Below are 288,358 nucleotides of genomic sequence, written 5' to 3'. Positions count from 1 at the left end.
AGCTAAAAGTAAGAAAAAGACTCATGCTGGGAGAATTTTGGAGTCTTGAATGGCTAGGATCCAGTTTGTGTTTTAGATATGCCCCCACCCACCCACCCCTGGCTGCCCCAGGGGAACAGGCTGGTGGGAGGGAACAGGAGGCCTGCGTTGGCACACTGACATTCTGGTGCTGCTGAGCTGCACAGCCACAAGCTCGGTGGCCGGAAACAGTGCACATGTCCTCCCTGCCGGCCCTGGAGGCCGCACATCTAGAATGCGTCAGCAGGGCCGGCTCCTTCTGGAGGCTCTAGGAGAGAATCCATTTCTTGGCCTTTCCCGGCTTCTAGAAGCATCCCACATTCCTTGGTTCATGACCTCACGTCACTCCTGTCTCCCTCTTCCTAAGACCGGTGGTTACATGGGGCCTGCCTGGCTGCTCCAGCATGATCTGTCTATCTCAAGATCCTAAACATAAGCCTATCTGCAAAGTCCTTTCTGCCATGTAAGGCAGCACAGTTGGTAGGCTCTCGGAATCCAATGAGGGCATCTCTGTGGGTGGGCATGATTCAGTCTCCCACAGGTGTGTAAGATATCCAGCCAAAAGAGCCTTGGGAGAGGTAGGTGGGTTTGAGATATTCGAGGGGTGGGAGTAGGGTTTGGCGATAGGCTGGGCATGGCTGTGGGATAATGGGGAAGGAAGTCGGACCAAGGGCCCTGCTCTTTGCCCTGAAGGATCGAAAGGTGGGCCATCTTCTGAGATGGGAGGTGCAGGGATGTGGGCTCAGGGAGGTAAGGAGAAAAATGAGATCAATTTTCGACATGCTAATTTCGAGAAGACTATGAGAAATCCAAGAGGGGCTGTCAGCTGTCAGGTGAATATACAGGTTTACAAGGAATTGTAAACTGAAAGGTATATATCTGTAAATCATGAGGGGAAAAAACAAGATAATTGAAGCAATGGAAATAGATTGTATCTGTCAAGAAGGGCACATAAAATGAGAGGCGATAAGGCCTAGGGACAAAGGGAGACCATTATTTAAATTCTAGCAAAGCTTTGAAGATTCCAGAGAGAAAGAGAAAGTGGGGCGAGCCTCTCTCCTTCTCCCACCTGTTCTGTCTCTGTTTCCTTCCTTCATCCCTGCCACACAGTCTGGGTTCAGTGACTACTCAGACCTTCTCTGATCTTTAAGGAAGTTCTGATCCTCTATTAGCCCCAGTAAACACTGCCCACACCCCTGTTGAGAGAGCACCTGGCATCTCCAAGGAGAGAAATGAGAAGAAAGCACATGTCCAGGAGAATCAGACAAGACTTCCGCATGCCAAGGTAGAAGTCATTAGCCTCTCTGCTGGGTTTCTGAGAGTTTAGTCAGGTTGGCTAGAGTATGTGGGGGCTCCAGAGGTGCCAGGAATAGGAGGGGCTGCCTGTGGGGCCTCCCTGAGGTGACAGGTCTGAGACACGACAGCTCCCATTGCCTCTGCAAGTCTCGGGGAGAACAGCACCAGTTCGGGCCATGGCTTAGTCTCCCACCTGGTGTGCTGCTCTGCCCTCTTGATTATTTGCCTGGCTATATATCACATTTTCATCAAGAGCACACCCCCAAATGCATTATCATGTGAAAGGGAGAAGCAGACCTGGGCTCGTACTCCACAGATGGGCTCTCCAGACCAGGACAGGCGGATTGCGGGGGGCTGAGTGGGAAAGCATGCCCAGCAGAGGCTCTACTGAGTCAGAGAAGTCAGGGGCTGCGGGAAGGGTTTCTTTCATCAGCGCTAAATTCTCTTCGTTCACTGTGACGTCTCCAGTGTGGTCTGTCGGGGCCCTCAGCCTGCATTCATACAAGCAGCAGCCAGGGGGCTTCCCAAGAAACAGAACAAATGCAGACGCCTGCGTCCCACTGTAGACAATCGAATCAGCATCCCTGAGATTCAGGTCCAGACACTGCTGTCACTCTGAATTTTAGAATGACATTTAACACGTATCCACAAATCTTTGTGGTTGTTCCCGAATGACGTGTCAGAAACCTTGTGGTGCAAGGGCTCTTGAGTGAGGTTCAGCTCAGGCGCCGAATGCTCTGTTTTGACAGCAACTAGTAATACCACTGCCACATCCCACATGGGATAGTGAACCCCGTACAGCGGGCAGGGCCAGATAGGGTGCAGCTGCTTCCTCCGCCCCCTCCCCTGGAGGAAGCACAGACGGGGCTTCTGCAGCACAGGGATGCTGAAGAAACTCTTTCACTCTGAAACAAAAGAATGAATTCACTCTAAATTTTTCATGGTTAAATCAGAAGTCAGTTACTCAGTCCCTATCTGCCACGTCAATCACCTGAAGATGGGCTTTGCCATCAGTCAGGATTCAGATCTTGGTTCCACAACTTGCCCTGTCTGTGGACTTGACTGGCCTCTGTCCACAGGCATATCCAGTGAGGTAGGCCAGGCACGAAGCTGCGCCCTTCCACCACTCGAGCAAGGAAAGGAAGGGTAAATAATACTTGCCTCCAGAAGCCTCTAATTTAAATAGAAAATGAGGCCAACAATTTGTAAAATATTCATGTCCACTAAGATCCACTGGCTGTCAACTCATGGCAGCACAAGAACATGGCCAGTGGCTAAGACGGCTGCAAAAGACACTCGGTGAGCGAGCTCAGAGGGCTAGGGCCGCCGCCTGCTGCTCTCTGGATAAGGAGGCTATGGAGCATTTACGGGAAAGGATGGATTTGCTCTGAGTTTCAAAGAATGGACACAATTTGCACCTAATGGTAAAGGAATACTGGAAATGAATGACAAGGTCTGTCACTGAGTAAAAGGTCTGTTTTTTCATTTAGTCATGTCCTGATACATAACCCGGGAACAGCCTCCCAGGAGCCACCCCTCTCTCTCTTCAGTGAAATCAGATGCGTTTGCCATATCCCTTTCACATCCTTGTTTTCCACATGGCCTAGCAGGGCCCACCTGAGAGAAGCAGGCTGGCCCCAGGATGTGGCAGCGGTGCGAGGGGGCCAACAGGCTGTGCCATCCCTAAGCGCTGCTCAGGGCCCCTCCTGCTGAAGAAGGTGCTGTTGCTGTGCCTGTGGCTCTTCAGGCAGAAGCCTCGCACGGGACTTCTGCCCTGTGCCATTCCCCTTGAGGCCTCAGCCGTGGCAGCTCGCTGCTTCACAAAACGCCAGAGTGACCCTCTTGCTGAGTGTGCAGCCCCTCTGCCACTGTTGGTGAAGAGCGTTGTGATTCAGAATGCACAGCATGAAACAGCTCTGGGCAGCCTCTGCCTCCGTGCACACCGGAGGGCTCCTTTCCTAGCTCTTTCTCCTTCCACATTTCATGTAGAGGAGACCTGGAAACCTGAGCAAGATCTCCTCTTTTCTGCACCCTGTCCCGTGTGAACCCAGCAAAGCCAACGAAACCCACCCTTAGGCCAAATGGAGAAACCCGCCTCCCCAGGCGTAGGGGATGAAGCCCAGGCGTGCTCTGCCGTGCCAAGCACTTTTCTATCGAGCATCACTGTGCACAGCTAGGGAATCTTAGCCCATTATGTTTCTGATTCATTTGCACTTAACTCATCAAGATATTGTTTTGTATGAGCTGTTTGATGTCCGAAGCACCTTATGAGCCTTTTTACGACCCTTTTATCTGAGAAGCAGGGAATTATGCCTAGCCAAGAATAAACAGAACTCAAAGATTTGAGCTCAGTTCAAAACATGGAACCCCTATTTAGGCAAAGGCTTGTCTGTCTTTTCTGAGTTCTGCTGTGTTTCATCAGAAAGAAATGCAGAGGAATATGAGACGAGGGGAAAAGAGGCTGACTCAGAAATGCTTCACTTCAGTCCTGGGTACGGTTGGCATTAATTAGCAAGGAAAAATGTACCATCTTTTGTGTCCAGCTTGTTTTTGAGGTGAGGTATGGTAATAAACAGACTATGTTTTTTGTTTCCTGAGCAGCAGTTCTTAATCAGATGAATGAACTTGTCTGTACTAGTTAACTTTGCTGGAGTTTAGGAGTTGTATTTAAAACAGATTTTATCCTACAGTGATATTAATTTGATAGGATCCATGATCTGTAAACCATTGGTTCTCTTGGTCTCTCCTGATAAGGAGAGAAAGTGCAGAGGATTTCCAGCCGGTGAGCACACTTGGGTAGAATCTTTCACACGTCACAAATTGCAGATGGGAGGCAGTGATCTCGAACATGGAGCCACGTTGCGTGACCATCTGACACCTTCCATTTAGAAAAATAATACTTTCCTCCCAGCATACGCTCTCTGCTGCAGCCAGCACCAAAAATTATGGCTGGGAGAGCCGCTCCTCCTAGACCAGGGTCTTAAATATGTCTTCGGCGGCTTTTAAAAGATTCATATCACCAGAGCACCTAGCTCATACCCCAGCCACCCCTGGAAAAGCCCCGGCCAGGCGACTCCTCAAAGATGCAGCTGATAACAAAACGCCCACAAAGAACAACAGGGGTGGGGGTGGGTGCAACTGGAAGGAGACAGAAAATTACAGCCGATACATTTGTAAGGTGATTTATTCTTGTCTTCTGTGTGATTCAAGCATATTCACGTTAAAGTCAATGGACTTCTTTGTCAGCTCGTTTCTAAGCCGCTTCACAGTGGCATGGAATTCCGCAGCCCCAGGAGGACGCTGGCATCTCCGGGATTGTATGGAGCTTGCTCGTCCGCCAGTGTTCTGCACTCGGCCCTGCTCATTTAAGACAGGGAGAAGCATCTCTGCCTGGTCCTACACACACACATTTAATGACCTCCCTGCCAACAACAACAGCAGGGGGTTCCAAAAGACATGTTCAGGCAGAGAGAGTCTTTACCAGAAATTCTGAATTTCCAAATGGGCTCAGCTTATTTGCTGATAAACAAAGGCCCTGGCCAAGTTTGTATCCATCAGTGCTTGCACACAGACACACACGCACACACAGCATGTATGACTGCCCCCATTCTCCCCAGAATGAAAGCCAACACACTCCTACAGCCTGCACCATCACTAATATCCATCTTGTAAGAATGGAAAGGGCCCGAGGAGCTGCTGCCCCATGAGAACTGACCCAAAACTGTGCCCTTAGAATCCTCTGGGGAGCAGGGCTGGGGGAAGGGGCATTCTGTCCAGCCTCACAGAACAAAGGTGGCCAAAACAACCACCTGCTTTAAGAAAATACCACCTTCTTCCCATTTTCACACTGCCCTGGGTTTCGGGGGATTTCCCAGCAGCATGGGTGGTTTTAAAGTTGTGCATATCAGCATCTTAACCAAAATGCTTAAAAAGAAAGAAGCTCTTCTCTTTAGTAAAACCAAAATGGTACTTGCAAGACAATAACCACTGTCCCTTACTATAGAAAAAGGGAGCAGAGAGCCTGATAATCACATGTAAAGATAGCAGCATCTTCACTTTATAACAAAGGAAAGTGCTTGAAAAGTTGCTCCATCAGAGAGGTAGACAAGCAGAAGCTCCAGTGTCAACCAGCAGAGACCTTGACTTACTTTCTGGGCTTTTAAGGAACATAGAAATAATACTCATTTCGTCAACCATCCCCACTCCTGCTCCCGAAGGACAATAGCCAGCGCAGGCCTGTAGCAAGAGCACAGATAAGCAAGACAGCTGCTCTGGCTGGGCCGCCTCTGGAGCCCTTCACCCCACAGTGGGTGCCAGGCACCAGGCCTCCGGCCCCTCAGCTGATAAAGTCATGGGAACAGCACCCTGTGTCTCGCCAGCTACCATTTTGTCTCTCCTTGTTGCTACATGCATACTGTGTGCAGGAAGGACACTCAGCCATGTACTCTGTTAAATACCAAACAATGTAACACTTCTCCTGGGACCACCTACCCTAGAATACATTCACCTCTTTGCCTGGTAGTGGGCTTGGACCATGTTCAGCCTCCAGCCTAATGACTTCATTAGGCATCACTTATCAGTTTAACCCCGCCCATTTGGTTACCAGACACCTATTAATCTTTACATCATAACTTTATCCCCATCCCTAACTCAAAGACAAGGTACATTGGATTGCCTAGGTAAATTAAATAAGTGAAATGTCCAATTCCTAAAAGCTCCAGGTAATTGAAGAAAGAATGTTTGGGGCCTAAACTCTTGTCTGCATTGTCCAGATAACAGCCAGTTGTTGATTTGATATTGAACGTGGGAGAGCTATTGTAACTAGGAGATAATAATGAGATCTCACATTTATTAAGCACTTATCATATGCCAGGCATAGTTTTAGACATGTTAAATGTATTTAAGAAAGGTACTCTTCTCTTCTTTACACATAGGGAATCTGAGACAAAGAAGTTAATCCCTCAGGATAACATGGCTAAGCAGTGGGTCCAGCATCAGAACGCTGGCAGACAAAATGCACCACATGTGCTTCCCACGCCCACATAAGCTGCCTCGTCCCGAGTTCTGCTCTCAGGCTGCTCACCTATTAGTACCTAGAAGGGCTGCCTCTCCAGATGCAACTAATCAAAAAAAAAAACTACATGGGACAAAAGAAACTTTTTATGCTGTTTGAAGGGAGGTGGTAATATACTCTGTCTAGGTTTGAGTTTGTTTTCTCAATGAAAGAGCATTTTATACTGAGAATTGTGGGGCACAAAGAGGAAGGAACCTAGGTTCCAATCTTTGGGCTCCAAGTCTAACATAGTAACTGCTCTTATTAGCTCTGTAACTTTTTGTTGCTGTTGTGTTCTGTGATTAAAACTATTAAATTTGAACTACTAGAAAAGCCATTATTAACATCATCAATGTATTATTTGTTAATTCCTGGTAAAAGCTGTCACTGTTTTTGTCTAATATTGATTAAACCATCATATGTTGAGTAGTAAAAGAAGCTATATACTAGAGGTTTGAACCATAACAAGAAAAATTTGAACATTAAATGAATGTTAATGGAGACATTTTAATTAGAAAGCTATCATTAGATTCAGTATTTTGTATGTATTCTAAACTATAAAAATTGGATTAAGCAAATCAGAATGCAACAAAAATTTCCAACAATAGAAAAGAGTAACATTTGTGTAAAGATTAATGTTAGATGCATTTGCCAAATCTAAACTGAAGTGTCTTAACCTGTTGGATGTCTTTCTCAAAACTGAACAAAACCATTGATGCTGATTAAAAAGCAATGTAGACTAATCATTTGACAATTTTACTTTTGATTGAAGCCATTTTGTGATAGTTTGTATAAGGACAGATTCATGCAACATTCCAGACCTTTCCCTTCGGTTTCCTCAGACAGTCCAGCACAAATCTCTCGACATGAGATTTGGAGAGGTGCCAGACAGAAGCTTTGGGTACATGCTTGCTGCCTCTTCTTCAATAAGAAAAGGGGAAATTCACCATCATTTATTCAGCAAACATTTATGGGGTGCCTATTGACAGGCACTGTTCTTGGGACATTAACACTTAATGGAACGGACAAAAGTGCCTGTCCTCACAGAGCACACATTCCGGTTGAAGGAGGCAAATAATTAACAAACTGGAATGAGGACGGTGGGTGCTGGTAGTAAGTGGTGCAAACAGAATACAACAGGAAGGGAGCGTGGGGATGCCTCTGAGAAGGGGGCCTGCAATTTCAAAAAGCAGGGTCACTAGAAATGGTACTTAACATCCTGAAGGAGGTGAGGGGCCACCCTGTGGTTACCCGAGGTAAGAGTGTTCCGGGAGAGGCCCCTGGAGCAGGGCAGGCCAGAGCAAGGACTGCACCCAGCGTGAAGGCTGCGAGGGGTCAGGGACAGCCTTGGGGGGGACGCCCCTGAGATAAGCATGGCTCAGAATGCCTCCCTAGAGCCAGAGCTTCAAAACCCATTTCATCGCAGCCATCTTTCATCACAGACTTTTTGTTTTCTGTCTCTTATGTGGCCAGAGTCCGTTAAGTACAGCCGGGATAATAAGACTATTACCATGCATCAAGTTAAAAGGACATAGTAAGCTGGAAACAAAATTGGTCTAATCTGTTATATTTTTCTTTACCATAATTCTATATAGCTTTGCAAATTACATGTTTCTTCATGACCTTTAGACTTTCTTCTATGAGCTTTTACTTTTGCATTGCCCCAAAAATTGTTAAAAATTTCCCTTTTTTTTCCCATTTACTTCTTGGTTCTGCCAAAGTATATCCCCCAGTAGTTTGCTTAAACTAATTAAGTCATTAATTTCTAAGTAAGATACATAGAAAGTGCACCAGAAATGGTTTTATTTCATGGTCAAGCTCTTGACTGACAGTTTGACTGGGTAGAGAATTCGGGATTGAAAATTAGGTCTGTGCAGAGAGTCTGAAGTCTCTTTGCATTGCCGGGCTCTGCTGTCACCAGGCGCTTGCCCAGCACCACCATTCAGTCTCACCCGCTGGGCCGAATGCCTGAGAAAGTGCTTCTCATTGATCAGGCACTTTGCTTTTCACGCTGTCTTTCTCTAGAAGTCCTATCAATCAGATGTTAGACCTTTTGGATGGATCCTTTTTATACTTTTTTTCTTATTTTCCCATTGTTGATCCTTTTATGCTATTTTTGAAGATACCTTCATAATTTTATTTGGGGATACTTGTTTTATAGATACTGCATTATTTTCCTTTGTATATCTGAGGATCATCACTGGATAGCTCTGATTTTTTTTTTTGTTATTTTTCAGTGGTAATGGTGGTGGTGGTTGGCTGGTTTTTAAAATTTTCTTCTGTTACTAGCATCATCTCTGTTTCTCTCAAGTTTATTTTTTGTTTCATTTAAAAAATTTCTTTATCTTTTAGACTTTCATACAAAGTGGAGTTGCACTGATCTCAGATTCTGTTTATACTTAAGATTCCTGTGGTAAAGTTTGTTTGAACACTTTCTCTGTCATCAGACAAGAGTGTTGAAAGACAGTGTTCTTGAGTCCTAAAACCCCTCCCCACTTGCAGTTTGTCCAGTGACTAGCTCACCGTCCTCACCTGGTCAGGGGAAGGGGAAGGGGGAGGGGAAGGAGGCTATCTCCACTGCGTAAGGGGCCACCTGGGATGTGACACTGGTAGTGTATTTCTAACCACCCCTGGTTTTCTGTGCTGTTTGCACCATGCCCTGCACTAGACTGAGAACTAAGCCCCAAGTTCCTCCGAGGTTCTGAGATGCAAATCAGCTTTTGTTGCTGTTCGCTGCTGCAAGACCTTCAGGCTTTAACTTTCTCCATGCTCATGACCCCAGCAAATACCGTTTTCCAAAATATATTAAAATCCTTCATTAGCTGCTAGCTTCTCTCCTTTTATCTTTTTTCTTATGAATCTATTTTACATCTTTAATGTCCTTTCAGAAGTGAGCTAGAGGAAACAGTATGGTCACACAACTTACTCTGATTTATACCTGTAATTTTGATTTTAAATATTTTTAATTTTTTTCTAAGACCTCTTTACTGACAAATAACAAATCTGAGGATATGTTGCTTTGACTTGGTTTCAAATTAAATAATGCCTAAGGGAAGCAGTTACTTATAACATTTATTTGCAGGTAGTGACTATAATGAAAGTATCCTGTAATTTAATGATTACAGTGTAAGCTATTGATTGGGTAGCTGCTAAATTAGAGTAAATGCATAGCATCAGGGAAATATTTGGGCTTGTCTATATGAAGAAGTCTTCTCTTAATTCTGTATGATAATAGGGGCCTTTTTTTCTTATGGGGAGTGCTTTTAGTTAATTGTTTAGCATCATAAATATCATTCTCCTTATTTCTAAAAAAACATGTTAAGATAATTTAAATAAGCATTCCAAAATGAAATTGCTTTAAGTTTCCTGGCTGCACAGCCCCGAGTGGACCTGAGACTGGTCACCCCAGATCCTGCAGTCTGTATATCAGCCCCACAGAACCACATGCCTCTGGGCTCAGCCTTGCCTATGTTCTCCAAGGTTCAGGGCGTGGGAGGACATCAAATGAAAGATCTCTTTCTGGGTTATTTTTTCTCTGACTGACCACAGATTGTTTACAATCAAAAACAAAAACACTAATAGGGCAAATCTCAGCATGCCCTCAGATCTGTGATAAAGCAGGATAAGCAATAACATTGACAAGTTGCCTTGATAAATTTCAGAAACCAAATGAAACTGTTGGCTCTTGGGAACAAATTCACTGGAGAATGTTATGCTGCTCTTAAGGAGCAGTCACTGGAGATTTCCCCAGGACTCCACAGACTGAACAAAAACTCCTGGAAAAAATAAAATAGAAGGGCAAAGGCAAAACTAAGGGAAAACTTAAAACAAGTGCTTTTTAAAAATATAATAACTTTATTTAGATACAATTCACATAAAATAAAATTGTCCCTATTAAAGTCTACAGCTCAAGGGGTTTTAGTATATTCAGAGTGGTGTGGCCATGATCACCCACTTTTAAGACATTATTATCATCTCAAAAAGAAACTCCACACCCCTCACCAGTGACCCTCCTTTCTCCCTCCCTCCCCATCCCCCCACCCCTCCCACCACCACTAACATCCACTAATCTGCTTTCTGACTCAATGGATTTACCCATTCTGGACATTTCACATAAATGGCATCACACAATGTTTGGTCTTGTCTGACTTCTTTCACTGAGCATAAGTCTTCTAGGTCCGTCCATGTCATAGTGAGGGTCAGTATTTGAGGCCCGTTCACGTCACAGTGTGTTAGAATTTCATTCCTTTCTGTTGCAGGTAATGTCCTGCTGTACGGCTATGCCACATACTTGGGTCTATCTGCTCATCAGCCGGAGGGCATTGGGGTCGCTTCAGCATGTCAGCCGCCACTATGTTTCCATGAGCATCATGCACAGGACATAAGTTGTCACTACTCTGGGGTACATTCTGAGCGGTGAGATGGCAATTCATATGGTTTAAACAATTGAGAAAATGCCAAGCTGTTTTCCAAAATGATTACTATTTTACAATATGGTGTCTGAGGGCTCAATTTCCCCACATCCTCACCAACAATCTTAATGAATGTGAAGTGGCATTTTCTTATCTTTTCATTTGCATTTCCTAGTGAATAATGAAGCTGAACATCTCTTCATGTGCCTATTGGCCATTGCTGCATCTTCTTTGAAGAGATGTCTACATAAATCTTTTGATAAACAGGGATTATTTCTGAGCTTTCAGTTCTCTTCCATGGACCTGTTTCTCCTGATGCCAATACCACACTGTCTTGGTGACTGTAGCTTTGCAGGAAGTTTTGAAATTAGCAAGTGTGAATTCTCCAACTTTGTTATTCATTTTCAAGACTGTTTTGGGTCCTTTTTGTTCTGTATCAATCCTAAAATCCACTTGTCAAAGTCTGCAAAAGAGGCTACTGGGGTTTTGATAAGGATCATGTAGAATCTGTAGATTATGTCGGGGGGCATATTGTCATCTTAAAAATATTAAGCCTTCCAACCCAACCCATGTACATGAGATGTCATTTCATTTATTCAAAGTGTGCTTTTATATCTTTCAGCAATATTTTTCAATTTTCAAGGTAAAAGTTTTACATTCCTTTTGTTGTTATCCCTAAGTATTTTATTGTTTATTATACTATTGTAATTGGAACTTTTTCCTTAGTTTATTTTCAAATTGTTCACTTCTAATATGTAGAAATACAGTTGATTTTTGTATAGTGATCTTTTTTCCTGTAACCTTGCTGAACTTGTTTATTAATTCTGATATTTTTGGTGTGAATTCCTCAGGATTTTCTCTACAAGATCATGTCATCAATGAACAGAGATAGTTTTACTTCTTCCTTTAAAATCTGTGAACTTTAAAATTTTTGTTCTTGCTTTATTGCCCTGTCTAGGATCTCCAGTATAGTGTTGAACTGAAGTGGTAAGAGCAGACATCCTTGACTTGTTCTTGATTTTAGGGGAAAACATACTATCATCCACCAAAAGGATATTAGCTGTGGGTCTTTCCAGATGCCTTTTATCACATTGAGGGAGTTCTTTTCTATTTCTAGTTGGTTGAGTATTTTTAGTCATAAAAGAGTACTGGATTTTGTCAAATGTTTTTCCTTCACCTTTTGAAATAGTCATGTAATTATTGTTCTCAATTTTACCAATATGGTGTATTACACTGATTGATTTTCGGATACTAAGCCAACCTTACATCCTGGGATAAATCCCATTTGGCCACAGCATACAATCCTCTTTATATGTTGCTGAATGCCACTTTGATTTTAGTTGTGATCAAATACTCTGCACAGTATGTGGAATGTGGTGACAATGTGCAGCACCAAGTATAGCAACAATAACAACAGGTCTTCTTGGCTCTGTGCTGGACATTTTTACATCCATTGGCTCATTCGGTTCTCACATCTGCCCAGTGAATTAGATCCTAATATTATCCTAATCTTACAGGTTATAAACCTGATTCTCAGACAAGTCACATAACTCGCCCAAAGCCATAGAACCAGGTGGTAAAGATGCTGCCATTCTTGACCAGGCAGCCTAACTCTGTAGCTGAGCTCTTCACCTCCACCTTCCAGGAATATATTTTGAGGTTTAGTTATTCTTGCCTAAGTAAGAATATCTTACCTTTATATTTTTGCTTCCATCTGTCAGGGTTCAGGGTTCAGGGTTCAGACAACTAAAGATGAATAAACAATGTTGATTGACAGAGTTGTTTTTTGGATGGAGGTATGGATTCACTCAATTCTGATTTTGTTTGACACTCACATGCCATAATCTACAGAGATGACAGTTTATGGGATGTCTGAAAACAGATCACAAATACACACTGGATTTAAGTGGAAAATGTACAATTTCTTTCACTAAGATGCAGAATTATGATATCTAACTTGCTTTATTTAATATTCATGTGACCCTTTGTCCCAGAGGCTTAGACAGACTTCTCTGATTGTCTTTGCAGATAAGTTTGGGTCCCTCAGGTAATGGGTATCTTAAGGATAAGCAGTTTGCAGAGAACTTAGGTCGTAAAGAGAGTATCCAAAATGCATATAGTCATCAAGAGAAACAGAACTAACATGTGGGGTTGGAGCACTGGATCAGAACGGTGGTGGCGCATTGTTTTCTTTTCTCAAAATACTCTTCAATATGATCACATTGTCTTACAATTCAAAGTGGAAGGAATAGTAAGTGAATAAATAAGCCTATTTTTAAGGAAAAAAGGGACTGAGATTATAACTTTATGTTCTAATACCATTTTGATTTTTTCTATTTTATTCAACTTTCTGACTTACATTTCCAAGACCCTTTAAACTTCCTGTATTTAATAATCTCCTGGGATTTCTTCAGAAAGTATTCCGAAATCTCAGCTGCCAAAATCAACAGAGCTTTGAGAAAATCAACACCAAAAAATAATGTTCTACAGAAAATTATCAAATTAAATCTGAACTAAAATGAACTAAATTTCCTATTTTCTTCCTGTGAACATCTCAGTTCTTGCCAGCAGCTAAGAGAGCACCTCTCGGAGTGTGTAGGCATTCAGAATCTGCAGCCCCCACCAGTCCCTCAGACTCCAAACCTGAAATTCAGGGGACCAGCGTTTAAGTAGCAGGGCATCCCTTCTCCGCACAGAAACCCAACTTGGGAGAGGCCCTAGGGTGGGGGCAGGGAGCCCAGCTCTACCACGCCCGCCCTAAACCCTTGGGAATCCCGCTCGGCACTCCCAGCCAGCAGCTCTGGGTGCAGTGGCAGCTCTGCGCCCGCCCCGCTGCCCATCTGCGGCGCCGGGGCCGCGCTTGAGGTAAAGGCTGGAGGTGCAGGTGGCCGACGTTTTGCTGGCGCAGGTTCCGGCCGAGACTGTCGAGCATCCGCAGGCCTCACGTGGCCTCAGGAGCGGCACAGGGGCGACGGAGCAGCTGCGCAGCACCCACATCCCACTCTGCCCCGGAAGTCGGGGTGATGAAACACAACCCAGGGCAGAGGGCCGGGGGCAGAAACCCCCGGCTGCACGCGAGGTCGCAGTGTTTACCTGTGTCACGTGAGGCAATAAAACCAAAGGAGAAAAGTAATAAAAAAAAAAACAGGAATAAAAACTTATATTTACATAATTTCTTTACCCCCAGGATTCCGAAGCATTGAAAGAAAACTCATAGAAACCCGTCCTGGGGCACGTGACTGTGACTGGCCGAAACGCCCACCAGCAGGTGGGGGTGCCAAAGGCCTGCAGGCAGAGCGCGGCTCCCTGCAGGCTCATCCGCCACCGCCAGGCCTGTGAGTTATGCCCTTTCAGGCGTAGTCCTGCCAGGAGCTTGGAGGTCATGAGGGTCACTGAAGGGCACGCTTTGCCCAGGGACACCAGCCTGGAAGTGAGGTCCATGCTCCCGTGGGGCCACCAAGGGCACCTCGTTTCCTGGATTCCCCCGCCGCCTGGGGGTCCCAGTCCACAGTTAAAGCACAAGGCCCCTGACTTCTCCAACCACAGTCAGGATCCCAGGCACCTTCTGAGGACGGGCTGAATTTCATACCGTGGTTATGAAACCAGGCCGGTTTTGTTACGGCTCTGACAGATCTGGAAGGCACAGATGTTAGCTCCAGCTGTTTGCTCTGTGATCTGCAGGCTAAGGTGGTCCTTCATAATGCCGTTTGAGTGTGTTCTAACAGCCACATATTGAGAGTCTCCACATATAGATTTTAGAGACAAATAGTGCTTGAAGCCAAAAGGATTTTTCAAAGATTAGATAGCAATAAAATGCCCACCTCCACAGAACAGAGGCTTCTGTGTCAAATCTATTGCCTTTCAAGTCAATAATCTCCTGTATGTGTCAGGCAATGCCAGTTACTTCTTATACTGCTGCTCAGAATGCTAGACAGTTTCATAGTGGAACAGCAAACGCACGCTCTGTATGTATTTTGTAATGGCTTTAAACACATACCTCTTTTAAACCTCAACAACGCGACTAGGTTGTACTACTCTTATTCCATGTCAAGACAGCAGAACCAGTTCAGAGCAGTCAGATTATCTGTTTGTGTCGCACAACCATTTACAAAGTGCCCTTCGTTCTAAAATGGAGTCACCATGAAATTTTCTTCAGTCTTACTTCCTCTTAGCTCCTTATCTCTAGATAAGCCCAAGAAACAAGAGAAAGTAAATGCTCCACTATTGGGTGAAGTGAAAAAGTAATGGATAGAGTCACATCAAGTCAAAGATGAGACAAATATAAAATGAGCCACATCCCCTAGGTACTGATAGCGCATCATTATTTTTATCAGTCTGCTTCTCAAAGATGGTCTGTTTTTCATGGTTATAGTAGAAATCACAACCAAACTGTAATAACGTTAATTCCATTAGATAAAGAGAGCATGGCGCTATCTCCTGCAAAGTGTTTTTAGGCTTTTCTTGATAGGACCTCATGAGACAGGATATAAGAAATGCTATTATCTATGCGTGAACTTCTACAGTCTACTTGTTCATTCTATATGCTCTGAGCCTGCCTCAGTTTCCCCTCAACATCCTTCCAGCTCTAAAACCCAATGATTCTGTAGTTCTAAGTCACAGCAGTTCTTTTCAAAGTGTGCTTTCTTTTATATTCATCATGCTCTTGCATCTTTCAGAATGTAGGACAGTTGATGTCAACCAGGTATTCTCTGGTCTCACATACATCGGATGTTCATATGGCAATCTTGGGTCCCACAAACCCCAAACAAATCAACCTGTTGTGAAGTGGAACATTCTAGCCCCACTTCTGTTTATTCCATAAATGCTGTTGTTTGCCATAGCTTCCCAGAACATTCTTCATAAACAGTATTCTGTGCTACATGATTAGAGAGCATGGCCTTCTCCCTTAAGGTTAAACCTGTAATAATTAGGTAGATGGGGGAAAAAAATCCCTCTGTATAGAATTATATTCATGTCATTATGGACAGATGTAGAGAATCACAGGGAAAGAAATATTTACATGGCAGCAAAGAATCAAGCCTATTATTTCTTGAGTATTTGCTCTGTCCAACACTTGATAGGCATTACCTTATTTAAATTAAATATATTCATAATAACCAGCAATCCTGGCTGAGATTTATTGATTATTCCCTCATTTAATACTCACAATAACCCTACGAAGTATAAGGTAGATAATTAATATTCCACTCAACATATTGTTATTTAGAATATCCACATTTTATTTGACTTGTGAGTCTCAAGCTTTCCCCATGAACAGCAGGCACTGACATGTGGTCCCCTTCGTCCTTTTACTAAAAGCCTGGGGTCGAGGCCACCAATGTGACAGTCTCTGCACCTGCATTCCCTGCCTCCCATCTGGGAAGTGCTCCTGAACCCACCCCGGCCAATGCCTGAACAGGAGCCCAGATGGGGACTCTGAGAAACCTTTTAAGTGGGACAGTCTTGGCTGACCTGCTCCCTTTGCTGTTTGGCTCTCGATCCTTCCCTTTGTCCTGTCTCAAGGGCTGGAGCACCAGCTGACAGTTTCCAAGGGTTAAAATGAGGCTCCCATCGGGAGGGCAGAGCAGCAGTTTAGAAGTCTTGGTCCCTGATGACACATAGAGGCCCCTCACCAGCACTGGACTTCCACCTCTGGACTTCTCATTATATGAGGGAAAATAAACCCTATAACTTGACTAAGCCACTATTTATTGTAATTTTTTCCTGTTATGTGTAGCAAAATTCAATCTCTAACTAAAGCATGATATCAAACTTTAAACATTCTTACAGAAATGAGGAAAGGGGATATTGTACATATAAAAGTCAGAAATGACACATTGGAACAATCTCTCTCCAGCTTTCTAAAAGTAAGCCAGACGAGGGACCCCCTCACATGCTGCTAGTCACATGTCCCAGATCCCCCAAGACCCCAAAGGCCCCATCTTCCCAAGGACATTCCCCCAGACTACAGCCAACATTGATTTCACTCTCACCCAATGGTCTAGAACCTTTAATGTCAGCGTAGCTGCACCTTTTGGTGCTTGCTTATGTTTTACTTACTACATTACTGATTTTCCTGTATTGTTCACCGGTTTGGTTTTTTTCCTTTTTTTTAACTAAAGAATAACTGAAGCCCTGAGCAAGTAGAAAGTGTGTGTGTGTGTGTGTGTATTTTATATGCTTTCCACAAATAGATTTTAAATTCCTATCTGCACTTTCTTGTTGATTATTAGAACAAACATTTGTCCTACCTTATTTTTATAAATCAATTTTTTTAAAGAATAGGTATTCCAATAAATAAATGAGCAAAGAACATGAACAGAAACCACACACAGCTAAAGATAGACCAAGAAAAAGGTTTTCAGTTCAATTTTTTCAGCTGGTCAAAAAATACTGATTAAATCAAGAGTTTTTATCTGAAAAGTTTACTTTAAAATAGATACACTTGGGGATGATAGAGAAATAGTAATGCAGGACCCAGCATCACAGTTAGTGAGTATAAACTGGGACAGCTATGCTGGATGAAATTTTGGAAAAATATATCTGTTTTTGTAATTATAAATTTGTGGATAAACAATGACCTTCTTTCCTCTAAGAATTCACTCTAAGAAAATGATTCTAGATGTGCCAAATATGTATTTACCAAGGTTGTTTATCAAAGACTTGTTTAAAATAGCCAAAAACATGGAAATAACCTCAAGCCCAACATAGGGAATTGGTTGACTAAACTGTGTATATCCATATAATGGGAAATTATAAACCCATTACAGATGAGATTGAAAAATAATATCTAGGAAGATAGAAATATATTCATGTTATATTGTGGGAAAAGGTTACAAGACAGTCTGTACCGCATTATTCATTATTGCAATATTTGTAAACAGAATATCCACAGAAATAAAGGAAAACTACACACCACGACAGTGGCTGTTTCTGGACAATGGTACCCAGTACTGCTTATTCCCTCTTTTCCGCATGTCAAACTGTATAAATAAATCTTCTGCACTGAGCATCAGTTGTTGTCAGAAAAGGTTATTACTTTAAAATATTAATGTTAATGGCAAATAGGTAATCAAGTAGTCAAGTAATGAATTTTGATGCAATATGAGAAAGTTGACTTGAAATATGAAAGGGGTGGGTACCAGAGCATTTAAATCCCAGGGCGGAATGAGGAAAGCAGTTGCGTAATGGCAGGAATGAAATCAAATAGAACGAGTGTGCAGAGAAGGACAAGCTGAGATTGGACCTGATAAAGATGGGGAAAGACAGGGTCTGGCCATCAGACCAGGTGAGAAGACAAGGAGCCAGCTTCTAGTGGATTCGAGCATCACAAACGAACTTCCTGTCATACAAAATACCGTGTTTTTATTTGGTACAAACGTGATAATGGCCAAATTACTTACTCGAAAATTCAAACATCTTAAAGGGGAGCTAGGAGAGCACTAGAAACAGTTAATTGATCTCCAGCATGACTGGGACTTTCAGGCTGGTGTTAAGTTTAACAATCTTGAAAGGTGTTTTGGAGTTCAAATGCAAAGTAAGTTCCTCCCTTGGAGGGATTTCTGTGAATTAGCTGGAAACACAGGCATTTACAGCTCACAGGTTTCCTCATTTCCTGGAAGGTATCGTTATCTTTACAGTTCTATGTATAAAATAGTCAGTGGCCTAGGTCATGCCTCTTCCCATGAAAAATGGATCATGTACTGGGGGGTCAAGGGGAGCCCAGAAAAGTCTGCCAGTGGACACACAGACATAAGTGAGCACGAAAGCACAGCAGTCAGGGGAACTGATGCCTGTGCCCAGCTATAAATGACATGTCCTCTTAGGGAGAAAGTGTTGTTTCTGAGGACAACTAGGGAACACCCCTGGAATTTCCCTATGCCCACGAAAACCACTACATAGAAACTTCTACCACACTAGTACTCAATTTGCTAGTGCATAGACAGATAGACTGCTACAGCAATTGGTCACAGACTGGACAGAAGGTGTTTGTGGTTAATGAATGAAACAACTTGCCTTGAGAAGCAGGTATGCCTGGATTTACTTCTGAGCTCGTTTTCATTATGTGCAAAATTGAGATAACAATACTTCAGCTGCAAGTTTGTTTAGAAGATAAAGGTACATAATACACACAAAGGCCTGGTCCATAATGAACAGTCACCATCAAGACATGAATTTAGGGCAAAGTTGGGTGGGGCTTGTTGTATATGTATAGGACCAGAAAAATATTTAACTTGAGTTGAAATACATCATTACAATAGCAATGTGATATCATGACATCTTATGAAATTCCACAAAAAATAAAAAGCAAAATTCAAACATTTATATTTATAATGAAGCTTGAAACTCATCTCAAATTCATACTGTCATCATTTTAATGACTATTCTTATTTTTTAGCTCCACTCCTATTCTCCATAGCAAGTACACTTGTACCATTTTTAGACAATTCTATAAGTTTAACACAGTGTATGTGAGCAAATATGCCTATGTTAGTGTCAAAAGACTGATGAGATTGTTTTCCAGCTCATAATAAGTAAAACATTTCTGTAGATCTGGTTCCTGAATCAGTACAGTAAGAAAAATATTAAGACGTTAAGCTAATCTCAGTTTGAGTATCTTTCCTTTGTTTTCTTTTTCTTTTCTTATCTCCACTGAGTAGGCTAGGTCGTTCCTTTTTCATGTAAAGTATTTGAGAGAAAAAAACTTACAAGATACAATAATTTTCAAAGGAAATATCTTAGGCAAGCTTATTTTAGATGGTCCCTATGGAAGCAGACTCCGAGCCACCGATGGCATCCCATGGCCATTGCAATATGGTGACATAAATGGTAATAATATTGTCAATTAATCAGCAATATGTTAATTTCAGTCCAGTGAAACTTGAATCAAGTGCTTTAGGTCTAGAATAAGGCTTCAGCACCCTCCTCTCAGGGAGGGCAAACTGCTTGGCTAAGGATTCAAAGCCAGGTGACAACGAAACCAGGTCTATAGCTCAAGCATTCAGCTCCAAGGCAGACAGGAAATAAGCACTGGCACTCCAGGAAAGACTCAAGAATAGACTTTGATAATTAACTTTAACAAAACGTAATTGCTTACGAGGGTCAGATATTTTGCTTTTTTTTTATGGAAGTAGAGCTGATATATGATATCAGCTTTTAAACACTATTGCAAAGCACATCACATACATGATGCTTCTTAACTAATGGATATTTTTGTAATTTCCAAGGATGTGAAGAGAGTGGAGTTCTACAATAGACTGGTAAGAGTTTGAATCTCTGCTCTACCCCTTAACATGACCATAACTCTTCAGCATGCACTTCTCCACTGACCGAAAGGCAATAAGTAAAGCCTGCTTCACAGGTGTTAAGGGAAAACAAGAGAGATTGTGGAAGTAAAATCAACTTGTAACTATTTTAAAAATGTAAATAAAAATACAAGGGAGTGGTATTATCATTATTAATCAGCTTGCAAAAATCCTGGGTCCGTTGGTGTGAATGAACTTGATTCCAAGTCTCTCATGGTTTTTTCAGCTGCATAGCTCTTAGATTTAAGAAATTGAGATGTTTTACCAGAGGGATTTTTGCTATGCAATAAGAAAATATAAGTAATTATCTAAAATAAGGACATCTAATTATATTAGGGGGTTCTGATAACAGCATAAACCATGAAAGTGGAACCTAGTGCTTTATTATCAGAATCATAAAACAGAAATATACAGTTACTGCATTATTGCAAATTCCTTCTTTTTATAATACAGATTTGAGAGTGCTTCCCAAATTGTCATTTTTATACTCAATATGTTCCTGCTAATTTTTCATTTTGATATCAGTATTATTTCATAATATCATGCCATTTTACTAATGGATTTTTTTTTGTTTGTTAAACTGTGGTTTAAACATAAAAAGCATGATGGAGCTGAGGTCTCTGCTACAGTCATTAATTCTCCCACGTTCTACACCACTTAGGCCCGTATCAGTCTGCAGAAATGTGCAGAGGCCATCTGCACGTAATTCACGCTCCTACCTTTGGAAACCTCACAAGCTGCGTTGCCGCTGCTGCAGCACACGTATGTCTGACTTGGAAATGTGCCGCCGGGAGAAGGCCTCTGAAGAAACGCCTGCAGAGGAAGTTTATCAGGCTGCCCCTTTCCTACTGTATACTTTACGAATTGCCTCATCATAATTAACTCCAGCCACTGGAATTAATTGCTCCAAATGATGTGGAAATTGGTCTTCTGGATTCCTCCACATTCGCTGAGATCATCCCACAAAGCGATGGAAGGGGTTTGAAAGACATGAATACTGTCTTTGGAGCTTGCTTTTATTTGTTGGGACGTCATGCAGAGGGTGGCTTAGGCACGTTTTCTTCTGCTTTAATTGGGTAAAGTTACAGACATTAGGGGCTGGAGATGATCCTAGTTGCTTGTTCCGCGCTGTGGACTGGAAAGTAAACGCCTGGGCCATGTGGCCGAGGCCGCATGTGGAGCTGCAGCTGAGCCGGGCGGGAGAGCAGGCCTCGGGGGAGGGCCACCCGCGCTCAGCTGGCCGCACTGGCCGCGGGACTGAGACCCGGAGCCGTAGGGGAGGCGGGGAGGCCAGGGCCCGGAGCCTTTGGGGAGGCGGAGCCATCATGGACCTGGAGCCCTCGTGGACCCGGAGCCAGAGGGGAGGACAGCCCGAGCCCCCAAACCCCACGTGCCCTGGGGGCCAGCGGGACGCCTGCTCTTCTCCGGGGTGTCGATTCTCCAGTCTCCGCCTCCCCTCCCTGAGGGTCACAGGTAGAGGCTCAGTGGCACACTTGAGAGGGACCAAGGTTGTGCCCCAGAACTGCACGGAAGATGGGGAAATGGTAGCAGTTCACAGTTTCATTGTCATGGGAAATTTTATATTTTAAATGATATGCATTTTTATGTCAATTTTTCTGAAACTGTGTTCTTTCGAAGAATCTCAGTTCTCTCCGGGAAGAGGCGATGTGGCCTGGCCAGGGCTGAAACCTGCCTGTCTGGGCCACCGGCAAGAAACGTCCCGGAGCCCGAGGAGCAAATATCTGTGCCGATGCGGGGGTACCCGCGGGAACCCGTGAAGCAGGGGGAGCAGTCCACCTACCGCCCTCCGGTCGCCTGAGAGCTTCAGGGGTCGGGGGTGAGGGTCCAGCTGGACATTAGCCAGGCCTCCCTGTGCAGCTGCCCGAGCAGGGGCTGTGGGGGGCATGCCTGGGGTGGAGGAGGGGGAGCGCCTGGGGTGGGGGGGCAGACAGACAGAGCGCGGTGCCCCCATACCTGACGTGCCTGGCATAGAGAAGCTGGGGAGAGAGCACAACGGGGGTGCCCCAGCCAGGGCCGCAGCTCAAGGACCTGGGGGCAGCCATCTGCCCCTGGGTCACTGGGCCTCCCTCCAAGGCGAAGGGTCTGCTTCGACCCCCAGGCTGCCAGCTACACGTCTCCTGGTAGCAGGTTCCCTGGGGTGGGAGCCGTGCTCCCCCAGGGCTGCACTAGGGCTCTGGTCCCCTCCAGAGAATGGATGGCAGGTCACAACACACAGCATGGGGCTGGCTGTGTGGCTGGGACGCACACTCTTCCCGAATGACATACCAGTTACTTTCATAAACAAACTCCCTTGTGAAAAACTTCCACATCCTATCAAGTCAAAAATGCATAATGAACACTTCTGGAACCTCTTAGGTGAGGGACTGTTTCTCCTTAGATGGGCCCCATACCTCCAATCCCAGTTAAAGCCCTGAATGCCAGGACCTTTGTGTTTTAGAAAAGCATTCTGAATTTCTTACTCTAGAAAACATATTCTCTCCCATGAGTATCCATAGGACATTTACTCGGCCTTGATTCTTCTCACTGATTTTGTCTCCCAACAAAAAAGCAACTTCATTTTTTGTCCTGCTGATTTGTTTTAATCAAATTGTTCAGTGATATAAAACAAAATACAGGAGGATCGTTTGGCTTGTTTACCCTGGATTCCGCTTCCCTCAGCCCAGGCCGGGTCCCTGACTGCGGTGTTCACTGTGGCTGAACCCTGGTGCCTTCACTATGTGACCCCGCACAGGCCATCCTGTGCTGGCCACCTAGGCAGGGGCAGTGAGGGTGTTTGAAGCGAAGTGACTCAGAACAAACCTTTCTCCTCTTGGTCAAAATTAAAGTCCATGTTATTTCCACAGTTAAAGTATAAGTGCAATGTTTTCACCTCACAGTGGGGGTGAATGAATTTCCAAATTTAATCTTGAGCCCTAACCTCTTCCCTGAATTCTGAAATCCTATATTCAACTATTTGCCTAACATTTCCATTTGATGGGTGTTTAACAGGGAAAGACATGCCAGACTTAACATGTCCAAAGCAGAATCCAGGTTTCCTGCCCCAAATGTGCTCCCGCCTCAGTCTTTCCTGGGTGGTAAGTGGTGACTCTGCACCCCAGTTACTGCAGCCAAGAGTGCCGGGCTTGGCCCTGATGCCTTTCTTTCTCGCCTTTGTGCAGATCCATCAGGAATCACTCAGCTCTCCCCAGAGCATCTCTCTGCACCCCACCACTGCACCCTGGCCCAGGCCACCGGCTGCTCTCACCTGGGTGGTCCAAAGAGCCTTCTATGTGGCCCCTGCTTCCTCTGCTGCCTCAGCCTCTTTCCCTTTTTATTGCCAGCCTGGTCCTTCTCAAGCATGAGATACACCATCTCACTCCTTTGGCCAGAACTCCAACTTGTCTCCTCCTTCCAGGTGAAATCTGATGTCTATGGGGCTTCACATGACCGTCCGCTGACTGCTGCCCTTTCCCCACTGCGGCCCTAGGCTCCTTGCTCTCCAGTGAGCACAGCACCTCTTCCTCAGGATTTGGGCATTTCCTATTCCTTCTGCCTGGGACAGCCTTCACTCAGCTGTTCTGAGACAGACAGGGCAGCTCTGGAGAACAAACTGGAGCACAGGGAGGCTTGGGGGTGGCTCAGAGCCAGCAGGGACCTAGGGATGTGCAGATGCCACGGAAAGGGCACTGGGGGCTTGAGGCAACTGTCACTGCACACCGGCCTCAAAGCACAGACGCACTCCAGCCAGCAGCTGGGCCATACTAAGCCCTGGGAAACAGACCTCCCCCTCTCTGCCCCCCGAAGGGAGCATGTGCCAGTGGCTCCCATAAACCAGTGCTTTACATGCCTCGTTCCTGTGAATGCCCATGATACCACGGGTGCACACTGCCTGGCTCCATCACTGCTGTTCACCTCATCACATACGTGCGGTTTCACACCACATGGCCAGGGAACAAAGGACCAGCCAAGATCCAGTCACAAGGACTTGGCTTTGTGTCACACAGGCCCCTGAGGATGCAAGCCAGATGCTAAACGTGCCTCAGACCATCCACTACAGTCCCAGGGCTTCCACTCCTGAGTCTGCTGTCCCACCAGAATACCCTCTCACAGTCCCAGTCCCCTTTCAGATTCTAGTTCACACTTCAGGACGAGCTGGGATGATCCCCTGGCTTTCCGTCAGCACCCCTCCACCCCAGGTGGGCACAAGGGTCCCTCTCCCTCCCACCCTCCTAGTTCCCGCCTCTGCCGTGGCATTTCTGTAGCCTCATTGCCATTAGGTGGAGACGTGCCTAACTCCATCCCACCAGGTCTAAGCAACCCGAGGTCAGGGCCATACTTTCATCATAGTTCTTTCTGCTCAACGCAAGGGACAGTGCCTTGCACATTGGATGCTCATGATTACTGTTACTGTTGAAGAGTTAAATAGAAATAATGCCACAGTCTTAGTTTGTAGTCGTTGGTAATAATGCTTCTCATTGATTACTTGCTGGAAGGCAGGTGCTTGCTAACCCTGTTCATGACCTGCATCAGTTTACCCCTCACAGTCACCCTAGGACATGGGTAACATCATTCAGACTTAACACGCAACAAGACATTAGCCAACCTTGTGGGGGCCTCAGAGCCCAGACATGGCAGGACCTGGCCCCAGGCCATCTGCATCGAGATACCCCATGACTGTGTGCAACATGGCCCCAACTTGGGTTTGAGTTTGTGCCTTCAGCAATGACTGCCCGGCTGCCTCTTTCATTCCCGCCCCGCCTGCAGCTACACCACTCAGGCTATATTGTCTGTGGACTTGCTGGTTTTAAGCTGATTCGCAAGGAACAGGAAATTTCACCTTGTCACCCAGCAGATGTCATGTCTGGCCAGAGTGGCTGAGAGTGCAGCACCTGAGCAAGGCCCAGAACTGGGGAGCCCCACACAGGGCCTCTACTGCATCTTAATAACACCACGTCAGCTAGGAATTGGTCTAAGCAGGTTTCCTCATTCTAAAATCAGGAGCCCCATCCTTTTCCTAAATGCTGAAGATGTGTGGGGATTCAGGAGACCGTTCACATCATGTAGTGCTCATGGTTTGGCTGCAGTGACTGTCAGGCCTGACAAACAGGATAGACACAGCTATTAAAGCAGACATAGGACCAACACCAGGATGCATACTGGCTGCCTAGCCTTCAAATCGCCAGCCAGACAATAGGCTTCACTGTGGCTGGGGCCGTCGGGACTCTGAACCCCACTTGCAGAGGATATTAAAGCCAACGATCTTCCAAGTTAATTGTTCAGAATTTGACTAAAATTTGAGACCTCTCTGAATATTTAGAATGAATTTTTCCCACTTGGATGTCTATTTTCCCCATGTCTTAAAAAAGAACAATGCCTTTCCTCCTAGTGATAGTAAATAATCAAATTTTTGAAACTGTGTAAGATAGGTAAATGCTTTTGCAAGTGAAAATTAATTTATTAATCTCAGAGGCAACTGGGTGGATCTCGGTGGAAGAGCTGCGGCCTCAGCTCCAGCTCTTCCTGAGTGTCTGCCGTTGACGGAGGGAACTGAGTAGGTTCCGTCTACTAAAAAGGGTGGGATTTACAAATAGTGACACACACATGCACACACCTACTGGGGGAAATGCGGGCAAATTCGAATGTTTGCCATTTGAGGTGGAGTGAGTGAAGGGTTGATGTTGCTTAATTTGAGTCAAGTAGCAGAAAGTCTGCATGTAAACGCAGCCCATCCGACTTTACCACCAGCATACTTGGGAATGAGTGGAGCTCTCTCGTTGCCCATGCCTGCTGCCCTGTTTCTGGTCATTAGATTATTTGATATAGATAACAAAAACGTTATTCCTTCTGCTCAGTCAAGGTTGATGTGAGAAACAGGGAGGAAGAAACATCGCACAGCTGGTCTTATGGTGAACCCAAAACCACCTAGAAACACACCAGAGGGAGCAGCCATCAGCACAAAGGGAGCGAGCACCCGGCCACTGAGTGCGGGCTGCTCAAGGGGCACCGGCGCGTCTGCCGCACACTGAGCAGCAGACAGCGTGCTGGGCCCGTGGCCCCCGGATTTGCGAACAATGCCTGGGAGGCACTGGGCCAGTGTCTGGGAGAGCTCAGTGGCCAGACATGTGGACCTCTGACAGTGTGGACACTGGGTCTCTGACAGGCACAGACAGAAGTGCCAGGCGAGCACTCAGAGCAGGCAAGGCCACGGCAAGTTTCCAGCGGTTTACGGCATCTGGGAAGATGAACGGGGTCGCTTTGTCGCAGGCGAGAGCGAGGGGACTCTGTTTGACAGCATTTGTCACCACCTGGGAGGTTGGCTGGGGGGTGTTCACCTGAGGCTCATGGGAAATCTCACACAAACACACACAAAGGAAGGGCTTTTGAGGGGAAACCATCTTAAAGGGCTCACAGCCACATGGCTGCAAATGGGCATCGTGACAAACAGATGGGGTGAGTTCACTCCACCACGGAGTTCAGAGGGTGGTTACGGCAGGTCTGTATGTTGCCTAAGCGGAAGGCACCCCCAGCCCACCTGGCACCCCGTGCACTGCACGCTGGAGGCATCTCAGAGGGAGTGCTGCACAGATCATGTTTTAATTCCACCATTACAGGTAAATGTTCAAAGGGATCAATTAGACACAAGGTTTCCTCCATTCGGTGACTGTAGACCTACCCCACGTTGTTTTATGAGTGAAACCTGGAGTCAGAGCACAATTGTCTTTGCTCTATTTAATTCTTCATCTAGACAACAGATTTTTCTGACCCCAAATTCGACAATGGTCTCCAGCTCCATCCTCACTGGCAGCACCTTTGCACCTCCCCGCCTCAGCCCAGCCCCGGCCCTAGCCCGTCACTGTCTGTCCTGCAGGCTCACACCTTCCACAGTGTCTCTCCATCCCACACTGTTGCGTCACACAGTGAGAACTGGCAGATTTGCTCTCCTGGCTGGGAGGATTCAGACATCCAACCTTCAAGTAGGCGATTTAAGTTACAAATACTGCAAAGCTCAAGCTACTTTGAAACTGTCTCATTGTGGGAAAGGGGAAGCTTGATATATGATTGCCCAATGTGGAGGTTGCCCTCTTTCACACACTTTAACCCTCTGCACCAGATTCCATCATTTGGACCAATAACCAGAGGGAACCCTGGGTCACCACAGCCTGGAATGTATAGACAGAAAACACACGAGCCTCGGGCAGCTTCAGAAAGACCCTATCAAAGGGTCACTGCAGGATAACAGGCAAAGTAAGATATGTCAAAGTGGTCATTTGAAAGCTCCCAACAGCCCATGACCTCTGATGTGAGCAACTTTGTATAAGCATATAATAGTCTAGAATCTACAAGCATTCCCTTATGAAATAGCATTTCGTAGTAGATTTCTCTCAACAGGGCAAGAAGCTGCCGCCATGGAAAGCCCACCGTCACCTCCCCAGTGCTCAGAGTTGAGGTGGGCTCATCTTTCCTGGTTTGCTTTGGGGGTGGAGTTGGAGATTTTACTTGTTATTATCAAAATTCAAACACAGAAGAGTAGAAAGAATAGTATACTGAACATTTGTATAACCTTGACTAAATTGTGAAAAAAACTAATTTGGGCATATTTGCTTCATCTTGAGGGGCAGTGATTAAAATTGTAAAATAGTAAATTCAGCTGTAATATATTTTATCTGAAAAGCTTTAATAAGAACCTCTTTAAAAGAAGACATTTTATTTCATGGGCTAATATTGTCACACTCAGCAGAATGTGTAACTTATTAATATCATCTGATATCCAATCCATACTCAAATTTCCTATGGTCATACTCAAAACATCTTTTTCGCCTAGTTAACTCAAACGTGAACGCACTGTATTTTCTTTCCCCTGCACTATTTAAAATGGTATTATTTCTCTCTGTCTCTCATATTAACTGCATTTAAGTACACTTAAGTTAAAATATGTAATTTGATATTTGTTTTAATGAGAATTTAAAAGAACATGATATATGTCTTAATGAAACAATATAAAAAACTTCATGGGACAATTATGACAATAAATATACTTAAGTGGTTTAAGAAATAAGTACACAAATTCTTTGATCCACCTCCTTTCCAGTTGTTAAGGTTAATTTCCCTTTGAAGTGGGGCTGGACTGAGTGACACATTTCTACTGAATAGGATACAGCACGTGGGATGGGATGAGCTTTGGACGGACTGCAGCTTCCACCTTGAATGCAATCTCATTCTCTCTCTCTCTCTCTCTCTCTCTCTCTCTCTCTCTCTCTCAGAAACCATACCTCCTGGGCACCCATGGAAACTGTATTATCTATGCCTCAGCTGTGGATTTACACCCACCTGAAGCCTAAAAACCATTCTGGCCGATAGACACAAAACCCTTGGTTTCATGATTTCCCAGCTGGCTCCTGTCACCACCTTGCTGCCGTGTCACCGTATCATGGTTCTTACTAGTTGAGAAACCAAAACAGACTGGCATCTGGGAGCTGCTCTGACCCTGCAGCCAGAATGCACTCTTTCAGGGTGGTCTGGTGCTCACAGAGAGGACATGTACTTCTTCCATTGAACATAAATAATCTCACAAGCACCATCATCCCACAGGTCACTTAGATGGAAACAAGGCCACTTCATAGTTTCATCTAAACACAGACAAAAGCAGGTCATTGGGCTGCCCACAAATCTAAGCATCCCCTATAGGCTAATATGCATGGGTGCTGCTGCTTAAACACCATGGCTGTGCCCTGAAACGGCCCTTTCCAGAGAGATTAACTGAGATGCTCATTACAGAATTACTGTTTTCTATCCAATTCAGAATGAACTCCCACTTCTTTAGAGCCTCCTCAAATCACCCAGCCAAAGCCCAAATCTGATTGGAAGCTTTCTAACACCACTTTACTGAGCACCCCCTTCCCGAAATTCAGTTACAGGTGTTCCAGCTGGTCAGGGCTGGTAAACCTCGGCATATAGACCATTTTTCCTTCCCCAGTGGAGGCAGAAACCTGTGTTATAATTCTGGCTGTGTAGCATACTAGTTGTATGACTTTGGCTAAGTAACAACTATTCATTGCCTCAATTTCCTCATCTGTAAAATAGGACAATATTATAACTAATCAGGCAGTTCTAAGAATTAAATGAGATAACATATATTAATCACTGATCAAAATGCCTGGCACATAGAAGATGCTCAATATATGGCTTTCCTTCTTATTTCAGTAAGGATACAAAAATTATTTCAACAAAAACTAGGAAATCATTTCAAGTTTTGCTGAAATTTAAAGTATCTGTGGGTGTCTTACATTTGATGCTAAATAAATGAAACTAATTTTGTAAACAAACAAACACCTTCCAGGATGAGAAATTATTTCTACTTGGTGAACTCTGATGTAATCTTTTAAAGCTGGACCTCTACAAGGGGTGGTATATTGGTTAAAATTATTTTAGGCTCAAAAGATTCTGGGGGTTGTTTGCAAGGCTGACCTATGACAACAGATTCATTAAATGAACCTAATTTTACCAGAGCTGGCAGGTCAGGTCCATGTTTTCTCTCTGTGGACAATGTATCCCCTGTGAGGGCCCAAATGAGAGCAGCCCTGAGCTGGGCAGCCACTCCCACGAAGCGCATCCCTCTTTCTGATGGCAGCTGACCTGCAGCGCGTCCTGCTGGCCGCCAGGCACAACGTGGTGGCATGGCAGTTAACTGCACTAGAAACCCTCACCCTGCTGGGCACAGCTACTGTCTGTCAGCACAGAAAAACATTACAGAAATATTGGCTATATTCTCCATGCTGCGCTTCCATCTCCATGACCAATTTATATTCTGATTGAGATTTTTGTGCCCTTTTATCCCCCTCCCCCATGGTGACCACCAGTCACTCTCAGTGCCTATGTGTCTGTTGCTACTTTGTTCATTTTGTTCTGTTTTGTTTTTAGATTCCACATATAAGTTAAATAATATGATATTTGTCTTTCTCCACCTGGCTTATTTCATTTAGCATAATACCCTCTAGGTCTGTCATGTTGTTGCACACAGCAGGATTTCTTTCTTTTTTATGGATGAATAATATTCCACAGTGTATATGTACCACTTCTTCTTTATCCATTCCTCTATTGATGGACACTTCAGTTGCTTCCATATCTTGGCTATTGTAAATAATGCAGCAATAAACATAGGGGTGCATGTGTCTCTTCAAATAAGGGATTTTATTTTCTTTGGGCAAAGTCCTAGAAATGGAATTACTGGATTATTAAGTATATCAATTTTTAGGTCTTTGAGGAAATTCCACACCGCTTTCCACAGTGGCTGCACCAACTGACATTCCCAACAGTATAGGAGGCTCCTTTTCTCTACACCCTTATCAGCACTTGTTATTTCTAGTCTTTTGGTTAGTGGCCATTCTGACTGGTGTGAGGTGATATCTCACTGTGTTTTTGATTTGCATTTCCCTGATAATTAATCATATGGAGCATCTCTTCATGTGCCTGTTGGCCATCTGTACGTCTCCTTTGAAAAATGTCTGTTTGGGTCCTCAGGAAAGTGTGTGTTGCCTCCAGGACTGACCCCCTTTGGGTGCATTTATTTAATGTATTGTCCACATCCAGAGGCTTCCATTAGCTTTACATAGTCCAAAATTCTACCTCACCTTTGTTCTGGGGACTACCGAATTTAGGGGTGCTGAGCCATGCTATCAAAAGTTATAACTGATTCACTTATAAAATCAGAACTTTTATTTTTATTTTATAAGGAAGTTAACTACCAAGGAAAACTTTAATTTCAACAGACTAGATGAGTATATATTTTCCCTAAGACAAACTTCAAAGAAAATCGAATTGTGAAAGGTTTGGAGCAGAATCAGAATAAAGGGATTATATAACCCAATATTCAACAGCATCACTTCTGCCACGGGCTCATAGCCAGTTGCTTGACGGAGAGGCAAAGAGCTGCTTAACTGAAAAGCACAACTTGTGTGGACAGGGCCGGAGGGCCCTATGAAAGTCACCGTTCTAGCTCTCCTTTCTCTGTCTTTTCATTGCTGGAAAGGCATGCCTTCTATTTGCCACACTTCTTCCTTATGTAACAAGGAAATGTAGAAACAAATGAATAACCAGGGAATTTGGAAATGCATCAACATTATACTATTTTATGTTTGCTTTGTTAGACTGTCAGGCTAAACCACAGACATGTATGTCTAAACAAGGCTGCTATCTGAAAGAAATGGATGGCTCTCTTGTTATTCATTTTAAGAGGATTTCAATATGCTGCTAGAGAAGTGAGTGCTTGGGGAGAGTTCTTAAGCAGAGGCTGGAGAGTTAAGTCCATGAAGCAGATGCTTGGCCCAGACTCAGAGACCCAGAGAGGTTTGGAGCAATTCTTAGGGGTTTGGAGGGGACGGAGTGGCCCTTTTCTGTGGGTGTCTGTGAGTTAATGGGAAACATGTATGTTGGTCTCCGCCTCCAGATGGAGGTCTCTGCACAGGGCTCCTGATTACCCTTGTAGTTTCCTAGGTGATAAGAGCACTAGGAACATCTTTTGTTCCAACAAGGCAACTCTGAGTGGCTCCTGGATGGGGCTGGTCATCAGGAAGACCAACCAGATTAGAAGCTTGGGATTTTCATCCCAACCCCACCATCCTCCAGAGAGTGGGAAGGTGCTGGACTTGGAGTTAATTATTGGTCATACCTACATAAGGAAGTCTCCTTAAAATCCCAATAGTAGGGAATTTGGAGAACTCCCAGATGGGTGAACACACCCCCGTGCCAGGAGGCTGATGCACGCACCCCAATTGCAGAGGCTCCTGTACTCAGGACCCTCCCAGGTCTCACTTAAGTGTCTCTCCATCTGGCTGTTCATCTGTATCCTTCACCGTGTCCTCTAATGAACCAGCAAATGCACGTTAAGTGTTTCCCTGAGTTCTATGAGCCACTCTAGCAAATTGCTCGAACCTGAGGGAACCTGAGGGAACCTCCGGCTGTGGCTAAGCTGTGTGTGTCACGGGGACCTATGACTTGGATTGGCACCTGAGTGGGGGAGGATAGGTCTTGCAGAACTGAGCCCTTAGCCCGTGGGATGTGATGCTATCCCCGGGCAGAGAGTGTTAGAACCGAGTTAAACTATGGGCCAGCTGGTGCTGCGGAGAATGGCTGGTGTGGGAGAAGCCCACGCATGGGGACCAGAGGGAAGTGTTCTGTGTGAGTAAAGGAGACACACAGGGAAGCAACACACAGTAGAGAAGAACTGGGTTTTCCCCGCACAGGAGAAAGACTCCTAGGATGGAAAGGTTTTCAGGATCACAGGCATATGCTATCAGGAAGAGGAGAAGGCGGCCTGGGGCGGCCACAAGACACCAGGGCTGGTCCAGGCTTAGGAGATACAGCCGCTTCTCCACGGTGGTCTCCCAGTTGATTTTTCTCTAAAACAGCAATGAAGCCTCATTAAAGAAAGTAGCGTCTGGGGATGTGGGAAAAGATGCCAGAGTGAGGGCTCTACCAGAACCACCAAACAATGCAAGGGAGAAATTAATATTTGCCGAGACAAAGAAACGGTCAGAGCACCACAGCCCCGAGTGTGTGACTTCTCCGGCAAACACTATGCCATTTCGTTAAGTGATTAAGTAATTAAGAACGATGATGTCCTCAGTAGAGAGATGTGACCTAGGAGAAGCAGGACCCCCCCATAGGTGGGCCACTGAACAATAGCAAGACCAGACCAGGGAGTCTGTCCCGCCCATCATCTTTGTCACCTGCCACCTGGACACCTGCCCACGGGAGAACGTAAGGGGGACACCACGGGCGCTGCAGGCCAGAGGGAGACACGCCACCAGGAAAAGGCTCTGTCCGGTGCGGTTAATACTTATTTGTACAGGAAAATCCAGACAGAAGTAGGGACTTGTCCACCTCGTGCTCTCCGCTGCCTCACCTTCATCCCACCCCCAATCTCTATCTCTTTTGAGTATTTTAAAGCAAATAAGCTCCTTTCAAATATAAACTGAGCAGACAGGAGACAGTGTAGAACACTGGCACGAAGCTGCCTAAAAGAAGGGACAGAATAACCACAAACGGCCCATCAGTCAAGGAAACGGGGAGCTGAATTTCCCCAATCTAAACAAAATTAGAGAGAACATTATGTCCCTTGAAATAAAAGAGTCAGAGAAAAGCTACTCTGTTCAAGTAAAAGGTTATAAGCTATGAGAAAGAGATCAAGTAAGAGAGCTGACAGAGAAATAAGAACGAGATAGAAGAGAAAATTAAAAATATCACTGCGATCAAAGGCCGTTACAAGCAGCGAACATAAGGATGCACGGCCAGAAACGGCCTGGAGCTGGGTGGGCGTGTGCGGAACCCAACACCGGGATGAGCCCAAAAAGCCTGTTCCAATCCTCCAGGGAGGGTCCAGGAAAGAGGTGTGGCGGGTGATTGTTCTTAAGTCCAGGCTTTCAAACCCTGAGTTTCTGGAAATACAGAAAAAGGATGCAGCGCAAACGAAAGTGCTAACGTCAGAGTGCCGGCCAGTGGATGGGCTGGAGTCTGCCTGGCCAGCCCCTGGGCCAGCCAGTGGGGCGGCTCTCCGCCCACGTGGGGACCGCGAGGCTCCAGGTGGAGAGGCTGCCCTCCAGGAAACCAGCTGTCACACCGAGCTCTGGCCAGCATTGGAACAGAGAACCAGGTAACAGAGAACCTTAGACACCAGGGATTTGTCATTTGCATTCTCAGCACTAAAATCCTTTTGTTATAATCACAAATGTTTGAGGCCCTTAAGAAACACTTTACCAATTTCAAAATGAGATGGACATCCAAGAAAATTTTTTCCCCATAATTGGACCTTGACGCTAAATAAAAATTTTGTATGCCCGCATGCATGAGCATATCAAATTGCATTTATTTTCTGAAACATCATGGATAAAATTTTATATTTTCCATTTAAATTACACCCTCTGGAGACTCCCATTTAGCTATATTAAGCATTTTATAGCCCTCCTTTCACTGTTACTTTTTCACACTAAGCTCTTGATGTAAGCAAGGTTGTTACCTGCTATACAGATAGGCTTTGTTTGAGGCATCTTGAAGTTGCCTTTGGAGAAAAGAATTTCTGGAAACTTGAGACTCTGGAAGCCAGATGAATTAACTTTTAACAGCACAACAGGAGAAATGGTATCAAGCCAAGTACTAAATCCCAGGGCCTGAAAGGAAAGATGGTTGGAAGAGGGGTCGTCTTTAGAAGGGGCAGCCAGTGCCATGCCACAGGGGATGTCGCAGCTGCCATTTCTGGGACCACCTTCTGGGTACCTTAAATTAGTCTGAGCCAGCAAGAGGGAGCAGGAGGCCCAGCTCTGGTCAGCCAGTGGAAGGGCTCCAGAGCATCTGGGATCACAGAGAGCAGAACTCCAGATGATCAGAAAACATAGCAGGTGACACCAAGGAGGAGCCCTGGGTGCTGGTAGAGAAAGGGGATTGAAAAGGCAATTTACCCACTGAAATAATACAGATGATGTGCATGTACGTGAACTAAGTATCATGCATATCTATGCACTCACACACACACACAGCTGTTACCAATGGTTCACATAAGAACAAGGATTCTTGCCAAGAAGAAAGTCCATCCATACGTGCCCAGGGGTGGACCAGGAATTCAAACTGGTCCATCCTGAAGATACAATCTCTATGCTGTTTCATGGGGCTTAGGGTGGCAATCCTAATAAAATGAACACTGGGCTCAGGGTCTGGGAAGAGGTTTAGGAGTAGTCTTAATTTTAAAGTCATTCTACAAGCAAAAGTTGAGCCATCTTCTTAATAAGATTTGAATGGACAGCAATTGTATTGTTTGGGTCCAAGGACTCACATTTATCTTGGAAAAAAGATTTTAAAGCTGCAATTTTCTAAAAGGCTGGAAAGGTTGGAGAGGAGGCGGCTGTAATAGCAGTTACCTGGTGCCTGTGAGGCTGGGCATGGAGTGGCTGGGCTGATAGCAGTTAACTCCAGTGTCTTGAGAGTGCCAGGGCTGCAGACAATCTGCAGATATTCTTCATGTCCATGTCTGCGTGTGGAAGTTTGCAGAAGATAGAGGCAGGCGAGAAGTAAGTGTTTCCCTGAGTCCTACCCTGGTCTCTTCATTCAGACCCAGGGAATTGTGGTGTCTGAATGAACGGAGGAGGAAAACCCAAAGTGCCAGACTTCTTCCTCAGGGGAGGCAGCTGCACGCAGTGCAGACACCCTAACTAGAGGCCCACCTGGGGATCCCAAACTTTAATATGCACGCACATCTCCTGCAGAACTGACTCAGAAGATTCTGACTCAGAAGTTTGAGGCAGGGCCTAGGATCCTACATTTCTGGATCTCCCCAGTGCTCCGTGGGCTCTTCTCGAGCCGCTACCCTCCAGTAAGGCTTTTGAAATCCAGCCGCACATCCTGCTCTGTCTGAGATGAACAGTTTGCAAAACCATCTTAAAAACCAGTACACCAAGCCTTATGATCAAAATTTGCTTAACTCCTTGCTAAAAAGACAGGGATTTCAAGGCTGAATTTGAAGAACATGTGTTATCAAATTCCTAATGCAAAGGAGGACAGCGAAATGCTTGCTGTCATCTGACCTATAAATTACATAAGTTAGAAAGTACATCCCTAATGAATGGCAGGGGCCCTGCTAACTCTCAGTAGGTTATCTGGAAATGCTAGCCAATTTGGATGATACAACCATACTTGTAAGTCTCCAGAGGAGAATAAACAATGGCTAAATGACCGTTCTTTTTTCCTTTTTAGTCACACAATATTTATTGAAAACCCATTATGTCTTAGGCTGTTTGCTAGGTGCTAAAGATGCAACTGGGACCAAGACAGATACATTATTTTATGTAGAGATCCTTGGATGGGATGGGAGAATGCAACGATTTCTCTCTGGGGCCAAGGACAGTTCTGGGGGAGCCAGGTGCATGGAGAGGTCTGGAAGGAAAGGTGAGTGGGCAGCCCCAGCAGCCCGGCAGTGGCCTGGGAGAGAGAGGGGGGCCCCAGGCCTCAACTCACCTGGGAGTGAGCCTGGGCTTAGAAGCAGGCTATGAACTCTTCCCCATATTTTACTCCAGGTAAAACTGCATTAAGCTGACACATGATATTTGTAAAAGCTATACTGTGGGAAGGTGGGGAAGGGCCCATGTAAATATGGTACAGAAAACAGAATGGTCTTCCTCTGAGGAAGGCACAGGATGGCAGGTGTGGTCACCAGGATGGTCAGCGGTGGGCAGTGGTTCCCCGCCCACCAGGGGCCAAGGGAGAGGTCACTGCATGGCAGTGAAGGAGGGGGCTGGGTTGAAGGATCTGGAATACACACTCGGAGACCATGTAAAGCTGCATTGGATGTGGGAACCCGTCTCTTTCATGTGACTGCATGTGCTTTACCCCACATGCTCTGATTTTATAGCTGGACTCTCAGAGTGTGATCTGATTTCCCTTATTTCCAGGTATTCAGAGTATTAACCCCATACAATTAACTAATAGCTCTGTGCAATCCTTCTGAAATTAAAGTAGTCATCAAGAAGTATAGAATTGATGAGGAGGCTGTGTTTTCCTATCTCTGTGTTCCTCTGCCCCTTCTTCTCTGTCCCCAGGGCATAGGATGTGAGCACTGTTCCATCCTAGGGGATGGACGGCCTTCCTCGCCACAGCAGCAGTGATTCCCCAGGACTTGCTAAAGCAACAGGAGGTCATGGCGAGAGGAGTTTCTCAAAAGGCCCTCTCAGGTGCAAAAGCTCCTCCCATGACCTCCTCTCCTTTATTCTTTCTAGAATCACTGTGTCAATGCACTTTAGTCTTCCAAAAAGGTCCCCACTTATTCTGAAAGTAGAATTTTTAAATTTGCACAATAGTTCTGAAAACTATTGAATTAGAAAGTTTTGAAAACTTTCGAATTCAAGTCTCTGGGTAACTGAAACAGACCTTATTGGCTCTAAATTTTGCAGTCCAGCAGTTTAGGAAAAATGCATAGAATTGCAGTATATTAGGATATTAGTTGGTAGCTTTGTTAATTTCAGAATATTACATTCCCTTAAATAATGAACTTCCTTAGTGAAGTCGAAACATGTTGGGCCTATCTTGGAAGTAATATATTTTCTTTAAATAATAGTGCATAAAGGAAGGAAACCAAATACAATCACATTTCTTAGTAAATTAAGCAGGTGACAGATTTAACAGCAAATTTACTTTCTGGAGGTCACAGACACAGATGCACACTGATGAAAATTTATTAACACAGCTGGTCAGCAAAAGAAGCATGTGTTGGAAGCCATCCATTGTTAGGACTGAAATAGCTGACAGATGCCACGTGACACTCCTGGGGAACGGAGGTGAGACTTCCCTCGCCCCTCGGACGCGGTCCCAGCAGGAGTGTCCCTGTGCTGCCAGCCCTCTTAGCAGGAGGATATCTGAGAGCCCCCAACAGGGGCCCTCAGGGCTGGGGCTCAGCAGCTCTGACGCAGCCCCGGGCACAGGGCGGAGAGGAAGGAGAAAGGCCTTCTGTTTCAGTCCTAGATAATACTGAAGACACACAACCCAAATGGAAACACAATCAGGGAAACCTACTAAGAAAGGAACTCTAGCAGTTTGTGTCAATTTATTGAGAAAACTTGCTATTATTCTCAAGCATTTTATACAGGAAACTTAGGATCAGAAATCCTTATTTTGAAAGCTCATACACTTTTTTTTAAAGTGTATTTTGTTTTTTTCTGTATCAACTTCCCTACCCACTTCCTGTAAATAAATGATTTTTGTCAAATATTTGTCAAATTGTTAAACATTTCATCAATACACATGTAAGAAAGTGCACAGATTGTAAGTGTACAGCTCAATGAAATTTCACGCCATGAACACATCGACACAACCCCCACCCAGAGGGGGAAATGCATCTCACCAGCACCCCAGACCACCCAGAGAGGGAAATGCATCTCACCAGCACCCCAGACCACCCAGAGAGGGAAATGCATCTCACCAGCACCCCAGACCACCCAGAGGGGGAAATGCATCTAACCAGCATCCCAGAGGCCCTCCGTGGACCCTCCCTCAGTCCCTATCTCTCTACCTTCCCTCCAAAGGTAACACGCTCTGACCTGGAACACCCTACATTCTTTTCACCTGATTTCAACTCTGTATAAATTAAGTAATACAGTACATACGCTTTGTGTCTGACATCTCTCATTTAACATTATCTGTGAGATTTATTTATGCTACTGCATATAGCAGTGGTTTGTTTATTTTCACTGCTGTAATTCCACTGTGGGAATGTACTAGAATTTATTTATCCATTCTATTGTTGACAGACGATTGGGTTGTTACCAGTTTTGAACTGTTAGGACTTGCCTATTATGAATAATGCTGCTAGAAACATTCATGCACATACATACACGCATATGTTTATATATGCAGGTGTGTGACTGTATTGCAAACCTCTTGGTGGAGATATGTACCCACTTCTGTTGGAGTGGAAGTGCTAAATCACCAGGGTATGTGTACATTCAGTAGTAGGTACAGTGGTTGTCCAAGCAGTCACCACATGGCTAATCCCATCAGTAGTGTATGACAGTAGGGGCTGCCCCACAGCTTAATCAACACTGGGTTTCTCAGTCTAAATTTTAGGCTCTCTGATGGCTGTGTGGTGTCATCTCAAAGCAGTTTTAATGTTAATTTCCTTAATGACTACTGATGTTGGGTGTTTTCTCATAGTCAAAATGGGATTTCTCTTTTAGGAAGTACTTGTTTAATTCTTTTGCCTATTTTTCTACTGGGTTTATTAATTTTAAGACATTATTTATATATTCTGGATACAAATACTTTGCTGGTTATATATATTTGAACATTTTGTCCTGTATGGCTTACATTTTATTATGCTGATGACATGTTTTGATAAATTGTCATGTCATTTGTTGATATTTTCCTTTATGTTTACTGCTTTTGTGAGTCATGTTTAAGAAATCTTTAGCAACCCCAAAGTCAGGAATATATCCTTTCTGGTTACCGCCCAGGAAGTCTAATATTCTCTTCCAAATTTAAGCTGACTCTCCTCCTCAGATGGATTTCTGCTGATGGCAGGGTTTCTCAGGGTTGGCACTATTGACATTTTGGAGCAGATAATCCTTCATATGGGGGACTTTCCCCTGCACTGCTGAAGACTCAGCACTGTCCCCAACTTGTACCCACTATGTGCTGGTAGTGTCCCACCTCAGCGTGACAGTGTCTTCAGACACTCCTGGATGTCCCTAAGGAAGGGGAGCCCAAATCGCTCCCCCCTCTGACAGCCACTGACTCACACAGTAATGAGGGTCGAGAGGAGAGGATGCCCTGTCGCCAGCACTAGTACAGGGAAGGCATTCTCTCTCCACAGAGAAACACGCGCAGTGTTCTCGGCATCCCGAATCAAGAGATGGCGTGATATCAAGAGAACGTGGAATTGTCTCTGGACCCTTAGTTCTGTTCCACTGGCTGAAGAGGTGGTGGCTCTGTCAGCCCCACACTCTCATAGAAACAGTGGAAACAAGGTCTTGGTTTCTAGCAAGAAACTTACTCCACTTGTGCCCCTTACTGATGAAGCCATCTCGTCCTGGCACTTCTTCATGAAAAGATATTTTTTTGGTAGATTCAATGGCTTTAATAGATATAGGACTGGTTAGCCTTTCTATTTCTACTTACATCAGGTTTATTAAGTCGTATTTCTCAAAGTATTTGTGCCTTTTATCTGAATCTTCAAATTCATTGATTTAAATTGTTTTAAGCATATTTTTATTATCTTGTTAACAGCTGAAGGATCTGGAGTGATATTCACATTGTCATTTTGATAGTTTGTGTTTATTCTCCCTTTTTTCCTTCTGACCAGTCTTGCTAGGGTTTTATCAGTTTATTAGTCTTTCAAAAGCCTGTTTTGCTTCTTTGATTTTCTCTATTGATGCATTTGTTTTCTGCTTGTCACCTTTAACTTCCCTTTGCTCAGATCATTGATTTGTAACCTTTCTTCTTTTCTATAACATGCATTTAAGATTAAAGTTTCCTTCTCCTCACAGTTTAGCTACAACCCACAAGTTTTAATATATCTTATTTTTATTATTATTAAGTTAAAGATATTTTCTAATTTTTATATTAAACATTTCCTTGGATTATAAAAGGGAATTTATGAATTTCTATACAATTGGAGATTTTCCTTTTTTTCAAACAACTTTATTAAGGCACATTTGATACTAAAAAGCAGGCATGTTCAGTGTAAACAACTTAGTGAGAGTAGATGTATACACACACACACAAAACCATCACCACATCAAGGTCATAAGCATATCATGTGTCCAGAAGCATCCCTGCCCTGAGTTTTTCATTTTGTGGTAAGAACACTTAACATGAGATCTACTCCTAAGAAATATTTAAGGTCACAATACTGACATGTTGACTATAAAATGTATTCTGTATGTTTTCAAACCTTTCAATTTAATTGAGGTTTTTTTATGGCCCAATATATGTTTAATGCTGGTCACCATTCTCCATGTACTTAAACAAATGTATATTCTTCAGTTGCTCTGAGGAGGGTTCTGTAAGTCACTGTTTACGAGTGTGGTTATTATTCATACTTTCTGTGTCTTCCATAACTTTTCTCCATGCGTGCTCCCTTGGTTATTAAAGAAAATGCATTTGAATCTAACATTATAGTTGTGTCCATATCTCCTTTTAATTCTGTCAAATTGCCCTTACAAAGTTTGAGGCTCTGATGCCTCATGAATAAAAATTTGGACCTCATTTCAGTTGGTGAATTGATGCTCCCTAGTACTTACATCTGAAGGTTCACTTGGTCTGATTTTAGCATAGCCACTCCAGCTATTTTTTTCTTTTTGGCTCACATTGAAATAGTACTGTAATCATAGTTATTTTAAAATCCGTATTCATGCTATCTGACTCACCTGTCAGCCTCTTTCCATCTTGTCCATTGTTTTCTGCCCCATGGTGCTTTCTCCCAGCATTTTCCTTCCCGGTGACCTGTTGCTGATGTCATTTGATGCCAGACTTCGTGTGCTGGTCTGAAACTGCGTGCCATCATCCTCCTGGAGAGATCATTTACTTTTGCTTCTGGCGAGCAGTACCAGCAGGGTGTTCACCCTAAGCCAGTCTGGATGGAGTTGAACTGAAGCTCAGTAGCCAATTTTGGGGGTGCTCATTTCTCCCCACTTCTGCTGGCTATGTGCAGACATCAGGGTCTCAGCTGAAACCTGGGCGGGCCCTGGTCCTGCTGCCTGGGAGGTCCCTGAATTTCAGTTTTGCTTCTCCAGAACCATGAGGAGGCTGAAGTTCCTGGCTTCCCATCCTCTAACTGAAGTTCCTTCTTGGCTTTTCAACCTCTTAGTTGATGCTCATAAGTCAGCAAACATTGTGTCTCTTAAGGAGTTTGGCTCCTGAAGTCCTGGCTGCCCTCATGGCACTGAGCCCCTGTTTTCATCTCCCCAGAATTGTAAAACTGCCAAAACTGCTCAGTTTCTCATCTCTCAAGCCGACCCCACTAATGAGTCCACATATGTGTTGAGGGGAAATGTGGCACAAAATACCTGGATAACCTCGATGCGCTGCCTTCCCCCTGAATTCACAGTCCCTCGAGCGTTGACAGCCTCAGTGGTCAACCCTAAGCTGACCCTACCCTGACTCCAGGCCCCCAATCAGAGGGCCAGTGCCACCAAGCAGAGATTTTTTAAGCTTCTTCATCTTTTCCACTTCTCGGCAGGAGGGCTCTTTCCATTGCATAGAATAGAATAAGCAGAGGTAGACACACCACCCACCCACTTCAGAAATAACACCCCTTTAGGGAATTCTAGTGTCCTTTAGCTATGCTAAGGGGAATAGAAAATATGAGAAGAGGTGTTTTCAGTTAGTATTACAGAAAACTCCCAAGTCTGGTTAAGGTGATGACAAACTCGGTACAGGTGAGGAAACCCTGAAAGGACATTCTCCCAGAAACAAGTATCAGCGTGACGGCCACCTCTTTCTGCCTGGGGCTACTCCTTCTGGAGCATCGTGACTCTTAGAAAGCATATAACTGGCGCACACGCCTCCAGTTCTACAGGTATCATTGCTGAGGACCAAATTCTGGGACACGGTGGCAACGCACTGCAGGCAGACCTCATCTGTTAGCCAGGAGTGATGGGAGGTGGGCAGACATGACACTGTGATGGTGGCACACAGAGCCAGGCGGTGCCTGGGAGGCATGTGACAGTGGCATGCAGGATGCTTTTGCTCCAAACTGAATATCCGGTGACCGCAGAGATGGTTCTGTGACTTAACCCCATCCACACCTCTGCCTGGGGCAGCGTGACGGGAGGCCTCTCTGCCTTATTGCGAAGTGCAGCTCAAACGTAAATGCAAGAGCTTCTTAGCTCCTTTGAACCCCTAACTCACATTCCCAGCAGTGCTCTTAGGGAACTGACGTCTGTCCTACTAACACTGTGTTTGTGAGTGGATGTTTTCTCCCACTCAGAATTAAATCTCATTCATGGCAGAAACTGAATGTTTTCATCTTTGTTTCCCTGGAAGTATGTTGTATTTTTAAATAGTTGTTGGGAAAATAATTATGTTGAAAAGCCTAACTATAATGAAGGGCTACACAGCATTCAGTGTAAGTCAAAGTACAAGAATAATTCTCTCCACTTAGACATGTGGATTGTTCAATATACCAAAATGTAAAAGATGCATAATAAAAACAAAGGTAAGGCATGATAACACTACAGTGGGGTGTGTGTGCACATTGGGGGAAATCATCCTTTCCAGCTAACAACGCACAGCCAATTGTTGATCATTAATCCTGACAAATTAATGCTTCATTTATAATTAGCTCTGTTTACTTGCATAAAAACAAGTAAAATCAGCAAACACATTGTTTGAGGTCCTACAGTGCATGACACTGTGGTGTATTCTAACAGAGAACCATACCATATATATTAATCCTGCCCTCAGGAGGGAATATTCTGAGGAGTTAGGACAGCAACATATTAAAAATATAAATACTGGTTGAGGATTTTAAAAACCATACTTAAAGAGTTGGTGCCAATCAGTACAGGATTAACCACCTAAAGGATTGTAAGGCAAAAGGTGCCTTGGCGGTCGGGCGCTGGCTGAGTGCCCCTCTGGGAGGCACGGACTGAGCTGCCATTTGCAGAAGAATGTTTTTGTTCTGTACAAAAAGCCCCAGTGGTACAGGATGGGGCGGCTGAAATCCAACTCCAGCCACACTCAATGCACCCTCTGCCCAGATGCAGCCAGACACAGGCCACAGGAGAAGCCCTTGTAAACTCACAGAGAGGCACCAGGGGCAGGGTCTTAGGGACTGTGCCAGGCTTGAGTGAGGTCGTGAAGAACTAGGTTAATTTGCTGTGATTCCAGTAGATGAAAAGTCCTAGAATGTTTGGGGGCCACTAGTGTGGGACAGCAAAGTGTTTCAAGGGGAGTATTTGGAGAAGACACCCAGGGGAAGGCATTGTATGGATGTGTGTACACACGAATAACCCTGTAGTCCAGCTAAGGAGTTCTAGTTTATAGGTATTTAGAGCTGCCAGTGTATGTTTCTGGACAGATGACAAGTGGTCATAGTGATGGTTGTCTGATGCAGTGTATTAAATGAGCAGGAGAAGTGGGAGACAGGAGTCAGGGCATCTCGTGGGGGGACCTGGTCTGCAGCACTGCACTGTAATAGGAAGGAAACTGTAAGCGACATACCTGAAAAACATGCAAGGCAATTGGAAGACTAAGAAACTCAGGAAATTCTGGAGGAGAGAGTTTTATTTTATAATAAAGATAGTTTAGTTATTAAAAGCACTATTGCTGCTTTCAAGAAGTTTAACATTCCTTCTCCAATCTTGAATTAATGTATTCAGCGGTGTTTCTTCATGGAATTTCACCAGTCCTCAAAAAATTCTTCAAAAAATAGTATTTAAGATTTCATTTAGACTTTGCACAGTGTTGTGAGAGGACTAAAGACGAGGCCTTGCAACCAGACTTCCCGAGTTAGTGTCCCAGCTCAGACCTCGCCAGCGCCGGACCAGTCACACGGCCTCTCAACCTCGCCACCTCCCGGGGGGGTGGAAAGCACCTCCTCGTGGCACTACCTCCAGGGCGAAGCGGCCTGGCACATTGCCAGGACTGAGGTCTCTCTCATAGTTTCCTGTTTCTTGTTCCATTTCAGCCTAGGGCTGAGAAAATGCTCATAAAAGCTACAAAGCAGTAATTTCTCTGCCTCCGTCACCACCTGCTGTGCAGGAACACCGGGGCCCCGTCCTCAAGGCCCCAAACAGTGCCGCCCCCACGGCCCAGCCGCAGCAGGGGCCCAGGATGCCATCCTCTCCAGGCCCCGAGGCGTAGGGCAGCCCTGGCAGCAGGCTCCACCCTGCCGAGCCCCGGAGTGTCTCCACAGGAGCCCACATACACGCGAGGCTCCAGACGTCCAGCTCTGAGGTCCCCAAAGGGTGCCCAGGGAGCCCCCGGGTCCCCCGCAGCCGCTCCAGCACCTCGAGGACACCATGTGCTCGCACCCGGCGTCTCACTGCCTCTCCGAGGTGATGAATTGCTCACTTCTTTCTTGCCCAGGTCCCGCGCCCTAAGGACCCAGCTGTGTGTCCTGGTGACCAGCCTGTCGGACCCTCACGAGACAAGCACCGGGCCTCCCCTGGAGTCCCCCCTCTGGCCTGAAACTCACTGCTGGCCCTCGAGCCTCCATAGGAGGAGGGCTCTCCCGAGAGGACGCTTCACCCTGGAGGACAACAGCCTGACTTCTGGCAGTGCTGCCTCCAGAGGAAGTCGAAATCTTGGTACATGCAACATGGGCTCACGCTGGGGTTCCTTGTCTGCTTGGTTTTGAAAAAAAGAAAAGGCCAAACCACATAGAAAGACCACCTTGCTAAAAAGAATCAAATTCACCAAAACCAATAATGTAAGGAGATATGCTTTCCTGTAACAAAATGTATGTAATGAGCAGCAGAAATATGTGGGGGCTTTAGAGAAATAAAAGCAGTCTGTGGGAGGCAATTTCAGCCCCCTGACAAGGATGGATAGGTCACAGGCACGGGGTCAGACTGGTGCGTGTCTCCACGTGCGTGGCTCAGGGTCCGTCGCACAACCTGTGAAGCCGTTAGCAGGAGCAGGGGCTATTCTGGGCTTAGTCCAAGGAAATGAGAGTGGGTGAAATGAATACTGTGTCACTGAAGATAATAAACCTCTAGGGGAAAGTTATAGCATCACCAGATTGGAACACACTTGTGAGAATATTTGTGAATAATAATGGAAGTATAAAAACATTGGAAATGTGGAATGAGTTTGAAAAAAGTTGATTGGAATCAAGTGTTGTGCACTATAATGGCAAGGTATACAGTGCTAAGAAGGAATGTAGGGCATCTGCTATCTTGAAATTCAATTCTAATAAGAAGCCAGTGTAGTCTCATAAAAATGTGCTAATGGAAATCAGAAACAATTTCCTTACTTAAAAATACTATCAGCTTTGATGTGGGATTAGATTCTGGAGATTAGAAAGAATGAGGGAAATTATAAGAAGCTTCAAAAATGTATTTAAAATGTAGTTTCAGAGAGCTTCCTGAAATTTCAGGAAGCAGGGATCCTGGAGTTTGGCCTGAATTCACGATGCTCAGCAAGTCACACTTTCCCCTCCATACAAAGGGCAGCGGACATGCCTTGCAGGGGAGCCACCGTTCACCGGGAGGAGCTCTGTCACATGGCAACACTGCCTGGTGCATGACCCCGGGTAGCTGCCCAGTAGATGTTCATCCACTCACTGTATGTCCACAGCCGGCAGTCAAACAGACACTAGCTGTCCTTCCTCTCACTGAGGTGGCCGTGTCTCTTTGCCAGGTTGACCTGCCAGTCTTACAGGCCCGTGGGAGGGTAGCCGGAGAGAACGAGATGTAGCAGTGATCTTCCACCAGCTGGCATGCAGTGGCCCACTTAGGGTACCTCTAAAATATGTAGCATGGTAGATCGGCAGAAGATGGATGCTATTTTCTTCACTGTGTAAGGGAGACAAGCAGACAGCAGGTGGGGGAGGCCGGTTGATTTTTTTTTTTTGAATTTATACATTTTTTATTGAGGTATAGTTGATAAACCATTTTATATTAGTTTCAAGTATACAATGCAGTGGTTCAACCGTTACCCACATTATTAAATCCTCACCCTCACTAGTGCAGTTACTCTCTGTCAACATAGAAAAATGTTACAAAGTAATTGGCTATATTCTCCATGCTGTACTACCATCTGCATGATCAACCTATAGTATAACTGAGAATTTTTTTACTGCATCTTTTTTTTTTTCGTTTGATTTTTTTTTTTTTGAGAGGGCATCTCTCATATTTATTGATCAAATGGTTGTTAACAACAATAAAATTCTGTATAGGGGGGTCAATGCTCAATGCACAGTCATTAATCCATCTCAAGCCTAGTTCTCTTCAGTCTCCAATCTTCTGAAGCATAACGAACAAGTTCTTACATGGTGAACGAATTCTTACATAGTGAGTAAGTTCTTACATGGTGAACAGTACAAGGGCATTCATCACAGAAACTTTCGGTTTTGATCACGCATTATAAACTATAAACAATCAGGTCAAATATGAGTATTCGTTTGATTTTTATACTTGATTTATATGTGGATCCCACATTTCTCCCTTTATTATTATTATTATTTTTATTTTTAATAAAATGCTGAAGTGGTAGGTAGATGCAAGATAAAGGTAGAAAACATAGTTTAGTGTTGTAAGAGAGCAATTGTAGATGATCAGGTGTGTGCCTGTAGACTATGTGCTAATCCGAGCTAGACAAGGGCAATAAAACATCCATGGATGCAGAAGTTTCTCTCAACACAGGGGGGGTGAGGTTCTAAGCTTCACCACTGTTGTTCTCCAATTTCTCACCTGATGGCCCCCCTGTGACTGTGCCTGTCTTAGGTTGGTCCTCCCTTGAGGAATCTTACCCGTCTCTGGCTAACCAGTCATCTTACGGGGCCATACAGGGAAATGCAAAGTTGGTAAGTGAGAGAGAAGCCATATTGTTTGAAAAGGTTAGCTTTTTACTTCTTTGCAGATTTATGCGCTGTGGCTTCTATGCCCAGCACTTGTCTCAAGGTATCTTTACCACCTGGAGGAATTATGATACTTGGTAAATTCGATATGAGGCATGAATTCTATTCAAGGGTTGTAATTAGGAAGGAAGAAGAAAAGCTACAGAGGTAGCATATGGAAGAAAATATGGGAGGATTGATTATTTCTTTGACATATCTTTTTGTAGAGTACCTTAAGTATGTATAGGTTTTAAACTACTAACTAACTTGCGCACACATATTAACATAATAGGAATACGGTGACATAAACAAAGCAAATCTATAATTACCAACCATCTCCAGTGAAGCCAAGAAACCCATTTATGCACCCCAGGCATTTGTGAAAATTAGTCTATGATATGATGGATATTGTCCAACTGTACTTGAACAGTCTGAGAGAAGTCAGACAAATTAAAGCAACCCATTTCTGTGATCTGTTCACATCCCATATGTTCTTTTAACCATAGATAGTCTATAGTCGTAAGATTTTGGAGTGCTACAACTTACACCCCTCCCAGCTCGTGATTGAGTTCCAACAGTACAGATCCGGTCAAATTCGTTGTCTCACTGTATGCACATGCCATCCTAGACTCTCCCTCCTCATTCCAATGGCAAGTTCAGGAAATGGTGGGGTGGACGCAGCCACGACCACAGCATCGCCCAGATCCCTGTGGAGGCTTTTTGATGATCATCCCCCGGCATGAGTCCTCCAGAGAGTGCTGATGCTGGAAGCTCCTCCTCATATCATATCTTAGTTCATTTTTTGGGTAGACAAGCTAGGAGGCCGGTTGATTTTAAGTCTCTCTTAAGCCCTTTCTTCTGGTTGTAGCCAGACTGACATATTCTTACTAACCTGACTGGCAGGAAGCAGAGTTGGGGAACCATGGCCGCCTCCTCGGATCTGCAACCCAGGAAGGAGGCAGAGCACCCACAGAGGTGGTACACAGAGGTGGTTCCCAAAAATGACCAAAACCATATGTTTTTTAATATGAGAGCTCTGTCCAGGCTGACAAAAGCATGCACCCAATGAAATAAAGAGAAATCTATCTGCTATGCTGACCAGCTCTGCTAATGAGGTATAATTAAAGCGTAACTTTGTTTTGGTCTCTCCTTGTCCTTTAGAAAGTGCTCCGTGGGGGATGCCTCGCCCCTGTTATCAACACCCCTTCAACAGATTCCTTCACTTACATGTTTACTATTAGTAATAGGTGGGTCCAGATTCACTCAAGGCTCAAAACAATCTCATATCACTAGTCAGATGCCCATTGCTGGTAATTATGGGAAGTCGGAATTGGATTTAGAGCTAAATCCTCTCCCGTCCACCAGCAGGACCAGCTGCAACAAACTGCCCGGCCCTGGAGGGCAGAACACTCGTTCACTCTGTCCGGCTCTTCTGCTCTTTCTACCCACTCACTAGCTAGCTTTCCAACCCCCACTGGCTCACAATGCAGGGAGCTAGCAGCAGAAAGGCAGGCAGGGAGGTTTCTTACGTGAACTGGTGTTGCTCTAGGCTGACTTGATGCTGTCTGGGTCTAGAAGGTCATTTAAGCGTTTTCACTCACAGAGGTTTTTGCAGCTAAGTCTGGCAAGTCCCCTGCCTGTCCCCTCTAACTACCTCTCCGTTCATGCTTCTCCCGGCACTGCCTTGCCCCCTGCCTTGGCCCCTGGGTCTCAGTCCACCCGATGAAGAGTTTTCTCTGCCAGAGTCCCATTGCCTCTTCTAGGCTGGCTGCTTTGCCAGGACGTAAAACGGCTTCAGGCCGTTCATACATCAGATTCCCTCTGGTCCCTGGGGTTTTGCATCTCAGAACTTCCAGCAAGACTGAAGTTTCTGGACGCAGCAGTGATGCGCCTTCACTCAGCTCTCTGGGCACCTCATCCACTCTTCTGTCTCCTAGGCTGCAGTCAGACTCAGGGCACTCTGGGCTCAGACAGAGGAGGGCTGACCAGCTCTCCAGGCTGTGTTGGAGGTTCTCCTTGCTGAGCGAGGTCAGGTTCGCCTCCAGCCCTCCTCCCAGGGCACCGAGGAGGCTCTCGGCACTGCTTCCCCTGAGCAATGGCCCTCAGCATGTTCTCCCCTTTCTTCTCTCTGAACAGTTTACAGCCTCAACTGGGTCAGTGTTCCCCTAGCGTCAAGCTGTGAAACCAGCTCTGGATCTCCTGCTTTAAACACGCACACTTTGATCCAGCACCTAACTGTGGGGTACAACATCTATAAAATCATGAATTTTGCTTAGAAATTTAAGTTTCAACATCCTATTACATATACACATAACAAATTTAAAAAGCATTGGGTAGAGGAAAATATCCACCATTTTAGTATTAGGGGGACATTGCACCAAAGTGCGGGACCTATTCAACTATACCTGAAATGTTGAGGCCTCTGTATATTCATTGATTCATTTATTCAGTATTAAGTAAATAAGCCTGACTTGCAGGCTCTGATGTCTCAGAGGTTAAAGGAAAGTGCCACGTCCCTGTAATGGACTGAACAGTCTGTAAGAAAGGCATCTGCCCCATTTCTGTTTGTCTTTTTAATTTTTCAAATAGAGACTTTATTTAAGCTCTTGTACGTACGGTTCCATATTCAAAATGCACCACTTTCTTCAGTGTTGGCCTGTGTGATGCAATTAAGTCAACATATACATGAGACAGCCAGTAGTTGCCAAAAAGTAGCTGAAGTATATAATACGAGACTGTCCCCCAAAGCCCTTGCCGACATGCTGTATTACTGAAACCTGAAAATCACTTGATCAGAAGCACTTCTTGATAGAGCACCATGGGTCAGTAGGTGAAGCAATGGCATGGAAAGGACTCTGGGAACATGAATTTTAATTTGGTTCTGCCACTGCCTGCGACCTTGATCACATCCCGTGCTGGTATCTCAGTTTCCCTGCTGCAAAGGCCCCAGGGGGCTTGTGATCAGATTCACGGCAGTTGCTGTGCTCTGTTCTCCTTACATCTAGAGAAGCCAGGTTGGCACTATAATATGTGATTGGATATTGAAACTGAGCTACAAAAAATTCAGAAGATGTTTCTGTATTCACTTAGTAAATGCAAGGCACTCTGAAAGGTAGATGGGGTCCTCTTATCTGGTAATATTCTCGGCAATGTTAAATGTACGTTCAGGTTTGAGGGTTCAGTTTCCATATCCTTTCCACCATCTTTCACAGACAGGCTCCCTCTTAACTCCTTCCCATCCTGCAAAGAAAGAAATGGACAAGCTGCCACTTGAAGCCATATTTTTTACCATGTGGTTTAAGGATGTTATGAGCCAAGTGAACAAAGCACATGCCAAGGTCTTGCTGTGAATCAGCCACCGCTAGGCACTCAGCCTGAAGGGACACCATCAGCCAGAGCTCATAGCTGCTGAGGGCTTACCGTGTGCCACATGCCTAATGGGGATGTTTCTTGTAGCTCTCAAAGAAACCTCTATGTGGTAACAAAAAGCCATTTTACAACTGGTAAAACTTAGGCTCAGAGTGATTACATGTGTCAAAGAGATCCAGCTTGTACCTGGAGGAATCGGAAGTTAGATCCAACTTCTCACTCCAGAGTCCATATTCTTAACCCATAACTTACTCTGCCTCCCAAAGATTAATAAGATTAGGGAGAACCTCTTGTGAAGAGGTTCATGGATGAATGGGGAAGAAGGATTTATAAATAACTGCTGTGGAAGTACAGAGAAAAGTGCAATTAAATTTCTTCAGGGCTGGAGCAAATGGGTGTGTTGGAAAGTGCTGCCAGGAGCCCACAGGTGAACCTGAAGGGAGCAGATGAGGGGTTGGAGGAGGGCGTCCCAGCGGCGAGAGCAGGGGAGAGGGGCCCGCCCCCCCACGGGCACCCCCACCCCCCCACCCCATGTCTGCAGGCGTGCTGGAAGGAGCGCTGCGGCCTGGGGCACGGCACTGCGCCGGCGGGGCCCTCCCCGCAGGCAGCTCTCTGCTCGTGCACCTTTAATGGACACACAGAACCCGAGTGCAGACATGGGACTTCTCGCTCCTCGGGCCTCCTGCCCAGAGCCCGCAGGTAATGAGAATCTTCCCTGCAAAGGCATTGCCAGCTCCACGCGAAGCACCGAGAAAACGCCCATGTGACCAGTCACAGCAGCTCCACTTTCCCCAAGAAAAAGCGAAATTCCAGATAATCTGTAGACGAGTGAATTTTGTCTGCTGTAGTGCCAGCCACGCCGATGTAACTTCCGGGCGATGGGCTCCTTGACCGCAGCCGCCAGGATGATCCCACGCTCCGTGTGACACCGCCGTACAGGCGGCACAAACGAGCCCGCGCTTAGAAACAGGCGCGCACAGCCGGGGTGGGGACGCGGGCAGACGCGGTGGGAAAGAGGGATCCCGTTCACCACGTGCCCGGAGAGCCAGGAAACCCAGGCTCGGAGCCCGGCTAGAGAGCAGGAGTCGTGTTCTTTATTCGATTCTATCTAAAAATGTTAAATCGAGTGCTGTCTATGGAAGTTCAAGGTGGAGACAGAAGAAGACTTACTTTTTTCTTTCTAAGGCTGTCCGTCAGTTTCAGCCTGCAGAGTCTTCACGTACGGCTTTTTATGTTCCATACCGACCACTGAGGAGTAGCTAGAAGAGAACGTCGAGGCACCCTCTCCACCATCCCACGGTCAGGTGTGCATCCGGCCTACGTCCTGACCACACACCCAAGGGGCCCTTAGGGACTCCGTGTCCGCGCAGGAGACACAGGGGACCGCATTGGAGTCCGTTTCCGTGCGGTTTCGGGGTAGCGACTGTGCGCGATGTCTGCGCCTGGAGCTCAAGGGAGAGCAGGGCTCGGCGTCACCATCCCAGGACCCCGGCCCCCCACCTGGCATCCGGCCCACGCCGCCGGGTGGGTGCCCCCGGCGGGAGCTTGGAAACGGTTTCCACAGGGCTGGTAAATGTGTTCCGCATAAGCTTCTGTCATTGCTGCTGGTCAGGACTGACTTAGAAAAAATAGCAAAGACTCTTTGAAGGAAGATTGAGTCACTGGCATAAGAGAAGAGGATCAAGGAGGCCAGCCAGGCTGTTGACTTCACAGGGGGCGACACTCGCCATCTGAAAGGGAAAGGGATAAAATTCCAAAAAAGTCCAGGTTGTAGTAAGGAGGATCATGATACAATGCTTCTATATTTATAACGAATGATTTTCTGTTATCTTTAAATGCTGAGTATCTTGCACTCTGGGATCGGTGTCATTCCTACTTTACTCTTGAAGCACCTGTGTCTCAGAGCGATTCCTTCCACAAGTACCAGTTCAGATTCAAATCTACAGATGCTAAGGACTGAACTTCAGTGCTGTTTTCACTGCCTCAAAATTAAATGGCAAGTTGAATCCCTCAGGAACATCTAAACATAGAAACCCAGATTCACAGACAGCTTCCAGATACTGTTGTTTAATGCTCTCACGGAATACCTAACTATCCACCTTTCATTTAATCTCAAAACTGCTTGTGGGCACACCTGTGCCTGTAACCAGTTCTGGCCTGAGAGCAGAGCAGTGTCAGAGGACTGAGGGCCACAGGGCCATTCAGCATCCAGCCGGTGCTTCTGTTTACATCCTATCCCTCTTATCCAGACCTTTTGAATGGTTCCTAATCTCTTGCTGTACGGGTTTGACCCAGACTCACGACCCCATGTTGCCCAGAACTTCGTTCTCACCCCCTGACCTTGTGCGTTCCAGAGTCCTGACCTCAGTATGGGATCCCTGACACCAGTCACCACAGGTTCTGGCCCTCTTCCTCACTAACCTCTCCCTCAGCTGACCTCTCTGGAATTAATCAGGGACCCACCTGCCAGTACCTTCTGTGCCTAACCAAACCCCCAGTCCGGGCCCCTCTGGCTTTCTCTCTGGTCCATGGTCTCCCAAACCCTCTTGTTATAATAAGCTTTGAAGGAATATCTGAAGGAGCAAAATCAGCTTGAAGCTTTACAAAACATGAGCTTTTAAAAAAGCCTATCTATAAAACCCCAAAACTGAAGATACTGACAGGCTGGTTACAAATCAACAGCCTGTGAGTCAAAAGATGAAAGTGGGCAGGAGGGAATATAGAAATTAAGGAGCCACCTAAATGGTATTTTCAAATGCATGATTGTCTACATCTAGCTTCTCTCTCCTGATTACAATTTCTTGGAAAGCAAAGACCTGAACTTCATTCCATTTTAGATGTCATGCAATGTCCAGTGTAATGAGGGTTGGCAGTAGTCAGCCTCATAAATATATACTGAATTAATTAAATGATTGGCTAATGCTTAATGAATTGACGGCAAATAGCCCTCTGATCTCTTGGTCCACTAAGACTATCTTTAGTACCTTAATAAACAAATAATGCGTATCTGGAACTGCTTTTATCAGTTTACTTTCCTTATGCTGTGAGGATTTTAGGAGCCAAGAAAGGCTGAAATTGTCTTGTGGTCTGGCACTTCTGGAAAAGAAAGAAAAATCAAATGCTGACCTAAAGCCAGGCACAGAGAATGATGTTGTTCAGGCTGTGTTGTTCAGTCTGTGTTGTTCAGGCCTACATGCAACAGAAACGTCTTTCAAGCTATATCCCTACAGGGACGGGTAGAGGTGAGCTACAACTCAGGGCAAAATTGCAAGGGGACAAAACATCTAGTACTAGCATCCATTTGGGAACAAGTGCAAAATAACACTGAAATTTTGAAAATGGGGGTGGCCTAAGCACTTCAAAATGGCCTGTCTTCCCTTCTGCCTGAACAAGGGCACTGTGCACCCAGACAAAGAGCTTGGAGGGGGAGGGGCTCATTCTACCCGGAGAGCACCCCACGTGTTTGCATTAGGTACGCAACTGAGAGGAGGGGACTTCAAAGGAGACGGTATTGTTCAGGGAGCCTATCGAGCGTGGCAAGGGTGGAATTCCATCTGTTCAGCTCGGTTCGGTTCAGTGAGTCGGTTCACTTTTAATGGTTCACTGAGTTGTGACACCTAGTAGAAATTACAACCAATGTTTTAAAAAACCCTTACATGATCATTTATAAAACTGTGTGGCATTTATGAAAGTTTTCTTTAAAGTTTTCAGCTCCTTGTGTTTCTGACCTGTTTCCAGGGCACCTCTCTACTGGTGGGGAGAAAAAAAACAACAGTAAGAAGTGGCACTGCAAAAGAGGAATATGTTTGTTGAAATCTGTTTTGCACACTGGCTTAATTTGGTGCTGATTTCAGACAAACACAGGAAGTTGCAAAGCTTTCACTCAGGCTTGCATTTACCTAAGCATGAGCTCTTTGCATGTGGAAGGAACTGTGGATACCTAACAGTCTATGCAGCAGTTAGCAGATACTCTGCCTTAAGGAACAGGTAGAATTCCACTGTCCCTGCTTGAATGACTCGACAATGCCAGGTTACTAAGTTTTCAGTAGTGAGAAGGTGATGGGGGAGGGTGCTGATATCTGATATCTGCTCAGCAGCATCTTACAGAATGTAGGTGTGCCTGCATGGACTTTTGCAGGAGGCCAGTGCTTATCAGCAATGCTTGTGATCTTGTCAGATCATCTTCACTTACCTAGAGGAGAAGAAATAGGGTGGTGCCATACTACAGAGATGCAAAGCGATGGATGGTTATTTGCACTGTATTTCCCTGGATGGTTATTTGCACTGTATTTCCCAGACAGCACATGGGGCATGATGAGGGGAACCTGGGAGAAAGCTCAACACATAACAGAAGACAGCCCCACTACACTGAGAAGCCTGCCTTGAAGCTGCCAGGCCTATTTCTCAGAGGGTGAAGGAAGCATGCAACCTCTTGGGAGGGAAAAAAAATAGGGAGAAGAATGCTTAAGGAGGGTTTCCCTTGCATGTACTAGAGATCTGAAGGGAGCAGAGAATCCGGACTTTTGTCCCATAATGCACCAAACACTTCAGTCCTCTCTGCAGGCAGCTCCAGCATTTCACTACCACTGTTCGGTGAAGGACGGGGCGAAAGGCCAAATCTCCCAGCTACCTAGGGGTCTCAACAATAAAGCACTTCCTGTTGGAAATACCACTGCATCCAGTGAAGGATGTTGACATTTTGACCAACAAGGAAAGAATGTAATTCAAATAGAGGGCGTGCTTAGGTGGCTCTCTTGCCATTTCCTTCCCCATATCACTGGGGTCACTGCATTTGCGCTGTCACTCAAGGTACCGCATCACCCATGCCCATTGTCCCTTCGCCGTCACTCCACGGATCCTCCTCACCGCATCAAAGGCAGAGAAATGTTCGCTGCAAAGCGACCGTCTGAAGAGAGCCCCGAAGCTCTGAGGCCGACTCGCAGTTTGATGGTTTCCTGACTCCAGGTTTTGGCTGGGGGCTGTTCTTGTTTGTCGTTTTGCATCTCTCTCAGGTGCCAACTCTCTGAATTGTCATCACCGTCCACCAGAGTGAGTGGCTGGCTAATTTCCAGCAGGGAATAAGACAGGTGCACACCATGGCCTCTGCTAGCATTTGCAGCACTTACTACTCCTGGTCCTAACTCCTCTTGGGCCTGTTTTCTCTTTACTGATCTTCCTTTTCAAAGCCTCTCATTTAGAACAGTTAACTCTGTTGGTGAAATTAGCTTTCATCAGGTGAGAAACTAGGTGACCAGGGAAGCAGCTAATAGACGAACTCTGTCCACTTTATAGAGCCAGTTGTCTTCTTTTGAAAGAAAAAAAAATGTTATAAAATGCTTTGCATGTTAATCACCCCAACAAGAAGCTCACACACACACACACACACACAAAATCTGTAACTGAACCTGAGTTTCTATTAAAATCTATAATGAAATGAAAGGAAATGCTTCTCTCTAGAGTTGAATATAAAAATAAAAAGAGAAAAATGACAAATATACTTTAAAAAAGATTCTTGTGAAGACTCTGGAAAGTACAAACCAGCTACTTGTGTGTCTCAGGTTAAATATTTGTTTGGAACTATTTCAGGAGCTAACCTGGGTGGCATTTAGATAATCACAGCATGATTAAAGACTGCCGGTGTGTTTTACAGAAAAAAAAGGAGAGAAAGAGGAAGGTCAGGCCTCACTAACTTCTTGGAATTTCTGGAAGACACAACTGACGTGCAGAGGGAGGATAGAATGAACACTCCATTCTTTGCAATTTTTAAGAAAGCTTTTGATGCATAGTGTCTGTGTTAGATATATGAAGAGCTTTAAAACAAGCCAACCCATTAGGGCTAGGGAAAAGAAGTTGGGACACGTCCAGCTGCTCCCTGAAAAATGGGTCCATTTGCCCACTCGAGAGGTCACAAATGCCTACGTGTATGTGAAAACTTCTAAAACAGAAAAAGAAAAGAGACATTTATTAGACACCTTCTGTGCCCAGGCCTGCTCTTGCTGACTCTCCGCTCAGCCCTACAGGATACCTAGGATCATCCTTATTTACTAGTTCAGGAGGCTGATGCACCTCAAGATGGAGTAGGCGGCCTTGAGCCACCAGCTGGTATGTGAACAGGACAGCGAGGCCTCACCCTCATGGCCAGCCGGCACTGACCTGCAAGGCCTTGCCACCGCACCACAGGGACCCCCAGGGCACCTAATGTTGGTATCCCTGGCCGCCGCCCCCTTCACCTCTCCTTGCCAAGGGAGGGGCCTCTGCCAGCCTCTCCTTGCAGGTCCCTACTGCACAGGTCCTGGGCTACTCATTCACAGTAAGGTACAAATGCTGTAGTACCACGTGGGAAGTATTTGGTTTTCCCTTATATTTTTGGCCTTAACCTGAAGGGATTTTGTTCTAAAAGGAAATTCTTGGCTCTGCAGGAATGACAGGAGGGGAGGCTCTCTGACTCTTTGTGCCCTGCTCCTGGCTCTGCACAAGACATCCCCGGCTCATGTGCCCCTTTAAATATGAGTGTGTGCAGTGCACCGTGCAGAGTTCAGCAACATCTTCTGGCTAACTAACTGACATTTTGGTGCTTAATAAAAATGGACAGAGCCTGGGGGAGTCAATTACAATAAGGGTACTGAGCTAGAACCTCGCTGGGAAAGAAGAGGAAAAACAGAAGAATAAAGTAGCTACAGAGTTGAAGGAAAAGTGTAGCAGGTGAGCTTCAGTAGTGGTGTACCAGCTCATCTCATAAGCATTGTCCCTACAGCTACGGTTGCCTTTCAATGTTTCGATGTCTGTACCCTGCAGCAAGTAGATTCTAGACACCGTATTTAGTGCATACACATACACATACACATATACAGCTCTAAAAAAGCAAACGTAAGTTCAATACTTTTAAAACTTTTAAAAATCAAAGCAAATTAAGATTATTTGACAAAGAAGTTTTTCCATAATCATCTCTTGAGACCATTTTTCACGTCCTGAGGTGTCACAAAATCAGAGTACCTTATGCTCCAGTGCTAGAAGAATTTTGGCTTTCAGAGAATAAATGCCCTGAGAAGTTTACCAGAGGGACTTGCTTGTAGGGGAGAGTCACTGCCTGTGGATCTTCAGGAGTCCACGTACAGTCCCCAACTCCCCCACAGGATTCCTGTGATATTCAACACAGCAATTTTAACCTCATCCTTTCATGCTCAAGTGCAACATTTGGCCAAGATTGTTGAGATCTGTCCACAAGAGTGTGTGAGGAAATCAAAATGTTACCAAGAGTTATTTTCTTATAGTCTACAGCAGAAGTTCTCACACTTTTGCTCCAGGAAACTTTCATACTCTTAAAAAATATTGAGTACTCTAAAAGATTTTAGTTACATGGATTATACCTACTGATAGTTACCTTACTAGAAATGAAAAGACAGCATTCAAAACAATACTTTTTCATTTATTTAAAAATGACAAGCCTGGTTAAAATAACTCACAATTTATGAAAAGTAACTCTATTATCCAAAATAAACAAAAATTAGTGATAATTGTGGCATTTAAAAATGTATTTGCAAATCATTTTAATATCTGGCTTAATAGATGACAGCTGGATTCCTGTATCTGCTTCTTCATTCAATGTGTTACAATATAGTTGCTCTGGTGGAAGCATATGAAGAAAATTCAGACTCATACAGACATATAGGCAGAAAAATAAGGGCATTTTTGTAGCCATTTTAGATAATTTCTTTTTTGATATTACATCAAAGCTTGACAAGTTGCAGTTTCCTTTGGATCAGTTGCACAATGGAATATGACATTATATTAATTGACTTTCTGTACTCTGTTGCATTAAAATCTACTGGTCTACCATGAGTCCTTTACCCATGCTTGATTTTGCATCATTAAACATTGATATCTGGAAAATACTGAATTATGCAAATCTTCTAAATGTTGACACATATCATTACACAATATTTTTAAAAATCATATGTAAATAGTACCACCAATCTCATTAGATAAGTGTTTAAGTCAACATCATGCTGGTGAACGCAGAATTTCCAGAACTCTATTTCTCATTTGAAAGCTCAAATTTTATCCTTGGCAATAAACATAATCATTTGTTTTCCTTGAAGTGACAGGTTTGTTTTGTTTATTGTCAAGAAAATTTCTGCCCTATAATTAACCCTGAAAAGTTCTCTCAGTCATTTTTTCAGCTTAAATCATGTTCCATGAAAAAAAAAAAAGTGGCTAGTTTGGCTTGTAACTCAAACAGTTGCACAAGAACTTTTCCTAGAGGCAATCATTCCACTGTGGTAGGAGAACTTCCCATTTTGTCACACAGAATATTAAAAATATATGTATCCAAGGTTAAGATGTAACAAAATTAATATTCGTACCACTTCATCAAAGACATTCTTAAGTGAAACTGGCAATTTTTTAAAACTGGGCATACATAGCATTTAAGAATATAACTGCTAGTTCAGCTTGGTGCTGCTCTGATTCTTATTAAGGCACCAGAAGTTTCACCCACTATTTTTTCACTATTTTGACCAACAGTTTCCCACCATCAGTAACAAATATCAGCATAGTAAAAAGAAAGAAAGAAAAAGAAAAAAGAGGCATCTTTGTTTATTATAAAAATAGTTTTGACGTCATAGACCCTGTAAAGGATTTCAGATGCCCAAAGGGGTCAATGTACCACACTTTAAGAACTATTGCTCTATATAAATAATTCTTGCACTTATAACTGTAAAAGCTTGAAGACCTTAGAGCTATTAGAAACTTGCATGCTGTCCTTCACACCTTCTCTGACTGGTTTATCTGTGGTATCATTAATAAGTTGTGCAAAACTGTGTAATTGTTCTCCTGGAAGCTCCTCAGGTGAGTGTGTTTTAGTTACTACTCTGTCTGCTGGCTGTTTTCACTTGCCTGATTTTAGTCTGGTACTCAACAATTCCTCAGCTTCTTAGAGATACCTATCCTCTTATGTCCTGCTCAGTTGGGTCGTTGAACTGTCCCAGAGAAGATATTGTCTGATTCATCTTTAGTTTTCTAGCACATGACCCTTTGTAAGTGCTCAGGAAAGGTTAGGGTTCAGTGAGTTAAAGGATGATGGGGTAACTGTCTTCCCATGTGATATTGGTTCTTCCTTACTTTATTACTGTTTTTTTAAGATAAGTAGTAGATTGTGATGTGGAAATTATCCAAGAATGTAGGTAAGATCATTTTTGGACACTGTCACTCTCTTTCTCTGTCATCTTCATTGTTCTCTTTAAAAACTCAGTGCCACATTCATGTTACTGAAAGACATGCAGGCTATGTGAATGTGCCTGTCTAGTTCCTTGTCTTTTAGCATGACAGAATTCAAGAGCAGCTTTCTTTTGAATTACTAGGGAATTGTGTATGCATTTCTATAGACAAATTAATAAAGACCTCAATATTTTCTCAGATTTTGTGAGTCTTTAGTGCACTAACTGAAGAAAGTCATGTAATTAAATGGGTTTGAATTTTCCAAGCATGTTCTTAGAAAGAGTAATCCCCCAAGTGTAATCGTTTCACTTTATTTCTGGCAAAAAAAAACCCTAATATATCAATAACATTTATTCATCCTTTTATATTTTATGTATTATTTCATGTGTATTCACATTTTCTTTCACAATAACAAGAGCTATTGTATACTGAGGACTTCCTAGTTGCTCATCTCTAGGCTAAAAAATCAACAAATACAGTTCTGTGTGATGTTAACAAGAATTCTCTGACATAGGTATTATCACTCCCAACTTACAGATGAGGAAACTGAGGCTCAGAGGGATAAATAACCTGGCCTAACAGCTAATAAATTCCACAAGTGGAACTTAAGCCCAGATTTTTAACTTCAAAGCTTGAATCTTTTCCACTAACGCTCACTCCTGGAAATTTAATTTTAAGTTATTCTTATTGAAAATACTCCAAATTCTTTATCAGAAGTTTGCTTCAGAACACTGTGGTTTGGGATTTGCTGTTTTTGGAAAGCTTTAGAAAAGATTAAGAGTCTTAGAGCTAAGAGAGAATATTATCAAACCCTGAAATATTTGGTTAGGTTGACAATCCTGGAATATTAGTAAAAGGACTTGGTTAATTCCTTTAATAAACTTAGCACTTAGCTAGGTGCTAGGGTTTTTGGTTTTTTTTTAGATATTCTTTGCTTTATTTTCCCCCCATTTTCTAAGATGATTCTTCATTTTTATTTTTAATATAATTTTTAATAAACTATTTAAGCATATCTAGTGAACTAATGGAGCATAATATCCTAATTTATTATTATAGGTGTAATGAAAATGAATTTAAGAATCATTTAAGTCAATTCCTAAATATTATATTTATGTTCTTGAAAAATGATATTCTAATAGTGCTAATAATAACACAGAAAGAACATTGGCCTCATGAATGTGACCCAATAGCTATCCTGGGTTCAAATGAAGGCCATTTGTCAATCTCTATAGTGCATCTGTAAGTCAGTGAGTATTAAACTTTGTCAAATGTCTTAGTGTCAAATACTAGCTAGAAAATTGCAACATTTTTATAAAGTTCTCTCTCCATCCAAATCAGTTTGGCCCAAAACTCAATAGATTTTCCCTCTAAGTCATTACAAATTGCACTTGAGTATTATTCATTTAGGTGTTCATACATTAAATAAGGTTTATTTTACTGAGTATCATTTCTCATGCCAGAGAACCAGAGATATAGAGACAAAGAAAAAGAATAAAACATGGTCCTGCAACAGTTTGTGTTTATTATTTTTTCCTGCAATTAAATTACATTGACTAAGATGGTATATTTGAATCCATTGTACAATCAAATGAACTTTTTAACATGTCATCACTTTGAGGACTGAAGAAGCAGTATACAATGTTAGCTGTTATTATTATTAGTGCTATTTTAGCACAAATTGGGTCATCTTACTACCTGGCCCAGTTATCTGTAGACTGAGATAGATGAGGTAAAAGTAATACATAATTCAATTTTCAGTAACCAACATGTAGGAGTCTCTCTAAGATTTCACTTGTGTGGGAACACTAAGGAACATACCTTTAAACATCACTGGTGGGTTTAAAGGGAACACTGGTTCTCGAATTTGAACAGGTGTCAGGATCACCCAGAAGGCTTTTAAGAGTAAATTGCTGGGTCCCACCTCCAGTTTCTGATTAGTAGATCTGGAGTGGGGTCCAAGAATTTTCATTTCTAACATGTTCCCTGAGGAGCTGACACCCTGCTGGTCCGGGGACCATACTTTTAGATCCCCTATTCTAACATAACCAAGGTCACACTAGGTGTTGGAACATGAAATTTAGTAACTAATCATTTGTGCAAATTCATGCATTACCATCCCACTAATCAATGTATCAATAGAGGTAAGCACATTAGAGGTCGTAGCTGCATGTTGAACAGAATGAGGGAGAAAAGACAAAAGGGGAAAAACCTGTAATAAATGACTTCAATGACTTTGCCACCATCAGGAAGGAAGCAGACTCTCGCTTGCTGTATTTGCACATTATCTTAAGGATCATGATGGTAAGGAATGAAGTGCAGTCCCTACAAATATAATGACTGCATAGCATCAGATCTGGGAACATAAAAAAATAGAATTATTGATGGAAGAAAAGAGTATAATCTTTTCTTCCTCAATATAAAAGGAATACTTTAAGTAAGCCTCTGGCTTTAAGGCACCACACTGCATCCCTATGGATCAGCCTTACCAGGGCTAACCTCACAGAGTGTGGGGGTGTCACTAAGCGATCAATGGCCTTAGCAGGCAGTCTAGCCTCTGGAATGCATGCATGTCCTGGGGCTGCCACCCTCCCAAGAGCCCCTCTGGCCAACTGCAAACCCGTCCCTGTTCTGTGGACCACGGCCAGGAGCACACACACCTTCCTGAGATCAGAGCAAGCCCTGGAGTGCCCTGACTCCTGGGCCCGTGGCCAGGCCACTGCTGATATTCAGACCCGACCCTCACCCTCAGTCAGTAATAATGCTTGGGAAAAGTTGGGGTCATCAGAAGTGGGAGGATGTTGCCTGATGTGACCCCATGACCCTCAGTGGGGTCAGTACCAGTCAGTAATCTTATTCCATTATGAATCAACAGCGACTTCCCTCCCCCAGTGAGGGATTAAATGCCTAGGTTTTATTTTCTCATGTGGAACAGAGCCCGTCACAGGCAGCCCAGGACCATGCGGTGGTTTCGTGGAATCGGGAGGGCCCCAGGCCCCTCAGTCTCTCCGGCCCGCCTACCCCCGGGATCAGCCCTGTTCTCGTGGTCCCCGATGTGCTGCCGAGGCGCCAGCTGATATGGGCCCATTCCCGGCAGCAGAGCGGAGGGAAGGGGCAGCCGTTCCCACCCTTTAAGGGAGACCTAAATCACATGGAAAGCCCCTCCTGGGTCCCGCTATCAGGAATGCAGGGAAATGATAACTGAGCAGCAAAGGGCTTGGATGAAAATTTACAGTTTCATTACTGAAAAGAAAGAGAAATATGGATTTTGGGTTAGCTAATCGTAATTTCTGCCATCAGGTTCAAGTAAGAATTCTTAGTTCCCAGCATAGTCGGTGGTAAAGGGGAAAACACACCAACATTATGGCTGCAGGGCTCAGGCTATGGGGCCACCTTACCCCTCGGGGGACCTGTGGCTCGGAGCAGGACACCAACAGAACCTGGACCTGTGGCTCGGAGCAGGGCGCTGACAGAACCTAAGCGCTGGCTCTCGGTTGCTTCTGTGACCTGGGGGCACCAAGGACAGCACTTTGAGAAACGGCCTCATGACCATGTGTCAGCTATCTGTCTGAGAGATGAAATAAATGTCTGGCCTGGAATGCTCATTGATTATCCCTTGATAACAAATTCTGTTCTGTTCCTTGCTAACCTTATTAGATCCTGCAAATGGGCTGGACATAACTCCCCAGAATGTTAGTTCCATCGGTACAGCAAGTTTGGAGCGACCATGAAAATGGGTGTTCGCAGTGTGGAAGCCCCTCCTTGGAGGCAGGTGGCAAGGTCTTCCCCAGGGGCTCACCTCGGCTCCACAGCAGAGGGGCAGCGCCCGGCCTTTCAGTGACTCTAATGGCTAGGAACAGCCGGACTGGGACCGGACCGGCAGTCAATCTAACTGTGAGTGATTGATAACCAAGCAGAATCTCTGGAGCTTTATTCCCCAGTCTCTGCTCTGCTTCCTCTTTAACACTCAGGTAAATGTCAAAAATGGACCCAGGGCTTAGAGCTGACAAGGGGTAATGCCTGTGTGTTGTCCTCCAAAGGTTAAGGTTTCCGAGGCTCAGTTGGAAGCCCAGATCTCCAATAACCATTAATCCACTCCACACTGGTAGGAGTGAGCATATTTATGGCTGCAGTCACTAAAGGGTGAAATAAAGATTAGTTTTTAGTTAGGAACGCAAAGCTTTTGAGATCAATACAAACTCACTGCTGAAATCAATCTAAAGTTTGAAATTTTTAAGTAAAGATTTACTGGGCTTCCTTGTAGAGTTAGTTCTCCAAAGGGAAAATAAGCTCAGAAATGTAACATAATAATCAAACTGAATAAACACTAGTCATTTGGGACACTGACACTGGTTATGTGCATATCAAATAAGTGTGTAAAGCAATAAAAATGCCCATAATGTAGACTGTAAATTGGCCAATAAACAGGTAAAACCAAAATAAACATATAGATTTACATGCTAAAAATATTAGCAGCTACACTTGCCTATTTGAAAGCATAAATAATCAATAGACATTAATAATGAAGTTATTCATGCATTTCTTTATTACTGTGCATATTAAGTGTTTCAATTATTTCTACTTAGTTTGATAGATAAATGAGTGGCCATATTTTATGAAAGCCTTCAAAAGGATATAGAACTGCTCTTGAGAACAGAAGCTACTGTTTGGATGCAGGAGAAGCAGACTGGGAATAGGAGCTTGTTATGGTCCTCTGGTGTTCATGTGTGATGCATGTATACAATTTACTGTGCAATTTCTTGAGATTTGACAAAGTAATTGTCTGGTAAACCACAGAGTTAATGAATTTTTCTGTTTCATAATAAAAAACTGTAGGTATTTTAGGAAAATGACTTCATAGGTCAGTGTCTGTAAGTATTCTTTTGCTTGTTATGTATCTGTTGGTTTTGGAGACCCAGGGACATTTTAGGAGGAGTGTGATTCCACATACTAAATTCATTTTCTTCAGCAGGGTAAGTGCATGAGAGCTTACAGTAGGCTCTAACTCCAGGAATTATTTCAGCCACCCTTGGGCCCTCTTAGTGGAACTGTGCATCTTCTCAGTAGGGTATGCAGGGGAGCAAACAGGACAGTCCCCTATGCACAGGGCATCCTGGAAGACAGGCACAGGCTCCTGCTAATTTCTGACCAGGCTATTGTTACAACAGGCTAGTGTTTTCTGCAGCTGGGAGAGGATGGATTGATCAGGCACACTCTGACTGGTCTGCAGCTCAGACCCATTGGCCACCATTTGCAGCTCAGATGCCAGAGACGGGCGCCGAAAGCCCAAGCATATTCCTTCCACGCCCTTCAGTCTGAGAGGCAGAACCGCACAAGAATCTGGATTCTGGAAACTGATGGTGTACTCTGAAATATGTAGAGGGTAGAGTGAGATTTTATAGTTGCTAAATGTAGGAATCTGCCACCTGGTGTCCCACTCTTGGGAAATACACAAAGCCACTGCGCAAACTGGTGTACATTCTTAGTAGAATCCACATAGGTCATAAGAGACATATATACTTCTTACTTCCCTAAAGCTACTACATTGGTCCTAAAATAATATTTTAATAGATCATACCCTCCAAAGTTTGGTAAAGTAATTCTTAAGTTTTACAAAGTGTGCATATACAGTAATTAGATGTGCTATATATGTATATCTATGTATGTAGCTGTATATTATGTAAATGTATGATTTGCATGTGTACATACATGTGAGCACACTGATGTATAAATGCATACATGCATACATACATACAAAATCACCATGTCTACCCTGGAATAGAGAACTTAACTACCTAAATTGTCTTTCAGATGTTCTGATCAACAGTACATTGTTTTCCAAATTGGTTTGGCAGTTTTTAAATCACCTTCATAAATTGAATTTTTATTAGGAGATTCATTTAGCATAAGTACATCCTGAGACTCTGACATGTGGTCAACTGGAATAAAGTGATTTGGGGTGAAAGTTGCTGAATTGCTATCATGAATCTGAATGATTTCCAGAAAAGCCAAGTTAGGAATTATGACACCAGAAGTGTGTCTAGGTCTCTGCAGATTTCAAAACCATACCTGTAAGTGGCAGAGCTAAGATGATCAGACTTCCACACAGTGCCAGTTCTTCATGACACAGACCTCAAAGTGCTTGTTCTAAGAAACAACATATAAACGTAGGAGTCATTGTACACTTAGCACTAAGTATTTTGTTGAATGAATGAATGACTAATGCCTAATGGAACCCATCTATGTACCAGCACAACTGGAACAAACAGGTTCAAGTTTCCTGTCCCAGTGGTGAGAAGTTAATTGCCTACATGGCTCCAAGTAGTGCGTTGCCCATCCTTGGGGCCCACAGGATTCCTCCAGGCCAGCAGGAAAGGGGGTCGTGCAGACAGGCTCAAGGAGACCCCTGTATTCGTCCCGCAGGTTCCTGAAACACAAAGGGTCCAACAGGAAATCTATATTCAGTCCTGAATCTTTATGCCTCAAAGAAATCCATCTCTTCCACGGCTACTTGTTACAGACTTGGCAGGATTCTCAAAGAAGCAAATGTGGAGTAATACAGGGGTGCAAATGCATTCTCTGGTGCCTAAAATTACAAATTTTTAAAAACCAGCAGTACCACATAGACTGCAGAATCCACAAAGATAACATTTTAACTAATGAACTGCCTGACACACACCTCTCTAATACTCACTTTCTTGGAATGTTGGCTTTATAGTCTTGAATTGCACAATGACGAAGGTTTTGTAATATCATTTTCTAGAGAAAAAAAAAGATCAGTTAGCCTTTTTAGTCTTTCTTCTGACATGATTGACAAAAATTTGATTTTTTATTATTGATAGCCCAGACAATTTCTTTCAGCTTCCCAACTTGTATGTATCAGTAGTATGACATGTTTGGGGAAATTCTGTAAGTTTCTTTCATATATGAGCTGTAAGACTTCAAGTTTCCTTGTGCAGGGAACCATCTTAAATACCCCAAAGCTTTCTTAACTGCCCCCAAATACTTGTCAAGGGCTGTTGCAGAAGTACACATTCATATCACAGTGCGACTCCCTACACTTCTTGCCTTGCTGCTGTCAGAGGCAGCACAGCGGGAAGCCAGGGTGTCCCAGCTGGTCATTCCTTCATGGGGCAGCTGGCAACGACTCAACTCCACGTGGAAATAATCATGAATGCATAAATATGTCCTCCTACACACAAAGCCTCAATCCACACTATGCATTCACTTCATTTCTACCATGCCTCAAAAATGTTCATAACCCCTTCAACACCATCTGACATAAGAATAACTCAAAGTAGAAAAAGAGCGATTTTGATTGAATACAATGAAAATGTCATATTTTTTAATTTTTGCACATTGCTAGGGCCCCTCTGACAGCCTTGCAAGGGGCCCGTGCAAGTGAGGGACCTTCCCAGGACAGTGCCTCGCCTGACCACTGAATTGGCATGTATTTATCTGAGGCCCCTCCGCGCTCACTTGGGAGACCCAGTGCCTCGCCTCCCTTGAAGGTAACTTACCCAGGCTCTGCCTCATGAACCAGGCGCCTATATCCCATGTCTCAGCAGACATTTCAAGGAAATAGAGTTCAGAATTTTAGATTTAGAGCTTAAAGAACATTAGCAACCCCAAAATCCCCCTCCCAAATCCATAGATGATTAAACTGAAATCCAAGTAAAGTTAATATCGGGATAGATTTATTTCTCAGTTCTCTTGTGAATCAGTTACTTAGGGTTTGCCAAATCAATATTGAATGATTTCATGTACAAGGCCTATACCCCCTAAACTCTCACAATAATCTTATGGGTTATATGAATCCCATTTAACCTATGATAAAATTGATTCTCAGAGAAATTAAGATTCTTGCCTAATGTTACATCATTAGTAAATTGTGTGGTTGTGATATTAACCCAAGCAATTCCTCTCCAGAGCCTACATTCTCAACCACCATGTTATATTACTGCCAGCTACCTGTGTGAGTGTGATCTCCTTCCACTTAAAACAATATAAAGATCGATACTTTCTGCATTATTGCCTTACCAGTTCACAAGTTACTTCACATGTTAGTTTTCCTGATTGTTACATTGCCCTTAAAAAATAAATGTCATAGCATTTAATGCTATCCCATTTTATTAATAAGAAAACTAAGGTTTAGAGGCACTGGACTATTTATGTTATCAATAAATGATGGAAGTGATCCTCAAATCTATTTTTTTCTATTCCAAATCCTACCCTTTTTTCTCCTGTTCCCACTGGGCATGGAACTATTAGATCAACTGTAGCTATGATCATCCTGCTCTAGAAATTTCCAGTGTTAATCAATGTTTATAGCAGTACAACCAGGCAAGGCCGAGATGCTCTTTCTTATAGCCTCCTATCAATAGGAGTGCTCCTTCTAAAGTGACAGAATCCTGGCATGTCTCTTGTTGAAAAGATACTGGACTTCAACTGCAAAGTATGCATTTTCCATCTGCTACACTAAAAGCACTTGAAGTCTCACCCTATTAAATAGTCAGTCTGAAAACTGGTGCTACAGGATGCAGTTTGATCCCCCATAAGAGCACTTGTTTACATGCTGTGAGAGCTCAGGGAGTCTATCATCTCATCAGTCCCAAAGTAGGGACAATGCCGGCTGTCCCTCCTTCTCCTCACAGTCTTCCCATATAAGTTATTTAAGTTAAAGTTTGCTGGTAATGGATTACAGGTGGAGATGTGGGCATGAGCTCAGAGTTAGCTTAATACAGATGTAGATGGCTACCTACAGAAACATGTGCAGATATGTGCACACACAGAGTTAGTATACACGCAGTCATTTCCACACTCTGCCCACTGAGATGGTCCAAAGGAAGCTCTCGAGGAGCGACTGGCACACCTCCTGCCCAGAGCTTCATCTCCAGAACCATCTGCATACAGAGAAGTGAGTCCCTGAAGAGGGTTGGTTCTAAGACTGAGTGTGAAACACAGAAGGTGAACATTCAGTGCCTTTCCACACCTGGAAGAAGAAAGGAGGGAAGGAAGGAATGAACAAACGAACAAATGAATGAACGAACCAGGGGGTGCGGGTACTGGAGCCTCCTGAAAGCCCCCCCTTCGGCCAAGGCTGAAACAGCTCCAGCACCCAAATGAAGAAGTATTGGATTATAACCCAAGTACAAAATAAATATCCAAGGGTCGCTACTGATATAAATGATTAAATACATAAATAGGGTGAGTGGGTATAGACAAATTTCCTATGCAGACAAGTTCCAAATACTTCATAAAGGTGCTGCACCCTAAGGACCTGGATCCTTACTCCTCACTTCCTAAGTGTGGGTGATAAATATTGATTTCTATCCAAGAAATTTGGGAAGAAAAGAAAAACAATACCTTTACTGTCCTGAAACCTGGCAAATACTACCTCAGCGAGATGACCAAATTTAAGATCAGTGGTCATAGGTCCTGTTGATCACACGAGCCCTTGGTATCATGTGATTAAAGTGGGATTTTACCTCCATCAGAAACGGGTAACCCCATTTAAATATGAGAAAAACGCCAGACAACTCCCAATGGAGAGGCATTCTGATGCCTCTGGTAATATAATCAGTACTTCTAAAAACTGAAAGTCATCAAAAACAAGGAAAGTGTGAGAAACTGAACAACAAGGGAACCTAAACAAATAGGACAACCAAGCATAATGTGGGATCCTAGACGGGATCCTGGAACAGAAAAGTTAGGTAACAGATGTTAGGTAAAAACTAAGGACATTTGAATGAACTCTGGACCTTAATTAATAATAATAATGCACTGATGCTGTTCATTAATTACAATCAATGAAAACACTGAGTAAGATATTACAATAGGGGACAGTGAGTGCTAGGTATACGGCACCCTGTGCTATCTTCTCAAATTTCCTGTGGATCTAAATCTGTTCTAAAATACAAAGTTTATTTTAAAAGCACTTTGTATCTTAGAAAAAAGGCTAAATAAAATGTTGGCAACGACATTAATTAATAATTAATTAATAATAGTTTAGAAAAAATAAACTTGGCAAATACTGGTGGTCACACATGCTGAGGAATACTAGCGTTGGAGAACACACACACAAATAAACTCTAACCTTCACAATTAAATACTGTACATATTATTTAATTGATTACAAAATCATACTTGAATTTTTCTCCAAACATCCACAGCACATGTTCCTTAAATAGGCAAATAAACATTTACATATCATATTGAACTGACAGAATTTTGCCTACTTCAGAGATGCTGTCGAATTTTGTGTCAATGGAATACACATTTTCAGGTTGACAAAAGCCTTCCCAATGGAAAGCTTTTCTTAAAGATGAGAACGCCAATGAGCTCCACCTTGCACAAGAGTGATCTTGACATTTTCTCTTAAAGCATTGGGGCTCTTTTGACTACTGTTAGAAAGCCAGGGACATTAATGCACATAAAACATGATAAAACTGGATGAAATATTCTTGCAGATGGGATTTAAGGCCCCATAGAGAGCTTAAATCCGTTCTTATCTTGACCCTTGCTTTAACTCTGTTGTTGAGCTCAATAAGGTGTAAAGACAAAATGAAGAGGTCAGGTCAGATTGATTAGGTTGTATTAGCAGTGGCTGCGTGTTACAGCTGGGTTTTGAGAAAACATATCCTTTAGTTAGTCACTTGTCTTTTAAAAAGCAAAATGAAATATCTAACAGAATTCTTTGTCACCTCAAACAATTCCCCAAGTTTATCCAAACTCTCAGACAGTATTTCAATGATATAACAATATTAACTCATAAAATTTGAACAGTTTGAAGAACTTTACTGAAATATTATAAAATACTGTATTATAAAGAAGCATAAGACAAGAAGAAATAGGTTTGGGTGTATGAGGGTGGGATGGAGGTGTTGAGGTCATGGTGAAAGGGATGAGACAGAGCAGCAGAGAATTATTCTGAAAATGGAAAATTGAAGAAATTTGCACCAATATCAAAGAAGCTAAGAGCAGAAATTGATATTTCAAGGTATAAACAGGGCATTTGTAAGGGAAATGGGACCTCCGTCAAGATGTGATATCCTTGTAATGATATAAAAATATTTAATGATTAAGCATATAGGTATTTGACTAGGAAACTTAGATCATTCCTATTAACTATAAAAAGTTCGGTGGGCTATTGAGTACTCCAACACAATGACATGCATCTTCACTTTTAAGAATTAGTGAGAAAGAAAAAATATATTGCCACAAATGAAAGAACTTTCAGGGTTGAGAAGATGATTAGAATAATTCACGAATTTGAATGGCAACTCTTCATGGTAAGCATGTACTGTGTTGCTTGTAAGGAAAGACTTCCAGACCTTTCTTTAATGAACACTTGGAATATAGATCTCTATGGTAAAACAAATATCCATGAACTACAAGTCCTTCAAAAAATTTGGTGAATAAAAAATAATTTGCGAATGTACATAATTTCTATCAATGCACTCAAAATGCTTTGTTTTTTATTTGTTTGTATCTACTTGCACAAAGATAACCAGCTGAATACCTCTGACCTCTGGCCTCAAGCCTCCCGGCAGTTTTCAGAGGGAGAGGCCTTTTTCTCTTCTATTATCTAAACCTTCATCTTATTACATAAGTCACTAGGAAAGTTCCCAATTGATCTTTGGAGACCATTCACTCTAGTCAACTTCTCCTCAATGCAACCCTGTACAGTAGTTAAATGAAAGAAGTGCTCTCTCTCTACAAATATGGGAAAACTGAGATCTACAGTGGAAAAGTGATTTGTGCAGTCACAGGTAAAGTCAAAGACAGAAGTTGAAGCCCAATGACACCCTCTCAGCTGAGTCCCTGGCACTGATGGCCCAGAACCAGAAGCAACTTTTCAGAGTCAGGTATATATTCTGTAACCTATCATTAAACTATCATGAATTGTAAATATCCTTTCTTTTTTAGAAATTCAATTACCCAAGACATATGGATGAAACACCAAATACTTCCAAAGATAAAAGAACAATGTTTATTTTTTTTTTTTGAAGCAGACTAGAAGTTTTATTTAAAGTACTTAGAAAGAACTGCAGGTGATCGCAGAGAGAGAGGAGTGCCCTGAGAGGTTGGAGAGACAGAGTTTAAGAATAAAAGGTTACACACTTAGAAAGTGTGGGTGACCCCAGAGAGAGGAGCACTCTGAAAGGTTGGAAAAAGTTAAAGTTATGCACTTAGAAAGTGTGGGCTACCTCAAAGGGAGGAGCGCCAGAACGATGGTTTTTAAAACTCTAGGTAAACAAACTGAAACATAGAATGCCTTGCTCTTCTGCTAAAGTTACCCATTGTCTTTTGCATATCATCATGATTCACTGCAAACCTGACAAAAGCAGATCGCTTTATTCTTTCCTCCATCCCATATTTGTTTTTAGCACTAGACCAGGGTTCTGGGTTTTATGTATTTGTTTATCAAACATTTACATGGCCCTCACTATGTGTCTGGAACTATTCTACGCACTTTTACAAATTGTTGCAAAAATGTAAGCATCATATAACCCTAGGAGGTAGGAGCTATAATTTTATCCCCATTCTCAGATGGGGAAACTGGGCTCTATAAAGAGGTTATTTACTCAAGGTCACACAAAAGGATAGTGGCAGAGCTAAGACTCAACTGTAAGTGATCTGCCTCCAGAATCCAAGCTTAGAATCATGGCTCTGTGCTACATTTGTTTAGTAGTTTAATATTTCCGTAAAAATTGCTGTCCTCAAATTTTTAGAGCACTTTCCTGAGTTATGGTTACCATAGGAGAGGATCTGAGAGAAGGACTGACTAGGGCCTCAACCAAACTCACCGATGTGTTGTAAATAATAAATTGTTTATTTCCCAGTATTATAAAGATTATTAAATCAGTAGAGGTTGCGTTAACATCACTTTAGTCAAATGTCCAACACAGTTTCTGATTACGAAATAACCCCTTGCAGTTTCTTCTATTACCCTAAAATTTTGAAAATTCATCCTCACAGTCCATCAGTACATTCCTTGAATTGATCTTTGGGGACCTTTGAATAGCTACTACAGGCAAAATGCAGACTATGCACCATGAGAGATTTTACCAAACACAAGGCTTTTCTCTCCTAGAAGCTTATAATCTAGTTGAGATCATATAATATATTTCCCTAAGTGAGCAGCTAACAATACAAAGCAGTAAATAATAAATGTCAAAAAACTATTAGAAATAATAAGGAAGTTAGGGACCTGTTTCTTTCTGCTCCACTAGTTCATTATACAGACCCTTATTAGAGCAATTATCTCACTGTAATTATTCACATGGTGTGCCTAATTTACCTGCCTGTCTCCAATAGAATGTTAGCCCCTTGAGGGCAAGGATACAGTTTTATTCATCATTGTGTCTTCAGTGTTTAACACATTGTCTGCAGTATAATAGATACTCAGCATATGCTTGATGAGTGAATGAATGAGGTCTACAGCAGGCAGGCATTTGCTCTGTGGCTGGTGTGCAAGGGGAACATTTAATCTCTGCAGCAAGTTGTATTGGCTTGGATCTCAGCTCTGCCTTTGAAAAGCTGTATGACCCTGAAAAATGTACTTGATTTCTCTGCACTTCATTTTGCTCACTGGTAATATTAGAATAATAGTACTATTCGGTATCGGCTAATTTTACCATGGAACAAATCACCCCCCACCTAATGACTTGTAATAGTGGCAGTTCATTCCACGCAAGAGTTCTGTGGCTCAGTAACTTAGCTATGTCGGCTCTCCTGGTGCCGCTGGGCTAATTCACACATCGAGTTCAAGCGTCAGGACAGCCAGGGACCGTGCGGTAGCTCCCCTGCCACTGGCTATCCTGGGCTTTCCCCATTGTCCCTGGCGGGGTTCAAAGAGGGAGAATTGAAGCTCACAAGGCCTCCTGAGGCTCAGATTTGGGACTGGCCCGGAATTACTTCTGGCACATTCTCCTGGCCAAAACAAGCCACATTCAGGGGGTGGGGAGACAGACTCTGCTCTTGACTGGAAGAACAGTCGAGCCTCATTACTATGGAGTGTTTATACCAGGAAGAAGGCAGCACTGAGCTGTTCGGCAGTCCACTGTCCTCCCCATGGGGCTGGCAAGAGGATTAATAAGACATGCAAAGGACTTAGACTAGCGTCCACCACACACATCATAAGCACACTGAAAATTAGCTATGGTTATTCTGCACAAGCAGCCAGGAAAGGTTTCAAAGCAGAAAGGAATCTGAGTCTGATCTTGAGAAGTGGGTGTGATTTCTCTACATAGACAAACAAGGCCTCTCATAAAGACACAACTTAAGCATCAGGCACTAGGTGTGAAACGGGATGTGTTCAGAAAACAGTAACGGCAGACTTCCCTGAAGAGCTAGAATGGGACCCAGGGACTCGGGAACGCTTGGCCAAGACATCAGGCTCGACCCTGGGGCGATGACAAACCACTGGCTTTTGACTAAATGTTAGCCAATAGCACTATTTCTTAGCTTTTATTATTTTATATTTTTTTGTCCTTCAATAAGCTCTTTGATGGTGATGGCTTTGCAGTATTTCTCCATGTCTACCCAAGATTAAAAATGAAGCGCTGGAAATCCACAGGTTTTCTCCGGGTTTTACCACTTCCAGGTTTTGGGGGAACTATGAGTTCCTTCTTCACTCGATTTTAGTGTAAAACAAAATGAATTCTCCCTCCATCCGCCCATGTTACCACAGCAGCAATCTTAAAGGTGACACTACAGGAAGGAGGTCTTGACTAATCATAAAACGCCTAGGGAGGCCAGGCTCTGACGTTTATACAACGCAGCGATGACTCGTAAATCTCAAGCACTGAAGTCAAGAATGAGGAAAATAAAGTTTCAGTATGGCTATGCCTTCATGTTAGGCATCAAAACCCTTGCAGAACTTCTCCGAAGATCATCCCGAGTCTGTCCAGTCCCATGAGATGGACCTGAGCTCCGGAGCCCGGGGCCGCCGTGGGCCGCGCCACCCTGAGGCCGCCCAGCCTGCGGGAAGGCAGCATCTTCAGCAGCTTCCCACTGTACATAGTTTAAATGCAGACTCACTGATGACTAATTTTGATAATGTCGTCGAAGTATGAAGACTGCTTGAATTAAATGACTACATGGTCATATTTAACTTTTTTTATTATAAGACAATTCTGGCTTCTCTTATGCCATGTGAAATCCATCCTGCTGAACGCTCCCGACTATAGTCACGTCCTTCCTGCCATTTTAAAAACAATAATGGCAGACATGTGAGCTGCTGATAGTGCTCAGCAGGACAGATCAAACACACAGATGCAATTTCTGTATGTTGAACAGTGAAGTAGGGTAAAATTCAAATACTTAGAATCACTTAGTAGCTAGCATCTGATTGGTGCAAATTGAACCTTTCATAACGGGTTTTATTGTAAATAGTGTCATACCATTTGGGAGTTCTGCAATAATTTCAATTAAAGCCAATGCAAGTTGGGGGTATGAGATTTACATGATAGATATGTTAGTTTGTGCACAGATTATAAAGGGATTTTTTATTATCAATATTCTTTTTTTAATTGTTCAAAAAAAGCTGTAATTGTATTTTTTTCCTGAAATTTTTAACATTCTCAAATAGCGTAACTGAAAAACCCAGAAGGAAACAAACAGCCTGGCCACTTCATTCCAATGCCTTTCAGAACTACAGGCCCCAAGTCTCCCTCTTTCCTTTCCACCCTAGTTGTTAAATAAACACTAAAAGGTAGTTAAAATTTTTGGAATGTGACTTTCACATTGTTTGGAAGCAACAAAGATCCTAGTAATCATAATTAGTGATCAGTATATCCTCTCAGTTAAAAATTAAAATCAAAGTATTTAGAGGTCTACAAAATACATTTTAATTCCTTTACGATGAAATGGAAAGATGGCAATAATTTTAGTGATCAATACTCTTATTCACCTTTGGCTTTAGTTCCAAATACTTCATTGGAAGCTTATAAAAGATCAGTATCAAAAGCATACTATACAAATAGTACTTTGCATGTATGAGATTTTGGTGACCCACCACATACTTGACAGCTTAATTGCTAATGAAACAGAATCCAAAAAAGACTTTATTATAGAATCACACAATCTTCCTAAATATAGGAAATTCAAAAAAGAAAAAAATCAAAACTTACAGCAGAGCCAGAAGATTTGGATAATCTGTTCTCTTTCTTTCTCCTGCTCTAAAAAAAACCCTTTTCTGTCGTTTTGCCATGTATTTGGGCTTTTTATTATAAATATGAATATGAGAAAACAGCCTCTCAGTGAGGTCTGAATAAAGGTGGTCTCACTCTCAGAGAACCTAGGACCTTGGCAGAGGAGGCCTTTGTGAGGGAAAATGCTTCAATCTGATCCTCCTTCACTTATCTAAGAGCAAAGGTCCCAGATGCATGTTAACATTTATTATTCTAGATGGGGAATTCCCTATTGCTGAACTAAAGAATTTTCAGTTTTACCCCTCCCTTATGCAGGTGTCTATCTCTCACAAATCACAGAGGAAGGTGCCCTGATGTGTATTTCAATAGGTTTACTAATCAGAACACATCAAATTACCATGAATCATATTCATATATTTAATAGCAAACAAAACTCAATTTAACTCAAATCCAGCTTTCTTTCACGTTCATTTTATTCAAGGGCAAGCCTTTGTTTTTCTGCTTTTTTTCCTCCCTTTCTTTCTTGGACATCTCAACCCCCATTGACAACCAAAACAGATATAAATGTAAGGGGCTAATCCATCACGGGGTGAACCTGGAGAACATGCCCTCTGCCAAAATGCATGTGAATCTCTGGTACAGCTAAAATTCCAGAATCAAGCTGGTTCATTTTGCATGCTAAGCAGGGTCAAAAATGTGAGCTCTATGTGGCCATCCTTATATATCATATGAGCTCCAACATACAAAGGTTACCTATGTGAGATTGCAGCTGGGTTTCCTAGCACTTGATCCTAGCTCCTCCAAATCAGAGACTCCTCACTGAAAGACAAATCTGGTGATGTGATGATCTTCCCATAAAAAAAAATGCAACTTCTGAACCCTTATCCGTTGAAGAGTTGACAGAGAAGTTCAGAGATCATTGTTTAACCAGACAAAATGATGGAGAAAATATGTTTTCCAACAAGATCATAAAGCTTGAATAATGCAAGGAGACAAATGTACAGTGAAGGGCTGGCCTCTTTTCTACCAGCTCTAAATCTCCCTCCCCTGGTTTGTACACTGGGCCACTCACCACTTAGGTAAGGGCTAGTGTCTTCCAAGCCAGACCCAAGCCCCCAGATACCAAGGTGCCAGAAAGTGGCATCTTGGCATAGTTGGAGATCAGACAATTTCTGCATTTCATGGGGGGGGGGGGGCAGGGGGCAGGGGCAGGAAAAACGGCATCCCAATGTAGTGAAATCTGCAAACAACAGCACATATATACACACAAAAAAAAGTTTGCATACTGCACAGAGCGCTTGAAGATCATAAATCTATGCATGAGGAAGATGTAGTGGAAATTTTGGGGAGGATTAGAGTTTATTTTTGTCATCTCTGTGAGACAGCTACTCATTCATCCAGATCACAGCTAAGAAAAAAGCTGGTCACAGAAATTAGCAGTTTCAGCTCAGCGGCGCAGTCGCCAGCCTGTGAAGGCAGAGAGAAATTGACTAATTAGCAATGCGCACTAAAACTTGACGGTTCTTTATAGAGAGAGGAGAGAGGAGAGGGACGGAGGGGGGCTCACTTTCCCCTCTTTCTTCCAAAGATGTTTGAAATCGCAGTCATTTACGCTCGACAATTTTTACAATAGCCTTGAGCCATAATTTTGCGAGTCTCTCCAGCATCCATCCCCCTGTACGGTCGCTCTCTGCTGGCCAAGCACGACCGTTTCTCTCCCCAACCGTGGATTTCCTATTACTCTCGTCACGACTCACTGCGCCCCGGGCCCAGGGATAATGATGTGTTGTTTCTTGGTAGCATAATTTGTCACACGCACATTTTTTCTTCTTCTTCTCTTGCAGAAAGCTCTGCCCCTCTCCCTCTCTCCCTCTCTCCCTCTTTCTCCCTCTCCTGCATTCTCTTGCTGTTGCTAATTCATGGGGATCAAATGATGGACGACAAAATAAATCGTGCAGAGTGACCGCCTGGAGTCGGGACCAGAAGGTGCCCCCCAAGGAGAAGGCGCCCACCACCACCACCCCAAGGAGACCGCAAACCTCCGGAAAGGAAGGACAATCGGTTTTGGGAGAAGCGTTAAGTGAGGCTTGACTTTGCAGCCGGTTGAAAGCAGGTAAGTTTCTGGCCTTGTGTGTATTAGGCTGTGTCTTTGGGTTGCTGGCGGGGGAGGAGGGAGAGCCTTATCCGAGGGGTGGGGGCAGTTGGCGGGGAATCGCTCCGAAGCAATACAACTCCTATTGCAAGAAATAAGCAGGGGAAATAATGAGGGGGAGAGAAGAGAGGAGCAGAGGAAAGGGGCCAGGAAAAGATGGGGGCACCCCGGCGCGCGGAGCGCGTGGGAGGTCCGGCCCGGTCCGGTTCCGAGACTCTGGAGATTGTTCGGGAAAGCCGGGCTTTGGGGGCGGGGGCGCCGTGCGGGCGGGCGCTGGAGGGCGCGGGGGCGCCCGGAAGGCTGGTAAGTGAGCGCTCCGGAGCCCAGCGGTGCGGACGCGAGCCGCGGTCCCGGTGAGCCGCCGGTTAGCGGCGCGGCGGGACCCCCGCAGCCGGACGGCGGCTCGGCGGGCTCAGGCGGCCGGCGGGCGGCGGGGCCTGGAAGGCGCAGCCCAGGGTGGGACCCGGCGCGCCGCCTTGCCGCCGCGGCCGCCCAAAGAAGTAGTTCCATGGCTGGGGAGGCCGCGGGCCCGGGCCCGGGCGGGGGTCCCCGGCCGCCAGCCCAACCCCGCCCTCGCCGGCGCCGCCCGCGCTGCCAACTTCTCGGCGCTCGGGGCGCGCAGCGCACCCCGGCCCCGGCCCGCCCGGCCCCGCGTCCTCGGAGGGCGGCGCCCTGCCCAACTTCGGCGCCCGGAGATGCGGGCGGGCCCGGGGCGCCAGGGGACGGCGAGCGATCGGGAGGCCGGCCGGGCGCGGGGCGGGGAGCAGGCTGCCGGGAACCCCGCCCGGACCCTCGCGGGGGCGCCGGGCACCGGGAGCACTGGCCTCGCCCGCCCTCGCCACTGCCGGGCGCCCCCGGCCCCCAAACGGGGACGCGGTGGGGAGCGCAGGGGGCGCAAGGCGGGGGGGCCCTCGGCCGACGGTGCCCGGCCCGGCGCCCCGCCTCTGCCCGCAGCCGCGCAGGGACGCCGGCCAGCCGCGGGGCCTCGGCCGCCGGAGCCGGGGCGGGGCTGGGAAAGTGCGGGGCCAAGTGCGGCGGCGGCCCGGGCCGCGGGGAGCGGGCGGCAGCGCACGGGGCAGGCCCCTGGGTGGCGCTCCGGGACCCGGGCGGACCTGGATGGGCTCCCACGCCGGGGTCCGAGGCGCGCGACTGCGGCTCTCCGCCCTCCCGCCCCCGGCCACACCCCACCCCTCACCTCCTTCTCCTCCCTCCCTCCGCCCTGTCTGCCAGGTTGGAGGCGGGCTTAAAGCCAGGTGCGCCCAGCCAGCTCGCCATGTCCAGATCCGGGGACAGGACCTCCACCTTCGACCCCAGCCACAGCGACAACCTGCTGCACGGCCTCAACCTGCTGTGGAGGAAGCAGCTGTTCTGCGACGTGACCCTGACGGCCCAGGGCCAGCAGTTTCACTGCCACAAGGCCGTGCTGGCCTCCTGCTCGCAGTACTTCCGATCGCTCTTCTCCAGTCACCCGCCCCTCGGGGGAGGCGTCGGCGGCCAGGACGGCCTGGGGGTCCCCAAGGACCAGCAGCAACCGCAGCAGCAGCAGCCGCCGCAGGAGGAACCCGGGACACCTTCCTCCTCCCCCGACGACAAGCTGCTGACCAGCCCCCGAGCCATCAACAACCTGGTGCTGCAGGGTTGCTCGGCCATCGGGCTGCGCCTGGTGCTCGAGTACCTCTACACGGCCAACGTGACCCTGTCCCTGGACACGGCGGAGGAGGTGCTGTCCGTCAGCAAGATCTTGCACATCCCGCAGGTCACCAAGCTCTGCGTGCAGTTCCTCAACGACCAGATCTCGGTGCAGAACTACAAGCAGGTGTGCAAGATCGCCGCGCTGCACGGCCTGGAGGAGACCAAGAAGCTGGCCAACAAGTACCTGGTGGAGGACGTGCTTCTGCTCAACTTCGAGGAGATGCGCGCCCTGCTGGACTCGCTGCCGCCCCCCGTGGAGTCGGAGCTGGCCCTCTTCCAGATGTCCGTGCTGTGGCTGGAGCACGACCGCGACGCCCGCATGCAACATGCGCCCGACCTCATGAAGCGCCTCCGCTTCGCGCTCATCCCGGCCCCCGAGCTGGTGGAGCGCGTCCAGTCCGTGGATTTCATGCGCACCGACCCAGTGTGCCAGAAGCTGCTGCTGGACGCCATGAACTACCACCTGATGCCCTTCCGGCAGCACTGCCGGCAGAGCCTGTCCAGCAGGTAGGAGACACCCCCAGGGGCCGGGGTGGGGGAGGGGTTCCGGGCGTGCGGCCCCACCGCGGGAAACCCGCGCAGACACCCGCCACTGTGCCGGCAAAGTCGGCTTCAGGGCCCTGAAAGGTCGAGGGGAACTGGCCTAACAGCGCCTGAGCGCGAGAAAGCCCGGGTTCCCTGCTCCCTGGGGCGAGGAGCGTGGCCCCTCTGGACCGAACTTGGCAGGCAGGCGGGGCAAAGGCCGGGCGGCCACCAGTGCAGGTTGGAGCCCCCTCTGCGCAGTCCTCCCTCCAAACCCCGATGAGCTTGCTGGAGGAAAGGGATTCTGAGAGGACAGTCCCCACCCCACTCCACCTTTCTCTTGCCTCGGGCGAGCAGAGGTACCCCGCGAGGCCTCGAGAGGAGAGCTTTCATTCTTTTTTATCAGACACTCAGGTTGGGTTTTCTTGTTTGTTTGTTAGGGAGGGTCCAGTTCTCCTTGGAGGTTAGTGCTCCAAAGGCTTTGGCTGCTAGGGTCGCCCTTGGAAATTCCTCCTCACCTACCCAAACTTCTCTATCTTGCGGAAAGACTTTCCTTTTCACTTTGAAGTGGAGCAAGGCAAAAGGTTTCAGGTTGTCAGAGGGAGTCATGCCTAGTGCTCCCATCTCAAAGGGGAGCACAGCCCACCATTGGGAGGAGGGCGGTCGTCAGCTCGTTAGGTCTCTGTGCCTGCTTGCAAATCACAAAGAAGTTGAGGAGTCGCAGTTGCTCTTGTTGTTTGGAAATGTTTCTCAGTGTTGCAAATAAGATTTCATGTCAAAGGGGAGAGAGAAATGATGCCTTTCAAAATGCCAAGGAAACCTTGGGAATTGACAATCGTGTTTCACTGGCTCCAATTTTAAAAACCCTTTTGAATGAGCCCTAGCAGGGGGCTTCTTTCTCTTTTTAGAAAAGAGAAGCAGTATCTTCTCAGGGTTCTCGTGATAAAATATCATGATCCCAGATGCCAGGCTACCCAGCACAATCCACCAGAGCATTCTACTAGAAAATCCATGGTTCGTGACCCTGCACGGCATTTTCCCATTCAGGAAGATGTCCGAAGGATGAAGTCCACTTTGTGCAACCTTATGGAATTAAGTATTTACTGTTTCATCATGACATTTCTCCTGGACTCACATAACTAAAGTTTTCAGAAATGGAAGATATTTTGTACAGATGTTTAGGCAGCTCTGGTGTTCAGGTGAGGCTCACAAGAAGCACGGGAAATCCTGACCTCAGGAATCTCTTAAGTTGGTTTTCTGTCTGTGAGAGACGATGTATTGAATTCTGTCAAAAGATGACAGTAGGACAATAACACGAGCAAGAATCCAAACCCTCATGGGGTTGAATGGTGAGCACTGGAGTCCAAGTGAGCATGAGAATTTGGAATATTTATATTTTGTAAGAGCTTTGGATTTGTCTAAAGATCAAAAGCTTAGTGACAGGCAAAAGGGGGGTGAATGGTTATAGTCCTGAACATACATCTGTTCATAGTTTTTAAAATATATACAATCTAGTATAAATTCAGAAAGCAAGAGGGATAATAAAATTAAGATTTTACTTGTTCTAAGAGTAATTTTGGAATATGAGATACTATACATTTGGTCCAATAAATAATTTCTGAACCCAGATGTACTTTACCTAAGTATGTCCTAGGGCTCAATGTTAGAAGAGTTGACTTTCAAAATGCAAAATCCATTTCCCACCTCGTCTGGATTCAGCACACCAGCTGGGGCCTGCTGGCTCTGTCCTGGTGGATGACTGAGATACCAGGCTGCCTGGCTCCGTGGCGACACCTTCCAGCTCCACTGGGCCATGTCATTTGAAGGATATGTAGTGGTGTCTAACCAATGAATGCTTACAAGTGTCAGGATGCTGCAAGAATCTGATACTTCTGCGGTAGGAAGAAAACTATTTTCTTTTAAAAGCGGAAGATAGAGAAAAGAAAACAGCTCATGTGAATCTATTTTATCTCAAAGTAATATAATTTAGACTTTGTTCCATTATTGATAACTGTAGCATTTTAGTTTTTAGGGACTAATTACTTTATTATAATTTTCATTCACAGAAAGAATGCAGAATAACCATCAAGATCTTAACTTTAATGCAGACAAAAATACTGTAACCAATAGTATTATATCTTCCCATTTATAACAGCATCAGCATAATATAAAAATGTCCTCATGCAGTTTAACACAGGAATGTGTTGTTTTTGCTACTGCATCATTTTTACTTAAGACCCTTGAGAAAGGCATTGTATTCATTACATTTTATCCACCTGTAGTTTTTAAAGTCTAAATATGAAGAGTTCCTCAAATTCAAAAAAGGAATTGGAAAATTGAGATTGACAGATCTGTTGGAATAAGTACAAACCATAAGGAAATAGGATAACTTCAAAAATAATTTACCTGTCTGAGAATATATATTATCTATAGAAAGTAGGGTTATTAATATAATAATAATATTTTTTAAATGTTTAAAAAAATTACAAAGTAATTTTGAATTGCTTAAGTCTAGGAATAAAGCAACCCAAGAGTGAAGACTTTGTAAGTGCCCAAATTAATTTTCAACTTTCACTCTAGTCACTTAGATTTTCTGAATATGACATTTATACCCAGATTCATATTTTAATTTAGCAAACTAAGTACTAAGGATGATACATAAAAAATAAGATACTTATTATTTTATATTTAAATATTTACATAACTAATTTAAGACAACAGGACTTGAGTAGACAAAAATTAAAATATTTTGAACTCATATCTTTGTTATTTTTGTTTTATTGCAAGAAACAGGAATCTTAAGAAATAAGTTCTTTAAGAAGTTTCTGAAAAAGTCATTATTAGAGGCTTCTAAAGCATGACAATTTAATTTAATGCAGTGGCATGATATACAATGTTTAGTACTTTGAAAGTAAGTGTCAAAAGACACGTAGTCTGTTTAGCATAAGTAACTCAAAAAGCTTCTTTTTTATTTATATTTAAAAATTTTTGTGACATAGTAATTGTCCCAAGCTAATCAAATTGGACTGGGTTAATTAACTTTCATTTTACATTTTCATTGCACCTCACAATATAACAGCTAAATCAATACTTACTGACAGTCAGATGAACTAAGGTTATAAAATAAGAGCACCTCAGGATTTCCCTTCACCAATGTGTTCCCTCAGTGCATGCTACTATTGCACATAACAAAAGTCTTATTGAACCTTCTACAAGAAAACACCTGTAAGGGAAAAGCACTCATGAAAATAAGTATATTTTTTTAAACGTTTAACCACCAACCACATACAACCTGTACTGAAGTGTAATTTTGAAGAGATTGCATTTTATAGAAGAGAGATATCTACCTTATAAAGACTTCACTTTCTATGAAACAGTCTATTTAAACATTTCACATAAATTAATTAAAAATCTATTTAAACATCAAGAGTACGATTATCTATTTGCTAAAATGACTTGCAATAATTTTAAAAACCATTAGATTTCCTAACATAGTTTTGATTCCTGGCTTTGGTGCTTAGAAAGTATTTCTTTAAATGTAGGACAATATTTTTTCTATTGGTTCTTTCCCTAAGACCTGAATAACAGCCTTAACAAAGCAAACTAATCTTGCATCCATGCATTCTCTAAATTGTTACTTTCCTTCATATCAATTTGATACCCTCAGATTAGAAGTTGTTAGGTACTAAGATTTTGTATCAAATTACTCAACCATTCAGAATACAATTTGTTTATTATCTGAAACAGGACCATTGATTACAAAATCATATCTCAGGTGTGGGAGCCAAACAGTTATATCCTACAATCAAAAGGCAATTAGAGTAGGTATTAATGCATTGTACTAGTTTAGAAGACTACTGATGGAAGTGGACACATTCAAATTTTAATTCATTCTTGTATTTTCCCTCCATAATTATGAACATTTTAAGGTTCTCTCATTACCTTAGCTAATTTCTAAGTACCTCAATTTTCTTAAAAATACAGTCAAAAATATATTCTTTATTTACAGCACCTGCTTCATTACCAGGTGATAGTCTAGGCATTTTACAAATGCTAAAGTACTGAATGCTTTCAAGAGCCCTTAGGGATGGGACCATCATTAGTCTTGTTTTATACTTAGGGAAACTGATAACACAGAGGAGTTCAGCATTTTGCTCATGTTTGCACAGCTGAGAAGTGGCGGAGGAAGTCTAAGCCCAGGCAGTATGGCTCTGGAGTCAGTGTTCTCCTCCACAGTGTTTTGCTTCTTGCTCGGAGCCTCTCTGTTAGGATATAATCTGCAGATTACCCTAGGAATTATGTATATGTAGACTTAAGACTTTCCTTTTGGAAAGAATCTTGTGAGGATTAAATATTAATGGATCTGACTTCAAAAGAAGTTAAGGAGAGGTATTGTTCTAGGCCTGGGGTCAACATTTTTTTTTCTGTAAAAGACTAAATAGTAATTATTTTTTACTTTGAGCGTCACACAATCGCTGTTGAAACTACCCCACTCTTCCCTTGTGGTACAAAACCAGCCATAGACAATACATAAATGAATGGATGTGGCTGCATTACAATAAGATGTCATTTGTGGGCACTGAAATTTCATATGATTTTCTTATGTTGTGAAATGTTATTCTTCTTTTAATTTTTCAACCATTTAAAAACATAAAAACCATTGTGTGTGTTTTTATAGATTCTATTATGGGCTGGATCTGTTGTGTGAGTCCTAGTTTGCTCAGCCCTCTTGCAGGCATGCAGAATACATCAATGAACAAAATGGATGTGATATTTTGCCCTTATTCTAGTGGAAATAATCCCATTGGTCTTTCCACTTCCACTTGGAAAAAATTCACATCTATGTAATTCTACCATGTCAATTTCTACTCCAACTTTCCATAAGAATTGAAGTATTTCCATTAAGAATTTAAATAGCAATCTCAGGAAGCTACGTAGTGATTAAAACAGTGAATGAGTTGCTCATTTTTTCAAGCATACTGGATGTAGAACCCACTAATATAGATTGGTCATTATTCAGAAGATGTTTAAATATAATTTATAAGGTATTTTACTGATTTCCAGTAGGAAATTAGTCAGGCACATTCAACGCACTGCTTTCTGAAATTGGCATATATTCAGCAAAACTATCAAGGCACAGAAACGAACATGTGAACAACTGTTTTTCTAAATGCAACCCTTTGTCTCCAGCTGCCTTATCAAAGGGCATGTATTGTTAGGACTCCTGACTTCTGGGTGAATCAGCAGGGTTGAGACTGCCTATCACACAGCCTGCCTTCTCCAGGTGAGTAGCCTCCTAGCTGAGGTGTCTGTCTCCCCCACTAGATCACGTGCCTGACCTTTATCTTAAGGGGTGAGTTCAGTATGAATTGGTATTGGTCATAAGAAGAATTGAGGTGGGAAATTAGGATGTGGTTTAGTTTAGTGTGAATTGCCAAAGTCAATGTGAAATAAAAGTGGAGGTTACTTTAAGGATAATTATACCCACACATGGCTGATGTTTACCAATAATAATAGTTGCTCTCACTGAGTTCCTACAATGAGCTTCACTCAGATTCTTTCTAGTCCTTATAACGTCCTTCAATCTCCTTAAAGATTAGAAAATTGAGGCTAGGAGAAGATAAAAATTTGTCCAGTGATCTGAATAGTGTTGAGTTTGGAGCTGGTGGTTCTCACCGGAAGACCACTCTCTTTTTATGAGTGTGTATTATAGATATGGCTTCTACAAAATAGTCTAATCAATACCTTCCATATCTTTGTTTTATTATATGCAGAAGTGATTATAAGTTCCAACTTTAAATGTTTCACTTCCCCACACCACCCAACCAATGAAGAAGAGTGAGGTGAATACATTAGAAAGCCAAATTCTATCCTACTGGTCTCTCATACTTAATTATTAGTTAAGAGATTAAGGGGCTAAAGAATGAGGTTGTTGAGATTTGTCACTATGATATTGACTTACTGAAAATAGGAAAAAACAATTTATTTTAAGTAAATCAATAAAATTAAGAACTTTTAGTTTAACTATAAAAAATAATTGTGAAGATAAATCAAACCTAAAGAAAGCCTTGGAGCTTGAATTTGAACCAATAGTTTTTTTCCTCTCTAGATTTTTGTGCATGGGAGTACTAGACCAGTATCAGCTTTGTTTCTGTGAGGGCAGTAGGAAGCTATTCACACTGATTGCACTTACAGGTGATAAATACAATAGGTGGAAGCCGGAATTATAAAAATGCCTGTACGTTTTAATAACATAAAATAAGATTATTCTAATTGGAAATTTATTCTGTTTATATTTTGTGTCAAGAAAATCATTCTAACAATTGTTATGCCATAAATGTTTATGTCTTCTGTCATTCATTTAGATTTTCAGAAAATATATTCATTGTTATGTCCTTCCCGTTAACTTCCAAGATAACTCATGATGCATGAATTACTAATGATGATTTCTTTAAAAAACAAAACAAAACGCTGTTATGATATGTGAAAGAGTGACTTTGCCAAGGGAGGAACTCTCAGTTGTAATATAGATGATACAGTGAATATGTCTATTTTTCTGCAAATATCAAAAGAGCTTCTTTATTCACAAATAATATTAACAAAAACAGGGTTAGAACCATTTGCAACATTAGAGTAAAGCAGAAATATACTAGAGAAAGCCAACAATAGTGAGGGAATGAAAATGGCAAATATTTTTGGTGGAGAGAGGGAAAACAAATTATAAAGAAGTGGCAAAAAGAAAAAGAAGCAGTAAGGAAAATGCAAGGAAATGTGGGCAAAGGAATTATTGAGCGATAACCCATCTGAAAAAGAAAGAAAAAGTTGATAGCTTTTGGGAAGGATGGACAAGGAAATTCTAGAGCTTGAAGAGTAGGTGTTCAATATTTGTTTTGGACAAATACATACAAATTTAGAAGGATTTAAGTCATTATATACCCATCTTACATAATTTAAAAGTTATAAACAAAGTTCCACTAAAAGGGGAAAGTCAATCCCCCAAAGAAAGAAATGTTTCCCCAAGAAAAAAAAGGTCAGTATTGGTACCTTTGTTCCTGTAATTCAGTTCAGCTCAGTAATTAAGTATTTGTAATCTGAGTTACTCAAGATGTTTCTATAAAATCTCTTTGTTCTTATGGAACGTAATTCAGTAGTCTTAGAAGTGTCAGAGTTCAAAGGGGACAGCCTGTTATGCCAACAGTAGGAGATGAAAATATAACTCCATTCTTTGTAAAATTATCTGAATTCTCTATAACTGGAGCTGGAGGCAGATCTGCGCAGCGAGGGGTGGTCACGATGTTGGGCAGCTTTTCTAAGCCCATGCCCATGACTCCTCCATGCCACAGTGGAACTGGGGTGGTATTCACTCTTTACCACTAAAAGTTCTGTTATGGAATATCCCCCACATTTTTGTACAAATAATTCAAAGTGTATTGAAGTTATATAATGCACCAAGCCCCTACTAGGTTTTGAGGTACAGAGTTGAACAAGATAGAGACTTTGTTGGCTTCATGTAGTTTCCAATGTACAGGAAAAAAGTAAATAATTACACAGATTCATCAGACTGCTAATATATGCAGAGCCAGGGCCTGGCATGCCATATGACAGGGCAGTGTGACCTTGAAGGGTAGCCAAAGAAGACTTTCTCTACAAAGAAACTAAGGTGAGCGGGTCCACAGTGCTAGGTCTGGGAGAAGGCAGGTGTGCACTGGGGTTGGAACGTGAGCTGAGAGAAGCGTGCACGGATGAGCACCAGGTGGGGATGAATCTGGTGGCCCTCAAGGGACTGAAAGGTGTGTGTGGCCAGGGGTGATGCAGAGAAGGTTGTCCAAATCACAGAGGAGGTTGTAGGCCCTGCCAGGGATCACCCATTGCAGAGATGAATTCCATCATGGAAAAACGCAGCATGCTCTCTGTACTTGAACTGAAAGAATAGGCAATGGAACAGTTTGAAACCATAAACCTGGGTGTGTGTGCATGCTGGCTCCACTTTAGCTGAGTCCCACATCAGCAAAATGGGTTAATAAGTACAGTTCCACTTGGCTGGGGTTTTAAATGATCAGCTGAGACAATGAAAACAACCATTATCAACATAAAACATGCCATTTAAAATTAACGTATTATTACTTTCAAAAGATGCATGAAGGAGAATTTACCTGAATATACATTTCTGCCCATCAAGAAAACTCTCAACCTTATCTGTGATTCACTGATCACACAGAATTAGAGATGCTGAAGGCCAGAAGATGAGTTGAAGGCACCCTGAGGTGAACACAGGGTATCAGAAGAAATAGAGAAATTGGAATTTCTGATTGCTTCTCAGCCATTTATATTTAATTCTTCAAAGGGAAAACGATGGCCTTTTTAGGTATAAAGGTCTTTCTTTTCTTTCTTTCACAGAGGACAGTCTCTTTTCTTTCTAGTCTCATAAACTCGAGTTTAGTGGCTGCACACCCACGTCTGGCTCTCCGCTCCCCCAGCGCTGCAAGTGGGTTGGTGACTTGCACCTGTGCAGGGCTTTGAGCTTCCTCCCAGCTCAGCGGGGCCACTGCATGGAGACGGGCTCACTGGGGGCTGCAGAGAAGTGAACTGAAGAATGACGGTCGGTTTCACTTCCCTGCCTCGTGCAGCTTCAGGTGCCTCTGAAGGCAGGCGAGGCCAGGGAAACGCAGAGGAGGAGGAAGAGAGAGAAAGGCCCAGGATCATAGAAGGAGTCCTTGAAAATACAGAGGTGTGGCTGGAAAATGTAGAGGGATGTGTGGCCGTGTGTCGCAGACACAGTACATGCTGTTGGGGGCCAGCTTTAAAATTTCTCTACAGTGACTTCCGATGTTTGTTTGGATTGCCAAAGGTCTATATTGTATGTTGGAGTGTGGACGGACAGCCTGGCACTAAGGGATTTACTGGGTTTGGAGGGTCAACTTTTCATCAAACAAAAAATAGTCTTATTTGTAAATCCTGCTTAGAAGAAAGCAGCTGACCACTGTCTGGCCCTGATTTCTAGTGCCCCTCAAAGACTAACCACACCAGAACATCCTGGGCGAATGGAAAGGGGGAATGCCAGATCTGTGAGTAAGGCAGGGAAGCTCTGAAGGAAAACTTTAATACTTTAAGATGCACACTGGGACCTCAGCACTGCCGACATCAGGGGCATGAGCAGGCAGTCACTGACGCTGTGAGGAATCCCAGCCAGTATCGGTGTATCCTAGACGCAGAAGTGTGTGCCTGTAGCCCAGACCATGTTGGTGGCTTGGTTACTATAACGACTGTACCACTACTGTCAGTGGTAATTCCTGTGATCTCCCTGTCTTATGCTTTTAACAAACCTTCCCTCAATAGGACATCTGTAGGCAGGGCCTGCAAAGCTATATGGATGAGTGAGATAGAGAGAATATGGCATAATAGGAGATACAAATGAAAAGGTTATGTTATGGTGCAAACACTTTAAACAGTCCTATTGTATAGAGATCAAAACTTAAAAGACAAATGTGGGTCAAATGCCACCTGGACCACTTTAAACTGGCTCTTTATGATAATTTACTTAAGCTGTGTTCAGGTTAACCTATGGAATATACCTAAGAACACCCATCTCATTAGGGTAATACTGAATGATGCACTAACTTCTATACAACACTTAACATGGTGCCTGGCTGTGAATACTTACAAATTTATAGTTTTCACTTTTATAGGAATAGTTCTACTTATGTCTAGTTTGCCTTTTTGCTCGCTCATTAGGACCCCATCCCATATAATCTGTTCACTCCATGGCTGGATTCTCACAGCCTGAGTCCAGGGCCCCTGTTCTAGTGGCAATGTTTCTGCTGTCTGTTTATCCACCTTTGAGTGAACTACACAGCTTGGGCCAGCCTGGAGTCTGTCCATCCCCTTGATCTACCCATGTCACTGGTCATAAATGTTAGGAAAACCATGGTGGATTCACACTGAACAGCTTTACTGAGAGCCAATTTATACAATTCACCCGCTTAAAGTGTATAATCCAGTCGTTTTTAGTGTATTCTCAGTGTTAAGTAGCCATTGCCCCAATTAGCTTTAAAACATTTCTATCAACATCCCTAAAAAGACCCCATGCCTGTTAGCAATCAGCCCCCATTTTCCCCTGCCCTCTGCAGCTCTAGGTAACCAGTCATCTGTTTTCTATCTCCATAGAGCTATAAATTTGCTTATTATGGACATTTCATATAAATGGGATCATGCAATATATGGTCTTTTTGACTGGCTTCTTTCTTTAGCAGTGTTTCCCAAGTTCATCTATGCTGTAGGGTAACAGTACTTCATTCCTTTTCATGGCTAAATAGTATTCCACTTTATGGATATACCACCTTTTATTTGTCCATAATTGGACATTTGGGTTGTTATCTACTTTTTGCCAGTATGAACACAGCTGCTGTGAGCATCCATAGGAACTCATTGTATGGGCATACGTGTCTATCCTTCTCGGGTGTGTCCTTGGCGTAGCCGTGCTGGCTGTGTGGTTCTCAGGCAGTGGTGAACAAACACTTGACTTCTTGAAGAGCTGTCAGACTGTTCTCCAGGGAAGCTGCGCCATTCTGCGTCCTTCCCTCCTTCCCAGCAGTTTACAACAACTCCAGTTTTCCCACATCCTCAGCAACACTATAGTCAGTGTTTTTGGCTGTAGCCTAGTGGTCATGAAGGGCTGTGTCCTGGGGACCTGGATTTCCCCAGGGGCCCATAATGTTGAGCATCTTTTCATGTGCTACTGACCACTTGTATGTCTGATTTTTAGAAAATGTCTGTTCAAATCCTTTGGTCTCTTTTTTAGTTGGGTTAAATTGTCTTTTCAGACAGGAAGTTTGTAAGCATTTTCAGTAGGGCTTCTTACGGCTGCTAGATCACAGCTGGGCTCACCCTCTGCAGGAACTGGGTGTTGTATTTGGCAAAATGAAAAAATGGAAAGAAGATGCATGGAAATCTTCCCGTTTGGTGTGGCAAAGGCAGTATCTGTGCTTGACTTTGGTGGTGTTTGCTCATTTGGCTGATTATTTTGGCTTTGTGTTGACTTCAGCATTCTGTTTTGACTTGGCTTAGCAAATATTTTATTCAAAGAACAAATAGTCAACACTCAAGTAATTTAGTTAAATCTTCTGAAGGGCACATGATAAATTTTTATTTGAACTTTGTTTATATAAGAATCACTTCAGGGGAAATTAAGTGAAATTTTTTGACTGCCAAGGCAGTGATAATTCATAAGAAGCACCACAGAAGAAAAAGAAATATGTCAAAAGAAAAAAAATTTGAAAAACAAATGCTCTCAGTTGAAAGAGGATGCAAAAGTGTTCCTTATGGGGATCAGTAGGAAACAGCAAAGCCTAAGAATCTCAGTCACAGCTGGGATTCAGCTGAGGGCTTCACTACACATATCACCAAAGCAGTTTCTGACACGGAGAAGTTACATTCATCATGAGAATAACTTGTCCAGTTTCATCTTCCTTTGCTACAGTGTCCTTGCAGTTTTCCTCAGGGACAAAAAAAATATCTGCTGCTCTTGACAAGATGCTACTTCTGTTTCTCTTAGGAGGCTGGGTTCTGTCATGTCACCAACTGTTGCTTTGCATGTGTGGATATGGAAGAATGTTCAGCAATTCATTTCCTAAGCTTGATGTTTATGCTTCTGAATGGAACATTTCTAGTTTTGATCATGAACCTCTTTGGACAGTCAAGTGTTGGCTTTTGATTAGATTTACATTTCTATCACATAACAAGAAAGACTTTAGGTGCCTTTCAGATCGGAGTGAAAGTGGTAGGAATTGTAACATGGATTTCTTTATGTGGACAGTCAAGGGCAGAAAGTTATCAAAAATATGTGCTGGCTTTGTAGTTATGGGGATGCATTACCAACAGATCCTCAAACAGCAGGCACCTTGAAATCAGTCACTGGTCTGTGTGTTTAGAAGGCAGATATCCTCTTCCCTCGGCAGAAGCCTTGGCAGCTGAGAGAAGACACCTAATGCCAGGCAGCCACTTCAGAACCCGTAGGAGCTGAGTAAGTCCAGTGGTCACTCCGACATTCTGATATTCAAAGTTCATACAGACAAAGCAAAACAAATATTCAAGCACCACTGTCAATGCACCTCACTCAGGTGTGCGATCTCCCCAGAGTTAGGCAGCTGCAGACTGAGCCAGCAGCAATCTTCCAAGTAAAACCATTCCCGGAAGAGCCCCTCACACCTTCCCTCACCCTCATCCAACAGAGAGCCCCGCTGGCAGAGAACAGCAGCCTGTGTGACCTAGAAGGAATGATCCCCCTCAGAAAAAACTTTCTGGAGATGCTTCACTGTTTGTAATGGCAAGGGAGCTTCAGAGGCTTGGAGCATAAGAAACATTAAAAAATTTGTGAAAACATGAGAAGTCCCAGTTGTACAGCTTTATAGACACTCAGCTGAGTCTGCCATCAGGTTTTGTGGTCACTCCCGCCTTGAGCTGTGTCTGTGCTTCTCCCTCCCAGTTGTTCTTTGCCCGTTGGAACATTGCCATCCATTAACATTTACTGCATATACAGTACCAAGCACCAAACGAAGTGGTCGATAAGGAGCCCGCCCCCGCGCCCCTATTCCTAATTCTCCACACACAGTGTGGTTGCTAGGTGGCAGTACAGTACAGCTGTGGTGGGGCAGGTTAGGAGGGCCTTTCTCAGGGCAGCCACCCACGTTTGGCCACAGAAGCTCCTTCCCAGGGTCAGTTCCCAAGAGAGTGTAAACTCACTGGTCCCTTTATGCCCCAGCTCCTGGCGGCGGGACAGTCCTGCTAAGGAAGGCTGTTAGATCTGCCTCAGCACTTCTAACAGAGAGACCTCTGGGCTCTCCTCCTCTTCTTGCAACGACACCAGTCCTATCAGATTAGGGCCCCACCCTTGTGACCTCATGTGACCTAAGCTACCTCCTCAGGACCCGTCTCCAAATACAGTCCCACTGTGGGTTAGGGCTTCACTGTGTGGATCTGGGGGAGGTGCAGTTGGGGCCCTAACAAGAGCCAAGGCTGGGACATGAGGAATTAGAAAACAGGTTAGGGACTAACTGGGATGTCACTCTTGGGCCACTTCTACACAGGGGCAGTCACACAGGCGGTTGAGCAATTACCCAGGTCAGTACCTTATTAGTAGCTCTTCCTGTAACACAAAGTTAAAAGAGAAAGCAAAAGCAAAGTGCAAAGAGCTCAGGTCCTATTTCCTCAGCCCAAGAAAAGCTTGCCTAAATCAGTGGTTCTCTTAAGAACTAACTGTCAAGGTTTTTAGAAAATGTACCTTCCCCAGCTCCACCCTGGAGATTGCAAATAGATTGCTCTGGAAGGTGGGCCCAGGAAGCTGAATGTGAGTGACCCCTGGGTTCTCTTGGTCTCAGTGGTTTTGGACCACACATTGAAAATCATAAACAGATAATTGCTTCTGTTTTCCAATTTGCTGCATTATCTATAAAACATGGGAGAAAATACTGATAGTAATTTCCTGAAAGTTTGAGACAGATCAGTTGTGAAATTTAAAAAAATCTGATCAACTGACATGAGAAAAGAGGAAAATGAGTACTAGAGAAAGTTGCTGGAACCAGACCCCAGAGGACTTGTTTCCTGATGCTGGGATTTGGGTACCTCCTGCACTAGGGAATTTTTGGCACCATTCCAGACATACAGTCTAAGCCCACAGTTCAGCTTAAGAGAACGTGGTGGATTCTCCCAGAATACTTTGTTCCCGCCTGTCAATGACCTGCTGACTGGAAAAGATATTGTCATGTGTGGGCTGACTGGGGGTCCTGGAGGGTCTGTAAATACTCTTTCCAGGGGGAGACAGAGGAGAGCCCCTAGACCCCGCAAGGCCTGGAGCTGGGGTTTACTTGAGCTCTCAGCTCCTCCAGGGCCGGTGAAGCAGTGAAGAGCAGAAAGAACCGGTGCCCCAGAGGGGGCGGGAGAGGAAGGAGGCGACTAAGGGAATCCTGCCCCACCCACAGCAGCAGTGCACCCCGAGGGGGTCCCACAGCCGCATCTCGCTGTCTCCGCAGCACCCACCCTGGGCCTGCCTCAGTCCCTGGCTGCTTATCACCCCAAAATGAGGGTGACCTTCTCCATTCATCTTCACCCCAGGATGATTTCACAGAATTATTCTCCCCCTAAAAATAAATTCTCCGCCCACTTGGAAGGTATCAGCTGACGCCCCTGTTCTCGAAGATCCTGGACACCTACGTGTGGCCCCGGCTCGTCCTAGAGAAGCCGGAGGGACAGATCGGTCACTGGCTGACACCCCCTCCAAGCCCCAGCGAGGCAGCCCCTGCAGTGAGTCCCGGCCTGGAGCAGCCTGCGCGGCAGGAGGCGGGCCCAGATCCTCAGCCCAGCTTCCTAGCTTGGCCCGGGAAATCTTTCCCTGGAGTCAGAGGAACGGATGAAACCGGGCTTCCAGTCACGTGGTGGGATTGGCCACGTCCCCCAGGCATCACTCAGGGTGGCGGAACTTTCTCTGGATTGAGATTTTTGCTAAAATGTCGTATTTGCTGCTATGTCCTTAATTCTCAGAGACAAGGAATTTGAGCAGGCTTCGTTAGATCCTGAACTTGAATTTTCAGCATGATTTTGTGATCTGGCATCTTTCTGCACTTTTTCTTGGGCAGCAACGTTCGCAGTTTCATCAGGTCCGGAAGCCACTCTTAGCTCTTCAAAAAACAAGCCAGACGGGAGGCAGAGAGAGAGAGGGCAGAGGACGTCTCGGTGATGAGCCTGGCCCTCGGGAGGCCGCAAGAGCCTGGTAACTGGGCTACACTGCAGGCTCACATGCAGGCGGTTTTTGTGAGTCCACCACCGGCATACGAGCGGTGCCTTATCCCTTCTGTCACTCGGCCACACCAGCCTGAACGGCTCCTTTGTGTCACGCTGCGCAGGACACTTCTCCGAAGGGGAAGAGCTTTCTCCCACCCCGCAGACGCTGCCCCCCCCGCCCCCACCCGCCCCCACCCGCCAATCTTACCGCTGGGCGAGCACCGGCGCTAGTGAGCAGGGACACCCGGAGCCCCGCTTGCGGGCAGGAGGGCTCGTCTGAGAGGTAATACCGGCCTCGCAACTTCCACACAGGATGTGGCGAGGATTCATGAGGTGCTGTTTCTTCTGCAGTTTATGCTCTTCAGAAGAAGGCACTAAGTACGAGGTATCAGAATCACGGATTATACAGGCACTCAAGCAGAGAAGATATTCAACAGCTTCTAGCTACTAAAGAAGCTTTAATCTGGGAGGTATGGGAGGAGGGGGCCACCATCCCTCCTGAAGCAGAGGGCCAAGAGTGGAGTGAGCAGAGCTGCGTACAGCCTGAGGGTCGGCCCGCCCCGGCCCTTGAGGGACTCAGATGGGGCCCTAAGGCTTTCCTGCCCCGGGCCCCTCCAGCATCATCAGCCAACCCACAGGTCTGGTGCCCGAGGAATGGAGCTAAAACAGACTGCCCCTCGCTGGCGGGGCCACGGCTGCGTTCTGGAATTCACGCAGTCAGGGAGGGACTGAGGAAGGGGCTGGGAAGATGGCCATTCACCACTGCACTGTGCAGGGCTCTCTCAGTAAGGGTGCTGGTCTCACCGGCACAGAAGAAGTGGCAGCACGGGCTGTAGCTGGGTTTGCACAGGTCTATATCTTAAAGTCCTTGCTTCTCACATTTATTCTAGTGTGTCCTCAGCTATGGTATACCTACTGCTGGTAGGATGTGCAACAGTTTCAGATGGTGCATGAGAAACCCTTTTTAAATTTATTTAATAGTTAGGTCAGGCATTACTATATTTAACATGTGTTAGAAATAAAACCTAATTAACCCATGAAGCTCATGATTCACAAATACAAAATCGCTTAGAACAGTGATTCTCGGTACTGACCACTGGAATCACACAGCAAGTTTAAAATGGAAAAAAAAAAACAACAACACTGGTTCCCACCTGGATCATTTAATTAGAATCACTGACTGGGGCCCCATCCTAGGTATTTTATAAAAGCTTGCCCAGCTGATTCTAAAGAGCAGCTGGATTAGGGACCCTGTACTTAAGCACTTTTCTAAGTGAGCAGCTTTAAATAAGGTACTAAGTGAATAATATCATGGTATATGGATACGGCAAATACCATGAAGGTCCTGTGCGTGCTAAGAACTGAAATGTGGGTGAACTTCTTCTGTCAGCTCCCATTCTATGAGGCAACAGTGATCCTAAAACGAAGAAGAAACAGAGAAATCCAGTAAAAATGATGGGTGTGGTGGAGTGACGGCAGCAAGCCGGTATGGCAGGCAGGTCCGAGGAGCGTACAGCAGACTGGCTGGGGCCACGCGGAGGGAGGGTGGTGCGGCCAGTTAGCACTGGCGCTGGTCGGAGGGCCCATCTCTCCCCAGGATACACCCTCTGACTCTTCCATTTGTGGCTCGAAAATAGGCTTTCTTCTGCCCCTTTGCCTCCTGACACCCCCCACTCACTGACTAGGCCTTAAAACAGGTAAGTGGGAAAAAGGGTGATAAGGAATCCAAAAGAACATGGGTGGACAGTGAGATTACCCTGACTGACTCCTTTCACCCTTTTTTATTCATCATTTCTTCATTCACACAAGCGTTTATTAAACACCTATATACTAAGTCCTTTTGCTTTCAAGTGTGGAGAATTTTCCTCAGCATGTGTTGTCTTTATGATGTGATTAAACAAATCTTCAATTACTTCTCTTTTAGAAAAACTCAGGAATGTGTATGGCTGACTGTTTTCCAGCCTCCACACAGCCAGACTCATGATGGGGGGAAGGCGAGTGGCTCCATGTCAGCAGACTGGAAGCCACAGCATGTTCAGCCACCCCTGCGAATCACAGGAAAGGGGTGAGGGAGCCCGAGAGACCTTTTCTCTCTGAAATGGAGGAAAGAAAACCCATCCTGAGGTTCTGGGAAAAGGTGCCCAAGCCCTTTCCCTCTATTCTCACCTCTGTTAAATGGGGATAATGGTACCTTGTGTTTACATATCTCAGAGAGGCATTACTGGGTCTATTTAAAGGCTCTTCCCATGAAAGCCTGTGTGTAATGATCAAGAACAGCTATGATAAAGAAACCTAAATACAAAAGCAAACCAGCCAGAACAAATTCCCAAGGGAGTTGATGTCTCTGAAAAATTTCAGAAGAAGGGCAGCCTCTCACCTCGGGTACTTCTGGGTCCCAGGCTAGCCTGCAGTTGGGAGAAGTTATCTGGTTTTCAGCCTCCTCCTGGCCAATCACCCAGCTTCTGCCACTGCCTACCTGCTCCCCACAGGCTAAGCAGTTTCCATATGAGGTTCCTCTTTCAGGTTTTTCAGATCTTAACTCAGAAACTCTTTTATCACTGAAGAGAATCTCAAGCAAAACCTTTTACCTCTGAGAGAGAGAGAGAGAGAGAGTTGCAGACACAGGGTGAGACAGCAAGAAAAGAGGCTGCCATATGGGGACCATGTGCATGTTACAGAAGACAGACAATGCGGGGTTCTCTGGGGGTTTTTAAGAGGGTTGAGGATTAGCAGGATTGAGGATTAACATCAGGCTTTGCTGACATTCGTTTGACGAAGTGTGTAGGGCAGATTGAGGAAAGCAGGACACTGAAAGCAAGGTCACCTCTACTCCGTCAGCTCTGGAGGACCATCCCGGTGAGGAAGGCCCCTGGCAGGCCCACTGGAGGGGAGAGGGAGCCTGCAGAGCCGTTACATTCCCGATGTGTAGAACTTGGCAAGACATGTGAGTGTGGTGAGAAAATGGGAGCCGAGTCATGGGGACCACACTACCTGGTAACTGTGATATTGTGAGGTCCGTGGCTTCCTAACAGAGGGACATGGCAGCCGAGAGATGGCACAGGTTGAATTAATGAATGAGATGTGGATCAATACCATTGGAAGAAACCCAGTGATTTTACACTTTTGTGAAACTTGCTTATGCAGTAAATATTCTGGCTATTCATAAACAGCACAACCTATGGAATCTGGAAGGCTCCTAAGGAATAAAAGAAAATGCCCAAATCTGAACATTGATTTTCAAATGAGTAATCTGTCAAGTTAATAATTATGCATAATCATCATCATCATTGATTGATTGATTGATTACTATGGGAACTCTGTATTTTCCATATGCAACACAGAGGTCAGCAGGTGGTTTCCAAGACCTGGTAACGTACATACAAATTTCTCCAGTCCCATGGCCTGTGAAAATCCAAAGCCTGTCCACTTTTCTGTGAACCCCTGGGGGCTTGCATCTCCCCAGCCCTTCCTGCCTCCCGGGTCTGCACCTTCCATGCCCACTGTGCCAACTGGTATGGAGGTCCACTTCCTGCTTGGCAGACATACTGAGCTGCCGTAGGGTCAGTGAAGCCCATGGAAACTGCAGAGTCTTGGGAGTTCCGACTTCTTCTGATCTTGTTCAGCCTCTCCCCCTGGATGACGTTGGCAGCATCCAATTTTGTCTCCCTTGTGCAGAGACCTCACCTGTAAGGGATCGGCAGCACAAAGTGACTTTCATTTGTCCAGGGACTGGCTCTGGAAGGTGGCTCTATCTACAAGGAGGGGGCACTGATTTTCCCACTATACTAGCTGCCTGCATTTAGCCCTCACAACATCCCCCCTTTACCGTAAGGTAGCTGAGGCTCAAGGAGATGGAACTCCAGCCCCAGGGGACAAATGTATGAAGAGGCAGAAAGAAAATTTAAATCCAGGTCTGGCTGACTTTTGAATTAAAATTAACCTGGTCTTTGGAGCGTGGGATAATGATTGTCTACTCCTGTTTACTTTGCCTCTTCAAACCTTCTTAGCTTTCCCGTCAAATCTTTCTATTTCCAGAACAGGCTACATGCTCCTAAAGACCACATATGGGGAATCACAGAGGAAAAGCCCCAGTAATTTAAGAGTTAATTCAGAGAGAATAAGTTAGGATAATTCAAATACCTGAATAATGGAAATACACCTTTATTATTTTTAAGTAACAAAATTTAGATGGGGACATAGGGCCCTTGCCTTTCAAACGTGCAAGTTACACAAAGGAATAGCTAAACTGGCATTGATAGCAAGGCGGAAGATGTGAATTAGCATTGAACTAGCACCTATTTTTATACTTATTACAGATAAGGTTAAAGGTGGCAAAGAGACTAGCCCAGGTCACTCATCTCAAAAGAGCTGGACACAGGGGCCTCACCCTCGTTGTCCTTAACAAACAGGCTGTCCTGCTGCAGAATCACATTTTCAATAGCTGTCCCCACTAGGATGGAAGTAAGTGCCATGGGGAACAAGGAATTTATTCCTCTTATTCCCACCATTATCTCTAGTGCTTAGAACAGTATCTGGAAAATAGTAGGAACTCAATTAATAATTGCTAAATAATAAATGAACTGAAACAAAGTGTCTAAATCAATAGAAGATATAAAAACTTTAAAACCCAATCACGCATTGATGTTTTAACCATCATATTTAACTATAAGAAAAATAGGATGGGTATAACCTGGTTTAAAAACACTTGGTGTAGAATAGTACATATACATTTGTAGTCAGCTGGAAGCTGAGCCGGAACACAACATTAAGCTGTGCTGCTAAAAGACTATTGCCATTTGAGAACACCCTAAAAATAGGACACACCACGTCACATACCACATTTGTTATGTTGCTTACAGTTCTGATCTCCATGCTTTTAAAAGGATGATTGTCTTAGAGATGCTCAGAGGGGGTCAAGAAGATGGTAAGCGAAATGGAAACTTTCTCAGAAAGAAATGGGGATTCTCAACATGGCTAGAAAAGACATATGGCAACTATTTTCTAATATTTGAAGTGTTTCCATGACATAGATATGAGCAATTGCTCCTTTTCTCTAGGAGACTGAGGTAGATTTTTAGCTCAGCATCAGGAGAAAAATATATGTAACACAGGTCTCCAACAATCTCTACAATAGAGTAGATTTGAAAAACTAAGGCCCATTTTATTATAAATTTCCAAATTGATAAGAATAATTACTTAGGAAAAATAACATTAAAGGAATTTTTCTATTATTTAAAGAACCAGACCAAATCAGTGGCCTCAGTCTGGCTGTGTGTTAGAATCAACTGGAAGACTATGGAACACTATTAATTTTTAAGGCTTCATGCCACTGAATCATAATCTGTGGGAGCTGGGATCTGAGAATCTATATCAAGAATCTAAATTTTGTAATCCACTCAGATGATCCTGGTGACCTGCCAAGCTTGGGAATCACTGAACTAGATTACTTTAAAGTTCTCTTTTAAACTCTCTGATTTAAGGATTCTTAGAAGGTTGCAGAATATTTTCTTTAATAAATAATGGAGAATTATTTGTAATCCATAAAATGAATTTGGTCTAAGTGAACACAGGTAGCTGTAAAGGGCCAGCAGACCAGTTGAATAGGTTAAAATCCTTCCTGCAGGTAAGTAATGAAAACTTTCTCATGTATCATGGAAAGGAAAGCTTTATCTGGCCTGTTTCCCAATTATTAAAGTTCCAAATCACTGAAATATAAATGAGTGAGACTTTACCGTACTCAGAACACCAGTACGATGAAAAATTTGTTTACACCAGGAGGTTTTAGGTTATTCTTCAATCATTCATCCCCGGAACCAAAGTACATCTGCGCATGAACACACACATGCCCAGGCGCGCACCCACAGGACACATGGTAAATGTCGGGCAACTACCAAGATGGAACAAAGCAGACCTTTGAATGCCATCACCTTTTTTAACCTTATACTTTCTATGTGAGAATCTAGGAACTCTTGTCAGAGGCATCCAGTAGTAGTATTAATCACAACACACTAAGCTCTTTGTTTAAATTTCTCTGATTCTGTATCTTTTAAATGTATTACTTTGGTCTAGGTGTTGCTAAGATGAGGAGTGAAAAGGAGTATTTTTTAAAAATATTAACAGATTCGAAGAGAACATATTAATTTTGACTAAATTGGCTCCTACGTGAAGAACTTCCAGGAAGTATACTGTGCATCCATATGAAGGAACTCTAATTATTGCAATAGGGCCACATTTGTAGATTTTGCCTAACCTAAAATTCAACCTAGAAGGCTCTGCTGGAATTATTTAGAAAAGAATCACTGAAACCTCCTTCAGCGAGTTAATTCAGATTCTCCTAATTTCACTTTCCTGGCTCACAAAGTGTCTTCTCTTCATGGTGTTTTCAAATTTAAGTTCACAGATGTCAAATAAACAGCATGATAATCAGAGGTTTCAGTGTCCAAAACACATTCATTATTATCACTGTGGACATCGTCACTATTATAATTGCACATTCTAAAAAGAATGGAAGCTTTTCCACAGAAATTAATCACGTGTATTACTTTTTAGGAATAATTGAACAGTTGACATTGCATTTATATCAAAATAAAATATGTGATGGTTTTTCCTCATTTGTTTTATTCTTAAGAAATGAGAAGTGTAATTTCTATTCATATTTTTATATGAAAATTTCACAGTTTTATGTAAGGCCCAAATGTATATTTTCTTATAACAAGGCTCAAAAGATAGCCAATATAATTAAAGTGAAATTTTCTAAGAACATGTAATTATAGTTAACAACTGGGTAGTGCAGTCCTCTTAACTAGCTCGTATTTATATACATGAATTTAACAAGAATCTCAGTGAGAAATATTACTTTTCTTTTTTAACTATTTAATCGGGTTAAAATAAAGCCCACACTGTGTTGTCAATACCTAAAGATTAATTAATAATAATTTACCTTAGAGTTTACATAGAGCTTTAATAAAGCAGGTCAGACATTATTATCCTATTAGAGATGAGAAAACATAGGCTCCGAGAAGCCAACTAATTTATTAAAAACTAACTGCTGAACAGCATAATTAACCTTAGAATCCAGGTCATCTGGGTCTCAATCAAAAGTTAAGGTAAAATAAAAAATTTTTTTTAAGGTTTGAATTAAAAAAGATGGTGGGCCTGGTAGAGCGAGAACTCTGCCCTCTGTTTGACAAAGGGAACTTTCTGGTCTCTCAGTAAAAAGGACATGTACTTACCATGTGAGGCTGTTTGAGCGTCTGGAGAAAATGGGGAGGAAGCCACTCGTTGGTTGTTACTCTCTGTTCTCCTGCGCTGTGCTACTTATCGCACACTATCTATTCCACTCTTGGTTTCTGTGTGATTCACCTTCACAAAGTAGAGTTTTATACTTGATTTAGAATTCACACTGGGTCGGCAAGTTGAGTAACACAAGCTTTAGAAACAAAAAAACTCCATGTACCATGCCGTGACCAGCAGAACGAGTGACAGGATACACAGCGATGGGAGAGGTCGGGAACAAGTCTTGGCCCACAGGGAGGCAATGCAAGCTCAAAGCACCGCGTGTCCGTGGAAAGCGCCGCCCGTGAGGGTGGGTTGGACTGGAATTCCCTGTGGCTCCTTGTGATTCCTGCGTCCCCCTGCATCCGAAGTTTATCTTAGTCCATGAAGTCTTTCATTGCCACCCTGCTGGCTGGCCCCCGGAGCCCTGTGTCTGCTGGAGGGTGGAAGGCGTTGTCGTTTGCCGGCTGTTGGGTGGCTTATGGTTGGTAGGTAGCCACACGGCAACGACTGGCTCCTCGGGCAGAGAGGACAAAGAGTCCAGAGCCTTTCCCCATCTGCAGAGGTGGCCCATCTAAATGAGTCTGAAAGTCACCGGTGGGGTTGGTAGGAAGCTAGTCTCACCAGTTACTGAAACAACCTTGCAGACACAGTCGAGCCCCGCTTTCATCGCCCTTTGTCATCCCTGAAATGCACTTTGAAAGCAGTGCCCTTGCATAGTAAACCAGAGATTCAGGTGTAGCGGTTCAGCCATACCACCACCCCAGTGGGTCCTTCCCCCACATCCAACCAGCAGGGATCCATCTGCATGCCCCCACCTGTGGTCTGGCAACAGGCAGCTGTGTTGTGGCACGCAAGATGCTGACGTCCAGTTGCACTAGCCCATCTACCCATAACTGACAGTGATCTGAAAGTAATATTTGCTCTCATCTTAACTTCTCTCATACAGCTGATTATTCAGAAGAAAACTACAGTAAGAAAACAAATTAGTCCTGTAACTAATAAACCTAGGAGAGTACATGGCATGTCAGTTATGTATGTATCATTTCAAAACAGAAGAGACATTATTTACTGCCTTGACCCCTCAGCACCTATCACTGAAACCCTCAAGCATGGGCTCTTGGCTGTTGTGTTCTGTTTTTGTTCCCAACTACTGCTCTGTAAGGCATGGGGCACTTTAAATCCAGAGAAACTGTGTTCTGTGTGTGTGGCTAAATGAACATTGCCAGCTGACAGTACATTTGGCTTTTTTCTCTCAGTACAGCTCCCCCTATCCTGGAGGCCCTAATGGGAGTTTCTCTAGAAGGTGTTTTCCTACTGAGGCATACACAATGCATTCGATGGCACCAGAGTGGCATTAAAGGAATTCTCTGTCCCCTTCTTTCACATGAAAGTGTCATTAACTGTATTCAGTCAACTCTCCAAATGTTAGGTTCTTAACCAGCAGCAGTGCTTGCCCGCCAGGGCACACCTGAGTCAGAACGGTGGGCTGAACATGTTAGTCATAGGCTGGGAGCCACACTGTGGGTTGTGGTCATATTTAGAAGGAACCTTTTGTATTTATTGACTTTTTCCTTCAATCATGGTTGTTCCATTTCTTCCACCACCACCTTCAGTGTTTCAGGTAAATGAGAAGTTCAATTATATGTAAAGTGACCGTTAAATCACAGGCCCTCCCCACTCGAGTGGCCGGTGTGCTCAACGCATCCATGTTGCTGAGGCCTGCACACCATCGGGCGTGCCAGCCGGGGTGCATCTCTCAGCTTTACTGCCTAGGCAATGCGGCAGGCCTCTTCTCAGGAGCTGCCAAGCTGCCTGGGAGTCACAGTCACGCTTAGTGGCAGCGAATTGCCAGCTCTTGATGGGCGGGTAGTCACTCTGTTCCATGGCTGCCCCCTGGGGGAGAAGGTAGGAAAACAGAGGAAGGGAATTAGAGTTAACTTGGCACAGCTGAGCAGGCCCACGCCGCTGGATCGCTGGCACGCACTGGCAGGACTCCACTCGGGGGAGGCTCACAAGTGCCTCACAGTCTCATTTTTACCAGTTGGAGCTGCTGGGTCCCCGGTGGCTCCCGGGAGGAATAGGGGCGGGGGTGAGGGGTGGGGGCTGGAGGAAGATGACGGCAGGTACCTCAGCTGAAGTTAACAGACAAAAGGTTGCGCTGGTACCGGTTAACCCACCCCAATTATCCCTGTGCTACTAATTGTACCAAATGGGTATGTGAAGTTCCCTGGGTGATTAAAAAGTTGGCTCACAAACTCTCTGCATAACCTTAATTTCTTCAAGGTTCTTTGAGTGGAGAATGGCTTATAATAATGATTTTGACTAATACGATTTTTGACATGCAACTTTAATGCTTAACCTTAGTACAACTCCAGAGCATTTCATGTGTACTCAGCTGTAAAGAGTGATGATTTAAAGGGATAATATAAGAAAAAGGTCATTCTAGAATGAACCTCTAACAAATTGCATAAAGGGAGCTTATTATTCCATGAGTATGGGGATATGCTGCTCTTCTGATCATTTTTCTGCTTGGCTCAAAAAAAATTGTTGAGACATGAATGGGAGAAGAAACAGGACAAAGTGAAATAGAAATCTGCAAGCAAGGAACATTCTTTTGATGGTTATGATTTCGTTGCCACTAAAAAGACTCTAGAATAATGCGGCTTTTCATCTCCTCTTTTGTTTTGGGTGAAGAATTCGCTCTAACAAGAAAATGCTGTTATTGGTCGGGGGATTGCCTCCAGGGCCGGACCGGCTCCCCAGCAATCTGGTTCAGTACTATGACGATGAGAAGAAGACGTGGAAAATACTCACAAGTGAGTACCTCCTTTCCTTATCCACCTGCCTACTCATTTCAGGTCAGAGCTGTCGTGATGAATTCAAACACATGGCTAATCAGCTTAGACATGTTATTGATTTGTTACCGTTGGAGATCTGGTTATGTACCACAGGGGATTTAGAGTAAAAGGCTAAATAAATTAACTCTGCAGAGGTGGCCAGTCTGGTAGTCGAATGAGACTCAGTTAAAGCTGGCCTCAGGTCTCCGCCCGAGTTTGTGCTGTTGTGTATGCTGAGTGAGGGGAAAGGTGTCCGAAAATTCTTGAGCTGGCTTTTTTTTGCTTGTTGAAAAGTGAAAGGTTGGTTAACAGCACTAGCAAATTTTCTCACATCACAAACAGTTGTTTAGTTCATCGTCTTTGCAACTAACATTCCTTTAGCTTTTTAGGCACTTTTGCTCATTACGCTTCAGTCTGTGGAACTTGGTCTTAGAGAAACGTCGCCCTCTATTGCTCCACAGTTTGGATGGACAGATGGGTGGCCTGTCCCCACTGCATTAAATTGTGCTTGCAGACTTTCACCCAGGCTTTCCCGCCTCCCCTCCTTAAAGGGTGATTGTATTTTACAGCAAACCCCTTGCCCTGGGCACTGAGATTTGGAACTTATTGTTATATTGGTTATGATTGCCAATCTGATGCAGTCATGGAATCAAAAATCATCATTTCCTGAGTGCAGCAGGCCATGTGCACCAGTCCCCTCCTGGGCACAGTGGCTGCACTGGTCAATAAAACTAAATTTTAACTGTCAAAATTGCCCTGAGCTGGATAGATAAAATAATAAATGAGCGATTTTGATCCATAAATCAAAGCCATACATTTAAAACTGACAAAAGTGCAAGTTAGAGGTCTCTGATTCCATGTGTCCTATAAGCAGTTATCTATTTTATCAAATAAAAAAAAATCACTTCCTTTCCTCTTCCTGAAAGCCCTTTAAAATAACAGAAAAAGGACAACAGTTTGCACATACGAGCCGAGGAGCACAGAAATGTGAGGTGGTGCTTGAAATAACACACCTGGAGCGGCTCACTATGCGGGTGGCGAGGTTGCCCAGGGACGCGGCGTGCAGGCAGGAAGCCGTGGGGGAGTAGCCATGAGATTAAGGTGCAGGAAGAGGGGAAATCTGCTAGAGATGCCATAAAATGGTCTTCATTCTCTTTTTGACCAAAACACCGTTGTTAGTGGTTTGAACATCTGAATGTGCCACCAAGCTGAATTTTAAAGATTTGTCAGAAGCTCAAGCTAAAGTGAAACCAAAGAATCAGTTTTCTGACCCTTGATCAGTGGAGAAAACCTCCACAGGATGAGACAGAGATACCGGGAGGAAGAGAGAGAGGAGAGAAAGATAAAAGGCTCTTGGGGAGAGATGACAAAAACAGAGGCAAAGCACAGGGGGTAGGCCAGGATGTGGGAGCTGTTCACCCAGAGACGAGCTGGGGGGTGCCCAGCCTGCTCCTAGTTTGAAGCCCTTCGTTAAAGGCAAAAAGGTTAATTAAATCGTTGTTCAACACCTAAATCCTATGTTCATTCTAAACTGGCTCAGAGACAGGGCGCTCACCCAATCTGTTGTCCAAGCCAGGGCGCTGTGTAGAGCATGAAACGGGAACACATTAACCACGCAGGGACAACCGGGCTGGGCCCAACCGCGCGGCCACCTCACTCAGGGGCATCATGCTGCCCGACCGACGTGTACACAGATGGATTCAGCATGGCAGCACGAACCTGCATCACTCAGGCCTCCGCACATCATAGACACGTGCTCAGCCGTGGTGTCTTCATCTTGCCAGCACCACGGGGGGGATTTTTAAGAAAATCTTGTGTAAAAATCATCCAGCACATAGCATCCACTCAACCAGTGGCAGGTGCTAGGTGTTATTGTTAGGCTCCTGCGAGATCCGCACACGGGCCGTGGGGGTCTCAGGCAATGCGACTTTCCATGCACAGGCACACAGATCCCACCACAATGATACAGCATTTCGACCCACTGCTCTGGAGCAGTGAGCCATTTCTCATAGTTTTCATATGCTGTTAGTACAGGCTAAGAAGTAAAGGTAAATAGGCATCTGTTGACCCCATTCACCAGATGTAAAATTGAAGGAAATAAAAACATTAACATACAGAGAAGTGCTTTTAATGGGAACATAGTCAAGGATCTTGAACCTTTTTTCCTACACTCAGGCATGCTTATAACTTTGAAATAAATGTCTACTCTACTTATACTCTTCTTTCCACTGGGACTTGTACTTTAAAAAAAATTGGGTTTATTACCTGCTGGGCTGTGACAGCATGGCCTCAAGTGAGGGCATATTTTTCAGGTTTGCTGGAGAAATGTAGATAGCTTATCTGGATGATTGCCACTGTTTGGTTTGTGTTTTTTAATTAAGGCATCTTATCTGGCTACAGAATAAATAAGTCAGGCAACTGATAGACTTGCACACTGTTTGGGCCACCTTCAGTAAATGAAGAAATGTTTCTCAGTGCCCTAAGAAAGGTCCAGGGTCTCCCCAAATCACACAGACCATTAGGGATTTGCAGAGCCTCCCAGCACTATCGCTTTAACTTGGCGGGGAGGTCAGGGCAACAACTAACATGGGGAGGGGGCTGCTGGGGGGATGGGGGTGTCTGCTTATTTGTTTGATGACTGTCCCCATGCAGACCGACCGTCAAGGGAGCTGACCAGCAGAATCCTAAAGCTAGAGCCTCTGAGTCTTAGAACCTTTTGCCCACTTGGCTTGAGCAAACATTTCCCAGCCCGTCCCACCCACAGGCTCCTTCTAGAAAGATGTCATTCCATATTTACTGGGACCAGGTCACGTACACATGTTATATAGCAAAGAAGAAAGAAGAGGAGCGTCAGTCATTTTTTTTATTACGTTACTTATATTCTAGAAGCACTGCTGAAGGGATATGAAAATAATAATAAGCTGAGTGGACTGGAGGTACGTGGAGATGAAAATTGGGGGCTACATAACATAAAGCAATTCAGCAGTGTGGTGTACCCCAAACTCCAAAGAGAACAATTATTCTCCAGAAAAGACTGGTTTGGTAACATGTTAGCATGGACTACATTTTTTATCCTCCTCTTTAGAAAGATCATTTAACATAGTATAATATAATTAATGTTAATAGGGACAGAGCTCCCCCATCTCATCAGAAAACTATTGAGAAATATTGTGTAAAAATGGCTGTAAGGTCCTTTTGTAACTGTGAAGTGTTGAATAATACCTGTTGTTCTCTTGGCTGCCGGTAGTAAGAGGGAGGGAGACATGCACTTGCATTTATTTCCAGGCTATGCTATGCTTTTCTTTGCTCACCCCCGCACACAGTCTCCCATTTCATTCTAGCCTCTGAGAAAGCAGTACAGGAGACGTGAGTCCCGAAATGGCCAATGCCTCCTGCCCTTGGCAGGCCCCAGATCCCTGGCACGAAAATCAAACACGAACCCATCACTGCCGTGTACTTTTTGTAACCTGTTTCTTACATGTCAAAGTTTTTGGGAAGCTCACATGTGGAAGCAGCTTGCATTCCTCCCAGAGAATCAGCACTGAGGGGCCACCTGTTCCCATTATTCCCCACTAACAGGTTCTTCGCTGGTGGGTCAGTGTGTTGCCCAGGGTCTGATGGTTTTTTTCCTGCATTTCAGAGAACAGATCCTACCTGACAGGTGCTTTTTACTGCTTTCTGTGAGCAAGGACAGGACAAAGGATTTCAAAATACAGATTGATCCTTCCCTGTGCCCAAGATGACTTCCCTGCAGTGACGTTAGAACGAGAAGAGCCAAGTGAGAAAGGCCCGCTCCTTCTCTCGGCCTCTCCCAGCTCCCTTTGTCAGATGGACGGGAAGTGCCTGTCCTTCCCCTTCCTCGCAGCTGATTTGCAGCTGTCAGAGTCACTCTGTCTTCCTCATGCCAGGGCAGGGGTCTGGGGCCTAGGAAACCAGGGGAGCTGCTGTGCGGAGGTTCCCGGGGCATCTCCGCTGGTCCGCGGGGGACGTTCACCTCTCCCCACCCATGCAGGAGCTGGGACTGGGTGCCATCAGTGTCTTTGAAGAGTCACAAAGGTCAGAGACTGCTGGACAATTTTTAAAACATATACTTTCCATAAATATTGATGGAAAAGTACTGAGAAAACAAATGTTATGTAAGACATTGAACTTCAGTTCCAAAAATAAGGACAGGATTGATCCCATCCAACATCTGAGCAGCCAGGATTATTCAGGGAACAATGAACCTTCGCACTGACCGGCAGCCGGAGCTCTTTCCCTGACCCTCCTGGCCCCTGGGTTCAGTTCATGTCTGGGTTTTGAGGATTTATGGGGTGGGGGGAGCCAGGTGAGTCAAAAGCTAATAATCACTACTTACGATTGTTTGTTTAGAAAGAAATAATAAGTAAGTTCACTTGAGGGTTTTATGCCTGCAGGTTTCCTTTATTAATATTATCTTTAGAACCAAAACCCACAAATTAATCTGATTTCTAGACAGGCAAATAGAATTTGTAGATTGCATGTATCCCTGCAGGAGAACCTGAGGAAGCCATCAGCTGCCCCCAGAGTGACTCTGACAGTGCCTCAAATGAAATTAGACTTATTTACAGACCTCACACCTTCATGCAGCAAGCAATTATTGAATTCCCACTCTGTGAATAAGATAATCTCTCTTCTCAAGACCCTCAGGAGGCAATGACAGCAGAGTATGCTGAGAGCTGGTCAGGGGAAGCCCAGGGCACCCTGGGAGCTTACAGAGGGGCCCCTGGCCTACACACGGGAGGTTAGGAAAGTTTTGCTAGATAGCCTATGTCACTTTAAACAGCATAATGAGTAGGAATTATCAAAGAGGCAGAGCAGAAGGTGTTTTAGGAAGATGGTCCTGTTCAGGAAATGCCAAAAAAACAAGCAAAAGTGGTGCCTTCTGGAAACTGAAGTGAATTTGTGCATCTATAGGGGGGTCTGCGGGGTTAACCCAGAACCATATCCCACGGAACTGTTAAGATACAATTCAAGGACTTGTTAAGATAGGTTCAGGAGTTAAGCCTTGAGAGCGGAGAGAATGAACCCCTGTCGTTGTTTCCATGACTTTGGACAAAGAAGAAAGAGACAGAATTGTGTTTGGACTTTTTAAATATGTTAGCTTCTAATTTTACCTTCAATGAGCTCAATTCTAATTTGAGATACATGACTGCACATTGCTATATATCTTGAATTATTTGCTACTGTGTATTTATGCACCAGTGCATTAGTGGATTTTTCATAGATTTTTCTTTTAAATATGTGTGGTGGTCACTCCAAATAGTGTATTTCAAGTAAGTTGGGTGCCTAAAAAAACAGTTGACTTTATTTCTGGTTTATACTTCCCTTAAATTTAGCAATTGCTTTTTCTCCAGAGAACAGCATGTGTACAAATAATTCTGATGCCTTCTTTACACACAAGCTGTGGCGCTTGCTCCCAAGCTGGTATGAGGAGGTGTGAGCCATACGGGCTGCTTAAACTTGCTCACTCCTTGTGTCACTCCCAGGCAAGCTGCAGATGGTCTGGTGAACCACTGAGTGTGAGGACTGAAAGATTAAGTGATCTCCTTGCCCAACCCTCTCATTTTACTTGTTATTTTAATTCATTTAACAAATGTGATCGATATCATCTCTGTAGCAGGCATTGTCCTAAATACAGAGAAAGCAGTGCTGAGTCAAAGCGAATATCATCATGCCTTCACCACACTCAGGGTTTGGTGGGGGAAATGGCATTAATAAATTAGCAGAGAGAGCAATATATAATAACAAAATGTGATAGTGCTCTGAAGGGAGGGTGTGGAAGATGTAAGATGCCGTAATGGAGAGATCTGACCTCGCTGGGAGTCAGGAGGATGTCACCGAAGATGTGAGAGGAGATGGCTCCATGTCAGCTGAGAGCTGGTGCTGGGGCCGTGCAGAAAAGGTGCACAGCTGACAAAGAGCGAGAGGGATAAAGACAGGACACGTGGTTAAACCATCAGCAAAGACCAGACCAGGCAGGGGCGTCTGTGGCAGGAACCTGGCTCCTGCTTTGAATGGTGCAAAGAGATGAGGTGTCCTGGGTGGAGTCACTTGGCGGCAGGACGCAGAACGGTACAGTGGCCTCTGTGCACCCATCGGTTGTCACTGCCTTGCCTGCCGACCCATGCGTCTCCCCCACTGGAGCCACTAGTCAGGAATCCAAGCAAATGAACGGGATTTTCTCTGTTCTGTCCTGTTTCACCCATGAAATCTAAATGGGTCCAGTGTGCTGGTCACACACCACAGCCACAGAATAGAGCTCATATAGGTTAACCGAGTAAATATCTTAAACTCCCAGAGGTCAAGAATATAATCTTGGTTTATGGACTAATCTGCAAATTAGGATGTGCAAGAAATAAAATTTTCTTCTAACATTACTGACAAATCATAATTCATGCAAATTTCTTGACATTTAACTCTGAAGCAGTGTTCAAAAATGAAACAGCCCACCACAGAGCAGCATCTTTTGGGACAGGTGGAGCTGACTCGCAGCACGCCCCCTGCATCTGCAGACCACAGAGCTGTGGGCCAGCCACCTCCCTCTGGTCCTTCCCATATACACAGTGAGGGGGACTGTAGTCGCCTCTCCGGGGTAGTGCAAGAATTAAATAAAACAATGCATAAGAAGCCCTCTGCACGGCATCTGGGTGCGGCGGCTCCTCGCGAGGGCCTCATTCTGTTTCGGTCTGCTTCACGTTCTCTTGAACCTTGTCTTCCACTCTTTTCATCAGGGTTTGAGAAAGAAGATGTATCTTTGTTCAGAAGGAAATTTGTGTCTATTTCTAGCGTGAAGTTACATGTATCAGTCAAAATGGGTTAGATTTTGCTGTAGCAACAAACGATGCCAAAATCTCAGGGACTTATACCAACAAAAAGTGTGTTTCCCACTCACACCACATGTCCAGCACAGGCTATCGGAGGGCATCTGTTTGTCGGTCCTGCAGGATCCAGGCATCTGGGCTCCAGCTTGACTTGGGTTCCTACCGTCAATGCAGCAGGGAGAGAATATGCTGTAGCTTCTTGCACTGGCAATTAAAAGGGACACTTGTGATTTCTGCTCCATCACAGGACAACACCTCATTTCAAGGGGGGCAGGGAAGTACCATCTTACCGAGTTTAGGAGGAAGAGAATCTGAGTATCTGGTGAACAACATCTGGTGCCTGACGGGTCTGTCCTACTGGACATCAAACCGTCCATGTGCTCCCCCTCCTCCCTGCCCTGCTCAGAGTGCACCTGCCCTTGCTCAGAAAGTCACCCCAAATCCCGAGTCAGTGTTAATCTCAAGGTAATCGGTAGGCATCCCAGAGTCAGGCTCATATGGGACTCTTCTTGGTCTGGAAACAAACCAAAAAAGCCCAAATTATCGAGTCCCCTCATACATAGTGCACAGTGATGAATTAAGAACAGGCTCAGCACAATAAACACTTGAATTTGGGAGAAGCATAGCAATTTAGCAGTCACACCAAACAGACGTTGTGCAGGGCACCTGTGGGAGCTGCGGCCCTCAGCGAGGGCTCTCCCTGATTCTGCTCATTGTGCTTGTTCTCTATGGCCTGTGGTTCCCTTGTGAGAGATTCTTTTTTGTCCACTGTCTTCCTTGGTTGTATCTGAAGTGAATCTGAGAATATGCTCTTCCTGGGAATACAGGATTTTTATAAGTACCTTTCATGCCTGTCAACAAGTAGGGGACAGTGGTTATTTTAAGTCTCTAATTGTCACAGCCTCTGAGTCCAGGCTGGCCGTTTTTGGTCAATCAACTCTCTAGAAAACCTGGCTGTCTTCTTACGTTTCTCTGGCCAGTGACCATGTCCACAGTTCTTTTCTGTTGTACTTTTTAGATTCTTTTCCTTTGTTTTCTTTTTTCTGTCATACACACACACACACACACACACACACACACACTCTCTCTCTCTCTCTCTCTATATATATATATATATATATTCACATATAAAATTATATAAATTAAATAGCTGCAAAAGCCACATCTTGAACTTTGGTCAGTAAGCTGAGTTTCAATTTGCCTTTTCTTTGCTCAGAATTCTCATGTGTGCATGATACACAGCATCTCTTACCAGATGTGATTGAAAAGCGTGGCTTCATCCAGTGCTGCCCACTCTTGGACTTCTGGACTCTATTTCCTTTCAATCCTGCTCATAAATGGACCATTTTTTTGGTGAGGTCGTCTCTTTTTTGTAGCTCTTGCCAAGTGCAGCCAAGCCCAACCTTCTGTTCTCTGGCTCACCCTTCGGAGGTGGAACATCATTAAATAACCAAGTCACTGTCCAAGCAAGAACAAAACAGTTTTACCAAGTGGTTTTCCCTGCTGTAACGTGCATCTCCAGCTGTCCACCCACAGTCTCAGTTTCCTTGCCGTGAACCACTGGGATCTTTGGGCTACCGCCTGCCTCAGTCAGGCTAGGCTAGGGAGGGCGCCTGTAGGAGCTGACAGTGGGGGATGATGACAATCCCCCAACCTTGGTTGCCTGTGGATGTAAAGATTCCTTTCTTTCATGTCACGTGTCTATGGTAGGTTGACTGGCATCTCAGCTGTTCCACAGCTTCCCATTCCAGGACTCAGGTTTTTGTGGACATACCACAGCTGGCATGTCATTGTCCCCACAGCAAGGGAGAGGACAATTTCTCACCGACTCTTTCAGCTTTGGCCCTGAATTAACATGTCTTATTGGCAAAAACAACCACTTAGCACACCTGACTTCAAAACAGGTGAAGTGTGGTCCCCAAGTTCTCAGAAGGGTTATCAAAATATTTAATCCCCCTAATGATTACCTTTAAACTCCACAAACATTTGGTTCACCTTCCTTGTCACATGCAAAATATTCTCTCTCCTCCTGTGAACAGTTATTAGAAGGCACAGCAGCAGCAGGCATCTTCCTGCCTCTTCCTGAATCAGGGGGACACTGTCAGAACTGATATTTATTCACAGATATTAAATGCCTGTATATTGAAGGAAATGTTTAAAATACATTACAAATATTATAATGCATCTGGGATGGACTTTTTCAACTTTTGATTCCCTTCACATAGCTTAAATATGTCTGAGTTTATGTAATTTTCACTTTTTCCATGGTTTATTGTATATAATATTACACATCTTTATTATAGTTATGCAAATAGTATATAGATAGAAATTGTGTAGATACACACAATTCCCATAGAACAGAATGGTTTTTATCACTTAAAGATACCTCCTTAAAAAAAGAATTGAAATAACTTTGAAAGTTGCCACAGCAAAAAAAGATAATTGAGGTGAGTGATTATTATATGCAAATATCTCCATCAAAATAAAGGAGTAATTAAGGCAAATTGCAAATAACTGAACTGTTTCTTTTCAGATCCACAAGATGACTCTACAATGGAGTCAGGAACCAAATTATATTTCATGACTAGCTGGCCAGATAGAAATTTTGATTTCACATATCACACACAAAATAACTCCATTACCAAGGAATGACCACAGCTTTGTATTTATTAATTATATTGCTTTTGATGGAGCAAACAGTGTGCTTCAGAGAAGACTCCTCGGGAGCCCAGCTACCTTTAGCCAGCATTAGAGATGGTTTTGTGATTGGGACTCGCCGAGCAGACACTTTCTTACCTCTGTGTCTGGATATCAAGGCAATCTACTGCTTCTTACAGTGTGTGCTCATTATTAATCCTACTGGCATGCCTTGTTTGGTCATTAAGTCTTAATTTCTTAAAAAAAAAAATTAAGATTGAATTCCAGGTATTTAGCGAGAACAATAATCATTGTGAGTTTCAAAGAGCAAAATCTTCCCATTTTTACATCGACAGCAGAGGACTTTCAGAAAGCAGCCCTGCTAAAGCAGTGAGGTACCACTTTCACTTTCATTATATGTTTTTAATCAGAGCGTGACTTCACACCAGACAGAGTGGTGCTTCATGCACGGGTTCACTTGTTTTTGCTAAAATCTTTTGACATGATTAATTTTACTTTAATGCTCTTGTCTTGTTGTAATGGTGAGGATGATGGGTATAAACCAAGCAAAAATACATGCTTTTCTATTATAATGCCTCTGAGCATTAAAAATGTCTTAGATGAAAAGAAAAAAAAATCACAGGAGACTGGTCCACTGGAATTAAATTTCTTGCTACCTGAACACAGAGTACATGGGATTTTAAAAAATGATTCAGTCATTGTTTTTAGTTTTATTTTTGGGATTTTTTACAGCAATTTATTCATCTGTATGATTAGATCTGAAGAGGTGGAAAGAGGTTGTAGCTCACAGACTTCTTGACCTCGTTTGTGGCTTTGCCATTTGCCCTTTGGTTTATACTCCTCTGTAGTATTAAGGAACCACAGTATTGACCAGATCAAGGCAAAGCCACCCCTGCTTTCCCATATGCAGCCTGGCACCAGCTGTGGGCCGGCTTCGGGCTACACCCACTGAGGCCTGAAAGAACGGAGTACAGGATCCCTTGTCCAAGTCCCAGGGAGCAGCATACGGATGCTCTCAGAGGGGAACAGCAGCCCATTCAGCAAGTGAGGCCTGCCTTGTGGGCAGCTTCCTAGAATCGGCTCCTTTTTTCCTTAATAAATGATGGAGCTGTTTACCCATCTGGTATTACAAGAGTATGACACCTTCTTTTTCTCTACACAAACTATTTGCTTGATATACTTGCCTCCTAAATACATCCCATTACAATAAAAATATCTTCAAGCACTTCCCAATAGAACTTGAGGCAGCAATGGAAATGTCCCGGATGTGCAGGGCCCAGTCCGGCAGCTGCTGGCCACAGGTGCTCTTGAGCACTTCACCTGTAGCTAATACGAGACAAACCGAATTTCTAATGCATTTAATTTATAAATTTACATTTAAATGACCCCCTGGGACAAGTGGCTTCTGTAGCAACGTCACAGAAAGCTGTGTGGTGTGTCCGTGTCTGCTTAGGGGAGCTGTCTGCCATCCCAGTCCGAGTGGGCCCCAACCTGTTCCCCTCCACTCAAAAAAAAATAAGGATACCATGACATAGCTAAATTCAAAGAGCAAAGGACCTCATGTGAGCCCTCGTTGAATGCTGAGATGCCCCTTTTGGTTTCTCAGCCTCTCCTTCCATAAATCATTTTTTAATATAGGTTCCCTGGAGTGTCCATTTCCCAAGACTACCGAAGTGCCAAGCTCTGGGAGGCTTAAAAACTTACTATCTCACTGTCCTCACCGCCAGAGGCCCCTGTCACAGGGTCAGCAGGGCCGTGTTGCCCCCCTGGGCTCCCGGGGCCAGGGCCACTTTGTCCTCCCCAGAGGCCCCTAGATGTCCTCAGCATTCCAGGGTTAGCAGCGTCTTCGTTCCAGGCTCTGCGGGGTCCTCATGCAACCTTCTCCCCTGTGTCGCTGCTCCGCACTCCACGTCGGCATCTTCTTCCTCTTTCTCTTCTGACGACCTCTGTCAGAGGCTCAGGGCCACCCTAATCCAGTGCAACCTCATCGTGACTTGATTACATCCACAAAGACCCTCTTTCCAAATAAGTCCACATTCCCAGGTCCTGGGGGAAAGGGTTTGAACATGCTTCTCTGGGGGACACAATTCAACTCACTCCACCTAGCAAATGACACACCTAAGGAAAAAATAAAACAAAAGGCTGTTAGACACTTACTGTGTGCAAGGCACACAACCTAGGCACTTGTTTTGCATTTATTCATTTAATTCTTACAAGAACCTCTGTGACATTAGGCGCTGTGATTGCTTCTTCTACTTCAGATGGAAAAATGGAGGCACAGAGACATTAAATTATTTGCTCAAGGTCACACAGATGGTAAATGGCAGAACCAAATGTGCACCCAAATAGAGCTCCAGAGCCCGTGCCCTCCTCTGCTTCTCATTGCTGCAGAGATCACAGAAGGCATACTGCAAAAAGAGGCAGAGGTGACACAAGGCCGGCCAGGCCCTATAAATGTTTATGCAGAATAAAATGGAATATTCTCTGCATGAGAGAAGATATCAGTACCCTCAGTATGCCTGTTTATCTACTGAAACTTCTACCATCCCCTTTGTTAGAATTGAAGATTGAGGAAGAATGTGGTATTGGGTCATTTCTAGGTGGAAGTTATTTTAGGCTGAGGTGACCTTCCCTTCCTGGGGTCGAGGACCCTGGCCGCTGTTTTCTTTGTGTCCCTCCTCACTTGCAAATATCATACCAGTGAGGTCTGTGCTCCAAGATGTGATTTTCTCAAGAGGGAAAAGCCGCGCCTCGATACTATCTGCTGCCTGTTTCATCTCGTGCTGATGACGCCAACGCCCCCCTCAGTCTGCAGTGTGTTGATGAATCCCAGCTCTTTGTGTCCTGTTCACTCATGAATTTGTTTGAAGTGTTTCATTACTGTGATCATTAACTCTACCAAGTATCAGGGGCCGCTCTTGTGTACATGAACATTTCCCAGGATTAAATCACTGCTTCCGCTCTGGAGCTTTCATTTTTTAAAAAATGATAATGCTCCCCTTTTTGTCTTTATTTTTGTCAAAAACCCAAGTCATTTTCCCCACCTGAGTGATAATCAAAAGATACATGGGCAGGTGAATTAAGGAGAAGTGTAATGGTTACTTGCTTTCAGTCGTATTATCGCATTTGCAAGGTTTGATATCCTATATTGTGTTTGCCACAAATACTAAATAGGTTTCCCAATCTAATTCAGAAAACCATCCACAATGGTTCTCATCATTTATATGGGTTGCTCATGTCCAGCTCATTTGCTGATCTCATCACTGGGGTTTCATCCTGCTGGCCTTGGCCCTGAACTGGTAGCCTGACTAGACCGGCCACAAGAAGAAACCAATGGGTGGCACCTCAGGGCTTCACTGGACGGAATAACCTTTCCTAACCTTTGGAAAATTTTTAAGTGTCCCATCCTCTGTTTTTAAGAAAAGAGAACAAACGTAAAAAACTTACCTTTTTAAGAGCAGCTTTTGTTCCTCTTACAAAGTGAAGTTTAGTCATTTACAAAAATGACGCCATTGCCTGGCTCTGCTGTGGTCTGAGGAAAGCCGAGTGTGCATTCATCCCCTTACAGCTCAGTGGGCTTCACACAGAGGGAGTTCTTCCCCCAAGCCCCAGGCTGCACCCCAACAGCCCCATATAAGCATCTGTGACCACTGATAATGGAAGCCCATGAAAGAGAGGATGGTGCAGTGCAAGTCTGGTAACACTACGGAAAATAGCAGGACGTTTATTCTGCCCGGAGTGGGTTGGCAGCACCGCCTCACACATTGCTCTCTGGAGCAGAGCTGCTGGGGGCAGGGAGAGCACAGGGCAGTACCTTCTGAGTCTTCAGGGTGTCACTTGTTGGCATGTATAATATGCACTTGACAGAATGCAAACATATGAATATAAACATATTTCCCAGAATAAATAATTTCCATGCCAACTGTTCTTTTTGAGAAAAATATGTTAGTGGCAGTTGTCTGCCCAAGGGCTAGCAAACTTTCTCTCAAGTGCCAGACAGCTAATACTTTGGACTCTGCAGCCTTAAGGTCTACACCACAACTACCCAGCTGTGCTGCTGTAGTATGGAAGTGGCCATAGATGTCAGTGAATAAGTGTGGCTGGGTTCCAATAAAACTTTTTCTATAAAAATAGGTGGAAGGCTGGATTTGATGCTGTAGTTTGCCAACCCTTGCACTGTGATCTGAGGGTGTATCTACTTTATTCACAAGTCATGCCACTTGGTTGTAAAACACTACTTATCATGATAATCATAAGTAACAGCAGACTAAGCCTTTTACATGTATTAGTTCATTTAATCCTCTCAAAAATCCTATGATGCAAAATCTACTGTTACTCCATTTTATAGGCAAGGAACCAAGACATTTAGAGGCAAGTACCAAAAGTGGCTCAGAACCCAGGGGTCCTCCTGGAGGTCATACTGCTGGTGCAGAAGCAACGTCAGCCTTTTAAAGACATGTCCAGCCCTGATGTGTGTTCAGTTAGATTTTTCTGCTCATGTTCATTCTATCCTTGAGCTTGCTGATACCTGCTAGGTAAACCGGGCCCCCTGCAGTCCACATGATCAAGAGAATCAAGAGATAAAAGGACAAGGAAAGGGAGTTTTGATTTTAGCAACACAAAAATGGTGATAAGCATTTTAACTGAGCATTTATTATGTGCTTATTATATGCTATATAATATTATTATATTGTGTTTAACACATAACATACATCTTACTTAGTGTTCACAAGATCCCATCTGAAGCAAGATGTAACTACACTGGTCATTTTAAAAATGAAGGCTAGGAACTCAGGATTTGAACTAAACAACTCTTTCAGAATTACAGTCAGTAAACACAGGAGTTAATATTCCAAGGTGTGAACCCAAAGCTGGCTGCCTAAGCCCCAGGTGACACCGTCTGCCCTGAGCTGCTGTCTCTCCACCTCATGGCCTGAGGCTCACAAAGATGGAGAACTTTCAAGAGCAAGACAGTGTACCATGCGCCTTACATGAATAGCCTCACCAAATACTCAGAGTAGCCATGTGAGGTCGAGATCATTACTATCCCGATTTCACTGATGAGCAAACCAAGAGCAAAGGGTGTGTCCAGGGTAGTTCTTGGTAGGGCCAGATTGAGAGCCCATGTGCTCAGGCTCAGCATCTCCCTCTAAACTCAACACGGCCCTGCTTTTCTCTTGTCTCAAGTTAAATATTGGACACCCACCGAGGTCTCTCTAGGATAATGGAACTCTACATGTTTCTTTACTGGATAAATCTCACCCTCATAGCTCCCTAGATAATGCCCCTAGCTAGTCCTCATGACTGGAAAGCACTTTCAAGTCTATCATTTTCTGGGTCCCCTCTAATAATCCTGTGAGATAAACAGGTCAGGAATCATTATCACTGTCTGACATGTGAGGAAACTAAAGCTCAGAGTGGTTAAGTGACTTGTCAAGGTCATGCAATAATTGATGAATTTGTGACTCAAACCCATGGCTTCTGACCTAATTTAGAGCAGTGTTCTTTCTATTAATCCATGTTCTCTGAAACCTTATTAGAAGTTCTTTGACCTGTAACTGACATTATTTGATCTCCTTCTAACATGATATTTTTTTCCCAACTGGATTATTTAGAAAAGTATATGTCAGAAGCATTTAATTCACTTGAGCCATTTTGAATGGAAATAATTAATTCCTTGTTTGCAAATAATGCAGACGTGAGAATTTAGAAGGTGCCGTAATAAAGCTGGAGTATTTCTGGTGAGTAAGACTGGATTCCAACAGGAAACAGATGACGTTTCAAGGCAGCTACTTGCAGAGACGCGGGTGATGGCTGAGAGCACCTCCCCCTTCTCGTCCCCCAGTGTTAGCCCAGGCACGCTGTTACTGCCCCTGGGCTGGAAAGGCCAGGGGGGCATTTGCCAAAAGCAGAACCAGCGAGGGCTATGTTGAGAGACCAGGGGACAGGACCTCCATTTAAACCAGAAAGCAGCACACGCCGACCTAGGGGAAGGAGGCCAGGGGAGGGAATACTCTGACCTTCTCTCCTCCCTCCATTTCCTGAGGACAGAGGCAGCCGGAAGCCAGAAGAAAGGGGGTCCCTCAACGTGGCCAGTGCCAATGGCACCCAGCAGTGAGCGGGCCACGGGGCTGGAGAGGGTCTTCGCAGGGGCAACCAGAATGCACCAAGCTTCCCTACTCACGGGGCTACCTCTCGCTGGAGACCCAGCTCCACACCTGCAAATGCCAAAGCACAGGACCCATTTTCAGTTCTTGGGGTTGTTACATCCAGTTTGGCTTGACCAAAGCTCCTCAAAACCTGAGAGCTGGCTTACGTTTTCTCCTGGGTCTCACTGGCCTTCTACTAAGTAAACAAACTGGATTGGAGGCAGGGGCATAACACAACCAAGCCTGCCCACCAGTGACAGGTCAGGTCTGTGACCAATATTACCCCGGGTCCATCCCCAATGTCACCTCGGGGCCCTCCCCAATGTCACCCCAGGTCTGTCCCCAATGTCACCCCAAGGCCCTCCCCAGTGTCACCTGGGGCCCTCCTCAATGTCACCCCAGGTCTGTCCTCAATGTCACCCCAGGGCCCTCCCAGTGTCACCCTGAGTCCCTCCCCAATGTCACCCCAGGTCCCACCCCAGTGTTACCCCAGGTCCCTCCCCAGTGTTACCCCAAGTCCCTTCCCATTGTTATCCCAGGTCCCTCCCCAGTGTTATCCCGGGTCCCTCCCCAGTGTTACCCCAAGTCCCTCCCCAGTGTTACTCCGAGTCCCTCCCCAGTGTTACTCCGGGTTCCTCTCCAGTGTTACCCCAAGTCCCTGCCATTGTTACCCCAAGTCCCTGCCCATTGTTACCCCAGGTCCCTCCCCAGTGTTACCCCGAGTCCCTGCCCAGTGTTACCCCAAGTCCCTCCCCAGTCTTATCCCGGGTCCCTCCCCAGTGTTACCCCAAGTCCATTCCCAGTGTTACCCCAAGTCCATCCCCAGTGTTACCCTGGGTCCGTCCCCCCCTTTACCCCAGGTCCATCACAGTAAGAATGGCCGCGAATGCTGATTTGCCTGTGAAAAGATGGGTCGCTGTCCTTCCTCCAGGTGCCTTTGCCCGCCGAGGGCAGCCTCCGCGCCAAGGCGTCGTGCTTTGCACACAGTGTTACAGGGTAAGAATTACCGGGCGTTCGCCCACCTTCCTCAGGACGCCCAGGGGGCGCTTGTGGTGGTGGCTGAGACCATTGCCCCGGGCATGCAGCCCCTGCCAGGCCAGGAGCCCCTCCCTGGAGGCCCGGCTCCGCGGCTGCGTGCCCCCCACCCCGGGGTCCTTGGGGACATCTCTCCGCTGCCGTCGTTCACACCCCAGGAAACAGAGGCCCTGTCCACCGAAAGATGCCGGGAAAAGGCTGTGTGTCTGAGGGGCGGCACGGACCGGGCGGCTGCCTTCTGACCGCCACTGGGGTGCTATGGCAGAGTCATGCTTTTTTCGAGGTCAGATGGGTATTTGCGGATTTAAACGGGAGTCAGGCAAGTGGGTTCACTGTGCTGGGGGCCAGAGGAGACTTGGGGAGGCCTCCCCGAACTCCCCGCACCAGAGAATGAAGTGTTGTGACATTTCTCACCACACAGTTTTTCAGTTTGGTAACCGAGGCAGGCCTGTCATGCGCAAAAGAAGAGTTTGATTAGTTAGCATGTAAAACAGATGTGGCGAGACTGGGGGAGAGGAATGCTCCCTCCAGGGAAAACGTGAAAACGTGAATTCATTACGTGGGAATCAAGGCCGAACAGAAGGCCCAGTGAATGTGGATGTCCGCGAGGACTCATGTTTAACGAGTACTATTAACTTTAGTAGAAGTAGAGTTTGGAAGTCTTTCCTTTCTTTTCTTTCTCCCTTGAATAGGTGGCTGTCAGGAAGGAGCTTCTGCCCTACCTGGTCCTTGTGGGCGTGGCCCCAGGGGGCAGGGCTTCTGGGCGTGGCCCCAGGGCCGCAGGGCTGCCAGGCAACTGCTGCACCTGTTTTTCCTCTGTAAACTGCCCACAGGTGTGCGTCACCCTGCAGACAAGCAAGAAATGCCCCGATTTTCTCTGGGCAGGATTGTAAGTGTAGACATTGACACCTTTGCTGTCCCCTGACTACTAGTCCTACCTAAGTGTCCAGAGGCACGGAGTCTGGGGTGTAATAGAGCAGCTGGAAGAGGGCCAGCATCAGAGCGCCCGCACACTCCTGGCCCACGTGGGGTAAAGAGCCTTCTTTTTCAAGAACACACCTCTTTCTCTGCACTGTACTTTCCATCTTGCCACTGGGCCACCTCACTGTTCTCCCGTTTTTCCATCCAAGAAAGCCAGTAAGAGGACAACCTTAAAAGGCATGTGCTTCCAGAGAGAAGAGCAACTTGAGGAGCAATGACAATTATCAACAGAGCTAATATACAAGGAAGTGTGGTGGGACTGGTCCTGAATTCATGGAGCACACAGGCTGTGTTACTTGGCAATGACTTCTGGCCCAGGGAGCAGTCATTCTGTACTTCTGGTTCTGATACATTCTTCATCTCAGTGAAAGTCTTATCCATCCTCTTACTCCACAAATGTAACTTTGCGAAAAATGTACTTCCTTGGGTATCTTCCAGGATGCCCCTTTTTCTAGTTACTCTTTAAGTGTTGGTGTTCGGCAGATCACCCCTCCTCTCATCCTGAGCACCCTTCCTGACTTGCGGCAATCACAGCACTTGATTACACACCCCTAATCTGTGTGTCCTTCCCAGACCTTGCTCTTGAAACCAGCTACTGTCTTTCCAACCACCTCCTGAGTATCTCCTTGGCCTTAAAAACATTGTCTTGCATTCAAACCATTGTCGTTGCCATTCTTGATTGCAGGAAGTGACAGCTTCATGTCCCCACCTGAAAGCTGCAGCAGCCTTCCCACCTCGTCCCTCTCCCCCAGCACCTCCATCCTGTCGGCAGGTACTCTGCCATCGTGACCTCCCACACCCATTTTGATCCAGTTCTCCATCTCCCTTCACATCACCAGTGCCTAGTTAGGCTTCAGCCCAAACACACAGGGTGAAGCCACCTCCTCAGCAAGGCCTTCCAAGCCTGCCTCCCCAGAGGCCCTGGGCGCTGTCTCTCGCCTCCACACCAGGTCCCCAGCTTGTCCCTGAAGTTAGTCCTTCAGACACGTGGGCCATTGCTCACCTCCTTTTTTCTGCATAGACTGCTCATGAGTTCTAATTCCACAGATAATTGTGCAGCACTTGCTCTATTTCAAACATTGTGCTGGGAATTTGGGAAAGAAATAAGATACAGCCCATGTTATTGTGGTCTCCACAGTCTTCACAGGAAACATAAATGAATCAGTTCTGTATAGTGCGATAGGACACAAAAAGGCAGGGAGCAACTCTCCCTCCACGTCTAGCAAAAATCACTGTGTTGTCACGCTGCTCTGCCTGTATTTACCTTAGACAGCTCACTGTTTGTGTTGTGGTTACCTTCCATATTGAAAGCAAGACCTCAAGCACACGTCATAATTAGACACCGAGGGGTACCTAAGCAATAGAAGCTTAAGCAAGCCTGCCTCTCAGTAAGCTGACAGGCATTAAAGTTGGTCTACCTCCACACCTTAGACAGAGATCACTTTGGTTGAGGGTTGCATCGAATTGTTTGTGTGTATAGTGAGGTCCCACAGTGTTTGCAGTGTTAATTATGAGAGAAATACCAACTCATCCTGTCTTTGGACAGTGGACTTACAGAATATAGACATACCTTCTTTATAGCTCAAATTCAAAAACTGTGGGCAAGCTTTGAACATAGATTCTTTCCTGTGGACTCGTTATTAAGTGCCTCCCATAGGTGCACAAAACACGTACTAGTTAATATCTGTTGAAATAGTGTGTTTCTGCCAATTTTATTATATTATATATTACGTATATTATAAATTTTGCTGAAGTTAGCAGGTACCATTTTTATAGAATGTTCATCAAAGCTGGACTATACCAATATTGTGAGTTTATCTACATCACTGTAAAGATACACAAAGATTAAAAGTAGGGTGGGGCTTCTCATAGTGACTATAAAATTTTGAAATGATTTTTTAAACTCTGATTAATGTAATAAATCCAAAGATATATGGAACTTAGGAATTAGTCTTTGGTATAAAGGAAGCCTTAGATAAAATATATGACTCCAAATACTGATGGAAGCCTATATTCCAAATTCATCTTATTTAGCAAAAAGGCTACACCTCCATCTGTCTGTATTTTGGTATCCATGAGCATTAGTGTTTACTATCTGGGCTCTCTTGCCAATCATAAGACTCATGGCAAATCCTTTTCCTGCTGAGAACCGTGGTTTTCTCAGGCTGAAACACTAGGCGGTAATCCGTGTGTACGCCTCCATGGAAGGTGCCTGGGAAGGTGCCTTGTAAACTGGGAAGTCACATGCAAGTGTGATGAGTTCTTGCTCCAGGCAATGAGATGACAACGTGAACAAAAAGCAGAGTGTGAAGTTGCATTTCAGATTTAGGAAACTGCAAAGAGTTGGGAACTGCTGAAAGGTGGGTTGAGATCAGGTGTAAAGGGTTAGGTGAAAACCATTTAGATCTTATTCTGGAGTCAGTGGGGAGTCACCCAAAGTCTTTGAGCAAGGAAATAACATAATTAAATCTGTGTTTTAAAAGCTAATTTAGGGTGAATTGGAAAAAGAGAGATTGGAGACAGGGTAATCATTTATTGCATAACCCAAGCAGGGGATAAAAAGGGCCTGATTTACAGCTATTATTATGAAAACAATGAAAGAATGGCAAAAATTAAAATGCATTTCCTAAGTAGAATTACACATCATTTAGAAATGCCGAGCAATGGGAGATAAGAGACAGCCTGGCTTGGCTGGCCAAACAGAGCTGATGCCTTTGCTCGAAAGGGGAAGCCAAGAAGAAGTTTGCAAGTTTGCAAGGTTGGCGGAGAATGGAATAGATTTAGTCTTCAGGTGAGTTGCAATGTCGAAATCTGTCCTTTCCAGACTTGTGCCTGACACCCTGTAGGTGTTTAATAAATATTTTGGTGAATGCATCAGTAAAAGAAGATTTAAAGGCAAGTTATACAGAGAGGACTGGAAAACATTGGCCTATGTGACAGAGGAGAAAAAGCTAGAAATACAAATTCTGAGATCAGCAAGCAAACAGCATCATGAGATGCAGTGAAAAGGAAGTAATGCCACAACTCTAAGGAGATCAGATTATGCATATCCAGTGCCTGGGATCATAGAGTAGGTTCAATAAATAAGTACTTATTGAATACATAAATGAAGGAATGAAAGAACACCAACTTTTCAGGGGTCAATAAAAACAGCTGGAGTCTTGTAGGAGGCCTGCCTTCATCTGACTCACAGGCTAAGCCCACAGTTCATCACCTGTGGCCTCGCCCAGGAAGACACATGAGTTATGTAGCCAAAATTTCAGGCAGGACAAGGGGAATTTCTTCCTCTCCTGTTCAGTTTATTTACTCAAATCTAGCATCAAAGTGTCCACACTACAATGGGAAGACAGACCTTGTAACCTTTCCAAGGACAAAAAAATGGACCAAGTTGAACCAAAGTATTCAGGTCATTCACTTCCCTTACTGGGGCCTATTTACACACCTTGACAGTCATTGGGAATGCCAGTTTGGACAGCCAGACTGCACATGAGGACAGCAGGACAAATGAGAATGTATAAACAATCAGAGGTTAAACCCCAAGCTTTCAGGAGTTATAATGTAAAAGGTTCATACCTACAAAAGCAGTTTTTTAAAAAAAATTAAAGACAAACTAGATTCAAAATATATGAAAAAAACTGCAATTTCTACAAATTACATAAATGTGAAATTGACTGTTAAAATTCAAGCAAACTAAAACCTTCACAATTTTTAAAATTTTAGCTATATCATCCCCTTCCCTCACCACACACACTCAAAAAAAAAATCAAAGTCTTTCACAGCTGATAAATGATCACTTTATTTGCATTTACACTGCCCTTTGCCTCTACCCACTCTCTGAAGAATTAAATAACCAAAAGACAGGCTGAAAGACCTAAGAGAAGAAATAATATTACTGGGATAATATGTGCACCAAACTACTGGACATTGCATAATCACGAGTTGACAAATTTTTAAAAATCTAGTCATCATTTATCATTATAGTCCAAGAAACCTTGTTTCTCAGGTAATAAAAAATTTCCCTTAAAATTACTTCTAAATGTCAGATGAATGTAATTCCAAAAATGAAAACATAAAATTAGTATCTGTTTTCAGAAGCACCAGTAAGGCCTCCTATAATTTTACTGTCTTTTAAGATTTTGCAACTGAAGATCCACCAACAGACATTTTTTGCCTCTCACTTCGTGGAGGAAATGAACTCGGAGCAGCTCTTGTCACCCCAAAGGCCTTGGTGGGTTTGAGCACTATTTGCCCCACAGAAGGCTGACTGGCTACAGTTACCTCTGACCATTAAGAATTCAGTGACATAACTGCTGCTTGAGATGGGGAACGATAATTCATAAGAGACCTAGGTTAGTATGACAAGAAAGAAGTTATGTTGAAACTTAAAGGAGGATCATCCACAACTTAAATGCATGTATTTGTAAAAACCTGAGGGAAGTTTAAAGCAAGGAAGAAGACTTTATTTTCTCAACTTCTCTAAGATGCTTGCTTCTTAAACTTCTTAAAACAATTTACTATTTTTAAATGTTTATTGCATGGAATTATTCCCAAAAAAGCGAAGAAAACCAGATCATCTTTCCAGCCCCATATATACCATGTAGGTAAATTCTAGCTCATTCTATCTCCGCCATATGAACACCGAGCACTTATCTGCAGATCTTTCAAGTCACTGGAAACTCTGGGCTGTTTTAGATTTCTGTCATCGCGTTAGTACAGCTATCCTGCCAGGCATTTGTCCGTGAGTTTCTATGAGAAAAGACGAACTCCTGGTATTGCCTTCAGCGCTGAAGTGTGAGGTTCCAAAGTGGGTTACTATGAACGGCCAGAGAATCAGAGATTCTGGTCCAGCTCAGATACTCTGAATTGCTTGGGAGGAATGCAGTAGAGAAAGTAACACAGATCTTATTCTCCAACCCGGCATGATCCGCATCAGATGGAACACAGGCGGACGGCGGTGTGAAGCAGGCCCTCCTGGCGGACCCCCGGGCCTGGTCCCTGTGGTCTGGGGCCGGCGCGGAGCCCCCTGAGCGGGAGCGGAGGCCGTCCAGGGCCAGGAGGGCCGCGCGCGCCACCCAGTGGTGCTTCCTGGGAGCACGGCAGCCCCGGGGCGCGGAGACGGGGCGCTGAGCGGGGCGGGACCGCGGGAGGCGCCGCGAGGTCTGGAGGGAGGTCTCCGCGCCCGGAGTCGCCGGGGGCGCCCGAGGTTCAAGCCCTCCCCGCTCCGTGCGCCTCTGAGGTTACTCTGCCTCCCAGAGGCCTAGGGCCAGGATGAGAGTTCCTCCTGCAAGGCTTTGTTACCCGAAGCCAGCAGCTTGGCCAAAGGGCAAACAGTGCCCATGGCTGGGCTGGGGCTTCTCTGCGCCCTTGGGGACCACGCCCGGCTCCACCGAGCCCCGCAGCCGGCCACTGCCCGGACCCCACAGCCGCGCACGCCGTCCGCGCAGCCAGCCCTTCCGCACGCGTCGGACGCCTACCTGCAGCGCACAACCAGTCAGCGAAGAGCATCTCTGAGTCACCCGCAGTCGGCTCTCTCCTGTGGTTTTCATCAGCAAACGTTAGCACGTCATTCTCACCCAGGGATCTGGGAAAACGTATTTATATTTATACATTTATATGTAAAGGACATAAAAGATAAACTTTGAAAAAATATAATGGGCCTGACTTCAGCAGTCCCACTTCTAGGGATTTGTTCTAAGGAAACGACTGTGCATATGTTCAGACACTCATTTCAGTGTTGTCTGCCACAGCAACGGACGGAAACCTGTGTTTGACAACAGGGACTGCGATCAGAGAAGTGTTGGTTTATCCATACCAAAACACAGCATGCCGCTATGAACAACTACTAATGAAGATCTATATATTTATTGAAATGAAGAGTTTACCATACATTTACAGATGGAAAGAGATTAGAAGAGCAATATGTATCATAACCATTTTATGTGTTGTGAGTAGACAAAGGAAATGCCCAAAAGTATATCTTTTATCCCAAGAGCAGTCAAACAGGCATTGTATCAAGCAGACTGAGCAAGGGAAGGACGGAGCTGACAGTGACCCAGATGGAGAGGAGGGTGTTTGCAGGGCAAGCCAGGGGGTGGTTTGGGGGCACGTTAGGTCAGAGAGCCTGGCCAATACCCAAGTGGGGCCCTAAAGCCATGTGTCTGGAAGGCAGTGGATTTCAGTAGTGGTGAGAAGAGATTTAAAGGGCAAGCCCTTGAGCATGTCAACGTTCACAGCCTAAGGAGACGAGAAGTGGCCAGCAAGGAGTCACCCAATTGGGGAGCACCCAATCAGAGAGAGGGAGGGTCCGGAGGGAAGCACCCCCTGGGAAGGACCCCTAGGGAGGAGGCATCACCTACCCTGGCAGACCCTCCATCCAGAATAGCGAACAGGAACTAGGGAAGGTGTAGTACAGGTGTGCTGGGAGTCGGTGGGAGTTCTTTTCGTAATGTTTCCATTTTCTTAGTGAAATAGGAAACAAGGTTATCAGCTACAAGATCAGGGTGCCGCTGTCAGAGAGTCGAAGAGAGAGAATAAGATGTGAAATAGTCATTTAGGACAGACCACATGAGTGAGAAGTGAGCCAGCTTTACCCACATGGATGCTGTTGACCGCTGCGGTGGGGCCGTAAAGACACTCAAAGGGTGAAGAGAGAAAGGAAGGAAACAGGAAACTTTGAGCAGTCAGGTCTTTCAAGGGTTATTTATGAAAAAGAAACAGATGAGATGGGTAGGAAGAAGAGGTTATTGATCCAAGGAATATTTTGTAAGGTGGAGATGTGATAGCGTGTTTCTCTGCTGGGGGGAGAGCTGATGAAGAGGGATAAGATGAATGACACAAGACTCTATAAAACTGCTGGAAAAAATATCCTTGAGCAGTTGACAGGGGATGGGACCCAGTATGTGAAAGGACAGACAGCTTGGCTTTAGAAATACGCATCGGCGGCCCCTCCATCCGAAATAGTGGACTGGAGCAAGGGAAGGCGCAGTACAGGTGTGCTGGAAGCCAGTGGGAGTTCTTTCCATAATGTTTCTATTTTCTTGTGAAATAGGAAACAAGGTTATCAGCTATGAGATCAGGGTGCCGCTGTCAGAGAGTTGAGGAGAGAGAAAAAGATGTGAAATAGTCATTTAGGACAGGTCAGAAAACTTTCCGTAAAGGAGAAGATAGTACATATTGTATCCTTTGCAGGCCATTGATTCTCAACTCTGCCATCTCAAAAGCAGCCATACATAGATATATAAACTGATGGATGTGACTGTTTTCATAAAACTTTATTTACAAAAACAGGTGGTGGGCCAGATTTGGTCCATGGCTCATAGTTTGTGAACCCTTGATCTAGAAGAATGGGGTAAGAAACACAGAATGGGCTAGGGAACCACAGTAGGAGTTTCAGGCAATCATGAAGTGCATTTAAAATGAGACCAGTTCATGTGGTGGTGTGGGCATGTCCAGGCACATTCAGCTGTGTGGGTGCAACTCAGGGCTGGATGAAGCCACAACTTGGTTTCGCTCTGCAGGCATGTAGAACAGAGAAAGGAGCAAGAGAGTCGAGTGTGCATGCCGGGAAATTATCACAAAGACGAGCAGTTAAACCTGAGCTGGGTCAGAGGGAGGTAAGGACACAAGTGGTGGGGGTGAGGGGCAGTGAAAGGATGAGGACAGACCCAGGCCTCGTGACTCGCCTCTGATGCTCAGACACCTTTCCTGGGGTAAGAGGACAGTTAGTGAGCTGTTCCATTGAAGAGGAGCTAAATGATGATTCAGGCTTTGCTGGGTGGTGATGCGCTGAGCAAGCCTTCCACACAGTACACGGGCCACTGCTCCCCACTTTATCAGCACGGCAGGGAGGGGAGTCTGAGTCGAGCGGGAAGTGGTGTCTCGGTGGCGGCCTAGTTGCAGCGATGCCTGGCCTGGGGTCAGGACCACCAAACCTTCCTTCTCCTCTGCTCCGCAGGCGTGCTCTCCGCTCCCTCTCCCCCCACAATGTGCTTGCACCTGCTGTTCCGATTCAGTCAATGGTCTTGTTTCCTTTGGGGTCCACGCTCTCCTCCCCCCTTTTTCCTGCCTCTTAGCCTTTTACATGTGGTTATGGTTTACTTTTTCTGGGCTGGCACTTGAAGGGGCTCAGACTCTTCATCGTTTTTCTCCTGCAGACCTTTCTCTCTTTGTGAGATCTAGCTCTTTCTGTTTTCCCAGGTGATGAAAGTGTTAGCAGGCTCTGAGAGCAGGAGCTGCTCCTGCCTGTTGGGTCCTGCTTTCCTCCCCTCCCTAAGCCTTTGAGGCCTCCTCACTGAGAAGGGTGGACCCCTTGGCCGGGACGTCCATGAGCCTGGCTGTCCACTTCTCTAACTTCACTGTGCACTCCCGCCTGCAAAGCTGCCAAACAGCTCCACAGCCACTGAGCCTTCATGCACACAGACGGCCCTGACTGGGTCCCCGAGCTCCTTCTGTTGGTTCAATTCTGGGGCCCGACACGAATCTACCCGCAGCTATCATTTTCCAAGACAACTTAAAAATTTTTCCTCACTTTCCTCATCTTCCTCTGTACTTTGAATCTCTACCATATAATCCACTATAGTCTGTTTTGCATTAAATGTATGTGTGCACATAAATTTTTCTTCTGTTGGATGTGAACCACTGACAGCCAAGGACTGTGCTTGTTCTCTGCTTCAGACACGGCCCATAGCAGGTGTCTGATACATGTGAGGTAAAAACTACATGGAATCCCTTATGCTTCTCATGCAATGTGTGTTGTTAGGAAGTGAATTTAAAACACCAGTATAATGCTTGGAGATTTGGGGACCTGCATCACTTCATGCTTTCCATATACCCAGACTTGAGCATCTACTGGGGACCACACATTCCTACCCCAATAAGCCAAAGCTGTGTGTAAGTCAGCCCTATAATAAATTCATGCTTTTTTTTCAAGTAGTTAATATCATGCAAGTGAAGGAATTTTGCTTGTTTGGAGATGTTTTGTCCTTTGTAAAATTAAACCACATAAGAATATTTGGCAGAAGAACTAATGCAAGGGGACAGTAAAGAAAACCAACTTTTATAGTTGGTCTGTAATGAGCCTGGTGCTTTATGTAAGTTATCCAACTTAATTGAATTCTCACAGTAGCCCTGTGAGGTAAATATTATAATCCACATCTTACTGGTGAAGAAAATCACTACTCACACCGTTAAATGGTCTCAAACCTGCATCTGATGGATGACACTGTGCTATCTTCCATTTTAAAAGGTAAATTGCACATAAGTCTGCAATAGGGAGCTGAGTAACTAAAGCCACCTGCTTCTTAAATTTCTATTTCATCTTAACCAAGTTACTTTATCTTCTCCATCTGAAATTTAGACGTATTAGTTGCAAGTTACAGAGATCCAGTTCAATATAACTTAAACTGTTTTGTCATTCATTTAACAAATGTTTATCAGGTAGGTGCCTGTTGGATGCGAGACATTTTTCTAGGCACGAGAGATTCAGTGTTGAGCAAAACAGCTATGCAGCTACTAAATTAACACAGAAGTAGTGTGTAAATAAGCCAACAAATGGTTCACTGACAGGCCTTATTGAGTACTTTAAGAGCACTAAAGCAGGGTAAGAGAGGTGGGTGGCAGGGAGGCCTTCTCCAGTGGGATTGCCAGAGACGGTCTCTCTCTAGCAGACACCTGGGTAAGAGATGGAGTGAACCATGAGAATACACAGAAGGAAGGACAGGAGGCAGAGAATAGCAGGTGCAAATTCCTGGAACAGGACAGTGTGTGGGGCAGGGGGGCCCCAAGGAGCTGGTATGGCTGGAGCACCAGGAGGGAAGGGAGAGCAAGAGGGAAGGAGGTTGGAAAGGTGGCCGGGGTCCAGGGCCCTGAAGGCCTTCTAAAAACATTAGTATTCAGTCTGAGGGTCGTCAGAAGTGAGCTGAGGGCTGAGCAGCAGTGGGTGTCATCAGCTGACTTGGGGGCTGCCGGGATCATCCTGAGCTCTGTGAATGATGAAGCCAGAAGGCGACAGAAGGGAAAGCAAGGGAACATTCAAGGGGCTATTGCAAAGATCCGGGGGAGAAGAGAGTCGTGGAGCCGCATGCCCAGGAGGGCAGGGAGGCATTGGCCTTAAGGATGACTGAGACGTGAAATCGCAAAATGCTGCCAGGACTCTTTCTCTGCAGGCCGCTCCCCACAACAGTCCCCTCCACGCAGGCCTGCCACTTCCCTGCCGCAAGTTACTCCAAGATCTGTGGCCAGAAAGGAAGGGTTTCTTCCCATCAGCTCCAGGGTGGAAACTCCTCTGGAGGTCCTGGCGGGGTCAGGGGACCGTCCCTCGACTGGCCATGCTCTGTGCCCAGCACTGAGGTTGAAAGCCTGGTTTTGCGGATGCTCTCGAGACAGGTGGAAGGGCCAACAGAATGAAACCAGCTTGCACCTTCTGGTTTTCAAAGATGAGGCAAAGCACCCTGTGAGCTAAGACCCAATGACTCAGGAGCAGTCAGAGCCATGTCACTGGCTGGCTGAGCCAGGCCCGTGGCCTCTCCCTCGCCTAGTGTCCTTGGACGCAGGGCTGCTGCCCCGCCGCCTTATGCCTTCCAGAGGGCCTCCTAAGTGTCTACCTACTGTCCCAGCCAGCCTGTAAACCTGAGGAGGTACAAAGGGCCGCAGTGTCGGTTTCTCTGCCATCCTCCAGGGCCCTGGATGGACGGTGCTAGCCATTAGGGGTCTCTCAGGCGGGACCACATGGATCTCAGCCAGGGAAGATCCGGAGCCCAGGCTTCCCCAGCTAACATGGATCCTCGGGAGGCCAGGAGCCTCCTTATAAATACATGCACCCATAATCAGTTAATTGAAAGAGCTTCACACACAAGGCCAGCTTCAAACAGCTTGGTTTTTCCAACCACTGATTTTTCAAAACCTCTCTGTTGGGTGTCTCATCTCTCCCTGTGCGCTTAGACTGCAGGGAGTTCTTAGAACAGCCTGAGTTACATTGGGCTGTTCAGTCACAAACCTTATTCCCTAAATACATGTGAAGTTTCCCTGTCTCCTGCTGTATCCGGGAACCCCAAGACCACCTCCAAGCTGAGTGAATCACCAGGCGGACTAGCAGGGTCTGCAATAGTTACACTTAACAGCTATGACTATGACAGTGAGAAGACACAGCAAAATCAGCCGGGGGAAGGGGTCTGGGCGCAGTCTGGAGGGCGCCAGGCACGAGCTTCCGAATCCTCAGCCGGTAGGTGGCTCAGACACACGTGTTCCGTCCCCCATCAGATTATGGCAACATTGGGCAATGTCTGCCAGTGAGACTCACGAGAGGCTCCATGCCCAGAGGCTTTGCTGGGGGCTGCTCAGGTGGACACCCACCAGCACACATGGAATTTCAGTCTCTGAGAAGAAAAGCAGGCACTCAGCACAAACCTCACTGTCTGTATGATCTGGGCACTGACAGTCACTCTCATTTAGGGTAGTGGGAACGCTCCTGAGATCTGAGTTCCCTGTATCAGCCCGAGGCCATCCTAAGGAATGCCAGGCCTTTCTGAGGACAGTGGCCAGGCCTGCCCCTTACCTTCCGCACACTGCTATGGATGCACGGTGAAAGAGGAGGACCCGCCAGAGGTCCTCAGCCATCCTGAGTGGTCTCGTTCCAGGATATAGAGCTGGCAGGGCATGGGGGGAGCAGAGGAGCAGGGAGACAAAGGGAGAGAGGCGCTTACCGGCCTGGTGTTTTTAGACCGTGGTGTCAGGAGGCAGGAGATAAAGCTGACCTTCTGTTTTGACTGGCTGCCTCCATGGGGTCCGCTGTGAACCTTTGTGAAGACGTCCCACTGCACTGAGCTGCATGCACTACACAGCTTCATGGGGTCCCCTCGATCTGGCAGTGGATCTCCTTGGGTGGGGGTCCTTCCCTGGAGGTCTTGCCAAGCAAGCCTCCCAAGCCCCAGCTGACCCATGGGAAGGTGCTGCATCCAAGTGCCCCAGCAAATCCAGAAACAGCACACTGCCCCTCACCCTCACACCCCAGTGCAGCCGGCCCCCAACAGCCTCTGGCCTTCGGACCTCTCCTTGTACCTGCCAAACCCCAGGAGACAGGGAAACACCTGGCCCCAGAATTCATCTACCAGATTCACTTTGTGTTTGGGGTGGAGTCAATCCATTTTCCTGCAGGTGGAAACTGCCCTGTGTGCCCACAATTGCCCACAACCACTGTCTTAAAGAAATTTGCTACTCACTAGTAGCCTGCCACATCATTGTATTATAGGCTCAATATGTGTGTGCACATGTGTGAGTGTGTGTCGTGCACATCACAACCAGTCAGAACCAGTTTGGGGGCCACTTTTAGTGAGTCTTGCATAGATGGCCTGGCATATGTATTTAGATCAGTTTAAGACTTAGGGTCTCAGCCTAAAGCCTAAGACAGGAGAAGTGCCAAATATTCATGCATGTTCATAAATATATTCATAAGTAAGTGTCACTTAGCATTCAGTGACTATCTAGTTTTGCCAGTAAAAAATGGTGCCAAAAGAAGAGAAAAAGGAACTTCAGTATTTATCCTATTGTCCTACATGTGTTTCTCTCTGGAGCTACTCAGTTCTAGTTCTCCACTCTCTCCCAACAATACAGATGTCAGAACTTCCTCAAGAGGCTGGTCAAGGGCCTCTTCATAGCCAAGACCACCTACCTGGGGCTCATCTCCTGAGGTCTGGGCTTTAATCTCCTTTGCATGTTGTAAGCTATCCATGGCCCAGCCTGACTGCCTGTGACAGTGGCCAGGCTTGCCCCATACCCTCTGCACACCACTGTAGATGCGCGGTGAAAGAGGAGGACCCACCAGAGGCCTTCAGCCATCCTGAGTGGTCTCGTTCCGCCAGAGATAGAGCTGGTGGGCTGTCAGGGGGAGCAGAGGGGCAGGGAAACAAAGGCAGAGAGGCACTTACCAGCCTGGTGTAACACACAGAGGTTTGTGTGAATGGACATGCACACACACATGGGAGGAATGGAGAACGAATCCTTCTGAATCTTTGCAGGGAACTATCTTGGAAGTCAAATAAGTATGAACACACAGTAATGCAAGCAAAAAGAGCAAATGCAGTGGGGACCCTCTAAAGACGCAGAAGTGTTGCCCACAGTTCTGACGATCCTACCAACTACCTCTAGAAATATCATGTGGCTCCAAATGCCGGGAGAGATTTAATTAGAACAGAGGCTGTTACTGCTGGATTGTGGAAGGAGACTGTCCAGAGGGAATCTGAGCCGGGAGCACAGAGCCGCCTAAAGGACCTCATGGGAGGCAGTCAGCTCCTCTGACTGGCGCCCACACTCCCCAGCCTCAACAACAATGTAACAAAGCAATCATAACATTAAGAACATTCCAGAAGTTAATTTAATTGTAATAATCATTTTTTATAAAATAGTTGAAATACAAACGGTAGTACTGGGGCCTAGCCTAAGGTCTGGCACACAGTAGGAGCTCAGCAGATCTCTGCTGCATCATGTTCCTGTTACTAATAGCAGCTTTGGCTGCAGCGACAACGGAAGGATCCTGGTTAGCCTTAAGATTCAGCTCACGCCTCTCTTCTGCCCAAAGGGCTAGCGGTGCCCCTAGGCATCTGGTGCCCCTCTCCTAGACCACCTCGCCTCCTATTTCTCTGTGTGTGTTCTCTTACACAACGTGAGATCTGCGGTACAGGAAAGGAAGCCCAGAGTTTTGCACAATAACCCACATTCCTCAACACTCATTTTGGAATGAAGTGAGTGAATGGATGTCTTAATGGACAAATGACTCTTAAGTGTATGTTTGATAGCTCATGGATGTTAAAGGGAACTGCTGGAGTTCACTTTCCAATAGTGAGTTTATGTGACCTGTATCAAGAAACTCTCCATAAATCTCCATTATGTTGACCACACACATTTCCTTCCTCTGTCTCAGTTACTGTAACGGCTGCGGGGCCATCCCCTAAGAGAATGTAAACTATTTAACAGTCATCTCTCCTGTCCTGTTGCCATATTCCCAGTACATAGTCCTGGCCCCCTTGACCTTTGTCAAGGGTCTTATTTTGACAGGTTTAAATATGTCTTGCTCTACTATTTTAACTCATTTAAAGATTAGTTTGCTGATTTTTAAATGAGCCTTTTTAGGTGTAGAGCAGAGAAAAGTACAATTTCCCACTGCCCCAGAGAGGTATGCTCAGAAAGACATTGGTTTGGCACTTAGGGAAGGGTGAACACTAAGCACCTGCCTCATCAGTGTGTCTCTGAAAACACAGCACCTTATAAAACAGAAACAACCCTGATCTTTGGAGGAAATTGAAACATTCATTGCCAACGGCATTTTTTCTTTCCAAAAGTGAAAATAAAACTGTGTTTATCATCTAACTAACATGCCAGGAAGTATCCAAAATTAAATCGTTGCTAGTGTAGTAACACAGTCATTATTTAGGACCATTTTCTAGCTAAAATAAAAGCAAGACTTTTAGTCAGTTTTGTTTAAACAGATAATAGACATCCTGTTTTAAGTCCCCTTAGCCTCAGAGGTTGCTAACACTTCCTCGCCATTAAGTGCTCAGAGCTTAAACTGACAATCAACAAGGTTTTATTGAAAACCTTTGACCTTGGCACAATTAGGTCTGTGATAGATCCTAAGGAAACAGGTCACAGTTTTTGAAGACCCTCCTTTGTTTAGAACTAACGTGTGTGCCACGTGGGGTGGTCTCTCCTAGGAGCCGCAGGATCCTGGGCTGGGGCACAGCCTCTCCTTTTCTTCCTTTTCCTTCTTGGCTTCCTCACTCACATCCAGTGAAGTGAGGAATATTTTTATACCTTCTACAGAAGTAAATTTCAGTCTGTCCTAGGTAGCATTCACTCATTAATGCTACTAACATTTTTTGGCTCACTGATATTTCTGATAACTGTATTAGGTATAAAAGCTATTGAAATGCCAAGCCTGACCCAGCACTGTGCATGGGGTCCTGTGCCAGCAGGAAACTGGGGAGACCACGGTCTGGCCTCAGGAGCTCAGAGATCCTACAGGCAAACGGCAATCTTAACATACAGTATCATGACCTGCCGAGTATGAGGCCCGATGCACGTAGGGCAGTGTTTGCCGGGGGCAATATCACTGTCAGGAAAACTCTCCCTTGGACACAGCTTTGAGCGGGGGAGAGAAACCAGCTCTCATGGTTCTTGCACAGCCTCTAAAACTAACACGTGTGCACCCTTGCTCAGATGTATACATCTTGAACTCACTTCAATAACTTTGTCCCTAGTGGGAACCTGACTCTGTGTGCAGAACAAGGTGAGGGGTGAGGGAGAAAAGGTTGGCAACCTTGGGGTCAGTTCAGAATTCCAACCAACTCCTCAATGAATCCAGAACATGTGAATTTCTTATGAGGCTTCATTGTCCAGAGGAACTGTGCATGAGGATCAAACCACCCCCAAATACACAAACCACTATTTGTAGTTTGAGTCCAAATATAACAGAAAAAAGAAACAGAGCCTTTTCTGTGGATTATTTATTCAATAATATCTATTAAGCATCTGCTTCATGTACAATGTTTCACAATGTGTCTGTTTCTGTCTCTCAGAGAAGCACAGGGCCCAGCTGCTAGGTCTTTGTGGAAAGACTACATGGTAGGATTAAACTAGCTAGCACATTTTTAAACATCTATGTTTCTCAACTACATTTACTATAAAATTGAGAAATTATAAAAAAAAATCGAAATTGCCATGTACAGTCCCATGGCAAAGCAGACGCCTTCAATATTAACAGAGTGAGGCATCTTTCAGGTTATATCTGTTACTGACAGCATGTAATTGCTATTTGAATTTGCTTCAATGAGTAAATATTTCACAAATATATGTTGTAGCAATACCATGCTTCCAAAATACCATTTATTTTGCCTGTTTAGATAACTCCATAGAAAAGAACACTTTAAAAGCACAAATCACATAATTATAGGTAACATAAATTATGATATTGTGAAATCAAAACCCCAAAGAAGAATGTATGAAGTACAAGTGGATTTTAAATGTAGGAAAAGATGCTCAACCTCTATCATAATTAAGTAAATGCACATTTAAGTTTTAACTATATACCTATTGTTCTCCTACCATCCTGGAAAAGATACAAGTGTAAAAAGGGATACAGTGTAATGATATCCATCAAAATGTAAAACCCAGCCATCCTTTGGCCCAGAAATTCCACTTAGAGGAACTAATCCTGCACGTAAAGAAAGTCCTGTGTGTGCACATCGGGCGCCTATGAGGACAGTCAGCGGGGCACTGGCCTCAGCACACTTCCCCTCCCCCTCCAGCCTCTGCTCCTCTGTCTGCACCGCAGGAGCCCCCCCCTGGTCACCTTCCCTTTCCTCTTTTATTCCCACTGGACCCATACAAGCCAGAGTGCTGTTTTCAAAGCATAAATCTGATTTCATCACTCTGCTGCTTAAATCCCTCTGAACATGCCTTTCTGTCATGCTAAGAATAAAGTCCACACCACTTACCCCAGCTGATAAAGACCCACTGACAGCCTCTGCCTACCTGCGGACTTGGGCTGCACTTACCCCACCTCCTTGGCCCTCTGCTGGTGTTCCAGACGCCCAGGCTTGCTTTCTCTCTGCCTCTCAGGTATGTCCAGCCTTCACATTCAACCTTAAATGTCGTTGTCCCTTCCCTACTCACCTAGCTCGAGCAGTAACTAGGCACTCATCTGCCAGCACATCACCCCAATTTCTTTCTCTTTATACATCCAGCATCAGACTGTGCTCCTCTTCGTGAGGTGTGGGTTACCTACTTCTTTCCCCTGTAACTTAAGCACTAGGAGAGCTTAGCTCCCTGCCAGGAAAGTGTCCACACATGAGTGTTTAATAAATGTTTGTTGATTGAATTAAGAATGGATGTTTTATAGGATCCCCTTCAAAACGAACACAGTGGGAGACATCGCCGTCTTCCGATCAGGCGTCCTCCTTGTACCTGATCTGCCCTCGGTGTCCCTCCTGGGCCACATCTAGGGCCCCTCTTCTCTTGGTCTCGCTCTTCCCGATACATCCCCGCCTGCGCCTCCAAGCCCATGAGCCCTTCATTCCCGCATCAGCACCTTGCATGACCACCTCACCCACTTCACTCAAGTCATCTGCTCAGAAAAGTCAGCATTTCGGCCACTGTCAGGTTCCGCACTCTGTAACTCAGTGCCCTCTTACCCTGCCTCTTGCTTTTCACCATGCTGGTCGTTTGAAACCAAAGTGCCTATTTATTTGTCTGCATGTGTATAATGTGCTTCCCCTGACTGGACGGCCCCTTGTGCAGCTCACCATAACCTCTCCAGCAGGTAGAACATACTGCCTGGCATAGAGCAGCAGCCAAACAAATACTTGATTGGTGGGGAATGAATAAAGGATGTATTCTTGAGTGCAAAAAAGCAGATCCTAAGCAGTGTGCCTCTGGAGGGTGCTGCCATTTGTATTTGGAAATGGCTCATATTATAGTGTCTCTGTAAGGAAAACCCAGAACAGTCTCTGTGATGGGCAAATGGGACAGCAGGAAAACCTTTTGTCCCACATGGGAACCTGTTGTCCAATATATCCCCGCTATTTATAAAATTGTACTTTTATTATTGGTGTTAATCACTTTTTCAAAAAATTTGTCATATTTATAGTTTTGCAAGTTATGTGTTTGAGGCCAAAAGGAAATTAAGGCCTTTATAAGTGTCACATTGAAACGATAAATCTTCAATCCCATTTCTTCAGCAACCCTATAAACTTGCCACAGCCCTGTGCCATCGGATTTTCGGATTTTCATGCAAATCTGTGGTTGCAGAGGTACCTGTGCTTTCTGCTGGAAGAGGTATACACTCCTTAGGTACAAACTACAGAGGGAGCGGAGCAGTGCGGACCTCCAGCAGAGCAAGGCCTTCAGAAGGGCAGTGAGCCCCCTGCACATTGCATAAGCTGGCAAAGGGCCTCTGTGTCCAAGATGCTTTGAAACAGCTCACAAGGTTGAAATATGCCCTCATTGTTTAAAAAATAAATAAAACCCTTCTTCCAGTAGGAAAAAATAAAACTACTCCAGTAGTGAGTAGACCCTACTCACTCTTTTTTTTTTAATTTTTTTTTATTTTGGTATCATTAATCTACAATTACAGAAAGAACATTATGTTTACTAGGTTCCCCCCTTCACTAAGTCCCCCCGACATACCCCTTCACAGTCACTGTCCATCTGCGTAGTAAGATGCTGTAAAATCACTACTTGTCTTCTCTGTGTTGTACAGCCCTCCCCATGCCCCCCACGCACTATACATGCTAATCATAATGCCCTCTTTCTTTTTCCCTGCCCTTATCCCTCCCTTCCCACCCATCATCCCATCCCTTTCCCTTTGGTAACTATTAGTCCATTCTTGGGTTCTGTGTTTCTACTGCTGTTTTGTTCTTTCAGTTTTCCTTTGTTCTTATACTCCACATATGAGTGAAATCATTTGGTACTTGTCCTTCTCTGCTTGGCTTATTTCACTGAGCATAATACCCTCTAGCTCCATCCATGTTGTTGCAAATGGTAGGATCTGTTTTTTTCTTATGGCTGTGTAATATTCCATTGTATATATGTACCACATCTTCTTTATCCATTCATCTACTGATGGACATTTAGGTTGCTTCCATATCTTGGCTATTGTAAACAGTGAAGAGATAAACATAGGGGTGCATCTGTCTTTTTCAAACTGGAGTGCTGCATTCTTACGGTAAATTCCTAGAAGCGGAATTCCTGGGTCAAATGGTATTTCTATTTTGAGCATTCTGAGGAACCTCCATACTGCTTTCCACAATGGTTGAACTAGTTTACATTCCCACCAGCATTGTAGGAGGGTTCCCCTTTCTCCACAACCTCGCCAACATTTGTTGTTGTTTGTCTTTTCGATGATGGCAATCCTTACTGGTGTGAGGTGATATCTCATTGTGGTTTTAATTTACATTTCTCTGATGATTAGCAATGTGGAGCATCTTTTCATGTGTCTGTTGGCCATCTGGATTTCTTCTTTAGAGAACAGTCTATTCAGCTCCTCTGCCCATTTTTTAATTGGATTATTTGCTTTTTGTTTGTTAAGGCATGTGAGCTCTTTATATATTTTGGATGTCAATCCTTTATCGAATCTGTCATTTATGAATATGTTCTCCCATACTGTAGGATACCTTTTTGTTCTATTGATGATGTCCTTTGCTGTACAGAAGCTTTTTAGCTTGATATAGTCCCACTTGTTCATTTTTGTCTTTGTTTCCCTTGCCCAGGGAGATATGTTTATGAAGAAGTCACTCATGTTTATGTCCAGGAGATTTTTGCCTAGTTTTTTTCTAAGAGTTTTATGGTTTCATGACTTACATTCAGATCTTAGATCCATTTTGAGTTTATTTTTGTGTATGGGGTTAGACAGTGATCCAGTTTCATTCTCTTACATGTAGCTGTCCAGTTTTGCCAGCACCATCTGTTGAAGAGACTGTCATTTCCCCATTGTATGTCCATGGCTCCTTTATCAAATATTAATTGGCCATATATGTTTGGGTTAATGTCTGGAGTCTCTATTCTGTTCCACTGCTCTGTGGCTCTGTTCTTGTGCCAGTACCAAATTGTCTTGATTATTGTGGCTTTGTAGTAGAGCTTGAAGTTGGGGAGCGAGATCCCACCCACTTTCTTCTTCCTTCTCAGGATGGCTTTAGCTATTCGGGGTCTTTGGTGTTTCCATATGAATTTTTGAACTATTTGTTCCAGTTCATTGAAGAATGCTGTTGGTAATTTGATAGGGATTGCATCGAATCTGTATATTTCTTTGGGCAGGATGGCCATTTTGACGATATTAATTCTTCCTAGCCAGGAGCATGGGATGAGTTTCCATTTGTTAGTGACCTCTTTAATTTCTCTTAAGAGTGACTTGTAGTTTTCAGGGTATAGGTCTTTCACTTCCTTGGTTAGGTTTATTCCTAGGTATTTTATTCTTTTTGATGCTATTGTGAATGGAATTGTTTTCCTGATTTCTCTTTCTATTAGTTCATTGTTAGTGTATAGGAAAGCTACAGATTTCTGTATGTTAGTTTTGTATCCTGCAACTTTGCTGAATTCTGATATTAGTTCTAGTAGTTTTGCAGTGAAGTCTTTAGGGTTTTTTATGTACAGTATCATGTCATCTGCAAACAGTGACAGTTTGACTTCTTCTGTACGAATCTGGATTCCTTGTATTTCTTTGTTTTGTCTGATTGCCGTGGCTAGGGCCTCCAGTACCACATTGAATAACAGTGGGGAGAGTGGGCATCCCTGTCTTGTTCCTGATCTCAGAGGAAAAGCTTTCAGCCTCTCACTGTTCAGTGTTATGTTAGCTGTGGGTTTATCATATATGGCCTCTATTATGTTGAGATACTTGCCCTCTATGCCCATTTTGTTGAGAGTTCTAATCATGAGTGGATGTTGAATTTTGTCGAATGCTTTTTCAGCATCTATGGAGATGATCATGTGGTTTTTGTCCTTCTTTTTGTTAATGTGGTGGATGATGTTGATGGATTTTCGAATGTTGTACCACCCTTGCATCCCTGGGATGAATCCCACTTGATCATGGTGTATGATCCTCTTGATGTATTTTTGAATTCAGTTGGCTAATATTTTGTTGACTATATTTGCATCTACATTCATCAGTGATATTAGTCTGTAGTTTTCTTTTTTGGTGGGGTTTTTGCCTGGTTTTGGTATTAGGGTGATGTTGGCTTCATAGAATGAGTTTGGGAGTATTCCCTCCTCTTCTCTTTTTTGGAAAACTTTAAGGAGAATGGGTGTTATGCCTTCTCTGTATGTTTGATAAAATTCCGAGTATATCCATCTGGCCCAGGGGTTTTGTTCTTGGGTAATTTTTTGATTACCGATTCAACTTTATTACTGGTAATTGGTCTGTTTAGATTTTCTGTTTCTTTCTGTGTCAGTCTTTGAAGCTTGTATTTTTCTAAGAAGTTGTCCATTTCTCCTAGGTTTCCCAGCTTGTTAACATATAGGTTTTCATAGTACAATAATTCTTTGTATTTCTGTGAGGTCCATCATGATTTTTCCTTTCTAGTTTCTGATTCTGTTGATGTGTGTTGACTCTCTTTTCCTCTTAGTAAGTCTGGCTAGAGGCTTATCTATTTTGTTTATTTTCTCGAAGAACCACCTCTTGGTTTCATTGATTTTTGCTATTGTTTTATTCTTCTCAATTTTATTTATTTCTTCTCTGATCTTTATTATGTCCCTCCTTCTGCTGACCTTAGGCCTCATTTGTTCTTCTTTTCCCAACTTCGATAATTGTGACATTAGACTATTCATTTGGGATTGTTCTTCCTTCTTCAAATATGCCTGGATTGCTATATACTTTCCTCTTAAGACTGCTTTTGCTGTATCCTACAGTAGTTGGGGCTTTTTGTTGTTGTTGTCGTTTGTTTCCATATATTGCTGGATCTCCATTTTGATTTGGTCATTGATCCATTGATTATTAGGAGCGTGTTGTTAAGCCTCCATGTGTTTGTGAGCCTTTTTGCTTTCTTTGTACAGTTTATTTCTAGTTTTATGCCTTTGTGGTCTGAAAAGTTGGTTGGTAGGATTTCAATCTTTTGGAATTTACTGAGGCTCTTTTTGTGGCCTAGTATGTGGTCTATTCTGGAGAATGTTCCATGTGTACTTGAGAAGAATATGTATCCTGTTGCTTTTGGATGTACAGTTCTGTAGATGTCTATTAGGTCCATAGTGTGTTGTTCAGTGCCTCTGTGTCCTTAGTTATTTTCTGTCTGGTGGATCTGTCCTTTGGAGTGAGTGGTGTGTTGAAGTCTCCCAGAATGAATGCATTGCATTCTATTTCCTCCTTTAGTTCTGTTAGTGTTTGTTTCACATATATTGGTGCCTCTGTATTGGGTGCGTATACATTTATAATGGTTATATCCTCTTGTTGGACTGAGCCCTTTATCATTATGTAATGTCCTACTTATCTCTTGTTACTTTCTTTATTTTGAAGTCTATTTTGTCTGATACTAGTATTGCAACACATGCTTTTTCTCTCTGTTGTTTTCATGAAATATCTTCCTCCAACCCTTGACTTTTAATCTGTGCATGTCTTTGGGTTAGAGGTGAGTCTCTTGTAAGCAGCATATAGATGGGTCTTACTTTTTTATCCATTCTATTACTCTGTGTCTTTTGATTGGTGCATTCAGTCCATTTATATTTAGGGTGATTATTGAAAGATATGTACTTATTGCTATTGCAGGCTTTAGATTTGTGGTTACCAAAGGTTCAAGGTTAGCTTGTTTACTACCTTACTGTCTGACCTCACTCGCTTATTGAGTTGTTATAAACACAGTCTGATGATTATTTCTCTCCCTTCTTATTCCTCCTCCTCCATTCTTCATATGTTGGGTGTTTTGTTCTGTGCTCTTTTTAGGAGTGCTCCCATCTAGAGCAGTCCCTCTAAGATAACCTGTAAGGTGGTTTTTGGGAGGCAAATTCCCTCAACTTTTGCTTGTATGGGAATTGTTTAATCCCTCCTTCATATTTAATGATAATCGTGCTGGATACAGTATCCTTGTTTCAAGGCCCTTCTGTTTCATTGCATTAAATATATCATGCCATTCTCTTCTGGCCTGTGAGGTTTTTGTTGAGAAGTCTGATGATAGCCTGATGGGTTTTCCTTTGTAGGTGACATTTTTATTGTCTCTGGATGCCTTTAATACTCTGTCCCTGTCCTTGATCTTTGCCATTTTAATTAATATGTGTCTTGGTGTTGACCTCTTTGGAGCCCGTCTCTCAGAAGTTCTGTGTGCCTCCGTAGTCTGAGCAACTATTTCCTCCCCCGTTTGGGAAAGTTCTCAGCAATTATTTTTTCAAAGACACTTTCTATCCCTTTTTCTCTCTCTTATTCCTCTGGTACCCCTATAATGCGGATATTGTTCCTTTTGGATGGATCACACAGTTCTCTTAATATTGTTTCATTCCTGGAGATCCTTTTATCTCTCTCTGCATCAGCTTCTATGCATTCCTGTTCTCTGGTTTCTATTCCATCAATGGCCTCTTGCATCTTATCCATTCTGCTTATAAATCCTTCCAGAGTTTGTTTCACTTCTGTAAGCTCCCTCCGGACATCTGTGATCTCCCTCCGGACTTCATCCCTTAGCTCTTGCATATTTCTCTGCAGCTCTGTCAGCATGTATATGATTTTTATTTTGAATTCTTTTTCAGGGAGACTGGTTAGGTCTGCCTCTGCAGATCCTTTCTCAGGTGTAACTACCTTGGTCTGGACCAGATTTTTTTGCCTTTTCATGGTGATTGCAGTGGCTGTAGGCAGGTTGCGGGTGTGTCAGCTGGGAGAAGAAAGTCCTGTCCTGCTTGCTGGATGCCTTGCCCTTCTCCGCTGCCTGTGATGGCTACCTGCACTCCTGGAGCAGCCACCGGGTTAATCTCCTAAACTGCTGTAGGCAGGGTGTCCGTCAGAGCAGTACGGAGCCCTATGGGGAGTGGCAGGCACGCCAGGTGCGCTCCTCTGTGCTAGCAGCAACCCTGCCGGGCAGCTGTGTAACAGCAGCAGCTTTTGGGTCTGTCCCGGGTGGCTGTGCGTTGGGCTGGGATTCCGGTCAGCTCCTGGGAGTGCGCCTGCTCCCTCTGGCTCTGCTGCTGGTGCTCGCGGGGCTTTTCCACGCAGGCTTCCACCAGGCTCTGGCTTCACTGCCACTGGTGTGTGCAAGCTGCACCTGGGCTGTTCTCTCGCGCCACTGTGGGCTAGCCCTGTGGCACACGGATCTGCTCTCGGTTCCTTCTAGCGCTTCCGCCCCCGGCATGCGCTGCCACTCTCCTGCTACTGGGCCCGTGTGTCGGGATCCGTGCCATTTGGAGGAATGACTGGCAGGCTGCCTAGTCCTGTGAGGGGCTTCAGAGCTGCACTGCCTCCGTTTAGGGCGCCTAAGTTTCCCCGGTATTCCCAGCTGCCGGGACAACTTCGTCCAGCTATGGGGTCCCTGTCTCTTTAAGACTTGCAGAAAGCACTCGCTTTTCTTTTGTCTCAGGGGAACCGGTTGCGCAGACCTGCCCCCAGGTTTTGTTTTTCCGTTTCTCTAATATCCAGCACCCTGTGCACCTTGTGTCTGCGTTCCGGGTGCAGATTTCTAGAGCTGGTTGTTTAGCAGTCCTGGGCTTTCACTCTCTCCCTGTTCCGACTCCTGTCTTCCCACTGGGTTTTGGGGTGGGGGAGCGTTCGGGTCTCACCTGGCCACAGCTTGTATCTTACCCCCTTTGTGTGATGCTGAGTTCTCGCAGATGTAGATGTATTCTGGCTGTTGTACTGCATCCACTGGTGTCTCTTTTAGGAATAGTTGTATTTATTGTATTTTCATAAATATATATGTTTTGGGGAGGAGATTTCCTCTGAACTACTCATGCCACCATCTTCCTGTGATCCTCCCTACTCACTCATAACTGGCTGATTTGCTTGGGGATTCCTGGCTCTATCAAACAACCAGACTCTACATTAAGAAAACCAACCATTTGAATATCCAGATGTACAGAAAAAAATTTAAAGGCATGTCTGCCTGCCCTAACCAAGGATTCCTTTAAATATGAAACTACTAAACATTTAAAATATGATTCAATATAAAAATTATACAGGAGTTTCAGGAACACCATCATTGAACACAGGTACCCAGTAATTATTTGCTGGTTGAATGAACATACCTATTGAAAATCAGTAGAATGAAATGGAAGAGCGTGGGTTGGGATCCAGTTAGCCCATGTTTGGCTTCCATCTCTGCCATTCATTAGCTCAGTACGACCTTCACGAAGGGACTTAAACTCTCACAGCTTTGTATTTCTGGTAGAGATAAAAGGAGCAAGTAAGCCTCCCTTGGAGTTAGCTGTATGGAATGAAAGGTATAGGTAAATAAAATGTGGGTGTATTTCATCATGTATGAGATTTTATCATGTATTATATAACACCATACATGATTTCTTTCACTTATCACTGCCTGCCTGACTGGGAGCAAATGAATGACAAGAACGAAACACAATTGTTATATTTCCAGAGATATAATATAGGTAACTATTTATAAATATACCTACATACTTAATTTGCATATATACACACATATATGGCACCTGCATAGGGCCTGGATAAGTGTGGTTCCTGTTGTGAAAGGTGACAAATTTGTCTGAATGTCTGACTCCATTTTTATATCTACAAAGGCCAGTCTTATGCATAACATTCCAGGACAGTGTCTTGCATGGGTACAAAATGGGGTAAAGGACTTTGTGTAACTGAAATTCTTACAGCCCTAAAATTATGGGAAAATGATTAGCAGTGTGGACGTGAACTGGGGCAGATGCAGGTTGTAACAATTGTGACCGTTATTGAGTGTGTGGTGATTTGTCGTCCTGCAGAGTAAATCCTGGGACTTAATCCCCTCCCCACGCTTACTTTATAGCAACACCCCACCCCCACCTCCGCTCCTACTCTCTTCATTAAAAATACAAAATGTGAGGGCCTCCTGTGACTTCCCAGGCTGGAGCAGCATGCAGACTGCCTCGGGTGTAGGGATGAGCAACGGTGTCCCCTCCGGAAACCAAAGGTGGCCCTGTGCTCAGTTTTCTGGCTTTTTCCCCCTTTCCTGCTGGCACTTCTAGATCATTTAATAAAGTTGAGAATTCTCACAAAGGGCCTTATAAACACATGTTATTAGATTTTAAATTTGATTTGGAAGTGCCTCTCCTCCTCCCTCTGAGTAAAGTGACCTTTGTAAATGGAGGGAAGTGGGTTTAGATGACAGTCATGATAAATGCGGTCATGTTCACTCAATAAAATAAGGCCCAGTGCATTTGAGGATAAATCAGTGAAATGTACAGCCCCACCTGTCTGTCTCCATCATTCATTCCCACTGTCACTTTCACAGTGGCTGATGGATCACAGTCACTGTAAAATTAGACAGCCTTTAATCTCATCTCATCCTGATTAGCTTCTCTTTACCCTTTCCCTCTAACTCACTGACTGACACGCTAAAAACTCACTCTGGGCTGTATGTGAACACAGAGCACAAACTTCTCCTCCAATGCCTGCTTGCGAGGGCAAGGCAGTGTCCATCCAGAGCGACATGGAAAGGGCCACGATGTGCTCCTAGTTATTCACAAGCTAGTCAGCACGGCGCCCGGTGCCACTGCGATCCAGTATTTGCTCTGCTCACTGCCCTGCTTCCCTTCGGCCTTCATCACAAGTCAAAGGATTGGGTTGTCTGCAAAACTAAAACATAGGTTTAATATAGGGTTTTTTCTAATAAATTCAGAGTGTTTTACACTCAGAATAATTTCAGAGACTTATCTGGGTGTATTTATTGCCTCTTGATTCATGGTAACAATTCAGCAAAGATAATAATTCAGGACTGAAAATACTGAAGTACTCAGCCAAGAAGTACAGCATACAAGGTATAAAAACAAGAGTGTATATGTGTAGATAAATGAGGAGACCTTCAAGTAGCCTTTATGTTAGGACTTCAAAGACCTTTTTTCTTTTTCTGAAGGTTTCAATAGTTAAGTGCAATAGCTCCATTTGTTTTCACAAAGCATAACAATAGGGGTAATCAAATGAGACAGAGGCTTAAGAATAAATCTTGTATTACTTCCTCCACTTAATTTCTGCCTGCCTGAATGAAAGAAAATGAATGGCAAGAATAAAACACAAGTATTCCTATATTGTAAGAGATTGTGCTTTATTATAAAGCTGGACTTCTAGTTAAAAACAAGATGATAATATAATTTTTCACTGTTTATAAGATTTGGTCATCGAACTGACCAAAACTTCAAGAACAGTATTAGAAGAGTGGCAGCCCTCAAGAAGCTGGCAGTAGATGGTGGCCCCTGTTCTCTCACACAGGTCTCATAGGGCTGGAGGCACACGGGTGATCAGCTCTATGCATTTGCACTGCCCGGAGGCTGTCCACAGGGCACACAGGTCGTGGGTGGTGCAGTTCGGTGTTTGGCATTTTGGAGCCATTATGAGATTCCAAACAATGACCAGTTAATTTAAAAAAACAAAAAGATGTCCAAAACATATCCAATCTTCTTTGCTCAATGAACTCAACATACACTCTGTCCCCCTGGCCTGCAGGCCACACAGTTAAAAGCATTTTCCAGAGAGATAACAGAAGGTTGAGGGGCAAAGGACATTCCCAAAGTGAGTTCCTAAATTAACCCAACTACTTTAATGGGCCCGCAGAACCACGCCATGTCCAATTTCTGCATCACCCCGGAAGCCAGTGACTTGCATACCAACGCCTTCTCCCTATGGGATATATGTCCAAAAACAATGAACATTCCCAATAAAGATCAATAAATAATAAAAGCTCCTAAAATCCTTTAAAATCCTGTAAGATGCTTACTTGATCTCATTTGCTTTTTCAGAAGGTGTGTTACAGGTTTTAAAACTATGCCTGTTTCTCATTTTTATTTACATATCTTAGCCTGCATCCATGCATCCTAAGAAAAAGAAAAAATTGAGGAACAAAATGAAATGAGAGACATACATCATCCAAATAAGTCGGGTGCAAGACAGGCCCCCCTCCGCCCCGGAAGGAGCGGAGCTCAGGCTGGCCTCACCTGGACGGGCCGCCCCAGCGCTCTGCTGACCCGCGTGCAGCAGTAAGCTCCCTGCCTGAGCGCTCACGCCACCTCCCATTTGTCCTCGCCTGGATTTAAGGCGCGCATATGATGAGCTGAGCAAGGACATCATTTTTCCTACTGGTGTCACTGGGCCCAAACCACCGTATGTGTAGGATAACTAATGCCGTGTAAGCGGACACTTACCATATGACATTGTAACAGCAGGGACTAGCGCTGCCCTGCACACGGGAGACAGGGGCGCCCCACCTTGGCTGTGTGTATCTCCCAAAAGAAAATGTAAATGAGAACAAATGCAGAGAAACCCGCTGCAGGGAGTTTCTGAGTATCACGCCCTCCTCACAGCCCTCCATCAGGGCAGGGGAGGATGTGGCCAGGGCAGTGGAAAGGTGTTCCTGACGGTTCTTATCGTTGTTACAGAAGAGCTCCTAAGCACAGAGATAGAAACTGTGTGATTGTGCTGCTAATAACCTTGTACAGGAAATTAAGCATATACATTTGGAGAAGGCATTAAATCAGCAGGACCCTAATTTAAAAACTTAGAACTGTATGGAAATTCAGCTTGCTCATTGCTGTGGAATAAAAGCTACCAAGCACTCGGAGTCTGTCTGTGGAAAGATTGCCAGCAAACCAAGTTTGGGAAGAGCATCTTCGTGGCTCCGAGTGGGCACAGGGGTTACTTTCGACCATTTGGGGTGCCAGTCATTGCTTCAGGTGTGATCCCCACCACCAGGCAGCTGAGGGGAACTTCGAATCTAAAGTAGCATGGCAGGTCGTTCTTGACTAATTTGTGGAATAACATTATGTAGAATTAATCAAAAGGGGTTGGACTTGAAATCTCTGTGAGCGCAGCACGGAGCCGCTGCGGACGGCGGTGCCCGCTCTGGGCTCCTCTTCCTCCTGATTCAGTCTTGCATTTGTACACTTCAGTGGAAGCGAAGAACGTGTGAGCCAGAGACTCACGTTCCAACGTACAAAGCTCACACTTCTCCTTTCTCCCTTCCAGTTATGCCGTACAACAGCGCCCACCACTGCGTTGTGGAGGTGGAGAACTTCTTGTTTGTGCTGGGTGGAGAGGACCAGTGGAACCCCAACGGTAACTATCCAGCCCCCCATAAGAGGTGCTCAGCCAGCACATGTGTGCTGGGAGGCACTCGGGGCAGTCTGCTTTGTAATTACTGAGGTAAATGTATTTCTGTGCTGCAGGGACAAATGAAGGAGCCGGTGAGTTGGGCTGACAGTTGGAGGGAGGGTCAGTCCTGAGCTTGCAGAGAACATGGGCAGCGGAGCATTCACCCAGGGACCGTCTGGGGATTTGGCTTGGCAGGGACACCCTAGCCCCTCACCTTATCCATCCCCTGAGAAATGCCACAAGCATAAGCCAGACCCCCTAGAGGTAGGTAGCAAGTGGCAGCTCTTAAGAATGCTCACCACCTTCTCCACCACTTTTCTCCCTTTTTATCAGAACAGCAGTGCAGCTTCAGTACGTGAGCATCCTGCATGGCCCAGGTGCACATGACCTTCATGGGGACCTTTTGCAGCGTTGCTCATCAACACACATTCTAGTTTTTGCACCTTTGCAAGGACCTTGTTCTCTTCCGCAGCTCATCCTGCATCCTCCCTGCTGATGATTACCTCCTAAATTTATCACCAAGGGAAAGTAAACATTTTAACATACTTCCCAAGCCAAACACCTGTGGGGAGAACACTGCACCTTGCAGAATATGCAAAATTATCAATATATTTTTTGGAAAGTTTGCTCAATTATCAATATATTTTTGTAAAGTTTGCACATGAAGGAGGAGGCACTGTTGTAGCCTTCTGTGTAACAGAGATAATTATGACTGAGAAAGCACAAAACAGCTTTCAGGTACACATTTTTACTTTAAAACCCCAGAACATCCAGCTGAAATTACATATATTGCATATATTTTATTGTGAATGCTCTCTTTTAGCATCTGCACCAAGGCAAATTATAGAAAATTGTTACATCTGTTCATTCTAGAAACTCTTAAAGGAAAACAACCCAGGCCACCCTCCAAGAACATTTCTTTGAAGAGAGGGGGGTGTTCTTTCTCAAGACCTGCAGTCTTCTTGGTTCATATCTTTCAATGTCAGAAAAAAGATGGTTCCTGGGCTTTGCGAGAAACAGATTTGGAACAGAATCAAAAATGATAAATTTAACAACTCTCCTCTAACTTGTCTTTGCAATGACAGATTTGATATGTTCCCCCAAAATCCTGGCGTGCATACAGTCCACTGTCAACTCCCCATTTTTGTTTAACCTAAAGTGATTTGCATGGAATGGAGCATTTGTAAGTAAACAGTGCACAGCCGTCAGGTTATCTACAAGGTTTGCGTATCAGGTGTATCAGCAAAGAGTCTGGAGGACATTATTTTTGAAGCCAGATTACAATCAGTACCTGAGAAGAGAGGGTTGGGATGCCCTGCCTCTGACTCCTCTCTGCTCACCTCCCTTCCCAGGCGGAACAGCATTCTGCTGAAATAACAGTCTTGGTGGACAACTCAGTTTTCACAAAACGCTGTGAACTTCCCATTCTTTTTTTTTTTTTTGCCCAATTTCTTATTTTTTAGATAGATTTTCTTAAGCCCATCTCTTCAAAGCTATGACCCAGCCCACCCCGTCCATCTTTTTTTTTTTTTTAATTTTCGTCAGTCTCCAATCTTCTGAAGCATAACAAACAAGTTCTTACATGGTGAACAAATTCTTACATAGTGAATAAGTTCTTACATGGTGAACAGTGCAAGGGCAGTCATCACAGAAACTTTCGGTTTTGATCATGCATTATGAACTATAAACAATCAGGTCAAATATGAATATTTGTTTGATTTCTATACTTGATTTATATGTGGATCTCACATTTCTCCCTTTATTATTATTATTATTATTTTTATTTTTAATAAAATGCTGAGGTGGTAGGTAGATGCAAGATAAAGGTAGAAAACATAGTTTAGTGTTGTAAGAGAGCAAATGTAGATGATCAGGTGTGTGCCTGTAGACTATGTGTTAATCCAAGCTAGACAAGGGCAATAAAACATCCACGGCTGCAGAAGATTTCTCTCAAAACAGGGGGGGTGAGGTTCTAAGCCTCACCTCTGTTGATCCCCAATTTCTCACCTGATGGTACCCCTGTGACTGTGCCTGTCTTAGATTGTTCCTCCCTCGAGGAATCTTACCCGTCTCTGGCTAACCAGTCATCTTCTGGGGTCATACAGGGAAATGTAAAGTTGGTAAGTGAGAGAGAGGCCATATTGTTTGAAAAGGTTAGCTTTTTACTTCTTTCCAGATTTATTCCCTGTGGTTTCTATGCCCAGCATTTGTCTTGAGGTATCTTTACCACTTGGAGGAATTATGATACTCGGTAAATTTGATATGAGGCACGAATTCTATTTAAGGGTTGTAATTAGGAAGAAAGAAGAAAAGCTACAGAAGTAGCAGGCAGAAGAAAACATGGGAAGATTGATTATTTCTTTGACATATCTTCTTGTAGAGTAACTTAAGCATGTATAGGTTTTAAGCTACTAATTAAATTGTGCACACACATTAACATAATAGGAATACAGTTACATAACCAAAGCAGATCTATAATTACCAGCCATCTCCAGTGAAACCAAGAAAACCAGTTAGGCATCCTAGGCATTTGTGAAAATTTATCTATGATATGATGGATATTGTCCAACTGTACTTGAACAGTCTGAGAGAAATCAGACAAATTAAAACAACCCATTCCTGGGAACTGTTCACATCCCATATGTTCTTTTAATAGTAGATAGTCTGGAGTTGTAAGATTTTGGAACGCTACAACTTGCACTTCTCCTAATTCTTGGTTGAGTTCCAACAGTATAGATCCAGTCAAATTTGTTGTTTTACTGTATGAACAGACCAGCTTAGATATCTCCTTCTTCATTCCCATGGCAAGTCTAGGAACCAGTGGGATGAGTGCATCTTCACCTGAAGCAGCGCATGGATCTTTGTTGGGGTTTTTTGATGATCATCTTCTGGCATGAGTCTTCCAGAGAGTGCTGATGTTGGAAGTTCTTCTTCATATCGTATCATAGTTCATTTTCTGGGTAGCCAAATTAGGCTTTGATCCTCTGTAAAAACAAAAACAGATCCTTTGCCCACACTTTGATATGCCCTTTATACCATTGTGTAGAACTCATTAGAGGTCACCAAACAGGAACTGCTTTTTTTTTTAAGAGAAAGGAATATTATCAGAAAAATGTACCTCCATAGACGATCGTCTGACACCCTTTAACTGATCAAAATTAAGGATATTTAAAGCATGCATTAATCATTGATTTACAGTTAGTTTTATCCTATCAGGGAGTAATCCCACTTATCTTTCTTTTTTTTTGTTATCATTAATCTACACTTACATGAAGAGCACTATGTCTACTAGGCTCTCCCCTGTACCAGGTACCCCCTATAAACCACTTTACAGTCACTGTCCATCAGCATAGCAAAATGTTGTAGAATCACTACTTGTCTTCTCTGTGTTGTACAGCCCTCCCTTTTCTCCCACCCCCCCGTTATGCGTGCTAATCTTAATATCCCCCTTCTTCTTCCCCCCCTTATCCCTCCCTACCCACCCATCCTCCCCAGTCCCTTTCCCTTTGGTACCGGTTAGTCCATTCTTGGGTTCTGTGATTTCGCTGCTGTTATGTTCCTTCAGTTTTTCCTTTGTTCTTATACTCCACAGATGACTGAAATCATTTCGTATTTCTCTTTCTGCACTTGGCTTATTTCACTGAGCATAATACCCTCCTGCTCCATCCATGTTGCTGCAAATGGTAGCATTTGCCCTCTCCTTATGGCTGAGTAGTATTCCATTGTGTATATGTCCCACATCTTCTTTATCCATTCATCTATCAATGGACATTTAGGTTGCTTCCAGTTCTTGGCTATTGTAAATAGTGCTGCGATAAACATAGGGGTGCATCTGTCTTTCTCAAACTTGATTGCTGCGTTCTTAGGGTAAATTCCTAGGAGTGAAATTCCTGGGACAAATGGTAAGTCTGTTTTGAGCATTTTGATGAACCTCCATACTGCTTTCCACAATGGTTGAACTAATTTACATTCCCACCAGCAGTGTAGGAGGGTTCCCCTTTCTCCACAGCCTCGCCAACATTTGTTGTTGTTTGTCTTTTGGATGGCAGCCATCCGTACTGGTGTGAGGTGATACCTCATTGTAGTTTTAATTTGCATTTCTCTGATAATTAGCGATGTGGAGCATCTTTTCATGTGTCTGTTGGCCATCTGTATTTCTTTTTTGGAGAACTGTCTGTTCAGTTCCTCTGCCCATTTTTTAATTGGGTTATTTGTTTTTTGTTTGTTGAGGCATGTGAGCTCTTTATATATTTTAGACATCAAGCCTTTATCGGATCTGTCATTTACAAATATATTCTTCCATACTGTAGGGTTCCTTTTTGTTCTATTGATGTTGTCTCTGTCTGTACAGAAGCTTTTCAGCTTGATATAGTCCCACTTGTTCATTTTTGCTGTTGCTTTACTTGCCTGGGGAGATATGTTCAAGAAGAGGTCACTCATGTTTATGTCTAAGAGGTTTTTGCCTATGTTTTCTTCCAAGAGTTTAATGGTTTCATGACTTACAATCAGGTCTTTGATCCATTTTGAGTTTACCGTTATATATGGGGTTAGACAATGGTCCAATTTCATTCTCCTACATGTAGCTGTCCATTTTTGCTAGCACCATCTGTTCAAGAGACTGTCATTTTGCCATTGTATGTCCATGGCTCCTTTATCAAATATTAATTGACCATATATGTTTGGGTTAATTTCTGGAGTATCTAATCTGTTCCACTGGTCTGTGGCTCTGTTCTTGTGCCAGTACCAAATTGTCTTGATTACTATGGCTTTGTAGTAGAGCTTGAAGTTGGGGAGTGAGATCCCCCCTACTTTATCCTTCTTCCTCAGGATTGCTTTGGCTTTTCAGGGTCTTTGGTGTTTCCATATGAATTTTTGAATTATTTGTTCCAGTTCATTGAAGAATGTTGCTGGTAATTTGATAGGGATTGCATCAAATCTGTATATTGCTTTGGGCAGGATGGCCATTTTGACGATATTAATTCTTCCTAGCCACGAGCATGGGATGAGTTTCCATTTGTTAGTGTCCCCTTTAATTTCTCTTAAGAGTGACTTGTAGTTTTCAGAGTATAAGTCTTTCACTTCTTTGGTTAGGTTTATTCCTAGGTATTTTATTCTTTTTTTTGAGAGGGCATCTCTCATATTTATTGATCAAATGGTTGTTAACAACAATAAAATTCAGTATAGGGGGGTCAATCCTCAATGTACAATCATTAATCCATCTCAAGTCTAATTCTCGTCAGTCTCCAATCTTCTGAAGCATAACGAACAAGTTCTTACATGGTGAACAAATTCTTACATGGTGAATAAATTTTTACATGGTGAACAGTACAAGGGCATTCATCCAGAAACTTTCGGTTTTGATCACGCATTATGACCTATAAACAATCAGGTCAAATATGAATATTCGTTTGATTTTTATACTTGATTTATATGTTGATCCCACATTTCTCCCTTTATTATTATTATTATTTTTATTTTTAATAAAATGCTGAAGTGGTAGGTAGATGCAAGATAAAGGTAGAAAACATAGTTTAGTGCTGTAAGAGGGCAAATGTAGATGATCAGATGATCAGGTGTATGCGTATGGACTAAGTATTAATCCAGGCTAGACAAGGGCAGCAAAACATCCACGGATGCAGAAGATTTCTCTCAAAGCAGGGGGGGTGAGGTTCTGAGCCTCACCTCTGTTGATCCCCAAATTCTCACCTGATAGCCCCCCTGCGACTGTGCCTGTCTTAGGTTGTTCCTCCCTTGAGGAATCTCACCCGTCTCTGGCTAACCAGTCATCTTCCGGGGCCATACAGGGAAATGTAAAGTTGGTAAGTGAGAGAGAAGCCATATTGTTTGAAAAGGTTAGCTTTTTACTTCTTTGCAGATTTATGCCCTGTGGCTTCTATGCCCAGCACTTGTCCTTAGGTATCTTTACCACCTGGAGGAATTATGATACTCGGTAAATTCGATATGAGGCACGAATTCTATTTAAGGGTTGTAATTAGGAAGAAAGAAGAGAAGTTATAGATGTAGCATATGGAAGGAAACATGGGAGGATTGATTATTTCTTTGACTTATCTTCTTGTAGAGTACCTTAAGTATGTATAGGTTTTAAAGTACTAACTAATTTGCACACACATATTAACATAATAGGAATACGGTGACATAAACAAAGCAAATCTATAATTACCATCCATCTCCAGTGAAGCCAAGAAAACCATTTAGGCACCCTAGGCATTTGTGAAAATTTGTCTATGATATGATGGATATTGTCCAACTGTACTTGAACAGTCTGAGAGAAGTCAGACAAATTAAAGCAGCCCATTTCTGGGATCTGTTCACATCCCATATGTTCTTTTAACCATAGATAGTCTATAGTCATAAGATTTTGGAGTGCTACAACTTGCACCCCTCCCAACTCGTGATTGAGTTCCAACAGTACAGATCCGGTCAAATTCGTTCTCTCACTGTGTGCACATGCCAGCCTAGACATCTCTCTCCTCATTCCCATGGCAAGTCCAAGAGATGGTGGGCTGGATGCAGCCACAACTGCAGCATCGTCCAGATCCCTGTGGAGGCTTTTTGATGATCATCCCCCGGCACAAGTCCTCCAGAGAGTGCTGATGCCGGAAGCTCCTCCTCATATGGTATCTTAGTTCATTTTCTGGGTATCCAAGCTAGGCCTTGATCTTCTGCATAGAAACAAACAGACCCTTTGCCCACACTTTGACATGCCCTCTACACCACTGTGTAGAACTCATTGGAGGTCAGCACACAGTAACTGCTTTTTTTATTATTATTATTAAGAGAAAGGAATATTATCAGAAAAGAGTATCTCCATAGCTGATCATCTGACACCCTTTAAGTGATCAACATTAAGGATATTTAAAGCATGCGTTGATCTTTGATTTACCAATAGTTTTATCCTATCAAGTAGTAATCCCCCTTTTCTTTCTTTCTTTCTTTCCTTCTTTTTTTTTTTAATTTTTAATCTACACTTACATGAAGAAAACTATGTTTACTATGCTCTCCCCTATATCAGGTCCCCCCTAACAACCACATTACGGTTACTGTCCATCAGCTTAGCAAAATGTTGTAGAGTCACTACTTGTCCTCTCTGTGTTGTGCAGCCCACCCTCCCCTTTCTCCCTCCCCCCCCATGCATGCTAATTTTAATACCCCCCTTTCTTCCTCCCCACCCCCTTATCCCTCCCTGCCCACCCATCCTCCCCAGTTCCTTTCCTTTTGGTACCTGTTAGTCCATTTTTGGGTTCTGTAATTCCGCTGCTGTTTTGTTCCTTCAGTTTTTCCTTTGTTCCTATACTCCTCAGATGAGTGAAATCATTGGTATTTCTCTTTCTCTGCTTGGCTTATTTCACTGAGCATAATACTCTCCAGCTCCATCCATGATGTTGCAAATGGTTGGATTTTTCCACTTCTTATGGCTGAGTAGTATTCCATTGTGTATATGTACCACATCTTCTTTATCCATTCATCTACCGATGGACATTTAGGTTGCTTCCAATTCTTGGCTATTGTAAATAGTGCTGCGATAAACATAGGGGTGCATCTGTCTTTCTCAAACTTGATTGCTGTGTTCTTAGGGTAAATTCCTAGGAGTGGAATTCCTGGGTCAAATGTTAGGTCTGTTTTGAGCATTTTGATGAACCTCCATACTGCTTTCCACAATGGTTGAACTAATTTACATTCCCACCAGCAGTGTAGGAGGGTTCCCCTTTCTCCACAGCCTCGCCAACATTTGTTGTTGTTTGTCTTTTGGATGGCAGCCATCCGTACTGGTGTGAGGTGATACCTCATTGTAGTTTTAATTTGCATTTCTCTGATAATTAGCGATGTGGAGCATCTTTTCATGTGTCTGTTGGCCATCTGTATTTCTTTTTTGGAGAACTGTCTGTTCAGTTCCTCTGCCCATTTTTTAATTGGGTTATTTGTTTTTTGTTTGTTGAGGCATGTGAGCTCTTTATATATTCTGGACGTCAAGCCTGTATCGGATCTGTCTTTTTCAAATATATTCCCCCATACTGTAGGGTTCCTTTTTGTTCTATTGATGGTGTCTTTTGCTGTACAGAAGCTTTCCAGCTTAATGTAGTCCCACTTGCTCATTTTTGCTGTTGTTTTCCTTGCCCGGGGATATATGTTCAAGAAGAGGTCACTCATGTTTATGTCTAAGAGGTTTTTGCCTATGTTTTTTTCCAAGAGTTTAATGGTTTCATGACTTACATTCAGGTCTTTGATCCATTTTGAGTTTACCTTTGTATATGGGGTTAGACAATGGTCCAGTTTCATTCTCCTACATGTAGCTGTCCATTTTTGCCAGCACCATCTGTTCAAGAGACTGTCATTTTGCCATTGTATGTCCATGGCTCCTTTATCAAATATTAATTGACCATATATGTTTGGGTTAATTTCTGGAGTCTCTAATCTGTTCCACTGGTCTGTGGCTCTGTTCTTGTGCCAGTACCAAATTGTCTTGATTACTATGGCTTTGTAGTAGAGCTTGAAGTTGGGGAGTGAGATCCCCCCTACTTTATCCTTCTTCCTCAGGATTGCTTTGGCTTTTCAGGGTCTTTGGTGTTTCCATATGAATTTTTGAATTATTTGTTCCAGTTCATTGAAGAATGTTGCTGGTAATTTGATAGGGATTGCATCAAATCTGTATATTGCTTTGGGCAGGATGGCCATTTTGACGATATTAATTCTTCCTAGCCACGAGCATGGGATGAGTTTCCATTTGTTAGTGTCCCCTTTAATTTCTCTTAAGAGTGACTTGTAGTTTTCAGAGTATAAGTCTTTCACTTCTTTGGTTAGGTTTATTCCTAGGTATTTTATTCTTTTTTTTGAGAGGGCATCTCTCATATTTATTGATCAAATGGTTGTTAACAACAATAAAATTCAGTATAGGGGGGTCAATCCTCAATGTACAATCATTAATCCATCTCAAGTCTAATTCTCGTCAGTCTCCAATCTTCTGAAGCATAACGAACAAGTTCTTACATGGTGAACAAATTCTTACATAGTGAATAAATTTTTAAATGGTGAACAGTACAAGGGCATTCATCCAGAAACTTTCGGTTTTGATCACGCATTATGACCTATAAACAATCAGGTCAAATATGAATATTCGTTTGATTTTTATACTTGATTTATATGTTGATCCCACATTTCTCCCTTTATTATTATTATTATTTTTATTTTTAATAAAATGCTGAAGTGGTAGGTAGATGCAAGATAAAGGTAGAAAACATAGTTTAGTGCTGTAAGAGGGCAAATGTAGATGATCAGATGATCAGGTGTATGCGTATGGACTAAGTATTAATCCAGGCTAGACAAGGGCAGCAAAACATCCACGGATGCAGAAGATTTCTCTCAAAGCAGGGGGGGTGAGGTTCTGAGCCTCACCTCTGTTGATCCCCAAATTCTCACCTGATAGCCCCCCTGCGACTGTGCCTGTCTTAGGTTGTTCCTCCCTTGAGGAATCTCACCCGTCTCTGGCTAACCAGTCATCTTCCGGGGCCATACAGGGAAATGTAAAGTTGGTAAGTGAGAGAGAAGCCATATTGTTTGAAAAGGTTAGCTTTTTACTTCTTTGCAGATTTATGCCCTGTGGCTTCTATGCCCAGCACTTGTCCTTAGGTATCTTTACCACCTGGAGGAATTATGATACTCGGTAAATTCGATATGAGGCACGAATTCTATTTAAGGGTTGTAATTAGGAAGAAAGAAGAGAAGTTATAGATGTAGCATATGGAAGGAAACATGGGAGGATTGATTATTTCTTTGACTTATCTTCTTGTAGAGTACCTTAAGTATGTATAGGTTTTAAAGTACTAACTAATTTGCACACACATATTAACATAATAGGAATACGGTGACATAAACAAAGCAAATCTATAATTACCATCCATCTCCAGTGAAGCCAAGAAAACCATTTAGGCACCCTAGGCATTTGTGAAAATTTGTCTATGATATGATGGATATTGTCCAACTGTACTTGAACAGTCTGAGAGAAGTCAGACAAATTAAAGCAGCCCATTTCTGGGATCTGTTCACATCCCATATGTTCTTTTAACCATAGATAGTCTATAGTCATAAGATTTTGGAGTGCTACAACTTGCACCCCTCCCAACTCGTGATTGAGTTCCAACAGTACAGATCCGGTCAAATTCGTTCTCTCACTGTGTGCACATGCCAGCCTAGACATCTCTCTCCTCATTCCCATGGCAAGTCCAGGAGATGGTGGGCTGGATGCAGCCACAACTGCAGCATCGTCCAGATCCCTGTGGAGGCTTTTTGATGATCATCCCCCGGCACAAGTCCTCCAGAGAGTGCTGATGCCGGAAGCTCCTCCTCATATGGTATCTTAGTTCATTTTCTGGGTATCCAAGCTAGGCCTTGATCTTCTGCATAGAAACAAACAGACCCTTTGCCCACACTTTGACATGCCCTCTACACCACTGTGTAGAACTCATTGGAGGTCAGCACACAGTAACTGCTTTTTTTATTATTATTATTAAGAGAAAGGAATATTATCAGAAAAGAGTATCTCCATAGCTGATCATCTGACACCCTTTAAGTGATCAACATTAAGGATATTTAAAGCATGCGTTGATCTTTGATTTACCAATAGTTTTATCCTATCAAGTAGTAATCCCCCTTTTCTTTCTTTCTTTCTTTCCTTCTTTTTTTTTTTAATTTTTAATCTACACTTACATGAAGAAAACTATGTTTACTATGCTCTCCCCTATATCAGGTCCCCCCTAACAACCACATTACGGTTACTGTCCATCAGCTTAGCAAAATGTTGTAGAGTCACTACTTGTCCTCTCTGTGTTGTGCAGCCCACCCTCCCCTTTCTCCCTCCCCCCCCATGCATGCTAATTTTAATACCCCCCTTTCTTCCTCCCCACCCCCTTATCCCTCCCTGCCCACCCATCCTCCCCAGTTCCTTTCCTTTTGGTACCTGTTAGTCCATTTTTGGGTTCTGTAATTCCGCTGCTGTTTTGTTCCTTCAGTTTTTCCTTTGTTCCTATACTCCTCAGATGAGTGAAATCATTGGTATTTCTCTTTCTCTGCTTGGCTTATTTCACTGAGCATAATACTCTCCAGCTCCATCCATGATGTTGCAAATGGTTGGATTTTTCCACTTCTTATGGCTGAGTAGTATTCCATTGTGTATATGTACCACATCTTCTTTATCCATTCATCTACCGATGGACATTTAGGTTGCTTCCAATTCTTGGCTATTGTAAATAGTGCTGCGATAAACATAGGGGTGCATCTGTCTTTCTCAAACTTGATTGCTGTGTTCTTAGGGTAAATTCCTAGGAGTGGAATTCCTGGGTCAAATGTTAGGTCTGTTTTGAGCATTTTGATGAACCTCCATACTGCTTTCCACAATGGTTGAACTAATTTACATTCCCACCAGCAGTGTAGGAGGGTTCCCCTTTCTCCACAGCCTCGCCAACATTTGTTGTTGTTTGTCTTTTGGATGGCAGCCATCCGTACTGGTGTGAGGTGATACCTCATTGTAGTTTTAATTTGCATTTCTCTGATAATTAGCGATGTGGAGCATCTTTTCATGTGTCTGTTGGCCATCTGTATTTCTTTTTTGGAGAACTGTCTGTTCAGTTCCTCTGCCCATTTTTTAATTGGGTTATTTGTTTTTTGTTTGTTGAGGCATGTGAGCTCTTTATATATTCTGGACGTCAAGCCTGTATCGGATCTGTCTTTTTCAAATATATTCCCCCATACTGTAGGGTTCCTTTTTGTTCTATTGATGGTGTCTTTTGCTGTACAGAAGCTTTCCAGCTTAATGTAGTCCCACTTGCTCATTTTTGCTGTTGTTTTCCTTGCCCGGGGATATATGTTCAAGAAGAGGTCACTCATGTTTATGTCTAAGAGGTTTTTGCCTATGTTTTTTTCCAAGAGTTTAATGGTTTCATGACTTACATTCAGGTCTTTGATCCATTTTGAGTTTACCTTTGTATATGGGGTTAGACAATGGTCCAGTTTCATTCTCCTACATGTAGCTGTCCATTTTTGCCAGCACCATCTGTTCAAGAGACTGTCATTTTGCCATTGTATGTCCATGGCTCCTTTATCAAATATTAATTGACCATATATGTTTGGGTTAATTTCTGGAGTCTCTAATCTGTTCCACTGGTCTGTGGCTCTGTTCTTGTGCCAGTACCAAATTGTCTTGATTACTATGGCTTTGTAGTAGAGCTTGAAGTTGGGGAGTGAGATCCCCCCTACTTTATCCTTCTTCCTCAGGATTGCTTTGGCTTTTCAGGGTCTTTGGTGTTTCCATATGAATTTTTGAATTATTTGTTCCAGTTCATTGAAGAATGTTGCTGGTAATTTGATAGGGATTGCATCAAATCTGTATATTGCTTTGGGCAGGATGGCCATTTTGACGATATTAATTCTTCCTAGCCACGAGCATGGGATGAGTTTCCATTTGTTAGTGTCCCCTTTAATTTCTCTTAAGAGTGACTTGTAGTTTTCAGAGTATAAGTCTTTCACTTCTTTGGTTAGGTTTATTCCTAGGTATTTTATTCTTTTTTTTGAGAGGGCATCTCTCATATTTATTGATCAAATGGTTGTTAACAACAATAAAATTCAGTATAGGGGGGTCAATCCTCAATGTACAATCATTAATCCATCTCAAGTCTAATTCTCGTCAGTCTCCAATCTTCTGAAGCATAACGAACAAGTTCTTACATGGTGAACAAATTCTTACATAGTGAATAAATTTTTACATGGTGAACAGTACAAGGGCATTCATCCAGAAACTTTCGGTTTTGATCACGCATTATGACCTATAAACAATCAGGTCAAATATGAATATTCGTTTGATTTTTATACTTGATTTATATGTTGATCCCACATTTCTCCCTTTATTATTATTATTATTTTTATTTTTAATAAAATGCTGAAGTGGTAGGTAGATGCAAGATAAAGGTAGAAAACATAGTTTAGTGCTGTAAGAGGGCAAATGTAGATGATCAGATGATCAGGTGTATGCGTATGGACTAAGTATTAATCCAGGCTAGACAAGGGCAGCAAAACATCCACGGATGCAGAAGATTTCTCTCAAAGCAGGGGGGGTGAGGTTCTGAGCCTCACCTCTGTTGATCCCCAAATTCTCACCTGATAGCCCCCCTGCGACTGTGCCTGTCTTAGGTTGTTCCTCCCTTGAGGAATCTCACCCGTCTCTGGCTAACCAGTCATCTTCCGGGGCCATACAGGGAAATGTAAAGTTGGTAAGTGAGAGAGAAGCCATATTGTTTGAAAAGGTTAGCTTTTTACTTCTTTGCAGATTTATGCCCTGTGGCTTCTATGCCCAGCACTTGTCCTTAGGTATCTTTACCACCTGGAGGAATTATGATACTCGGTAAATTCGATATGAGGCACGAATTCTATTTAAGGGTTGTAATTAGGAAGAAAGAAGAGAAGTTATAGATGTAGCATATGGAAGGAAACATGGGAGGATTGATTATTTCTTTGACTTATCTTCTTGTAGAGTACCTTAAGTATGTATAGGTTTTAAAGTACTAACTAATTTGCACACACATATTAACATAATAGGAATACGGTGACATAAACAAAGCAAATCTATAATTACCATCCATCTCCAGTGAAGCCAAGAAAACCATTTAGGCACCCTAGGCATTTGTGAAAATTTGTCTATGATATGATGGATATTGTCCAACTGTACTTGAACAGTCTGAGAGAAGTCAGACAAATTAAAGCAGCCCATTTCTGGGATCTGTTCACATCCCATATGTTCTTTTAACCATAGATAGTCTATAGTCATAAGATTTTGGAGTGCTACAACTTGCACCCCTCCCAACTCGTGATTGAGTTCCAACAGTACAGATCCGGTCAAATTCGTTCTCTCACTGTGTGCACATGCCAGCCTAGACATCTCTCTCCTCATTCCCATGGCAAGTCCAGGAGATGGTGGGCTGGATGCAGCCACAACTGCAGCATCGTCCAGATCCCTGTGGAGGCTTTTTGATGATCATCCCCCGGCACAAGTCCTCCAGAGAGTGCTGATGCCGGAAGCTCCTCCTCATATGGTATCTTAGTTCATTTTCTGGGTATCCAAGCTAGGCCTTGATCTTCTGCATAGAAACAAACAGACCCTTTGCCCACACTTTGACATGCCCTCTACACCACTGTGTAGAACTCATTGGAGGTCAGCACACAGTAACTGCTTTTTTTATTATTATTATTAAGAGAAAGGAATATTATCAGAAAAGAGTATCTCCATAGCTGATCATCTGACACCCTTTAAGTGATCAACATTAAGGATATTTAAAGCATGCGTTGATCTTTGATTTACCAATAGTTTTATCCTATCAAGTAGTAATCCCCCTTTTCTTTCTTTCTTTCTTTCCTTTTTTTTTTTTTTTAATTTTTAATCTACACTTACATGAAGAAAACTATGTTTACTATGCTCTCCCCTATATCAGGTCCCCCCTAACAACCACATTACGGTTACTGTCCATCAGCTTAGCAAAATGTTGTAGAGTCACTACTTGTCCTCTCTGTGTTGTGCAGCCCACCCTCCCCTTTCTCCCTCCCCCCCCATGCATGCTAATTTTAATACCCCCCTTTCTTCCTCCCCCCCCCCTTATCCCTCCCTGCCCACCCATCCTCCCCAGTTCCTTTCCTTTTGGTACCTGTTAGTCCATTTTTGGGTTCTGTAATTCCGCTGCTGTTTTGTTCCTTCAGTTTTTCCTTTGTTCCTATACTCCTCAGATGAGTGAAATCATTGGTATTTCTCTTTCTCTGCTTGGCTTATTTCACTGAGCATAATACTCTCCAGCTCCATCCATGATGTTGCAAATGGTTGGATTTTTCCACTTCTTATGGCTGAGTAGTATTCCATTGTGTATATGTACCACATCTTCTTTATCCATTCATCTACCGATGGACATTTAGGTTGCTTCCAATTCTTGGCTATTGTAAATAGTGCTGCGATAAACATAGGGGTGCATCTGTCTTTCTCAAACTTGATTGCTGTGTTCTTAGGGTAAATTCCTAGGAGTGGAATTCCTGGGTCAAATGTTAGGTCTGTTTTGAGCATTTTGATGAACCTCCATACTGCTTTCCACAATGGTTGAACTAATTTACATTCCCACCAGCAGTGTAGGAGGGTTCCCCTTTCTCCACAGCCTCGCCAACATTTGTTGTTGTTTGTCTTTTGGATGGCAGCCATCCGTACTGGTGTGAGGTGATACCTCATTGTAGTTTTAATTTGCATTTCTCTGATAATTAGCGATGTGGAGCATCTTTTCATGTGTCTGTTGGCCATCTGTATTTCTTTTTTGGAGAACTGTCTGTTCAGTTCCTCTGCCCATTTTTTAATTGGGTTATTTGTTTTTTGTTTGTTGAGGCATGTGAGCTCTTTATATATTCTGGACGTCAAGCCTGTATCGGATCTGTCTTTTTCAAATATATTCCCCCATACTGTAGGGTTCCTTTTTGTTCTATTGATGGTGTCTTTTGCTGTACAGAAGCTTTCCAGCTTAATGTAGTCCCACTTGCTCATTTTTGCTGTTGTTTTCCTTGCCCGGGGATATATGTTCAAGAAGAGGTCACTCATGTTTATGTCTAAGAGGTTTTTGCCTATGTTTTTTTCCAAGAGTTTAATGGTTTCATGACTTACATTCAGGTCTTTGATCCATTTTGAGTTTACCTTTGTATATGGGGTTAGACAATGGTCCAGTTTCATTCTCCTACATGTAGCTGTCCATTTTTGCCAGCACCATCTGTTCAAGAGACTGTCATTTTGCCATTGTATGTCCATGGCTCCTTTATCAAATATTAATTGACCATATATGTTTGGGTTAATTTCTGGAGTCTCTAATCTGTTCCACTGGTCTGTGGCTCTGTTCTTGTGCCAGTACCAAATTGTCTTGATTACTATGGCTTTGTAGTAGAGCTTGAAGTTGGGGAGTGAGATCCCCCCTACTTTATCCTTCTTCCTCAGGATTGCTTTGGCTTTTCAGGGTCTTTGGTGTTTCCATATGAATTTTTGAATTATTTGTTCCAGTTCATTGAAGAATGTTGCTGGTAATTTGATAGGGATTGCATCAAATCTGTATATTGCTTTGGGCAGGATGGCCATTTTGACGATATTAATTCTTCCTAGCCACGAGCATGGGATGAGTTTCCATTTGTTAGTGTCCCCTTTAATTTCTCTTAAGAGTGACTTGTAGTTTTCAGAGTATAAGTCTTTCACTTCTTTGGTTAGGTTTATTCCTAGGTATTTTATTCTTTTTTTTGAGAGGGCATCTCTCATATTTATTGATCAAATGGTTGTTAACAACAATAAAATTCAGTATAGGGGGGTCAATCCTCAATGTACAATCATTAATCCATCTCAAGTCTAATTCTCGTCAGTCTCCAATCTTCTGAAGCATAACGAACAAGTTCTTACATGGTGAACAAATTCTTACATAGTGAATAAATTTTTACATGGTGAACAGTACAAGGGCATTCATCCAGAAACTTTCGGTTTTGATCACGCATTATGACCTATAAACAATCAGGTCAAATATGAATATTCGTTTGATTTTTATACTTGATTTATATGTTGATCCCACATTTCTCCCTTTATTATTATTATTATTTTTATTTTTAATAAAATGCTGAAGTGGTAGGTAGATGCAAGATAAAGGTAGAAAACATAGTTTAGTGCTGTAAGAGGGCAAATGTAGATGATCAGATGATCAGGTGTATGCGTATGGACTAAGTATTAATCCAGGCTAGACAAGGGCAGCAAAACATCCACGGATGCAGAAGATTTCTCTCAAAGCAGGGGGGGTGAGGTTCTGAGCCTCACCTCTGTTGATCCCCAAATTCTCACCTGATAGCCCCCCTGCGACTGTGCCTGTCTTAGGTTGTTCCTCCCTTGAGGAATCTTACCCGTCTCTGGCTAACCAGTCATCTTCCGGGGCCATACAGGGAAATGTAAAGTTGGTAAGTGAGAGAGAAGCCATATTGTTTGAAAAGGTTAGCTTTTTACTTCTTTGCAGATTTATGCCCTGTGGCTTCTATGCCCAGCACTTGTCCTTAGGTATCTTTACCACCTGGAGGAATTATGATACTCGGTAAATTCGATATGAGGCACGAATTCTATTTAAGGGTTGTAATTAGGAAGAAAGAAGAGAAGTTATAGATGTAGCATATGGAAGGAAACATGGGAGGATTGATTATTTCTTTGACTTATCTTCTTGTAGAGTACCTTAAGTATGTATAGGTTTTAAAGTACTAACTAATTTGCACACACATATTAACATAATAGGAATACGGTGACATAAACAAAGCAAATCTATAATTACCATCCATCTCCAGTGAAGCCAAGAAAACCATTTAGGCACCCTAGGCATTTGTGAAAATTTGTCTATGATATGATGGATATTGTCCAACTGTACTTGAACAGTCTGAGAGAAGTCAGACAAATTAAAGCAGCCCATTTCTGGGATCTGTTCACATCCCATATGTTCTTTTAACCATAGATAGTCTATAGTCATAAGATTTTGGAGTGCTACAACTTGCACCCCTCCCAACTCGTGATTGAGTTCCAACAGTACAGATCCGGTCAAATTCGTTCTCTCACTGTGTGCACATGCCAGCCTAGACATCTCTCTCCTCATTCCCATGGCAAGTCCAGGAGATGGTGGGCTGGATGCAGCCACAACTGCAGCATCGTCCAGATCCCTGTGGAGGCTTTTTGATGATCATCCCCCGGCACAAGTCCTCCAGAGAGTGCTGATGCCGGAAGCTCCTCCTCATATGGTATCTTAGTTCATTTTCTGGGTATCCAAGCTAGGCCTTGATCTTCTGCATAGAAACAAACAGACCCTTTGCCCACACTTTGACATGCCCTCTACACCACTGTGTAGAACTCATTGGAGGTCAGCACACAGTAACTGCTTTTTTTATTATTATTATTAAGAGAAAGGAATATTATCAGAAAAGAGTATCTCCATAGCTGATCATCTGACACCCTTTAACTGATCAACATTAAGGATATTTAAAGCATGCGTTGATCTTTGATTTACCAATAGTTTTATCCTATCAAGTAGTAATCCCCCTTTTCTTTCTTTCTTTCTTTCCTTTTTTTTTTTTTTTAATTTTTAATCTACACTTACATGAAGAAAACTATGTTTACTATGCTCTCCCCTATATCAGGTCCCCCCTAACAACCACATTACGGTTACTGTCCATCAGCTTAGCAAAATGTTGTAGAGTCACTACTTGTCCTCTCTGTGTTGTGCAGCCCACCCTCCCCTTTCTCCCTCCCCCCCATGCATGCTAATTTTAATACCCCCCTTTCTTCCTCCCCCCCCCTTATCCCTCCCTGCCCACCCATCCTCCCCAGTTCCTTTCCTTTTGGTACCTGTTAGTCCATTTTTGGGTTCTGTAATTCCGCTGCTGTTTTGTTCCTTCAGTTTTTCCTTTGTTCCTATACTCCTCAGATGAGTGAAATCATTGGTATTTCTCTTTCTCTGCTTGGCTTATTTCACTGAGCATAATACTCTCCAGCTCCATCCATGATGTTGCAAATGGTTGGATTTTTCCACTTCTTATGGCTGAGTAGTATTCCATTGTGTATATGTACCACATCTTCTTTATCCATTCATCTACCGATGGACATTTAGGTTGCTTCCAATTCTTGGCTATTGTAAATAGTGCTGCGATAAACATAGGGGTGCATCTGTCTTTCTCAAACTTGATTGCTGTGTTCTTAGGGTAAATTCCTAGGAGTGGAATTCCTGGGTCAAATGTTAGGTCTGTTTTGAGCATTTTGATGAACCTCCATACTGCTTTCCACAATGGTTGAACTAATTTACATTCCCACCAGCAGTGTAGGAGGGTTCCCCTTTCTCCACAGCCTCGCCAACATTTGTTGTTGTTTGTCTTTTGGATGGCAGCCATCCGTACTGGTGTGAGGTGATACCTCATTGTAGTTTTAATTTGCATTTCTCTGATAATTAGCGATGTGGAGCATCTTTTCATGTGTCTGTTGGCCATCTGTATTTCTTTTTTGGAGAACTGTCTGTTCAGTTCCTCTGCCCATTTTTTAATTGGGTTATTTGTTTTTTGTTTGTTGAGGCATGTGAGCTCTTTATATATTCTGGACGTCAAGCCTGTATCGGATCTGTCTTTTTCAAATATATTCCCCCATACTGTAGGGTTCCTTTTTGTTCTATTGATGGTGTCTTTTGCTGTACAGAAGCTTTCCAGCTTAATGTAGTCCCACTTGCTCATTTTTGCTGTTGTTTTCCTTGCCCGGGGATATATGTTCAAGAAGAGGTCACTCATGTTTATGTCTAAGAGGTTTTTGCCTATGTTTTTTTCCAAGAGTTTAATGGTTTCATGACTTACATTCAGGTCTTTGATCCATTTTGAGTTTACCTTTGTATATGGGGTTAGACAATGGTCCAGTTTCATTCTCCTACATGTAGCTGTCCATTTTTGCCAGCACCATCTGTTCAAGAGACTGTCATTTTGCCATTGTATGTCCATGGCTCCTTTATCAAATATTAATTGACCATATATGTTTGGGTTAATTTCTGGAGTCTCTAATCTGTTCCACTGGTCTGTGGCTCTGTTCTTGTGCCAGTACCAAATTGTCTTGATTACTATGGCTTTGTAGTAGAGCTTGAAGTTGGGGAGTGAGATCCCCCCTACTTTATCCTTCTTCCTCAGGATTGCTTTGGCTTTTCAGGGTCTTTGGTGTTTCCATATGAATTTTTGAATTATTTGTTCCAGTTCATTGAAGAATGTTGCTGGTAATTTGATAGGGATTGCATCAAATCTGTATATTGCTTTGGGCAGGATGGCCATTTTGACGATATTAATTCTTCCTAGCCACGAGCATGGGATGAGTTTCCATTTGTTAGTGTCCCCTTTAATTTCTCTTAAGAGTGACTTGTAGTTTTCAGAGTATAAGTCTTTCACTTCTTTGGTTAGGTTTATTCCTAGGTATTTTATTCTTTTTTTTGAGAGGGCATCTCTCATATTTATTGATCAAATGGTTGTTAACAACAATAAAATTCAGTATAGGGGGGTCAATCCTCAATGTACAATCATTAATCCATCTCAAGTCTAATTCTCGTCAGTCTCCAATCTTCTGAAGCATAACGAACAAGTTCTTACATGGTGAACAAATTCTTACATAGTGAATAAATTTTTACATGGTGAACAGTACAAGGGCATTCATCCAGAAACTTTCGGTTTTGATCACGCATTATGACCTATAAACAATCAGGTCAAATATGAATATTCGTTTGATTTTTATACTTGATTTATATGTTGATCCCACATTTCTCCCTTTATTATTATTATTATTTTTATTTTTAATAAAATGCTGAAGTGGTAGGTAGATGCAAGATAAAGGTAGAAAACATAGTTTAGTGCTGTAAGAGGGCAAATGTAGATGATCAGATGATCAGGTGTATGCGTATGGACTAAGTATTAATCCAGGCTAGACAAGGGCAGCAAAACATCCACGGATGCAGAAGATTTCTCTCAAAGCAGGGGGGGTGAGGTTCTGAGCCTCACCTCTGTTGATCCCCAAATTCTCACCTGATAGCCCCCCTGCGACTGTGCCTGTCTTAGGTTGTTCCTCCCTTGAGGAATCTTACCCGTCTCTGGCTAACCAGTCATCTTCCGGGGCCATACAGGGAAATGTAAAGTTGGTAAGTGAGAGAGAAGCCATATTGTTTGAAAAGGTTAGCTTTTTACTTCTTTGCAGATTTATGCCCTGTGGCTTCTATGCCCAGCACTTGTCCTTAGGTATCTTTACCACCTGGAGGAATTATGATACTCGGTAAATTCGATATGAGGCACGAATTCTATTTAAGGGTTGTAATTAGGAAGAAAGAAGAGAAGTTATAGATGTAGCATATGGAAGGAAACATGGGAGGATTGATTATTTCTTTGACTTATCTTCTTGTAGAGTACCTTAAGTATGTATAGGTTTTAAAGTACTAACTAATTTGCACACACATATTAACATAATAGGAATACGGTGACATAAACAAAGCAAATCTATAATTACCATCCATCTCCAGTGAAGCCAAGAAAACCATTTAGGCACCCTAGGCATTTGTGAAAATTTGTCTATGATATGATGGATATTGTCCAACTGTACTTGAACAGTCTGAGAGAAGTCAGACAAATTAAAGCAGCCCATTTCTGGGATCTGTTCACATCCCATATGTTCTTTTAACCATAGATAGTCTATAGTCATAAGATTTTGGAGTGCTACAACTTGCACCCCTCCCAACTCGTGATTGAGTTCCAACAGTACAGATCCGGTCAAATTCGTTCTCTCACTGTGTGCACATGCCAGCCTAGACATCTCTCTCCTCATTCCCATGGCAAGTCCAGGAGATGGTGGGCTGGATGCAGCCACAACTGCAGCATCGTCCAGATCCCTGTGGAGGCTTTTTGATGATCATCCCCCGGCACAAGTCCTCCAGAGAGTGCTGATGCCGGAAGCTCCTCCTCATATGGTATCTTAGTTCATTTTCTGGGTATCCAAGCTAGGCCTTGATCTTCTGCATAGAAACAAACAGACCCTTTGCCCACACTTTGACATGCCCTCTACACCACTGTGTAGAACTCATTGGAGGTCAGCACACAGTAACTGCTTTTTTTATTATTATTATTAAGAGAAAGGAATATTATCAGAAAAGAGTATCTCCATAGCTGATCATCTGACACCCTTTAACTGATCAACATTAAGGATATTTAAAGCATGCGTTGATCTTTGATTTACCAATAGTTTTATCCTATCAAGTAGTAATCCCCCTTTTCTTTCTTTCTTTCTTTCCTTTTTTTTTTTTTTTAATTTTTAATCTACACTTACATGAAGAAAACTATGTTTACTATGCTCTCCCCTATATCAGGTCCCCCCTAACAACCACATTACGGTTACTGTCCATCAGCTTAGCAAAATGTTGTAGAGTCACTACTTGTCCTCTCTGTGTTGTGCAGCCCACCCTCCCCTTTCTCCCTCCCCCCCATGCATGCTAATTTTAATACCCCCCTTTCTTCCTCCCCCCCCCCCTTATCCCTCCCTGCCCACCCATCCTCCCCAGTTCCTTTCCTTTTGGTACCTGTTAGTCCATTTTTGGGTTCTGTAATTCCGCTGCTGTTTTGTTCCTTCAGTTTTTCCTTTGTTCCTATACTCCTCAGATGAGTGAAATCATTGGTATTTCTCTTTCTCTGCTTGGCTTATTTCACTGAGCATAATACTCTCCAGCTCCATCCATGATGTTGCAAATGGTTGGATTTTTCCACTTCTTATGGCTGAGTAGTATTCCATTGTGTATATGTACCACATCTTCTTTATCCATTCATCTACCGATGGACATTTAGGTTGCTTCCAATTCTTGGCTATTGTAAATAGTGCTGCGATAAACATAGGGGTGCATCTGTCTTTCTCAAACTTGATTGCTGTGTTCTTAGGGTAAATTCCTAGGAGTGGAATTCCTGGGTCAAATGTTAGGTCTGTTTTGAGCATTTTGATGAACCTCCATACTGCTTTCCACAATGGTTGAACTAATTTACATTCCCACCAGCAGTGTAGGAGGGTTCCCCTTTCTCCACAGCCTCGCCAACATTTGTTGTTGTTTGTCTTTTGGATGGCAGCCATCCGTACTGGTGTGAGGTGATACCTCATTGTAGTTTTAATTTGCATTTCTCTGATAATTAGCGATGTGGAGCATCTTTTCATGTGTCTGTTGGCCATCTGTATTTCTTTTTTGGAGAACTGTCTGTTCAGTTCCTCTGCCCATTTTTTAATTGGGTTATTTGTTTTTTGTTTGTTGAGGCATGTGAGCTCTTTATATATTCTGGACGTCAAGCCTGTATCGGATCTGTCTTTTTCAAATATATTCCCCCATACTGTAGGGTTCCTTTTTGTTCTATTGATGGTGTCTTTTGCTGTACAGAAGCTTTCCAGCTTAATGTAGTCCCACTTGCTCATTTTTGCTGTTGTTTTCCTTGCCCGGGGATATATGTTCAAGAAGAGGTCACTCATGTTTATGTCTAAGAGGTTTTTGCCTATGTTTTTTTCCAAGAGTTTAATGGTTTCATGACTTACATTCAGGTCTTTGATCCATTTTGAGTTTACCTTTGTATATGGGGTTAGACAATGGTCCAGTTTCATTCTCCTACATGTAGCTGTCCATTTTTGCCAGCACCATCTGTTCAAGAGACTGTCATTTTGCCATTGTATGTCCATGGCTCCTTTATCAAATATTAATTGACCATATATGTTTGGGTTAATTTCTGGAGTCTCTAATCTGTTCCACTGGTCTGTGGCTCTGTTCTTGTGCCAGTACCAAATTGTCTTGATTACTATGGCTTTGTAGTAGAGCTTGAAGTTGGGGAGTGAGATCCCCCCTACTTTATCCTTCTTCCTCAGGATTGCTTTGGCTTTTCAGGGTCTTTGGTGTTTCCATATGAATTTTTGAATTATTTGTTCCAGTTCATTGAAGAATGTTGCTGGTAATTTGATAGGGATTGCATCAAATCTGTATATTGCTTTGGGCAGGATGGCCATTTTGACGATATTAATTCTTCCTAGCCACGAGCATGGGATGAGTTTCCATTTGTTAGTGTCCCCTTTAATTTCTCTTAAGAGTGACTTGTAGTTTTCAGAGTATAAGTCTTTCACTTCTTTGGTTAGGTTTATTCCTAGGTATTTTATTCTTTTTTTTGAGAGGGCATCTCTCATATTTATTGATCAAATGGTTGTTAACAACAATAAAATTCAGTATAGGGGGGTCAATCCTCAATGTACAATCATTAATCCATCTCAAGTCTAATTCTCGTCAGTCTCCAATCTTCTGAAGCATAACGAACAAGTTCTTACATGGTGAACAAATTCTTACATAGTGAATAAATTTTTACATGGTGAACAGTACAAGGGCATTCATCCAGAAACTTTCGGTTTTGATCACGCATTATGACCTATAAACAATCAGGTCAAATATGAATATTCGTTTGATTTTTATACTTGATTTATATGTTGATCCCACATTTCTCCCTTTATTATTATTATTATTTTTATTTTTAATAAAATGCTGAAGTGGTAGGTAGATGCAAGATAAAGGTAGAAAACATAGTTTAGTGCTGTAAGAGGGCAAATGTAGATGATCAGATGATCAGGTGTATGCGTATGGACTAAGTATTAATCCAGGCTAGACAAGGGCAGCAAAACATCCACGGATGCAGAAGATTTCTCTCAAAGCAGGGGGGGTGAGGTTCTGAGCCTCACCTCTGTTGATCCCCAAATTCTCACCTGATAGCCCCCCTGCGACTGTGCCTGTCTTAGGTTGTTCCTCCCTTGAGGAATCTTACCCGTCTCTGGCTAACCAGTCATCTTCCGGGGCCATACAGGGAAATGTAAAGTTGGTAAGTGAGAGAGAAGCCATATTGTTTGAAAAGGTTAGCTTTTTACTTCTTTGCAGATTTATGCCCTGTGGCTTCTATGCCCAGCACTTGTCCTTAGGTATCTTTACCACCTGGAGGAATTATGATACTCGGTAAATTCGATATGAGGCACGAATTCTATTTAAGGGTTGTAATTAGGAAGAAAGAAGAGAAGTTATAGATGTAGCATATGGAAGGAAACATGGGAGGATTGATTATTTCTTTGACTTATCTTCTTGTAGAGTACCTTAAGTATGTATAGGTTTTAAAGTACTAACTAATTTGCACACACATATTAACATAATAGGAATACGGTGACATAAACAAAGCAAATCTATAATTACCATCCATCTCCAGTGAAGCCAAGAAAACCATTTAGGCACCCTAGGCATTTGTGAAAATTTGTCTATGATATGATGGATATTGTCCAACTGTACTTGAACAGTCTGAGAGAAGTCAGACAAATTAAAGCAGCCCATTTCTGGGATCTGTTCACATCCCATATGTTCTTTTAACCATAGATAGTCTATAGTCATAAGATTTTGGAGTGCTACAACTTGCACCCCTCCCAACTCGTGATTGAGTTCCAACAGTACAGATCCGGTCAAATTCGTTCTCTCACTGTGTGCACATGCCAGCCTAGACATCTCTCTCCTCATTCCCATGGCAAGTCCAGGAGATGGTGGGCTGGATGCAGCCACAACTGCAGCATCGTCCAGATCCCTGTGGAGGCTTTTTGATGATCATCCCCCGGCACAAGTCCTCCAGAGAGTGCTGATGCCGGAAGCTCCTCCTCATATGGTATCTTAGTTCATTTTCTGGGTATCCAAGCTAGGCCTTGATCTTCTGCATAGAAACAAACAGACCCTTTGCCCACACTTTGACATGCCCTCTACACCACTGTGTAGAACTCATTGGAGGTCAGCACACAGTAACTGCTTTTTTTATTATTATTATTAAGAGAAAGGAATATTATCAGAAAAGAGTATCTCCATAGCTGATCATCTGACACCCTTTAAGTGATCAACATTAAGGATATTTAAAGCATGCGTTGATCTTTGATTTACCAATAGTTTTATCCTATCAAGTAGTAATCCCCCTTTTCTTTCTTTCTTTCTTTCCTTTTTTTTTTTTTTAATTTTTAATCTACACTTACATGAAGAAAACTATGTTTACTATGCTCTCCCCTATATCAGGTCCCCCCTAACAACCACATTACGGTTACTGTCCATCAGCTTAGCAAAATGTTGTAGAGTCACTACTTGTCCTCTCTGTGTTGTGCAGCCCACCCTCCCCTTTCTCCCTCCCCCCCCATGCATGCTAATTTTAATACCCCTCTTTCTTCCTCCCCCCCCCCTTATCCCTCCCTGCCCACCCATCCTCCCCAGTTCCTTTCCTTTTGGTACCTGTTAGTCCATTTTTGGGTTCTGTAATTCCGCTGCTGTTTTGTTCCTTCAGTTTTTCCTTTGTTCCTATACTCCTCAGATGAGTGAAATCATTGGTATTTCTCTTTCTCTGCTTGGCTTATTTCACTGAGCATAATACTCTCCAGCTCCATCCATGATGTTGCAAATGGTTGGATTTTTCCACTTCTTATGGCTGAGTAGTATTCCATTGTGTATATGTACCACATCTTCTTTATCCATTCATCTACCGATGGACATTTAGGTTGCTTCCAATTCTTGGCTATTGTAAATAGTGCTGCGATAAACATAGGGGTGCATCTGTCTTTCTCAAACTTGATTGCTGTGTTCTTAGGGTAAATTCCTAGGAGTGGAATTCCTGGGTCAAATGTTAGGTCTGTTTTGAGCATTTTGATGAACCTCCATACTGCTTTCCACAATGGTTGAACTAATTTACATTCCCACCAGCAGTGTAGGAGGGTTCCCCTTTCTCCACAGCCTCGCCAACATTTGTTGTTGTTTGTCTTTTGGATGGCAGCCATCCGTACTGGTGTGAGGTGATACCTCATTGTAGTTTTAATTTGCATTTCTCTGATAATTAGCGATGTGGAGCATCTTTTCATGTGTCTGTTGGCCATCTGTATTTCTTTTTTGGAGAACTGTCTGTTCAGTTCCTCTGCCCATTTTTTAATTGGGTTATTTGTTTTTTGTTTGTTGAGGCATGTGAGCTCTTTATATATTCTGGACGTCAAGCCTGTATCGGATCTGTCTTTTTCAAATATATTCCCCCATACTGTAGGGTTCCTTTTTGTTCTATTGATGGTGTCTTTTGCTGTACAGAAGCTTTCCAGCTTAATGTAGTCCCACTTGCTCATTTTTGCTGTTGTTTTCCTTGCCCGGGGATATATGTTCAAGAAGAGGTCACTCATGTTTATGTCTAAGAGGTTTTTGCCTATGTTTTTTTCCAAGAGTTTAATGGTTTCATGACTTACATTCAGGTCTTTGATCCATTTTGAGTTTACCTTTGTATATGGGGTTAGACAATGGTCCAGTTTCATTCTCCTACATGTAGCTGTCCATTTTTGCCAGCACCATCTGTTCAAGAGACTGTCATTTTGCCATTGTATGTCCATGGCTCCTTTATCAAATATTAATTGACCATATATGTTTGGGTTAATTTCTGGAGTCTCTAATCTGTTCCACTGGTCTGTGGCTCTGTTCTTGTGCCAGTACCAAATTGTCTTGATTACTATGGCTTTGTAGTAGAGCTTGAAGTTGGGGAGTGAGATCCCCCCTACTTTATCCTTCTTCCTCAGGATTGCTTTGGCTTTTCAGGGTCTTTGGTGTTTCCATATGAATTTTTGAATTATTTGTTCCAGTTCATTGAAGAATGTTGCTGGTAATTTGATAGGGATTGCATCAAATCTGTATATTGCTTTGGGCAGGATGGCCATTTTGACGATATTAATTCTTCCTAGCCACGAGCATGGGATGAGTTTCCATTTGTTAGTGTCCCCTTTAATTTCTCTTAAGAGTGACTTGTAGTTTTCAGAGTATAAGTCTTTCACTTCTTTGGTTAGGTTTATTCCTAGGTATTTTATTCTTTTTTTTGAGAGGGCATCTCTCATATTTATTGATCAAATGGTTGTTAACAACAATAAAATTCAGTATAGGGGGGTCAATCCTCAATGTACAATCATTAATCCATCTCAAGTCTAATTCTCGTCAGTCTCCAATCTTCTGAAGCATAACGAACAAGTTCTTACATGGTGAACAAATTCTTACATAGTGAATAAATTTTTACATGGTGAACAGTACAAGGGCATTCATCCAGAAACTTTCGGTTTTGATCACGCATTATGACCTATAAACAATCAGGTCAAATATGAATATTCGTTTGATTTTTATACTTGATTTATATGTTGATCCCACATTTCTCCCTTTATTATTATTATTATTTTTATTTTTAATAAAATGCTGAAGTGGTAGGTAGATGCAAGATAAAGGTAGAAAACATAGTTTAGTGCTGTAAGAGGGCAAATGTAGATGATCAGATGATCAGGTGTATGCGTATGGACTAAGTATTAATCCAGGCTAGACAAGGGCAGCAAAACATCCACGGATGCAGAAGATTTCTCTCAAAGCAGGGGGGGTGAGGTTCTGAGCCTCACCTCTGTTGATCCCCAAATTCTCACCTGATAGCCCCCCTGCGACTGTGCCTGTCTTAGGTTGTTCCTCCCTTGAGGAATCTTACCCGTCTCTGGCTAACCAGTCATCTTCCGGGGCCATACAGGGAAATGTAAAGTTGGTAAGTGAGAGAGAAGCCATATTGTTTGAAAAGGTTAGCTTTTTACTTCTTTGCAGATTTATGCCCTGTGGCTTCTATGCCCAGCACTTGTCCTTAGGTATCTTTACCACCTGGAGGAATTATGATACTCGGTAAATTCGATATGAGGCACGAATTCTATTTAAGGGTTGTAATTAGGAAGAAAGAAGAGAAGTTATAGATGTAGCATATGGAAGGAAACATGGGAGGATTGATTATTTCTTTGACTTATCTTCTTGTAGAGTACCTTAAGTATGTATAGGTTTTAAAGTACTAACTAATTTGCACACACATATTAACATAATAGGAATACGGTGACATAAACAAAGCAAATCTATAATTACCATCCATCTCCAGTGAAGCCAAGAAAACCATTTAGGCACCCTAGGCATTTGTGAAAATTTGTCTATGATATGATGGATATTGTCCAACTGTACTTGAACAGTCTGAGAGAAGTCAGACAAATTAAAGCAGCCCATTTCTGGGATCTGTTCACATCCCATATGTTCTTTTAACCATAGATAGTCTATAGTCATAAGATTTTGGAGTGCTACAACTTGCACCCCTCCCAACTCGTGATTGAGTTCCAACAGTACAGATCCGGTCAAATTCGTTCTCTCACTGTGTGCACATGCCAGCCTAGACATCTCTCTCCTCATTCCCATGGCAAGTCCAGGAGATGGTGGGCTGGATGCAGCCACAACTGCAGCATCGTCCAGATCCCTGTGGAGGCTTTTTGATGATCATCCCCCGGCACAAGTCCTCCAGAGAGTGCTGATGCCGGAAGCTCCTCCTCATATGGTATCTTAGTTCATTTTCTGGGTATCCAAGCTAGGCCTTGATCTTCTGCATAGAAACAAACAGACCCTTTGCCCACACTTTGACATGCCCTCTACACCACTGTGTAGAACTCATTGGAGGTCAGCACACAGTAACTGCTTTTTTTATTATTATTATTAAGAGAAAGGAATATTATCAGAAAAGAGTATCTCCATAGCTGATCATCTGACACCCTTTAAGTGATCAACATTAAGGATATTTAAAGCATGCGTTGATCTTTGATTTACCAATAGTTTTATCCTATCAAGTAGTAATCCCCCTTTTCTTTCTTTCTTTCTTTCCTTTTTTTTTTTTTTAATTTTTAATCTACACTTACATGAAGAAAACTATGTTTACTATGCTCTCCCCTATATCAGGTCCCCCCTAACAACCACATTACGGTTACTGTCCATCAGCTTAGCAAAATGTTGTAGAGTCACTACTTGTCCTCTCTGTGTTGTGCAGCCCACCCTCCCCTTTCTCCCTCCCCCCCCATGCATGCTAATTTTAATACCCCCCTTTCTTCCTCCCCACCCCCTTATCCCTCCCTGCCCACCCATCCTCCCCAGTTCCTTTCCTTTTGGTACCTGTTAGTCCATTTTTGGGTTCTGTAATTCCGCTGCTGTTTTGTTCCTTCAGTTTTTCCTTTGTTCCTATACTCCTCAGATGAGTGAAATCATTGGTATTTCTCTTTCTCTGCTTGGCTTATTTCACTGAGCATAATACTCTCCAGCTCCATCCATGATGTTGCAAATGGTTGGATTTTTCCACTTCTTATGGCTGAGTAGTATTCCATTGTGTATATGTACCACATCTTCTTTATCCATTCATCTACCGATGGACATTTAGGTTGCTTCCAATTCTTGGCTATTGTAAATAGTGCTGCGATAAACATAGGGGTGCATCTGTCTTTCTCAAACTTGATTGCTGTGTTCTTAGGGTAAATTCCTAGGAGTGGAATTCCTGGGTCAAATGTTAGGTCTGTTTTGAGCATTTTGATGAACCTCCATACTGCTTTCCACAATGGTTGAACTAATTTACATTCCCACCAGCAGTGTAGGAGGGTTCCCCTTTCTCCACAGCCTCGCCAACATTTGTTGTTGTTTGTCTTTTGGATGGCAGCCATCCGTACTGGTGTGAGGTGATACCTCATTGTAGTTTTAATTTGCATTTCTCTGATAATTAGCGATGTGGAGCATCTTTTCATGTGTCTGTTGGCCATCTGTATTTCTTTTTTGGAGAACTGTCTGTTCAGTTCCTCTGCCCATTTTTTAATTGGGTTATTTGTTTTTTGTTTGTTGAGGCATGTGAGCTCTTTATATATTCTGGACGTCAAGCCTGTATCGGATCTGTCTTTTTCAAATATATTCCCCCATACTGTAGGGTTCCTTTTTGTTCTATTGATGGTGTCTTTTGCTGTACAGAAGCTTTCCAGCTTAATGTAGTCCCACTTGCTCATTTTTGCTGTTGTTTTCCTTGCCCGGGGATATATGTTCAAGAAGAGGTCACTCATGTTTATGTCTAAGAGGTTTTTGCCTATGTTTTTTTCCAAGAGTTTAATGGTTTCATGACTTACATTCAGGTCTTTGATCCATTTTGAGTTTACCTTTGTATATGGGGTTAGACAATGGTCCAGTTTCATTCTCCTACATGTAGCTGTCCATTTTTGCCAGCACCATCTGTTCAAGAGACTGTCATTTTGCCATTGTATGTCCATGGCTCCTTTATCAAATATTAATTGACCATATATGTTTGGGTTAATTTCTGGAGTCTCTAATCTGTTCCACTGGTCTGTGGCTCTGTTCTTGTGCCAGTACCAAATTGTCTTGATTACTATGGCTTTGTAGTAGAGCTTGAAGTTGGGGAGTGAGATCCCCCCTACTTTATCCTTCTTCCTCAGGATTGCTTTGGCTTTTCAGGGTCTTTGGTGTTTCCATATGAATTTTTGAATTATTTGTTCCAGTTCATTGAAGAATGTTGCTGGTAATTTGATAGGGATTGCATCAAATCTGTATATTGCTTTGGGCAGGATGGCCATTTTGACGATATTAATTCTTCCTAGCCACGAGCATGGGATGAGTTTCCATTTGTTAGTGTCCCCTTTAATTTCTCTTAAGAGTGACTTGTAGTTTTCAGAGTATAAGTCTTTCACTTCTTTGGTTAGGTTTATTCCTAGGTATTTTATTCTTTTTTTTGAGAGGGCATCTCTCATATTTATTGATCAAATGGTTGTTAACAACAATAAAATTCAGTATAGGGGGGTCAATCCTCAATGTACAATCATTAATCCATCTCAAGTCTAATTCTCGTCAGTCTCCAATCTTCTGAAGCATAACGAACAAGTTCTTACATGGTGAACAAATTCTTACATAGTGAATAAATTTTTACATGGTGAACAGTACAAGGGCATTCATCCAGAAACTTTCGGTTTTGATCACGCATTATGACCTATAAACAATCAGGTCAAATATGAATATTCGTTTGATTTTTATACTTGATTTATATGTTGATCCCACATTTCTCCCTTTATTATTATTATTATTTTTATTTTTAATAAAATGCTGAAGTGGTAGGTAGATGCAAGATAAAGGTAGAAAACATAGTTTAGTGCTGTAAGAGGGCAAATGTAGATGATCAGATGATCAGGTGTATGCGTATGGACTAAGTATTAATCCAGGCTAGACAAGGGCAGCAAAACATCCACGGATGCAGAAGATTTCTCTCAAAGCAGGGGGGGTGAGGTTCTGAGCCTCACCTCTGTTGATCCCCAAATTCTCACCTGATAGCCCCCCTGCGACTGTGCCTGTCTTAGGTTGTTCCTCCCTTGAGGAATCTTACCCGTCTCTGGCTAACCAGTCATCTTCCGGGGCCATACAGGGAAATGTAAAGTTGGTAAGTGAGAGAGAAGCCATATTGTTTGAAAAGGTTAGCTTTTTACTTCTTTGCAGATTTATGCCCTGTGGCTTCTATGCCCAGCACTTGTCCTTAGGTATCTTTACCACCTGGAGGAATTATGATACTCGGTAAATTCGATATGAGGCACGAATTCTATTTAAGGGTTGTAATTAGGAAGAAAGAAGAGAAGTTATAGATGTAGCATATGGAAGGAAACATGGGAGGATTGATTATTTCTTTGACTTATCTTCTTGTAGAGTACCTTAAGTATGTATAGGTTTTAAAGTACTAACTAATTTGCACACACATATTAACATAATAGGAATACGGTGACATAAACAAAGCAAATCTATAATTACCATCCATCTCCAGTGAAGCCAAGAAAACCATTTAGGCACCCTAGGCATTTGTGAAAATTTGTCTATGATATGATGGATATTGTCCAACTGTACTTGAACAGTCTGAGAGAAGTCAGACAAATTAAAGCAGCCCATTTCTGGGATCTGTTCACATCCCATATGTTCTTTTAACCATAGATAGTCTATAGTCATAAGATTTTGGAGTGCTACAACTTGCACCCCTCCCAACTCGTGATTGAGTTCCAACAGTACAGATCCGGTCAAATTCGTTCTCTCACTGTGTGCACATGCCAGCCTAGACATCTCTCTCCTCATTCCCATGGCAAGTCCAGGAGATGGTGGGCTGGATGCAGCCACAACTGCAGCATCGTCCAGATCCCTGTGGAGGCTTTTTGATGATCATCCCCCGGCACAAGTCCTCCAGAGAGTGCTGATGCCGGAAGCTCCTCCTCATATGGTATCTTAGTTCATTTTCTGGGTATCCAAGCTAGGCCTTGATCTTCTGCATAGAAACAAACAGACCCTTTGCCCACACTTTGACATGCCCTCTACACCACTGTGTAGAACTCATTGGAGGTCAGCACACAGTAACTGCTTTTTTTATTATTATTATTAAGAGAAAGGAATATTATCAGAAAAGAGTATCTCCATAGCTGATCATCTGACACCCTTTAAGTGATCAACATTAAGGATATTTAAAGCATGCGTTGATCTTTGATTTACCAATAGTTTTATCCTATCAAGTAGTAATCCCCCTTTTCTTTCTTTCTTTCTTTCCTTTTTTTTTTTTTTTAATTTTTAATCTACACTTACATGAAGAAAACTATGTTTACTATGCTCTCCCCTATATCAGGTCCCCCCTAACAACCACATTACGGTTACTGTCCATCAGCTTAGCAAAATGTTGTAGAGTCACTACTTGTCCTCTCTGTGTTGTGCAGCCCACCCTCCCCTTTCTCCCTCCCCCCCCATGCATGCTAATTTTAATACCCCCCTTTCTTCCTCCCCACCCCCTTATCCCTCCCTGCCCACCCATCCTCCCCAGTTCCTTTCCTTTTGGTACCTGTTAGTCCATTTTTGGGTTCTGTAATTCCGCTGCTGTTTTGTTCCTTCAGTTTTTCCTTTGTTCCTATACTCCTCAGATGAGTGAAATCATTGGTATTTCTCTTTCTCTGCTTGGCTTATTTCACTGAGCATAATACTCTCCAGCTCCATCCATGATGTTGCAAATGGTTGGATTTTTCCACTTCTTATGGCTGAGTAGTATTCCATTGTGTATATGTACCACATCTTCTTTATCCATTCATCTACCGATGGACATTTAGGTTGCTTCCAATTCTTGGCTATTGTAAATAGTGCTGCGATAAACATAGGGGTGCATCTGTCTTTCTCAAACTTGATTGCTGTGTTCTTAGGGTAAATTCCTAGGAGTGGAATTCCTGGGTCAAATGTTAGGTCTGTTTTGAGCATTTTGATGAACCTCCATACTGCTTTCCACAATGGTTGAACTAATTTACATTCCCACCAGCAGTGTAGGAGGGTTCCCCTTTCTCCACAGCCTCGCCAACATTTGTTGTTGTTTGTCTTTTGGATGGCAGCCATCCGTACTGGTGTGAGGTGATACCTCATTGTAGTTTTAATTTGCATTTCTCTGATAATTAGCGATGTGGAGCATCTTTTCATGTGTCTGTTGGCCATCTGTATTTCTTTTTTGGAGAACTGTCTGTTCAGTTCCTCTGCCCATTTTTTAATTGGGTTATTTGTTTTTTGTTTGTTGAGGCATGTGAGCTCTTTATATATTCTGGACGTCAAGCCTGTATCGGATCTGTCTTTTTCAAATATATTCCCCCATACTGTAGGGTTCCTTTTTGTTCTATTGATGGTGTCTTTTGCTGTACAGAAGCTTTCCAGCTTAATGTAGTCCCACTTGCTCATTTTTGCTGTTGTTTTCCTTGCCCGGGGATATATGTTCAAGAAGAGGTCACTCATGTTTATGTCTAAGAGGTTTTTGCCTATGTTTTTTTCCAAGAGTTTAATGGTTTCATGACTTACATTCAGGTCTTTGATCCATTTTGAGTTTACCTTTGTATATGGGGTTAGACAATGGTCCAGTTTCATTCTCCTACATGTAGCTGTCCATTTTTGCCAGCACCATCTGTTCAAGAGACTGTCATTTTGCCATTGTATGTCCATGGCTCCTTTATCAAATATTAATTGACCATATATGTTTGGGTTAATTTCTGGAGTCTCTAATCTGTTCCACTGGTCTGTGGCTCTGTTCTTGTGCCAGTACCAAATTGTCTTGATTACTATGGCTTTGTAGTAGAGCTTGAAGTTGGGGAGTGAGATCCCCCCTACTTTATCCTTCTTCCTCAGGATTGCTTTGGCTTTTCAGGGTCTTTGGTGTTTCCATATGAATTTTTGAATTATTTGTTCCAGTTCATTGAAGAATGTTGCTGGTAATTTGATAGGGATTGCATCAAATCTGTATATTGCTTTGGGCAGGATGGCCATTTTGACGATATTAATTCTTCCTAGCCACGAGCATGGGATGAGTTTCCATTTGTTAGTGTCCCCTTTAATTTCTCTTAAGAGTGACTTGTAGTTTTCAGAGTATAAGTCTTTCACTTCTTTGGTTAGGTTTATTCCTAGGTATTTTATTCTTTTTTTTGAGAGGGCATCTCTCATATTTATTGATCAAATGGTTGTTAACAACAATAAAATTCAGTATAGGGGGGTCAATCCTCAATGTACAATCATTAATCCATCTCAAGTCTAATTCTCGTCAGTCTCCAATCTTCTGAAGCATAACGAACAAGTTCTTACATGGTGAACAAATTCTTACATAGTGAATAAATTTTTACATGGTGAACAGTACAAGGGCATTCATCCAGAAACTTTCGGTTTTGATCACGCATTATGACCTATAAACAATCAGGTCAAATATGAATATTCGTTTGATTTTTATACTTGATTTATATGTTGATCCCACATTTCTCCCTTTATTATTATTATTATTTTTATTTTTAATAAAATGCTGAAGTGGTAGGTAGATGCAAGATAAAGGTAGAAAACATAGTTTAGTGCTGTAAGAGGGCAAATGTAGATGATCAGATGATCAGGTGTATGCGTATGGACTAAGTATTAATCCAGGCTAGACAAGGGCAGCAAAACATCCACGGATGCAGAAGATTTCTCTCAAAGCAGGGGGGGTGAGGTTCTGAGCCTCACCTCTGTTGATCCCCAAATTCTCACCTGATAGCCCCCCTGCGACTGTGCCTGTCTTAGGTTGTTCCTCCCTTGAGGAATCTTACCCGTCTCTGGCTAACCAGTCATCTTCCGGGGCCATACAGGGAAATGTAAAGTTGGTAAGTGAGAGAGAAGCCATATTGTTTGAAAAGGTTAGCTTTTTACTTCTTTGCAGATTTATGCCCTGTGGCTTCTATGCCCAGCACTTGTCCTTAGGTATCTTTACCACCTGGAGGAATTATGATACTCGGTAAATTCGATATGAGGCACGAATTCTATTTAAGGGTTGTAATTAGGAAGAAAGAAGAGAAGTTATAGATGTAGCATATGGAAGGAAACATGGGAGGATTGATTATTTCTTTGACTTATCTTCTTGTAGAGTACCTTAAGTATGTATAGGTTTTAAAGTACTAACTAATTTGCACACACATATTAACATAATAGGAATACGGTGACATAAACAAAGCAAATCTATAATTACCATCCATCTCCAGTGAAGCCAAGAAAACCATTTAGGCACCCTAGGCATTTGTGAAAATTTGTCTATGATATGATGGATATTGTCCAACTGTACTTGAACAGTCTGAGAGAAGTCAGACAAATTAAAGCAGCCCATTTCTGGGATCTGTTCACATCCCATATGTTCTTTTAACCATAGATAGTCTATAGTCATAAGATTTTGGAGTGCTACAACTTGCACCCCTCCCAACTCGTGATTGAGTTCCAACAGTACAGATCCGGTCAAATTCGTTCTCTCACTGTGTGCACATGCCAGCCTAGACATCTCTCTCCTCATTCCCATGGCAAGTCCAGGAGATGGTGGGCTGGATGCAGCCACAACTGCAGCATCGTCCAGATCCCTGTGGAGGCTTTTTGATGATCATCCCCCGGCACAAGTCCTCCAGAGAGTGCTGATGCCGGAAGCTCCTCCTCATATGGTATCTTAGTTCATTTTCTGGGTATCCAAGCTAGGCCTTGATCTTCTGCATAGAAACAAACAGACCCTTTGCCCACACTTTGACATGCCCTCTACACCACTGTGTAGAACTCATTGGAGGTCAGCACACAGTAACTGCTTTTTTTATTATTATTATTAAGAGAAAGGAATATTATCAGAAAAGAGTATCTCCATAGCTGATCATCTGACACCCTTTAACTGATCAACATTAAGGATATTTAAAGCATGCGTTGATCTTTGATTTACCAATAGTTTTATCCTATCAAGTAGTAATCCCCCTTTTCTTTCTTTCTTTCTTTCCTTTTTTTTTTTTTTTTAATTTTTAATCTACACTTACATGAAGAAAACTATGTTTACTATGCTCTCCCCTATATCAGGTCCCCCCTAACAACCACATTACGGTTACTGTCCATCAGCTTAGCAAAATGTTGTAGAGTCACTACTTGTCCTCTCTGTGTTGTGCAGCCCACCCTCCCCTTTCTCCCTCCCCCCCCATGCATGCTAATTTTAATACCCCCCTTTCTTCCTCCCCCCCCCCCCTTATCCCTCCCTGCCCACCCATCCTCCCCAGTTCCTTTCCTTTTGGTACCTGTTAGTCCATTTTTGGGTTCTGTAATTCCGCTGCTGTTTTGTTCCTTCAGTTTTTCCTTTGTTCCTATACTCCTCAGATGAGTGAAATCATTGGTATTTCTCTTTCTCTGCTTGGCTTATTTCACTGAGCATAATACTCTCCAGCTCCATCCATGATGTTGCAAATGGTTGGATTTTTCCACTTCTTATGGCTGAGTAGTATTCCATTGTGTATATGTACCACATCTTCTTTATCCATTCATCTACCGATGGACATTTAGGTTGCTTCCAATTCTTGGCTATTGTAAATAGTGCTGCGATAAACATAGGGGTGCATCTGTCTTTCTCAAACTTGATTGCTGTGTTCTTAGGGTAAATTCCTAGGAGTGGAATTCCTGGGTCAAATGTTAGGTCTGTTTTGAGCATTTTGATGAACCTCCATACTGCTTTCCACAATGGTTGAACTAATTTACATTCCCACCAGCAGTGTAGGAGGGTTCCCCTTTCTCCACAGCCTCGCCAACATTTGTTGTTGTTTGTCTTTTGGATGGCAGCCATCCGTACTGGTGTGAGGTGATACCTCATTGTAGTTTTAATTTGCATTTCTCTGATAATTAGCGATGTGGAGCATCTTTTCATGTGTCTGTTGGCCATCTGTATTTCTTTTTTGGAGAACTGTCTGTTCAGTTCCTCTGCCCATTTTTTAATTGGGTTATTTGTTTTTTGTTTGTTGAGGCATGTGAGCTCTTTATATATTCTGGACGTCAAGCCTGTATCGGATCTGTCTTTTTCAAATATATTCCCCCATACTGTAGGGTTCCTTTTTGTTCTATTGATGGTGTCTTTTGCTGTACAGAAGCTTTCCAGCTTAATGTAGTCCCACTTGCTCATTTTTGCTGTTGTTTTCCTTGCCCGGGGATATATGTTCAAGAAGAGGTCACTCATGTTTATGTCTAAGAGGTTTTTGCCTATGTTTTTTTCCAAGAGTTTAATGGTTTCATGACTTACATTCAGGTCTTTGATCCATTTTGAGTTTACCTTTGTATATGGGGTTAGACAATGGTCCAGTTTCATTCTCCTACATGTAGCTGTCCATTTTTGCCAGCACCATCTGTTCAAGAGACTGTCATTTTGCCATTGTATGTCCATGGCTCCTTTATCAAATATTAATTGACCATATATGTTTGGGTTAATTTCTGGAGTCTCTAATCTGTTCCACTGGTCTGTGGCTCTGTTCTTGTGCCAGTACCAAATTGTCTTGATTACTATGGCTTTGTAGTAGAGCTTGAAGTTGGGGAGTGAGATCCCCCCTACTTTATCCTTCTTCCTCAGGATTGCTTTGGCTTTTCAGGGTCTTTGGTGTTTCCATATGAATTTTTGAATTATTTGTTCCAGTTCATTGAAGAATGTTGCTGGTAATTTGATAGGGATTGCATCAAATCTGTATATTGCTTTGGGCAGGATGGCCATTTTGACGATATTAATTCTTCCTAGCCACGAGCATGGGATGAGTTTCCATTTGTTAGTGTCCCCTTTAATTTCTCTTAAGAGTGACTTGTAGTTTTCAGAGTATAAGTCTTTCACTTCTTTGGTTAGGTTTATTCCTAGGTATTTTATTCTTTTTTTTGAGAGGGCATCTCTCATATTTATTGATCAAATGGTTGTTAACAACAATAAAATTCAGTATAGGGGGGTCAATCCTCAATGTACAATCATTAATCCATCTCAAGTCTAATTCTCGTCAGTCTCCAATCTTCTGAAGCATAACGAACAAGTTCTTACATGGTGAACAAATTCTTACATAGTGAATAAATTTTTACATGGTGAACAGTACAAGGGCATTCATCCAGAAACTTTCGGTTTTGATCACGCATTATGACCTATAAACAATCAGGTCAAATATGAATATTCGTTTGATTTTTATACTTGATTTATATGTTGATCCCACATTTCTCCCTTTATTATTATTATTATTTTTATTTTTAATAAAATGCTGAAGTGGTAGGTAGATGCAAGATAAAGGTAGAAAACATAGTTTAGTGCTGTAAGAGGGCAAATGTAGATGATCAGATGATCAGGTGTATGCGTATGGACTAAGTATTAATCCAGGCTAGACAAGGGCAGCAAAACATCCACGGATGCAGAAGATTTCTCTCAAAGCAGGGGGGGTGAGGTTCTGAGCCTCACCTCTGTTGATCCCCAAATTCTCACCTGATAGCCCCCCTGCGACTGTGCCTGTCTTAGGTTGTTCCTCCCTTGAGGAATCTTACCCGTCTCTGGCTAACCAGTCATCTTCCGGGGCCATACAGGGAAATGTAAAGTTGGTAAGTGAGAGAGAAGCCATATTGTTTGAAAAGGTTAGCTTTTTACTTCTTTGCAGATTTATGCCCTGTGGCTTCTATGCCCAGCACTTGTCCTTAGGTATCTTTACCACCTGGAGGAATTATGATACTCGGTAAATTCGATATGAGGCACGAATTCTATTTAAGGGTTGTAATTAGGAAGAAAGAAGAGAAGTTATAGATGTAGCATATGGAAGGAAACATGGGAGGATTGATTATTTCTTTGACTTATCTTCTTGTAGAGTACCTTAAGTATGTATAGGTTTTAAAGTACTAACTAATTTGCACACACATATTAACATAATAGGAATACGGTGACATAAACAAAGCAAATCTATAATTACCATCCATCTCCAGTGAAGCCAAGAAAACCATTTAGGCACCCTAGGCATTTGTGAAAATTTGTCTATGATATGATGGATATTGTCCAACTGTACTTGAACAGTCTGAGAGAAGTCAGACAAATTAAAGCAGCCCATTTCTGGGATCTGTTCACATCCCATATGTTCTTTTAACCATAGATAGTCTATAGTCATAAGATTTTGGAGTGCTACAACTTGCACCCCTCCCAACTCGTGATTGAGTTCCAACAGTACAGATCCGGTCAAATTCGTTCTCTCACTGTGTGCACATGCCAGCCTAGACATCTCTCTCCTCATTCCCATGGCAAGTCCAGGAGATGGTGGGCTGGATGCAGCCACAACTGCAGCATCGTCCAGATCCCTGTGGAGGCTTTTTGATGATCATCCCCCGGCACAAGTCCTCCAGAGAGTGCTGATGCCGGAAGCTCCTCCTCATATGGTATCTTAGTTCATTTTCTGGGTATCCAAGCTAGGCCTTGATCTTCTGCATAGAAACAAACAGACCCTTTGCCCACACTTTGACATGCCCTCTACACCACTGTGTAGAACTCATTGGAGGTCAGCACACAGTAACTGCTTTTTTTATTATTATTATTAAGAGAAAGGAATATTATCAGAAAAGAGTATCTCCATAGCTGATCATCTGACACCCTTTAAGTGATCAACATTAAGGATATTTAAAGCATGCGTTGATCTTTGATTTACCAATAGTTTTATCCTATCAAGTAGTAATCCCCCTTTTCTTTCTTTCTTTCTTTCCTTTTTTTTTTTTTTTAATTTTTAATCTACACTTACATGAAGAAAACTATGTTTACTATGCTCTCCCCTATATCAGGTCCCCCCTAACAACCACATTACGGTTACTGTCCATCAGCTTAGCAAAATGTTGTAGAGTCACTACTTGTCCTCTCTGTGTTGTGCAGCCCACCCTCCCCTTTCTCCCTCCCCCCCCATGCATGCTAATTTTAATACCCCCCTTTCTTCCTCCCCCCCCCCTTATCCCTCCCTGCCCACCCATCCTCCCCAGTTCCTTTCCTTTTGGTACCTGTTAGTCCATTTTTGGGTTCTGTAATTCCGCTGCTGTTTTGTTCCTTCAGTTTTTCCTTTGTTCCTATACTCCTCAGATGAGTGAAATCATTGGTATTTCTCTTTCTCTGCTTGGCTTATTTCACTGAGCATAATACTCTCCAGCTCCATCCATGATGTTGCAAATGGTTGGATTTTTCCACTTCTTATGGCTGAGTAGTATTCCATTGTGTATATGTACCACATCTTCTTTATCCATTCATCTACCGATGGACATTTAGGTTGCTTCCAATTCTTGGCTATTGTAAATAGTGCTGCGATAAACATAGGGGTGCATCTGTCTTTCTCAAACTTGATTGCTGTGTTCTTAGGGTAAATTCCTAGGAGTGGAATTCCTGGGTCAAATGTTAGGTCTGTTTTGAGCATTTTGATGAACCTCCATACTGCTTTCCACAATGGTTGAACTAATTTACATTCCCACCAGCAGTGTAGGAGGGTTCCCCTTTCTCCACAGCCTCGCCAACATTTGTTGTTGTTTGTCTTTTGGATGGCAGCCATCCGTACTGGTGTGAGGTGATACCTCATTGTAGTTTTAATTTGCATTTCTCTGATAATTAGCGATGTGGAGCATCTTTTCATGTGTCTGTTGGCCATCTGTATTTCTTTTTTGGAGAACTGTCTGTTCAGTTCCTCTGCCCATTTTTTAATTGGGTTATTTGTTTTTTGTTTGTTGAGGCATGTGAGCTCTTTATATATTCTGGACGTCAAGCCTGTATCGGATCTGTCTTTTTCAAATATATTCCCCCATACTGTAGGGTTCCTTTTTGTTCTATTGATGGTGTCTTTTGCTGTACAGAAGCTTTCCAGCTTAATGTAGTCCCACTTGCTCATTTTTGCTGTTGTTTTCCTTGCCCGGGGATATATGTTCAAGAAGAGGTCACTCATGTTTATGTCTAAGAGGTTTTTGCCTATGTTTTTTTCCAAGAGTTTAATGGTTTCATGACTTACATTCAGGTCTTTGATCCATTTTGAGTTTACCTTTGTATATGGGGTTAGACAATGGTCCAGTTTCATTCTCCTACATGTAGCTGTCCATTTTTGCCAGCACCATCTGTTCAAGAGACTGTCATTTTGCCATTGTATGTCCGTGGCTCCTTTATCAAATATTAATTGACCATATATGTTTGGGTTAATTTCTGGAGTCTCTAATCTGTTCCACTGGTCTGTGGCTCTGTTCTTGTGCCAGTACCAAATTGTCTTGATTACTATGGCTTTGTAGTAGAGCTTGAAGTTGGGGAGTGAGATCCCCCCTACTTTATCCTTCTTCCTCAGGATTGCTTTGGCTTTTCAGGGTCTTTGGTGTTTCCATATGAATTTTTGAATTATTTGTTCCAGTTCATTGAAGAATGTTGCTGGTAATTTGATAGGGATTGCATCAAATCTGTATATTGCTTTGGGCAGGATGGCCATTTTGACGATATTAATTCTTCCTAGCCACGAGCATGGGATGAGTTTCCATTTGTTAGTGTCCCCTTTAATTTCTCTTAAGAGTGACTTGTAGTTTTCAGAGTATAAGTCTTTCACTTCTTTGGTTAGGTTTATTCCTAGGTATTTTATTCTTTTTTTTGAGAGGGCATCTCTCATATTTATTGATCAAATGGTTGTTAACAACAATAAAATTCAGTATAGGGGGGTCAATCCTCAATGTACAATCATTAATCCATCTCAAGTCTAATTCTCGTCAGTCTCCAATCTTCTGAAGCATAACGAACAAGTTCTTACATGGTGAACAAATTCTTACATGGTGAATAAATTTTTACATGGTGAACAGTACAAGGGCATTCATCCAGAAACTTTCGGTTTTGATCACGCATTATGACCTATAAACAATCAGGTCAAATATGAATATTCGTTTGATTTTTATACTTGATTTATATGTTGATCCCACATTTCTCCCTTTATTATTATTATTATTTTTATTTTTAATAAAATGCTGAAGTGGTAGGTAGATGCAAGATAAAGGTAGAAAACATAGTTTAGTGCTGTAAGAGGGCAAATGTAGATGATCAGATGATCAGGTGTATGCGTATGGACTAAGTATTAATCCAGGCTAGACAAGGGCAGCAAAACATCCACGGATGCAGAAGATTTCTCTCAAAGCAGGGGGGGTGAGGTTCTGAGCCTCACCTCTGTTGATCCCCAAATTCTCACCTGATAGCCCCCCTGCGACTGTGCCTGTCTTAGGTTGTTCCTCCCTTGAGGAATCTTACCCGTCTCTGGCTAACCAGTCATCTTCCGGGGCCATACAGGGAAATGTAAAGTTGGTAAGTGAGAGAGAAGCCATATTGTTTGAAAAGGTTAGCTTTTTACTTCTTTGCAGATTTATGCCCTGTGGCTTCTATGCCCAGCACTTGTCCTTAGGTATCTTTACCACCTGGAGGAATTATGATACTCGGTAAATTCGATATGAGGCACGAATTCTATTTAAGGGTTGTAATTAGGAAGAAAGAAGAGAAGTTATAGATGTAGCATATGGAAGGAAACATGGGAGGATTGATTATTTCTTTGACTTATCTTCTTGTAGAGTACCTTAAGTATGTATAGGTTTTAAAGTACTAACTAATTTGCACACACATATTAACATAATAGGAATACGGTGACATAAACAAAGCAAATCTATAATTACCATCCATCTCCAGTGAAGCCAAGAAAACCATTTAGGCACCCTAGGCATTTGTGAAAATTTGTCTATGATATGATGGATATTGTCCAACTGTACTTGAACAGTCTGAGAGAAGTCAGACAAATTAAAGCAGCCCATTTCTGGGATCTGTTCACATCCCATATGTTCTTTTAACCATAGATAGTCTATAGTCATAAGATTTTGGAGTGCTACAACTTGCACCCCTCCCAACTCGTGATTGAGTTCCAACAGTACAGATCCGGTCAAATTCGTTCTCTCACTGTGTGCACATGCCAGCCTAGACATCTCTCTCCTCATTCCCATGGCAAGTCCAGGAGATGGTGGGCTGGATGCAGCCACAACTGCAGCATCGTCCAGATCCCTGTGGAGGCTTTTTGATGATCATCCCCCGGCACAAGTCCTCCAGAGAGTGCTGATGCCGGAAGCTCCTCCTCATATGGTATCTTAGTTCATTTTCTGGGTATCCAAGCTAGGCCTTGATCTTCTGCATAGAAACAAACAGACCCTTTGCCCACACTTTGACATGCCCTCTACACCACTGTGTAGAACTCATTGGAGGTCAGCACACAGTAACTGCTTTTTTTATTATTATTATTAAGAGAAAGGAATATTATCAGAAAAGAGTATCTCCATAGCTGATCATCTGACACCCTTTAAGTGATCAACATTAAGGATATTTAAAGCATGCGTTGATCTTTGATTTACCAATAGTTTTATCCTATCAAGTAGTAATCCCCCTTTTCTTTCTTTCTTTCTTTCCTTTTTTTTTTTTTTTAATTTTTAATCTACACTTACATGAAGAAAACTATGTTTACTATGCTCTCCCCTATATCAGGTCCCCCCTAACAACCACATTACGGTTACTGTCCATCAGCTTAGCAAAATGTTGTAGAGTCACTACTTGTCCTCTCTGTGTTGTGCAGCCCACCCTCCCCTTTCTCCCTCCCCCCCCATGCATGCTAATTTTAATACCCCCCTTTCTTCCTCCCCACCCCCTTATCCCTCCCTGCCCACCCATCCTCCCCAGTTCCTTTCCTTTTGGTACCTGTTAGTCCATTTTTGGGTTCTGTAATTCCGCTGCTGTTTTGTTCCTTCAGTTTTTCCTTTGTTCCTATACTCCTCAGATGAGTGAAATCATTGGTATTTCTCTTTCTCTGCTTGGCTTATTTCACTGAGCATAATACTCTCCAGCTCCATCCATGATGTTGCAAATGGTTGGATTTTTCCACTTCTTATGGCTGAGTAGTATTCCATTGTGTATATGTACCACATCTTCTTTATCCATTCATCTACCGATGGACATTTAGGTTGCTTCCAATTCTTGGCTATTGTAAATAGTGCTGCGATAAACATAGGGGTGCATCTGTCTTTCTCAAACTTGATTGCTGTGTTCTTAGGGTAAATTCCTAGGAGTGGAATTCCTGGGTCAAATGTTAGGTCTGTTTTGAGCATTTTGATGAACCTCCATACTGCTTTCCACAATGGTTGAACTAATTTACATTCCCACCAGCAGTGTAGGAGGGTTCCCCTTTCTCCACAGCCTCGCCAACATTTGTTGTTGTTTGTCTTTTGGATGGCAGCCATCCGTACTGGTGTGAGGTGATACCTCATTGTAGTTTTAATTTGCATTTCTCTGATAATTAGCGATGTGGAGCATCTTTTCATGTGTCTGTTGGCCATCTGTATTTCTTTTTTGGAGAACTGTCTGTTCAGTTCCTCTGCCCATTTTTTAATTGGGTTGTTTGTTTTTTGTTTGTTGAGGCATGTGAGCTCTTTATATATTCTGGACGTCAAGCCTGTATCGGATCTGTCTTTTTCAAATATATTCCCCCATACTGTAGGGTTCCTTTTTGTTCTATTGATGGTGTCTTTTGCTGTACAGAAGCTTTCCAGCTTAATGTAGTCCCACTTGCTCATTTTTGCTGTTGTTTTCCTTGCCCGGGGATATATGTTCAAGAAGAGGTCACTCATGTTTATGTCTAAGAGGTTTTTGCCTATGTTTTTTTCCAAGAGTTTAATGGTTTCATGACTTACATTCAGGTCTTTGATCCATTTTGAGTTTACCTTTGTATATGGGGTTAGACAATGGTCCAGTTTCATTCTCCTACATGTAGCTGTCCATTTTTGCCAGCACCATCTGTTCAAGAGACTGTCATTTTGCCATTGTATGTCCGTGGCTCCTTTATCAAATATTAATTGACCATATATGTTTGGGTTAATTTCTGGAGTCTCTAATCTGTTCCACTGGTCTGTGGCTCTGTTCTTGTGCCAGTACCAAATTGTCTTGATTACTATGGCTTTGTAGTAGAGCTTGAAGTTGGGGAGTGAGATCCCCCCTACTTTATCCTTCTTCCTCAGGATTGCTTTGGCTTTTCAGGGTCTTTGGTGTTTCCATATGAATTTTTGAATTATTTGTTCCAGTTCATTGAAGAATGTTGCTGGTAATTTGATAGGGATTGCATCAAATCTGTATATTGCTTTGGGCAGGATGGCCATTTTGACGATATTAATTCTTCCTAGCCACGAGCATGGGATGAGTTTCCATTTGTTAGTGTCCCCTTTAATTTCTCTTAAGAGTGACTTGTAGTTTTCAGAGTATAAGTCTTTCACTTCTTTGGTTAGGTTTATTCCTAGGTATTTTATTCTTTTTTTTGAGAGGGCATCTCTCATATTTATTGATCAAATGGTTGTTAACAACAATAAAATTCAGTATAGGGGGGTCAATCCTCAATGTACAATCATTAATCCATCTCAAGTCTAATTCTCGTCAGTCTCCAATCTTCTGAAGCATAACGAACAAGTTCTTACATGGTGAACAAATTCTTACATGGTGAATAAATTTTTACATGGTGAACAGTACAAGGGCATTCATCCAGAAACTTTCGGTTTTGATCACGCATTATGACCTATAAACAATCAGGTCAAATATGAATATTCGTTTGATTTTTATACTTGATTTATATGTTGATCCCACATTTCTCCCTTTATTATTATTATTATTTTTATTTTTAATAAAATGCTGAAGTGGTAGGTAGATGCAAGATAAAGGTAGAAAACATAGTTTAGTGCTGTAAGAGGGCAAATGTAGATGATCAGATGATCAGGTGTATGCGTATGGACTAAGTATTAATCCAGGCTAGACAAGGGCAGCAAAACATCCACGGATGCAGAAGATTTCTCTCAAAGCAGGGGGGGTGAGGTTCTGAGCCTCACCTCTGTTGATCCCCAAATTCTCACCTGATAGCCCCCCTGCGACTGTGCCTGTCTTAGGTTGTTCCTCCCTTGAGGAATCTTACCCGTCTCTGGCTAACCAGTCATCTTCCGGGGCCATACAGGGAAATGTAAAGTTGGTAAGTGAGAGAGAAGCCATATTGTTTGAAAAGGTTAGCTTTTTACTTCTTTGCAGATTTATGCCCTGTGGCTTCTATGCCCAGCACTTGTCCTTAGGTATCTTTACCACCTGGAGGAATTATGATACTCGGTAAATTCGATATGAGGCACGAATTCTATTTAAGGGTTGTAATTAGGAAGAAAGAAGAGAAGTTATAGATGTAGCATATGGAAGGAAACATGGGAGGATTGATTATTTCTTTGACTTATCTTCTTGTAGAGTACCTTAAGTATGTATAGGTTTTAAAGTACTAACTAATTTGCACACACATATTAACATAATAGGAATACGGTGACATAAACAAAGCAAATCTATAATTACCATCCATCTCCAGTGAAGCCAAGAAAACCATTTAGGCACCCTAGGCATTTGTGAAAATTTGTCTATGATATGATGGATATTGTCCAACTGTACTTGAACAGTCTGAGAGAAGTCAGACAAATTAAAGCAGCCCATTTCTGGGATCTGTTCACATCCCATATGTTCTTTTAACCATAGATAGTCTATAGTCATAAGATTTTGGAGTGCTACAACTTGCACCCCTCCCAACTCGTGATTGAGTTCCAACAGTACAGATCCGGTCAAATTCGTTCTCTCACTGTGTGCACATGCCAGCCTAGACATCTCTCTCCTCATTCCCATGGCAAGTCCAGGAGATGGTGGGCTGGATGCAGCCACAACTGCAGCATCGTCCAGATCCCTGTGGAGGCTTTTTGATGATCATCCCCCGGCACAAGTCCTCCAGAGAGTGCTGATGCCGGAAGCTCCTCCTCATATGGTATCTTAGTTCATTTTCTGGGTATCCAAGCTAGGCCTTGATCTTCTGCATAGAAACAAACAGACCCTTTGCCCACACTTTGACATGCCCTCTACACCACTGTGTAGAACTCATTGGAGGTCAGCACACAGTAACTGCTTTTTTTATTATTATTATTAAGAGAAAGGAATATTATCAGAAAAGAGTATCTCCATAGCTGATCATCTGACACCCTTTAAGTGATCAACATTAAGGATATTTAAAGCATGCGTTGATCTTTGATTTACCAATAGTTTTATCCTATCAAGTAGTAATCCCCCTTTTCTTTCTTTCTTTCTTTCCTTTTTTTTTTTTTTTAATTTTTAATCTACACTTACATGAAGAAAACTATGTTTACTATGCTCTCCCCTATATCAGGTCCCCCCTAACAACCACATTACGGTTACTGTCCATCAGCTTAGCAAAATGTTGTAGAGTCACTACTTGTCCTCTCTGTGTTGTGCAGCCCACCCTCCCCTTTCTCCCTCCCCCCCCATGCATGCTAATTTTAATACCCCCCTTTCTTCCTCCCCACCCCCTTATCCCTCTCTGCCCACCCATCCTCCCCAGTTCCTTTCCTTTTGGTACCTGTTAGTCCATTTTTGGGTTCTGTAATTCCGCTGCTGTTTTGTTCCTTCAGTTTTTCCTTTGTTCCTATACTCCTCAGATGAGTGAAATCATTGGTATTTCTCTTTCTCTGCTTGGCTTATTTCACTGAGCATAATACTCTCCAGCTCCATCCATGATGTTGCAAATGGTTGGATTTTTCCACTTCTTATGGCTGAGTAGTATTCCATTGTGTATATGTACCACATCTTCTTTATCCATTCATCTACCGATGGACATTTAGGTTGCTTCCAATTCTTGGCTATTGTAAATAGTGCTGCGATAAACATAGGGGTGCATCTGTCTTTCTCAAACTTGATTGCTGTGTTCTTAGGGTAAATTCCTAGGAGTGGAATTCCTGGGTCAAATGTTAGGTCTGTTTTGAGCATTTTGATGAACCTCCATACTGCTTTCCACAATGGTTGAACTAATTTACATTCCCACCAGCAGTGTAGGAGGGTTCCCCTTTCTCCACAGCCTCGCCAACATTTGTTGTTGTTTGTCTTTTGGATGGCAGCCATCCGTACTGGTGTGAGGTGATACCTCATTGTAGTTTTAATTTGCATTTCTCTGATAATTAGCGATGTGGAGCATCTTTTCATGTGTCTGTTGGCCATCTGTATTTCTTTTTTGGAGAACTGTCTGTTCAGTTCCTCTGCCCATTTTTTAATTGGGTTATTTGTTTTTTGTTTGTTGAGGCATGTGAGCTCTTTATATATTCTGGACGTCAAGCCTGTATCGGATCTGTCTTTTTCAAATATATTCCCCCATACTGTAGGGTTCCTTTTTGTTCTATTGATGGTGTCTTTTGCTGTACAGAAGCTTTCCAGCTTAATGTAGTCCCACTTGCTCATTTTTGCTGTTGTTTTCCTTGCCCGGGGATATATGTTCAAGAAGAGGTCACTCATGTTTATGTCTAAGAGGTTTTTGCCTATGTTTTTTTCCAAGAGTTTAATGGTTTCATGACTTACATTCAGGTCTTTGATCCATTTTGAGTTTACCTTTGTATATGGGGTTAGACAATGGTCCAGTTTCATTCTCCTACATGTAGCTGTCCATTTTTGCCAGCACCATCTGTTCAAGAGACTGTCATTTTGCCATTGTATGTCCGTGGCTCCTTTATCAAATATTAATTGACCATATATGTTTGGGTTAATTTCTGGAGTCTCTAATCTGTTCCACTGGTCTGTGGCTCTGTTCTTGTGCCAGTACCAAATTGTCTTGATTACTATGGCTTTGTAGTAGAGCTTGAAGTTGGGGAGTGAGATCCCCCCTACTTTATCCTTCTTCCTCAGGATTGCTTTGGCTTTTCAGGGTCTTTGGTGTTTCCATATGAATTTTTGAATTATTTGTTCCAGTTCATTGAAGAATGTTGCTGGTAATTTGATAGGGATTGCATCAAATCTGTATATTGCTTTGGGCAGGATGGCCATTTTGACGATATTAATTCTTCCTAGCCACGAGCATGGGATGAGTTTCCATTTGTTAGTGTCCCCTTTAATTTCTCTTAAGAGTGACTTGTAGTTTTCAGAGTATAAGTCTTTCACTTCTTTGGTTAGGTTTATTCCTAGGTATTTTATTCTTTTTTTTGAGAGGGCATCTCTCATATTTATTGATCAAATGGTTGTTAACAACAATAAAATTCAGTATAGGGGGGTCAATCCTCAATGTACAATCATTAATCCATCTCAAGTCTAATTCTCGTCAGTCTCCAATCTTCTGAAGCATAACGAACAAGTTCTTACATGGTGAACAAATTCTTACATGGTGAATAAATTTTTACATGGTGAACAGTACAAGGGCATTCATCCAGAAACTTTCGGTTTTGATCACGCATTATGACCTATAAACAATCAGGTCAAATATGAATATTCGTTTGATTTTTATACTTGATTTATATGTTGATCCCACATTTCTCCCTTTATTATTATTATTATTTTTATTTTTAATAAAATGCTGAAGTGGTAGGTAGATGCAAGATAAAGGTAGAAAACATAGTTTAGTGCTGTAAGAGGGCAAATGTAGATGATCAGATGATCAGGTGTATGCGTATGGACTAAGTATTAATCCAGGCTAGACAAGGGCAGCAAAACATCCACGGATGCAGAAGATTTCTCTCAAAGCAGGGGGGGTGAGGTTCTGAGCCTCACCTCTGTTGATCCCCAAATTCTCACCTGATAGCCCCCCTGCGACTGTGCCTGTCTTAGGTTGTTCCTCCCTTGAGGAATCTTACCCGTCTCTGGCTAACCAGTCATCTTCCGGGGCCATACAGGGAAATGTAAAGTTGGTAAGTGAGAGAGAAGCCATATTGTTTGAAAAGGTTAGCTTTTTACTTCTTTGCAGATTTATGCCCTGTGGCTTCTATGCCCAGCACTTGTCCTTAGGTATCTTTACCACCTGGAGGAATTATGATACTCGGTAAATTCGATATGAGGCACGAATTCTATTTAAGGGTTGTAATTAGGAAGAAAGAAGAGAAGTTATAGATGTAGCATATGGAAGGAAACATGGGAGGATTGATTATTTCTTTGACTTATCTTCTTGTAGAGTACCTTAAGTATGTATAGGTTTTAAAGTACTAACTAATTTGCACACACATATTAACATAATAGGAATACGGTGACATAAACAAAGCAAATCTATAATTACCATCCATCTCCAGTGAAGCCAAGAAAACCATTTAGGCACCCTAGGCATTTGTGAAAATTTGTCTATGATATGATGGATATTGTCCAACTGTACTTGAACAGTCTGAGAGAAGTCAGACAAATTAAAGCAGCCCATTTCTGGGATCTGTTCACATCCCATATGTTCTTTTAACCATAGATAGTCTATAGTCATAAGATTTTGGAGTGCTACAACTTGCACCCCTCCCAACTCGTGATTGAGTTCCAACAGTACAGATCCGGTCAAATTCGTTCTCTCACTGTGTGCACATGCCAGCCTAGACATCTCTCTCCTCATTCCCATGGCAAGTCCAGGAGATGGTGGGCTGGATGCAGCCACAACTGCAGCATCGTCCAGATCCCTGTGGAGGCTTTTTGATGATCATCCCCCGGCACAAGTCCTCCAGAGAGTGCTGATGCCGGAAGCTCCTCCTCATATGGTATCTTAGTTCATTTTCTGGGTATCCAAGCTAGGCCTTGATCTTCTGCATAGAAACAAACAGACCCTTTGCCCACACTTTGACATGCCCTCTACACCACTGTGTAGAACTCATTGGAGGTCAGCACACAGTAACTGCTTTTTTTATTATTATTATTAAGAGAAAGGAATATTATCAGAAAAGAGTATCTCCATAGCTGATCATCTGACACCCTTTAAGTGATCAACATTAAGGATATTTAAAGCATGCGTTGATCTTTGATTTACCAATAGTTTTATCCTATCAAGTAGTAATCCCCCTTTTCTTTCTTTCTTTCTTTCCTTTTTTTTTTTTTTTAATTTTTAATCTACACTTACATGAAGAAAACTATGTTTACTATGCTCTCCCCTATATCAGGTCCCCCCTAACAACCACATTACGGTTACTGTCCATCAGCTTAGCAAAATGTTGTAGAGTCACTACTTGTCCTCTCTGTGTTGTGCAGCCCACCCTCCCCTTTCTCCCTCCCCCCCCATGCATGCTAATTTTAATACCCCCCTTTCTTCCTCCCCACCCCCTTATCCCTCCCTGCCCACCCATCCTCCCCAGTTCCTTTCCTTTTGGTACCTGTTAGTCCATTTTTGGGTTCTGTAATTCCGCTGCTGTTTTGTTCCTTCAGTTTTTCCTTTGTTCCTATACTCCTCAGATGAGTGAAATCATTGGTATTTCTCTTTCTCTGCTTGGCTTATTTCACTGAGCATAATACTCTCCAGCTCCATCCATGATGTTGCAAATGGTTGGATTTTTCCACTTCTTATGGCTGAGTAGTATTCCATTGTGTATATGTACCACATCTTCTTTATCCATTCATCTACCGATGGACATTTAGGTTGCTTCCAATTCTTGGCTATTGTAAATAGTGCTGCGATAAACATAGGGGTGCATCTGTCTTTCTCAAACTTGATTGCTGTGTTCTTAGGGTAAATTCCTAGGAGTGGAATTCCTGGGTCAAATGTTAGGTCTGTTTTGAGCATTTTGATGAACCTCCATACTGCTTTCCACAATGGTTGAACTAATTTACATTCCCACCAGCAGTGTAGGAGGGTTCCCCTTTCTCCACAGCCTCGCCAACATTTGTTGTTGTTTGTCTTTTGGATGGCAGCCATCCGTACTGGTGTGAGGTGATACCTCATTGTAGTTTTAATTTGCATTTCTCTGATAATTAGCGATGTGGAGCATCTTTTCATGTGTCTGTTGGCCATCTGTATTTCTTTTTTGGAGAACTGTCTGTTCAGTTCCTCTGCCCATTTTTTAATTGGGTTGTTTGTTTTTTGTTTGTTGAGGCATGTGAGCTCTTTATATATTCTGGACGTCAAGCCTGTATCGGATCTGTCTTTTTCAAATATATTCCCCCATACTGTAGGGTTCCTTTTTGTTCTATTGATGGTGTCTTTTGCTGTACAGAAGCTTTCCAGCTTAATGTAGTCCCACTTGCTCATTTTTGCTGTTGTTTTCCTTGCCCGGGGATATATGTTCAAGAAGAGGTCACTCATGTTTATGTCTAAGAGGTTTTTGCCTATGTTTTTTTCCAAGAGTTTAATGGTTTCATGACTTACATTCAGGTCTTTGATCCATTTTGAGTTTACCTTTGTATATGGGGTTAGACAATGGTCCAGTTTCATTCTCCTACATGTAGCTGTCCATTTTTGCCAGCACCATCTGTTCAAGAGACTGTCATTTTGCCATTGTATGTCCGTGGCTCCTTTATCAAATATTAATTGACCATATATGTTTGGGTTAATTTCTGGAGTCTCTAATCTGTTCCACTGGTCTGTGGCTCTGTTCTTGTGCCAGTACCAAATTGTCTTGATTACTATGGCTTTGTAGTAGAGCTTGAAGTTGGGGAGTGAGATCCCCCCTACTTTATCCTTCTTCCTCAGGATTGCTTTGGCTTTTCAGGGTCTTTGGTGTTTCCATATGAATTTTTGAATTATTTGTTCCAGTTCATTGAAGAATGTTGCTGGTAATTTGATAGGGATTGCATCAAATCTGTATATTGCTTTGGGCAGGATGGCCATTTTGACGATATTAATTCTTCCTAGCCACGAGCATGGGATGAGTTTCCATTTGTTAGTGTCCCCTTTAATTTCTCTTAAGAGTGACTTGTAGTTTTCAGAGTATAAGTCTTTCACTTCTTTGGTTAGGTTTATTCCTAGGTATTTTATTCTTTTTTTTGAGAGGGCATCTCTCATATTTATTGATCAAATGGTTGTTAACAACAATAAAATTCAGTATAGGGGGGTCAATCCTCAATGTACAATCATTAATCCATCTCAAGTCTAATTCTCGTCAGTCTCCAATCTTCTGAAGCATAACGAACAAGTTCTTACATGGTGAACAAATTCTTACATGGTGAATAAATTTTTACATGGTGAACAGTACAAGGGCATTCATCCAGAAACTTTCGGTTTTGATCACGCATTATGACCTATAAACAATCAGGTCAAATATGAATATTCGTTTGATTTTTATACTTGATTTATATGTTGATCCCACATTTCTCCCTTTATTATTATTATTATTTTTATTTTTAATAAAATGCTGAAGTGGTAGGTAGATGCAAGATAAAGGTAGAAAACATAGTTTAGTGCTGTAAGAGGGCAAATGTAGATGATCAGATGATCAGGTGTATGCGTATGGACTAAGTATTAATCCAGGCTAGACAAGGGCAGCAAAACATCCACGGATGCAGAAGATTTCTCTCAAAGCAGGGGGGGTGAGGTTCTGAGCCTCACCTCTGTTGATCCCCAAATTCTCACCTGATAGCCCCCCTGCGACTGTGCCTGTCTTAGGTTGTTCCTCCCTTGAGGAATCTTACCCGTCTCTGGCTAACCAGTCATCTTCCGGGGCCATACAGGGAAATGTAAAGTTGGTAAGTGAGAGAGAAGCCATATTGTTTGAAAAGGTTAGCTTTTTACTTCTTTGCAGATTTATGCCCTGTGGCTTCTATGCCCAGCACTTGTCCTTAGGTATCTTTACCACCTGGAGGAATTATGATACTCGGTAAATTCGATATGAGGCACGAATTCTATTTAAGGGTTGTAATTAGGAAGAAAGAAGAGAAGTTATAGATGTAGCATATGGAAGGAAACATGGGAGGATTGATTATTTCTTTGACTTATCTTCTTGTAGAGTACCTTAAGTATGTATAGGTTTTAAAGTACTAACTAATTTGCACACACATATTAACATAATAGGAATACGGTGACATAAACAAAGCAAATCTATAATTACCATCCATCTCCAGTGAAGCCAAGAAAACCATTTAGGCACCCTAGGCATTTGTGAAAATTTGTCTATGATATGATGGATATTGTCCAACTGTACTTGAACAGTCTGAGAGAAGTCAGACAAATTAAAGCAGCCCATTTCTGGGATCTGTTCACATCCCATATGTTCTTTTAACCATAGATAGTCTATAGTCATAAGATTTTGGAGTGCTACAACTTGCACCCCTCCCAACTCGTGATTGAGTTCCAACAGTACAGATCCGGTCAAATTCGTTCTCTCACTGTGTGCACATGCCAGCCTAGACATCTCTCTCCTCATTCCCATGGCAAGTCCAGGAGATGGTGGGCTGGATGCAGCCACAACTGCAGCATCGTCCAGATCCCTGTGGAGGCTTTTTGATGATCATCCCCCGGCACAAGTCCTCCAGAGAGTGCTGATGCCGGAAGCTCCTCCTCATATGGTATCTTAGTTCATTTTCTGGGTATCCAAGCTAGGCCTTGATCTTCTGCATAGAAACAAACAGACCCTTTGCCCACACTTTGACATGCCCTCTACACCACTGTGTAGAACTCATTGGAGGTCAGCACACAGTAACTGCTTTTTTTATTATTATTATTAAGAGAAAGGAATATTATCAGAAAAGAGTATCTCCATAGCTGATCATCTGACACCCTTTAAGTGATCAACATTAAGGATATTTAAAGCATGCGTTGATCTTTGATTTACCAATAGTTTTATCCTATCAAGTAGTAATCCCCCTTTTCTTTCTTTCTTTCTTTCCTTTTTTTTTTTTTTTAATTTTTAATCTACACTTACATGAAGAAAACTATGTTTACTATGCTCTCCCCTATATCAGGTCCCCCCTAACAACCACATTACGGTTACTGTCCATCAGCTTAGCAAAATGTTGTAGAGTCACTACTTGTCCTCTCTGTGTTGTGCAGCCCACCCTCCCCTTTCTCCCTCCCCCCCCATGCATGCTAATTTTAATACCCCCCTTTCTTTCTCCCCACCCCCTTATCCCTCCCTGCCCACCCATCCTCCCCAGTTCCTTTCCTTTTGGTACCTGTTAGTCCATTTTTGGGTTCTGTAATTCCGCTGCTGTTTTGTTCCTTCAGTTTTTCCTTTGTTCCTATACTCCTCAGATGAGTGAAATCATTGGTATTTCTCTTTCTCTGCTTGGCTTATTTCACTGAGCATAATACTCTCCAGCTCCATCCATGATGTTGCAAATGGTTGGATTTTTCCACTTCTTATGGCTGAGTAGTATTCCATTGTGTATATGTACCACATCTTCTTTATCCATTCATCTACCGATGGACATTTAGGTTGCTTCCAATTCTTGGCTATTGTAAATAGTGCTGCGATAAACATAGGGGTGCATCTGTCTTTCTCAAACTTGATTGCTGTGTTCTTAGGGTAAATTCCTAGGAGTGGAATTCCTGGGTCAAATGTTAGGTCTGTTTTGAGCATTTTGATGAACCTCCATACTGCTTTCCACAATGGTTGAACTAATTTACATTCCCACCAGCAGTGTAGGAGGGTTCCCCTTTCTCCACAGCCTCGCCAACATTTGTTGTTGTTTGTCTTTTGGATGGCAGCCATCCGTACTGGTGTGAGGTGATACCTCATTGTAGTTTTAATTTGCATTTCTCTGATAATTAGCGATGTGGAGCATCTTTTCATGTGTCTGTTGGCCATCTGTATTTCTTTTTTGGAGAACTGTCTGTTCAGTTCCTCTGCCCATTTTTTAATTGGGTTGTTTGTTTTTTGTTTGTTGAGGCATGTGAGCTCTTTATATATTCTGGACGTCAAGCCTGTATCGGATCTGTCTTTTTCAAATATATTCCCCCATACTGTAGGGTTCCTTTTTGTTCTATTGATGGTGTCTTTTGCTGTACAGAAGCTTTCCAGCTTAATGTAGTCCCACTTGCTCATTTTTGCTGTTGTTTTCCTTGCCCGGGGATATATGTTCAAGAAGAGGTCACTCATGTTTATGTCTAAGAGGTTTTTGCCTATGTTTTTTTCCAAGAGTTTAATGGTTTCATGACTTACATTCAGGTCTTTGATCCATTTTGAGTTTACCTTTGTATATGGGGTTAGACAATGGTCCAGTTTCATTCTCCTACATGTAGCTGTCCATTTTTGCCAGCACCATCTGTTCAAGAGACTGTCATTTTGCCATTGTATGTCCGTGGCTCCTTTATCAAATATTAATTGACCATATATGTTTGGGTTAATTTCTGGAGTCTCTAATCTGTTCCACTGGTCTGTGGCTCTGTTCTTGTGCCAGTACCAAATTGTCTTGATTACTATGGCTTTGTAGTAGAGCTTGAAGTTGGGGAGTGAGATCCCCCCTACTTTATCCTTCTTCCTCAGGATTGCTTTGGCTTTTCAGGGTCTTTGGTGTTTCCATATGAATTTTTGAATTATTTGTTCCAGTTCATTGAAGAATGTTGCTGGTAATTTGATAGGGATTGCATCAAATCTGTATATTGCTTTGGGCAGGATGGCCATTTTGACGATATTAATTCTTCCTAGCCACGAGCATGGGATGAGTTTCCATTTGTTAGTGTCCCCTTTAATTTCTCTTAAGAGTGACTTGTAGTTTTCAGAGTATAAGTCTTTCACTTCTTTGGTTAGGTTTATTCCTAGGTATTTTATTCTTTTTTTTGAGAGGGCATCTCTCATATTTATTGATCAAATGGTTGTTAACAACAATAAAATTCAGTATAGGGGGGTCAATCCTCAATGTACAATCATTAATCCATCTCAAGTCTAATTCTCGTCAGTCTCCAATCTTCTGAAGCATAACGAACAAGTTCTTACATGGTGAACAAATTCTTACATGGTGAATAAATTTTTACATGGTGAACAGTACAAGGGCATTCATCCAGAAACTTTCGGTTTTGATCACGCATTATGACCTATAAACAATCAGGTCAAATATGAATATTCGTTTGATTTTTATACTTGATTTATATGTTGATCCCACATTTCTCCCTTTATTATTATTATTATTTTTATTTTTAATAAAATGCTGAAGTGGTAGGTAGATGCAAGATAAAGGTAGAAAACATAGTTTAGTGCTGTAAGAGGGCAAATGTAGATGATCAGATGATCAGGTGTATGCGTATGGACTAAGTATTAATCCAGGCTAGACAAGGGCAGCAAAACATCCACGGATGCAGAAGATTTCTCTCAAAGCAGGGGGGGTGAGGTTCTGAGCCTCACCTCTGTTGATCCCCAAATTCTCACCTGATAGCCCCCCTGCGACTGTGCCTGTCTTAGGTTGTTCCTCCCTTGAGGAATCTTACCCGTCTCTGGCTAACCAGTCATCTTCCGGGGCCATACAGGGAAATGTAAAGTTGGTAAGTGAGAGAGAAGCCATATTGTTTGAAAAGGTTAGCTTTTTACTTCTTTGCAGATTTATGCCCTGTGGCTTCTATGCCCAGCACTTGTCCTTAGGTATCTTTACCACCTGGAGGAATTATGATACTCGGTAAATTCGATATGAGGCACGAATTCTATTTAAGGGTTGTAATTAGGAAGAAAGAAGAGAAGTTATAGATGTAGCATATGGAAGGAAACATGGGAGGATTGATTATTTCTTTGACTTATCTTCTTGTAGAGTACCTTAAGTATGTATAGGTTTTAAAGTACTAACTAATTTGCACACACATATTAACATAATAGGAATACGGTGACATAAACAAAGCAAATCTATAATTACCATCCATCTCCAGTGAAGCCAAGAAAACCATTTAGGCACCCTAGGCATTTGTGAAAATTTGTCTATGATATGATGGATATTGTCCAACTGTACTTGAACAGTCTGAGAGAAGTCAGACAAATTAAAGCAGCCCATTTCTGGGATCTGTTCACATCCCATATGTTCTTTTAACCATAGATAGTCTATAGTCATAAGATTTTGGAGTGCTACAACTTGCACCCCTCCCAACTCGTGATTGAGTTCCAACAGTACAGATCCGGTCAAATTCGTTCTCTCACTGTGTGCACATGCCAGCCTAGACATCTCTCTCCTCATTCCCATGGCAAGTCCAGGAGATGGTGGGCTGGATGCAGCCACAACTGCAGCATCGTCCAGATCCCTGTGGAGGCTTTTTGATGATCATCCCCCGGCACAAGTCCTCCAGAGAGTGCTGATGCCGGAAGCTCCTCCTCATATGGTATCTTAGTTCATTTTCTGGGTATCCAAGCTAGGCCTTGATCTTCTGCATAGAAACAAACAGACCCTTTGCCCACACTTTGACATGCCCTCTACACCACTGTGTAGAACTCATTGGAGGTCAGCACACAGTAACTGCTTTTTTTATTATTATTATTAAGAGAAAGGAATATTATCAGAAAAGAGTATCTCCATAGCTGATCATCTGACACCCTTTAAGTGATCAACATTAAGGATATTTAAAGCATGCGTTGATCTTTGATTTACCAATAGTTTTATCCTATCAAGTAGTAATCCCCCTTTTCTTTCTTTCTTTCTTTCCTTTTTTTTTTTTTTTAATTTTTAATCTACACTTACATGAAGAAAACTATGTTTACTATGCTCTCCCCTATATCAGGTCCCCCCTAACAACCACATTACGGTTACTGTCCATCAGCTTAGCAAAATGTTGTAGAGTCACTACTTGTCCTCTCTGTGTTGTGCAGCCCACCCTCCCCTTTCTCCCTCCCCCCCCATGCATGCTAATTTTAATACCCCCCTTTCTTCCTCCCCACCCCCTTATCCCTCCCTGCCCACCCATCCTCCCCAGTTCCTTTCCTTTTGGTACCTGTTAGTCCATTTTTGGGTTCTGTAATTCCGCTGCTGTTTTGTTCCTTCAGTTTTTCCTTTGTTCCTATACTCCTCAGATGAGTGAAATCATTGGTATTTCTCTTTCTCTGCTTGGCTTATTTCACTGAGCATAATACTCTCCAGCTCCATCCATGATGTTGCAAATGGTTGGATTTTTCCACTTCTTATGGCTGAGTAGTATTCCATTGTGTATATGTACCACATCTTCTTTATCCATTCATCTACCGATGGACATTTAGGTTGCTTCCAATTCTTGGCTATTGTAAATAGTGCTGCGATAAACATAGGGGTGCATCTGTCTTTCTCAAACTTGATTGCTGTGTTCTTAGGGTAAATTCCTAGGAGTGGAATTCCTGGGTCAAATGTTAGGTCTGTTTTGAGCATTTTGATGAACCTCCATACTGCTTTCCACAATGGTTGAACTAATTTACATTCCCACCAGCAGTGTAGGAGGGTTCCCCTTTCTCCACAGCCTCGCCAACATTTGTTGTTGTTTGTCTTTTGGATGGCAGCCATCCGTACTGGTGTGAGGTGATACCTCATTGTAGTTTTAATTTGCATTTCTCTGATAATTAGCGATGTGGAGCATCTTTTCATGTGTCTGTTGGCCATCTGTATTTCTTTTTTGGAGAACTGTCTGTTCAGTTCCTCTGCCCATTTTTTAATTGGGTTATTTGTTTTTTGTTTGTTGAGGCATGTGAGCTCTTTATATATTCTGGACGTCAAGCCTGTATCGGATCTGTCTTTTTCAAATATATTCCCCCATACTGTAGGGTTCCTTTTTGTTCTATTGATGGTGTCTTTTGCTGTACAGAAGCTTTCCAGCTTAATGTAGTCCCACTTGCTCATTTTTGCTGTTGTTTTCCTTGCCCGGGGATATATGTTCAAGAAGAGGTCACTCATGTTTATGTCTAAGAGGTTTTTGCCTATGTTTTTTTCCAAGAGTTTAATGGTTTCATGACTTACATTCAGGTCTTTGATCCATTTTGAGTTTACCTTTGTATATGGGGTTAGACAATGGTCCAGTTTCATTCTCCTACATGTAGCTGTCCATTTTTGCCAGCACCATCTGTTCAAGAGACTGTCATTTTGCCATTGTATGTCCATGGCTCCTTTATCAAATATTAATTGACCATATATGTTTGGGTTAATTTCTGGAGTCTCTAATCTGTTCCACTGGTCTGTGGCTCTGTTCTTGTGCCAGTACCAAATTGTCTTGATTACTATGGCTTTGTAGTAGAGCTTGAAGTTGGGGAGTGAGATCCCCCCTACTTTATCCTTCTTCCTCAGGATTGCTTTGGCTTTTCAGGGTCTTTGGTGTTTCCATATGAATTTTTGAATTATTTGTTCCAGTTCATTGAAGAATGTTGCTGGTAATTTGATAGGGATTGCATCAAATCTGTATATTGCTTTGGGCAGGATGGCCATTTTGACGATATTAATTCTTCCTAGCCACGAGCATGGGATGAGTTTCCATTTGTTAGTGTCCCCTTTAATTTCTCTTAAGAGTGACTTGTAGTTTTCAGAGTATAAGTCTTTCACTTCTTTGGTTAGGTTTATTCCTAGGTATTTTATTCTTTTTTTTGAGAGGGCATCTCTCATATTTATTGATCAAATGGTTGTTAACAACAATAAAATTCAGTATAGGGGGGTCAATCCTCAATGTACAATCATTAATCCATCTCAAGTCTAATTCTCGTCAGTCTCCAATCTTCTGAAGCATAACGAACAAGTTCTTACATGGTGAACAAATTCTTACATGGTGAATAAATTTTTACATGGTGAACAGTACAAGGGCATTCATCCAGAAACTTTCGGTTTTGATCACGCATTATGACCTATAAACAATCAGGTCAAATATGAATATTCGTTTGATTTTTATACTTGATTTATATGTTGATCCCACATTTCTCCCTTTATTATTATTATTATTTTTATTTTTAATAAAATGCTGAAGTGGTAGGTAGATGCAAGATAAAGGTAGAAAACATAGTTTAGTGCTGTAAGAGGGCAAATGTAGATGATCAGATGATCAGGTGTATGCGTATGGACTAAGTATTAATCCAGGCTAGACAAGGGCAGCAAAACATCCACGGATGCAGAAGATTTCTCTCAAAGCAGGGGGGGTGAGGTTCTGAGCCTCACCTCTGTTGATCCCCAAATTCTCACCTGATAGCCCCCCTGCGACTGTGCCTGTCTTAGGTTGTTCCTCCCTTGAGGAATCTTACCCGTCTCTGGCTAACCAGTCATCTTCCGGGGCCATACAGGGAAATGTAAAGTTGGTAAGTGAGAGAGAAGCCATATTGTTTGAAAAGGTTAGCTTTTTACTTCTTTGCAGATTTATGCCCTGTGGCTTCTATGCCCAGCACTTGTCCTTAGGTATCTTTACCACCTGGAGGAATTATGATACTCGGTAAATTCGATATGAGGCACGAATTCTATTTAAGGGTTGTAATTAGGAAGAAAGAAGAGAAGTTATAGATGTAGCATATGGAAGGAAACATGGGAGGATTGATTATTTCTTTGACTTATCTTCTTGTAGAGTACCTTAAGTATGTATAGGTTTTAAAGTACTAACTAATTTGCACACACATATTAACATAATAGGAATACGGTGACATAAACAAAGCAAATCTATAATTACCATCCATCTCCAGTGAAGCCAAGAAAACCATTTAGGCACCCTAGGCATTTGTGAAAATTTGTCTATGATATGATGGATATTGTCCAACTGTACTTGAACAGTCTGAGAGAAGTCAGACAAATTAAAGCAGCCCATTTCTGGGATCTGTTCACATCCCATATGTTCTTTTAACCATAGATAGTCTATAGTCATAAGATTTTGGAGTGCTACAACTTGCACCCCTCCCAACTCGTGATTGAGTTCCAACAGTACAGATCCGGTCAAATTCGTTCTCTCACTGTGTGCACATGCCAGCCTAGACATCTCTCTCCTCATTCCCATGGCAAGTCCAGGAGATGGTGGGCTGGATGCAGCCACAACTGCAGCATCGTCCAGATCCCTGTGGAGGCTTTTTGATGATCATCCCCCGGCACAAGTCCTCCAGAGAGTGCTGATGCCGGAAGCTCCTCCTCATATGGTATCTTAGTTCATTTTCTGGGTATCCAAGCTAGGCCTTGATCTTCTGCATAGAAACAAACAGACCCTTTGCCCACACTTTGACATGCCCTCTACACCACTGTGTAGAACTCATTGGAGGTCAGCACACAGTAACTGCTTTTTTTATTATTATTATTAAGAGAAAGGAATATTATCAGAAAAGAGTATCTCCATAGCTGATCATCTGACACCCTTTAAGTGATCAACATTAAGGATATTTAAAGCATGCGTTGATCTTTGATTTACCAATAGTTTTATCCTATCAAGTAGTAATCCCCCTTTTCTTTCTTTCTTTCTTTCCTTTTTTTTTTTTTTTAATTTTTAATCTACACTTACATGAAGAAAACTATGTTTACTATGCTCTCCCCTATATCAGGTCCCCCCTAACAACCACATTACGGTTACTGTCCATCAGCTTAGCAAAATGTTGTAGAGTCACTACTTGTCCTCTCTGTGTTGTGCAGCCCACCCTCCCCTTTCTCCCTCCCCCCCCATGCATGCTAATTTTAATACCCCCCTTTCTTCCTCCCCACCCCCTTATCCCTCCCTGCCCACCCATCCTCCCCAGTTCCTTTCCTTTTGGTACCTGTTAGTCCATTTTTGGGTTCTGTAATTCCGCTGCTGTTTTGTTCCTTCAGTTTTTCCTTTGTTCCTATACTCCTCAGATGAGTGAAATCATTGGTATTTCTCTTTCTCTGCTTGGCTTATTTCACTGAGCATAATACTCTCCAGCTCCATCCATGATGTTGCAAATGGTTGGATTTTTCCACTTCTTATGGCTGAGTAGTATTCCATTGTGTATATGTACCACATCTTCTTTATCCATTCATCTACCGATGGACATTTAGGTTGCTTCCAATTCTTGGCTATTGTAAATAGTGCTGCGATAAACATAGGGGTGCATCTGTCTTTCTCAAACTTGATTGCTGTGTTCTTAGGGTAAATTCCTAGGAGTGGAATTCCTGGGTCAAATGTTAGGTCTGTTTTGAGCATTTTGATGAACCTCCATACTGCTTTCCACAATGGTTGAACTAATTTACATTCCCACCAGCAGTGTAGGAGGGTTCCCCTTTCTCCACAGCCTCGCCAACATTTGTTGTTGTTTGTCTTTTGGATGGCAGCCATCCGTACTGGTGTGAGGTGATACCTCATTGTAGTTTTAATTTGCATTTCTCTGATAATTAGCGATGTGGAGCATCTTTTCATGTGTCTGTTGGCCATCTGTATTTCTTTTTTGGAGAACTGTCTGTTCAGTTCCTCTGCCCATTTTTTAATTGGGTTATTTGTTTTTTGTTTGTTGAGGCATGTGAGCTCTTTATATATTCTGGACGTCAAGCCTGTATCGGATCTGTCTTTTTCAAATATATTCCCCCATACTGTAGGGTTCCTTTTTGTTCTATTGATGGTGTCTTTTGCTGTACAGAAGCTTTCCAGCTTAATGTAGTCCCACTTGCTCATTTTTGCTGTTGTTTTCCTTGCCCGGGGATATATGTTCAAGAAGAGGTCACTCATGTTTATGTCTAAGAGGTTTTTGCCTATGTTTTTTTCCAAGAGTTTAATGGTTTCATGACTTACATTCAGGTCTTTGATCCATTTTGAGTTTACCTTTGTATATGGGGTTAGACAATGGTCCAGTTTCATTCTCCTACATGTAGCTGTCCATTTTTGCCAGCACCATCTGTTCAAGAGACTGTCATTTTGCCATTGTATGTCCATGGCTCCTTTATCAAATATTAATTGACCATATATGTTTGGGTTAATTTCTGGAGTCTCTAATCTGTTCCACTGGTCTGTGGCTCTGTTCTTGTGCCAGTACCAAATTGTCTTGATTACTATGGCTTTGTAGTAGAGCTTGAAGTTGGGGAGTGAGATCCCCCCTACTTTATCCTTCTTCCTCAGGATTGCTTTGGCTTTTCAGGGTCTTTGGTGTTTCCATATGAATTTTTGAATTATTTGTTCCAGTTCATTGAAGAATGTTGCTGGTAATTTGATAGGGATTGCATCAAATCTGTATATTGCTTTGGGCAGGATGGCCATTTTGACGATATTAATTCTTCCTAGCCACGAGCATGGGATGAGTTTCCATTTGTTAGTGTCCCCTTTAATTTCTCTTAAGAGTGACTTGTAGTTTTCAGAGTATAAGTCTTTCACTTCTTTGGTTAGGTTTATTCCTAGGTATTTTATTCTTTTTTTTGAGAGGGCATCTCTCATATTTATTGATCAAATGGTTGTTAACAACAATAAAATTCAGTATAGGGGGGTCAATCCTCAATGTACAATCATTAATCCATCTCAAGTCTAATTCTCGTCAGTCTCCAATCTTCTGAAGCATAACGAACAAGTTCTTACATGGTGAACAAATTCTTACATGGTGAATAAATTTTTACATGGTGAACAGTACAAGGGCATTCATCCAGAAACTTTCGGTTTTGATCACGCATTATGACCTATAAACAATCAGGTCAAATATGAATATTCGTTTGATTTTTATACTTGATTTATATGTTGATCCCACATTTCTCCCTTTATTATTATTATTATTTTTATTTTTAATAAAATGCTGAAGTGGTAGGTAGATGCAAGATAAAGGTAGAAAACATAGTTTAGTGCTGTAAGAGGGCAAATGTAGATGATCAGATGATCAGGTGTATGCGTATGGACTAAGTATTAATCCAGGCTAGACAAGGGCAGCAAAACATCCACGGATGCAGAAGATTTCTCTCAAAGCAGGGGGGGTGAGGTTCTGAGCCTCACCTCTGTTGATCCCCAAATTCTCACCTGATAGCCCCCCTGCGACTGTGCCTGTCTTAGGTTGTTCCTCCCTTGAGGAATCTTACCCGTCTCTGGCTAACCAGTCATCTTCCGGGGCCATACAGGGAAATGTAAAGTTGGTAAGTGAGAGAGAAGCCATATTGTTTGAAAAGGTTAGCTTTTTACTTCTTTGCAGATTTATGCCCTGTGGCTTCTATGCCCAGCACTTGTCCTTAGGTATCTTTACCACCTGGAGGAATTATGATACTCGGTAAATTCGATATGAGGCACGAATTCTATTTAAGGGTTGTAATTAGGAAGAAAGAAGAGAAGTTATAGATGTAGCATATGGAAGGAAACATGGGAGGATTGATTATTTCTTTGACTTATCTTCTTGTAGAGTACCTTAAGTATGTATAGGTTTTAAAGTACTAACTAATTTGCACACACATATTAACATAATAGGAATACGGTGACATAAACAAAGCAAATCTATAATTACCATCCATCTCCAGTGAAGCCAAGAAAACCATTTAGGCACCCTAGGCATTTGTGAAAATTTGTCTATGATATGATGGATATTGTCCAACTGTACTTGAACAGTCTGAGAGAAGTCAGACAAATTAAAGCAGCCCATTTCTGGGATCTGTTCACATCCCATATGTTCTTTTAACCATAGATAGTCTATAGTCATAAGATTTTGGAGTGCTACAACTTGCACCCCTCCCAACTCGTGATTGAGTTCCAACAGTACAGATCCGGTCAAATTCGTTCTCTCACTGTGTGCACATGCCAGCCTAGACATCTCTCTCCTCATTCCCATGGCAAGTCCAGGAGATGGTGGGCTGGATGCAGCCACAACTGCAGCATCGTCCAGATCCCTGTGGAGGCTTTTTGATGATCATCCCCCGGCACAAGTCCTCCAGAGAGTGCTGATGCCGGAAGCTCCTCCTCATATGGTATCTTAGTTCATTTTCTGGGTATCCAAGCTAGGCCTTGATCTTCTGCATAGAAACAAACAGACCCTTTGCCCACACTTTGACATGCCCTCTACACCACTGTGTAGAACTCATTGGAGGTCAGCACACAGTAACTGCTTTTTTTATTATTATTATTAAGAGAAAGGAATATTATCAGAAAAGAGTATCTCCATAGCTGATCATCTGACACCCTTTAAGTGATCAACATTAAGGATATTTAAAGCATGCGTTGATCTTTGATTTACCAATAGTTTTATCCTATCAAGTAGTAATCCCCCTTTTCTTTCTTTCTTTCTTTCCTTTTTTTTTTTTTTTAATTTTTAATCTACACTTACATGAAGAAAACTATGTTTACTATGCTCTCCCCTATATCAGGTCCCCCCTAACAACCACATTACGGTTACTGTCCATCAGCTTAGCAAAATGTTGTAGAGTCACTACTTGTCCTCTCTGTGTTGTGCAGCCCACCCTCCCCTTTCTCCCTCCCCCCCCATGCATGCTAATTTTAATACCCCCCTTTCTTCCTCCCCACCCCCTTATCCCTCCCTGCCCACCCATCCTCCCCAGTTCCTTTCCTTTTGGTACCTGTTAGTCCATTTTTGGGTTCTGTAATTCCGCTGCTGTTTTGTTCCTTCAGTTTTTCCTTTGTTCCTATACTCCTCAGATGAGTGAAATCATTGGTATTTCTCTTTCTCTGCTTGGCTTATTTCACTGAGCATAATACTCTCCAGCTCCATCCATGATGTTGCAAATGGTTGGATTTTTCCACTTCTTATGGCTGAGTAGTATTCCATTGTGTATATGTACCACATCTTCTTTATCCATTCATCTACCGATGGACATTTAGGTTGCTTCCAATTCTTGGCTATTGTAAATAGTGCTGCGATAAACATAGGGGTGCATCTGTCTTTCTCAAACTTGATTGCTGTGTTCTTAGGGTAAATTCCTAGGAGTGGAATTCCTGGGTCAAATGTTAGGTCTGTTTTGAGCATTTTGATGAACCTCCATACTGCTTTCCACAATGGTTGAACTAATTTACATTCCCACCAGCAGTGTAGGAGGGTTCCCCTTTCTCCACAGCCTCGCCAACATTTGTTGTTGTTTGTCTTTTGGATGGCAGCCATCCGTACTGGTGTGAGGTGATACCTCATTGTAGTTTTAATTTGCATTTCTCTGATAATTAGCGATGTGGAGCATCTTTTCATGTGTCTGTTGGCCATCTGTATTTCTTTTTTGGAGAACTGTCTGTTCAGTTCCTCTGCCCATTTTTTAATTGGGTTATTTGTTTTTTGTTTGTTGAGGCATGTGAGCTCTTTATATATTCTGGACGTCAAGCCTGTATCGGATCTGTCTTTTTCAAATATATTCCCCCATACTGTAGGGTTCCTTTTTGTTCTATTGATGGTGTCTTTTGCTGTACAGAAGCTTTCCAGCTTAATGTAGTCCCACTTGCTCATTTTTGCTGTTGTTTTCCTTGCCCGGGGATATATGTTCAAGAAGAGGTCACTCATGTTTATGTCTAAGAGGTTTTTGCCTATGTTTTTTTCCAAGAGTTTAATGGTTTCATGACTTACATTCAGGTCTTTGATCCATTTTGAGTTTACCTTTGTATATGGGGTTAGACAATGGTCCAGTTTCATTCTCCTACATGTAGCTGTCCATTTTTGCCAGCACCATCTGTTCAAGAGACTGTCATTTTGCCATTGTATGTCCATGGCTCCTTTATCAAATATTAATTGACCATATATGTTTGGGTTAATTTCTGGAGTCTCTAATCTGTTCCACTGGTCTGTGGCTCTGTTCTTGTGCCAGTACCAAATTGTCTTGATTACTATGGCTTTGTAGTAGAGCTTGAAGTTGGGGAGTGAGATCCCCCCTACTTTATCCTTCTTCCTCAGGATTGCTTTGGCTTTTCAGGGTCTTTGGTGTTTCCATATGAATTTTTGAATTATTTGTTCCAGTTCATTGAAGAATGTTGCTGGTAATTTGATAGGGATTGCATCAAATCTGTATATTGCTTTGGGCAGGATGGCCATTTTGACGATATTAATTCTTCCTAGCCACGAGCATGGGATGAGTTTCCATTTGTTAGTGTCCCCTTTAATTTCTCTTAAGAGTGACTTGTAGTTTTCAGAGTATAAGTCTTTCACTTCTTTGGTTAGGTTTATTCCTAGGTATTTTATTCTTTTTTTTGAGAGGGCATCTCTCATATTTATTGATCAAATGGTTGTTAACAACAATAAAATTCAGTATAGGGGGGTCAATCCTCAATGTACAATCATTAATCCATCTCAAGTCTAATTCTCGTCAGTCTCCAATCTTCTGAAGCATAACGAACAAGTTCTTACATGGTGAACAAATTCTTACATGGTGAATAAATTTTTACATGGTGAACAGTACAAGGGCATTCATCCAGAAACTTTCGGTTTTGATCACGCATTATGACCTATAAACAATCAGGTCAAATATGAATATTCGTTTGATTTTTATACTTGATTTATATGTTGATCCCACATTTCTCCCTTTATTATTATTATTATTTTTATTTTTAATAAAATGCTGAAGTGGTAGGTAGATGCAAGATAAAGGTAGAAAACATAGTTTAGTGCTGTAAGAGGGCAAATGTAGATGATCAGATGATCAGGTGTATGCGTATGGACTAAGTATTAATCCAGGCTAGACAAGGGCAGCAAAACATCCACGGATGCAGAAGATTTCTCTCAAAGCAGGGGGGGTGAGGTTCTGAGCCTCACCTCTGTTGATCCCCAAATTCTCACCTGATAGCCCCCCTGCGACTGTGCCTGTCTTAGGTTGTTCCTCCCTTGAGGAATCTTACCCGTCTCTGGCTAACCAGTCATCTTCCGGGGCCATACAGGGAAATGTAAAGTTGGTAAGTGAGAGAGAAGCCATATTGTTTGAAAAGGTTAGCTTTTTACTTCTTTGCAGATTTATGCCCTGTGGCTTCTATGCCCAGCACTTGTCCTTAGGTATCTTTACCACCTGGAGGAATTATGATACTCGGTAAATTCGATATGAGGCACGAATTCTATTTAAGGGTTGTAATTAGGAAGAAAGAAGAGAAGTTATAGATGTAGCATATGGAAGGAAACATGGGAGGATTGATTATTTCTTTGACTTATCTTCTTGTAGAGTACCTTAAGTATGTATAGGTTTTAAAGTACTAACTAATTTGCACACACATATTAACATAATAGGAATACGGTGACATAAACAAAGCAAATCTATAATTACCATCCATCTCCAGTGAAGCCAAGAAAACCATTTAGGCACCCTAGGCATTTGTGAAAATTTGTCTATGATATGATGGATATTGTCCAACTGTACTTGAACAGTCTGAGAGAAGTCAGACAAATTAAAGCAGCCCATTTCTGGGATCTGTTCACATCCCATATGTTCTTTTAACCATAGATAGTCTATAGTCATAAGATTTTGGAGTGCTACAACTTGCACCCCTCCCAACTCGTGATTGAGTTCCAACAGTACAGATCCGGTCAAATTCGTTCTCTCACTGTGTGCACATGCCAGCCTAGACATCTCTCTCCTCATTCCCATGGCAAGTCCAGGAGATGGTGGGCTGGATGCAGCCACAACTGCAGCATCGTCCAGATCCCTGTGGAGGCTTTTTGATGATCATCCCCCGGCACAAGTCCTCCAGAGAGTGCTGATGCCGGAAGCTCCTCCTCATATGGTATCTTAGTTCATTTTCTGGGTATCCAAGCTAGGCCTTGATCTTCTGCATAGAAACAAACAGACCCTTTGCCCACACTTTGACATGCCCTCTACACCACTGTGTAGAACTCATTGGAGGTCAGCACACAGTAACTGCTTTTTTTATTATTATTATTAAGAGAAAGGAATATTATCAGAAAAGAGTATCTCCATAGCTGATCATCTGACACCCTTTAAGTGATCAACATTAAGGATATTTAAAGCATGCGTTGATCTTTGATTTACCAATAGTTTTATCCTATCAAGTAGTAATCCCCCTTTTCTTTCTTTCTTTCTTTCCTTTTTTTTTTTTTTTAATTTTTAATCTACACTTACATGAAGAAAACTATGTTTACTATGCTCTCCCCTATATCAGGTCCCCCCTAACAACCACATTACGGTTACTGTCCATCAGCTTAGCAAAATGTTGTAGAGTCACTACTTGTCCTCTCTGTGTTGTGCAGCCCACCCTCCCCTTTCTCCCTCCCCCCCCATGCATGCTAATTTTAATACCCCCCTTTCTTCCTCCCCACCCCCTTATCCCTCCCTGCCCACCCATCCTCCCCAGTTCCTTTCCTTTTGGTACCTGTTAGTCCATTTTTGGGTTCTGTAATTCCGCTGCTGTTTTGTTCCTTCAGTTTTTCCTTTGTTCCTATACTCCTCAGATGAGTGAAATCATTGGTATTTCTCTTTCTCTGCTTGGCTTATTTCACTGAGCATAATACTCTCCAGCTCCATCCATGATGTTGCAAATGGTTGGATTTTTCCACTTCTTATGGCTGAGTAGTATTCCATTGTGTATATGTACCACATCTTCTTTATCCATTCATCTACCGATGGACATTTAGGTTGCTTCCAATTCTTGGCTATTGTAAATAGTGCTGCGATAAACATAGGGGTGCATCTGTCTTTCTCAAACTTGATTGCTGTGTTCTTAGGGTAAATTCCTAGGAGTGGAATTCCTGGGTCAAATGTTAGGTCTGTTTTGAGCATTTTGATGAACCTCCATACTGCTTTCCACAATGGTTGAACTAATTTACATTCCCACCAGCAGTGTAGGAGGGTTCCCCTTTCTCCACAGCCTCGCCAACATTTGTTGTTGTTTGTCTTTTGGATGGCAGCCATCCGTACTGGTGTGAGGTGATACCTCATTGTAGTTTTAATTTGCATTTCTCTGATAATTAGCGATGTGGAGCATCTTTTCATGTGTCTGTTGGCCATCTGTATTTCTTTTTTGGAGAACTGTCTGTTCAGTTCCTCTGCCCATTTTTTAATTGGGTTATTTGTTTTTTGTTTGTTGAGGCATGTGAGCTCTTTATATATTCTGGACGTCAAGCCTGTATCGGATCTGTCTTTTTCAAATATATTCCCCCATACTGTAGGGTTCCTTTTTGTTCTATTGATGGTGTCTTTTGCTGTACAGAAGCTTTCCAGCTTAATGTAGTCCCACTTGCTCATTTTTGCTGTTGTTTTCCTTGCCCGGGGATATATGTTCAAGAAGAGGTCACTCATGTTTATGTCTAAGAGGTTTTTGCCTATGTTTTTTTCCAAGAGTTTAATGGTTTCATGACTTACATTCAGGTCTTTGATCCATTTTGAGTTTACCTTTGTATATGGGGTTAGACAATGGTCCAGTTTCATTCTCCTACATGTAGCTGTCCATTTTTGCCAGCACCATCTGTTCAAGAGACTGTCATTTTGCCATTGTATGTCCGTGGCTCCTTTATCAAATATTAATTGACCATATATGTTTGGGTTAATTTCTGGAGTCTCTAATCTGTTCCACTGGTCTGTGGCTCTGTTCTTGTGCCAGTACCAAATTGTCTTGATTACTATGGCTTTGTAGTAGAGCTTGAAGTTGGGGAGTGAGATCCCCCCTACTTTATCCTTCTTCCTCAGGATTGCTTTGGCTTTTCAGGGTCTTTGGTGTTTCCATATGAATTTTTGAATTATTTGTTCCAGTTCATTGAAGAATGTTGCTGGTAATTTGATAGGGATTGCATCAAATCTGTATATTGCTTTGGGCAGGATGGCCATTTTGACGATATTAATTCTTCCTAGCCACGAGCATGGGATGAGTTTCCATTTGTTAGTGTCCCCTTTAATTTCTCTTAAGAGTGACTTGTAGTTTTCAGAGTATAAGTCTTTCACTTCTTTGGTTAGGTTTATTCCTAGGTATTTTATTCTTTTTTTTGAGAGGGCATCTCTCATATTTATTGATCAAATGGTTGTTAACAACAATAAAATTCAGTATAGGGGGGTCAATCCTCAATGTACAATCATTAATCCATCTCAAGTCTAATTCTCGTCAGTCTCCAATCTTCTGAAGCATAACGAACAAGTTCTTACATGGTGAACAAATTCTTACATGGTGAATAAATTTTTACATGGTGAACAGTACAAGGGCATTCATCCAGAAACTTTCGGTTTTGATCACGCATTATGACCTATAAACAATCAGGTCAAATATGAATATTCGTTTGATTTTTATACTTGATTTATATGTTGATCCCACATTTCTCCCTTTATTATTATTATTATTTTTATTTTTAATAAAATGCTGAAGTGGTAGGTAGATGCAAGATAAAGGTAGAAAACATAGTTTAGTGCTGTAAGAGGGCAAATGTAGATGATCAGATGATCAGGTGTATGCGTATGGACTAAGTATTAATCCAGGCTAGACAAGGGCAGCAAAACATCCACGGATGCAGAAGATTTCTCTCAAAGCAGGGGGGGTGAGGTTCTGAGCCTCACCTCTGTTGATCCCCAAATTCTCACCTGATAGCCCCCCTGCGACTGTGCCTGTCTTAGGTTGTTCCTCCCTTGAGGAATCTTACCCGTCTCTGGCTAACCAGTCATCTTCCGGGGCCATACAGGGAAATGTAAAGTTGGTAAGTGAGAGAGAAGCCATATTGTTTGAAAAGGTTAGCTTTTTACTTCTTTGCAGATTTATGCCCTGTGGCTTCTATGCCCAGCACTTGTCCTTAGGTATCTTTACCACCTGGAGGAATTATGATACTCGGTAAATTCGATATGAGGCACGAATTCTATTTAAGGGTTGTAATTAGGAAGAAAGAAGAGAAGTTATAGATGTAGCATATGGAAGGAAACATGGGAGGATTGATTATTTCTTTGACTTATCTTCTTGTAGAGTACCTTAAGTATGTATAGGTTTTAAAGTACTAACTAATTTGCACACACATATTAACATAATAGGAATACGGTGACATAAACAAAGCAAATCTATAATTACCATCCATCTCCAGTGAAGCCAAGAAAACCATTTAGGCACCCTAGGCATTTGTGAAAATTTGTCTATGATATGATGGATATTGTCCAACTGTACTTGAACAGTCTGAGAGAAGTCAGACAAATTAAAGCAGCCCATTTCTGGGATCTGTTCACATCCCATATGTTCTTTTAACCATAGATAGTCTATAGTCATAAGATTTTGGAGTGCTACAACTTGCACCCCTCCCAACTCGTGATTGAGTTCCAACAGTACAGATCCGGTCAAATTCGTTCTCTCACTGTGTGCACATGCCAGCCTAGACATCTCTCTCCTCATTCCCATGGCAAGTCCAGGAGATGGTGGGCTGGATGCAGCCACAACTGCAGCATCGTCCAGATCCCTGTGGAGGCTTTTTGATGATCATCCCCCGGCACAAGTCCTCCAGAGAGTGCTGATGCCGGAAGCTCCTCCTCATATGGTATCTTAGTTCATTTTCTGGGTATCCAAGCTAGGCCTTGATCTTCTGCATAGAAACAAACAGACCCTTTGCCCACACTTTGACATGCCCTCTACACCACTGTGTAGAACTCATTGGAGGTCAGCACACAGTAACTGCTTTTTTTATTATTATTATTAAGAGAAAGGAATATTATCAGAAAAGAGTATCTCCATAGCTGATCATCTGACACCCTTTAAGTGATCAACATTAAGGATATTTAAAGCATGCGTTGATCTTTGATTTACCAATAGTTTTATCCTATCAAGTAGTAATCCCCCTTTTCTTTCTTTCTTTCTTTCCTTTTTTTTTTTTTTTAATTTTTAATCTACACTTACATGAAGAAAACTATGTTTACTATGCTCTCCCCTATATCAGGTCCCCCCTAACAACCACATTACGGTTACTGTCCATCAGCTTAGCAAAATGTTGTAGAGTCACTACTTGTCCTCTCTGTGTTGTGCAGCCCACCCTCCCCTTTCTCCCTCCCCCCCCATGCATGCTAATTTTAATACCCCCCTTTCTTCCTCCCCACCCCCTTATCCCTCCCTGCCCACCCATCCTCCCCAGTTCCTTTCCTTTTGGTACCTGTTAGTCCATTTTTGGGTTCTGTAATTCCGCTGCTGTTTTGTTCCTTCAGTTTTTCCTTTGTTCCTATACTCCTCAGATGAGTGAAATCATTGGTATTTCTCTTTCTCTGCTTGGCTTATTTCACTGAGCATAATACTCTCCAGCTCCATCCATGATGTTGCAAATGGTTGGATTTTTCCACTTCTTATGGCTGAGTAGTATTCCATTGTGTATATGTACCACATCTTCTTTATCCATTCATCTACCGATGGACATTTAGGTTGCTTCCAATTCTTGGCTATTGTAAATAGTGCTGCGATAAACATAGGGGTGCATCTGTCTTTCTCAAACTTGATTGCTGTGTTCTTAGGGTAAATTCCTAGGAGTGGAATTCCTGGGTCAAATGTTAGGTCTGTTTTGAGCATTTTGATGAACCTCCATACTGCTTTCCACAATGGTTGAACTAATTTACATTCCCACCAGCAGTGTAGGAGGGTTCCCCTTTCTCCACAGCCTCGCCAACATTTGTTGTTGTTTGTCTTTTGGATGGCAGCCATCCGTACTGGTGTGAGGTGATACCTCATTGTAGTTTTAATTTGCATTTCTCTGATAATTAGCGATGTGGAGCATCTTTTCATGTGTCTGTTGGCCATCTGTATTTCTTTTTTGGAGAACTGTCTGTTCAGTTCCTCTGCCCATTTTTTAATTGGGTTATTTGTTTTTTGTTTGTTGAGGCATGTGAGCTCTTTATATATTCTGGACGTCAAGCCTGTATCGGATCTGTCTTTTTCAAATATATTCCCCCATACTGTAGGGTTCCTTTTTGTTCTATTGATGGTGTCTTTTGCTGTACAGAAGCTTTCCAGCTTAATGTAGTCCCACTTGCTCATTTTTGCTGTTGTTTTCCTTGCCCGGGGATATATGTTCAAGAAGAGGTCACTCATGTTTATGTCTAAGAGGTTTTTGCCTATGTTTTTTTCCAAGAGTTTAATGGTTTCATGACTTACATTCAGGTCTTTGATCCATTTTGAGTTTACCTTTGTATATGGGGTTAGACAATGGTCCAGTTTCATTCTCCTACATGTAGCTGTCCATTTTTGCCAGCACCATCTGTTCAAGAGACTGTCATTTTGCCATTGTATGTCCGTGGCTCCTTTATCAAATATTAATTGACCATATATGTTTGGGTTAATTTCTGGAGTCTCTAATCTGTTCCACTGGTCTGTGGCTCTGTTCTTGTGCCAGTACCAAATTGTCTTGATTACTATGGCTTTGTAGTAGAGCTTGAAGTTGGGGAGTGAGATCCCCCCTACTTTATCCTTCTTCCTCAGGATTGCTTTGGCTTTTCAGGGTCTTTGGTGTTTCCATATGAATTTTTGAATTATTTGTTCCAGTTCATTGAAGAATGTTGCTGGTAATTTGATAGGGATTGCATCAAATCTGTATATTGCTTTGGGCAGGATGGCCATTTTGACGATATTAATTCTTCCTAGCCACGAGCATGGGATGAGTTTCCATTTGTTAGTGTCCCCTTTAATTTCTCTTAAGAGTGACTTGTAGTTTTCAGAGTATAAGTCTTTCACTTCTTTGGTTAGGTTTATTCCTAGGTATTTTATTCTTTTTTTTGAGAGGGCATCTCTCATATTTATTGATCAAATGGTTGTTAACAACAATAAAATTCAGTATAGGGGGGTCAATCCTCAATGTACAATCATTAATCCATCTCAAGTCTAATTCTCGTCAGTCTCCAATCTTCTGAAGCATAACGAACAAGTTCTTACATGGTGAACAAATTCTTACATAGTGAATAAATTTTTACATGGTGAACAGTACAAGGGCATTCATCCAGAAACTTTCGGTTTTGATCACGCATTATGACCTATAAACAATCAGGTCAAATATGAATATTCGTTTGATTTTTATACTTGATTTATATGTTGATCCCACATTTCTCCCTTTATTATTATTATTATTTTTATTTTTAATAAAATGCTGAAGTGGTAGGTAGATGCAAGATAAAGGTAGAAAACATAGTTTAGTGCTGTAAGAGGGCAAATGTAGATGATCAGATGATCAGGTGTATGCGTATGGACTAAGTATTAATCCAGGCTAGACAAGGGCAGCAAAACATCCACGGATGCAGAAGATTTCTCTCAAAGCAGGGGGGGTGAGGTTCTGAGCCTCACCTCTGTTGATCCCCAAATTCTCACCTGATAGCCCCCCTGCGACTGTGCCTGTCTTAGGTTGTTCCTCCCTTGAGGAATCTTACCCGTCTCTGGCTAACCAGTCATCTTCCGGGGCCATACAGGGAAATGTAAAGTTGGTAAGTGAGAGAGAAGCCATATTGTTTGAAAAGGTTAGCTTTTTACTTCTTTGCAGATTTATGCCCTGTGGCTTCTATGCCCAGCACTTGTCCTTAGGTATCTTTACCACCTGGAGGAATTATGATACTCGGTAAATTCGATATGAGGCACGAATTCTATTTAAGGGTTGTAATTAGGAAGAAAGAAGAGAAGTTATAGATGTAGCATATGGAAGGAAACATGGGAGGATTGATTATTTCTTTGACTTATCTTCTTGTAGAGTACCTTAAGTATGTATAGGTTTTAAAGTACTAACTAATTTGCACACACATATTAACATAATAGGAATACGGTGACATAAACAAAGCAAATCTATAATTACCATCCATCTCCAGTGAAGCCAAGAAAACCATTTAGGCACCCTAGGCATTTGTGAAAATTTGTCTATGATATGATGGATATTGTCCAACTGTACTTGAACAGTCTGAGAGAAGTCAGACAAATTAAAGCAGCCCATTTCTGGGATCTGTTCACATCCCATATGTTCTTTTAACCATAGATAGTCTATAGTCATAAGATTTTGGAGTGCTACAACTTGCACCCCTCCCAACTCGTGATTGAGTTCCAACAGTACAGATCCGGTCAAATTCGTTCTCTCACTGTGTGCACATGCCAGCCTAGACATCTCTCTCCTCATTCCCATGGCAAGTCCAGGAGATGGTGGGCTGGATGCAGCCACAACTGCAGCATCGTCCAGATCCCTGTGGAGGCTTTTTGATGATCATCCCCCGGCACAAGTCCTCCAGAGAGTGCTGATGCCGGAAGCTCCTCCTCATATGGTATCTTAGTTCATTTTCTGGGTATCCAAGCTAGGCCTTGATCTTCTGCATAGAAACAAACAGACCCTTTGCCCACACTTTGACATGCCCTCTACACCACTGTGTAGAACTCATTGGAGGTCAGCACACAGTAACTGCTTTTTTTATTATTATTATTAAGAGAAAGGAATATTATCAGAAAAGAGTATCTCCATAGCTGATCATCTGACACCCTTTAAGTGATCAACATTAAGGATATTTAAAGCATGCGTTGATCTTTGATTTACCAATAGTTTTATCCTATCAAGTAGTAATCCCCCTTTTCTTTCTTTCTTTCTTTCCTTTTTTTTTTTTTTTAATTTTTAATCTACACTTACATGAAGAAAACTATGTTTACTATGCTCTCCCCTATATCAGGTCCCCCCTAACAACCACATTACGGTTACTGTCCATCAGCTTAGCAAAATGTTGTAGAGTCACTACTTGTCCTCTCTGTGTTGTGCAGCCCACCCTCCCCTTTCTCCCTCCCCCCCCATGCATGCTAATTTTAATACCCCCCTTTCTTCCTCCCCACCCCCTTATCCCTCCCTGCCCACCCATCCTCCCCAGTTCCTTTCCTTTTGGTACCTGTTAGTCCATTTTTGGGTTCTGTAATTCCGCTGCTGTTTTGTTCCTTCAGTTTTTCCTTTGTTCCTATACTCCTCAGATGAGTGAAATCATTGGTATTTCTCTTTCTCTGCTTGGCTTATTTCACTGAGCATAATACTCTCCAGCTCCATCCATGATGTTGCAAATGGTTGGATTTTTCCACTTCTTATGGCTGAGTAGTATTCCATTGTGTATATGTACCACATCTTCTTTATCCATTCATCTACCGATGGACATTTAGGTTGCTTCCAATTCTTGGCTATTGTAAATAGTGCTGCGATAAACATAGGGGTGCATCTGTCTTTCTCAAACTTGATTGCTGTGTTCTTAGGGTAAATTCCTAGGAGTGGAATTCCTGGGTCAAATGTTAGGTCTGTTTTGAGCATTTTGATGAACCTCCATACTGCTTTCCACAATGGTTGAACTAATTTACATTCCCACCAGCAGTGTAGGAGGGTTCCCCTTTCTCCACAGCCTCGCCAACATTTGTTGTTGTTTGTCTTTTGGATGGCAGCCATCCGTACTGGTGTGAGGTGATACCTCATTGTAGTTTTAATTTGCATTTCTCTGATAATTAGCGATGTGGAGCATCTTTTCATGTGTCTGTTGGCCATCTGTATTTCTTTTTTGGAGAACTGTCTGTTCAGTTCCTCTGCCCATTTTTTAATTGGGTTATTTGTTTTTTGTTTGTTGAGGCATGTGAGCTCTTTATATATTCTGGACGTCAAGCCTGTATCGGATCTGTCTTTTTCAAATATATTCCCCCATACTGTAGGGTTCCTTTTTGTTCTATTGATGGTGTCTTTTGCTGTACAGAAGCTTTCCAGCTTAATGTAGTCCCACTTGCTCATTTTTGCTGTTGTTTTCCTTGCCCGGGGATATATGTTCAAGAAGAGGTCACTCATGTTTATGTCTAAGAGGTTTTTGCCTATGTTTTTTTCCAAGAGTTTAATGGTTTCATGACTTACATTCAGGTCTTTGATCCATTTTGAGTTTACCTTTGTATATGGGGTTAGACAATGGTCCAGTTTCATTCTCCTACATGTAGCTGTCCATTTTTGCCAGCACCATCTGTTCAAGAGACTGTCATTTTGCCATTGTATGTCCATGGCTCCTTTATCAAATATTAATTGACCATATATGTTTGGGTTAATTTCTGGAGTCTCTAATCTGTTCCACTGGTCTGTGGCTCTGTTCTTGTGCCAGTACCAAATTGTCTTGATTACTATGGCTTTGTAGTAGAGCTTGAAGTTGGGGAGTGAGATCCCCCCTACTTTATCCTTCTTCCTCAGGATTGCTTTGGCTTTTCAGGGTCTTTGGTGTTTCCATATGAATTTTTGAATTATTTGTTCCAGTTCATTGAAGAATGTTGCTGGTAATTTGATAGGGATTGCATCAAATCTGTATATTGCTTTGGGCAGGATGGCCATTTTGACGATATTAATTCTTCCTAGCCACGAGCATGGGATGAGTTTCCATTTGTTAGTGTCCCCTTTAATTTCTCTTAAGAGTGACTTGTAGTTTTCAGAGTATAAGTCTTTCACTTCTTTGGTTAGGTTTATTCCTAGGTATTTTATTCTTTTTTTTGAGAGGGCATCTCTCATATTTATTGATCAAATGGTTGTTAACAACAATAAAATTCAGTATAGGGGGGTCAATCCTCAATGTACAATCATTAATCCATCTCAAGTCTAATTCTCGTCAGTCTCCAATCTTCTGAAGCATAACGAACAAGTTCTTACATGGTGAACAAATTCTTACATAGTGAATAAATTTTTACATGGTGAACAGTACAAGGGCATTCATCCAGAAACTTTCGGTTTTGATCACGCATTATGACCTATAAACAATCAGGTCAAATATGAATATTCGTTTGATTTTTATACTTGATTTATATGTTGATCCCACATTTCTCCCTTTATTATTATTATTATTTTTATTTTTAATAAAATGCTGAAGTGGTAGGTAGATGCAAGATAAAGGTAGAAAACATAGTTTAGTGCTGTAAGAGGGCAAATGTAGATGATCAGATGATCAGGTGTATGCGTATGGACTAAGTATTAATCCAGGCTAGACAAGGGCAGCAAAACATCCACGGATGCAGAAGATTTCTCTCAAAGCAGGGGGGGTGAGGTTCTGAGCCTCACCTCTGTTGATCCCCAAATTCTCACCTGATAGCCCCCCTGCGACTGTGCCTGTCTTAGGTTGTTCCTCCCTTGAGGAATCTCACCCGTCTCTGGCTAACCAGTCATCTTCCGGGGCCATACAGGGAAATGTAAAGTTGGTAAGTGAGAGAGAAGCCATATTGTTTGAAAAGGTTAGCTTTTTACTTCTTTGCAGATTTATGCCCTGTGGCTTCTATGCCCAGCACTTGTCCTTAGGTATCTTTACCACCTGGAGGAATTATGATACTCGGTAAATTCGATATGAGGCACGAATTCTATTTAAGGGTTGTAATTAGGAAGAAAGAAGAGAAGTTATAGATGTAGCATATGGAAGGAAACATGGGAGGATTGATTATTTCTTTGACTTATCTTCTTGTAGAGTACCTTAAGTATGTATAGGTTTTAAAGTACTAACTAATTTGCACACACATATTAACATAATAGGAATACGGTGACATAAACAAAGCAAATCTATAATTACCATCCATCTCCAGTGAAGCCAAGAAAACCATTTAGGCACCCTAGGCATTTGTGAAAATTTGTCTATGATATGATGGATATTGTCCAACTGTACTTGAACAGTCTGAGAGAAGTCAGACAAATTAAAGCAGCCCATTTCTGGGATCTGTTCACATCCCATATGTTCTTTTAACCATAGATAGTCTATAGTCATAAGATTTTGGAGTGCTACAACTTGCACCCCTCCCAACTCGTGATTGAGTTCCAACAGTACAGATCCGGTCAAATTCGTTCTCTCACTGTGTGCACATGCCAGCCTAGACATCTCTCTCCTCATTCCCATGGCAAGTCCAGGAGATGGTGGGCTGGATGCAGCCACAACTGCAGCATCGTCCAGATCCCTGTGGAGGCTTTTTGATGATCATCCCCCGGCACAAGTCCTCCAGAGAGTGCTGATGCCGGAAGCTCCTCCTCATATGGTATCTTAGTTCATTTTCTGGGTATCCAAGCTAGGCCTTGATCTTCTGCATAGAAACAAACAGACCCTTTGCCCACACTTTGACATGCCCTCTACACCACTGTGTAGAACTCATTGGAGGTCAGCACACAGTAACTGCTTTTTTTATTATTATTATTAAGAGAAAGGAATATTATCAGAAAAGAGTATCTCCATAGCTGATCATCTGACACCCTTTAAGTGATCAACATTAAGGATATTTAAAGCATGCGTTGATCTTTGATTTACCAATAGTTTTATCCTATCAAGTAGTAATCCCCCTTTTCTTTCTTTCTTTCTTTCCTTTTTTTTTTTTTTTAATTTTTAATCTACACTTACATGAAGAAAACTATGTTTACTATGCTCTCCCCTATATCAGGTCCCCCCTAACAACCACATTACGGTTACTGTCCATCAGCTTAGCAAAATGTTGTAGAGTCACTACTTGTCCTCTCTGTGTTGTGCAGCCCACCCTCCCCTTTCTCCCTCCCCCCCCATGCATGCTAATTTTAATACCCCCCTTTCTTCCTCCCCCCCCCCCTTATCCCTCCCTGCCCACCCATCCTCCCCAGTTCCTTTCCTTTTGGTACCTGTTAGTCCATTTTTGGGTTCTGTAATTCCGCTGCTGTTTTGTTCCTTCAGTTTTTCCTTTGTTCCTATACTCCTCAGATGAGTGAAATCATTGGTATTTCTCTTTCTCTGCTTGGCTTATTTCACTGAGCATAATACTCTCCAGCTCCATCCATGATGTTGCAAATGGTTGGATTTTTCCACTTCTTATGGCTGAGTAGTATTCCATTGTGTATATGTACCACATCTTCTTTATCCATTCATCTACCGATGGACATTTAGGTTGCTTCCAATTCTTGGCTATTGTAAATAGTGCTGCGATAAACATAGGGGTGCATCTGTCTTTCTCAAACTTGATTGCTGTGTTCTTAGGGTAAATTCCTAGGAGTGGAATTCCTGGGTCAAATGTTAGGTCTGTTTTGAGCATTTTGATGAACCTCCATACTGCTTTCCACAATGGTTGAACTAATTTACATTCCCACCAGCAGTGTAGGAGGGTTCCCCTTTCTCCACAGCCTCGCCAACATTTGTTGTTGTTTGTCTTTTGGATGGCAGCCATCCGTACTGGTGTGAGGTGATACCTCATTGTAGTTTTAATTTGCATTTCTCTGATAATTAGCGATGTGGAGCATCTTTTCATGTGTCTGTTGGCCATCTGTATTTCTTTTTTGGAGAACTGTCTGTTCAGTTCCTCTGCCCATTTTTTAATTGGGTTATTTGTTTTTTGTTTGTTGAGGCATGTGAGCTCTTTATATATTCTGGACGTCAAGCCTGTATCGGATCTGTCTTTTTCAAATATATTCCCCCATACTGTAGGGTTCCTTTTTGTTCTATTGATGGTGTCTTTTGCTGTACAGAAGCTTTCCAGCTTAATGTAGTCCCACTTGCTCATTTTTGCTGTTGTTTTCCTTGCCCGGGGATATATGTTCAAGAAGAGGTCACTCATGTTTATGTCTAAGAGGTTTTTGCCTATGTTTTTTTCCAAGAGTTTAATGGTTTCATGACTTACATTCAGGTCTTTGATCCATTTTGAGTTTACCTTTGTATATGGGGTTAGACAATGGTCCAGTTTCATTCTCCTACATGTAGCTGTCCATTTTTGCCAGCACCATCTGTTCAAGAGACTGTCATTTTGCCATTGTATGTCCATGGCTCCTTTATCAAATATTAATTGACCATATATGTTTGGGTTAATTTCTGGAGTCTCTAATCTGTTCCACTGGTCTGTGGCTCTGTTCTTGTGCCAGTACCAAATTGTCTTGATTACTATGGCTTTGTAGTAGAGCTTGAAGTTGGGGAGTGAGATCCCCCCTACTTTATCCTTCTTCCTCAGGATTGCTTTGGCTTTTCAGGGTCTTTGGTGTTTCCATATGAATTTTTGAATTATTTGTTCCAGTTCATTGAAGAATGTTGCTGGTAATTTGATAGGGATTGCATCAAATCTGTATATTGCTTTGGGCAGGATGGCCATTTTGACGATATTAATTCTTCCTAGCCACGAGCATGGGATGAGTTTCCATTTGTTAGTGTCCCCTTTAATTTCTCTTAAGAGTGACTTGTAGTTTTCAGAGTATAAGTCTTTCACTTCTTTGGTTAGGTTTATTCCTAGGTATTTTATTCTTTTTTTTGAGAGGGCATCTCTCATATTTATTGATCAAATGGTTGTTAACAACAATAAAATTCAGTATAGGGGGGTCAATCCTCAATGTACAATCATTAATCCATCTCAAGTCTAATTCTCGTCAGTCTCCAATCTTCTGAAGCATAACGAACAAGTTCTTACATGGTGAACAAATTCTTACATAGTGAATAAATTTTTACATGGTGAACAGTACAAGGGCATTCATCCAGAAACTTTCGGTTTTGATCACGCATTATGACCTATAAACAATCAGGTCAAATATGAATATTCGTTTGATTTTTATACTTGATTTATATGTTGATCCCACATTTCTCCCTTTATTATTATTATTATTTTTATTTTTAATAAAATGCTGAAGTGGTAGGTAGATGCAAGATAAAGGTAGAAAACATAGTTTAGTGCTGTAAGAGGGCAAATGTAGATGATCAGATGATCAGGTGTATGCGTATGGACTAAGTATTAATCCAGGCTAGACAAGGGCAGCAAAACATCCACGGATGCAGAAGATTTCTCTCAAAGCAGGGGGGGTGAGGTTCTGAGCCTCACCTCTGTTGATCCCCAAATTCTCACCTGATAGCCCCCCTGCGACTGTGCCTGTCTTAGGTTGTTCCTCCCTTGAGGAATCTCACCCGTCTCTGGCTAACCAGTCATCTTCCGGGGCCATACAGGGAAATGTAAAGTTGGTAAGTGAGAGAGAAGCCATATTGTTTGAAAAGGTTAGCTTTTTACTTCTTTGCAGATTTATGCCCTGTGGCTTCTATGCCCAGCACTTGTCCTTAGGTATCTTTACCACCTGGAGGAATTATGATACTCGGTAAATTCGATATGAGGCACGAATTCTATTTAAGGGTTGTAATTAGGAAGAAAGAAGAGAAGTTATAGATGTAGCATATGGAAGGAAACATGGGAGGATTGATTATTTCTTTGACTTATCTTCTTGTAGAGTACCTTAAGTATGTATAGGTTTTAAAGTACTAACTAATTTGCACACACATATTAACATAATAGGAATACGGTGACATAAACAAAGCAAATCTATAATTACCATCCATCTCCAGTGAAGCCAAGAAAACCATTTAGGCACCCTAGGCATTTGTGAAAATTTGTCTATGATATGATGGATATTGTCCAACTGTACTTGAACAGTCTGAGAGAAGTCAGACAAATTAAAGCAGCCCATTTCTGGGATCTGTTCACATCCCATATGTTCTTTTAACCATAGATAGTCTATAGTCATAAGATTTTGGAGTGCTACAACTTGCACCCCTCCCAACTCGTGATTGAGTTCCAACAGTACAGATCCGGTCAAATTCGTTCTCTCACTGTGTGCACATGCCAGCCTAGACATCTCTCTCCTCATTCCCATGGCAAGTCCAGGAGATGGTGGGCTGGATGCAGCCACAACTGCAGCATCGTCCAGATCCCTGTGGAGGCTTTTTGATGATCATCCCCCGGCACAAGTCCTCCAGAGAGTGCTGATGCCGGAAGCTCCTCCTCATATGGTATCTTAGTTCATTTTCTGGGTATCCAAGCTAGGCCTTGATCTTCTGCATAGAAACAAACAGACCCTTTGCCCACACTTTGACATGCCCTCTACACCACTGTGTAGAACTCATTGGAGGTCAGCACACAGTAACTGCTTTTTTTATTATTATTATTAAGAGAAAGGAATATTATCAGAAAAGAGTATCTCCATAGCTGATCATCTGACACCCTTTAAGTGATCAACATTAAGGATATTTAAAGCATGCGTTGATCTTTGATTTACCAATAGTTTTATCCTATCAAGTAGTAATCCCCCTTTTCTTTCTTTCTTTCTTTCCTTTTTTTTTTTTTTTAATTTTTAATCTACACTTACATGAAGAAAACTATGTTTACTATGCTCTCCCCTATATCAGGTCCCCCCTAACAACCACATTACGGTTACTGTCCATCAGCTTAGCAAAATGTTGTAGAGTCACTACTTGTCCTCTCTGTGTTGTGCAGCCCACCCTCCCCTTTCTCCCTCCCCCCCCATGCATGCTAATTTTAATACCCCCCTTTCTTCCTCCCCCCCCCCCTTATCCCTCCCTGCCCACCCATCCTCCCCAGTTCCTTTCCTTTTGGTACCTGTTAGTCCATTTTTGGGTTCTGTAATTCCGCTGCTGTTTTGTTCCTTCAGTTTTTCCTTTGTTCCTATACTCCTCAGATGAGTGAAATCATTGGTATTTCTCTTTCTCTGCTTGGCTTATTTCACTGAGCATAATACTCTCCAGCTCCATCCATGATGTTGCAAATGGTTGGATTTTTCCACTTCTTATGGCTGAGTAGTATTCCATTGTGTATATGTACCACATCTTCTTTATCCATTCATCTACCGATGGACATTTAGGTTGCTTCCAATTCTTGGCTATTGTAAATAGTGCTGCGATAAACATAGGGGTGCATCTGTCTTTCTCAAACTTGATTGCTGTGTTCTTAGGGTAAATTCCTAGGAGTGGAATTCCTGGGTCAAATGTTAGGTCTGTTTTGAGCATTTTGATGAACCTCCATACTGCTTTCCACAATGGTTGAACTAATTTACATTCCCACCAGCAGTGTAGGAGGGTTCCCCTTTCTCCACAGCCTCGCCAACATTTGTTGTTGTTTGTCTTTTGGATGGCAGCCATCCGTACTGGTGTGAGGTGATACCTCATTGTAGTTTTAATTTGCATTTCTCTGATAATTAGCGATGTGGAGCATCTTTTCATGTGTCTGTTGGCCATCTGTATTTCTTTTTTGGAGAACTGTCTGTTCAGTTCCTCTGCCCATTTTTTAATTGGGTTATTTGTTTTTTGTTTGTTGAGGCATGTGAGCTCTTTATATATTCTGGACGTCAAGCCTGTATCGGATCTGTCTTTTTCAAATATATTCCCCCATACTGTAGGGTTCCTTTTTGTTCTATTGATGGTGTCTTTTGCTGTACAGAAGCTTTCCAGCTTAATGTAGTCCCACTTGCTCATTTTTGCTGTTGTTTTCCTTGCCCGGGGATATATGTTCAAGAAGAGGTCACTCATGTTTATGTCTAAGAGGTTTTTGCCTATGTTTTTTTCCAAGAGTTTAATGGTTTCATGACTTACATTCAGGTCTTTGATCCATTTTGAGTTTACCTTTGTATATGGGGTTAGACAATGGTCCAGTTTCATTCTCCTACATGTAGCTGTCCATTTTTGCCAGCACCATCTGTTCAAGAGACTGTCATTTTGCCATTGTATGTCCATGGCTCCTTTATCAAATATTAATTGACCATATATGTTTGGGTTAATTTCTGGAGTCTCTAATCTGTTCCACTGGTCTGTGGCTCTGTTCTTGTGCCAGTACCAAATTGTCTTGATTACTATGGCTTTGTAGTAGAGCTTGAAGTTGGGGAGTGAGATCCCCCCTACTTTATCCTTCTTCCTCAGGATTGCTTTGGCTTTTCAGGGTCTTTGGTGTTTCCATATGAATTTTTGAATTATTTGTTCCAGTTCATTGAAGAATGTTGCTGGTAATTTGATAGGGATTGCATCAAATCTGTATATTGCTTTGGGCAGGATGGCCATTTTGACGATATTAATTCTTCCTAGCCACGAGCATGGGATGAGTTTCCATTTGTTAGTGTCCCCTTTAATTTCTCTTAAGAGTGACTTGTAGTTTTCAGAGTATAAGTCTTTCACTTCTTTGGTTAGGTTTATTCCTAGGTATTTTATTCTTTTGATGCAATTGTTAATGGAATTGTTTTCCTGATTTCTCTTTCTGTTGATTCATTGTTAGTGTATAGGAAAGCCACAGATTTCTGTGTGTTAATTTTGTATCCTGCAACTTTGCTGTATTCCGATATCAGTTCTAGTAGTTTTGGGGTGGAGTCTTTATGTTTTTTTATGTACAATTTCATGTCATCTGCAAATAGTGACAGTTTGACTTCTTCTTTACCAATCTGGATTCCTTGTATTTCTTTGTTTTGTTTTGTCTAATTGCCGTGGCTAGGACCTCCAGTGCTATGTTAAATAACAGTGGGAAGAGTGGGCATCCCTGTCTAGTTCCCGATCTCAAAGGAAAAGCTTTCAGCTTCTCGCTTTTCAGTATAATGTTGGCTTTGGGTTTATCATAAATTTCCTTTATTATGTTGGGGTACTTGCCCTCTATTCCCATTTTGCTGAGAGTTTTTATCATGAATGGATGTTGAATTTTGTTGAATGCTTTTTCAGCATCTATGGAGAAGATCATGTGGTTTTTGTCTTTCTTTTTGTTGATGTGGTGGATGATGTTGATGGATTTTCAAATGTTGTACCACCCTTGCATCCCTGGGATGAATCCCACTTGGTCATGGTTTACGATCCTTTTGATGTAATTTTGAATTCAGTTTGCTAATATTTTGTTGAGTATTTTTGCATCTACGTTTATCAGGGATATTGGCCTGTAGTTTCCTTTTTTGGTGGGATCTTTGCCTGGTTTTGTTATTAGGGTGATGTTGGCTTCATAGAATGAGTTTGGGAGTATTCCCTCCTCTTCTCTTTTTTGGAAAACTTTAAGGAGAATGGGTATTATGTCTTACCTGTATGTCTGATAAAATTCCGAGGTGTATCCATCTGGCCCGGGGGTTTTGTTCTTTAGTAGTTTTTTGATTACTGCTTCAATTTCGTTGCTGGTAATTGGTCTGTTTAGATTTTCTGTTTCTTTCTGTGTCAGTCTTTGAAGCTTGTATTTTTCTAGGAAGTTGTCCATTTCTCCTAGGTTTCCCAGCTTGTTAGCATATAGGTTTTCACAGTGTTCTCTAATAATTCTTTGTATTTCTGTGAGGTCCATCATGATTTTTCCTTTCTCGTTTCTGATTCTGTTGATGTGTGTTGACTCTCTTTTCCTCTTAGTAAGTCTGGCTAGAGGCTTATCTATTTTGTTTTTTTTCTCGAAGAACCACCTCTTGGTTTCATTGATTTTTGCTATTGTTTTATTCTTCTCAATTTTATTTATTTCTTCTCTGATCTTTATTATGTCCCTCCTTCTGCTAACCTTAGGCCTCATTTGTTCTTCTTTTCCCAACTTCGATAATTGTGACATTAGACTATTCATTTGGGATTGTTCTTCCTTCTTCAAATATGCCTGGATTGCTATATACTTTCCTCTTAAGACTGCTTTTGCTGTATCCTACAGTAGTTGGGGCTTTTTGTTGTTGTTGTCGTTTGTTTCCATATATTGCTGGATCTCCATTTTGATTTGGTCATTGATCCATTGATTATTAGGAGCGTGTTGTTAAGCCTCCATGTGTTTGTGAGCCTTTTTGCTTTCTTTGTACAGTTTATTTCTAGTTTTATGCCTTTGTGGTCTGAAAAGTTGGTTGGTAGGATTTCAATCTTTTGGAATTTACTGAGGCTCTTTTTGTGGCCTAGTATGTGGTCTATTCTGGAGAATGTTCCATGTGTACTTGAGAAGAATGTGTATCCTGTTGCTTTTGGATGTACAGTTCTGTAGATGTCTATTAGGTCCATAGTGTGTTGTTCAGTGCCTCTGTGTCCTTAGTTATTTTCTGTCTGGTGGATCTGTCCTTTGAAGTGAGTGGTGTGTTGAAGTCTCCCAGAATGAATGCATTGCATTCTATTTCCTCCTTTAGTTCTGTTAGTGTTTGTTTCACATATATTGGTGCCTCTGAATTGGGTGCGTATACATTTATAATGGTTATATCCTCTTGTTGGACTGAGCCCTTTATCATTATGTAATGTCCTTCTTTATCTTTTGTTACTTTCTTTATTTTGAAGTCTGTTTTGTCTGATACTAGAATTGCAACACCTGCTTTTTTCTCTGTTCTTTTCATGAAATATCTTTTTCCATCCCTTGAGCTTAAGTCTGTGCATGTCTTTGGGTTTAAGGTGAGTCTCTTGTAAGTAGCATGTGGATGGATCTTGCTTTTTAATCCATTCTATTACTCTGTGTCTTTTGATTGGTGCATTCAGTCCATTTATATTTAGGATGATTATTGAAAGGTATGTACTTTTACCATTGTAGGCTTTAAGTTTGTGGTTACCAAAGGTTCAGGGTTCGCTTCTTTACTATCTTACTGTCTAACTTAACTCGCTTGTTGAGCTATTATAAACACAGTCTGATGATTCTTTATTTCTCTCCCTTCTTATTCCTCCTCCTCCATTCTTCATATGTTGGGTGTTTTGTTCTGTGCTCTTTTTAGGAGTGCTGCCATCTAGAGCAGTCCCTGTAAGATGCCCTGTAGAGGTGGTTTTTGGGAGGCAAATTCCCTCAACTTTTGTTTGTCTGGGAATTGTTTAATCCCTCCTTCATATTTAAATGATAATCGTGCTGGATACAGTAGTCTTGGTTCGAGGCCCTTCTGTTTCATTGCATTAAGATATCATGCCATTCTCCTCTGGCCTGTAGGGTTTCTCTTGAGAAGTCTGATGATAGCCTGATGGGTTTTCCTTTGTAGGTAACCTTTTTTTTCTCTCTGGCTGCCTTTAATACTTTGTCCTTGTCCTTGATCTTTGCCATTTTAATTATTATGTGTCTTGGTGTTGCCCTCCTTGGATCCCTTGTCATGGGAGTTCTGTGTACCTCTGTGGTCTGAGAGACCATTTCTTCCCCTAGTTTGGGGACGTTTTCAGCAATTATTTCTTCAAAGACACTTTCTATCCCTTTTTCTTTCTATTCTTCCTCTGGTACCCCTATTATGCGGATATTGTTCCATTTTGATTGGTCACTCAGCTCTCTTAGAATTCTTTCATTCCTGGAGATCCTTTTACCTCTCTCTGCATCAGCTTCTCTGCATTCCTGTTCTCTGTTTTCTAGTCCATTAATGGTCTCTTGCATCTCGTCCATTCTGTTTTGAAGTCCTTCCAGAGCTTGTTTTATTTCTGTATTCTCCTTCCTTAGTTCTTGCATATTTCTCTGCAAGTCCATCAGGATAGTTATGACTTCTGTTTTGAATTCTTTTTCAGGAAGACTGGTTAAATCTATCTCCCCAGGTTCCTTCTCAGTGGAAGATGTAGCAGATGCTGAAGCTGTCTGGGTTCGTCTTGTCTGGATCATGTTTTTTTGCCTTCTCATGTTGATAGGTGCTATTGACTGTCAGCTGGGGGGGCCAAACTTTCCACTTGTTACTCGCCTTTCTTTACTGGGACAACTGCGACCCCTAGTGGCTTGTGTTGGGTAATTACGTGTAGACTGGGTCTTTGTGTCTTGCCAGGCGGGTATGGAGGAAGCTCCCTTTCTGAGGGGGTGGGGCCAGCCTTAGGCTGCTTCTCTGCTTTCACCTCACCCCAGTGGGGTAATGGATGGGGGGCTGTTTGGCTGTTTACCTCCGTGAGGGTTCTCAGAGCTGTTGCCCAGGGGATTACTGCGCCCGGTTTTCCCTGTAATTTCCAGCTACTGGACTGTGACCTGTGTTGTTTCCGTCCAGCTGTTGCGTCCCTGTCCCTTTAAGACTTTCAAAAAGCACTCGCTTTTCTTTGTCACCAGAGCATCAGCTTCGGGACCTGCTCACCAGTCCTGCTGCCCTGTTTCCCTAATATCCAGGACCCCACGCATGCACTGTGTCTACACTCTGGTGCGGATGGCTGGGGCTGGGTGTTTAGCAGTCCTGGGCTCCCTCTCTCTCCCCACTCCAACTCCTCTCCTCCCGCCGGGAGCTGGAGAGAGGTGTGCTCAGGTCCCACCGGGCCGGGGCTTGTATCTTACCCCTTTCACCAGGCACTGGGCTCTCGCACGCGTGGATGTAGTCTGGCTATTGTCCTGTGTCTTCTGGTCTCTCTTTTAGGATTAGTTGTATTTGTTGTATTTTCAAAAATATATATGTTTTGGGGAGGAGATTCCCACTGTCCTACTCATGCCGCCATGTTGGCTCCGCCTCCTGAACTTCCCATTCTTATGAGACAGACCTTAGTCCCCAACACAGAGCACCTGCTCCCCAGTCTGTGCCCTCAGATGTATGCCCCCAGAATGTCCTGTACCTGCTGACTGCCCACCTCTACCAAACTCACAGCTGAGGGCTGGCTGTGTTGGGAGTGACACGGACCCTTTCCTTCCTCTGGTCTAGAGCATCAAGGTTTTATCCTTGAATTAATTCAGGTTGCCTTAACACTGACCTGCCTGTCTCCTTCCCCAAGAGGAAGGGCAACTCAGCCCAAAGCCCTCACTGCACAGCCTGAGAGAACCACTGCAGGCAGCACAGCCTCTTGGTTGCCATGAGGACCCTTTCCTGCCACCCCCCACATGTGCCCCAGTGAGGACCTGTGGGAAGAAAGCTTGTCACACCACAGCCCCGGGCGCTGCTGCCCGTGTGACTCTTGCTTTAGCCAGTAGGAGGCTCAGGATTGAATTTCAGTGAAAGTTCAATTACTGTATTGTCATTTGACTTTTCATCTCTGCATGGCCCTGGCAGCTCTCCTGCTGTGAGACCCCTTTCTAGAACGTTGGGACTGCTGCCTGCACGCTGCACTGACATGCCTGCTGGGAAGTCATGCAATGTGGACCTGGGCTGATGGCCACCAGTTTGGTTTTCCAAAGCACAGGAGAACCAGCCGCACCATGAGGCAAACGGGCTGGACTTTTGTGCCCCTACGTCAGCCAGCCCGTCACTAGCTACAGTTCCCCCCTGGTGGGGGGCAAGGGCAGGCCATGAGGTGGTCTGCTCAGCTGAAGGGCAGGTCCCCAGAGAGCAAGTGGCTGTGACCGCGAACAGGCGGCCCTCACAGCAGGAAGGGCCTGGCTGCCCCTGGGCAAGGTGCCAGGACAACACACACCCACAATGATCCCTTAGACATTGTCCATGCAGCTCATGTTCCATCCCTCCGGTCGACCAGCTAACTCTTGTATTCGTATTAGTATTTATTGGGTCCTCGTTATTGCCCTGGAACTTTGCTGAGCACCCACCTGCATCATTGCACTTCATCCTCACCACCACCGTGTGGGACCCATCCCCTGATGGCTCTGGTTTTACTGAATCTAATGCTGAAGTGGTTAAATCACTTGCCAGAATGCACAGCTTGCAAGGAGATGGGCTCTAGGGTCGGTCTGACTCCTGACCATAGTCTTCAGCACCGTATCCCAGCCCCTGTCACATGAACATGTGCCTTTGGTCAGACCCCAAACAACAATCGTGGTCTTGCCTTTGATCTGGGGAAATTACATCAGTATGGTATGGCAGTGGAAAGTGGCCCTCCATCATTCTCCATTTAGAAAACTATGAAGGGACTCAATCATCTCAAAAATATGAGATTTTCATAATACTTTGTGCAAATAGCAGCAAGTAAGCAGTCACTGCCAAAACTTGCAAAGAATAGCAGCCCTGTGATGGTGTGTGGACCCTTGAATAAGATGGGAGTCAGAGGCACAGCTGAAAATCCATGTATGAATTCTGACTCCCCAGGCATGTAGCTACTAACAGCCTCCTGTCGACAAGAACCCTTACTGACTAACACATATTTTGCATGATGTATGTATTATATACGTACAGTACGTACAGTTCATTCTTATGATAAGGAAAGCTAGAGAAACAAAAATGTTTTTTCAAATCATCCATCACCAAAAATTTGTCTGATATATTTATTTATGCTATCTTCCAAAATATTTATTTATATTGCATATATATGAACCCATGCATCTTAAACCCATGTTGTTCAAGGGTCAACTGTATATAAAGTTCTCTAATTTCATTGTTTGGAGGGAAGAGAAATCTTAAACCCATGAGCTCAAATGTTATGCCTATGTCAGTTCCTAAGCTGAAATATTAAGTTAAACTTTAATTCTTATAAAAATGGTGCCTGCAATGCGTGTCCTTGAATGAAATACAAAATCACAAATTTCAATATATGCTCATGAGACACACGTATGTGCTCATAAAATGCAAAAATATAATTTTATTTATCTATTGGCTTTGATTATAAGACCCAAATTTGAAATCATGAAACATATTAGTTACTAGAAATATAAGCAGGATACATACTCTATTCAGCCATAGATATTAACTCCTATTAACTCCCTTCATGTCATTAGTGATAGGAACGCATTATCATATTCTGCCAGGGCCCAGCTTACGAAGAGCCCATTCACATTTGTCACTTACTGATGACCAACTCCCACAGAAACTGCCTTCAGGTGTTTTCCTTCTCTTTTCCTCGGCCACCGGCTGAAAATTGCCAGCCCTGATGTCTTTTACCTTTCACCCAAGTGATAGTCAAAAGTGGTGTCTGGTGACAAGGCATAACCAAAAAAAGAGAAGTGGAGAAAGACAGGAAAAAGATGGAAAAGAGGAGAAGAAACTAAAAGATTGAAAAGAAATCCAAACCCCATTGCTTGGGGCCACCAGTCTCTGGCTGCTCGCAGGGTCGTACCAGAGGCCGCAGGGAAGGGAGGAATATCCCATTTTACCTCACCTCATTCCTCCTGAGGTCCATTATCCCCTCAGGCTCCAGAGGCCTGCTTTCTCTCTGTCTCGCCAGTCCTTGGTCCTGCCTCCCCTTCCCGCCACTGGCCCGACCTGAGGAAGTTCTCCCTTCATCTCATGCCCGTAGCATGCCAGGAGTCCCTGCCCAGCTCCTCTCTGGGAGCAGCCCGTACCTGCTCAGCGCACGCAGGCACTCCCATCGCTGAAAGGAGGCCCATGTTTTCTTCCAGTTGCAAATGCCAAACCAAACTCCACAGAGAAGCATTCTCAAACATGTGGGTATGTTTTGTGTTCCTATTAACAGCATTAATCTTCAGACACATTGGGGATTAACCTTGGAACCTGACTATTAAGAATGATTTTTTTTTCTGCAGGGAAACCATAGCAAATTCTATAAAAACTCCCTTATGAACGAACTCTAGACGTAATTCTTCCTGGAGGTGCAGCCTCCCTTGGTGGAGCCCAAGGCGTCTGGGCCTTCCTCACTCCTCACTCTTACCTCCTTCTTTACATCCCCAAATAACACTTAATTTACCCCCCAACCAGGCCATCCAAACCCTCCCGCGCTGATGCTTGGAACTCATGATCTCACATCAACAAAATCCCTAAAAATGTGAATGGCCCCTTAAAGTTCTTTTCTCGTCAGAGCCTCGCCGTCCTCTGTGCCCGGCAGCCCCTCCACCACCTCCCTAACGGGGACCGGGTCCCTGCTCCCCTCCAGCCCCACAGGCGGGCAGCTTCTCCGCTGGCCCCTCATGGCCTCCCGCACTCCCTGACCCCCACCGCTTTCCGGACATCCTTAAGAATGATTTTTTTTCTGCAGGGAAACCATAGCAAATTCTATAAAAACCTGCTGCCGCCTGTGCACTTCTCCACTGGGAAGCCTCCCACCTTCCGTCTGTCCTGCTGCTTCTCTGCTGGCTGTCATCCCTTGCGTCCTCACCTCTGTCCTTACTGGGTTCATGTGCTATTGCCCACCCCTAAAACCACGTCACCGTTTATGCCCGCAGTCCTTCGTCCATCTCTCCCTCCATTATGCTTGCCTGGTAAAGCCCTGGCTAGACCCAGCTGTCTTCCACCTCCCCCTGCCCCTGAGCACCTAAATGTGGGCCTAGGAAACCACGCAGCCACACTGGCTTCTATGGACCATGCTGGCACCAGGCAGCACCACGGGGCGTCCCTGGCCAGTGCTCTCTCCCACCTCCCAGGGAGCTGCTTCCTGCTTTCTGCCTCCTCCTCCCAAACCTCCCTCCCACCTCAGCTGACGGCCTTGCTTCTTAGCTCAGTGAGAACAGAAGCGATCAGAAGATGGGCCTGCATCTTTCACTACCAAGGCCATTCACAGGCCTCCGCTGCTGCCAGGCCCTTTGTCTCTGCTCCAGTTCAAGGCCTGTTCCTCATTCCCTATTACCTGCTCAAGGATGTCCTCATATTTATGAACTTAGAAACAGCACCAGACTACCAAGTGAAACCTTCTCTTAGCGCTATGTCCTCCACTACGATTTTCTCTTCATGCAGGAGCCTGAGGAGTGTGGCCTGGACCCTCCTACCTCTGCTTCTCACACCTTCTCTCTCAGGAGCCCCCTCAGGCTGTCCCCCCATTGTCTTCCATGCAGCACTTGTCAAGGCTGCCACCTGCCTCCATGCTGCCAGATCCGGTGCCCGCTCTCAGCTCACTTGGCTTCTCGGGATGCTGTTGCACACAGCTTCAGAGATACCCGGACCCCCCTGCCTCGGACGGCACCTTCCCCTGGCTGCTTTCTCTTCTTTTACCCAGGCGCTGATTCCCAGGACCACTCCTCATCCATCTCTCTACCCTCTCCCTGGAAGCCTTGATCCTGGTATACAATTCTAAATAATCTCTGGACTAAGGCTCTAGAGTCCCACCTGCTGCCTCATCCAGCCAGTGGTCTACCGATGCTTCCGGGGTCAGACCCTATGGCCTCTCAGGGCTGGGTCCGAAAGGATTCGGGTCTTCTTTCCCTGACCCCCAAAGTCCTCTCACCTCAGCACATTTCATGAACTTCCATCCAGTTGTTCAGGCCAAAAGCCTGGCAGCCCTCCTGACCTCCCCCTTTTTATATGATACCCATACTCAGTCTACCAAAAAATCTTCTTTGCTCTGCCCACATGGTAAACCCCAAACTTGACCATGTGTCAAAGCCTCCACCCTCATTCAAGCCACCATTGGCTCCTGCCCGACAACTGCGATGCCTTCAGACAGCTTCCCTGCTTCGAGTGGCCCCCCTGTAGTCTATTCACACAGCAGCCAGAGCGATCCTTGTAAGAGATGAGTTAGGCTATGTTCCTCATTTGTTCAAAATTTTCCAGTGGCTTCCTATTGTCCTTAACCAAGGGCACAATCCTGCACCAGTACCAGGGCACACTGTGCTCTGGGTCTGCTACACGCCTGCCCAAATCACCCTAGGTCTCTTGAACTCATGGCCAGCCCAGCAATGTCACACTCACCTGGCCATCTGTGTGGTAAGCTCACTCTGCAGATATTTGCACAGCTTGAAGAAGACATCTGTGAACAGGAGACAGTCCTACTTAACCCAGCTTCCGCTCTATCAAGCCTTGCTTTGGTTTTCTTTATAGCATTCATCTCTACTTGAAAAATATTATATATTTGTCATTCATTTACAAGAACAGGGACTTTGCTTTCCTTGTTTACCAATATAGTCCCAGAACCTAGAACACGTAAGAGATGTAGTAGGTGCTCTGTATATTTGTGCAATTAATTATTGTGTGTGTGGATGCCTGCATGACAGGCATCCGCACACACACTCCTGTCTGCTCACTCCTGCAGTGATGTCTGGTCCACGTATTTCAGTGTTTAGACACACATATATGAACAAAAACCGACGTTTGGAGTTAAGGCCTCAGGTGCTGTAGGTGATCATCATCTCAGGCGCCACACAGAAAATGGAATACACTCTTCGCTCCTATTTCTTCTTTGGTGTCCATCTCAATTAAAATAAGATTCATTTTAGTAGGCATTACTGTGCTTCTTAAGCTCAACAGAGGGGATAAGCTGGTAGCCAGGTCCGAGGACTTGTTTCTCACTTCAGCACGTGCACCTGCCCCCAAACACACATAATCCACACAGCCTGCAGAGACTAAAACCGATTCCAAAGGTAAACCCTTTATTGGTGATCTCTACTGTTTCCTCGGGGAGAAAGCCACTCTATCTGCCACTGGGACTTGCTGGCTCAATTAAAGAGGCGCTTCTCAGCAGCACCCTGCAGGGCAGTCTCTGCAACTGATTGTAGACAGTAACGTCATGTTTTTAAAACATAAAAACACCAAATCCCAGGCATTTTTACCCTGATGTCATGATAAAACTGGTTTGCTAAGCATACTTGCTTTTACTGTTATGGTTGATTTATTTTTATTTCAACTCCTTCTGAAAAAGAGAAAGAAAGGTGGAGAGTGAGAGAAGAAAACAGGAAAAACATTCAAGGCAGCGTATTTATTTTCCTCCTGACCTGTTGCTTCTCACACTGTGCAGATAGTCCCTCTACTTAACTCATCTGTTTGTTAAACCTGAGAAGAGACAGCTTGTAAAATATTGTTAAGTATGCAAAACCACAAAGGAATCTAAGTTTTAAGTGTCTCAAATATATTTTTACAGGAAAGCACAGTACAAATTTTGTTAGCCGATACGATCCCCGATTTAATAGTTGGATACAGCTCCCACCAATGCAAGAAAGGTAAGTGTTTATTTCTCATGCCCAAAACTCTCTGGCTGCCTTGCAGGAAGCATGGATCCTGAATGGTTTCCTACCATAATATTTGCTAAGCAGAGCCAATGAAAGACATCAGGCAAAAGAGGAAACTTGGCCTGGCTGATTTAGATTAACTGACTTGTTAATGCAATGGAGAAAAATCATCAAATCAGCCATTGGTTGTACTGTAGGAAGAACAAGATTGTATGACTCATCTTCCTTTACTTGATTGCATGGTTTTTTGGCAAACAGAGCTAAAATCTCACTGGCTACTCCACTCTTCCCAGTGATATGTTGAAATCCTATCATTGAAATATTAAACAGCATTCTTACAATGGTACACATTTTGATGCAGAAACCTCAATATTAAGTGTTCCGGTATCACTAACTCAAATCCTTTGTATTTGCCACCTCAGATATTTTACCATTATACATTCAAGAACAGGCCATTTGTTAGTTTTTTGGTTTTTTTTAAGTTTTGCAATGTGCCATCTGTTTTTTAATGTATTTGGTGTTTATCTCATCCAAGTCTCCTCGCTGCCAATGAACTAGATGGCTATTTATTATATTTATATGTATTTTATCCCTCCTGGATCTTATTTAGGCACCAGGCCACTTCTTAATATGCATATGCAAGTTCGCATGCTAAATTTTGAATGCCTGTTTTATTCCAGATAATATCCTGACATCCTGTTGAACAAGTTCTCCAATGTAACAGTAACAATAAGCTGCAACCTATTTCTTCTTCTCACCAAATTATTTAAATAATTTTCTTTATTTCCTCATGAGTCTTCCCCTTAACATCTCTTTTTTATTTTTTAACATTCAATTCAGTCACACAGAAGTCAAATTAGATCTTTCAGCATAAATTGAAAGTTAAAAGGAAAGTTTCAGATAATACCATTCACTCAAAAAGGTGCATTCCTGCAGCAAAAGACCATGTGAACCTGGGCTCCAAAGAAACTCAGTATTAAACTTTCTAGTCATAGAAATGTATTAAAAAACTCAGGAGACTCAAAGCTATCCACCAAAAGTGGCAAAAGGCACAGTATGTTGTAAAGATCACAGAACTTTTAGAATGTCCAGTTCAAAGGTACCTGCAGAAACCACTCTAAGTCAATTAACACCCAGACAGCAGTTTCGGTCCTTGGCATGTCTGTGTGTGCACATTCACACAAAAGCACCTGGCTCCTCCTCCAGGGCACCTGGCTTCTCTTTTTGGGGTTGTTTCCAGGTTGCTGTTTTCATGGCAGCATTACTGTACCCTTTAATCAGAACCGTTCAGAGAAGTTTTATCTCAGAAGACATTTTTAAAATAAATATCAGTAGCATTTGAAATGTCAGCATCTCATCACCACGGCCTCTTTGCTGGGACTGCACACCATGATAATTAACCTTCACGCCTTCAGGGTGGGAGGCATAGCTCACGTCGCGGTCAATTATCTCGCTGTAGGGCCCCTAAGGATGAGAAGTATCACTGCAAAACCTAATTAGTAATTTTTTTTAAATGTGTATTGTTTACTTGATATCCAGTAATGACTTCCTCTGAGGCACTAGGACCTATCATGGCAGGGTCCTACTTAGATGATTTTTAGCAGCTCATTGACCTGATGAAAAGACCTGCCATGGTCTGTCGGCGTCCGGCAGCCACCGTTGACAGGATGGACTGTTTAACGTTTCTTTCTGAGTCATTATGGTATATCATGTCAGGTCCCTAGTAAAAGAAGGGTTTTCTTAGATTTAGAACAATCAACTCGACAGACCAAATAAAGAGCTCCTTACAGAGCTGAGTGGGACAAGGCAGAGCCCACAAACGCCCAATCTTCTGGCTCTGTATCTCTGATGGGAGGGTTGACCCAGGCAGCAATCCATAACTGAAAATGAAATTTTTCTGTCATTGCCAAGCCTCCGATCGAAAAAGCAAGTAGGATCAGTTACCACCAGGGCTTAATTGGTGCTTCAACAAAGAAAGAAAAAAACCCGAAAACATAGGAGACACTCTTCAGTTCAGAAAAGAAGTTTCTCGAAACATTTAATTGAGTTAATTTTGCATTGTATATGTTACTGGCTAAGTTGCTGTTTTTCCCAGATCATGTCTCAGAGGCGACAAAGAATGACACCAACAGACAAGTGGAAGGAGCTACCAGCAAAGCTTTTACTGAGGAGTGAAAAGAAAAGGGCTCCTGCTAATCAGAGGGGCTCCAAGGGAGGGTGCCCCCAGGGCTGCAGTGGGGTGTTTATAAGCATAGAAGAAGGAAGGTCACATGTTTGGCCAGGGCTTACGGCTAGGGTCGAGCATGATTACTGGCTTCCTGAACCGATTCTTCAGAATGAGGTTTCTTGTTGACCAGGGTCCCGCTTGGCCGGCTGACTACAATGCCTAGCACCAGTGTCCCGCTTGGCCAACCTCTACAGGGGCAACTTGTCCTGTTCTACTTAGCCCACTGACTTCCTCCTGCCTGTATATATCATGAGTCAAACACACCAGGCTTCCCCAAAAACCCCCTTGCATTAGCTGCTACCAAACTTCTAAGAAGTTACTGTGCTGAGCAGTTACCCAAAGGACTGAGAATTATAGCAACGCAGAACCACCCCAGGGGCACTGCACCCTTGGAGCAGCCCAACAGACTCCCAGAATATCTCACCTGATCAGAGCTTCCAAAGGAGCTGCTGGAAGGGCAGGACTACCTCACAGGCCCACGGGGCGACACACACATGGCCTCTAGGCTCACTCCACCGCTGCCTGCTCCCTGAGAATTTACTGACAGAAACGGCAAGACAAAAATATAAATATAAGTGTAATGCTGGTGAGTTGTTCTGGCCCCAGAATTAGGATTTGATTCTTTAGTAAGAAGAAAAGAGCAAAGATGAAAACTCAACCAATAGGATGCTTTGGTGACTTGAAATTTTTTCATTTTAGACATTTAGACATTTTAGGTGTTATTCTTATGGAGATCTGACCCCCTAGCTAGTCTGGAGAAGAGAAAAAGAAAAAGCAGTTTGGAGAGCAGAGACTACAAAGCTCATGTTTCACAGAGGAAGTGAAAAGCCAGAAACAACTGCTTCGAAATGTTTCTACATTTAAGTACATTGTTTCTAGCAGTTTTAGATAAGGTTATGGTAATTCATTACCGTACTGTAGGGTAGAAACTGGCTACCCTGAACATCAGAAAGAACATGTAAAACCCTGTACACTATACAGGGTTCACAGTATATTTGTAGAGGTTATTGGTAGCCTGTTTTAAATTTATGTCAATATATTGGATATTGCCTCTGGCATTGGGACAGCAGGGCTCTGGAGAAAGGAGACAACTATCTGAAATACAAACGGTGTAATCCCATTAACAAGTCTTCCATAACCTTGAATTTACTTTCCCAAACACAAAGAAATCAGGTGTGCTCCTGAGGGGAGAAGGGGCAGAGAGCATGCCCGGGAGACTAGCCTGAGCACACGTACAGTTGCTGGCAAATCATTAACTAGCCGGTGTTTCCACAGTGCATTTCATGAAGCCTCAGTTTGCACATGCAAGGAAGTCAGAGGCTCAGATTCTTCGCTTTGGAATTTCTACCTAAAAATGCTCTTTCAGTGGGAAAGTGAAACCTACTGGGTTTTTTTCCTATTTAGATCCTAACAGTGACACTGTGTGGATAAAGCTAGAAGTACACGTGAAGCCTCAGATTAAGCACTCCTCAGCTAAAAAGAGAGCAGGCTCACTTAGTGTCAGGGAGGAGAGAAGGAACCAGGTCAGGAAAAGTGAGGAAACTGAAACTGAGCCTGGGTGAAAAGAGCCACAGTAGCAGAGGAAGTGCTTCTCTTATTCTCCACTCTGTGAACTTAATTAAATAGAGTTTTCATACTTGTCAGGACTAAAGGGCATTTTCTCTTCTAGACAGTATATAGTGCACAGAAAACTCACGGCCTCACAACCCACATAGTCCAAATTATTTAAAGATGGTCCATGAATGAAATCAGTAAATTAACTATTTCACAGGCTCCCAGGCTTGTCATGGAACCATATGGAGAGAGGGCACTGTCTTACCCATGTGCCGATGGTGCACAGAGGCACCTGGGCTACTTTCGTGCAGGTTTTTGTGGACATGTGTATACACTTTTAGCTGAGAAGGTGAAATCACGATTAAAATAAACTTGACCTGCCATATTCAACAAGAGAGCAATTGATACCTGGTTAGAGAAATAGAAGGAAGCAGTCAGGGGTCCAGCTTTGCAACTATTTTTAACCTAATTTTATTTTTAGAAAAGTATTTACTCTATAACAGGAAATCCCACATTTTTTAGGTTAGTGAGTCCATTGATAATCTGATTAAAAGATTTCTACAAACATACTCCTCTCAAAAAATGCACATGTGCAAAACCTAGATATGCAACATTTTATTACAATTTCAGTTCATGAACCCCTCAGAAGACATGTGTCCCAGGTAACAACTTTTACTGTGTGAAATGTTTCACCTGCTCTTTATTTTCCTAACTACTTTTTCCATCATTGTTGTTCATCATCCTTCTGAATTTTTCACAGCACATATTTCTTTCAAAAGCATCAAGAAAATATAGAAAAAAACAAACATAGCCAAAATATTACTTTAAAATTATCAATAATTATCAATGATGCTAACAATGCCAGAACTATAAAAAAAAGAGAAAACCGAAACAGAACCATAAGAAGCAGCAGCCCCACTTCAGAGCATATAGAATCATATTCTTTGTGACATTAATCATAATAGCCACAATCCAGAAACAACTGAAGTATCTGTTGACAAACGAGTAGATAAAAATGTGGTATATATTACGTATGCACAACGGAATATTATTTAGCTATAAAAAAGAAGGAAGTCCTGCCATTTGTGACAATGTGGAGGAAATTGAAGGTCATTATGTTAAGGGGAAAAAAACAGACAGAGAAAGACATGCTGCCTGGTATCACTTACATGTGGAATCTAAAAAATAAAGTTGAACTTCCAAAAACAGAAAATAGAAGGGTGGTTGCCAGCATCTCAGGGTAGGAGGAAGAGAGAAGGTTTGGTCAAAGGCTGCAAACTTTCAGTTATAAGATGAATAAGATCTGAGGATCTAATGTACAGCACAGTGATTTTAATTAATAATATTAGAGTGTATTTTGAAATTTGCTAAGAGAGCAGATTGTAAGTGTTCTCTCACTCACAAAGGTAAGTTTGTGAGGGGATGGATATGTTAACTAACCTGATTGTGGGAATCATTTCACAATATATGCATATATCAAATAATCACATTGAAAATATATTACATTTACAAGTTACAATTATATTACAATTGTAAATATATTATAATTTTGTCAAGTGTACCATGGTGAAGCTGGAAAAAATAAATTAATGCTGAACACATCACCATCTGTTGCACGTATCATACCCATATGGTAATAAATCACCTAAACAAACATTGAAGAATTAACCATCATTTAAACTATTACTAGGAAATGTTTATATGCAAACATCTTGATGGCTGATTTTTGAAATCTTTTTTATCCAGGTAATATTAACTGGTGGTTCCTAAGTACCTGAAATGCTGGCCACTATGACAGCACCTTCTGTCTGTATTTGCAGATACTGCAGTGAGGAAGGCTGTCACCCCCGGGTTAGAGAGGAGCGACCCGAGGCTGACAGGGGCTAAGTAACAGGTCAGAGGACACGCAGCCAGTAAATCATACAGCCCGGCAGTCTGATGCTGGAGACCAAACTGTGCATCCAGATGCCATATGGCATCCCAGAGTTTTTGGCACTTTGCACACACAACTTAGGGAATCTGCTGACCATACAGGCTTGCTGCTGAAACCTCCTGGACTCTGATCTCACCACTGCCATTGCCCAAGAGTCTTGGTGTCAGTTTTTATGAAGACCATTAATTCATCAGACATAAATTATATTCTCAGAGGGGCTTGGCACTTAACAATCATACTTATTCGGTCCTGGGCCACATGTCATTCTTATGAGGTATGTTATCCAGCAGCATCAATGAGGGAAATGAAGCAGGAGCTCAAGGACCTGCTTAAGATTCCAACCTACTCACCCTAACTCCAAGTTTTTGAGTCCTCTTCAAACATTTAGTCTCCCTCAGCTCTCTTGTCTTACTTGTTACCAAGGCTTGCATCTTCCTGTAAAATATTATTGTGCTACCCCTTTCCATGTCTTTTCCTAAAACTCTAACTCAAGTCCCGAATATCTCACTCAATTATGGTCTACCTCAGAATCAGCCCTGCTTCCAATCCTTTCAGCCCAGCTTGTGTCTTTTGCCTTTGATGGCATAATGGGATAATTTTAAAAATAGCCTTTCTTGAAAAGAGACTAAAAAATATCCTATAGCTTCGTAAGAATCAACATGAAGAGCTACATAGACAAAATTCCTGTGATTGTTCATAAAAGAGCAAAATTTCAACACGACATTCAGTTCACAAAAGTTTCTCCTATTTGCAGTAGTACTGGGGGGTAAAAAGAAGAAATGGTAATTGAAGAAAAATTTTGATGAGGTAGTTCTCTTATAAATTGGGAACAATGACCCTTGAAGGACCATAAAAAAGTGAATGTCAAGATAATTTATTATTGTTACATTATCTGCTTCATTTTTCACTCTGTCTTACCGAACTGCAATATCCTCACAAGGTACCAAGTATGCTAGACGTTAGTGAGCACTTGAACAGCATATAGAAAAGCAAGAAAAGGAGCTGAAACAGAGTGCCAGTGAATTTCTCCTTGACTGTTTCACTGTCAAGAACATTGGCCACAGTGGGCAACGCAGAGGATGACAGTCTGAGGCCTCCGGCTTGGAGGGCAGGTGTCTGTCTGGCCTCCGAGGGTCTGCGGGCTGCCTGATGCGGATGCAGCTCCTTCCTCTGGCCGACTGAGCTCCTCTGTGATTGACAGCGGGTTGTTTCCGTTGCAGAAGAGCCAGTTTCTACGCGTGTCGGCTGGACAAACATTTATACGTCATTGGTGGGAGGAATGAAGCCGGCTACCTGTCCAGCGTGGAGTGTTATAACCTGGAGACGAACGAGTGGCGTTACGTGTCCTGCCTGCCTCAGCCACTGGCAGCTCACGCCGGAGCAGTGCACAGTGGGAAGATATACATTTCGGGCAAGTCAGTCCTCCACTTTCTGCTCCAAGTTCAGTTGCAAGGCACTCTCTTGACTCGTACCTCTCTGCTTAATTCACAGGGGGCGTGCACAATGGGGAATATGTCCCGTGGCTATACTGCTATGACCCTGTCATGGACGTCTGGGCTCGGAAACAAGACATGAACACGAAACGCGCCATCCACACTCTGGCTGTAATGAATGATCGCCTGTATGCAATTGGAGGAAATCATTTGAAAGGTCTTTTTTTTGTTTTGTTTTAATCACAATAACATTTGCATCTCATGTGTCTTGCTAAGGGGGTTTCTCGTTAGATAATCATAGCTAACCAAGTAAAAAACATGTTGACCAAATAAAATCTACTCTGTGTAAATTAGCAGTACCCTTGGGCAAGCATTTATTTTGTCTCCTGCACAGATAGGATTATTTTTAAGTTACCACACACATTAAAGAAATGAATAATGATGTCTACAGAAGATTAAAATTGAGAGCATTAATAACTGAAAAGCACAATTTGTTATAACAGTGAATTCAGTAAAATAGATTATTTCTTATCACCAAAGTTATAGTAATGGATTTTTTCCAGAAAATTGTTTTTTGTAGTAATCATAAAGAACTTTAGCTATAGCTGCACAAAGAAGCTACTGTGTGATTTTTATTAAAAACAACACTTGGTAGAATTTCATGTCTAAATTTAGAATAACTTGTTCTAAGAGTCAGTTCATTGAATGTGTGAGAACATTTACTGAGCTGCTCTGGGCCTCAGTTTCCACATCTGAAAGTGAAAAACCAGCTCTGACCTTCCTTGGTCTTTGAAATCGCACTAAGCAAGAAAGGCCATCTGTGTATGGCAGGTAAGGCCCAACTTTACATTTATTTTTCAATTATAATCCCATCTTTAAACATGGGGTAGACTTAGACATTCTGTTTTTCCTGATACCATATACCCCTAAATGTACTAAAGACTACACACGTGTGATTTAAGCATTAAACCTACATATTTCCGAGTTCATATTAGACCAGAAATGTCAGCGTCTCAGATGTGGATGCTGCCTGTCCCGCTGGTCCCCCTGTGCCGGGAGGGCATTATCTTTGCTGGGTCAGCTCTTCCCTTTTTATTCTCTCTCACTGGGGCTTCTTCATTTCAATCCATACACCATTCCATTACATCAACATGTTTTATATTAACTTTGTGGCTTCTACATTAAAACTTGATTCTACTAATTTCTTTTGCACAATAACACCTCACCATTTTAGGAACTTTTAATATTTAAGGCTGTACTACAATAGAAATACTTGGATAATAACATCCTGAATTAGAAATAGCACATACACATTAAAATCAGGTTGGTTCAAGGAAGCATTACGGTGCAGAGGAAGGGGTATGCCCTGAAGTCCTAGCGTGGATTTGAACCCCAGTCATGAACTTGTAGCTGTATGATCCTGGGATCCTCCTCGAGACACGTAGCTCCGTGCCTGTAAAGGATAGTTATCCTTGCTTCAGTGGTTTTGTGAAGATTATAGTCAACACATGTAATATACGTACTGGCCACAGAGAAGCCACATATATCCTCATACGATGCCACTAGAACTTAAACTGAGAATTTGCCCCAATCCTGTCTCCAAATGTGCCTGATTATCCAATAATCTTAATGGTAAAGAAAGGAATATACCACAGAGTTGCATAAGCACATGCTTTATTATTCCCAAATATACGCAATTTATTTTATGTAAGAAATCAGTGGCTTGAAATAATCTGCCTTCGTCAAGAATGAAAATTATTCTATGTTTGAATCTATCTGTTTAATTGAAGAGTCCAGTATGTTGATTAATTTAGTATGTGCATTATAACTGTCAGCTGGCAAAAATCCCTAGCATGCATTTAACTAGAAGAAAAAAATCATTCAGCGTTCAGTCTGCTTGGTGGCCATGAAGCTCCCACTGAGGATCTTTGATTCCTTAAATTAAAGGCAGGGCTCCCGCGGAGCCCAGTAGCCTAAGTTGTTCTCTGCAGCCCAGCCACCAGGAGACTCAGAGGTCAGAGAAAAACCTTCCAGTGCAATTAAGTTCCTTGCTGTGAGTCTGGATCCTTACTAGGTGCTGGGAACCGTTCACATCATCACAGCTGCTCCTAAACATTGTAAGCCTGTAGAAAAGGCAAAAGAGGTTTTGAGCGATATATTCTTAATTAAGTAAAACATTTTGACAAAGTTAAACATTCATTTAAGAGCTGTGTAGTTGATTCCGCAAGTGCGAGCCCCAGATTCTGTCGCCTTGGTTTCCGTCTCAGCCTATACGCTTGGTGACGGCGTGACTTCCTGAAGTCACTGATTCTGTCCCTTGGTTTCCTCACTGACAAAGTGAATAGTGTGGTACAGCTGTCTCGCGGGGTGGTAGAGGGGAGTGAGTGGATTCATAGCAAAGCTCTCAGAAAACAGCTAGCTTGCTGTAAGCACTCTATGAAATGCTTGCTTTAACTATTACTATTAAAACCTTTTAAATAGGGTTTTAATAAACTTTTTTACATAAAATCTACCCCCACATAAGGAACCTTTCCCAGTGCCATCTCATCAAGCATTCTTGCTTTGAATTAACCCCATACGCCCAGCTTTTGTCTTTGTTCAGGTCTTTATAGCACGTCTCCCAACGTCACCAGCAAATGTGTGCGCCTGCGTCTTCAGAAACACAGGGACCTACTTCTTGACGCTAAACCTCTTTTTACAAGAAGCCCTGGCCTCAAACGAGGCAGCGAGTTTATCCTCATGCGCTCCCTCTGCCATGTCCCTTAGGCTTCTCCCACCTGGACGTCATGCTGGTGGAATGTTACGACCCAAAAGGCGACCAGTGGAACATACTCCAAACGCCCATTCTGGAGGGTCGGAGTGGCCCCGGCTGCGCAGTGCTCGACGACAGCATCTACCTGGTGGGGGGCTACAGTTGGAGTATGGTAGGTGTCTTCTCCCTCGGCCCTGGCCCTTCTCGCTGCCCGCCAGACGTTCCCGCTGCGCTTGCGCCTTGTGCACATGGGCAGGGAGCCACTGCAAGTCCTGGACAGGGTCCGTGTGGTCGCTGTGGACCCGCCTGCCCTGGCCGCCTGCCTCACAGACACAGCGACCCTGGTCGGCTCCTATTCCCGTGCTTTTGGGAGTCCTGTTTTCCAACTGAAAGTGCAACTCAGTGATTTCACAAATGTTGTGTTGAAATTGGATGGGAGACTCTGAAACCTGCTGATCGGGATTGCATGGAAAATGGAAATGATTACATATCCACAAATTCTCCATAGAATCTATAGTTTGCCATTGCTTTTCACTTTTTCCCCCTTTATCATGAAAATTTCTGAACACACAAAGTTAAGGGTACAGTGGACCCTCGCTTAACCCATCATCCAGGGTTCAACATTTATCAAAGTTTTGCCATATTCACTTCATCCATCCTCCCTTTTAAAATTTTTGACTGAAGCAATTTGAAGCAAATTCTAAGTATATAATTTCACCCTACGTGCTTCAGTTTTTATCTTTAAAAAATCATTTGTTTGTATAAACACATTATCACTATCACACCCAAGAAAATTAACAGTAATTTCTTTATATCTAAGCCATATTCAAACTTCTCCTATAGCGTCGAAAATGTGTATTTCTCAAGCTGATATGTTCAAATCAGGATCCAACACATCTCAGCTGTGTTCGGCCATTACAGCTCACTTATCTCCCGCAGCTGGAGACTCACCACTGCCCCACTTCTTCTGTGCCGTTGACCTGTTGAGACGCAGGCTCAGCCACCGTGTGGAATATACAACCCTCGGGAACTGGCTGAACATCACCTTGTGGTGCCATTTAAAATGGTCTTTGTCTCCACAGTTCCTATAAACTGGAGTTAGAGAAAGGAGCTTAATTAAGTTCAGCATGTTCCTTTTTCAGACTTTTTTATTATTTATTTTTGTTTTTTCATCAAGAACACCTGAGGAAGTGGCTGTTCAAATTATACCACATTAGGAGATGTGCAGGGTCTAGTGGCCTATGTCTTCACTTTTTAAGTAATGACTGTATATTTTCCTATTTATATGTCATTTTTATAAGAATAGTTTAAGGTTTGGATAATATTCATTTTACTTCTTTTTGCATTGAACAAGGCTGTTAGATGAGGTTCTGAGTACACACACTGGGAATCAGATGCCGGGAGTACACTTTCAGAAAATGGTTATTAAGTTGTTTTGGATTTTTGTTTGCTTTTTGTCTATGGTGGAAGCCAAGTGGCCTTGGTTTGGGAAGGGAAATGTCATCCAAGCACTACCCCCAGGGGTTGACTCAAAGGAAATAGGATTAAAGACCTTTCTTATTTTTCATGTGGTCTCTTGAAAATAAATAAATAAATGTGCAAAGACATCAGGAAGACTTCATTTTCAGTTAGTTTTAAACTGGTGTTGAATCCCAGCTCTAATTCTCTATAGTGCTTAAAAATGGGGAAAAATTGAGGCAACCATCTAAAATCCAATTTACTTAAATTATTTGAATATTTAAGATGAATTTTTAATTTTCATTTATCAAACCAGCTGAGTAACTTCCAACATTTGGTCAATTATTTTAAAAGATTTGTTGATCACATGAAGCCACTTAAAATCCACTGCTTTCATCTGGAATTTTTTAACCAGAGCAGAGAATTGATATTTCTTCCCAATGTAATTGTGGTAAGGTTTCCATTGCACTTCTTCCCTAAACGCCCCCTGCTCTGCCATTACAGGGGGCCTACAAGTCATCTACAATATGCTATTGTCCAGAAAAAGGTACCTGGACAGAGCTGGAAGGAGACGTAGCAGAACCACTGGCAGGTCCAGCCTGTGTGACAGTCATCCTGCCCACCTGTGTGCCTTACAACAAATAACATCTGGAGCAGGGAGGGGCAGCCACATCCTGGGACACGATGCCAGCAGACATCTCTCTCCTGCCGGGAGCGACGCATTCTAAGGGTGCAACTGCCGAAACCCACCCTTGGTTCTGATGATTGACAAGTAACCATGAAAGAAAAAGACCTGTTCTTGAACAGATACTGTCTGTAACTCGAATCACGCCAAACTCCCTGTGGTGACAGACTCTTCCATTTCCAACTGGTTTTGTCCCAGCTTTACAAAAACTCCTCATGTGGATCTTAACTTTCAAAGGAGAATGATAAAATACAGAGCAATGCCCCCAGAGAGACCTAAGATCAGTATTGTCCATTGTAGTCTACCTGCATGTGATCTGTGTTGAGTTTTGGGGATATTGTGTTCATGAATGATACAAAATTTGACCCGCCTAAATATTTACACTGCATTACAGAAATTGCCACTCGATTCTATATCCCTAACCTGTGGCTTCTTCACAGACTCAGTAGGCAGCACAGTTATAGAAAATCATATAAGATTAAAGAGGAACATTTTTATTTCTGTATAACTTCATTTCATACACCTTCTGCCCCCTACAGCACCTCTTGGGATCAGAGAAGAGAAAGGTGTTGGCTCTTGTAGCAGATGCTTTTTGCCAAGTAGATTCTAGGCTAGCCAGTCATAATTTCTGTGTCCTTAATTTTGTATGAGAGATTAAAACAAAATGCACTCTTCCACTAATCTTTCCACAGAGGCCCATGTTTTCTCATTTTTTGCGGTATATAAGTGGTGAGCACTCCTGTTACCACTTAAAAGCTGGCACTGACAGTCAGTCCCACAGTATTGATGAGATTCTGTTGGATGACATGCCTACCCAAACAACCCTTAACGAAAACTGGAAGATTGCTTTCAGCAAGTCAGGGGTGGAGAGAAAGTCACATGTCATTTCAGTGCAATCCCACTGGCTTCTGTCCCCAGCACAGCGTGAAAGAGCTGCAGGGGCAAGTCACCGCTCCTGACAAATACTTCTCCCCCTTCCTCGCCGTTGGCTCCAGAAATGCTCTCTGGTCGGCTCTAGAAAAGCTCACGACTTTCCCGACTAGTGCCCCGACTCATCATGTGTGTTTGTCATCACCAGAGATGCCTGGGCTCAGGTGCCTTCGGGAGCATGCAGAATTTAGCAGGTCAGGAGAGCACGCATCTCCTTGCTGTGGCCAAACAAGCAGGACTGGCAGGAACATGAACTTGATCTTCAAGCTCTTCAGAGCTGGATCAACAACCGGAGTAAATAAAAACCTAAAATATTTTTTTCATCACCCAGAGATGTTGTTGAATCCTGCAATTAATGTGTCATTCAAAACAACACCGTGGGGAAACTACAAATTCAAAACGCCCTGGTGATACGCTTTCGCTGTGGGACACGTCCAGAGGGGTGGGTGTGCTGGAGCCCAGGACCGTTTCTACAGTCAAGTGCAATCTCTGTTGTTTTTGTATTTATTTGTATGTTCAGATCCAAAGGATCCGTTGTAAAAATATATATGTAAATATATATATCCAGTGCAATCAACTTTCATATCTTTTTCCTTGAAAGCATATGATATATAGAAGGAAAGAAAAGCTACAGGACTTAGTGCAAAAATTTCAGCTGACATCACGATGAGAGCAAGATCTGCTTCAAAACCTTTTGTCATCAACTGTCACTATTTCTTCTGAAAGTCACAGTTTATACAAGGATGTTTGCTTTCCTTAGACTTGTTCTTCATTTATTTCTTATTTCTAACCAAAATAAATAAGAGCATTTATGAGAACTAGTAGTAAAGCTTTCTGTATTTCAGAAAGACACAAACTACTAGAAAATGAAAAGTGAATAAATGAGTCACAGAGAATGTAAATTTTGTACAGTCTTAGGATGTGTAAATGACGCTTGCTTGGAAGGGGAAAACTTTAAATAAAAACTTTATGTACTAATTCATCTGTCATCTTCCTACTTATAATACATATGTATAGATCTCTACATTGAATTATTTGAAGATTTATGATCTGCAAATGCCTAAAATTTTTATTCTTCCAATATACTTTATAAGTTTGTTTAGCTTCCTAGAAATATGTGAACATATACAGTATAGGAAGATTATGGGATTTTGTGGAATGCTGAAATTATTGGAATGCTTACAGAAAACATCTTGAGTTGAACATTAGTAGAATCTTATTTTTCCACTGCAAGCGTGCCACAGTATGGCATAACTTATCCAAGACTTAATAACTAAATATTTATAGAAATTATTGGAAACATTGTATGTGCTTACACACTTTCTAAAGAATAAGTGAATCACACATTTCATTAGTTCAATTTTCTAAATATATAGTATTTGACTTTATTTTTGAAAATCGAAGATGGGCAAAGAAAGAAGCTGTGAGAGGCAACAAGGGAAAGAAACCGAGGCATGTAGCTGAAGGTAGCGGCTGGGCAAATCTTCAGACAAGGAGCTGTGAAGGATTGAAAGCTATTGCCTGAAGCCTGCAGGCTAGAAAGAATTTTTTAAATTGCTACCATTACTGATGGCTCACTCACAATTAAGTTGTATTCCATGGAAGCAAGGCTAATGGAATTCCTCTTCCTGCCCTGGACGTACACCTCTCCACTCCAGCTCTCTGTGGGCCTGTTCCAGCCCCCCTGAGCCAATGGCTGGTCAGTGCAGGTCTTCCCAGGCCCTGAATCTCCGAAATCTGCGGTGCTGACCTTAGGCTCAGAAAGAGTAAACTATTTGATGAGGTTAAACAGCTGATGGGTGGGAGAGCTGGGATTCAAACCAAGGCTTTAATGAAGGTCGTCTCCTAACTACCACGGTCTCCTGGCCAAGGGATCCTGGTGGACTGGCTGCTTTGCAACAGATGAACAGCATCTTCTGCAGGGGAAAGCGCCTTCCAGCAAATGCTCTGCTGCTGGTGTGAAAGAGCTGCAGGGAAGCAGAGTGGAGAGGAGGAGGAGCCAGCTCGGTAGCCTTGGGAGGCCCCTCAGCTTCTCCATCTTCAGGTTTGTCGTCTGCATACAGAGTGTATACTCTTCAAAACGTTATTCTGAAAACCATGTGTGAGGAATGTGAACATTCGCAGTTGGTGAACTGAAGTAAAACACCCCCATCAGCTATCAGGACTCAATGCTACGCCAGGGGTTAGCGTGGTGAGCAAGATGCCTCAGCCTCACTTTAGCCTCACCCATTTCTTTACTACTCTGCTCACTAAGCAGCATGATGCTGTCCCACCAGCACAGCTCAGCTCTTCCACCTCTGCCCCTCTGCTTGTCGTTTCTCTGCAGAAAATCGCCATTTCACGCTCAACACCATCTGTTAAAATCCTGTCCTTCAAGTCTATTCAAACTCCATTGCTTTCAGTAAGCCTTCATGATCACAACAGTCTCGTGATATTTTCCATCTGACTTCTATGGCTTTCTTACTTTATCTGTTCCATACTATTTGCAGGATTTTATGTCTTCCCCTTTATAGATTCAGGGTTCCTTGAGAGTAGAGATAGCATGTGACATATCTTTGAAAAAAAAACATAAAGCCATGAAATATTTGTTAAGTAAAGGTACTATTTTTTTTTAAATTATTGTAATATAATCAAATTATGGACATTTGGGGAAACACAGAGGAAAATAGAAAATTACCTTTATTCCACCTTACAACACAGTAACTATAATCCTTTGGGATCTGAGCTCTTCCTGGTCTTTTTCATTTGCACTTTTTGCATTCTGTACAAACGAATTTATATCTTGACATCTTAAATTTTAGCATTTCACAAGCATGTGTCCATGTGAGTCAATGGTTTTTTTAGTAATTTTCAATAATTTTATAGTATGCTGAGCACACCTTCAAACTGGCAAATTCTGGTTACCGATGGTCTTCAGACAGCATTCTTCTGACCCGTTCCTGTTTCCCGCCCATTAATTCACTCCACGGTTCATGGCTTTACCCAACAACTATTATTGTTTCACCATGACAAACACTCTGAATTAGGTAAAAGCATCTGGCTCTCCAGAGGCACCCCCAATTCAGAGCATCTGAGGCCCCTTCCTCCCCAGCCGTGCCTGACGACCAGGGCTGCCCCCACCTCCAGCCCCTCCAGGACGGTGGGCCAGTTGTCCTTCCCTCGTAAGCAGGAAGTTCAGCTCCAAGTTCCCACCCAGCGACCCTTCAGGCCAGGTGGCATTCACAGAGTTTGGCAGGAAGTCCCTTACTTGTTTTACAAGTTTTTCTTAAAAGCAGTTCTGACTATCAACACCAGCTGGTATGGGATGTCAAATTAAATGTATTCATTTCTTTTCCAACACGATTGGCCATATTAACCCAACTCATAGGAAAGAAAAAAAGAAAGGAAAGGAAGGAACTTTAAAGCCAAAGGCCCTGGAGGCTGTGCCTGATGAAACAGCATAAACCAAGCCCCCAGCTAGGCCCCCTCAGGGGCCATCGTCTCCTCAAGTTCCTCAGAATCCTTACTATGGATACTGCTCATGTAGCACCGTCACATATTTTGTTATACAGGGGTGTTTCATGGAAAACCTGCCTTGTTCTAACTAATCCCTGGGTGTGGGATGGACAGTAGCACGTTTGACCACAGTGGTGTTCCATAAATGGGCAGTGGCTGATTTTTAAGGTGTTAGAACCCCTGGAACAACAGAGCCATTTCTGACTTGGAAATTCTATGCTGATAATTTTGAAAGTGAAAGTTGTGTTTTCCCAGAGACAATTTTCTCAAACACAATTCTGACTGCTAGCAGTATGACAAACTTTACAATGGGCTTGTCTATAAATGTGTGCAAGCTGGTTACCTTCACCGTATTAACCATGTTTCCTCTATTTAATGACTGTGAACGCCAGAATTTTAATGCGAAAACCTGCATTCAATTGGATTAAAACCATACTATTATGGAAATCTTTGCTCCATACAAAAATGAAGAAGTGCTGGTGTAATTCTGGACTCCAGCTCAGAAGATACTCCCAAATGCTTCCTCTCAGGTGATCTCATCACAAATGATGGGGATGAATAGGTAATAATTCTCCTCGTGTCCCAGAGAGCATCCACAGTATTATGCTGTCAGGCTTCCATTCACTTACTCCTTCCACTCTGGACAGAGCTCTCTGGTATGTCCTATAAAGAATGCAAATATATGTAACCATAATGCAAGGTATAGGTGCAATAAAGACATACAAATAAGGTGGCATGTGGGTTCCAGAAAGGAGGAGTTTAAGTCCAGCTAGGGGAATGGGGGAAGGCTGGGGCAGAGGGAGCTATGAGTCTACCTAACAATAAGAAGAAAATAAATCAAATTTTTTCTCTCCAGTTACAATTTGTAGGGTAATCCTTGAAAATAGAGTCAACAGCAACTAGGTTAGTTTTATATGAAAACTACATACTACATTTATATAGATATTACAATCATCTCCATATCAGAGTATTAAATGGTGGTATACATGATGACGAAAATGAAAAAGTGTGGGGACAGGACTTATCATGTTCAGATAGAATGAAGTTCACTGTGACGACTAACAGAGGATGACCGAGTCATTTCTGGAGCATTTGTAAGGCATTAGAGAGCCATAAAAGCAGTGCTCTGCAGTGGGAGGCTGATGGCCAGACTTTCTCTCCTCCGTAACATTCTCAAGCCCTGGCCACAACTTGCTCACCCTTGGCCCAGGTAGGGACCTAGGCTGTGACCCTGTGGGACAGGGAAGGCGGCAAACGTCAGCCGTCCCACAGAGCTGGGTGATGGAGCAGAAACCTGCAAAGCCCTCCACACAAAGCCAGCTTTCCCTGCAGGGCAGTGCTTGGGCTTCAGGTGTCGTTCAGGAGGATGGGGTAGAGGGCCAGAAACTTCTAGAAGGCAGGAAATATTCCCCACAATCTCAGTTTAGGAATTAAAGATTTTCCAGATGAAGAAAACTGTTTCAAATATATGATTGCTCAACTCCTGAGTCATTTGCAAGTTTTAAAGCTATAAATGAGGAGGGAAAAAATGAATCTGAAAACCACTGGAGGGAAGAGCTGAATTTTCTCCAGATTTCAGGGCTAAGGACACAAAGACCAGACTCTCAGCCAAACCCTGGCAGGCCTGCCCAGGAATAGGGGCAAACTGAGGGTGGATGGGGAAGCACTGAATGGAGCCCCAGCCAAACTCAATCCCTCTCTGAATTAAAATAATTGCCCTCTTGGTCTATCTGCATGACAGAGACAGGGCAGAACCTTCCCTGGTAGAAGATACGGTTCTTTTATACACACTTTGCACCAGTGCATCCAGTCAAAAATAACTAGGTCTAAGAAAATACAAGACCATATAATCTATAATCAACAGAATAAAACAGACTCTGATTATACAGATTTTTGAGTTAGCAAACAAATAACTCTGATTGAGATATGAAGTAAAATGTAGAAAAAGGAGAGAAAATAAGCAAAAGGATGGAGAATTCACCAAAAAATTAGAATCTATTTTTTAAAAGAAACAAATGGCTATTCTAAAACAAACAAAAAAAAAGCAATATCTTAAGAACTCAATGAATGGCAGATGAAAACATGGAAAAAACAGCAGGGAACATTGAACACAGGAAAGTATAATATGTGGGTAATTATAAATTATATTGGCCATATAAAAAGTAATTGTGAATTCTTATGAGATTTAAAATAGATAAGATAACTAAGTATATAACAAGAATAATTCAAGAGACAGGAGGGAGTGGTAAATAGAGTTCAGTGTTCTAAGTTTCTAGCAGTTAAAAGTAATAATTTGTAATAAGCCAAAGAGATGTGTTGTGATCTCTAGGTTAACCATTAAAAGAATAATTTTTAAAAAGTAAAATTTACAAATGAATAGGAGGGAGATGTATTAGAGAAAACATTTAATTAAGAAAAAGCAATAAAGGAGAGAGAAGAAAATATAAAATACACCAAATAAAAAGCAAATAGGTGGAGAAAGACAAATACGACATGACTTCACTTATTCATGGAATCAAAAAAAAACAAAACAAAATGAACAAAATAGCAGTGGACTCAAACACTGGGAAGTAACTGGTGGTCACCGGGGGAAGAGCTGGGATAGCAGGTGGGGATAAAGGGGCACAAAAATTCTCAGTCATAATGTAAGCTGGTCATGGGGATGGAAGTACAGCATGGAGAATATATGGCCAATGGTTCTGTAACATCTTTCCATGTTGACAGTAATTGCACTGGGGGTGGGGTAAGGATTTAATAATGTCAGTAACTGGTGAATCACTGTGTTGTTTACTTGAAACCAATATAATGTTATATATCAACTATGTGTCAATGAAAAATAATAAATTTTTAAAAATAAAAAGCAAATAGTAATATGGGAAATAAAAAACCAAATATATCAGTAATTTCATTAAAGATAAATGGACTAAATACTCCTAGTAAAAGAATAAGATTGTCAGACTGTTTTTTAAAAACTCGTATGATGTTTACAGGAAATAAAATTTAAGTATAAGGATATACCCAAACAAGGCTGATGTAGCTTTAATACCACTAAGCAGGGTATGAAAGCAGAAGAAACAGAGTTCATCAAAACGGGCATGACTTCTTTCTACATGAAAAGCCTAGCACCTCTGAATTGGTAAGACTTGGCACATTAGATACAGTTTTATGTATTATAAATCAATTGTAGCTAATCAATGTTTTAAGAAATGATTTCGTACCAAAAAGTTATTTGACATGAAAAAAAAGGAAAGAAAAAAAGAGAGACATGATAAATAGGTAAATCTAAATAGATGTAGATAGGTGATATCAGAGATTGATAGAGATGATAGGTAAATATAGATAGATGATGTGATAAATATAGATAGAAGATAGATAAATAGATAGATACATAGATACATAGATATATAGATACATAGATAGATTATAGATAGATAGATGATAGGTGATGGAGAGATGGAGAGATGATAAAGATGACAGATAGACAGGTAGATAACCTTGGATATTTATTATGATCTCTCCCAGGACTTCTATCTGTGGCTGACATTTCTAATGACTCTTAGATCTTTAGGCCATCCCCACAGTACTGTTTCTTCAAACACGGTGCACCCTCTCCAGGAGGTCAGCATGGCATGTCACACCACACCTGCATCCACAAAACATACAACCTCTCAGTTGTGTTCGGGAGAAAAGAGACATTATAGCCCCAAAAGCCTTCAAACTTGGAGTAGGGGTGGGAGCGTAGAGTAATGCTGGAGGAAGGGTGACACATTCTGAGAATAAAATGTCAGAGCCCTGATCTGTGGAAAGGAAATATATAAAGGAAGGATTGTTCATCCCAAAATTAAAAGAAATAAAAAACAAAAAAGCCCTTTTTGGGGGTAAAAAGTCAAGGATTATGTCTGATATATATATCCTCAGAAATCAGTGAGACTCTCAGATTCAGGTTTGACTCTAAAACGGCAGCAAAGGCAGGCCAGATGGACTGTGTGAGCAGTGAGCAGTTAATGGGACAGGCAGTGTTAATAAATCCCAAAGGGCTGGTTCCATCCAGAAAGACTCCACTGATCTGCGGGCACCTAATGTGCAGGACATCAGAGGACGCGTTCTCTTGGTGTCTGCGTCGCACACCAATCACAGACTTCAGAAGGGCTGTCAGAGCAGAACGACGCCCTCAGCGTGTAAGCCGGCACCGCTGTGACTAAGATTGCAACTGGACTGGGACAAAGCTCTATGATCTTGATATATGAAAGCCCAAATAGATGGTTTCCTCGGAAATGAATAAAAACATATCCAAATTACTTGTTCAGAATTAATCCAGGGCAGCCCAGCAAAGCACGCACATTTGCTGAGGCTCAACGAAGCAACCAATGAAAAATAAACTAAAATTGTCCAATTAGGGAGTTCCCTACATGGCAGAAAAGCCAAGCACAACTAAGATATGCATTTGGACAGAGTGCTACCTTTTAATTTCAAGTGTATAAATCCATAAAGTCAGTAATTGCAAACACATTGAAGCTTACTGGAAGCAGGTTAAATAGATGAAGAAGCAGGCTACAGCCATGCCTCTCCCAGCTCAAGGTTCAAGTGCTCCTGACCAGCCTGACTTGGGCAGGTTAAATTCTTCTCTCTCAGCCTTAGTTTTGACATCTGCAAATGGGAGAAATGATACCTTTCTCTTCAGCCTTGTTTGGGTATAATGAAATAAGTTTGTGTTTTTCCCATAAAGGAAGCATAATGCAGACAGATGCAGGGTATTCAAGACTATCAGTACCAAGAGAAAGAGAGAAGTTTAGAAGCCACAGGATTGGCCTCCCAGTCCCAAATCGAACCTCTTCTATTGCTGTCCTGTTTACTTTAGGGCTGAGTTTCCATTTACACAAGTGAACTGAGCTAGAAACCTGGTGAATCAACCCAGAAATCTAGATTAAAATGCTTTTTCTCCAAATGTCCTGTTGATTCAAGTCTACTCTGCTCCCCACCCCCACAAAGAAAGTTTTGGTTTCAGGTATCTGGCAATAAATCATATATATTCTAAAATTTGAACCCATGGCATATGTAGCAGGATGTTAAATGGGATTTTTTTCTATTGTCTCAAACTAGAATTTTGGCTCAGTCCTCAAAATTGAAGACAGTGGGTGTTAAGTACCAATATATGTCAGTTTAGATTGTCTGAGAAGGAAACACCACATCAGGGTAGACATAACAGAGATGTACTGAGGAAAATGTTTCTTAGGGAAAAGGGGAGGGTGGAGAAGGCAATTCCCATCTAGCCCCTGGCATAGGAGAAAGGGAGAAAGGAGGGTTGGGCAAGAAGATACTCAACATATAGCAAAAGTCAAAGGTTAACCTTAGCCTGGAGAAGCCACTGGCAGAGATGCAAGGCTCTTCACAGGAGCTCTCTCCGCTTTCCGGGAGGCAGCTCCATGTAGCTGCCGAGGAGCAGGAGGTGCACTGCCCTGCTCTCTGCCTGTGGCTCCAAGCAGGCTCTCCTCACCGCTAAAGGAGAAAGAAGTGTCTACCCAGAAGGTTGTGCTCAGGACTAAATGAGATCAAGTAGGTCATGACCTGAGAAACCTCAACAGAAATAGTAACTGTATTCCCAAGTAAACAAATGAATCTTGTGTTCTGTAACCTTGGACTATTGCACGATTTGAGGAAACAGATTGTGTAACTTAAGTGGCACATCCAGGAAACTTGCTGCCCACAGTAGTTCACTGAAGCCCTGGGTACTTGGCAGTACTGAGGACAGCTGGTGACCGTTTATTCAGTGCTCTTATTTGAGGACGATATTTTAGTAAGTCCCAATGTTTCATTACATAATGGCTGTAAATTACCCCACAGATTTCTTGAAGTTAAGACACGTGACAGGGTGACGGAGCACCTGGCTGGCCTGGGATCTCACAGTGTCACCACTGGGAGTGAGAAGCAGACCAGAATACTGGGTCAGCGATGGGTGAAGTGCCTAGAATACTGTCTAGAATATTCTAGGCATTCAGTAAATGCTACCTATTGTCATTTTCATTTGTCTAAATTTGATTCCATCCTCTCTCAGCAAGACGGTGCTGGGCTTTAGAGTTCAGAGATAAGATTCTTGTCGCCCTTGTGGAGCTCCGAGACTAGCAGAGAAGATGGAACTAACAGAATTTACTCCCAGCGTTGGTTAGTGATGTGATGCACCCTTTGCATCCACACATAACAACCATGTATGAGATTTATAATGTAGGAATGGGCTCATGCAGTTATGGAGGCTAAAAAGTCCCTAGTTATTCAAACACTAATCTAGCTGTTATTGTGAACGTATTTTGTAGATGTGATAAAGTCTATAATCAATTTACTTTAAGTAAGATAGATTATTCTAGATATCTGAGTGGGCTTGATTCAATCAGTTGAAGTTCCATAAGAAAGGGAGAAGGGAGAAAAACCTGTCCTACCTATGGGTGCATCTTCTGCTCGTGAGTGAGCCTTCCAGCCTCTGCCCTTGACAGCCTGTTGTATGGATTTCAGCCTTGCCTAGCAGTCCCCACGATCTCAAAGCTAATCCTATGAGGTATATGTATTACATATTACTCATATGACATATTATTAAAATATTCATTAATATATAACATGTAACATATAAAAGTATAAAATATTATTGTATCTTTGTATGGTGACAGATGGTAACTACATTTATGGTAGTGAGCATTTTGTAATGTATATAATTGTCGAATCACTACGTTGTATACCCAAAACCAATATAATATTATTTATCAACTATAATTCAATTTTTAAAATGGATCATGGTCTTAAATATAAAAGTCAAAACTTTTAGAAAAGGAATAGAGCATCTGCAGGATCTAGGATTAGGTAGAGTTCATAGATTTGACACCAAAAGCATGACATTCAATCAGAAAAATCAATAATTTAGACCACATCAAAACATAAAGCTTCTGTTTTACAAAAGACCCTGCTAAGGGAATGATCAGACAAGCTACGGTTTGGGAGAAAGTATTTAAACCAAGCACATATCTGACAAAGGATGGTACGTAGGATACAGAACTCTCAAAACTCCATAGTAAAAACTCAAAATAATCCAATTAGGAAATGGGTAAAGGTGTACTCCCGGGTATTTATCCCAGAGAAATGAAACTTATGTTCCTGCAAACACTGCACATGACGTTTACAGCAGCTTTATGCACAGCACCCCGGAGCTGGGAGCAGCCACTGGCTCTCAGGAGGAGAGTGAGGTACTGGAGGTGCCCTGTGTCTGGAGAACCGCTCCGCAGTGAAAACGGATGGGCTGTGGGTCCCTGTGACCCCTGCATGCCTCTCCAGAGAATTAGGCTGAGAATACCCCCAAAGGGGCGCATGCTACTCGACTCCATTTACAATGAGAAACCTGAAGGCCAGCGGAGGGATCAGTGATTGCCAGGGGTGGCAGCAGGGAGGGCAGCGTTAGGGAGGCTGTGCGGTGCCATGTTCTGTATCTTGACTGCATCCTCGCCACTCTCCGGGTTGTGGAATTCTACTGTCGTTTTGCAAGATGTTACCCCGCTGGAAACTGGGGCAGGGGTCCACGGGATGCCTCTGCATTATTTCTCACAACTGCATGTGAATCCATAACTACCTCACCATAAAACACTTAATTTTTAAAAATCTGAAAGCATAGGAAAACCAGAGTGACGAAGTTTGCCTGGAGTCGATGCCTTAGATAATACTTTTCAGCATTCTATAGACTAAAAGGTGGAAAGATTAGAATGAGATGTAGGAAAAGTCAATTGAAGTAAAAAAAAAAAGAAGAAGAAGAAGAAGAAAAGATACAGAAGTACCTTAAAGAGTTTATTGCATTTAGAAAACGCAGGTCCACCGATGACCCGCGGCTGCAGGGCCTCCGGCTGCGCGAGCACCGGGCACCGCGGAGCTCAGGGCGGCTGCGGCACCCAACAGTGCTGTCACCATTCCCAGCTCGCTTCTGGAGGGGGAGGGAAGCTCGCAGAGCTGAGAACACGGTCACAGAACTCCATTTCTAGGTTCTTCCATTTGTTGTTTTTTTCTTTTTCAGGAATTTTGCAGTTGTCTCCCACCCAGTTCTAATTCAACAGCATTTTTTTAAAGCCGCGCTCCAGATGTCTCCGAAGAGCTGTAAGAATGGAATCGCTGTGCTTGGACCCTCCCCACCCCCACCCAAGGACGGCCTATGGGACGGTGCCCACCCTTGGTGCAGATCTGATCCCAGTGTGTTCTGAACTAAGGAGAATGCTTAGATGTGCCCATTTGTGGAGTTTTCTATACAGTGTCTGTTGCCTGTGTAATAAAAAATAAGTTGTTGAAAAATAAGTTAATGTTCCTATAATAAAAAATCAACTAAGTTCATGTTTTATAATGACAAAGAGTTACCATTGTTCGCATAGACTCCTTAGTCCCCTCCTAACACCGCAGAGAGGAAATTTCTGTCCAAGGTAAATCTTCTTTTACCAACCCCTTTTTCCCATTGCACTCAATACAGCCCAGGACCGCCTTCCTCCAACTTCAGGTAGTATTTGTGCTCAGAATTTATAAACTATTTTTCACAGCAACAAAAATAAAACATAAGCAGAATGGGAAATACACTATGCAGGTTTTATAAAATAAGTATTCTTGTATAACACATTCTAAATATAAGTTTTTTGAGAGAATTCTTGACTCTGTTGTCCTGGTGCATATTTTGCTGATGGAGAAAGTTTGTTACTGAAACAAACTAGCTTGCAAAGATGAAAACATATAAGGAATTCTCACTTGGGGAGTTGACCCAATAGCTGAGTAATTACTCTCAACCCTGTTAATGGTAAATCAGTTGCCCATGTTTTGAAAGTAGTTCATGATCACCGGGGACCTTCCATCCTACGCTGCCTAATTTTCAATCCTGCCCCTATACGGAGAGGCCTGGTAACAGAATGTTGTGTTGTGTGTATATACATGAAAGAAGCAGAAAGTTAAACATGTGTACACCTGAGGTAATGGAACATGTACTTTTGTGTATAAAAAATTGCTGCCCATATGTGTGGGTCCAGTGCTTCTCCACGGGTACCTGTAGAGAAGCCTAGAGCTCTTGATTACATTCCAGACCAAGTAGAGACCGTAGACCACAAGATGTAGCAGAAAGACAGTGGAGAACTTGGGAGACACCCACAGCCCCATCTTTGACAATCCAATTTCTACACTTGCCTCTGACTTCCTGCTAAGAGCGCCAATGGCTTCGCTTACAAACTATCTGAAGACAGTGATTCCTCAGAGGACACTGAGCAGGAAAGAGAGGCAAGCACACTCAGGATGAACCCCACAAGGGAGAGCTGAACCTCAAGGTGTAGAATTTAATTTTTCTGGTAATGGTGTAATTCTGCTCTCAAGTGAATCACACCCTACTCCATGTTATTTTGCACAGGTTATCTCTAAGGCACAATTTTTAATCTGTAATTATCTTACCACAGAATTTAGATCTTTGTATGTAGCAGTAATATATGCATTACATCAAATTTTCTGGTGCTGAATCATTTTGCCGAGGAAGGTCGTATCGTTCCCATTTCTTCTATCTTTTGTTCAGAGCCCAGCTTGGTGAAGCAATAGGCTCATGCCACCTGCACGGCGATGGTTGTGGAATGGTCAGACAAGCCCCCAACCAGCTGCTAAGTCAGAGGTTGGAGAGTATGATCAGAAAATATGTTTATTCCTGCCTGGGAGGTTGAAATCCTCTCACCCTGTTTCCCCCAAGAAGCTAAGAGGTAGAAAGAGCATGGGAGTGGATGTCAGGCCAGCCTGCTTCAGGAGGGAGAAGAAAGTGGGGTGGGGAGGCATGGAAAAGGTCAGGAGAGGAACAGTAAGGAGGACTGGGTGCAGAAAAGCTACAGACCCACAAGAAGAAAGTGTAGGCAGTCAGGACAAAGACCATTAGCTCAGTCATCATGTCTATGCAACACCACCAATTTCTCCACCTGTTTGATGATCTCACATTTACTTCCACTGTCCCTGCAGGACGTAGCATTGTGCTGAATCAAAAATAAAAAGGAAGGAAGAGGGGTAAGGAGAGAGAAAAGGAAAAGAAAACAAAAGAAAAGAAAAGAAAAGAAGGAGAAAAACTTACTGAATGGCCAATGTTTTCTAACAATCTTTTCTGTTTGCAGGAGGGAAGCTCTTCTTTAGAAAAAATCATATAATATCCCACCCTCTTACTCTACATCTCCAAACAAAAACACCCCAGAGAAGACTCTACCCCTTATCCTTTGTAACATACACAGTGAACAGAATCTCACTGGAAATTTTGTCCTTGTTTCAAAGGTCAGCTTCTCATCTCCATCATGGTGCACCAGAATTTTTATTGATCTCTTTTTACTCTGCCTGTGAATTTGGGAAACAAAACTGACAGCAGAATCTAAGCAATAAACTGGTCCAAATTTGCAAGGTTGCATCCAACTTTCTCATATTATCCAAAAGTGTCTAACATTGAAATTCCAGCTTCAGCGAAGTGTGTTACTGCATATTTTAATTAATGCAAACTGTGAGGTCTAGCAATGTAGTGGAAACATTGCCTTAAAAAAGAAAAATAGTTCCAGCAAGATATATGGATTTAACCCACACCTAAAATTTTTAGGCATTTGTAAATAAATATAGGAATGTCATGTCACCCAAAAATTCAGTTCACTTTAACAATGAATGCACTCTGCCAGTAAAAAGAAAAAGACAAACATCAAAACAGTGAAGGTAATAGATATTGAATATATCTGCAGAATATTACCCAGAGGGGATTTTAATAGAAGAATTTCTTATATTTTTAACTCAAACTCTTATCTGAAATTCACCTCAAGATTTGTAAATAATGTTATTTCCAAAAGTCATTTCATGCCTTTCAGTAAAATGTAGATGCCCTTAAGAGCCCACAGACAGTACTTTATAGTAAAAGTGAGTCAAAGGATACAGGAAATGCAAATACAAAAATGAAAATGTCTTCACCTGAAACAAAGGCAAACGGAAGACAGTGCTAAGGTGCAGTCATAAACACCCCACCCCCTAAAATTTTAGCCGCTTAACAGAACAGAAGTTGATTCCTCACTCCAGATTTGCTGAGTGTGACCGTCGGAAGCTTTCTCCGGCCCTGGGGGGGGACACTTGGTGCAGCAGCCCCCTGACCCGGGCTGACAGAGGTGCCGTCCTCCTCCAGCCGCACCACCTGGAATGCACCGTCTCCTGGTTCCACAGAGCAAAGGCACCTGCAGAGAACAGCACGCTGGCGTGTCCGCGCCTCCCCCAGCTCACTGCTCACACGTCGTCACCAGGGCGAGTCCCGGGGCCGTGTCTCTGAGGAGAAGGGTAATGCGATCTTCTGTGTGACTGGAGAAGGGACCAGGTCTACCGATGAACAGGAGCAGCATCTACCACAGACAGTAAAGGCGGGCTGCGGAGGGAAACTCAGTGTTTCCCGTCACGCACAGGATGACTCTCTCGCCAGGGATTTCCTCATACGCAACCCGAGGAGAGCAGTCTGGAGGGGAGGGACACCACACTCGTGTATGACCCGAACGCCTCCTGCCTGCACCCCATGCCCCCCGCACACTTCCCTCTCACCTCCACTCTCCCTGAGGGTGTTCACCCTCTCCGGGGGACCAAATCAACCCTCCTTGACTAGTTTAGATCCCCTACGTGATGTCAGCGCCCCGGAGCTGCTCCCATCGGAGTGCTCACATAGAGGAAGGATGGGTCCATGTGTGTAAATGAATGTGAAGTACATACCTGACACCAAGTAAATGCATAAGAACGTCACCATCGTTGCCATTCTGGCGTCCGGCACTTTCGCGCCTGTTAATCTGACAGCCTCTCTCACAGCACTTTGAGATTCCAGCCTCCTGCCTCATTCCTGCCCGAGGACCCTGCCAACTCTGGGTTCCTCTGCTCCCCACCAGCACACACCAGCCTCGGCCACTGACCTGGACTTGACCCCTCACAGCCTCTGCTTCCCAGTGACTCCAGGCACCCCCTCCTTCACTCACCCCAAAATGTCTTTACATTCCGTGTCTTCTGCAGCTGTGCTCCGACTGTCACGGCATGCCTGTGTGCCAGGCCTTTGGTACCATAGGCACACATTAGTGAACCATTTCATTTGCAATGAATATTGATATCAGGACATTATAACAGATGAATTAAGGCAGCACAGGTTCAAGACTGGCTGCTGTCAGCCTCCACGTACCTTATTAAAGTCCTGTTTCCTCCTTCCTATACCAGATAATCTTTTCTCCCACCTCTTTTCTCTGACACCCCCACCGTCATACAATGTGGATGGTTCAATTTAAAGTTTTATCTGTCTAACATCTTTGCACTTTCATTTTCCTGTAATTCCACAAAGTCCCTTCAGGTGTTCAGACATCTGAAATGATTCCAGCATTGAGAATAATAATTTACATATATTTAATTTAATATGTGTAGGCCCTCCTACACATATGCAATCATGTTTGATCAGCAACATACTTTAAAGGCCCCCTTTCAGATCCATATTACCATTAGCACATCATGTGACAAATAACACCAACTATTAGTCTGGTCACAGAGCGGTACGAATTAGTACATTGTCATTACATACATTGGTATACATGCCTTACGAACATTCACTCTGGAGCAGGCCTTCCTGAAACACCCCACCCACCTGGTTTTCCCAAGTAGAACTCCCACCTTCTCTGGGTCCCGCAGTGTCTTCTCCCTGGAGGGTAAAAACTCTGATCCTCTCGTCAGCGTCAGCCATGAATAATTTTACAACCTCCCCAGTAGGTTATGAGCTTTGGAATTTTGGCCTGTGAAACATTTATTATATTCTGAGAACTTATTAAGCATGATATAAAACATGGAAAAGATACAGTCCCAACCCAGTCCCCTCTTCCTCTAAATAGCACAAGCAACCAAATAAAAATAGTGTGTCACAAAGATTTGTTTCAATTTCTTTCATTTCTTTTTAGGGTTATGATGTAATTTTTCAATGACCATGTCTGTGAGCTTCGGTCTAAGGAGAGCCTGTGGTCATATGAGATTAGAGGATGGTTCGCTAAAGAAATGAGTTTTGAGCAAGACCCACTGAAGCAGAATTTGGGCCATCCATCAGAAGAAAGGCTGAAATGGAGCTCAACATAAAAGAACTCTAACACTCGCTTTTTTTTGGCAGACGCATCCACCAGCGGAAACTCTGGGTTTGGAGCAAAGAGCTGTTTGCTCTTAGCAATGACGAAGTCTGAATCTTAGCTGGCAATTTCACCTCTTTCTCCTTTTTCCCCAGGTATGGAAGGGGTTGGGTTTTCTGTCCAGGGCTGCTTGCAGGAAAGATGGGCGTGAACAGAAGATGATGCACAGTGGGCGTTAGGAGGTCCTGGCCGCGGGGCCTGGGCACCCTGTGGCTGCTGGCACAGGCTCCCCACTGCCACCAACGGGTGCAGATCAACAGCGCAGCGCCAGGGGGAGCAATTCCCCTTTCTCTCCTCACCAGGACCCTCTTCCCCGCTCGCGGGAGACGGTCTCCGCCCCTGCCGCCACCGTGCCGCATCACACCAGACAGGCTAAGGTCTGCAGATGCCAGCAGGTGGATGGAGCCAGCTGAGCCCAGCCCGTCTGGGACCGCGTGTGCAGGATGGTCACATGCAGCCATGCACCAGCTGCCGGACCCTGTGCAAGCGCTCCGAGCCTCTAAGCCCCAAGTCTTCGTCCACAGCATGAGGATCATGAGAAGGGTTCTAATAGGGTTTTGTATTGATTGTGAATTCAAGTAAGGCCCTTAATGTAGTGCCTGGCTCAGTGTAAGCCCTCCATGAATGCTGTCTATGTGTTTTTAAAGACTTTATTTGTTTTGAGCAGTTTTAGGTTCACAAGAAAATTTGGGAAGGTACATACATTTCCCATATACCCTGTGCCCCTCACACACACACACACACACACACACACACACACACACACACACAACCTGCCCATCATCAACATCCCCCATGGAGTGGTGTGTTTGTTACAAATGACAGACACACTGAGGTCACAGTCGCACAGGGTCCATAGCTGGCCTCACAGTTCACTCTCACTGCTGGACATGACACCATCCATCAGCTCATACCGAGTATTTTAACTGCTCTAACAATCCTCTATGATTTACCTATTCTTCCCTCCCCTCAACCCCAACCCCTGGTAACCATTGGTTTTTTTACTGTCCCCATAGTTTTGCCTTTTCCAGAACCTCATGTACTGGAATCATACAGGAGGGAGCCTTTTCACACTGGCTTCTTTCACTAGTAACGTGCACTTATGTTCAGTTTATGTCTTTTCATGGCTTGATTGCTCATCTCTTTTTAGTGCTGAATAACATTTCATTGCCTCAGTGGACCATTGGGCTGCATTTTCAGTGCGTGTGTTAAACAGACAGAGAGGTTGTGTAATATGCTCCGTGTCACACAGCTAGTAAGCATCAGGTCAGGACTTCAACCTGCACCTGTCTCATCAGTATTCTCCTGCAGTCCAGCCTTACGTGAGCCCATGTCCCTAAGAGGAAAAACACCAGCCCATTTCCAGGGAACGGTCAGTAGACTTGGAGCATTTCTGCTGCTGTAGAGAAATTTCTCACTCCCATTTACACACAGAGAACCACGGCTGGGCCACAGATGGGCCTGGAGCCTGTGGAGAGTCCGAGGAGCACCCACTTTCTCTCTCACTCTGCCTGTGAGTGCAGTGCTTCTCAGACTCGGATGTGTATGGGGGGACCTGGGACGGGCTTGAAATTCTGCCCTCCTGCAGAGTTCCAGGCTGTGCCATGGACCAGACTTGGAGAAGGAAGAGGCGAGCTATTGCGCTCTCTTAGGAGGAAAATGGAAAGGACTCCGTGATTCATCCCACCATTCTTGTGAGTCTCTATCTCATGCTAAGTACTAGAGATGGAGTGGGGAGGAATCAAAGCTATCATGATCCCTTTATATCCCACAGGAAGGGAAATTCTACAAACAGATGGGATTGCAGTTTAAAAAAATGCTGCAGAAGGAAAAACCAGGACTGGAGACAAGAAGTAAAAGGAGGACGTTCTTTAAGCTGGTCAGAGAAGAACTCTGAGAAGGTATCATTTAAGCTGAGATTTAAAGGGTAAGAAGCTAACTATGCAGAAAGCAGAAGAGGAACCTTCTAGGCCAAAGCAATTAACATCCCTGAAATGGCACAAGAGAAGAGGGTCTGAGTTTCATTTCAATATGTTCCCTCTATCTGTCCGTTAAAGAATGGGCTGTACAGGGAACATAGCCAGAGGCCACTGCAAGGGCTCGGGGAAGACCTGGTGGAGTTCTGAGCATCGGTTGCCAGGATAAGGCATGAAGTGTGGCCTAGCAGCAGGAGGGCGAAGTCAGGGGCAAGCAACCAGAGTTTTCAAACTCTCTACCCAGAATAGTCAGTCTAGCCCAGACACAGCCCAGGCACCAAACAGAGGAAACACCCCGACAGAGAGGGGCTGCCCCCGCTAGGAAAGGGGGCCCCCCAAGTGTGTCACGGGGAGCAGGGTGGAGCCCCCGCCAAGTGTGGTGGTCACTGGCCACACTGGACTATTTAAATTTGAATCATTGAAAACTTACTAAAATTAAATTTCAGTTTCTCATTTTCACTAGTCATGTTTGAAGTGCTCAGCTCAGTAGCACACGTGGCTGCAGCTACCATTTTGAACAGAGGCCCACAGAGCATCTCAGCCGCCATGGAAGGGCCTAGTGGGCACTCTGCTCTGGAAAGCTAAGGGCTGAGAGGAGTGGTGACAGCTCACAGGACACTCCCTGGAGGCATGCACCCACTTCCTGGTGCAGGGACTGGACCCAGGTGGCGGGGAAGGCTCGCCATGCAGGTAGGCAGCAGTCTGTGAGGGGAGCCTGCCACGGGATGAAGACTGGAAGAGTGGGCACCACGCAAAGTGGGGGGAACTAAACATGCACGGGTGGCGTTTCAGCACCCAGTCCCAGGGGCTTAGGCCAGGCAGGAGCTCAAGTGAAGCTCAGACTCACAGAGCGGGTATGAGAACTGAGGGGCTGAGATCTGGATGCCAGTCAGTGATGAATTCATACAGGGGCGCAGGCAGGAAGGGGTAAAGTGGACAGCGCATCTAGATGAGAAAACTTCTTGCCCAGAGATCTTGAGAGAGAAATAGTCTGAGTGGTGCTGAAGTCCGACATGTGGCCTTGCCCCCCGCAGCCGAAATGGAGGTGAGCCTCCAGGATATAGTTCCTGTTCTGTAACTATAAGGCCAGGATTTGGGAAAGGCCATCAAGATGAAAATTTTAAGCTTATGTAAAAGGAGAAAAAGAGCATAATGAACCCTGATATACCCTTAACTCAGCACCAATAATTAATGACTCGTGGGCAACCTTATCAACATGGATTGTACCATCACCAAAACATTGGGAGAAAGGAGAGTAGGAGCAGGTGATAAAAGCAGAAAAGGGCTGCGAGGTCCTCCTCCTCACGTCAATGGTGCATTGGAATAAAAGTGGAATTCCAATCAGGACCAGGGCTGATGCGGGAGGGAGCGAGGGAAGCAAGTACCACATCTGGCATGTAGTAGAGACTCAATAAATAAGAAGACAGAGGAGGCACAGTGGGGAGCAAGGAATATCCTATTCCCAGCTCCCTGCATCTGTGGGGGGCTTACACAGCAGGAGACACACACATGGTGAAAGAACAAACGCTTGGGAAAAGCTTCACATTTTTAAAAATCTAGGTTGCTACAGCCCCCTTATGTTATAATTACGGTAACGGCCCAGCCACATTATACCGATGACAAGTGGAGCAAAGGTGACCTGTCAAAGCTTGCTCCCTGCTGATACCTGAAAATCAAACACAGCTACGAAGCCCGGTCTCCACCAGCATCACTCCAACTGGCTCTGCATCGCCCTCTGCTCATCCAGATCAGCCTCACCTCTGCAGTTTGTCCTCAAAGGCACGAAAACACTTCATGAGCCAGTGCCCCTGTCTTTCAGGCTAAGTGCAACGGGCACAGCTGTGGGTGCACCGGCCTGACGTGCTTTCAGTGGTTTCTGCATTTCTTTCTATTTTAATAGCGTTGGTGGGTGACAGGAGCCCACAGTCACACCAAAAGCTGCCTCCAAAGCTGGCCTCTTGGAGCATCCTCAGCCCTAAAACTCTACATGCAATGAGCCGAAGCGTGGACATTAGGGTTCCTATGTGTCTAAAGCAAGATTCCAAATCTGTCTTCCTTCTACTAGAGGAAAACATGCCAGAGTCTCCTGACAGCACAGAAGTTCATCACTTGGTTTCCCGAGACATTTTGCTGGCTCAGTGTCAGGCTGTGTGTCTACTGAACTGGAGGGTGGGTACTCCTGATACATGTGGTTTACATTAATGTTATTCATGATGTTTATCCTAACTCTGCAGGAAGCAGCTCGCCACATGGTATTCATGTTTGCGTGTCGCTAAAATACATTCAGAACCCCAATTTTAAAGAATTCATCAACTGCCATGTAAATAAAACACATGCCTGTGCATTTGTTATTGCAAAGGCCATTTTCAGTCAGAGCAGAAAGACTGCTCAGAATCCAATGCCACAAGCAGGCGTTGCCCCTAGCCTGTGTCATGATTATGATCTGGCCATCATATGAGCCTGCAAGACCAGACAGGTGCTCAGAAAGGGGAATTTCAGGCGAAGAAGTTTAGTGGCTTCAAGGAGGAAAGTCAGTGATTCAGTGCAGAAAGGGTGAATTTCCGGAGCACCTTCCTGGCTAGGGACATTGTGCTCCTCTCAGGCGGGTACTAAGTGGTGCAGTAAAGCAGCAAATTAGAAGAATGTAAATTCTCTAGTAGGAATTGCACTCAGGGGAAAAATGCCTCCTAATGCTCATATTTGTTTTCATGTAAATAATGTACACTCTTTCTAAAATCAGACCACCACAGTCCTAAGTAAGATGTCAAAATCCTCACAGATAACATGCTGGACCCGAAAGTGGCAGTAGCATTATCATCTTTTTTCCTTCTTGCGTGCAATTTTGCTGGCAAGTGAGGGGGAATATCCCCCGGGGCCGAGACCCCTTTGCCCCCTCTTAGTGTTGGCGGCACCTGTGTTCAGGTCTCACCGTCTCTCTCTGTCCGTCTCTCGGATTTCTTATTACACCGAACTGTCAGCTAATTGGTTGAGCAATCCCACTGATATCACTGCTATTTTAATTGGTATAATAGCTATTGCTCCTCCTTCCCCATCCCCGTCGCCCTCGCCCAGGTCTGGTGAGGCCCAGAGCACGCTGAAGTTGATCAGAGCCGCACTGCCCCGCAGAGACTGGCCCCAAGCCAGCCCAGTGGGTGGATCAGATGGGCTGCGTTCTCCTCCACGGTCTCTTATAGCTGGGAGACAGAACTGGGGCTCATGCCCCCACCCCTAGAATGTCCCTTATCAGCTCTTTATCAGCCTCACCTTCATTTTTCTACCCCTAAATGCTATGGCACTTACAAACCATATCTCAACAGTTAGTACCTAATTGTAGTGTGCACTGTATTTTCCCCCAGGGACGTCATTCTCTCGTAGGCTAAGCCCATCCACCCTCCCAAGAAAATTTCTCAAGGATACACAACATGGACTGAGAGGCACTGTCTGCCACCTTCTGCTCAGTCCTGACCTCTGGGTGGGTCCAGCCCCAGCATTCAGGGTGCAGTGGGACAGAGACTGCTGGACAGTTTACAACACCATGCTCCGAAGGCAGGAGCAGACGGTGCTCAGGATGCCCTCAGTGGGCACGTGTTGTGTGAGGGGAGTCTAGGGTTCCCCGCATATGATGGAATCTCAGACTGGCTTAGCGGAATGAGTAGCAGTTAGCAGGAAAAGGATTGGAACAGAACTATTTTGGGGAGCAAAGGTCAGCATCTGTGGGGAGAGGCCAGTGGGCATTTGAGGAAAGCAACAAAAATGGAGAGAAAAAGAAAGAGAGAACAGTGCATTCAGAGGCCCTCGGGGACGGTATTCAGGTTGAATCATATGGAATTACCAACCTTCAACCAGAAATTTATTACCTAAAAATACAGCATTTTCATACCTTAGGAAATCCATAATACTATCTTTCCTTGCATTTCCCATGCATGCTACCTATGATTTACTTCAAAATACTTTCCCATAAACAGGAATCATTAGATAGTTTCCATCCAGCTGGAGGGAGGGAGGTCAGAGCCCTAGAGGAGAAGGCTCGTTCCAGGGTGGCGAGAATCTGAAAGACTCTAATGGAAACGTTTCCCTCCACACGAGAATCCAGCAACATTCAGCTGTCTGCATGGCCGACAGGCTCTGGAGCCTTTCTTTGTTAGAGTAACGGATGTGAGAAATGGCTTTTCATTGGCAAAATGAGTGGTGATCACATGTGTGTGTTGACCGGCGTGCAGCACGGGCCTTGGCACTCATGCACGAACGGGTGCGAGAGCCTGGCAGGCCCAGCAGGCTATGCAGTCAGGAGCTCTGCCTGAGGCTTAGTCTGGAGCCTGCCCTGGGTCTGGCTGCCGACTCGGAGGATTCTCCCGGCCTGAGCCTGGCTGGGTGTTAGCTGGATCCCGCAGCCAAGTGCCTGCCTCTTCACCTCTGGAGAACAGCCTTGCAGGGAGCTGCTGGGGCTCCCAAAGGGACCTGCAGCCAGGACATTGTCAAGCTTGCAGAACAGGTAAAACGGCTCCTTTGGTGTCTTCTGGCTAAAAGGATGCAGCTTGATCTGTGTCTTGCTTTCGGTAGAACCTGATGTCGTCGTTGTCCTGGCCTAAGAAATGGAGCGCCTTCACCAACTTTCAACGACTGAAGGCTACCAACATTCTCCCCAAAAAGCTTAATGTGGATGATCAAGTTGGCTTAGTCACCTCACAGCATCCCTCTAAGCATAGGGCCTAGCACAGCAATGGGCACACAGTGGTTAGACAAACTGTTAATTAAATTAAGGTTCGAGCATAGGCTGAGCTTACAGGAATACAGTTGTATATAAGCTAACACAAGGAGGTTAGAGATGTCTGGGGAAAGGTGCTTTCCTTCCCCCCAGCAGGAGAGGACAGCCCTTCTTCTCTCACTGGTCCCTGGAGGCAGACCCAGATTGAATCTTAGCCCTGACCAGGTATGGCACTATGGAATTACATTCTGGCCTTCACATTTCAAAATGTTTCATTAATGTGCCCTTTGGTATTTATAGTGAAAGAATTTCCATAAAGAGGACACTTTGGAGATGCTCAATTAATAGACTAAGAAGCAGAGGTCACACAGCCTCACTGATAATCTCCCTGTGCTCACCACCACAATCTAGGCTTTCTCATTCCCAGTAAGGTGTTCATTTCACCAGAAGGTGGACCTCAAACTTGTGTGTACGTCACCATCCCCTGGATGGCTTGTTAAAACATCGGTTTCTGGATGCACCCCCGGAGTGTCTGAGTCAGAAGATGTGGGGTAGGACCTGAGCATCTGCATCTCTAACAACTTTCCAGGTGATATGGGTGCTGCTGGTCCAAGGACCATGCTTTGAGAACTGTACTTCACAGACTCCTTTCTTGCTTCTGACCCATCCCACTGACCTCCCCACATCCAAGCATGCCTGTTTCTGTACCAGCTGGGTCAGTGCCACTTACATGACGTCCATCTGCAAGCTGAGCCCAATGCCCCCAGAATGGCGCCCACCTTCTCATGACACTCGGCTTGCAGCCCTGTGAGCAAGGGGTCCACCGTCAGGAAGCTTCAAGGATGTGTTTGCTTTGCTTTGCTTTTTTGAAACATAGGCGAAAATAATACAAGTTGAACTTGGAAAAGCTTTGTGGGGCTGGAATATCACGCTAAGGATGAGGGCAGCCAGCTCAGCCGTTTCAGCATTAGCCGTTCTCCATCCTGGGACGCCCCTTAAGTCTGGGAACGTCACAGTAGCTGCTGTTCCCACAGGGCAGGGAGCCTGACTTGTGATCTTAGGAAGGGAATCCAGCCACCCTTTCACCATGTATGTGTTAACGATGTCTGTTCCCAGACGATGTCAGGCCCAGGGAACAGGGTCTATTGAAGGAGAAAGAGATGTAGCCCACAAATTATCATATTAAATGATGTGTACTCTGAAAGACGTATGTCTGCACTGGTTAGATGAACAGCATTGTGATTTGGAAGTATTGGGGTGGGGCAATCAGGGAAATGCTTTCCTAATAAGGAATGTAAATCCATTCACAGGAAAGAGGGTCAGGAGTAGTTTCTGGATGAGTGGTGAGAACAAGACAGCAGAATGACACAGACCCGTTTGGCTTTGACTGCACACCCCTGCTTCCTGCTGCCCCACCTTGCTGACAGCGGGCTCTGTTCCGGATCCCCAGCGCAGCAGGAGAGACTGAAGGTCTCAGAGAGAAGAGAGAGGCAACACTTGATCGAGGTAGTCCCAGAAGAGGTGGGGGGAGGGAGACGCAGTGGCAGAACTGGAGGGCGTAGCCTCACATAAGGGAGTGTGTCATCTTTTCTGGAGACCAGAGGAGGGAAGTGTCTCTGATGGTGGCTGCAGTCTATGGTCAGGTGGCCTGACTTACTCCCTGGAAGTTGTGATTCTCCAAGTGGAACCTGATCACTAGAAAGGATTCCCTCTTTGCATTAGGATGGAAAGTTAATCCTGAAGAGCACACATCCTTGGAGCAGGCAGGCATGCAGGGACGCATGCAGGAGACCGAGGAGTGAAGTGGCAGCTCCCCGTGGGTAACTTCCACAGCCACGTCCCCAAACTCGATGCACACAACACACTGGGGCAGGTGCCGAGCCCCTGGGCCCCATCCCCAGAGATCTGGACACCCTACAGCGCAGGGCCTACGGACTTGCATCTCTAACAAACTGCCAGCTGGTGTCTGTGCTTCTGGGATGGCCACCATCGCCCTCTGAGCCACAGCAGAGACTCTGGCTATCTCCCCACTGGTCCCCCTGCTGGTTGCTAGAATGGTCTTTCTAACACCAGAGCATGTCAATCCTTTACTGAGAATAATGTTGACTGTGAACCCCAGTTGGTGTTACAGTAGAATCCAGATGGCTCAACACGGCACAAGAAAGTAGGTGGTATAGAGGTCAAATCTGGGTGTTCCGCCTTCACCCCTAGCTGCAGGCATGCACACATCTCTCCAGGCACTCTCTGCCGGCCAGCAGGGCAGAGGGAGAGGCCAGGGCCATGCCAAGTCCATCAGGAGGCCAGCGCGGGACGGTCGCCAGCTCCATCCACCTTCATTATGGTGCCTCGGCACGCGCGCCCCACCGCCGGGCTCCCACCAAAACCCGCGGGTCCCAGCTCCGTGACTTTGTTCTTCTCTTACTTGCTTTTGATAAAAGGAAAGTATTTTCTTTCCCAAGGGGGTGTGAAAGATATGGAGGGAAAAAGAAAAGTATTTCTTAATCAAACCCTTAGCCTAGGCCAGCTTCAGTCGGGGGCATTTGATTCTCTGGACCGCTGTCGGCTCCGGGAGGCCGGAGGGCGCCTGACGACCTGGGCCTCCTGTCTCAGCCGCACCTCCACAGGCGCTCTCGGTGTTGTTCTCCTGTCGGTCCGCGCTGGAAGCTCTGTACTGGTGACCCGGGAGAGGAGACCCCGAATCAGCCTCAGCTGAGGGAGCAGACACCTCCTCAGGGCTGCCCAACAGCTCCGGAGGAAGGCTTGCTGACGCCTTTTATTCAGGCTGCTGAGACTCCGAGGGAGCAGAGGGAAGAAGCTGCCAGGTCAGCCAACAGCTGGACTCTCCTGCGGAGGCGGGAGAGATCCTTGCTGAGACATCCTTGCTGGGAAAGCTGCTACACCCGGGGATTCCCCCGTCTTAGACCAGCCGTGCTGCAGAGC

At 43.1% G+C, this 288,358-nt stretch overlaps 1 protein-coding gene across 2 annotated transcripts; it reads left to right on the top strand.

Annotated features, from left to right (window-relative positions):
- Positions 1-77,081: 77,081 nt before the first annotated feature.
- On the top strand, positions 77,082-263,040 carry KLHL14 (kelch like family member 14). 2 transcript variants are annotated; one of them, XM_037004747.2, is made up of 9 exons: positions 77,082-77,973; positions 79,243-80,211; positions 104,971-105,092; positions 151,403-151,492; positions 249,011-249,089; positions 256,033-256,223; positions 256,304-256,462; positions 259,012-259,169; positions 260,960-263,040. In XM_037004747.2, the coding sequence occupies exons 2-9, from the start codon at positions 79,286-79,288 to the stop codon at positions 261,098-261,100; spliced, it is 1,866 nt and encodes a 621-aa protein (XP_036860642.2). In that variant the 5' UTR covers positions 77,082-77,973; positions 79,243-79,285; the 3' UTR covers positions 261,101-263,040. The 2 variants fall into 2 exon arrangements, with proteins under 2 accessions (XP_036860642.2, XP_073068831.1); XM_073212730.1 differs by lacking the exon at positions 77,082-77,973 and adding an exon at positions 78,013-78,365.
- Positions 263,041-288,358: the final 25,318 nt, after the last annotated feature.

The sequence above is a fragment of the Manis javanica genome, chromosome 9 (assembly GCF_040802235.1).
Source record: "Manis javanica isolate MJ-LG chromosome 9, MJ_LKY, whole genome shotgun sequence".
Lineage (NCBI taxonomy): Eukaryota > Metazoa > Chordata > Mammalia > Pholidota > Manidae > Manis > Manis javanica.
The sequence above is the reverse complement of the archived record's forward strand: the minus strand, read 5'-3'. Positions and strand labels throughout refer to the sequence as shown.

Excerpts from the sequence above, each read along its gene's own strand:
- KLHL14 (XM_073212730.1), top strand. The coding sequence starts at position 78,169 with ATGGGGGCACCCCGGCGCGCGGAGCGCGTGGGAGGTCCGGCCCGGTCC. Across the intron at positions 105,093-151,402 it reads GACGTGGAAAATACTCACAA|TTATGCCGTACAACAGCGCC; the intron begins GTGAGTACCTCC and ends TCTCCCTTCCAG. Across the intron at positions 249,090-256,032 it reads CTCCCACCAATGCAAGAAAG|AAGAGCCAGTTTCTACGCGT; the intron begins GTAAGTGTTTAT and ends TTTCCGTTGCAG.